We start from the raw sequence: 279808 nt of genomic DNA, 5'->3' as shown, positions 1-279808 counted from the left end.
GGCTCTGATGGGACACAGGGTTGTGCCGCTACCCCTGGCCTCGGGCCTCGGCCTGGCCAGCACAGGAGGGACAGTGGCCCCACTTCAAGGTGAAAGGGGAGGACTGAGCCAGCCACATGAGCACCACGTGGCGGTGGTCAGCACCGTGGCGCAGGCCTCTGCCGGACCTGGCCCCAGGCCAGGGCCTCTGCTACCACCAGGAGGAGGAGGGGAGAGGAGGAGGGAAGAGGAGGAGGGGAGAGGAGGAGGGGAGAGGAGGAGGGGAGAGGAGGAGGGGAGAGGAGGAGGGGAGAGGAGGAGGGGAGAGGAGGAGGGGAGAGGAAGTGAGGGCGGCTGCAGGCGTGATTTTCTGGCGAGTTCGTGGACTGGGGTGTGGCAACTTCTCCTTCGCATTTCCCCGTCCAGGAACCACAGGGAGGCGGGTCTCGGAGGACAGGACCACATCCTGGGTTTGCACACAGGAGTCTGCGCGGGCTGCACCGTTTCGTCTGTGCAGCCAACCTGTCAGGACCTCCGTTTATGCCCGCGGGCACAGGCATGGGGGTGAGCGGCCTGGCCCGGGAGCGCAGGGCCAGGGTGGCAGCAGCAGACCCGTGCCAGGCACTTGGCTCAGCGGGACTCCTGCAGGCGACGCCCTTCCAACACCACTCACGACGGGAGACGGCTTGGCAGCAGTTACCAGCCCCTGCACACACTTCCTGGCTAGTGGGCTTGGGCACGATGGAGGTTCGGGCATTGTCCAATGGGCTCGGTAGCTACGATGCCCAGTTCATATCCTGGCTCACCAGTCACCAAGTGGGAGCACGTGCTTAGCATCTCAGTGCCTCAGTGGTCCCATCTGTGAAATGGGGTGCCCGCACCTACCTCATCGTTTGTTAGCTGACGGCTAACGCGTGGCAATGGCGAGCCTGTCTAGCACAGACACCACCGACACCACCCACATTAGATGCTGGTGGCATTACGTCAGTGCGAGTTCGGGAAAGTGAGGCAACGTCCGGAGGTGTCACCGGCCACCCACCCGTGACACAAGGCCGCGGCGGGCTGCGAGCAGAGGCGCATTTCCTGGTCTGCGCTCGCAACAGTGCCCAGCGTGACGCCATCTGCTCGGCTGCTTTCCAGAGAAACCGGGGCTGGGCCCTTTCCGTTCCTGGACTGCTGTGCGGACACCAGCCGGCCCACGTGCCCAGAGCCGCCGGGTGGCAGCAGCAGTGACCCCGGCTGTTCGGAAAGCACTTGGCTGTGACAGCGGAATGCCTGGGGACGGGTCGGCGGGGCTGTCGGGGAGGGCCGAGTGTGCGGCACTTGTGAGCGGTGATGCTGACGGATCTTAAAGAGCCAGAGCCCAGGGGAGCCCAGGGGAGCCCATGGCAGCGAGGCCACAGGCACCCCCCAAGGCGGGAGGCAAACCACAGCAGAGGAACCTCCTCGGGGGACCCATCGCACAGGGGCCGCCCTGCGTAGTGTCGCCCGCCAGTCCTGCCACAGGTGCCTCTAGGAAGGCAGCGTCCGTGCCCCCTCCCACCCAACCGGGCAGTGGCCATGCGGAGGGGCGATGACTTAGTTCACACCAAGACACACCCGGAATGATGCCCACCGACTGCTCAGTCAGCTCACTCAGAGGGCTGAAGGCACGAGGTGCCGCTTTAAACCACAGACTTGCTGTAACTTACTCAAGGTCAAGGCCAGCGAGCGGCCGGCCGGGGCTCCACTGGCAGTCAGGGGGCGGTGAGGACTCTAAAAGGCAGTGCTGGTTATACGCACCTGGCAGGGGAGTCGCCACGCTCACGAAGGTGGTTTTCCCAGCGAGGCTTATCCACTGCCCTCCGGATGTGCTGACCCTGCGATTTCCCCAGGTGTGGGAACTCGGCTGCGTGATCCGAGGTGGCGGGGACTGCGAGCGTGCTCGCCCCCCACACACACACAAAGGCAGTGCTGGTGAGTGGCCAGCGGGCGGGGGAGAGTGAAGCTCATCCTCAGGCCTCACTTCTTGCACACAATACCTATGCTTCAAGGATGAACCCGCCCGACATAAAGCACCTGGGTTCTAGGAAAACATGGGAGAACAGCTGTTTTTAAAGGTATTTCTATTGATTCCAAAGAGGAAGAGAGAGAGAGAGAGAGAAACGTCAATGATGAGAGAGTCATTGATTGGCTGCCTCCTGCACGCCCCCTACTGGGGACTGAGCCAGTAACCCTGGCATGTGTCCTAACTGGGAATTGAATTGTGACCTCCTGGTTCATAGGTTGACGCTCAACTACTGAGCGACACGAGCTGGGCCATGGGAAAATATTTTATCCTCTTACAGATGGAGAAAACATTGAAAAACATGCCTACACACCCCAGAAACCACAAATCAAAAAACGGACAGAAGCCCAGCCAGTGGCTGAGCATCGACCCAGGAACCAAGAGGTCAGAGCACATGCCCAGTTTTTGGGCTCGGTCCCTAGTAGGCAGCCGGTCGATGTTCCTCTCTCACTGATTCTTCTCTCTCTCTCCCTCTCCCTCTCTAAAAATATCAATTAAAAAAACATTATAAAAGGGACAGAATACAATTTAAATCCTCTGTATGGCGTCCACCTCTCCTCTGCCCAGATGAAAGCAAACACTAACTGGAAAAAAGTACTTGCCTCAAGTCAGCAGAGGCATCAGCTTTTGGACGTCCGGCTTCAAACAAGGCCTCCGGGCCGCCCGCTCTGCAGGACGTGGGCAGCCCGGGCACGTGCAGCAGCGGGCCCTCCCGAGGCTGGCATTTCCCGGGAGCGGTCACACAGGGAGGCCCACCGACATGCCGCTCAGAGCACTGAAGACAGCGCTCAACGGAAAACTTGAGTCTAGATAACGGAGTAACACAACTTGAAAAGTTAAGTAGGTCGAGAATTACCGACACGAAGACACCAGATAAAACCCTATTTCTGACCTTACACAAGAGCCGCTGTGGCTCAACCGTTAACGTGAATTTCCCTATGTACATTCGGTCATGGATACATTCGGCGTCAAGGAGTGTGTTGCACAAATGCCAGAAGCTACCACCTCAGAGTGATGAAGTACAGATGAGTCTTCCTTCATGTCTTTAAAAATACACCGGTGTGGGCCCTGGCCAGGTGGCTCACTAAGAGTGTTTCCTGCTACGCCAAGGTGTTGGGTCCAATCCCCGGTCAGGGCACATACAAGACCAACCAATGAATGCATGAACATGCAGAACAACAACAAATCAATGTCTCTCTCCCCTTCTGTCTCTAAAGCCAATCAATAAAAATATATTGTTTTTATTTTTTACAAGGTTTCTTTTTTACAATGAATGTTGTCATGTTAATATAGAAAGTACACACATTTTTTTCAGAAGAAAAGGACTAAGCTCTGTCTGCCACCGAGGGACACAAATGCCTTGTCCTTTGCAAGACCGAGGTGGCGGCTGGGGGGAGGGCGGGCTGGGGGCTCCTTTCTCAGCAGGCCCCACCCCTCTCTCCTCCAGCAAAGCAGCAGGCCTGTAAGAAGGTATAACCTTCACTTGGAATGATGCGCATAATTATCATAATTACTACGACAAATAAAGATGACCAGCCTGTTTTTTTAAATTTTTTATTTTGGTGTTAACTCCACAAGAAAACAAAAACTCAGTTACTCCGGTGTACGTGAAATCAGAACAATACAACCGCGGGAAACCTCGGCCCGGGACGGACACGGACACTCAGTGCTACGGATGTGCAATGCGCTTCATACCACAGTGCGTCTCAGCGTTTTGCCAACTTTTTAAAAATGCTTTATCGTTGTGATCATCCATTCACAAAACTAAAAACCACACTTGCAACTCTGTAGCTGAAAGCCTCCGGCTTCAGCCACGTAGCTATGAAAACAAATAAATACATAACCTGTTAACCCCTGGCCCACTGGTCGTCCATCCCCACCCGTGGAAGGCACAGCCAGCTTCCCGCGTGGGCGTGGGGAGGCCGCCCGCCACCACCTGGAGCTGTCTCTGGTCAGCAGCAGCTGTCCATCGACTGAGCTAAAGGCGGTGTCTGAGAGAGTTATTTGGTCTCTGCTACATAAGCAATGATTTCTAGGACAGTTATCATTGTAGTGACTTTAGGAATTTATAACATCCAATTCTTTTTTGCCTTTGCTGTTAAATTATATTTCAGTGCAGGTGCTAATGAATTTTTAGGAAGCTCCGGAAGAAAAATACGTAAAACCTTATAAAATCTGTAAATAAATAACAGCAACGTAAAACCTTCCACGTGCACGCACACGCTCACACGCGCACACACGCACACTCACACACACGCACACTCACAAACCCACTTTAAAGTGTCAGAAGCCGCTGCACCAGCCGGGCCCTCAGGGAGCGTGCAGAGCCTGGGAGGACGCCACAGCCTCAGAGGGAGTTTTCTGTGTCATCAACTAAGGAAAAGGCGACAGAACCCCATGCTCAGAGCAAGCCCCACATTGCCAGCAGCCCGCGCCCCGCTGGGGAACGACGACGTTACTGCTCACCGAAGTCCGTGGCGAAGCCGCCTTGTCCATGTTAGGCTTTCCTGCATGAGGCTAGACATGCTAAACTGATTTCACACGTTAGGTGTGTGTTTTTAATGGGTTGTTTAGAAAAGAAAAGCAATTTTGAATGTTTAGGTTTTGAGACATACTCCTCCTAACTTCCGCCCGTGGCAGAGCCGCGTGAAGCGTGAGGAGGCGAGAGGGACGCACTGACCCTGGGCCCCGCGGAGAAAGGGAGGTTCGGGAGGCGGTTACAGGTTCGGGAGAAACCGATCCTCCACCTGCCCGCCCCCCCACCCCCCCACGGCACCGCCCGAGCATTCTCTCACACACAGAGGGAGAGCTAAGCTACACAAAGCACAGCCACAGGAGCGGCGGCGGCCAAGGTTTCCTCGGGGTGATGGGGTGGCCTTTAATGCATTCAGATGTTTACGATTTTGAGTTCTAGGGCTTTCGGTTCAACGTAGATTCTGAGGAAATCATAATTTGCAACTAAAATCCTCACCCGGTACTGTCAGACTTGCCCCACAGAACCCTGAAGGGTGTTCTGGTGTCAGTACATACAGCACAGCACAGCCGGGGCCCACACGCCACGTGCCTCCCGCACTACCCCACCCCGAATCCTTGGCTTCTTCAGTTAGCAAGAAAGTCCCCACCACAGCATCTTCCACGGTACTCCACGGGACATCCTAGGGGGGAAAACAGCATCTTGTAAGTCTCTGAGAGCACGCCCTGTGGCTGCCACTTCCGACGTGCACGCCATCTCACGGGGAAGACCGCTCGGGTCACCGGCGCCGATCCACTGCGGGGACGGCTCTATCCTGGTTCTCAAAGAGAATAAAGCCCAGCGTTCCGAGCTCGAGTCTCCGGAGGGCGGAAGTGGTCGCAGCCACTGTGGTTAGGCTAAGATGGGGACCGCGACGGACCACAGTCCGAGGGGAGTGACCGCGGGAGATGCCAGGAGCAGTGGCATTTCTGAGACAAGCACATGCACACCCATTCTTGATTTGACAACACAATCTAGTCTATTTCAAAGAGCCAAGAATTTAACAGCTTGGAAAAAAAATCTTCAACAGGATAGCTGTCCTCAACTCTAAAATAAGCAAGAAGAGAAAGAGAATTACTGATCTGACTCAGTTATTGAGAAGAAACCGAAGTTGTTTAGATGAACAGGCCTCACAAAGGGTCATTTCCCATCACATTTCCTTTAAACAGTAACGGCGCCACTCTGCGGTCAGAGATGGGTTCGAGAGAAGAGCTCCTCCTCGCCGGGGTCGGCCCACTCGCCCGCGCCGTCCGAGCCCGAGTCCTCCGAGCCCGAGCTGGCGCTGGAGCAGCGCTTCCGGTGGGCGCCCCGAGGTGCTGCTCCGGGCGTCCTCTCCACGGTGCACCTCGCTTCACAGACAGAAGACACCTAAGGAAGGAACGTGTTCCACAGGTCAGGCAGGCTGTCCCCGGGGCCACGCGGCCCGATACAAACACTGGTGACTTCCTGCGGAGAGTGACACACGTGAGGAGCCCGAGTGTCTCCAAGCAAAGCAGCCTCTCCCCGGATGCAGGGGGGTGTGGGGCTGGCATGGGGACGCCACGCACAGCCACGCCCTCCCACGGCTCCCATTCCAAGAGGGAGACCACCATGCCAACCACAAAGCCCCACTGCGGGAGTGGGGGACTGCCCGGCGACGCACGGGGGCACTTCAGACAGGAGTCCTGGGGGAGGCAGGTCTCTGCGGCATCCTCGCCTGAGGACTGAGAAGCAGGCGGAGCCACAGTCACAGCCAAAGCTCCCCGGGGACTGGGGCTCCAGCACCATCTGGTACTTTGAGGAGAACTCTGCTGTGTGGGGCTGTCTCCCACACTAGAGGGTCAGTATCTCTGCCCCAGGACACCACGTGTAAGTGGTGACCCCTCCCTAGTCACAGTAACCAGCATACTACCCCCCATAGTAACTAGTAACGCTTCCCTCATCCCCCAAAGTGAGAGCAACCCCCAGTCACAGTAACTAGCACCCCCACTCATAATAACTAACAAAGTTCCCCCATCACAGTAATTAGCAACACCCCATCACAGTAACTAGCAACACCCGCCCACCTGTCACAGCAGCTAGGGCACCTGGGGACACACACACAGGGCCTCAGGGGCATGACAAGGGTTTGGGTTCCATCTAAGAAGGCAGAGGACACTGGCTGGGAGTGCGGATCCTCACCAGCTCCGGGTGCCCTCAGCGCGCAGCTGCACGAGCTGAGAGACACACGGTTCGGGAGCTCTGAGCGCCTCGGTGTCCTCTCCTGCACACAGTGTAACAGCACCTACCTCTGGGCTTGCTGAGGGCCACAGGAGGCAGGTCAGACCGGGCGGTCATGTGCCTTGCTGTGGGGGAGACTGAAGAGGGGCACAGCGGAAGGGAAGGACAGGGAAGGCCGAAGCTGACCAGGAGGGCGTGGTGTGGAGGGAGCCCTGGCGGCGGGAGGGGCGGAGGGTTTGGAATGGCTGAGGTGGGGGGTCAGGACTGGCATACAGACTGCGTGGAAGGTGAGAAGGGATGAATGCCCAAGGCTGGGCGAGAAGCTGTGGGCGGGGTGCATTCATGGGGAGGGAGGGACTGCGGGGCCATGGCAGCGAGCATGGACGCGGGAGGAGCCGCGAGACGACAGGGCGCTTGGGGAGGACATTCTCACGGCACTGGGCTGACACTGACAGGCACACTGGGAAGAAAAAGCAGCTTCCTGCAACCCATCTGCCTGCCCGCCCTCTGGAGTCCCAGGCCTGCGGGGGAGGCAGACACGCAGGCAGGGCTACGGCTGCTGCGCTGGACCAGGGACGGGAGGCACAGGCGGGCTCCCTGGGCTGTGCTGGGAAAGGTGAGAGGGTACCCACCGTGTGAATGTGGGAGTGACAGGCTCAGCTTTGGATTCAGTGAGGCCAGAGGCGCTGTGGACCAAGCGAAGGGCCACAGAGGAGAAAGGTCGCAGCCCCGAACTCAGTGACAGGAGGGGAGGACGAGGGGCAGCTCAGACTCCCAGGTCTCGGCCTGGAGGCGAGGGGCGGGGCTGCCGCTGGCGAGTCAGCAGTGAGGAGCAGGACAGTCCACTTACCCTATTAAAATCTAACAGGCGCTCTTCGTTACAGGGCCTTTCTTTAGCATCTGGATGCTCTTCTATACCATTCTCTCCCTTGGCATTTGTATAACATTCTTACTCATTTTGAGTGGAGAAGGGAAAAAAGGGAAAGGGGGAAATTCCATTAAGACACAGATATGACACATACATCCTTGCTTCATTTTCTGCTGAAAGTCAGATCAGTTAGGCTACCAACCCGGGGGGGCGTGGGGGAGGGGGGTCCGTGTCACTAAGTAGCCAGCCAGGGCATGTGAGGCAAACACTAGGCAACTGAAACATTCTTTTCACAGACTGGGTTTTTAAACCAGGCCAGCATCACCCTGGATTCCTGCTGTCCTACCAGGACACATCCACTCAACCACGCACACAGCCACACACACAGCCTCATCTCACTGCGCTTCACAGATTTACTTTAAAAAAACAACAAAATAACAAATTGAAGGCAAGACCCTCTGCCAGCAAAACGATTCCCACTCGCTTTACTGTGAGCTCTTCACCGGTGGCGGGAACGGAGAGCAGAACCTCCGAGGTGTGCCTGTATCACGCCATAGAGTCGTGGGCCCTGGGACACAGGATAAAGACGCAAGGTCCAAGCTCGAAAGAGTGCGCATGGCATGGAGGGAGAGACCACGGGCCCCATGTATGCTGGTCTAACAGATGGCCAAAGGGGTCAGACAGGAGGAATTGCGATGAGAAATCAAAGCAGGGATGTCCTTGCTTGCTCTTCAGCAACTCAACACCGATGACCACACATTCCTCTCATCTGTGGAGGGAGGAGAACAGGGCCAGGGCTCTGGCTGGGTAGCGGCCCACAGAGGGGTGCGCGAGGAGCCGGAACTGAAGTCAGAGGAAGTAGGGCGTGTGTCCCAGGGCCCTCGAGCCCACACTCGCGACTGCAGGAGGGCGAGGCCCAGCCTACTGCCATTCTGACTCAGCTGGTTGGGGAAGAGTCTGGGGATTAGCATTTCCCGAAAAGCTCCCAGGGACTCCTTTTCCCCAGTGTTTTATGTTTGTATAGCCTTTTATTGACTTTAATTTTGCAGTCAGAGTTGAGTCTTCCCCAGGGAGGGCTGATGCACAGCCAGGGCGGGACCCCCTCCCACGACTGTGGAACAGCTGGAGGAGATGCAGTGAGGGGCCCGCGGCAGGCCTGCGTTCGGGCCATTTGTGAAGTCACGGTGTGTAGGTCCTTTGACACCCCAAGCATCTGCCCCCAGGTGTTCAACAAGATGGCTGCCTCTCCACAGAAGCAGAGGACAGGCCCGGGGTGGGGGGGCCTGTGCCGAAGGCAGGCCACCTGGGCCCTGCCCGGCCTCTCCCCGAGGCCGCGCTGGCACACCGCCCTCGCCACAGCCTGCCTCAGGCCCTCACAGTTCGGAGTGCAGCTTGTGAAAGCACCCAGGCTCCGGACAGGCGACCCAGCTGGCTCCTGGTCGGCCACGTGTGAGGCACAGGGGAGGCTGGCTGGGCCGCCCCTCGTCGCTAACACAGGGCACACGGACCTCCAGGTTTCCGGGTGGTGCGCCCTGTGCAGCGCTGGCATGCCCAGTGACACCTCTCCCAAGGGCACGACCCCGCCCCGGGCTCGGGGACTGGCTGCCTCGGGACAGCTGGGAGGTCACCTTGCACTCTGATGAGGCAGGGACACCCGTCACCCGCTCTAGGAGGCCACCTTTTCCCGGGTGGCCTGACCAAGTCCCATCTCCCAGGCCCACCCCCGGGTCAGCAAGGTACCAGGTGAGGTGAGTGGTAGGGACTGGGACACACCTAGAGGAGACGAGGGTCCATGCCGCCCAACCCCTCGCTTTCTCCTCGGGCCTCAGGAGCCCTCTATGGACGAAAGGGGGTTGTGACACCACAGGAAGGACGTGTCATCGCTGCCCGCGTTTCCACGGCCCTCACGTTGGCGCTGCGTGTCCAGGCTGTGCCTGTGCTGGGCCTGTTCTAGGCTGTTCTCTGCACAGCTACCCTGTCAGGGAGGCTTAGCTCCCACCCCTTTTTACAAATACGGGCCATGGAGGCACAGAGAGGTCGGGTCATGGCCAAGGTCCAGTAGCTGGTAGTAGGCACTGGCTTCCCACTCAGTTTTGTCTCCTGAGCCCTTAGCTATTATCTCACTGGCTCCTCCAGGGCTCGGCTCCCTTTGGCTAAAATAACGCCCACACTGCCAATGAGTTCAGAGTCGAGTGTGTGAGCTCTGGGATCGCAGCCAGGACAGACCCGCCGCAGGACAGACGCCGTGCACAGTCGGCAAGGCTCTGGGGTCTGCGTCCCGCATGGGCCCCCTGCCAGGCACGCTGGGGCACGGCAATGCACTCCGGCTCCAGCCGGGCCTCTGCCGGGCACCTGTCCCCGCAGCAGCTCCAGCATCCTTATTCCCTCGGGTCCCTGCTCCAATGTCAGCTCCCCAGGAGGTCAGGGACTCGGCCTGTGGCCTCTGGGCCCCCAGTGCCTAGAACAGTGCCCGGCACAGGTAGGCATGCAGGAAGTGTTTGCTGAATGGATATGAGTGCACAGCAAGGCCGGCAGTGGCAGGGCGCACGCCAGCCGGCTCCCACGCTGCTCTGGGCGCCTGGACAAGCTGCCTCACTGTGAGTGGGAGGCCCCTCCTCCCCAGGAGGCCGAGTGCTCCCAGGTCAGCCCCTGAAGGAGCAGCATGAACTTGTTAGTCATCATTAGCAGCCTGAGAGGGTCAGGAGCTGCCACCAGCCGAGTGCAGGAGGGGCTACCTGCTTCCCTGGCCAACCTCCTGAAATGACAGGCCCACTCCCTAGAGCCGTGGTCGGCAAACCGCAGCTCGCGAGCCACATGCGGCTCTTTGGCCCCTTGAGTGTTCTAACACCACTTCTTCAAAACAGACTCACCCAGGCCGAAAACCGACTTCTGCGCATGGGCCACGAAGTTTCAATCACACTGTACGTGCGCGCCCGCACGTGGTATTTTGTGGAAGAGCCACACTTAAGGGGCCAAAGAGCCGCATGTGGCTCGCGAGCCGCGGTTTGCCAACCACTGCCCTAGAGGAAAGAAAGACGCTTCCAAACACCACTGCAGGCAGCTGTGCAGGAGCTAACTCACAGGAGTCAGAGATCACTCAGAAGCCTGGTCACCATTCCGCACCCACTCAGTTTCTCTGTAGCCACTTCACGGTGAAAATGCACGAGCAACCATGTGAGCACCTGCCGAGGGCGTACAGACACAAGGACCCGGCGTGAGAGCCAGGACTAGGTCCCTCGCTAGCTGGTGAGAGGCAACTGGGCAGGGCACGCTAACAAAGCAAGACTCGTGTGTCTGAGAATCCCCCTCAGCCTCACAGGTACTGGGCTTCCTCGACTCCCAGCCTGCCGGCGGCCCATCCCTCGCTCCGGCCTGGCCCCTCCAGGAGGTCCCTGCTGCACTGCTCGGGGGCACTTGGCCCTCCTACTGCATCTCAGTGACGTAACCCGCACCCAGGGAACCAGACCAGACACGAGTCAAGGCAAGTTTGTGCTCCTATCGCCCAAGCGTCTCCCTGACACCGAGCGCAGACCCCGGCTGCGGACAGCAAGGCCCTGGAACGGCGGGGAGACCGCTGGCCTCAAGCCGGAGCTTAGCGCTAGTGCAGGATTCTGGGCAAGTTATGAAATCTGAGAATTAGCTTCCCGCCTGAAAACTGGGGGTGACATTGCACAAGGCTTCTGTGGGAGCTATATAACAGAAAAGACATTGAGAGCACCTTGTAAATATTAAAGGGCAACCCAGACGTTAGCTACTGGTAAAGCAGCAGGCCTTTACTAAAGGCTGTCAAATAAAATAGACGCTAAAAATGAAGCCCCCGCTCTGGGCTCCCCTTTTGACTCAGCAAACCTTTGGGAAGGAGAGAAGGGGGGGGGGGGGGGGTTTGGGAAGGAGGGAGGCGGGGTTTGGGAAGGAGGAAGGCGGGGTTTGGGAAGGAGGGAGGCGGGGTTTGGGAAGGAGGGAGGCGGGGCTTGGGAAGGAGGGAGGCGGGGTTTGGGAAGGAGAGAGGCAGGGTTTGGGAAGGAGGGAGGCGGGGTTTGGGAAGGAGGGAGGCGGGGTTTGGGAAGGAGGGAGGCGGGGCTTGGGAAGGAGGGAGGCGGGGCTTGGGAAGGAGGGAGGCGGGGGGGTTTGGGAAGGAGGGAGGCGGGGTTTGGGAAGGAGGGAGGCGGGGTTTGGGAAGGAGAAAGGCGGGGTTTGGGAAGGAGGGAGGCGGGGTTTGGGAAGGAGGGAGGCGGGGCTTGGGAAGGAGGGAGGCGGGGTTTGGGAAGGAGGGAGGCGGGGTTTGGGAAGGAGGGAGGCGGGGTTTGGGAAGGAGGGAGGCGGGGCTTGGGAAGGAGGGAGGCGGGGTTTGGGAAGGAGAAAGGCGGAGTTTGGGAAGCTGTTTCTGTGCTCACAGACAGAGACAAGCACGCTCTGGCCTGCCCATCAGCCGAGGCCAGACTGAAGGCCAGTGCAGGCCCTGGCACCAAGGGGCGCGGCATCTGGGCAGCAAGGGACAGACGCGCTGTGTCCACACTACAAACAGCTGGGAGACGAGACGTGAACATGTACACGCTAGCAAATGAGCTACGTGGCCGCAGGGCTGACGGGAGAGACTGTGAAACCAGCGCTGACGCCGGGAGACGCAGCAACCCGACAAGCTCAGCCTCTGGCGCTGGTCCATTTAGGGTGCCTCCTTCCCGCCCACCTCTCCCAGAATTCAGACCGAGGTCTGTATGGCTCCTGGGTGGGTCTACCTAGGAGGCTCATAAATGACAACCACCTTCACCAAACCTCCTGGTCCCATCTCTCCTCCCCCAGGTCTCCCCAAGCGCCCCCTTGCTGTTCACTCCTCACAGCAAGTCATTCAACAAACTCTGGCACCCTCTGCAAACCTCCGGAAGCCGTTCTCTCCCGGCTGCGCGCTGGTGCCACACTGGGAGGGCCTAGGAACCGCAGGCCCTCGGCCTCTGTTCCATCTGCACCCGCTGCTGGGACTGCTGTAATCCCAGCCCCACACCCAGTTACTCCTGAGGGTGGCCTGCCTTCCTGCACGGTCAGCTGCGCCTGACCCACAGGGCTCCCACACCTGACACGCCCCTCCGCCTGCCCTTCGGGCCTCAGCTGCAGCCCTGCTCAGAGCCTTCGGTTCTGTGCAGCCGCTCTTTTCAGGCTCTGGCCGCTGGCTTTCCCACCTGGGCCTCCCTGCAGGCCTCGAGGGCGCCTTCCTCCCGCAGCTCCCTGGGGGCTGGCACAGCCTCGGCAAAGGCCGGGGCTGCGGGTGCGTTTCCACGCCTTCCCCACGCCAGGCTGTGGCCGAGTGCAAGAGCAGGGACCGGCTCTCCTCCATCCGTGTCCCCAGCGCCTGCCATGCCAGCCACACGGACACCTCATTTGTTTCGGACTGACATTCAGAGCAAAAGCATGTATTGCTCTTAACGGGTGAGAAACGTGAAGGGAAGACCTAACCGCGTCTCCTTACCTTCGCACTCTGACGCAGGGAAAAGGGGCGAGTACAGGGCTTTCTCCCACCAGGTCTGCTTCTCTTGGCTTCTGTTTACTCCTTGTACATCAGTGCTCAACACGGGAAACTGTTTAGATTCAACCACATACAGAAAAGGTTTACAAGCTTTCGGGATAAAGGAAGCATTCAAGCATTAACTATGGACCACAAACCCAGTATTTTTAAATTGATGACTGTTGTTTTTTCTGTTCTAGACAAGGTGGATTTTAAAAAGCCAAGTGATCACAGCATGTAAAGAGAGTTTTTCTTAAGCACGCATATTGAAAGTGGAATGAAAAATCTTTAAACACACACACACTAAAATTCTTACAAGGCAAAAACATATTAGAGCAAATACCCCCAAGTAAGGCAAGTTTCTAGACGTTGGGAGTGCCGGCAGATGGTCTGGTGTCTCTGCTGGTGTAGGTGCTCTACAGAAAATGGGGGGACCCTCCTCTTCACACGCCAGGCTCGAGGGAGTCAAAGAAGAAATGGGACAGAAGGAAATTTTATAGCCAGTTTTTGGCCTAAATGTGTTTAAAACAGAATTACTTGCTTCAGTGAGAACCAGAAGGAAGTTGAGACTAAAAACCCAATAATAATGCTGAGAGCAATTCCGATTCAAACCAGGACATGGCCTTGGAAATGGGGGTGGGGGTGGCACTCTGAGGCTTAGGAAACCATACACTCTCTGCATCTCCCTGGCCCTGCACAGTGGCACCAGGCCCCGAGGGGACCAATCTGAATCCAGGCTCCATCCCTGACTAGTGCGGCTCTCAGGCCCAGCCAGATCCCGCCCACCTGCCTGGGCAATGTGGCCAGTGGGCAAGGCAGCAGGTGTCCGGGGGTGGCAATCAGACGTCTGTGGCAGCTGCAGTGCCCACATGCATCCTGGCTGCTGGTGGCCAGGGCAACCCTCCGCCATGCTCCTCCTTCCCTGGGCCGGAGGACAGGCTCTCCCCGGGGAAGGCCTGGCCTTGGTGTCTTCACCTCCCACAGCCCCGGCCCTCTCCACAGATGTCTGCTCAGGGCACAGGCCTGTGCACACTGCACACATCCTCACCGTTTTAGGAGACAGTTATTAGTGTTCAAGTTTAAATCTGTTTTAGCAACTAATACTCACCAATCCTCTAACAGGACTGTTACTCTCTTAAAGTACTTTGTGGACCTACAACTTTTTGATTTAGCAACGGGATGTTTTTTATTGTTTACCTAAATGGGAAACACACTTTAAACTTTCACTTTTGCTTAACATAACTTGCCAGAAATGTGCCTAGATCTGAAACGGAAGGAGTTATGCGGTCACCCAGTGTCAGCGGGCCGTCACTATCCCCTCCTGCAGCTTCCTCGGACAATGACCAATAGCACTGCGATTAGAGCAACAGAAGCAAGGCGAGAGGGACTGCCCAGGCGAGGCTTAATGCAAACGAGGCCACAGAACGCCAGGTGTGCAGGCACCACCCAGGAGCGGGGCCGGCAGGAGCGAGGTGGAGGCGGGGTACGAGTGAGCCGGACTGTGCGCTTAAGGGCAGGAGCAGGTCTTATTTACCTCTGCGCCAGGTAGGGGACCTGGCACACGTAGGTATTGGGTCTGTGGACCCGCGGAAGAGCCCTGCCTAAAGCTCCTGATTAGCAAGCACACTCTCTCCCTCTCATGCTGAAACCTGTGACGATCGTGCCAGTTTCTGCCAGTTTGAAGAATTCTTTCTGCATCCTCCATTAGAGTGGCAATCCCAATGGCAGGGACTCTCTGTCCTGTTTACGCTACAGTGAACACATAATCAATGTGCATGCGTTATTTTTTATGCTGCCTTTCTCCTGGTTTGTTTTTTGATTAATATCGTTAATAAGCTCCGGCCAGGTCCTGTGCGCCAAAAGAATGCCAGTTCAATACCCAGTCAGGCCACAAGCCTGGGTTTCAGGCTTGGATTCCCGATAGGGGGTGTGCAGGAGAGGGTGTGACTGATGTCTCTCACACTGATGTTTCTCTCTCTCTCTCTCTCTCTCTCCCTTTCTCTAAAATCAATAAAAACATATTTAAATATATAGTTAATACACAATATTATATTTGTCTCAGGTGCACAACATAGTTATTCAACATGGATAGACCCAAGGATGTGATCGCCACGGTAAGTCTCGTGACCATCTGACACACGTGACCTTGGCCAAACGAGTATGCGCTGTTCTAGGACGTCTTCCCACTTAGCTGTCTGCAGCTTCTAGGTCGCACAGTGGCGATGCCCACGCTCTGTTTAAGTGAAGCCTGCTTCATGCATTACTCGACCTCCGTTTGTTTTCGAGTGAGAGGAAGAGAGGAGGAGGCTGGGAGAGCACCGCCTGGACGAGCCGGCACCTGCCCGACCTCACGCCTCCCGACAGCGCCTCAGCGCGTCCTCCCTCAGGCCTCTCCTGAAACTGCCCTGCACCGGACGCCTGCCAGCCGCCAGATTTCTGCCGGACACTCCTCCTCCTGCCACCGAGCCTTACCCAGCCCTCCCCCTTCCCACAGCATCGGCCGCGGTCGCTGTTCCTTGTGCCAGCACCGAGCAGCACAGGACGAGAGAGAGAGAGAGAGAGAGAGAGAGAGAGAGAGAGAGAGAGAGAGAGAGAGCGCCAGCGCCAGCCATGAGCAGCGCTCAGGAATGCTCAGCAGGTGGAGGGCAGAGGCTCCGTGAAACTCGCTGCGTGTTCCCGGTTCCGGTGAAGAGCAAGCACTGGGCTCCTCCGGACTGCCTTTGCCAGTCTGTGCTCAGTCATGCGGTCACAGGAGAAAAAAGCCTCCCGCAGCCTGCTCTTCAGAAGGAGGAGGAAGTGTAAGTGAGGAGGTGCAGAGAGCGACAGGGACCAACGAGGGACTGGGCCTGAGAGACGGGACAGACCCGACACTGGCTGGCTGAAGTTCCCTTTACCGACAGGAAGTGCACCCAGAGCGGGAACTCAGCTCTGTCCCTCAGACGGGGATCGGGGGCAGGTGCTTACCCCTGGACCTAGTGTCCTTGGCAGCCACAGGGGACTGCTGCAGGTCTCTGCGGGCACGCGGTGCACAGCAGCGGGGATGGTCCCATGGTTGCCGGCACCTGTGGGGCGGCCCCGGGCGCCACCCCATCAGCCTCTGGCCCCGGCACACTGCCTGCCCACGGCCTCCTCTCCAGAACCGCAGGCTCCTGCAGGCTGCACGACACAGGTACTCAACATGGACAGACCCAGGACCATCGCCACGGTGAGTCTAGTGACCATCTGACATACATGACCTTGGCCAAACGAGTATGAGCTGTTCTAGGACGGAGGCCTCCGCCTCGGTTCCGTGCCTCGAAGTACAGGGCTCCAAGGCGGCAATCGGGCAGGTGACAAGTGTCCTGCGACACTCTGCTGGCCCTCAGGAGCCGGGAGCTACTGCAGGCAGGGCTGCACATGTTGAGGAGTTCATCTCAAGCCTCTTGACCTTCGCCCAAGCCGTTCCTCCTGCCTGTGCGCCGGCCTTTCTGCCTGAGCCCGCAGGTTGTTAAGACGCCTCCCTGATTCTCGGGGGTGAGGGTGCGCCTTGGGCTCCCGGGCATCCTGTGCTCCCGGCGCCTTGCCCCCGGCCATGCAGCCTAAAATTACCTGAAGATAAGGGACCCGCCGGGCAAATCCTGGTACATCCACACAACGGAACAGTGTGCAGAAATAAAGGAAGGGGGATTAGAATAAAGTGCCATTCCAGTAAAAAGAACAAATAGGAGGAAATAGATGTGACCACACATTTGCGTATACATGTGGAAAACACACTCAGAGACCCCAGAACCCCTCGTGGCTGTGGCTGGGTAGGGACCCTCACTGTGCGCTCCCTCTAAGGTTGGATCTTGAACCAATGAAGGAATGACCTGCTTCAACCACAATAAGTGATCTGTTTACAACGTGGTCTTGGACTAGACTGGACTCCTCGGGGCAGGGACAGCGCCTTGTCAGGTATGCGATGAATGTTTGCTGATTGGAACTCCAGAAAAGAATAGTAATTCATGCTCCTGGGCACCCATTCTACTGGAAATCCTGCATGTGTAGTCCACGTGCTCGGACATGGCGGGGCGCCCAGGGAAGGGGAGGCCCTGCAGCAGCTCCGAGGCTGACCAGGCGGTGAGGAGGCACGGGCTCGCCCAGCCTGACCCCATGCGGTCCCCCAGGCCCCTCTCCACCCTCACGAGTCTATGAAGTGAGCTCAGACAGCTCTGACCTGTGGTGCCGCTGCCGAGAGACAGGGCTGACGGTACCAACAACACCTACACTGGCAGGCGACCGCAATGTCCTCTGAGGACTGTACTGGTGCTAGAACCTTCCAGACAACCCAGAATGCTGATAACACGTAAATACATCAACATACTAGCAAGCGAGGAATATGGTAGTGTAGTAGCTGATGTGGAATCGCTTCTTCCCTCCTTTTCTTTCTTCCCAATCTGGAGCCAGGTGAGATACAAAGTACATAAAGGAATGTTTAAGGAGGAGAAGTGGGCAGTAAACAAAGGCGAGCAACATTGTTTCTGTCCTCAGCAAGTTAGGAATTCTGTGTTTCAGTTCAGTCTCTCTAAGGACATCCAGCAAGCTATTAGGGCAGCATTCCTGTCACCTGGGGCTTCCTGCCATCATGCACCCAGGCCCACACCCAGGCCCGATGGACAAATGAGGAAGGCACCCGGTCTGTCTGCAAAGGGGCTTCCAGTCTAACGAGAGGAAGTACATCAGTGACTCGTGAAGAATGGAAAATGCAATAAAAGAAGAGGCATGCAATGCAGGGAAAATGAAGAGAGAATGCTTCCGATGGGGCGGGGAGTGCAGTGGGAGAGGCGAGAGGAGCTCGGGAACATGCCAGGGAAGGAGGAGGGTCTGAGGGCTCCGGCACGGGGAGGATTCCGATGTGCCAAAGGTGGTGGAGTGCACAGGACACATGGGAGGAAGGCGACTCGCGGCTGCTCCCGGGCGCCGGTCCCATGGCTGAGCAGCTGCTCCCGCAGGCCAGGTGCTGCTCTACCGAATAATGGCCAGAAGTGGGCAGACCACTGCACTCTTGTGAAGCAGGGGATGCTTTAAGTGGTATTTCCTGGACAATGAATTTAAGCTCAAACACACCTAGGAGCACAGAGGGGACAGTGATTCCCATTAACTGACTCCTGCTCTCACTCGTCAGATTACAGACAACTCATCCGCCTCGGGAACATGCGCAGGGGTGAGCTGAGGTGCCTGCGCAGAGGTTCTGTGGAAGCTGTCGGGTTGCCCGTGAGCTGCGGGCTAGTTTTACATGCACCACATGTATGCAGAGAACGCTATACAGGTTCCACGGACTTCAATGCTGAGAGGCAGTTAGAGGGACTCGCTGCTACTTCTGCAGAGCAGTGTGGAGGGCAGTTAGACATGGGCAGAGCGAGGCCCATGGGCCAGCTACAGAAGGTCACCAGGGCGGAAAGCCCTGGGTGCTTGGCAACGGACAACTGTAGGGTGGGACCTCCTCCCCAGGGTGAGCTTTCCTCGCCTGGCATACGCTGCTCATGCGGTTTGGACCCCCTGACCTACCATGCCTCTGGTCATCCAGTTGAGACCCCTGACCTTTCCTCCTTAGGCTAATATCTAGGCCTCAGTTGTATTTTAGCTTCAGGACCAGAAAAGCAGCAAAACCAGACAATCAACCCCACGGCTGACCTCAGGACCGGCTGCATTAGATAATGGCCCCCTGCCCTGGCGCCGACCAGTCAACCAGTGGAGACCCTGACCCTGAAGGACCCACCTGGAAAGCTGCTGAGTATTCTATCGAGAACTTCCCTGGGGCCTCCCCTACAATCTCCGCCCTTAAACCCTCAGGGTGAGGACCCAGCACCTTCTCCCCAGGGAGCACGGCTGTGCCTTTCCCCTCCCCACCCCCCAAGCATGGCACCTTCACCTTCCTCACTTCTAAGCTCCAAGGGCCTTTCTTTCCCTCTATAACTTGTTTCCTAAGCACATTTCTTCCACAAATTACTTCTACCTGTGGTTTTCTAAATAAACGCTCTCTTAGAGTTTGGCTCGGAATTCTTTTTCAGCCAGAACTCAAGTCCGAGGTGGCCTGACCCCACTGTTGTAGCACCTGGTGCCACCCCCGCAGTGCCAACAAAACCACCTCCTGAAGAGGAAAGAGCCACCTGTCTCTGACTCATCAACTTTGAAGGCTGTGACGCTTACATATTAGGTTTGGCTTTAAGCAAAATACATGCATGGTAAGACAACACATGAGAATCTTAGACCCACTAATTAATTTTTAAATGTCTTTCCTCTGCATAAAATGTCTAGTTTAAGTTTATAAACATCAAGTCCATTTTAAGTCCTTATGTAAAACCATAAGGATGATCAATTTTAAGATAGTTCCGCTCATTCCCCAATAATTTACCGCTAGCCTTCCTTGCCTGTCCTTGGGGTAAAGTCTGTCAAACCCCTGTATCGGACACCCACACATGGACACATACCTCCTCCAGCTGTCCGGAAGGAACCGGGTCATCTTCACAGGCAGGGAGCTGGCAACCTGCTTTGCAGCTGCAGAAATGGTTAACTTCTTCCTCGCACGGGGCCGTTATTTTACAATCTGCCTCCAAGCTCTCCGCACTGGTTTCCGGGGGCTCGTTCCCGCCGCACTCCAGGCACTGGGCCTGCTTCCCCGCCGGCAGCCCCGCCGGCTCCTCCTGCGCGTCCAGGGACGTCTGCGCACTCTTCTCCATCCCTGACTTCCTCAGCCTGGGCAGGAACTTCCCCGACTCCAGTTCCGATTTTCCGTAGTAATGGCCTTCTTTCTGCGCATCTTCTTCCAGGGGTTTGAGATCTGCCTGGGGATCTTCGAACGCATCAACCTGAGGAGGAACGGGAATACTGGCTTCCTCTTTCTCAGACTCAAACTCCGACTCGCTCCCCCCTCCAGGGGACAGTTCAGAAGCGGAAATGGGGCGGAAGTGAGTCCTAGGCGAGATCCGAATGGCCCTGTACTGGGTTCTGTCGACGCCACATATCCTGGGGTGGAACGCGTCACTGTCGGAATCAGAGCAGAGGATGGATTTCGGTTTAAAACTAGGGCTGAAAGATGCAATCCCTTCGGGTTCAAAGGAACATTCCACGTGAAGAACTTGTGAAAACGGATTGTTTAAGTCGAAGGAAGAGAATGAATATTCGAGTCCCGGATCTTCAACTTGGAAGTTGCCACAAGCGCCCAGGAGGTCTTCATGGAAGACCAAGGAAAACCCCTTGTTTAACCCGCCCTCCCCAGTCCTCGGCGGGTCGCTCTGCTCCAGGGACACGAAGGGCTTCCACAGCTGCCTGTGGCCGGGGGCGAAGCTGTTCCCCGGCGTCATGAACACGTCCGTGCCGGCGATGGTCACCACGTCGGAGGCCGCGCACTGCAGCAGGCTCCCCTTCGCGTGGCCGGGCGGCACCACGGCCCACTCCCCGTCGCTGCTGAAGGTCTTCAGTTCTCCGTACACGCCCCCGAGGATGAACGCGTTCTCCTTCTCCTGGGCCGCGTCCCAAGGCTTGGAGGGTGTGGTGTAGTCGCCGCCGTCCACCTGGGACAGCTCGCCCGAAACAAAGGCTCGTTTGTCCAGGTTCTCCTTCTGCCCCTCCCACAGGTGGTACTCCGACCTCCGCACGGCCTTGCTGGGCTCCCGCAGCGGCTCCGGCTCGGCTCCAGCGTCCAGACAGCAGCAATAGTTATTCACGTCCGTGGAGAAGAGCTCATCAGCAGCTCCTTCGACTTCCACCAGCGCCACGGAGTTCCTCTCCGCCAGCTGTGTCCAGATGTCTCTCATGACCCCTGGGCTGTAGCCGTCTCCTCCTGGGCTTCTCCCACAGCGCACGGGCGTGGTCTCAAAGGCTTTGTTCTCTGGTTTTTGTTCTAGCTGAATACCACAGACAGATTCTAGTTTCGATTTTTTTTTTAAAACTAAAGTAGGAATTTCTCCTAAAGTTCTACTGTTTTGTTGGCAAGTTTCATCTTGCAAGAAATCTAGAAGTTCTTCATCTACATAATTTGACGAGACTCTAGGAACTACATAATTAATATCTTCTGCATTAAACTGCGTGGATTCTTCAAACTGGAGACTTAACGTCTCATTGTCTGAACGAGTTTCTTCTGAATGGGACCATGGACTACAGGTTCTTGTGGAAAGATTAGAACAGTGTTCATTTTCTTCAAAGGCACTATTTCTGGTCCATATTAGCAATCTGGACTGTGTTTTCTCAAGCGTGTTCACACTAGAATCTGTATTTTCATTCCCCAAGTTGAGTGTTTCAAAAGAAAATGGTAAAACAGAATTACTGCATTGCACTTCAAACACTGAAAAACAAGAGTTTATACCAGATCCTTCATTAATATCTGAGAAGAGCTCTTGATTGCCAGCAAGCAGATGCGGATTGAGGGCTGCGCCGTCTAAGATGGGAGAGAGTCTGATCGGAGACTCTCCCCCGAAGCTCTCGCCGTCGGCATCCACGGAGCTGGACGAGCAGCACTCCCAGAACTGCGCCAGGTGGCCCAGGCCCTGCAGGAACTGGCCCTCGGCGGCCGCGGAGCTGGTGGAATCTGTCCATATTGCACGTTCCCCTTGCAACTCCATCCCATCTAACACTATGCAACATTCTGCCTCAAAATCGCTTCTCTCTTTGCTTTTCTGTCGAATCATATTCAAAATCCGACTTTCTCCTTGCATTGTTTCTGAGGCACCAGGATCCAACATGGATTGGTCAATACCCACTTCATAGAAGTGTGTTAACTCTGATAGATGAATATCATCCGAGTAGCTGTTGTCCTCCGGGAGAGAACAGAACGAGGTCCCAGGGAGGTCAATCTCCTCATTTATAACCGCAGGCATTTCTACAAAGTGACCATCGATGAAAGTACCCGCTGCGAGGTATGCTTTATGAACGTTACTGCTGCTGATGCAAAGACCGTGCACTGAGTCAGCCAGTTCTCCCACCACCTCTGCTGTCGGATCCCACGCATCCTGTCGGTTCCGGTACGTGGTCTCGAGTTTACTTTTCCTGCTCACAGGAACGAAATACTCTGCAATTGGCTCGGTGTACCACAGTGGCTCTTCTTTGTATTCCTTGTCGTTTCTGCTGTCCAGGTGCAGGTCTGTGTCCTCCGTGCCGTCCGCGTCCCTCCTGCCCAGCTCTTTCGATGGTCTCTTCGCCCGCCTGCACAGCTGTCTGCCAGAGCCGCCGCCGCCGCTGCTGCCGCCGCCGCCCACGTGGGTGCTCCTTTCGGCCCTCTCGCCCTGCTTCAGCGGGAGCCTGCTCTGCCCGCTCCGCCCTCTCCGGTGCCGGAGGTCTCGCGCCTTGTGTCTCACTCTCACGCACCGCACGGACGCTTTGAGCTCCCCCTGATTGCCGCTCGAGCTGGAGCCTGCCTCGCTGGAGCCGGAAGACCAGGAGCGAGGGCGGGCCTTGCCTTCGGGTTTGTGTCGGATTTGTTTTTTGTACAGAGCAGGCTTCTCCTCCATTGTGCCGTTCCCGAATTGGTTCTCCTTCTCGATTTTACTTCTGCTCAGGCCTTTCGCGTGTACGGCGGTGGGCGCCGCCTCGCCTCTGTCCCTGCTGGCCTCGCCCTCGCTGTTGCAGTCCTTGGGGGACGCCGTGTCTGTGCTGGCTGGGGGCGCGGTGGACGATGACGAGGAGCTGGAGGAAGAGCAGACTTTAGCCTTGTTCCACACGGTCATGCTCTCCTGCAGGCAAACGGGCTTCTCCGACAGCGGGGGGAACGCTTCGTAGTACCTGCAAGACAGCCAGAGAGTTGGGCAGGGCACTGAGATGGACTGGCCCTAGGAAACAACACGGCCAAACGCAAGATTGGGACGTCCATCTAACAGTCCATGGTTACATTACCCATGGATCACTAACTTTTAAATAATTACTAACACGGTAAAACAGCCTTTACAGTTAGTCCAATGTACCAAGTACCGAGATAAGCATTGTAAGAATATTAAAATATGTAAAATGACAGTTTTATTTTCAAAGTCTGAATTTTAACTAAGAAGCCATAAGTGAAATATACGATATTGTGGAAAAATGTAATCTTTTGATCAGAGATGCCTGAATGTCATTCTCAGCTCAGGACCCACTACGCCGCGGCTTTAAGCTACTTACTTGTGCCGCGGCCGTATTTTCTCAGCTGTGGAGTGGTGATGACATGACTTACCTCACAGGCTTTGTGAGGCTGGGAGTGGATGAAGTTGAAAACCTGTATAGCCAAGCAGGTGAGAGCATAAACTCTGAAGCCACACTTCCTGAATTCAAATCCTGGCTGTCCGTTTCTAGCTGTGTGACCTCAAGCATGTCACTTTAGTAACAGTATCTACCTCAGAGTTGTGAGAAGTAAGGAATTAGCATGTGAAATGAGTCCTGATAGCATCTTCTTGAGTGACTGTTGTCATTACTGCTTTTTCTCAGGAGACAGCACAATGCCGGCATTAAGGAGACCCTCAGAATTAGCAGGGGTTATGGTACGCAAGTGTGCAAACCAGGTGCTAGCGAGGCCTGGGACAGTCAGAGAAGGTGGACCACAGTGCGCCTTCACGGTCCAGAGAGGTAGCAGTGCAGAGAGGACACCTGTGAGGTGCAGGGCCCTGGGGACACGGATGAGCCCGGACTGGAGCCTGCTTAGACAGCGACCCTGCGGTGCAGATGGGACCTCGGGAGGCGGGCTTTAGAGGCCGGAAAAGTGGGAGAAGAGCTTTCAGTTTGCTAGGAAACTGGAAGCCCAGAAGAGTTCACAGCGGGACAGAATGCAAAGGAAGACTCCGGGGCAGGCTGGCTACCAAGGGGACTGTCGCTCTGGGTGCAACAGTCAAGGTCACACGTGAAGCAACGCAAGGCCACGCTCACAAAGGGCCCATGCGGCGTTTTCCCGCTCAGTCCGCAGCAGAGCTGGGAGAAACATACCGTGTGCCTCAGGTGTATTTAATGTTCTGGGAGTCGCATTAAAAGTATAAGAAACAGGTGAAATTTATTTCAATAATATATTTTACTTAGCCAAATATAACCATGATATAGAACATTATTTCAACATGTAATTGGTATTAAAAGATATTAACAGAATAGTTTACATTCTTTTTTACACAAAGTCCCTGAAACCTGCTGGCATTTAGATTCACAGTACGTCTCGTTTTGAAGTGGCCACATTTCCAGGGCTCAACAGCCGCACGTGGCTTAGGCCACCGTGATGGACATCGCAGGTTTACACAAACCAACCCAATGCCACTCTTTCCTTAAGTCTTAGCGGCTCAGAAGAGTCAAATAAAATGTATGGTAAAGCAGTCTGCTTACAATGCAGCTGGCTTTAATACTAACCATCACAAAGAAAGAACTAAAAGGTCTAGTGAACAGGTCTGGCCAGGCCCAGGGCCGGAGCCAGCAGTGCGCCTAGTTCCCTGTGTGTGCAACAAGGTCAGCACGGCGCCTTTCCGTGCCGCGGAGGATGGTGGGAGCTTCAATGGTCACGGGACACGAATGGACCGCAAACAATCACCTTGTTTCCTTCAGTCACTGCACAAATATTGATTCAACATGTATGTTAAGGACAGAATCTTATTCGCCTTTGAATTCTGTGTCAAATATGCAAGTAAGTGCTCAATGTTCCCTGAATTATAAAATATGAAACTACATACAAGACGATGAACAAAACTGTAAAGCATGCAGCAATTCTTACTCTGGTTTTAACAAATGTGCACTCTGTGGCTAAACGAGTCTTACGTACATTTCCACTTGATCCTTTGCTGTCGGGGACAGTTCTGCCTCTGGAGAGGGAGACCCTTCTAACTTTTTGTGAATTTTCTCTTCTGTTGGGAAACAAAAATTGAGAAAGATTTGTCATGTTTTTAAACATTTCTCGAACTTCAATAGAAATTACTAGGCTTCCGTGGCAGTTTATCTTGGTAATAACAACCTATTTCTGCAGTGTGCCAGCGGGAAGTCTCTGGCTGCACCCCGTGAAGACGGCTGAGGTGAGACTTGTTCGTCTCATCACCGAGCCAGTGCTCTGGAGGCACCTGGTTGAGAAACTGAAATCCCCTGGGTACTTGTTAATTACACCAGAAGAAAGAACATCTGTTTAGATTCCAAAAATATTTTCTCACAAAATTCTGCACTCACGGACTTTCTATACCCACTCACCTTGACTAATGCTAATCTCAACAGAAAATCTTAATCACAATTCGCAACCCCGTCACTTAGCATCTAGATGGCCGAGGGCTGTTCCCACTAGAACAGAACCAAAGGGCTAGTCCCTTAGCTTAGCGCAGGACCTGGCCAGAATTAATCACAAGCCAGCCAACCACGCCCTTAACAGGAAGGTCAAGACTCGGTGGGCAACAAAATGAGCATGAGGAGGACCAGGAAAATAAAGGTGCTTAATCTTAGCATGGGCTTACAGAAAAGTTGGGAAAAGACGTGAGGAGGGCTCAGGAGTCCAAATGGCTTATTGAGGTGGTCAAGCCTGCCTTCCCCGCAAAATTCAAGAGTCAAAGTAGAAGTTCTTCCAGAGCTGCGGTACTCAGTGTTGACACCTAATTAACAAGGCCTTGGTGTCAGCAGGGAGGTGTGAGCAGGGCACAGGACGGAAGAGAAGTGCTGCTGCTCTCTCCCAGGGCACCTGCGGGCCGTGCCCTCAGCAGCAGGGGTCTCCCTTCAGGTGACAGCGGAGGGCTGTCCCACGCGGCCTGGAGACACACTGAACACAGACTCTCCACCGCTGTGGTTCCTGCTGGCTCCATCCTAAGGCCCCCTCCGCTCCCGCCCCGTCCTGGTGGCCACTGCGCCTGCGCAGACAGGCCTGGGGCAGCGCTCACCTTGCTGGCTCTGCAGGTCCTTCAGGCGGGAGCAGAGCTCCTCCACCAACGTCTCGATCCCAGAGCTCTGTGTGGGAACAAAACTCACATTCATTTGCTGCCGGGTATGTAGAAACCGGGTATTTGTCTTCTTTTGCTTTAACATGAAGGTTTTATAAAGAAATTAATTTTCCATGTTTCAAAAGAAATACATTATCGATATTTAAATGAACACAAAAGTTTAAACATTACACATCTGTAGACCAATTTAATATTCATATTTTACTAACTGAGTATATTCAATGGCACTTACTGAAAACAATCACTGTCTTCCCAGGGCAGAGCACCTTGCTGATGGGGCAGCCTAAGGACCCAGTGCCCTCCGTACAGCTGAAAGCCACCATCCTATTCACTGCCCACGTCACAAGGTCTTGTGCTACATTCCTATGAAGAAAAGCCGCAGCCCTGGCCAGCGGGCTCCCCCCACATACCAGAGGGCTTGGTTTCTGGTCAGGGCACATACCCAGGTTGTGGGTTTCATCCCCGACTGGGGCGTGTGAGGGAGCAACCAACTGATGTTTCTCTCCCCCTTCCTCTCTCTAAAATCAATTTCAAAAGAAAAAGAAAACACGTCAGTCATTTAAAAAAGAAAAATCACAAAAAGTTCATCTGAGTCCTTGAGGAGCTCATGGTCTGAAGAAAACAAGGTGATTTTTCTTTCCGAAACGAGCCCTCATGACTGACGAGGAGCAGCAGAGAGCAGGCCGCACGGGCGGCCCGGCCCGTGTTCCTTTCAGGGTCATGGGCAAGACACTAGTCTCTGTGCAGAAACAGGGTAAATGGGAGGAGGGGAGTGGGAGGGTAAGAATAAGAGCCAACTTTAAAGACAAATGAATGTTGCAAACAGGCACAAGCAAATAACCTTTTACTTACGTAAACTTTTAAACTTTAAAAATTCTCTATTTCTCACTAGAGGAAAGAAAAATCTTTCACCATATACAAGAAAAGTGAATGTATTTTGGGAATTGAGTCTCCCTAGGTGGGCAGCACCGAACAGGTGCACAGGACTGCTCCCCCTTCGCCCGCCTGGGCCTGCAGGGGCTAAGAATAGAACTTCGCCCCACTGACTTCACTCAGAATGACTCAGCACAAGTTTTACAGACATCCTAAGCAAGAAACACGGGCGTTACACAGTGTGAGCAGTTTAAGCAGCAAGATTACATGAAAACAGTTAATTGTAACGACGATAATTACATTCTATCCACATCAGTTCACAGCTTTCACTAGGGAGACGAGACGGAGGGAGACTGGGAAATGGGCCAGAAGAGAATTATTCTTTCCCTAAACCACTCTTACAGCCCAGGGCAGCTCTTAGTCCTAAACACGCTCCTCCTACACAATGCCACTGGGAAGACTGCTTACCATAATGTTCACGGTGGGATGAGGATGGCCGTTTTATTCCACTTCCTCCAGATCATGAACCTAACCCCAGCGTCAGCTGACACGCGCGCTGCTGCACGCTGCTCTGTACACAGGCCTATGTCACTGTGTTTCTGAAGCCAGTGCCAGGCCCAGGGCAGAGCACCGAGCCTCGGGCGTCGCCTCCGCCTCTGCCTTCAGCACCAAGGCTGCTGGCTGTTTAACAGTCTGCACGCTACAACCTTCACACAACGAGGGACTAGATATTCTTCCTCATGCTTGTCTCCTCCACACACCTGTCATTTAGTTGTCCTGGACAGTAATACAACATAGAAGTATACATACTTGCTCTCATTGTTTAATGGCAAAGAAACAATGAACTTACTGCTTAACTCTGTGCCTAAAAACAAGCTCTAGCCCTAGCTGGTTTGGCTCACTGGATAGAACATCGGCCTGCAGACTGAAGGGTCCTGGGTTCGATTCCAGTCAAGGGCACAGGCCTGGGTTGCGGGCTCGATCCCAGTGAGGCATATGCAGGAAGCAGCTGATCAATGATTCTCTCTCATCAATGATATTTCTATCTCTCTCTCCCCTCTCCCTAACTCTCTGAAATCAATGAAAATAAATTTTAAAAAAAGAAAAAGCAAGCTTGACCCACCAGGCGTCTGTTTCCTGTCCTTGACCATCACAGCATCCCACGTGTGTGTGCATGTTAATTATTCGACCCCTGGGCTATCGTATTAGCCAGTGAGAAGCAAAAAGGGCATCGTCCCCTCCCATCCTGGCAGGTGCTCCAAACTGTCCATTTGGAGCTGCCAATGAGAAATTTTATTTGCTTTCCCAATTATAATATAAACTATTACATAATCTTAAAAATTACATTTTAATAGTATAACACATCCACAGGGCATTCAAGAATGCGAGAGTGACCTCAGAGGAATGGCGGCGTGAGAGAGCCCTTGGCCTCCCCTACTGAAATGTCAACAAGTTAATCAACTATAATTCAACAGAGAAATCCCTGCTCAACACAGAAGCACGCCTGAGAGACGCGTGCATGGGAACACCTGAAGGTGGGCACCCGGGAAAAAACCAGGAGAGGAAAGCGCAGACGGCCCGCAGACAGCCCGGCAGCCTGGAGCTCGCGGCCGGGAGGAACGGAGCGCTGCACAGGCAGCCCAGCAGGGCGAGCTGCGCGGGAGCGAACAGCGTCTGATCAGCAGACGCCTGACAGGGCACAGGGCTCCGCCGTGCGGCTCTCCACTGCCAGGCCAGGCGGCCGTGTTTCAAACAAAAACAGACCACAGAGCCCTGCCGCCGCTTCAACTCCCAGCCCTCGTCTCCCGCTGTCCTTGCAGCTGGGTCCCGGAGCGTGTTCTCTGTAAACCAGGAGCTGATGCAGGCGAACTGCAGTTTCCCTCTGACTGATGCCCAGGAGGGGTGCTTGGGCACCATGGAGGTCAGGGGTCGCCATTACAGGGAAGGTAAAGCAAACCCCACCAAGCAGAGTGTCTTGGGGAAGCTGTGGAGGTTAAGAGTAGGAGGTCACCGAGTAAAAAATCTTGCGATTCAGCACCATCTACTGGAAAGCAGTAGAAAGACCTCTTCATCAATATAGACAGAAAAGCAAAGAAGAACCTAAGCAAAGCAGAACCAAACACCATGAACAACCACAGTAACAAGGATGATCGGAAAGAAAATGAAAACTCCCCAGAAAGCAAGCTGGAACACATGGAAATGTGTGATATACATGACAGAGATTTCAAGATAGCAGTTCTGAAAATACTCAACAATTCGAGAAAATACAGACAGGCAATTCAATGCACTCAGAAAGCAGATCAATGAACAAAAGGAGTATTTTACTAAAGAGATTAAAACTTAACAAGAACCAATCAGAAATCTCAGAAATGAAGCATGCAATTAAAGAGATTAAGAGTGAACTACTGAGACTAGAAAACAGAGCTAACTAGATGGAGGAAAGAATTAGTGATGTTGAAGACAGTAATCTGCAGAGGGAAGAAGAGAGAGAGACCTGGACATAAAGAAAAATGAAAGAGCTCTACAAGAACTATCTGACTTCATCAGAAAAAGCAACGTTAGAATTACAGGCATTCTGGAGGAGGAAGAGAGGGAGCGTGGACTGGAGAGTCTATTCAAACAATGGTGGGTGAGAACCCCCCAAACCTATGGAAAGAATTAAAGCCGCGAATCCAAGAAGCAAACAGAACACCTAGTTACCTCAGTCCAAAGAGGCCCTCTCCAAGGCACTTGGTATTAAAGCTGCCAAAAATTAATGAAAAAGAAGGAATTCTCAAAGCAGCCAGGGGAAAAGAAGGAAGTGATCTACAAAGAAAAACCTATCAGAATTTCATCCGACTTCTCAGCAGAAACCCTACAAGCCAGAAGAGAGTGGAACCAAATATTCAAACGTCAGAAAGGGAGAAATTACCAGCCACGAATAATATATCCAGCAAAATTATCCTTTAAATGTGGATAAAGACATTCTCAGACATAGACATACAGAAGCTGAGGGATTTTATCACCAGAAAACCTCCATCACAGGAAATATTCAAGGGAGTTATTCTACCTAAAATAAAGAACATAAGATCACAACACTACGAATAACATCACCAAAAAACTTACAGCATAAACAGGAATAATATGTGGCAACAAAAACATAAAAGGGGAGGGGATAAAAATCTGAATTGGTAAAGGAAGATGAAGAGCAGATGCACTCAAAAGAAAAAGAACACCACGGTACTATACACAACTTTATTTCCTATAAACATAATGGTAACCACACAAAAATCCCCACACCAGGTCACACAGCTTAAAAAAAAGAGGAAACAACCCCGCCGGCATGGCTGGTGGTTGAACGTTGACCTATGAACTAGGAGGTCTTGGTTCAATTCCCGGTCAGGGCACATGCCTGGCTTGTGGGGCATGCAGGAGGCAGCTGATCAAAGATTCTCTCTCATCATTGATGTTTCTATCTCTCTGTCCCTCTTCCTTTTTTCTGAAACAATTAAAATGTACATATATATATATATATATATATATATATATATATATATATATATATAGAGAGAGAGAGAGAGAGAGAGAGAGAGAGAGAGAGAGAGAAAACAGAAGAAGGAAGTATGGAATACTACCAAACAAAAACAACAGACATAAACACAAAGTAACCTTAGCTGGTTTGGCTCAGTGGATAGAGCGTCAGCCTGCAGACTGAAGAGTCTCAGGTTCGATTCCAGTCAAGGGCACATGCCTGGGCTTGATCCCCAGTAGGGGGCGTGCAGGAGGCAGCCATTCAATGATTCTCTCATATTGATGTTTCTCTCTCTCTCTCTCTCTCCCCCTCTCCCTTCCTCTCTGAAATCAATAAAAATATATTAAAAAACAAAACAAAAACAAAAAACCACAAAGTAAAATACTAAGGTATTGGTGTGTGAACAGATAAATCATTCAATGAAACAATATAAAGTACAGGGAAAAAAAGAATATTGAAAGCTTAGAGTAACTTAAGAAATAAAATAAATTATACCCATTTTTAGTGAGAACATGCTGGAGGTGGAAAAAATGCTAAGATTCTACCACTTAACTCAATAACTGCTTTTTCGCCCGGCCAGCGTGGCTCAGTGGTTGAGCGGCTCAGCGGTTGAGCGTCGACCTATGAACCAGGAGGTCAGGGTTTGATTCCCCGTCAGGGCACATGCCCGGGTTGCGGGCTCAATCCCCAGTGTGGGGTGTGTGGGAGGCAGCTGATCCATGATTCTCTCTCATCATGGATGTTTCTCTCTCTCTCTCTCTCCCTCTCCTTCTCTGAAATCAATAAAATATATTTTTTTAAAAATTGCTTTTTCTAACTCTCCATTAACTTTTGCATTATAAAGGTATCTTACACTACCTCAAAGGTAAAGCAAAATAATTTTTAAGTAATTATGATAGAGATTGCATCATACAGTGAGTAATAAAACAAGAATTCATAGTACTAATTTTAAATAGATGATTATATTCTAAAATTACTTTGTTATTTCAAAATGTTGAAGGACATGAGAAGTATTTTATATGAAACAAGTGGCCCAGTGCACGAAATTTGTGCACATTAAAAGGGAATTAATTAGAGGAAATATTTTAATATTGCTATTTACCCTTTCTCTATAGTAAAAGTGTCAGAGATTAAAGAAAATTAGTAAAATGTATATGAAAATTTTCCTTCTGTCAGAGTCTGGGACTCTGAGTCGTGGGACTCAGAGTCAAATCCCCGCCCACCCGCACGTGCCTCGAAATCACTTGAGACCCAGACCCTGCCGGTCCCACCCCCATTGGGTGAGATCCAGAATCGGCCGGCCCCACCCCCATCAAGCCCCGCTGGGTGGGGGGTGCAGCCTCAGGTCCCCCAGCGCACACTGGGCGGCGGGGGGGGGGGGGGGGGGCGCGCCTTCAGGTCCCGTCAAGCTCCGCCAGCGGGGGGCGCGGCCTTAGGTCCCCCGCCCCAGCCCAGCACCACGCAGCCTCAGGTCCCTGCTGATGGCTTGTTATGGGAACCCTGCCTCTGCTGTGGGCACAGCCATCTTGTGTTACGGGAACCCGCCTCCACTGTGGGCACAGCCATCTTGTGACGGCATGAGCATTAATTTGCATATTACCTCTTTATTATAAAAGACTAATAAAATAATCATAATATTTTCTAATATACAAACAAAAATTTATAAATCAGAAGCAAATACAGTGTTTTTAAAATGTTAGAGAACTGTTATTCCACTTCTAGAAATACATACAAAAGAAATGATATAGCCCTGGCCGGGTGGCTCAGTTGGTTAGAGCATCATCCCGTGCACTAAAATGTTGCTGGATCAATCCCTAGTCAGGGCGCATATGGGAGACAACTGATCAATGTTTCTCTCTCACATACATGTTTCTTTCTCTTTCTCTTAAAGCAAAAAAGCATATCCTCGCCCTAGCTGGTTTGGCTCAGTGGATGCCTGGGTTGTGGGCTCAATCCCCAATGGGGGCATGCAAGAGGCAGCCGATCAATGATTCTCTCTCATCATTGATGTTTCTATCTCTTTCTCCCTCTCCCTTCCTCTCTGAAATCAACAAAATTATATTAGAAAAAAATATATATATACTAGAGGCCCGGTGCACAAAATTTGTGCACTTGTGGGGGTCCCTCAGCCCGGCCTGTGCCCTCTCGCAGTCTGGGAGCGGGCCTAAGCCAGCAGTCAGACATCCTTAGTGCTGCTGCAAAGGCGGGAAAGGCTCCCGCCACCGCTGCTGTACTCGCCAGCCATGAGCCCAACTCAGGGCTTCTGGCTGAGTGGCACGCCCCCTGTGGGAGTGCACTGACCACCAGGGGCAGTTCCTGCAGTGAGCATCTGTCCCCTGGTGGTCAGTGTGCATCATAGCGACTGGTTGTTCCACCGTTTGGTTGATTTGCATATTAGCCTTTTATTATATAAGAAGATGTCCTTGGATAAAAAAATTTTTGAAAAAGAAATAATATAAACCAAGGAAAAAGTCACACATGAAAATATTCTGGAGAGCATAACAACAACAACAAAATCAAGAGTAAGCTAAATATCCAGCAATAAAAAGTGTATTATATTGCTGTTGGAATATTATTTCATGAAATATAACTTAGACACTAAAAGGAATAAAGATATATATTAACAAGATGTTCTATATGTTAAATGGAGAAAAGAATATAAAATTTTTGTGTATACTCTAATTACAATGATACATATAAAAGAATACATTATATAAATACCATAAAGAAAAAAGTAATAATGTTTATGTTACATGGTAAGATAACAAGTAGATATTTTTTCTAAGGTTTGAGTCAGGATGTTATACTTGTAAACTTTTAAACACCCTTTTCTCTTCTTAAAAATATAAACCTACTTCATCAGATGCAGATCGAAGACACTGGACAGCAGCCTGTTTTTTCATCTCTTCCAGAGTTAGATCTGAGCACTTCTTCTTACTCTTTCCCCATTTCTTGTAAGCTCCTTTTTCCCAGCCCAGGAAGATGTCATTCTCCTAAAGTAAGATTGGACAAGTTTCAATGACCAAGCATAAATAACAAGCTCCATACACGATTTCGCACATACTTACACATACCTCCCCTACTAAGCATATTAGTTCATAAACTGGTACACACTAACCAAGTGACCACAGAACACTATCAATCAGAACACTTCAGGATGACCCACTGGTTTGGTATCTACGCCTGAGATTACTGATTACTTATGATTTATTATTTATGATCTTACTAAATCTGACCCACATATTTATAACAAATGCTAATAAACAACTCAGACATCCTATATCATAAAAGGCTAATATGCAAATTGTCCCCTCAACCAGGAGTTCGACCAGGGGGCAGAGCCAGCCCACCAACCGCCCACGACCCCCACCCCGGCCGACCCCGACCCCCCATCAGGGCAGGCTGGCCAGACCCCACCCATACACAAATTCGTGCACCGAGCCTCTAGTTTGTATATAAATTCAAGTATTACTTAAATTTTAGTATGAGTCCAAAACTATATACACAATTAAGTGTCCTCTCTTCTATAATTCCCACTCTTCAATAGTGAGTGCTCAGGATTTAACAGTTAAATCCCTATCTCTATATCTTGTAGTCTAAAAAAAAAAACAGCCCTGGCGGTTGTACTCAGTGATTAGAGCATCGCCTGAGGACTGAAAGGTCTCAGATTTGATTCCTGGTCAAAGCATGTGCTAGAGTTGTGGGTCTGATCCCTGGTCAGGTTGTGTGCAGGAGGCAACCATGTGAAGTGTCTTTCTCATATTGATGTTCTTTTCTCTCTCCCCCTCCCTCTCTCCCTTTCACTCTCTCTAAAAATCAATGGGAAAAAATATATCTTCCAGTGAGGATTAACAACAAAAAAACAGATACAAAATATTTTGTTAGTATTTGAAGTTTATTTTTCCCTCTATCTTTATGCCCATTACAAGAAGCTGAAGAAAATCTGAAAAGTAGGAAGAAAGCAGGCAAATCACCCATGACCTCCCACCAGTGAACACTACAACCATCTGGTCTGCTTCACCGGGTCTTTTCTTATGCTTTAAAGCACAGAGCTGAATGCACACTGTTAGTATAATTTTAATTTGATTGAACTTATTATAGTGTGAACATTACCCCCACGTTACTACAAATTCTTTGGGGCTACATAATATTCCAAGATGTTAGGTTTACTTAGCTATTTCCTTAGACTGGGACTGTCAAAATTTAATATTTTTAATCGATTTGCTTTGTTTTGTCTTTTGTTGTTGATATTAATCCTCACCTGAGGATATTTTCCCACAGATTTTTAGAGAGTGTGTAAGGGGTAAGGGAGCGAGTGGAGGAGGGAGAAAGGGAGGAGGCGGAGGGAGGGAGGGGGAGAGAGGTGGGAGAACAGAAATCAATGGGAAAGAGACACATAGACTGGCTGCCTCCCCCATGCGCCCAACCAGGGCTGGGGATCGAACCAGCACCCCAGGTACGTGCCCTTGACCAGAATTCAAACTCTCAACCCTCTGGTTCTCAGGCCGATGCTCTAACCACTTATCAACAGCCAGGGCTGTTCTGTCTTTTTAAAAGCCTTTATTTGATAAATTATGAGTAAAACCAGTGGAGAGACAAGGGAAAAAAAGATAAGAGAGACACACAATGTCAAAATTAAGAATATTATCTAGAAGAGTACTTGGCCTCCAGTGGGCCCTGAGGAAATAGATATAAATGAATGAGATGGAATAAAGGAAAAGCATAACAATTCATTCAAAAGATCTTTTAAGATCAAATAATATGCCATCAACTGTCTAACCCAGTTTTTACTTTAAGCAATACAACTACTTTTATGCCACCAGATGAGAGTGCTAGAAGGTCCATCCTTCCTCCCCACTCACCAGAATTAGCACCCTTTTACCTAATTTCTTAGGCATGTTTGCAGGGTTAACGACCTGAAAAACATCTTTTCTGGCTGAGTGGTGTCTATTCCATTTTCCAAGGGAAAATGTGTGTGAGGGCCAAGGAAGAACCATCAGTATATTTCCACCATCTGACGTGTTCGGCGGGGCTGCACCTGAAACCTGCGATTCTTATCAATGATATCTTCTGGAGATAGGGCTTGGCCTTCGACAGGACTGAACCGTAACCATGGAGATTCCACGCTTCTGAAGGCAGGGGAACTGTTAGAGTTTTCTGTTGTTCATAGTGCATAAAACATGGTAGAGAAGTTATTTGTGTAATTATTCAAAGCAGGAATCCTTTCTGTTTGAGCTCTGAGACTGGCTTTCTCTTTACTGAGCCTTATAACCATACGAGAGGCTCAATGCATGAAATTCGTCCAAGAGTAGGCCTTCCTTCCCCCAGCTGCTGGCACCGGCTTCCCTCTGGTACCCGGGACCTGGCCTTCCATCCAGCAACTGGGACCCGGTTTTCCCTCTGGCTGCCAGCAGGCACCTGGGACCCGGGCTTTCCTCGCAGTCCCGGCTTCATCTGGAAGGTCGTCTGGTCTAATTAGCATATTATGCTTTTATTATTATAGATTTCTCTTCTGAAGCTATATTATAGCCCAGCAGAGGTAGCACACATTCAAAGGTCCTAATAGTTTTGGGTTTTTTTACATTTTTATTGATTTCAGGAGGAAGGGAGAGGGAGAGAGAAACATCAATATGAGAATCACTGATCAGCTGCCTCCTGCACACCTCCCCTGCCCCCAAAATTCACATGGACATGCGGTCAGTTCTTCTGGAGGGCAGCCTGACAACATAGACCAAACATCTCAAACATGCATATTTTAAAAAATCTTTATTGCTGAGAGTATTACAGATGTTCCCCTTCCCCCTCCCCATTACTCCTCTACACCCGGTTCTCATCCCATCCCAAGCCTTCCCCACCCTATTGTCTGTGTCCACAGGTAATGCATAAATGCATGTTAAGATCTCTGGTTAATCTTTTCCAACCCCTCGACCCCCCTTCCCTCTGAGATTTGTTAGTCTGTTCCATGTTTCCATGCCGCTGATTCTATTATTCAGTTTATTTTGTTCATTATATTTCGTTAGTTTATTTTGATTTTTAGATTCAACTGTTGATATTGTTTATTGCAACTTGTTCATATTTTTAATCTATTTTTTTTCTTCTCCTTCTCCATCTCCTCTTCCTCTTCCTCTTCTTAAAGAGTACCCATCAACATTTCATGTAATACTGGTTTGGTGGTGATGAACTCCTTTAGCTTTTTCTTGTCTGTGAAGCTCTTTATCTGACCCTCAATTCTAAAGGAGAGCTTTGCTGGGTAGAGTAATCTTGGTTGCAGGTCCTTGCTATTCATCACTGTGAGTATTTCTTGCCACTCCCTCCTGTGGCACCAGGGATTACGAGAATGCACACAAGCTAGTCCCTGCCTGCCAGAGCCCCAGGGTCCAGTGTGGGATAAAGACCTGGGAGCAACAACGATGCACGGTTGCTGCTGTTGGAAAGGCTGTGGGAAGCACTTGGAAAACAAAAGGGGCGCACTGCTCCTTGGCTTGGTTTCAGCAAGGCTCCCTGCAGAAGGAAGGGTCAGGGAAGCGGCGTCTGAAAGAGGAGCTGGGACTGGAAGGGGGGGAGTAACAGGCAGAAGCAATGAGCTGAAGCCAGGGCTGGCACACCTTTTCTCCAAAGGCAAAAGAGTAAATACTTTAAACTTCATGGGTCAAGAGGATAAATCAAGGGGATAATGAGGTACTTTTACCAAAAAGAGAGAGAAATTAAATTTTCACATTTACTGATAGAATTCAAAATATAATTCAGTACATTTTTTGTAACACTAGTCTGCTAATGAGAAAAATGGAATTCTTTTTGGGGTAAATAACAGTTGCTTAATCAGGGCTCCAAGTTAGTTCTCTATCATCAAAATCAATTACAAATGTTCACCTGTTAATGCTCATTTTTTAAATAATAGCTTTATTGACATATACTTTATATACTATCCAATTTACTCTTTTAAGTGTATTTATTCAGTGGTTTTTAGAATAATCCTCAGGGTTATGCAACAATCACCACCATCTAAGTTTAGGACATTTTCACTGTCCCACAAGGAAACCCTGCACCCACTAGCAGCACTCCCCATTACTCTCCTGAGTTACTGGTAGCTATTAATCCGCTGTCTCTATGGACTGTCTATTCTGGACATGTTGTATAAATGGACCATACAATGTGTGTCCTCTTGTGTCTGGCTTCTTTCACTTAGCATGATGTTTTGAAGACACATCCATGTTGTGGCATATGTCAGTACTTCATTTCCTTTTATGACTGAACTAGAGGCCCGGTGCATGAAATTCTTGCACAGGTAGGGTCCCTAGGCCTGGCCGGCGATCAGGGCCGATCTGTGGGGTGACGGGGGGGGGGGGGGGGGGGGGGCCCTGCTGGCACCCACCATGGCCAGCCTGGGGCTGGCCCCATCCTCACCCCCCGCTGCCATCTCAGGTCACCTTTCTCTGCGAGGCGACCGGCAGGGCCCCCACTGGCACCTGCCTTGGCTGGCCTGGGGCCTGCAGGCTGGGGGCAGCTCCTGTGTTGCATGTCTGCCCCCTGGTGGTCAGTGCACATCATAGCGACCAGTCGTTCCACCAGTTGTTCCACCATTCGGTTGATTTGCATATTAGGCTTTTATTATATAGGATAATATTCCATTGCATGGATGTACCACATTTGTTTATCCACTCATCCACTGATGGACATTTGGGTTGTTCCCTCTTGGATGTCATGAATAATACTGCTATAAATGCTCATATACAAGTTTTTGTATGGACATCTACTTCCAATTCTCTAACTGCTGGGTCACATGGTAACTACGCTCAACCTTTTGAAGAACTGCCAGGCTACTTTTCAAAGCAGCTACACTATTTTACAATTTACATACCTGCAAGGTATGAGGGTTCCAATTTCTCTACGTCCTCACCAACATTTGTTAGTGGGTGTGAAATGGTATGCCACCATGGATGTGATTTCCCCAAGAACTAATGATGTTCAGCATCTTCTCATAACTTTGTTGGCCCTTTAGACACATAGCTATTCAAATCTTCTGCCCGTTTCAGAATTGTCTGTTCTGAATGCACATCTCTCATCAACTCTGTGACTGGCAAATAGCCTCCAACTCCGCGGCTGTCTCTCATTTTCATGATGGTTCCCTAGGAAACACACGAGTTTCTCATTTTGATAAAACCTAACGTGTCGCCGTCTTCCTTGGCTGCTTGTGCTTTGGGCCACATCTAAGAGACCACTGCTTACTCTAAGTCATGAAGATTTACTCTGTGTTTTCTCCTCAGGTTTATAGTTTTAGCTCTTACACTTCGGTCTACCGTCCATTTTGGGCTAATATTTGTATGCAGCATGAGGCAGGAATCCCACTTCATTCTTCTGCATGTGGCTACCCTGCTGTCCCAGCACCTTGTGTTGAAAGACTGTTCTTTCCCCATTGAACGGTTTTGCTGGGAACCAGCTAACCATAAATATAAAGATTTCTAGATTCTCCGTACCAAACTGTCTTGATTACTGGAGCTTTGTAGTAAGTTTTGAAATTGGGAAGTGTGAGTCCTCCAACTTTGTTCTTTTTCAAGATTTTTTAGGCCATTCTGAATCCCTTGCATTTCCATATGAATTTTAGGATCCGTTTGCCAATTTCTACAACAAAGGCAGCTGAAATTATGATAGACTGTGTGGAATCTGCAGGTCATTGGGAGAGTGCTGCTATCTGAATACTATTACACCTTCTGATCATGAACGTGGGGTGTTTTTCAACTTGTTAGGTCTTCTTTGATTTCTTTCAATGACACTTTATACTTTTAAAGTGCAAGTCTTACACATTTTTTGTTAAATTTATTCCCAAGTATTTTAATTTTTTTACACTATTGTTTTTTTTTTGTGTGTGTGTTTTTTTAAAATATATTTTATTGATTTTTTACAGAGAGGAAGAGAGAGGGATAGAGAGCTAGAAACATCGATGAGAGAGAAACATCGACCAGCCGCCTCCTGCACACCCCCCACTGGGGATGCGCCCGCAACCAAGGTACATGACCAGAATCGAACCCGGGACCCTTCAGTCCGCAGGCTGATGCTCTATCCACTGAGCCAAACCAGTTCCGGCTACACTATTGTTAATAAAATTTTCTTAGTGTCATTCCTTAGGGTTTTCTATATATAAGACCATGTCATCCTGTATAATAAAAGCCTAATAGGCAAATAGACCAAATGGCGGAACGACTGGTTGCTATGATGAGCACTGACCACCAGGGGGCAGATGCTCAGTGCAGGAGCTGCCCCCAGCCCGCAGGCCCTAGGCCAGCCAAGGCCAGTGCCAGCGAGGGCCCCCAAATTGCCCCACCAGTCGTCCCACAGAGGGAGGCGACTGGTGGCAGCAGCGGAGGGCAGGGCCGGCAAGCGGGCAGTGGCAGGCCAGCCAAGGCTGGTGCCAGCAGGGGCCCCCGGTCGCCCCACCAGTCGCTCCTCAGAACAGCCCTGATTGCCAGCCAGGCCTAGGAACCCTACCTGTGCACGAATTTCGTGCACCAGGCATCTAGTATGTCAATAAGAGGTATTTTTAGTTCTTCCTTACTTAACTGCCTGTTAATGCTGATTTATAATAAGACTTGATGTATTTCATCTTTGAAAATGTCTTCACATAAATATACTGCCAAATTACTGATATTAATCCCCAGGCATGAGTTTGACTGAACACAGTAATTCTTAGAAGGCTTTTATAAAACTCTGTTGGGTTCTTCTCCTGATAGTTGCCTTTTAGCATGCCATTATATTGCAGATGCATCATTCCCAAGCTAACGTTAGGGGGAAGCATCTCAGCTGAAGTTAAACAGGTTCTGAGACACGGACGCTGCCTTTGCACTGTGCCAAGGTGTGAACATGAGACTGGAATTGCAGTTTGAGCTTGAACAACACACCGCCCCAGGTCTGTGTGGGAATGCGGGTTCTGCTTCTTGTTTTAACTTTTCTTTTTAACTTTTGACAGAAAATGTATAATGCCACTTATTTATGATTCAAACAATGTTATCTGTTAGAATTACTTTACTACATTATGAATTTTGGATATAAGTGCTATTTTGCCTTGTAATTTTAGGTTGGCTTCATTAGAAACATCAAGTTTATAGCAAAATCTACACAAAAAATAGATATACTTTCTGCATTATGCTTTTTCCACTTATTTGAGAGCTCCTTCACCCTACTTTTTTCTGGCTTCATGTACTATGTAAATGTATTATCATTTATTTAATCAATAGCATTGAACAAATAAACAGATCTTAAAAAGAACACAGTATTTTTTAAAAAGGTTCTACGTGTTTCTATTTTACCGTTTTCAGTCTGTCTCTTGTGCTGTACTCATTAAAACATAAACATAAAATTAGACATGTGCCAAATGTTTACCCAGTAAAATCAAGTATGACTTCTCAAAGTCATAATCTCAAAGACAGAGCACAATTGCTAAGTACCAAAACTTCGAAGACACGGCTGAAGAACTTCTCAACAGGGGAATCCGCCGGTCTTTTTCAGACACTACTGCAAGGTAACATAAGGCTACAGTCTTGATTGACTTTCCCTGCTGTCTTCTATCAAAAAGGAAACGGAACTGGAGGAAGAAAAAGAACACGACATTCTGGAATACAGCTGGTACAGTGACGTCTGCTGTTCGCCACTTAGCATCCACCCCCGCCTCCCACACCTTCCTGTTACCAGCATCCTGAAAAACTAAAACCATGATGTGTCTGAATGGGACTAAAGCCACTCCATCTTTGGGTCCCAACGGGCTTAAAACAAATCAGCGTGTTTCATCCCTTTAATTCAAGATTGGTACAGAGAGAGGCACGTGACCAATCAGAAATAAGCAAACACATAATTTAAAAGTTTTACTGCTGGGAATGTAGGGAACACATCCTTCAGACAGTGTGTGGGGGGAAAATATGTTGTACTCATTGTCATTTTGTCCTCTATTCCCAGGGAGCTGGTTGCAAAACCCACTGACAGAGGGAGGCAGACAGAGGTAGGGCACAAGCCCCAGATGGCACCATGAAGCTCAGACTAGAACCAGCTGGGGCCAGCCCTACTTCGGAACTTTTAGTTATGAGACTTCTTTCCCCAACGTAAGCCAAGTTACTCTATCCAGCAAAGCTATCATTTAGAACCGGAGGACATATAAAGAGCTTCCCAAACAAGAAAAAGCTAAAGGAGTTCATTAGCACTAAGCCAGGATTACACAAAATGTTGAAGAGTGTTCTTTAAGGAGAGGAAGAAGAAGGGGAAGAAGTAAAAAACATGAAAAATAAAATGGCAATAAATACACATCTATGAACAAATGAATCTAAAAACCACAATAAAAGAAAAAGCAGAGCAGAAACAGACTCACAGATACAGAGGGCAGACTAATGGTTGCCACATGGGAAGAGAGTTGGGGGATGGGTGGAAAAGGTGAAGGGATTAAGAAGTACAAATTGGTAGTGACAGAATAGTCATGGGAATGTAAAATACAGCATACGGAATATAGTCAATAATATTGTAGTAACTATGTATGGTGTCAGATGGGAACTAGATTTATTGGAATGATCAGTTTAGTAAGTTACTAGTATATAATGGCTAATCACTGGGGTGTACACCTGAAAATAACATAATATTGTATGTCAAGTGTAATTGAAAAAGAATTTTAAAAAAGGACACTACAAATAGTGAAAAGGAAATCCACAAAACGGGAGAAAGTATCTGCATATTATATCTGATAATGGGTTAATATCCAGAATACATAGAGAACACCTAAAACTCAACAACAGAAAAACAACAACCAGATTTTAAAAATGGGCAAAGACTTAAAAAAACAGTTTTCCAAAGAAGATATACAAAGGCCAATAAACGCACGAAAAGATGCTCAATATCACTAATCATTAGGAAAAACGAAAATCAAAGCTATAGAGAGACACCACTTCACACCAATCAGAATCACAAGTACTGGCAAGGATATGGAGCAACTGGACCCTATGCACCATCGGTGGAAATATACAATGGAGCAGTGCTGGCAGTCCTCAAAACGTTAAAATGGAATTACCACATAATCTAGCAATTCTACTACCGGGTATACACCCCCCAAAATTGAAAAAAGCGTCTCAAAATTTGTACACCACGCATATCAAACTCAAAGGCTAACACGGGCCAAATAAACAAGGTTTAAGTTTATGTGGGCTGCAAAAAAACCAAAAGCTTCAATTTTCATAGAAACGTAGGTTTATTTAGATAGAGACATGCTGAATACAAAGGGCTGAAATAAATGAGTAATCATTAACATAAAATAATAGAACAGTTTAATAAAAATTAATATTGTTTTCTTGAACATTAACTTACCAGACAGTGAATAACTGCACAAATTAATAAGCATCATGCAAATAAACCTATTTTTCTTGTTCTCTGAAAGTGAAATATTTCTTGTTGAGCACACCAAATAAGTCAGTACAAGACTAATGATGTGGCCATCGGCTGCTAAAATACTCACTGCTAGTATTAGTGGAGAGAAATGGTTCGCCTGCGCGTAAGGGAAATGAATGCAACTTGATGATAGTAATCAGTCATTATTAAACGGTGTAGTTCGTTATTAATAATTATGTATAACAGGATATTGTAAAAATTAGGTTACGAAATTTTTACTAAAACATTTCTTACATTACCATTATATTGGCTGGGCCACAAAAATATTTGTTGTGGGCCGCATGCGGCCCGCGCGCTGCAAGTTTGACATGCTTGTACACTATGTTCACAGCAGCATTATTCACAAAAGAATAGCTAAAACGGAGAAGAAACCCGTGTCCATTGATGGATGGATGGATAAGCAAAATGTGGCATATCCATACAATGGAATGAAATTCAGCCTTGAAAAGAGAAGAAATTCTGACACATGCTACAATATGGATGAACCTTACCATTCAGTGAAATAAGCCAGCCACAAAAAGACAAATACTAGATCATTCCACTGATATGAGGAACGAAGAGTGGTCAGATCATTAAGACAGAAAGTATAATAGTGGTGGCCAAGAGCAGGGGAAGAAGAGAGGAGGAAATTTGTTTAATGGGGACAGTTTTTTATATTTACAAGATGAAGTTATGGGATGGATGGTGGTGATACTTTCACAACATTTATGAATGTATTTAATGCCACTACACTGCACATTTAAAAATGGTTAAGATGGCCCGGCCGGTGTGGCTCAGTGGTTAAGCATTGACCTATGAACCAGGAGGTCACGGTTCGATGCCTGGCCAGGGCACATGCCCGGGTTGTGGGCTCAATCCCCAGTGTGGGGCGTGCAGGAGGCAGTCAATCAATGACACTCTCTCATCATTGATGTTTCTATCTCTCTCTCCCTCTCACTTCCTCTCTGAAATCAATAAAAATGTATTTACAAAAATAACTGGTGGACAATTCATCAAAGAAAAAATGAGTACGCTTTAACTTCATTAAAATACAAACTGCTCTTTGAACAACAATGTCAAGTGGATTAGAAGAAAAGCCACAGGCTGGGAAAAACATTTGCAAGAGACACATCTGATAAGACTGTTATCCAAAATACACAAAAAAACTCTTAAGCACTCAGCATAAGAAAACAACCTGACACTGACCTCAACAGACACTTGAGCGAAGCAGATTCAGAGATGCCCTGAGCTGGGAAGAGCTGCTCATGTCATCAGGGACCTGCACGTGAGAACAGTGCAGCACTGCACACCGCTCCAAACGGCCAAAATCTGGGACACTGACAGCACCAGGCGCCGTGAGGTCGTGGAGCAGCAGGGAGGCTCTCCCGCGTGGGAGTCTGGGCTTGCAGCAGGGCGTGGAGCGGGCAGCTTCGGGAGAAGGCAGCTTCCAATGGGCACTGCTGCGAGGGAAGGCCCCAGATCAAGTGGCCACTGAACCAGCCTTACCCCCTTGAAAGTGCAGGTTTTTACACCAACAAATGCGCCAAATTTACTAACTGTGTGACCCTGGGCAGGTGTCTTAGCCACTATCTATAAGCACCTCCGCCTAGGAACTGGGGATGACGGTGAGGGCTGAGTCCCTGCACACGTGAAGTGAGCGCAGACTCCTGGCTGGCACACAGCACGTGACACGCACACCGCACGTGACACGAACAAGGTCATTTTACTATTCCCCCGTTTCAGCCGGATGGGACCGAGCCACGGGGTCTGTCGTAATCATAGGCTCCTGATGCGTGAAGACTTCCCGATGCTGAGAACACTACCATATAGAGACTAAAAAAATCTTATATAATAAAGAGGTAATATGCAAATTGACCCTCACGCCCTTGCATCACAAGATGGCCGCCCCACGTCATCACAAGATGGCCGACCCCACATTGTTGCAAGATGGCCGGCAGAGGAGGGAAGTTGGGGGCGACCAGGCCTGCAGGGGAGAGCAATTGGGGGGAACCAGGCCTGCAGGGGAGGGCAGTTGGGAGTGATCGAGCTGGTAAGGGAGCAGTTAGGTGGCAATCATGCTGGCAGGGGATCGGTTAGGTGTCAATCAGGCCAGCAGGGGAGCAGTTAGGGGGCTATCAGGCTGGCAGGCAGAGTGGTTAGGGGCAATCAGGCAGTCAGGCAGGCGAGTGGTTAGGAGCCAGCAGTCCCGGATTGTGAGAGGATGTCCAACTGCCCCGAAGGGGACCCAAACTGGAGAGGGTGCAGGCTAAGCTGATGGACACCGCCCCCCCCCACAGTGCACAAATTTTGTGCACCAGGCCTCTAGTATTTTAATAAACTCTCAGATGGTGGTCTCAGTCAGGGAAAAAGGAAAACTAAGACTCTGGGTTACAAGAAGGTGAGAGCACTCTTCCTCTCGGGACAGAGGATGGGACGGGCGGGACCCTCAGCCCAACACAGCCTCCCACAGGGAAGCTGACATCCACCCTCAGGGTTTCACTAGCTTCCCTTTTAGCCATCCTATATAATCCTATATAATAAAGAACTAATATGCTAATTAGACCGGACGGAGGAATGACCTTCGGGAACAACCTTCCTGAACGTCCAGGGGTGGTGGACGGGGCCACGAGGCAGCCAGGGCTGCAAGGGCTGAGCCCCTTACATGAATTGCGTGCATCAGGCCTCTAGTATTTAAGCAAGACTACACAATGTTTGCAAACAAGGGAGCACAAGTCTGTTTTAAGAGTACAGGGCAGGCTCACTGGCCAGCCCCCGGTAAGGCAGCTGCCGCATCATTCACGTGTGCTCTGTGGGGCTCCACTCGTAATTCACCTGAGAGCTGAGAGGACACAGGAGCTTCCCACCTCTAACAACCACACCCTTCCCAAATGTGCCTTCACAAGTGTTTGTAGGTCCTCCATCAACAATTATCCACACTAATAAAAAAAGAGAAAGATGAAAAGTGACTGTACCTTCCCTACGCCCACCAGCCAATCAGGAGTGAGTATGCAAATTAACCCAACAAAGATGGCGGGTTAATTTGTGTACACAGGCACCAAGTGGCCGGGGGTGGGGCAGGATGCAGGCGTCCCGCACCGCCCCAGCCATTCCGGTCCTCTGGGCAGCGTGGGAAGGCGGAAAGGAGGCTCCAGGCCGGAGCGAAAAGGCAGCTCTGGCCAGAGCGAAGGTGGTGCCGGCAGCCAGGGGAAGAAAGACCCATTCTTGCACGAATCTTCGTGCATCGGGCCTCTAGTTTGTTTTATATGAGAACAAACAAGAACAAAAGTCTCTCGTATAAAAGTGGGCACGTGATGTGGGTGTGCCTCCAACAGATGAGCCTCTCATGGGCATTCCCGCGGGAGTGAGTGAGGAAAGCAGCGCCTGCCTTCACGGCGGAGGACACAGCACGTGAGCGCCAGCGAGGAAGGGGGGGGTGGCCGCTGGCGGTCCCTATGTGATGGCACCTGGTTTAAAAAGATGAAGGCCTGGCAGGAGAGCGCCAACCACTGCCTGTGGCAGGAGAGCTGTTAGAAAACCCACCGTTCTGCAACCACAAAGCAACCACCGAGGTAGGTGGGATCCCCAATGGAGGTTGAAACTCAGCCAGCCTCTCCGCACGGCCGCCTGCAGTCCCAGGGCCACTGGGGGGAGGCAGGCCTGCAAGGAGGGAAGCGGCTGCAGAGCACACTCCAGCACTCAGCAATGCTCCTGCGTGAGCTGTAAGCTGACTGCCAACGGGGAACCCAAAGTAAGGGATGCTCCAAAAATGTCAGTCACCAGAGACAAAGGGAAGAGGAGGAGCCACTCCGGGTAAAGGCTGTGTGTCGTCTGAGGCTGTGTGTCGTCTCAAACTGGATCCTAGATGAGAGGAAAATGACAACGAAGGACACTGTTGGTGTGAGAATAAACAATCTTTTCTGTGAAAGAAGGGAGTTTAGGCAGCCGCCATGTTGGCTCACGTGACTTCACAGCCACCATTTTGGCTCCAGTGATTTGGCAGCTCCCCTGGGGGCTGCCATTTTGAAAAGGCAAAGGTCAACCCCTCCCTTTAAATTAGCCAATCACGCAAGACTGGGAGCCTAAGCTCCAATCAAGAGTGAGGGACAGATATGTGGCCAGGAATTGAAGCCCGTGCCTGCGCGCAGTGTGCATGCTGCCGGACTCCGTGCTGGGGCACACCTGCTGCTGGAGCAAAGGTACTGCCTTGCTGTCTGGCTCCCGAGAATGCTTTGTGCTCTACCAGGACCCCTGATTTGGGGGACTCGCCTTATTTCTAACATTGGGACAACCGATAAAAACGGAACATTGACAGTATATTAGATAATAATGTGGTGATGTAATTTTCTTATATTTTATCATTGTACTATGGCTAAGAGAGAGTCCAATTGTAAGAAGAGTATGCTTATTTAGGATAAGTGGGCATCAAGGAAAGGAGAGAAAGACAGCAAAAGCAGAAAACGTTAGCTGACTGAGTGAAGCTACATCAGTCCTTTGTACTGGTCTTGCTATTCTCCCAATGTTTGAAATTGTTTCTCAAGAAGTTTAATTTTTTTTAAGAAAGAACATGTGATTTATGCCCATAAGACTTTTACCTCCGGGGAAAGACAATACATGTAATAACTTTAATGTGAAGAGCTCTGCAGTAGAAATATGACCAAGTTTGAAAGATGACAGTTTTCCTTAGGAATTATCAGAAAAGGGTTCCTAGAGAAAGGTGACGTGGGCCTTACAGAATGTATTAGGAAGTAGTTAATATATCATCTTAAAATGATAGCTAGTGAATTCCTGATTATCTGAGAGTACATTTACTGGAGGATGGCAATCATGACCAAAAGAAAAAAGGAAAAGAAGAAAAAAGAGTGTGTGGAAGTAAAACTACTGTGACACATTAGAAGGCGGCTGTTTTCGAGAATTACAGTCATCAGCCAACGCCACTGGACTTGCAGCCCTGCTCAGAGGTTGGCCTTAGTTACTCAGCCCCCACCAGGACCATGTCCGATCAGCTTCACTTCCTACCTAACCATCCTGGGCAGCTGAGACCAAAGTCATGTTCAAAGTCTGCTTCTCAGAACTCAAGAGCTCTTTGAGGGTCTAAGAATGGGAAAAACAATAGATTAACAGGGCAGGTGAGGCCAGTAGCTGAAGTAATGGCCTTAAAATTGGCCATTTTCAAGTTCAGGTTCAACTAATTCAAGAACTGGGTGTGTGGGTGGGGGAAGATGTGATGAAAGGAGCACCCAAAAGTGGAGTCATCTGCCGGTGTGTCTTAGTGGCTGAGCGTCAACCATGAACCCAATTGAGGCACACGTCCGGTTGCGGCTCAATCCCCAGTAGGAGCATGCAGGAGGCAGCCAACTGATGTTTCTATCTCTCTGTCCCTCCCCCTCTAAAATCAATAAGAACATATTTTAAAACAAAAACAGAAATGGAGTCACCTGACCTCCAGCTGAGGGTCTAGACCCCCGGGAGCCTGACCGAGGGACCAGGAAAGGTGGCAGGCGCCCTTCCTTGTCCACAATAGTTGGCGAACGTGACTGCTAGCTGGGGTCTGAATCACAGGTGAGCTAAGGCCCTCCCCTTCTCGTCCTCCTGTCCGAGATTTCCCTCGCCTCCTGGCTCCTCGCCCTAACTCTTTTTGAAGAAACAATGAGCACATCATCCCCTTCAGTCACGGACAAGTAATGGAGGTGTTGACTGACTCTTAGGTCACCTCTAATTAAAACAAGGATCACTTGCATTTGCATGGGACCTGGCACTCCCGCCCTGGGCTAAGGTGAAGAGGTGTTTAGGGGTCTTCTACCTCCCTGTGGATTCCCCTTGTAACTCCAGGATGTCCTGTTTCCTAAAGACGAACCAGAACTGAACCAGAACCCTGGAGGGAGGAGCAAACATAGCTGGGCACCGAGAGCAGCGCTGACCTCTGATTCCAAGCCCCCACTAATAAGAAAACTGGAGGACTCACAGACACATCTCATCAGAGAGGTGTTCAACTATAATCTTAACAGTAGGCCTATGTTTTATGCCCTTTTTGATGTCCTTAGCACCTAGTACATAAATACTTTGTGCTAACAAATTTATTGGCTATTTATTAAATATTTTAGACTGATATTAATATACTAGAGGCCCGGTGCATGAAATTCATGCACTGGGCGGGGGGATGGAGGGGAGAGGGGTGTCCCTCAGCCTGGCCTGTGCCCTCTCACAATCCGGGACCCCTTGAGGAATGTCCGCCTGCTGGCTTAAGCCCGATTCCCCTAGGGCCGTGGTCAGCAAACTGCAGCTCGCGAGCCACATGCAGCTCTTTGGCCCCTTGAGTGTGGCTCTTCCACAAAATACCACGGCCTGGGCGAGTCTATTTTGAAGAAGTGGCGTTAGAAGAAGTTTAAGTTTAAAAAATTCGGCTCTCAAAAGAAGTTTCAATCGTTGTACTGTTGATATTTGGCTCTGTTGACTAATGAGTTTGCCGACCACTGCCCTAGGGATCAGACCTAAGCCGGCAGTCAGGGACCCTCGCAGTCCAGGACCCCTCGCTCCTTACCACCCGTCTGCACGGAGGCAGGAGAGGCTCCTGCCACCACCGCTGTGCTCGCCAGCTATGAGCCCAGCTTCTGGCTGAGCGGCACTGCCCCTGTGGGAGCACACTGACCATCAGGGGGCAGCTCCTGCATTGAGCATCTGCCCCCTGGTTGTCAGTGCACATCATAGCGACAGGTCGTTCCACCGTTTGGTCGATTTGCATATTAGGGTTTTATTATATAGGACAATTCCAAGAGTACATGATTTCTGAGTTAAGAGAAATAGCCTCCTTATTGCTGAAAATAAAAATTTTCCCATGTTTATAGATTTAACATTTTACTTTGAAGTATATTTTACATTTACTAGAAAAATAATGGAAAATTATAGAACCTTGGTATCCTTATACAAAATTTTGACCAAAATAACACATTTCTAACTATCCGATATAATAAAAGGGTAATATGCAAATTGTCCCCTTGACCAGAAGTTTGACCGGAGTTCAACCCGCCAACCGCACATGGCCCCTCCCCCTGGCCGGCCCCACCCCCATCAGCCATCTGCCATCCCCTGATTGGGGGTGGGGCCGGCCGGACCTCACCCATGCACGAATTTGTGCTCTGGGCCTCTAGTTAGGTTATAAGTCAATCCCCTGGAAACTCTGTTTGACCTAATGCTTTCCAGACAGGCAGCGGGCCCCGGCCAGTGCGGTGAGTCCAGCTGGGAAGGGTGAGGAGCCCAGAGGGACACAGGTCAAGCACACTGAAACCCTGCATCTGAGGGACTGAGGCTCTTGTGTTAAGAACATGGTTTAAAACAACAGAAACTGCCCCCCAAACACTGCGTTTTGAGTGACGTGTATGTAGAAGTCACCCAGAGCCGTGCCTGCTGGCGGTGACTCACTCCCTCTGGGCCGACCTCCGTCTCAGGAGCTCCTCCGGGAAACTGAGACTGATGAGATTTCCTCAAGAACCTGGATGTGGTTGCTTCCTCACTTTACGCTCAGCACTTAAGTCAAACAAAATGTGGTAACGGCCAATTCGCCAGGGGAAACACAATGACTGTGGCAAAGCCATGTGCTTTAGCAAACTGGAAGTCTGCTGACCTGGGACACACTCTGATGGATAAGCAGCCGCACACCATTCTTGCAGGTAAAGCGCGGCACTACACTGTGGAGAGCGAGGCAGATAACTGAGGCAATGACTGACATGTCCGGACGAGCAGCAGCAACACTGGAGCAGGCCCTCAGAGGCCGCGGGTCGTCTGACTGCCACCCGTCTGCGACGAGGCAGCGTCTGCCCGGACGTGACCCGGTGGTTCTGGGACTCGGCTCCAGGCTGAAGTCCGGGGCCACGCCAGTCACACCCCGCTCCAGAGTATGCGAGCGCCCTTTGAAGAGAAACACCAGCGTGCAAACAGTCACGGATTTCCACACGACACTCAGAGGGGCACGTACCTGTTCCTGCAGGTCGTAGTCATAGCTGTCATGCAGCAGGAGACTGAGGACATACCGCGTGTAGATCATGGCATCGATGCCACATTTCTCCAGCTCCTGTCCCAGCCAGGTCTGCACTGGACCCAAAGCATGCAGCAGAGACATTTCAGAGACAGATACGGGGCCTGGGAAAGAGCCGGAGGAGCCTTCAGGTGGTAAACCATCCACACCTGCACAGACGGGGCGCATGAATTCAGGTGGCACACTTCCTTAGAGCGCAAAGCATTTTCCGCAGCTGACGTGCTGTTGTGTCAGAGGGGTTCACTCCGGGAGAGGGGAGAGAGGCGGGACGTGCAGGGTGAGCATTGGTCTGGCTGGCAGTCAGCGTCTAGCCCAGAACTCCCCTCTGCAGGCGGAACCAGGGCGTCAGCATCCCGACAGCATACAAGCAGGTGGGATGCTCTCCTTTAACTTCCCATGGAGGCCGAATGTGAGTCTGCCGCAGAACCTACAAGCACGAGAGAGAGAAAGGTATGCATTACGTAGACATATAAATTAAGTTACTGATCTTTTGAAAATATCCAAATGAACTGTTCCTCTTTATTAAAACACCTTTGTTATCTTAGAACACTGATTTTTTATTGCTATAATCTTTGATATTTTAGCTAAATGGCATTTTAAACTTTGAAAATTTTAGTATCTTTTAAAAGAAAACTCAGAAATTTATATTCTTGTGCTTGTGCTCCATTAGACTCATGTTTATTTTGCTGTTTCGAGAACTAGTCAAAAATTCTGTTCATATGTAATACTGAAAGAATTTATCTGGTAACAATCCACTCGTCATTTTTAAGTATAACAAAAAACAAGCAGCTGAATAGTAAATGTCACTGAAATACTGATAAAGAGAATTAGTTCTTTAAATTTAAACTTTACCACAAATAATCCATTATTTTCTATGGCTAAAGAATTTGGATTTGCTTGTCACTTATTAAACTAAAGTGAGTCTGGCCAGCATAGTTTTTATAAAGCATAATCTCTCTCTGACGTGGCACATACGTATTATTTGTGGGAGGTTTTCTCAATTTACTTGTGGGGCCCAAATATAAAATGTGGGTTAAAATCCACAGGATTAGGCACCTGCCCCGCTGGCTTGGCTCAGTGGTTGAGCATCAACCCATGAACCAGCAGGTCACAGTTCAATTCCTGATCAGGGCACATGCCCGGATTGCAGGCTCGATCCCTAGTGATGTCCTATAGCACCTAGTAGTGATGTTTCTATTTCTTTCTCTCTCTCCTTTCCTCTCTGAAATCATTAAAAATATATATATTTTTTAAAAGGATACATGTAATCTCCCCATCCTAACACAATTCACTGTTAGTATTTTGGTGTGGGTTTATTGTTTTTTCCTTTGCATAGAACTTAAATTTTACTATTTCAACATGTAGAATAATATTTTATATTCTGCTTTTTTCACCTAATATTATGTCTTCCCAACGCTGTTCTCATGGCACTAACGTGGCAGCCACAAGTCATGTGGTGCTGTGTGATTAAGTTAAAAGTCAGCTCCGTGGGCCACTAGCCACAGTTCAAGTGCTCAGCAGCCGGGCTCCATCGTGGCGCAAGGTCCTGCTGCGCTGCCCCGTCAGCCTCTGCTTGGATGCCACCCATTCACACACTCCCAGTGCCGGCTGTGACTCTCCAGCGAATGACTGGTTGGGCTGAGCAGAGTCCTGAGCGCTTTCAGCGGAGTTCCCGTGCCCCTCATGTGCCGGGGGGCTGTGCCCCACACTCCCCTTTACTCCCAGAGCTGGGCTGCTCACACAGCTATGTGAGGTAACAATGTGCCCAAAGGAACCGTGTGGGGAACTGGGAACCATCTACCTTTGTGTTTGATAGGTCTCAAATTTCAACTGGTCAGGTTTCATTACAGAGCGTAATCATGGACCGGTCCATGACGAAGTCAGACCGTGCAGAACAGCAAGCACAGATGAAGCTTACTACAGAGGAAGAAGAAAATTCAGAATAACCAGGATGAGGGCCAGAGGACAAAGTTTGGAAAAGTTCTTTAGTCAAAACAGGGTAGGTTATGCTGCAGAAACAAACCACCCCAGATCGCAGCAGCTTGCTTAACACCAAGGCCTTTATCCTGCTCTTGTACATCGTCCTGGGCTGGCAGGGTGCTCAGTGTGCCCACTCAGTGCAATCGCCCTGGGAGACAAGATGGCAGTATGGCCCAACTGAACCCTGCCAGCCCAGGAGCCAGAGGACAAGATCGGTCCAAAGCGTGCGCTGGAGCTTTGAAAGCTTCCCCGGAAGTGAACCACTCACAGCTCCCAGTCAAGCCAGGCTCCTGCCGCCTTCACTGTGGGGGGGACATGCACCCTCACCTATGCCCACCGCTGCGGAGAGAAGAGGGAAGAGCAGAACAGGGGCCAGAGCTCTCACGGCTACTTCCGTGATCGGAAACAACTCTGGTCAACACTGCTGAAACCAGCACTCCGGCCAACTTAGATGGACTATGCGAGGCACGGGTGAATTAAAACACTGCCAAAGGAAAACGAATCCCTACCAAAGAAGCCAGAGTACTATGTCCAGAGAGGCTTCGGAAGGCATGAAAACCGCTACACATTCAGACCCAAACAGCAGCGGAGTCCCCGCCTGCCCCACCCCCTCTAGGAAGCGTCTCTAATTTCCTAGGCCAGTGGCCGGCAAACCGTGGCTCGCGAGCCACATGCGGCTCTTTGGCTCGTCCACAAAATACCACGTGCGGGCGCGCACGTACAGTGCGATTGAAACTTCGTGGCCCATGCGCTGAAGTCGGTTTTCGGCCTGGGCGAGTCTATTTTGAAGAAGTGGCGTTAGAACACTCAAGGGGCCAAAGAGCCACATATGGCTCGCGAGCCGCGGTTTGCCGACCACTGGCCTAGGCCATGCTGCTCTCCCATCACCCTCTGCTTCCAACGCCCTCCAGGCACACATTCTCCATCTGCCTCCTGCGTGTGGGCTCCTTCACAAATGAGGCTCCAAGTTCTTCAGGGCCACACTGTGACATATTCCATGCACTAGTTAGCAGAAGGCTTAGGCCCTGGCAGGTGATCAAAACTAAGTCAAACTAAATAAATCCTTCCCAATCTAAATTCTGAAAAAGGAAGATTTGGGAAAGAAAACAGTATTTCTAATACTAGCATGGAGAGGGGGGAACTCAGCTCCTTCCCACCCACACAGGTACTGGAGGCTCGGGTGCCCCAGGCACTGGGCATGTGACCTGCAGATGACGACGCTTGGGGTGGTCCTTCAGCGTTGGCCATCCTAGGTGGGTGGGCTTCGGTCTTCATCCTTAGGGAACCAACTTGTACTTCTTTCCAGGGAAACCACGGCCTTTCCGCTGATCTAGTAAGGTACTTCTGCAATTCACGCCTTTCATGCTGAATTTTAAACGGTGCTGTCTCACGACACATTTCCCAATGAACTTGCTGAAGTGCTCAGTATTCAAGGGTGTGCATTACCTTTTCATAACTCTTCAATTAGGGTGTCCTCAGAATTTTTGCACAAAGAAAAGCCTTTGAAGGGTAAAGGTAAAAGACATAAAGTATAAATAGAAGAACATAGAAAAGAGAACATGGAAAGTGGATGCTTAAAATACTAAGATTCTACTACTTCTCACGAAGATCCTAAATAATATTTGCCTGGCAAACTAGACTGCACACACATAACAGGTAGTTATACATAACCCTGGCCTGTATTTTCTGATCTCAGCACATTAATTTGGAACCAAGGTACAGCTTATTCTCTTTGAAAGGTAGCCTGACTCAGAGCCAATCTAGCAGGTGTACCAGTTAATAATGCAGATTTTGTAATCAAAGAAAACACGGTAATTTCAAGAGAAACATCAAAAGTGCTTTATTCAAAGTAGTGTCCATCGCTAGCTACACATTTTCCCCATCTTTAGGTAATTTGTGGATACTGTCCCAATAGAACTTTTCTTGTTTTGAGGCGAACCATTCAGAGACCCAATTTTCCACTTCTTCATACATTTTGAAGTGCTGCTCAGAAAGTGCGTGTGCCATCGATCGGAACAAGTGGTCTTCTGAAGGAGCAAGGTCTGGTGAATACAGCGGGTGGGTTAATACTTCCCAGGCAAGATCTTTTAACGTGTCTTTAACTGGTTTTGAATGTGTGATGGTGCATCATCATGAAGCAAAATTACTTTGCTGTGTCTTCTGGCACATTCTGGTCATTTTACAATCAAAGTGTGGTTCAAATTGATTATTTGTTGTCAGTAGCGATCAGTATTAACGGTTTCACCTGGTTTTAGAAGCTCATAATACACCTCCTGATCCCACCAAATGCAGAGCATTGTCTTCTTTCCGAAGCGATTTGGCCTTGCAGTCGATGTTGATGGTTGACCTGGATCAACCCATGATTATGTGCGTTTGATTCTCAAAATCAATCCACTTTTCATCGCCAGTCACAATTCGATGCAAAAAAGACTTTTTTTCTTGCCATTGAAGCATTTTACTGATGATTTTTCGGTTTTCCATTTGTCTTTCGTTCAGTTGATGTGGCACCCATTTTCCTTCCTTTAAAATCTTTCCCATTGCTTGTAAACGATCAGAAATTGTTTGCTGAGCAACGTTTCATCTTTCTGCAAGTTGTTTTTGAGTTTGACACGCATCTTCATCCAATAATGCTTATAATTGATTAAAACTTCCTGCAAATGCTCTTTTTTTTGCACAAAATTTGACATTTTTAAGCGTAAAAATATCTATGATGTTAACACCTTCAGAAAATTTGACATATGAAGTTTTGAAGCTTGTTGTCAATACAACAAAATAGCATACATATCAAATCGCATATATATCAACATATGAGTAACTCCATCTATTGAAAAAAAGTCCGCATTATTAACCGGGACACCTGGTATAGCCAGAAAAGAAAATCGTCGAGACTCTACAACCTGAACTGAAACTCTATCACAGAAACAGGACCAAGTGCTGAAAGCTGGCCATGGACACCTGTTCAGCCTAGGTATCTGGAATGGACAATCAGACCTACAGCCTCATCCCCATCTAGAAGTGTATCAAGTCCTAGGAAATGAACAAGGCTTCGTTTTAAGATAATGTCATAAATGAAACTAGTGTGGGACATAAGTACTTTCTATGCAAATAGGAAGAACTGCATAAGTATTAAGAAATTCCATTTTTACTAGCTAGGTTATCAGAAATCAACTGATTAGTGAATATTCTCCAGTGGCAATTAAAATGTATAATTGTTCTTATAGATAACACTAGTACTTGATAATAACAGGAATTAGCAAATTACAGGCACAGAATATTAGCAGACCTGGTTAATCTCTATGTTTAAAAGATAAGGAGAAAAAGATAAGGAAGAACCAAGATAGAACGATAAAAATCTAGGTGAAAGCACTCCGTTCTACATAGAAGCACTAAGATGTTACTGTTCCAAAGTCTGTGTGCCCTGTGCTCTGATGCTTAGAAAAGTTTATTGATGGAGAAGGCGCCAACTGAGAAGAGGGAAGACCTATTTCTCAAATCCATTTTAAAAAAGTACAGAGTTCAGGCTTCTTTTACAGCAAGGGAAGGGGAAATGGGAGGGACTAGAGGTGATGGACAACCGAAGACACCAACAGGGTCTGAGGAAGACGGTTCTTAGTCTGCTGACTCTAGTTGATGTGAGTCCAGTCACGAGGTTCCTGCAAATCTTTGATAAACAATACATACTTTCCTTAACCTTCTCGGGAGAGGCACGTTCTACAAGGGGCTGTTGCTATAAAAGCCAAGCCGAAAGCAGAACCCCTCTAATGGTGAGCATGTCTGTATGCAAGACTAAGCAGAGCGTTTAGCATGAAGGCCACGGGACCCACCCACACAGGCTTGAACAAGACGCAGGCAGAGGCCAGGCATTTCACTCTGATGACACTAAGTAAGGGAAGAGCTCGCTATGGAACCTGGACAGTTTCTCCGGACAGTCTGGACCCGCCTCTAGTTTTAACGGGGCTGCCTCTTAAGGAGACAGCCTGCTTATGTAAAGTAACATTGTGTTAGTTCTTTTACTTGACTGGCAGTTATTTGATGATTCATGCTCAGCTGTTAATATCTGTGGTTTAAAATCTGGACTGCTTTTCACAGATTAAACTTTCTTTGCAGGTTACCACATCACGATAACCACTGAGGTGCTCAGTTCCTCTCGATCTACTACTAGATGTCAACAATCTTTAGCAGAGCTACAAAAATGGCAGATTTTTATGCCTGCATAAAAGTCCTTATAGATTTACAAAAATGCCTTTTTCCCTAAAAGGTGAAAACTTTGAATCCGACAACTGTGGATGAAAAGGGGCCACACACTAACCCTGACAAGCTCAGGGGAGGCCCGCAGGGCAGGTCTTACAAACCCAGAGACTAAAGCCGGCGGGGAGGAGTCCCTTCCCAGGCCTGTGGCCAAGGTCAGTCTTTACCTCTGACCTTGTCTACAGTCCTGTGCCCTGAGATAACATGCCTGTGACATGGCCTGTTGTCTGTGCACCTAAGAGAAGGTGCCTTTGAAATAACAGCGCAATCTTGCCCAAACCCCTGGAAGGCACAGCCACTGAACCAGAGCGGGACCACGCTGTCCGCTTGCCGCTCACACACCACCTCCGGTTCTGTACATGCTAACCATGCTGTACCCTCCTCCGGTTCTGTACATGCTAACCGTGTATACCCTCCTCCGGTTCTGTACATGCTAACCGTGCTGTACCCTCCTCCGGTTCTGTACATGCTAACCGTGTGTACCCTCCTCCGGTTCTGTACATGCTAACCGTGTGTACCCTCCTCCGGTTCTGTACATGCTAACCGTGTGGTTCCCTCCTCCGGTTCTGTACATGCTAACCGTGTGGTTCCCTCCTCCGGTTCTGTACATGCTAACCGTGTGTTTCCCTCCTCCGGTTCTGTACATGCTAACCGTGTGGTTCCCTCCTCCGGTTCTGTACATGCTAACCGTGCGTACCCTCCTCCAGTTCTGTACATGCTAACCGTGTGTTTCCCTCCTGCAGTTCTGTACACGCTAACCGTGTGTACCCTCCTCCGGTTCTGTACATGCTAACCGTGATGTACCCTCCTCCGGTTCTGTACATGCTAACCATGGTGTACCTCCTCGGGTTCTGTACATGCTAACGGTGCGGCCCCCTCCGACGGGGAAGTGCCTGTCTCTCTGCTTTGCTTGCTATCCAACCCCAGAGGTTTCTGTGCTGGCTTTCTCCCGCCCCTGTGGACGGAAGGGGCCACATGCTGACCTGACAGCTCAGGGGAGGCCTGCGTGGCGGTCTTGCAAACTCAGAGACCTAAAGTCACCACAAAGGACGGTCTGAAATGAAACTGTAACTAAAAGCAGTGAGGGCCGAAACCGGTTTGGCTCAGTGGATAGAGCATCGGCCTGCAGACTCAAGGGTCCCAGGTTCGATTCCGGTCAAGGGCATGTACCTTGGTTGTGGGCACATCCCCAGTAGGGGGTGTGCAAGAGGCAGCTGATCGATGTTTCTCTCTCATCGATGTCTCTAACTCTCTATCCCTCTCTCTTCCTCTCTGTAAAAAATCAATAAAATATATTTTAAAAATAAATAAATAAATAAAAGCAGTGAGGGTGGGTAGTCACCTCCTAGGCCGGTATCTCCCCTGACAAGGTCAATCTTTATCTTAACTGAGCTTATTGTCTTTTTGCATCTCCGATAACATGTAAAATGCCAGGGTAACTTGTAACTTTCCTTTTTTCCAGACTCCTCAGGGCACAACCAAATGCCCTGGGCGCCAGGACAGGGACCACAAATCCCTTCATTGTGATGGTTACCATGTTAACTATCCTGTACCCACCTAAGGAAACAAAGAACGTGTTTATCATTTTACTCTTTATCCAATCCCAGAGGTCCCCCCTCCTTTGCTTTCTCCCGCCTCTCTACTCTCTATCACCAATGGATTTCCTGTAACCCACCTATGTCTCCGCCTTCGATTGCAAGGTATAAAAATAGAGGAAACCCGCCATTCTCCGGGCATTATCCCAATCCGCTGAAATTCTGCTTCCCAGCAATTGTCGACAGTTTGGCTCAAATAAACTCACAAAAATTCTTCACAGGTTAACAGAACCCTGGACCCTTCAGTCCGCAGACCAATGCTCTATCCACTGAGCCAAACCAGCTAGGGCCCTAGAAAGCTATTTAAATGAACAGTGTCCTCATTTAAAAGATAACCTACTACAACTTCCCCAAAGTGTACTGTGGGTGATACAAATTTTTATTATTTTTGTTATAAACTTCTTCCTTTGCAAAAAGTAGGGAAATGCCAGAGCTGGAACAAAAGCAGGCTTACCGCGGACCATCTTGCAACTGTTAGCATGGCCTGTGCAAAGGAAACGGTAGACAGCACTCTCCATCCTCACGTACTGTGGACCCTTTCTGGGAAGAGCCTTTTCCCTGAGGCCCAAGTGATAAGAAGACAGATCGCCTGGGTCCTATGGCCTGAACTTCCCAGGACTGAAAAGTTAAACTGAAGATATATCTTAGGAATAAGATCATTAAGTATATTCTTCTTTTCTTTCCTTTAAATAATCTGCATAAGTTGTTCTATTCTGGAGAGTAAATCTATCAGTAGTCCCTTTCACATGGGCTCAGAAACTTCCAGATTCTCCTTTTCCCCCAGGCAGGCCTCAGTCCTGGTTTGTCATCTCTGCCAGCATGCCCTCGGGGTACTCTCTGCCACACTGCACGCGCTGGGCGCGGCAGGAACCTGAGCATCCAGGAGGCGCCTGCAGCCACGGAGATGATCCTGGGTTTGTTTCCACGTCACAGAACCACACGCTGCTTTTAGGGGATCAGAAGACAGATGCGTGACAACAGGTGCTAATGGCAGAGCCCTCAAGAGGCCTGTACCCACCGCCAGTGGCCCCAGCACAGGGAGGCAGTGTGGTGCTGGGGAGAGAGGGAGAGACTCTCTCCGGGGGTTGGGAGAGAGCAAACTGATGAGAAGCACCTGCATTTGCTGGGTGTCAGGCAAAAACTTAGGAATGCTATCAATTTAAGTGTACCTTCAGGCACCCCTGAGTTCGGGGAAAGTGCAAGAAGCCCCACAATTCAAGCCAAAGTGGGGTAGCATTAATAGGACTATCTATGGAGTTCTCCCTAGATCACTGAGACAGACAGAGTCCTCAAACCCCAATTGTAAATACTTTAAAGACAGGCTAGCAATGCGAAGTTCTCAAAAATACTCAGCAAAGTATGACACTCAGCAGAGGTGACACATTGGGGGTTGGAATTTTTACACTAATTAAGACCCTTCTCCTCAAAAACTAGATTGAAATGACTACCTGCAGAGCCCCACACAAGTCAAAACTCTAATAAAAGTTCACTGATATGCAAGTCATAAATATTACTACACTATAAAGGTAAATGTAAAGGAAGAAAAAAGGTAGAAATATACACTTCATGGCTCAGAAAAACATAAGCAAAGATGGAAAAAAAAGTAGTTAACTAAACATTAAACATAAAAACCAACTTTCAAATGACTTATGTTAAACAAAATCGATCCGTCCTTTCTTATAGATTCTGGTCAAGTTTTCTATCATGAGAAATATTTGATTTGGGGGTTAGTAATAAGTATTCTGCTCAAGTGAATATGAAAGTAGACAACTCTGGAAATAGAGTCTCATCCCTGAAATACTTAATGAATTAGAGTAATCTTACCCAAATGCATCTTCCAGGTGTTACCCAACCACCAGTAACTATGAATGCTGGCGTGACTTTTGCCTCGAGATGTTACAGACCCTAGAACATTCATGCTTCAATGTAAAAAATCTGTATAATTTATACTAATGTCACTGCCTACAAATCAAATCCCCTAGCCCCGTGGTCGGCAAACTGCGGCTCATGAGCCACATGCGGCTCTTTGGCCCCTTGAGTGTGGCTCTTCCACAAAATACCACGGCCTGGGCGAGTCTATTTTGAAGAAGTGGTGTTAGAAGAAGTTCAAGTTTAAAAAATGTGGCTCTCAGAAGAAATGTCAATCGTTGTGCTGTTGACATTTGGCTCTGCTGGGCTAATGAGTTTGCCGACCACGGCCCCAGCCTGTGCTCTCAGTCTAAGCCCATTGGGCCTTGAGCTGTAGAAGAACCTCGCGCGTGCGCAGACGCACACTTTTAACTGCTATCCATCCTCCAACAGCGGCATTCTTCCCCTCCCAGAGGAAATCTTACATCCATTCACCTACCACTCTTTGCTCCCTGCGTCCAGCACCTTGCTCTGTACCTGATTCCCACTGTGTAATCTGTTATGTTCTAGTAAAATCCCCCCTGTGTCCTTCCGTCCTCGGGGCAGGGAAAGATGAAGCACTCGGGTTGGATTCAACACCCACAGTGGAGCCAACGCCACCAGGCCTCACAGACTAACTTCCCAGCAGGAAGGTGCTGGCAAAGAGACAGGAGTGAAACGCAGGGAAAGGGCTAAGATACAAGGGTGTCTCCCAGGCTCTGAGTGCGTTACTAGAGCAACTGGGGAAAGCTCTGGCTTAGGAGAGGAATAGCCACTGGGATGGCCCGTGCTGTGTGTCGGCTGGCCTGGGCCACGGGTGCCCAGATACTCGGGTAAGCACGATGCCGGGGTCTGTGAGGTGCTTCTCGATGAGATTAACGTCCAAATCAGTGGCCTGAGCACAGCAGGCTGCCCTCCCCAGTGTGGGTGGGCCGCAGCCAGTCCACCGGAGGCCTGAATAAGTTAAAGGCTGAGTAAGAAAGAACCTGCATTTTACCAGGTCTGAGAACACAGTCTTCAAATATCCTTCTCCACACTCATGGTCAGAAAGATATTCGTCTTCCAAAAGCATTCAAGTTTTTCTTGGCACATTTGTGCTTTAAAACAAGAAGAGTTCTCCAGCATTAAAGTCCGTGGTCATCTCTCCTGCCCTGGTGCCCACCCTCTCCAGTTGACTTCCTCCATCAGCGTCTCCTACAGCAAAACCTGAGGCAGACGTGTGGAATTTAAAGTTTTCTAGTAGTCATATTAAAAGGGAAAAGCAAATGAAATTTTTTGGTTTGTTCGTTTACTTTTTGTTACTCCTCATCCAGGGATATTTTTTCCATTGATTTTTAGAGTGGAAGGGAGGGAGGAGAGGGGAGAGAGAGAAACATCAACATGAGAAAGAGACACACATCAATTGGTTGCCTCCTACGCATGCCCCGACTGGTACTGGGGATCGAACCTGCAATCCAAGTATGTGCCCTTGACTGGGAATCGAACCCTCGACCCTTAGGTGCATGTGCTGACGCTCTAACCACTGGGCAATAATGGTCAGGGCCTAAATGAAATTACTTTTAATATATTTCACTTAACTCGATATATCCCAAATATTATCACTCTAAATATAATCCAGGTTAAAGATTACGAATGGTATTTTACATTCTTTTTTCCGATACTGAGTCTCGGAAATCTGGGGAATATTTGACACAAGACAGCTCAAGTAAAAATAGCCACATCTCAAGTGCTCAAAAGCCACATGTGGCTCGTGGCTACCATACTGAACAGCACAGTCCTAAGTGATCTCCAGTCCCGAGACTTCAAATACTATCGATGTAGCAATTACTCCAAGTGTCCTCTCTACTCTGCTTCTCATGAACCCCAGAATTCTAGAGTCATCAAGGTACATGAGGTGTCCAACTGGCTGCTCAACTTATGTCTTTTTGTTGTGCATCCTCACCCGAGGATATCTTTCCATTGATTTTTAGGGAGAGTGGAAGAGAGAGGGAAAGACAGAGAAATATCGATGTGAGAAAAACACATCAACTGGTTGCTTCTGGCACGGGCCTTGACAGGGCCGGGGCCAAGGAGGAGCCTGCAATCGAGGCACGTACCTTGACCAGAATAGAACCTGGGACCCTTAGGTCGGCAGGCCAATGCTCTATCCACTGTGCCAAACTGGCTAGGGCACAACTTACCCTCTATAATAAAGGGCTAATATGCAAATCGACCAAACTTCAGAACAACCGGTTGCTATGACGCGCACTGACCACCAGGGGGCAGGTGCTCAATGCAGGAGCTGCCTCCTGGTGGCCAGTGCGCTCCCACAGGGGGAGCGCTGCTCAGCCAGAAGCCGGGTTCATGGCTAGCGAGCACAGCGGCGGTGGTGGGAACCTTTCCCGCCTCCACAGCAGCACTAAGGATGTCCAACTGACAGCTTGGGAGCGGGTCTAAGCTAGCAGTCGGACATCCCCCGAGGGCTCCTGGACTGCGAGAGGGCACAGGCTGGGCTGAGGGACCGACCCGACCCCCAGTGCACAGATTTCGTGCACCGGGCCTCTAGTGTCTTAAATAAAAAACAAACTCCGCATTCTCACTTCCACCATCCTTGCCATGACCTTCCCAATGTCAGTCAAGGGCAATGCCGTGATTCCATTGCTCAAGCCCAAAGCTTTGGCACCACACACACTGACTCCCCTCCTCTCACATCCCACATCTATCCATCAGCACCTCCTCTTAGTTCTACCTTCACAACGCACCCAGAACGGGGTGCTCCCATGTTCTGCCCTCCCCCTGAAAGCCTGCTGTGCTCTGGAGAGGTCCTCACATCTCTCTCCCTATTTCCTTCAGCCCGCGTCACCTTACCAGAGCCTTCCCTGTCCACCCGGTACAACAACTGCCGCTCCTGCTCTGTTCTTCCTCTTAGCACAAATCTTCACTTGACATGCGGATCCACTGCTTACTCATATCATCAGACTCTCCCCACCCCTCCCAGGACAGAACAGTGCCGTGCGTGCTGGCTGTGTGGGTGGGTGTCCCCTCAGGTGGCCGACAGCCTCCGCCTGCTGCACATTCCGAGTCACCACAGAAAGGACATCGGGCTGCCCACAGCAACACTGATCAGAGAGGGGGACTAGACCCAGCCTCCCTGCCCAAGGCAGACCTCCTATCAGCTTGGCCATGACTTCCTCAGAACTGCCTGGCCCGAGGCTGCTCCACCCAGTCCCTGCCTCCTCTCCCTTCAGTCACATCCCATGTGGCCCTGCCCTTCCTCCTTCCCTTCCCAGGCCACTCCCCGGTAAGTCTCCTGCACGTCTGACCGTCTTGGCATCTGTGCCTAGGACGAAGCAGGCACTGTATTACCATATTTTCCGGCGTATAAGACGACTGGGCGTATAGAAGATTTTCCTGGGTTAAAAAGTCGTCTTATACGCCGGAAAATACGGTATGTGAATGAATGACCCTCTAGGAAGAGTGGGGCAGTGGCAGAACGTGCACTTTAAGTTGCAAGGGTAGACGCCTGGGCTCCTGCTCTGTCATATTATTTGTAACCTTGGGGAAGTTTCTTGAGACCTGAGCCACAGCATCATCATTTGTAAAATGGAGACAATCCCACCCTCTCAAGACTGTCAGGAGGATGAAATGACAGTTCCCTAAGGTCCCACCCCATGCCGCCCATGCAGCCCCGTCCTCGAGTGTGAGCTCATTCTCCTCCTAACCCACTCCTGTAGCTGCTGCTCAGATCCTTTACCTTTCCCCTTCCCCATGACTTCTGACCTTTTTTAATGAAATAAAGCCCCAAATGACCCTATATACCCACTAGTAATCCCTTGTTCAATTAAGCCTAACTAACGAAAAAACTACTTTCATCCCTATGATGGACTTCGAGTTTATTTATTAGATTTTAGAAAGTGAAATCTCATCAGAGATGGGTATCATATACTCTGAAACTTAAGCCGTTTCCCTAAAGCTTCAAGAAAGTACACTTCTGCACTAGCTGGTTTGGCTCAGTGGATAGTGTGTCGGCTTGCAGACCGAAGGGTCCCGGGTTCGATTCCAGTCAAGAGCACATACTTCGGTTGCAGGCTCCTCCTAGCCCGGGCCCTGGTCAGGGCTCAGGCAGGAGGCAACCAGTTGATGTGTTTCTCTCACATCTATATTTCCCTCTGTCGTTCCCTCTCTCTTCCACTCTCTCTAAAAAACCATGACAAAATATCCTCGTGTGAGGATAAAAAAAAAAAAAAAAAAAAAAAGTACACTTGAAAAAAAACACGCAGTCCAAAATCTAAAAATACAGTTCAGTACCAACTTCTTAACGCTAAGGTTTTCAAAGCCCCTTTAAAAAATTTTTTTAAGTTTGTAGCATTCTAAACATATGCTCTGACTTTTCGTGGATTTCAATTCAGCAGTTTTTACAACAACCTCAAGCATGACATATGTGCGCCTCTTACATATGCATTCTGGAAAACCTCCAAGTGGGTAACTAAATGGTCAGCGTGAGTCACAGGGAGCAGGAGTAGGAAGCATGAGGGTGAGGGTTTTTATTTTTATAAGCTTCTTTTAAAAAGTCTTACAGGACTGGCTACATAATCTGTGGAGTCCAGGGTAAAATTATTAAGAATATCGAGACCGTGACAGCAGAGCATTAAACCAAGTGAGGGCCCACGTGACTGTCCAGGTTGCTAGTTCTTGAGGTGGGATGTGAACCTTTGTAATTTTTAGTAATCTAATTTTTAATGTGCAACACAAAGAGTTGTCATCCTTCAGAAGGAAGGCCAAGAGGCATATGAAAGCATGCTCAAAGTCACTAATCATCGAGAGATGCAAATCAAAATGACAATGTGGTACCATCTCACACCTGTCAGAAGGGCTATCATCAACAAATCAACACACAACAAGTGCTGGCGAGGATGCGGAGAAAAAGGGACCCTCTTGCACTGCTGGTGGGAATGCAGACTGGTGCAGCCACCGTGGAGAACAGTATGGAGTTTCCTCAAAAAATTAAAAATGGAACTGCCATTTGACCCAGTGATCCCACTTCTAGGAATATATCCCAAGAAACTAGAAACACCAGTCAGAAAGGATATATGCACCCCTATGTTCATAGCAGCACAATTCACCATAGCTAAGATTTGGAAACAGCCTAAGTGCCCATCAGCAGATGAGTGGATTAAAACACTGTGGTACATCTACACAATGGAATACTACGCTGCTATAAAAAAAGAAGAAATTCTTACCATTTGCAACAGCATGGATGGAACTGGAGAGCATTATGCTAAGTGAAATAAGCCAGTCAAAGAAAGATAAATATTACATGATCTCACTCATTTATGGAATATAATGAACATAAACTGATGAACCAAAACAGATCCAGAGACAGAGAAGCATCAATCAGACTGTCAAGCCTCAGAGGAAGGAAAGGGAGGGTGGGTGGAAGGGGGAGAGATCAACCAAAGGACTTGTATGCATGCATATAAGCCGAACCAATGGACACAGACAACAGGGGGGTGAGGGCATGAGTGGGGGGTTGGGGGGGCAAAAGGGGGATAAGGACACATATGTAATACCTTAATCAATAAAGAAAAATTTTTTAAAAATTTAAAAAAGTTGTCATCCTTAATACTACAAAATTATATTACAGGACTACTTCAGAAAAAAAATATCAAGCCTAATGTCTAAAATTATTAAAATATAGCCACCAAGAAAAATTTTCACATGATCAACAATAATTCAGAGAAGTTAGCCACGTGCTGTCAGCTTTCTGTCGGCTGCACAGGGTAAGGAGGTTCCCATGCAAGCTCCCCAGGACACACGTCTAGAATGTCCACTGCAATGGGGAGGCCTCCCATCAGCCAGGGGACATTCACACAACGGAATACTTGGACCGTAGGAAGCGTGAAGGCGATCTGTACAGGAGGCAGATCTGTGTGCCTGATAAGAAAGGCACCCAAGACACAAAGTCTAGTGTTTGTTTAAACACGAACACTCTCTACCATGACCCCACTTCTTACAAGTATAGGCACAATTTTTTTTATGACATCCAAGAAACTTAGTGGTTTTTCAAGATGAGTACAGGATGGGAAGAGGAGTGAAGATTTACTTTTCTTCTTAAAATTTACTTCTTTCTTAGATTTTTTAAAATAAAAAAAAGGCTCACCCGGCCAGTGTGGCTTGTTGGGCGTTGTCCTGTGCACTGAAAGCTCGCCGGTTCAATCCCAGTCAGAGCACATGCCTGGGTTGCAGGTTCTATCCTCAGCCCCAGTCAGGGTGCATGTGGGAGGCAATGAATGGATGTGGCTCTCTCACGTCAACGTTTTCTCTCTCTCTCTCTCTCTCTCTCTCTCTCTCTCTCTCTCTCTCTCTCTCTCTTTCTCCCTCCCTCCTTCCCTCCCTTGCCCTCTCCATCTCTCCCACTCTTTAAAAAAAAAATCAATGGAAAAAATATCCTCAGGTGAGGATTAACAAAAATAAATTAAAGATACATGATTCTACCATCTTCAGGCTTTTAAATAAATAAACAAATGGGCTTTATAACAATTATATTCAAAACAATGTTTTGGTAAATAATACAAAATATACTTTAACAGTTGTAAGTTAAGCTTTACATTTTATAAAAACAAAAAACTCCTCAGTTGGTAATAGCAATCAATTATTAAAATTACTGTCAGTAGCCAATTATCTATGGTGCTAACCAATGAGAGCAGCAGTGAGTAACCACCACCAAAAAATGGGTAAAAGAACGTGTCCATTCAATTTCAACTTCCTCTCCATTAAAGTCTTCAGGGAAGATGCTAACAAGGAGCAAAATGTTCGACACCTAAGAAAAGGCAAGTAACTGAAGGAAAAAAGTAAAGAACTTGAATAAATCCCCAAATTAGGGAGACAATTCTGAACAGTGATGTACTGGCTATTAAGATTCCAAAGGTACTCTGGGAGTGTAACCGAGCTCCAAGCAAACTCCTGGCTGAAGGGAAAATAAATCCCTCCCGTGTTCTACCTCTCTTCATTACTGAGGTAACAACCATTTTACCCCCAAAAAACAATTTTGAAAATGCAGTGAGGCGTATTTCTTTACACTTACTTATCTCCGTGTATTTTTTCTTCATAGGGATGGATTCACTCATTTCCACATGTACTGAGTGCCACTGCCCTGCGCCAGGCACCATAAATTAAAGACTCCACTCACAGTGACCAGGCTCACTCTGGTCACTAGAGAATCACTCACGCACGCACACACACACAGCCTGCACCCATGGCACTCACCTTCCTTCATCACTCTAGCTAGAAACACACACGCACGGAGCAACACATTCTCAAGCATTTTTGTAACTATTAATTTTCTAACTGTTTTATTGGCTTTATTTCTAGTACAGTTCCTAGTCCGTTCATTCAGTGGGATAGCCCTATCATCCCCAATTCTTTGGGGCGAGTTTTAAGAGCAGTTTATTAGGAATATGTAGATTTCCAATGGTTTTTTTAAAGTTCATAATCACAAATATAGTCAATGTACGTTAAATAGCAATCAACACATATTCTTGTGTTGCTGCAAGTAGGAAATTCCATATTATCTTAGAACTAACAGTACCTTTTCAAGTTTCTGGATACAGCTTGTTAATAACTAGTGCATATAAACTGAAAAATAACTAAATACTGAATTACAAGTTTCCAAATTATAGCTGGTTTTCCCTTCTCCTTCCTCCCTAGCGGGTCAGGGGTAAGGCTGCTGACCAGACAAAGAGAGAGGGCGACAGAGAAAGCCTCATGATGTCTAAACCAGAATCTCCATTTCAACCGTCATTCCCAATACTACATAGGGAGACACCATTGTTTAATGAATTATTTCAAGATATAAGATTGAAATGGAAACATTTGTTTTACTGAAAAAGAATATACAGTGTAAAGTCTGACAATCCCATTTCCCACATAAGCCACAGGCAAAAGAAACCGCCTGGCCTAGTCAGGTTTGCTGTCTTTAGAACAATGCGGCCACCATCGTGAATCGACTTGTGCAAAACCCCTCTCCAACCAATGCTCACTTTTCTGCTTATTCCCAAAACCAACGCAAGAACAGAGGTGCAGGTGGAGAGACCACACAGGCCCAGAAATAACCCTGTGAACACTGTTACAGTAAACCAGCATAAGCTGTAAAACCAATCAACTAACCCACCACTCCTGTTCCTACACCTGCTCCAACTAACAGCTAAAAGCTGCCACTTACTGAGCACTTGCTACGCGCTGGGCCTTGTTCGAGTGTCATGTGGATGGATTCAAGGAGCTCTCATACAAAGCCACTCCAACCCTCCTCCCCCTCTGCTGAAATCAGAGACTGTAGACTAAAGGAGTTAATTCCAACACTTAATGAGTAAGTACCATGTGAAAAGCTACACTGCACATTAGCAGGAGTCAGCATTGGGTAAGATTTCCCCCTTCCCTCCAGGAGTTTACGATCCAGGAAAGACCTCCACATAAAGACTTACCTAAAAGTCAAAGGGAAAAGGTAGCGAAGTGGAGGTACCAGTCAAGCACCGTGTGGGAGAAGAATGAGGAGTTGATTCTGCAAACCAGGGGAAGCTTCTCTCATAGAAGCAGAAGTATTTAAGCCAAACCTTCAGTATCAAGAATTCCGACAGAAAGAAAGAGGCAGAAAGGACATTCCAGAATAAAGGAACTGGACAACCAACCATGAAAGCAGCCAGAGGTCTAGTGTTGAAACACACGGTGACGAGAGAGACACGGTAAAAGATCAAGCTCGAGGCTGGAATGAGGCCAGATGGCATAAGGTCTTAGAATGATTTCCTAAGCCTTGAACGTGAATTCTCACCCAGGGAGGGCCAGGTGGTGGAGCCTCCAAGGGCGGGCTCTGGAGGAGTCAGCCCACCTCCCAGCAGAACCAGGCCATCCCCTCCAGGTGTGGTGGGGCGGGGGATGCGAGAACCTCTGGTGCTCACTGGGGGAAGGCGTGCTATCGTGTGATTTGCATATTAAATCATGCTGTAACAATGCGGGAGGACCAGAGAGACTGAGAAAGCCAGGCCGGTCAGCAGCAGGCCTATTAACAACCCACGTGAGGACTGGCGCGAGCCCACAGGGGCAGGGGCGGAGGAGCCCTGCGGAAAAGGTGGATGGAAAAGACACGTGGAGGCAGACGGGGTAAAAATCTGGTCAAGAAACGGGAGACGCCAAGCTTCCAGCCTGGGTAACGAGGACGAGTGTGCTGGAAGGAAGGCATCTCACTAACTTACAGCGGAACGAGGACACGCGGGACACCAAGTATGGCCACTTTCAGTGACACGACAAACAAAAATAGCACAGACAAGACTGCTCTCATTTCACAGAACAAAGAGACTAAAGTCCGAGAGGGATGTAACCGCCTTGCCCACAGTGACCCAGGGGTGAGCGCTGCGCCAACACACAGCCGAGTCTTCCATGCAGGCCTCGTTGGCTTTAAATAAGCCCTCCCGGTGCAAACTACTCTCTAATGAGCTTAATAAATCTCGTTCTAAAAACCATTTTAATAAAAAGTAATCTGCTGGGAGTACAACTGGATTTCAAAGGTAAGGGACATTTAAAACGTGTGTCCTGGCTCCCTCCACCCAGGAGACAGGTGCGGTGGCTTCGCGGGCGGCAGGCAGGCTCCTGGGTCCTGGCAGTGAGACAGATGGGAGGCGGTTGTTTGTACTTCGTATAAAGATCCCACTTGGTATCACATGAGAGGCCAAAAATAACTGAAAAGAAATATTCTAAGTATTAACTATCTTCAACACAGTATAACTGCATTTTGAATGTTGTGGTTGGTACTCTGATATTTGCTATTAACATATTTCATAACAATAACACACTACATAAGGCGATTACAGACTCTAGCAAACGTTTGAACACTTTCATGTTTAAACTCCTGAGCAAAGTGTTGGGGCTAATGTAACACAGCCAGGGTTTAACATACACAATACAACACGATACAGGCAATAATGCAAGTAAAAATAGAGGATTATGACTGCAGAAATGAATAACTCATTTTTACAGGATTTCCAAAGGGCTCCAGAGGAGGTAAAATCAGATGTGGGCTTTTAAAAACTGGAGGGTAGCACTGGCCAGTTTGACTCAGTGTATAAAGCCTCAGCCTGTGGACCGAAGGGTCTCGGGTTCGATTCCCGGTCAAGGGCAGTACCTGGGTTGCAGGTTTCATCCTGCAGGTTTCATGCAGGTCAGGATGCTGCATGTGGGAGGCAACCAATCAATGCGTCTCTCTCACATCATGTTTCTCTCTTCTCTCCCCCCACTCCTCTTACTCCCTCTCTTCTAAAAATCAATGGAAAAAATATCCTCGGGTGAGGATTAACAAAAAATTTTAAAAACTGGAGGGGATGGGGTGAGACAAGCATTCCAATCAGAGCTGAGGCTACAAGCAAAGAAGGAAGCAGCAGCGTGGCATGTTCCGAGACCGAGTCGTCCTGACTGGCGGCACAGTGTGGAAAGGTGAGGAAAAGGTCAGGTGAAGTTCAGAGACGTCTGGGCCAGGCCACGAGGGGCCGTGGATGTGAAGCTGGTGGGCCTGGATTCCATTCCCCAACCAGCAGGCAGTCTTAGAAGCTTTCTGAGCCAGAGACTGGCAAGATCTGATCTGTGTTTCAGAAAGATGACTCTGGCGGCCAGAGAGGAGGAGATGGCGAGGAGCCTGAAGACAAAGCTTTAAGCCAAGAAAGGAATCAGAAGCTTTGAGACACGGGCACTAATCTAGTATTTTTAACGGGGCTGAATGTTGCTGGAATTATTTCACATGTCCCCTTACTTGATCATCCCAACCACCCTGAGACAGATATCATTATTCCCATTTTACTGATGAGAAAACTGGCTCAGAGGCCACTAATGGTTCCAAGTGAAATGCTGCTAAAACAGAGAAAATCCAGGCTCGGTACTTTTCCACAGTGGGCAAAAAATGTTTAATCCTATTGCTTTTGAAAAGCAATATTGCTACTGTAAAAGCAGACTGATCTATAAGATCACTAGAGAAGTATTAAAAATCCGTGTAATTTTCCCAAATGTTTGCAACTTGTGTAACAAATAAGCTAATTAGCCTTAAAATAGTTACAGATATGCTTTCTGTTAACCCCATGTTAAAGACCTGTCCTTTAAAAAACGAACAAAAAAACCCTAGTACCTCTAATCCCACGTGCTATGGAGTTAAATATTTAAAAGTAGTATCCTGCCCTCCATTCCATGTTCAAGTAGCCAAACTGGCATTTCATTGACGAAACCGGCTTAAGTAGAAACCATTACACCTGTGCCCCAACTGAAGCCCTAAACTACTTTTTGAATTATTAAAAATTCATTATTTAGCAGGTTACAGCAATTGAATCTAGAACACAGGGTGGGACAAAAGGTTTACAGTTGTTCATATGGAAAATATTACAATAACTAATAAGTAACAGTAAAGAACAAACTCGATGTTTCACGAAGGCACACTTTACAGCTCCTTTGGCCCCACCCTGTGTAAGATGTAAGTGCAAGGAGCTTACCTCATTCAGAAACAGTGTTTGTCACAAAAGAATGGCATAAAGATCCTGAGACCCATTTAAGAATGGATGGTTCCAGCCCTAGCTGGTTTGCTCAGTGGACTGAAGGGTCCCGGGTTCTATTCCTGGTCAGGGCACATGCCTGGGTTGTGGGCTCGGTCCCCAGGAGGGGGCATGCAGGAGGCAGCTGATCAATGATTCTCTCTCATCACTGATGTTTCTCTCTCTTCCTCTCCATTCCTCTCTGAAATCAATAAAAATAATTTTTTTTTAAATGGATGAATCCAAAAAAAAATGATGAGAGAACATCTGACCTTCAGAATGCAGAGTGGTAGATTTTTTCCCCCTCCCCTTTAAATTTCAAAGTCTAAGAAACGGTCAAGGTGTTCTGGCGCGGGTCTTATATTACAGAGGAGAATTCTGGATTACTCACACCACCTATTATCAAAACTGCTTGCCCCCAACCCACCTCACCAAACTTCTACCACCGTTTTGTGGTGTGGGTGTGGGTGTGGGTGTGTGTATGTTTTAACATGCAAAGACCCAAAGATGTCAAAGCCCCTTCTCAGGAACTTGGAAGAAGTATCCAACCTGCATATCCAAGTGTCCAACCCAGGTCATTACGGGCAGGAACCGCATTTGGTTAAATCATTCCAACGACCCGCACGCCCGCTCCCCGCTTCTCCGCTACACTTTCTACCAGCTGACGCCTCTGCAGCTTCCCCACGGAGGGCAGGACTGAGAGGTGGCGAGAGAGAAACCAAAACTGGGCTCGGCCATTTGGGCGTCTGCGACCCGGGACGCGCAGGCCGCCGTCAGTGCGCCCCCCCGCCGCGCGCTAAACGCCGGGCCAGCGCGCGGCAGGTCACCCGCCGCAGCCGCACCTCCCGGGCGGGGCGGGGCGGGGCGGAGCGGGGGCTGCGAGAGGCCGCAGAGGCCGCGAGTGCTCGGGAGCCAGGGCTCGGGACCGCTCGCCCCACCGCGGCGGGTGACTTTGCGGGCCTGTCATTCCCGACGGCGGCCGTAACCTTCGCCGAACCTTGTGCCGCGCCCGCCCCGCGCGCGCCCGGCCCCGGCCCCCGCCAGTCCCCGCCCCCCGCACGCCGCGCCACAGGCCCGCGCGCCCGTCCGTCAGGCCGGCCCCGCCCCGCGCGGCCCCTCCCCCGCCGGCGGTTTCCCTCCCCGGGCCCCAGAGGACAATGCTGGCGGGGAGGGGGCCGCGCCGCGAGCGCCCACCCGCAGGCCGGCCGGCCACGCCGGGACCCCGCCGCCGCCGCCCGGGCTCCGCGCCCCGGCCCACGTCCGGCCCGCGCTCGCCTCCCCCCAAAGAGCCGCTCCCAGCGCCGCGACACCGGCCCATTGTGCGGACTCATCGTCCGCCCCTCGCTCTCCCGGAGCGCGGTTCCAAGCCGGGCCGGGGCGGCGGGGTCCCCGAGCCCGCAGCCCACCGCACGCCGGGGCCGGGCCGGGGTGCTCGCGGAGCCCGCGGCTCACGGGGCGGCCCGGCCTCCCGCAAGCCGGCCCCGGAGTCCCTCAGCGGCGGCTGCCCGTCGGGTCCCCGCCCCGCCGGCCGGCCGAGGGGCCGCGCCCGCCCGCCCGCCCGCCCGCCCCGGCCTCCCGGTACCTGCCGAGCGGCGCTGCGGCTGGCGGCGCCTCCTCTCCTCTCCTCTGCGGGCTCCGAGCGGCTGCCGAGCGCCGGCGGCCCTGGCCTGCGCCTTACGTAAAGCGGCGGCGGCTCCGGCGCCACTCGCGGAGGGCGGGAGGCTGCGCGCGGAGCCGCTCCACTCCGTTACCCGGCAACTGGCCTCAGCGCCCCGCCACCCGGGCGCGCTCCATATCCTTCCGCCCAGGCGCCGGGATTACATCAGCGCCGCCCCGCCCCGCCCCGCCCCGCCCCGGCCCCGCCCCCCCGGCCGCAGCGCTGCAGGCGCGGAGGCGGGCGGAGCGCACGGGCGCCGGCCGGAGCCCTGCAACCTGGGGCGGGTGTGGGACCCCGCCGGGAGGGAGCAGGGCTGGAAGCCCACCCAGCGTGCGAGGCGTCGGAGAGGAGACGCCCCCTCCGGAGGGGCGCGTGGGGCTGCTCTTTGCAAAACCCCCTAAACTCCGCCGCCGCCCCGGCCCCCGCGGGGGGAGTGGGGCTCGGCTTGCGCCGCCGCACCCGCGGCTCGGCACAGCCCCCGCCTTCCCGGGCGCTCGCTCCACCTGTCTGCGCCCCCTCCTCGCGGCGTCCTGGGATGGCTGGAGTGGGCGGTTTAAAATAAAGACTTTTAATTAAAAAAAAAAAAAAGACAAGCTAAAGGAATGTAACGTGGCTCTTTTTATTAAGTAGGCAAAAATAAATCTGGAAGATACGGAAGTGGGAACCAAAAATGTGCACTAACCTTTTAATGAGCCTCTTCTCACCCACCCACCTTCCCTAAATGCGATTCCGAGGCCTGTCCCGAAAAAAGGAAATCATTCGGTATCACAGGAGCCCGGGAGGAAGGAGCCAGGAGGAGGGACCTACTTACAAAGAGGAGGGGGATTCCGAGGGGAAGCGGCCTGTCTGGGGTCCTTATTCACTGATTTATTTATTTATTGCGCTCCCACTGGGTGCCAGGCCCTGAGCTTTGCAGTTCAGGACTTAGCAAAGTGCCCGCACCAGTTCGGGAAGCAGTCCTCTGGGCTGGGAGGGGCACTGCGTGCTGGGCGCTGGAGGGACGAGCCCGGAGAGCTGGCATTGACACGCCACCTACAAAGTGATTTTCTGCAAGCATTACTTCCATTCTTCAGAAGAACCCTGGGTCCAGGCATCAGCATCCCCATGTCACAGGTGAGGAAGCTGAGACTCCAAGTGAGTTCACCTAAGCCGTGAGTGTGGTAAGTGGGCAAGGTCTTTTGACGTCCCTAAGCCACACTGCCTCTTGCAGGAGGCAGGCCTTGAACCCAGGCAGGATCCTGGCTCTGAGGTCTGGGGCCTTTTCCTTCACACAGCTCTCCCCAGGCTTGCTCGCAGGTGTACCCTCTGAGTGTTCATTTCATCAGGAATCACAGTGCATTCATTCCATCAGTGTCTTGTCTGCACCTGTGGTGGGCCTGGCTGGATGCCAGGCAGGGGTGGCCCTAGCCTTTTGGAGATCAAACTCTGAAAAGGGAGGAAGGGGATGAAAGAGTGTGGGAAATCCAGAGTGATCTGGGAGCAACGAACGGAGCTTCTGAGGCTAGTTCCCAAGTGCCCCCGGACCTGGAAATCACAGGCTAGTAAAATGCCGCCCTCAAATATTATAGGGGGGTTGCAGAGTGGTGAGCTTTTCATTTTGCCACATTGGTAACACTGTGGTCATCAACGTGCATTATTTTGTGAAAGGACTTACTAAGAGAAAAAAAAAAGTAACACTATGTCTCAGAGCAAAGGAAACAGGAGCAACTTTGTAGCCACACAGATTAGAGAAGGAAACTGGCTTGGTTACTTGGTTTCCCCTTCAGATGGTTTGTTTTAATTAAAGTCCTGGAAGGCTGGCTGACCCCCGCCTCAGGGCCTTTGCACTTACCAATTCCTGTTCATGGAACCCTCTCTCCCCAGATCTTTGCAGAGCTGGCCCCTTCTTGTTCAAGGCTCAATATCCTGAGTCCGCTTTTAAATGAGTGATGTCCAGGTAAGAGCCCCCACCGGAGACGCCCCCATTGCCCTCGGTCAGGATTCTAACTGGTCATCTCAGCTTGGACACCGTCCGTCAAGGTGGTCCACTACCCGCCCCAGGCCTGCACCCCGCCAGCCCTCCTCTCGCCCTCTCCGCGCCCTGCACTCCTCTTAGGAGTGGTGTGGACCGCTCCAGCACGTGAGGAGCTAAGGTCCAGCCTCTGACACGGCCTCACAGGCTCCGTGCCCTTCCCAGGGCTCCCGAGTATCTGAAATGACGGGGAGAGAAAGGTGCTGGCCTGTCCGTTGTCTTCAGAGGTGTGGTGCCCTCCACCGTCTCCTGGATGCATAAATGTCACGTCTCATCATTAGTTTCGAGTTTGTTCCCAGGGCTGATGGCTTTTCCTCACTCCTACCCCTGCACCCCAATCCACAGAACCCGTCAGGCTGGAGGGAGGGTAGTGTGATGGGGAAGCCGGATCCACCTCTTGTTAGATTGCTGAGGCGGGAAGGCCGTTTAGCCGCTCAGTGTCCTCACCTGTACCTGACGTCAGCATAGCAGTATCTGCCCGAGAGGGTTGTGGTGAGGCGGGTAAGGGCATCCACAGAGAAGGTCATGGCAGTGCCCGGCCCACAGTCAGCAAGTGCGGGGCCTCCTTCCGAGGGTCCCGCCCCGCCCCCCCCCCCGTCCCCCTCCCTCCGTCCTTCCTGAGTGATGGACCACTCAGCCCGGCGCTCGCCTTGCTCCAGGGCAGTTCCGCGTACTCTGCCTCGCGCACTGACAGGAAGGTGGAAGGACACGCGCCTCTCCCCTCCCCTGACCTTCCCCCAGGCCCCAGACCTGCCTCTCACACCGCCCACCTAGCCGGTGAGCCCCCGCCCAGCGTGCCCACAGCTGACTCCCGCCATCATTGCTGCACCTGGAATTGCACCCCGAGGAGGTGACACAGGGTTACCCTGTTAGCAGTGGATGCTTTCACTGAGCACCTATGTGCAGGTACTGTGCTAAGAACCTAGACCATGTGTTTTCGACCTCACCGACGACCCCAGGAGCCCCCCTTTCCCAGGTAAGGCTCAGGGAGGTGAAGTGACTTGTTCAAGGTCACCGGGCTCGGCGTGCGACCAGATCATCCTCTCCCCTCTGGTGATCCGTCCAGCCACGGCTGCTGCAGGACGGGGTGGACCCTCTCAGGAGTGGTAGGAACTTGTACGTGGAGGGTTTGCGAACGGACCGACCCCTTGGCTGAGACCCTGTAGGAGAGATGGGAGCGATGGCACCGTCTATGGCACCGTCCGGACAGGATGATCGCCAAGGATGCTTCCCGCCCTGCAAGTTTGGAACTTAGGATGAGAGGGCGCTAAAGAGTGCCCGGCCGGCGTGGCTCAGTGGTTGAACGTCGACCTCGGAACCAGGAGGTCACGGTTCCAGTCCCGATCAGGGCACATACTGGGGTTGCAGGCTCAATCCCCCCTATAGGGGGCGTGCAGAAGGCAGCCAGTTGATGATTCCCTCTCATCATTGATGTTTCTATCTCTCTCTCCCTCTCCCTTCCTCTCTGAGATCAATTAAAAAATATATATTTAAAAAATAGTGCATTTATTATGCCACGTGCTGAGGAGGAGGCGGGGGTGGTGGTGACAGGGAGTCTGGAGCCTGCCTGCTGGTCCCTTTGGGGTGTACCCCAGGGGCCTGGAAGTGCCTGAAGCCGCAGAGGCCAGTGTTGAGTGTCCCGGCTGTGCCAGGAGAAAGGGTGGCCGGGTGCCTCTGCCAGTCCCCCCTGTGCAGGTGCCTGCAGACCTTCCTCGCCTCAGTCCCGTCGGGGTGGCTTTGCACGAATGCGGAGCCGGCGCACTGGCTCCTCCGCTTGTCGGTTGCACAGCCTGGGCTGAAGGCCCTGCCCCCTCCGAGCCTTAGTTTCCTTACCTGTGAAATGGGTGTGGGGTAATGGGCCGGCCTGCTAGTGAGTTTGGAGGGAGACATACCCTGCGTACGGAAAATGCTTGCTCCCTGTCTGGCACGGAAACGGAACCAGCAGGCGGGCCTGGCCCTGGGCGCGCCGGAGGCTCTGGGCGCTGAGCCTGCCTGGAGACAGCCCGCGGCGTCCATGGGAAATGCCTTCGCAAGGCGCTGAGATGTTCAAACAGGAAGGAGGGTGACCGCGCTGGGTGCGGGGCCTCGGAACTTCCCCTTTTCTTTTCCCACCGGAACTGCAGGAAGACGCGTGAGCTTGACAGCACTTTGGGGGTCAGATTTCACTTCTCTGGGGGGCATGGAAAGTGGGCTGTTCCCCCTTGGTCTCCTCTTAGCTGCACAACGGTGTGATTACTGGCCACGTCAGATCCTGTCACCCTGTACCCCAAACCCTCCAGCCGTTTCCCGGGCCGTGCAGAGTGAAGGTCAAAGTCCTTTCCTGGGAAGGCCCTCCCAGCGGCTCCGGGCCTGCTCGCTCTCACATCCCCCCACACCACGTGCAGCGGACACGCTGGCTTTTTGCCGTTTCCCAGATCTGTCCAGCCAGCCTCAGGACCTTGGCACTTGCTGTCCCCTCGGCCTGCAATGCTCTCCTCCACACGCCTGCGCGGTGACTGCCTCGCTGTGTTCCAGCGTGGGTCAGAAGGTGTGCATCCTAGCCGAAACCGGTTTGGCTCAGTGGATAGAGCGTCGGCCTGCGGACTCAAGGGTCCCGGGTTCGATTCCGGTAAAAGGGCATGTACCTTGGTTGCGGGCACATCCCCAGTAGGGGGTGTGCAGGAGGCAGCTGATCGATGTTTCTCTCTCATCGATGTTTCTAACTCTCTATCCCTCTCCCTTCCTCTCTGTAAAAAATCAATAAAATATATTAAAAAAAAAAAAAAAAAAGGTGTGCATCCATTTCCCGGGGCCGCTGTACCATATTGCCACAAGCTGGCGGCTACGACAGAAATGTACTCTCTCATGTCCCAGAGACCAGAAATCGAGGTGTCCCCAGGGCCGTGCTCCCTCCTAAGGTGCTGAGAGAGAGCCGTTGTCTCTTCCAGCTCCGGTGACTCCGCACGCCTTGGCTGCTGGCCCCGTCACTCCCCGCCCCCCCCCCCGCCCCCCCCCCCCCCCCCCCCCCGCTGCCTCTCCGGCCACCAGCCGCCTCTGGGCGTCTGTGTCTGTCTTCTGCCTCCTCTGAGGACTCTGTCACCGGATGGAGGGCCTCCTGGATGAGCCAGGATGACGGCCTCTTGAGCTCCTTCGCTTAATCACATCCGCAAAGACCCTTCTTCTCAAACACGGCCCCGTCACAGCTCCCGGGCGGACCTGTCTTTCGGGGGCCACCATTCAACCCGCTGCATCGTGGTTCTAAAAACCTCCCGTGGTCACAAACAGCACAGCCCCCCGCCCCCCTCGTGCGACCCCATCTCCTCTCCACCGCCGGCCTCCCGGGCCTCCTGTGTGCTTACTTGTGTGGGGCCCTCCCTGCCACCCCAACTGTAAGTTCCAGGGCGGGCAGGCCTCTGTGACCCCATGCCCTGCCGCACCCCACCCCCACCCCCCGGGCGACCTCACACCCCAGGAGCTCACAATAAACACGCATTCAATGAATGGAGACCAGGCCGCAGAGGCACAGCCCCAGCGGGGTCACTCCTGAAGGCCAGAGCGGCCACCGCCCCCGATGGGGGTTGCAGTGAGGGCGGGGTAATGGATGCTGATGAAAGCGGGTGCTGTACTTCTGTTTATGAGCCACAACCTTGGGGGAAGCTGGGCCTTGGGGGCGGGGGGGAGATGTGAGTGAGGAGACGCCTCGGGGAGCAGGGCCCGGGGCCTGGTGGGTCTGCTGCTTACAGCCTCTGCTTCTACAGGAATAGGGGGCCTGGGGGCTGCTCCCCAGGACCCTTCGGCTCAGGGGGGAGGCCTTGGTGGTGGGAGCACCCACCTGCCCCCCCCCTCCCGGCCCCCACCAGGTGTCCTCACCCAGCGGTGTCCCTTGTCCCTCCGGGGGTGAAGGGAGAGGACCCGGAGCCGCTCGGATGGGGCAGGAACTCCCGCAGCCTCGCCAGCCATTGACAGAAGCAGGCAGAAGGGCCCGAGGCGTGCGGCCTGGACGGGGCTTCCGATGGCTGGGTGGACATGGCTGGGCTGGGGGCTCCCCCTGAGGACCCTGGGGTCTCCAAGGGGAGAGCAGCCCTGGTAGCGAAGGGGCTGGGCCAGGGTCCGAGCGGAGCGTGACCAGCCATACAGGGCTGGGAGGGGCAGGAAGGAGTCCTGTGTCCCTGCATCATCCCGCTCCCTGCGCCAGTTCTCACCAAACAGCGCCCTCACAAGGCGCCCGAGAACCCCCTCTTCTCCCCCCCCGCCCCCCCCCCCCCCCATTGAGGAATGGGGCTGGGGTTCAAAGGCAGAATCACCTAACGTGGCCCCAGCCTCCACGGCAGGCCCTGGGCCTTCACACATGCCGCTCCGGAAGCCCAGCTCACGCGTGGGAATATCTCCCTGAGGGGCGGGCACAGCCCCACCCCCAGCTGTATTGGGATCTGTCAGTCTCCCCACAAGACTGAGCTCTTCATCCCTAGCTCCCCCAGCCCAACTGCACAGTCTGCTCAGGAAGGGCTCAGACCTGGCTCAAATGCCGCCTCCTCCAGGAGGCCCTCCTGGGGTCCCTACCAGAGTGCAGCCTTCCCTTTGCCAGTTACTCTGCTGGCCCCGCCCCTGGAAAAAACCCTCCCTTCCCCGTCTTTCTTCCCAGGATCGAGTCCCGTTCACTTACTTGATATTGCCTATCCCCCCTAAGTGGATGCCAGCCCCCCAGCAGGGACCTGGCCCAGCGCCGAGGGGAGAAGACAGTGCCCAGCACCAGCCAGGACCCCAGGGAGCGGGGTGGGGTGCCCTCGCTCACAGCGGAAGCTGCCTGCACCTCCCTTTCCCACTGATCTCCCCTCTCTCTCAGGTCGCTCCCGTGACTTTCCTCAGCAACGTGTCAGCTCTCTTTCTGGAGCACCTGGTCCCCGGATTGCATCCGTCAAACAGGCGCACAGCAGGAGGGCTGTGACGGGAGCGCTGGCTGGGCAGCCTTCAGACCCGGGTCCGAATCCTGCCTCTCGCGCTTCCCAGCAGAGAGGCCTGGAAAGCTGGGTCATTCATTGCTTTTGAAAAGTTTTCCTTGTAGTACAACACACGCAACATACAATTTGCCGTCTTCACCATGCCCACGTGCACGGGTCCGTGGTACTAAATACATCATAATGTTGTCACAGGCACCATCCCCATAATTTCACTTTGCCAGCCTGACCCTGTTCCCATTAAACACTGACTTCCCCGCCCCTCCCAGCCGTGGCCATCACCATCCCACTTCCTGTCTCTCTGATTCTGACCCCCTGGCACCTCCTGTAAGGGAACCAGGCAGTACGGGTCCTGTTGTCTGGCTTCTTTCCCTCAGGATCATGTTCTCAGGGCTGTGGACGAAAGGGGCCACATGCTGACCTGACAAGCTCAGGGGAGGCCTGCATGGCAGTCTTGCAAACTCAGAGACCTAAAGTCACCACAAAGGACAGTCTGAAATTAAACTTTAACCAAAAGCAGTTTCGTTGGGTAGTTACATCCTAGGCCGGTATCTTCACCTACAAGGGTGAAGATCACCTTAACTGAGCTGATCTGTCGTTTTGCATCTATGATAACACACCCTTGAAATGTCTGGGTAACTTGTAACTTCCCTTTTCTGGAGCCCCTGGGGCACAACCTAATGTGCTGGGCGCCAGGACAGATAACACAAATTCCTTCATTATCATGTTAATTGTTCCTGCATCCACCTAAGTATGTGTCCATCATTTCACTTTTTATCCAATCCCAGGGGTTTCCCCAGCTCTGCTTTCTCCCACCTCCTTAATCTATCACCAATGGATTTCATGTAGCCCACCTATGTCCCCCCTGTGATGGCAATGTATAAATACAAATGTAACTCACCGTTCTCGGAGCATCATCTCAATCCGTTGAGGTCCTGCTTCCCGGCATATGTCCACAGTTTGGCTCAAATAAACTCACAAAATTCTTTACAGGTTTCAATGGTTTTTACGTTAACAGGGCTCATCCATGTGGCAGCAGCTGTCAGGCCTTCATTCCTTGTCATGGCCGAGTAACATTCCATCGTACGGATGCACCACATTTTGTTCATCCCCTCAGCCTCCAACGTGTGTGTTGTGTCACCTTTAGGCTACGGGAGTCATGCTACCAGGTTCATTTCTTTCTTTTTAAATATGAGGTAGCCTCAACTTTTTAAAAATATATATATATATTTTTTATTTCAGAGAGGAAGGGAAAGGGAGAGAGAGATAGAAACACCAACGATAAAAGAGAATCATGGATCAGCTGCCTCCTGCACGCCCCACACTGAGGACTGAGCCCACACCCCGGGCCTGTGCCCTGACCAGGAATGGAACCGTGACCTCCTGGTTCACAGGTCGACGCTCACCCACTGAGCCACACGGCCGGGCTGGGTCATTCCTTTGGGAGCCTCCTCACTGGTAAATGGTGCCCGTCCTCATGTGTGAAGTGAGCTGCCTGCTGTGTGCTTGCCAGGCCAGGAGGCCTGTGAGCAGGGGAGAGGCCGGCGTGTGCTAAGGTCTCCCTGTGCGGGGACTGTACCTGTACCTGTATTTATGCCTCACACCCTCACCGCCCTGTGGGGTGGGTGCCAGGGCTGTGCCATGTTATGGAAGCAGAGAGAAGCAGTGACCTTGCCCAAGGTCAAACAGTCAGGAAGTGGCCGAGCTGGGACGGGAGCTCGAGACTGGCTCCAAGCCCGGCTCGCTCAGCCACACACGCTCTCTCGGGCCTGACCTTCTCCCACCCGTGGTCCCGGGTGCGGCGTGTCTGGGAGCTCGCAGGGACCCGTTCTCCTGGCCCCACTGCTGAGCCTGGCTGGGCCCCAGCATCCCCACTGTGGGGAGTGGGTCACCGCGGGGTCAGCGGGGGAGGAAGATGGAGAAAGGCACAGAGGGCCCTGCAGTCCATCTCGTTGGCCAAAAGGTGCCCAGCTGTTACCAAAAAGTAATGTTCCTTCAACCCACCCTTTGAAAACAGAACGGGACGACAATAGAACCCATTCAGAATCATGTGAAAACTCCCATTTCATACATCTTTTTTGGGGAAAAAAAATAATGCTAAGGATATACATTAGTGCCCCAAACATCAAAATCCATCATGCAGCCCAGCCGGTGTGGGCCAGTGGTGGAGCGCCGGTCCATGAACCAGGAGATCATGGTTCGATTCCCGTTCAGACCACATGCCCTGGGTTGTGGGCTTGATCCCCAGGCGGGGCGTGCAGGAGGCGGCTGATGGATGATCCTCGCTCATCATTGATGTTTCTGTCTCTCCCTCCCCGTTCCTCTCTGAAATTAATTTAAAAATATATTTATATATTTTTAAAAATCCATCATGTGATGTATTTCCATGATGGCGTGGAGGGAAGGCTGGCCGGACACACAGAAGCCGCGCCTGGAGGGAGACATCGCGGCACAACCACCACCGGCCGGGGGAAATCGCACGCCCGCGCTCCGTTTGCGGCTGGATGCATAGACTCGGGACGGCTGGAATTTCTGCCTCGAGACCAATTTCTCACCCCGGGGCTGGCACAAGGCCTGCAGCTCGCCTTGGTTTTGAGGCACAGGTGCTGGCAGGTCCTCGAGGAGCCCTCTCCCGGGCCACCCCGTGTCGGCCGCCTCCAGGCAGCGTCAGCGTGGCGGCGACAAGTGTCCCTGCACAGGCTCGCAGAGGCCAGCTGGTTCTCGGTCTCCAGGAAACGAACAAACAAACACAGGCCTTTCGCCCCAGAAGGGCTGGCAGTCCGGGTGGTGGCAGAGCATGTGTTTACTGTGGTTCTTTCCTGCAGAGACGACAGCAAAGGCGACGAGGACCGGGCCACCTGGGCAGCCTGTTTCCCAGGAAAGCGGCAGCGCGCCCCCCGGCTAGCGACCCCTGCGGCCCTCGCTCCCCGTGGCAGGAGAGGAACCCCAGCTTCTGAAAGGCTCAGGGCTTTCCCAAGGCTGCAGAGCAAGGAAGCTGCAGAGGCAGGATTCGAACCCAGATCCCACGGAGGCCAAAGCTGTGCCCTTTTCCCAGCCCTAGTGTGTGGCTCACTTCTCTGCCCGGCTTTTTGCCTTCACTGTCCCCCTAAGAGAGCCTTGGCCGGGGGCGGGGCTTGGAGGGTGAAAGGCACCAGATGAGAAGGGACTTGAGACCGGCCAGCGTGGCTCAGTGGTTGGGCATCAACCTATGAATCAGGAGATCACCGTTCGATTGATTCCCGGTCAGGGCACATGCCTGGGTTGTGGGCTCAATACCCATAAGGGGGCGTGCGGGAGGCAGCCGATCAAAGATTCTCTCTTCATTGATGCTTCTATACCTCTCCCCCTCTCCCTGTCTGAAATCAATAAAAATATATTTAAAAGAAGAATAAGAATAAGAATGAGAATGAGAATGAGAATGAGAATGAGAATGAGAATGAGAATGAGAAGAAGGAGAAGGAGGAGGTGGTGGAGGAGGAGGAGGAGGAGGAGGAGGAGGAGGAGGAGGAGAAGAAGAAGACTTGACCTGCTGGCTGTGACGGGGGAGGAAGGGAGCAGGAGCCGAGGCACTCGGGTGACCTGGAGGAGGGAAGGACCCGGACTCTCCCCAGAGCAGCCCTGCCCACACCCCGATTTAGCCTGGACACGCCCCGTGTCAGACGTCTGACCTCCAGACCCACAGAATGCATGGGCTGTTTAAGCTGTTAAATTGGGGGCCATTTGTTACAGCAGAGACGGGAAACTTACTCAGCGGGGGAGTGGCAGGCAGTACGGGTTAAGGTTAAACCGGCAGGAGGGGGCATGTCGGGGGGAGGGGGGCGCCGGCACCAGAAGTTAGTCCACTTGCCCCAGAGCCACCTCCAAGGGCCCTGGGGACAGGGGGCAGAGGTAGGAGGGGCTTCGATTTTGGGACCAGAGGCCCCGGGAGGACTGGCAGGGCTGGGACTGGAGGCCAGGTAGTGTGCTCAGCAGCCTCTGCGGCAGGGCCCCAGGGACCGATGGTGGGTCCAGGCCTCTGTGCCACTGTCTCGTTGAGTTGGGAAGACCCAGTCTCTCTAAGATGCTGATCTGGTATGTCACCTCTGGCTCCACAACCGCCCTTGGCTCCCCATGGCCCCACAGTCCTGTCCTGCCTCCCCTGCGGGGCCTGCCTGCCTGCCTAGCCAGCACCATCCTGCCCAACAGGCCCCGCCCTCCAGATCCTCCAGCTCCCCGCACTTCCCCACGGCCCACGTTTGTCACTTGGAGCCTTTGCAAATGCTGTTCCCACTGCCTGGATCCCCTTCCCCCTCCCCCTCCCCCTTCTTAGCTCCGGTGTTCTCCCACGTGACCTCTCTCTCCTCCTGACCCGGCTCTGCCTCCTGCCTGCCACCCAGGATGCTCAGGGCAGGTCACTGCTCTGCAGACCCCAGTCCTGGGAAAGGCACGCCCTGCTGCCCACAGCCCCAGCGTCCTCTCCGCGGGGCTATTTTTAGCTCTTCCCCCTGCAGAGCTGAGGCCTGGGGCAGGTTCTCAGACGGAACCAGTGAGCCCTGCCAGAGTGAGGACACTGGTCCGTGTGCCCGGCCAGAGGCCACCAGGAGTGGCCGCGGGGGCTCCTCCTCTGGAGCACAGCCCGTGACTCAGCTGCTGTGTATGTCTGGGGGGGGGGGGGGGGGGCTCAGCCCGGCTCAGCCACCCTCTCGCTGTGTGACCTTGAGCAAGTCAGGTTACCCGTGTGCCAGACAGGTGGGGCCCGCTCGCTCTTGCAGGTCATTGAGGACCAATGATAAATCAAGAAGTCTAAGACAAATGCCGTTGTCTTTACTTTTATTTGTTAAATATTTTTATTGATTTCAGAGAGGAAGGGAGAGGGAGAAAGAGATAGAAATATCAATGATGAGAGAGAATCATTGATCTGCTACCTCCTGCACGCCCCCCACTGGGGATCAGGTCCCCAACCCGGGCTTGTGCCCGGACTGGGAATTGAACCGTGACCTCCTGGTCCATAGGTCAACGCTCAGCCAGTGAGCCACACCGGACAGACGAAATGACATTTTAAATAAGCCAAACAGTCACGTGATTCAACATTCAAATACAGAGAGGGGTATTAGCTCCCTGCCAACCGGCCCTCATCCTCCGCGAAGGATGTTTTCTCTGTCGCTCCCTCCCTCCTCCCCTCCTTCCCGCTCCTCTCTCTCCTTCTCTCTGTAAGCGTGTTTCCTGATTGGTGCACAGGTCAGCACATACAGGGAGAGCGAGAGGTTGTTAGCAGAGTGTAAGCTTGTGTTTCTATTCACACACACGTGTCACCGCAATGCAGAGCCCACTCTGCGCCCCACGCCGGACACCGGGCAGGCGCTCACAGACGTCGCTTCTATGCTGCGCCCTCATCATCATCAGCTTCATCGTTTGTGGCTTCAGATACTATCCACTGAGCGAGCAGCTCCCAGGCACTGTGCCAGGCTCCCCCAACTATCACCCCATTCTGTGGATGAGGGCATGGAGGCTCAGGGAGGCCGGGTGACGGGGATCACACAGCTGGCTGGAGGCAGAGCCGGGATCGCACCCCAGTCCCTGGACCCCAAAGTGTATGGGAGCCTCTAGGCTTCGTTCTGCGGCCCCTGTGGTGCCCCGGCCCCGAGGAGGGGCCGCTTTCCTCCTCGCTTGATCCCGGGCGCCTTCCCCAGGGCCCAGGCACGACAGGTTCCGCCAGGCTGTCCCTGTGCGGCCCCACTCCTTTGGACAAGCCACAGGGAGGAATGTGTCTACCCAGCAGCCACACGTGCCGTGGGGCCCCACCTTCCTCCTGGCATCACTCTGCCAGTGTCACCCCGGAGCGGTGCCCCAGTGTCCGATAGGGCAGGACCTTGCCCTGAGTCACACAGCAGGAGAGAACATGGGCCCCGCCCCGCCCTGCCATGCCCCACTCCGCCCTGCCCCGCCCTACCCTGCTCCGCCCTGCCCTGCACTGCCCAGCCCTGCCATGCCCCACTCCGCCCTGCCCCACCCTGCCCTGCTCCACCCCGCCCGCCCTGCCCTGCCCTGCCCTGCCCCACTCTGCCCTGCCCCGCCCTGCCCTGCCCCACTCCGCCCTGCCCCGCCCTGCCCTGCTCCGCCCCGCCCTGCCCCGCCCTGCCCCACTCCGCCCTGCCCCACCCTGCCCTGCTCCACCCCGCCCGCCCTGCCCTGCCCTGCCCTGCCCTGCCACAGGGGAAGTGTTTAATCAATGCCTGTCAGGAAAGGGTGACCCGCCCATCCCTTGTTGAGGCGCCCCAAACCATCGCCGGGATTCTGGGTCCCAGGCCCGGGCCCCCTCATTAAACCCTGGGCCCCTGGGAGGAGGACCGCCCTCGGCTCACGCATCGCAGTGGTCCCCCCCCCCCCCTCGGCTCCGGGACGGCCTGGAACAGGTCACAGGTCGGAGGAACCATGAGAGAATTCCTCAGCTCCTCTGACCTCAGGCTCTTCCGATTTCAGTCTAGACTCACAAAGCAAGAACTCCGTCTGCGTGTGTCTGGTAACCCAGTTCCGGGGCCTAGAGTCCGGAGGCTTCTTCGAATCCAGGTTGTGCACGTCCCGGCCAGGAGCCTGATCTTTCGAGCCTCGGTTTCCTCATCTGGAGAAGGAGGGGTAAAACCTCCCTTGCGGGTCCTGGGGAGGACAACACCAAATGGTACAGCTATCAGCCCCTGGCAGCGAAGGATGCAATCACATTGCCCACACCCTGCCCCCCCCGCCCTCCCCCCCTGCACTGTGCTGGGCTCCTGACGCCCCTCGGGGGGTGGGGGAGGGGCCATTGCTCACCGCTGCAGTGGGGCGGAGTGTTCCCACGTCCCTGTCACCGATCGCCTGACCTAGAATAAGCTTGCGAATCGGCTCCTCGTCAGTGGTCCCCCGAAGGCCACCGGCAGGACAGCAGGGGCCGCTCTGTTTCCCACCTCATCCCCAGCGCCTGGACCCGCCAGCCTAGCCCCAGGTGGCTGCGTGTCCAAGATTTGTTGAGCCCGGCCGGTGTGGCTCAGTGGTTGAGCATCGCCTATGGACCAGGAGGTCACGATTTGATTTCTGGTCAGGGCACATGCCCGGATTGTGGGCTCGGCCCCAGTGTGGGGTGTGCAGGAGGCAGCCGATCCATGATTCTCTCTCATCACTGATGCTTCTATCTCTCTCTCCCTCTCCTCTCTGAAATCAATTAAAAAAACAAAACAAAAAAGATGTGCTGAATGAACGCTCAGCTCAGGGACTTCTCCACGGTGCCGGGGAGGGGGCCGAGGCGCAGGCCGGGGCAAGGGCTTGCTCTCCAAGGCAGTCCACACTCCCTCCTCCACATGCGCCTTGGAGCTACAGGGCGGGGAGAGTTCTGAGTGCCTGACTCAAGGCCTGGCTCTGCCACAGCCCAGCTGTGTGACCTGAGGCAAGTCACTTGAGCTCTCTGGTCCTCAGTCTCCTGCCTGGGAAACATGATCGTCACCGCCTCGTGGGCTGGTCTGAGGACAGGAGATGGCTCTGTGATTAGCGGGCACAGGCACGTGGGCCGACACCACCCGCTCTGACGCTGAGAAGACAGCCGGGGAGCGGTGACTCAGCCTCCCCCTGCTCCCCCACCCCCGCCAGCTGCACGGGAAGACTGGCCACCCTGAGGCGTGAGCCAGGGCGAGCAATGGGCTCCAGGACACGTGGGGTGCTGGGTGCTCCCTCCGGGGGGCCAGGCCTGGGCACTGCCATGGGCACCACCTTCGGCTCCTGGAAGCGGGCACACCGCAGGGGCCCGGGCTGGGAAGGAAGTGGAGCGGGCTGTGGGCCTGGCAGGGAGCTAAGGGTGGGCCAACAGGACTGGGGAGCGTGCCGAGAGGGAGGGGCACCCCACTGCTGGAAACCTGCATCTCCCTCAGCCACCCGGGCACGGGTCCCTGTTAGAGGCTGGCGCTTCAGGCTCCCCCCACCCCCATCCACCCCTGACGCCCTTCCCAGACTCCCAGGGCCCAAGTGCGGTCCTAGCTGCCAGGGTGTCGCTTACAATGAATGGGCCACGGTCTGTCCGGACAAGAATCTTCGCGTCCAGGGTCACCCGCCCCCGGGACAGAAGCTGATCGATGTTTCTCTCTCATCGATGTTTCTAACTCTCTATCACTCTCCCTTCCTCTCTGTAAAAAATCAATAAAAAAAAAAGAAGAAGAAATGAGAGAGCGCGCAAAGCCCCCCCCCCCCCAAGGCCCCATCCTGGCAGGACCGCAGGCGTCGGTGGGCACCGCTTCCTGCAGCGGGGGCTGCTGCCCCGCGGCCGCCATCACTCAGGCGCTGAGGGTTCACCAGGGAGCCAGTGCACGCAGACGGCACGGCCACAGGCTCTGGCATGCATTTGGCTTTGGTTCTGCGCGCGTGGGGGCTGGGTCCCGCGTGACCCTCCCGCTGCCGCAGGGTCCGGGTTGTGCGGGGCTCACGGCTAAAGGGTCAGGCTGAGGCTCCTCCTCCGCCGTGACCCCCAGCACGGGGGTCGGTCCCACACAGGGGGCCGGAGGGGCAGAGCTGTGGGGGTCCTGACCGCACTTGGGGCCCCGGGCAGGCCACTCACTTCACCCCCGGGCCTGCTGCCGCGTTTGGAGACGGCCTAAGGAAGCCCTTGGAGCAGCGGTCGCTAACGGGTGGTCCGTGGGCCACCGGCGGTCCGTGAGGTCCGAAAGGCTGGGACCGCCCCGCCGGCCGAACTCATGGCCCTGGAGAAGGTCAGTGAGTGTGCCGATGGGCTCAGTCCCAGAGCCACACCCCCATCTCCGAGGAGGTGGGCCTCCCCCACCCCCCCTACCCCCACCGGGCCTGGCTACCTGGGCCCCAGGGTCCCCGAGGACACAGACGATGGGAGGGGACCCTGGATGGGGGCTGAGCGCCCAGGGGGCAGGTGCTGCTTGGTGAGGGGCCTCGGCCCTGCCAGCTGAGAAAAGTGGGCTCGGGGTGCCACTGAGCCCTCTGCCCCGGGGCCTCTCTGAGGGCAGGGGTCGCGAGGACAGGGAGACCCGCAGGCTCAGGGCCTCCGGGCAGGCAGACGCCGGAGCCTCTGCTGGGCTGGGATCCGCTCTGAGGGGGCCCAGGGTGGGGGCGGCGCCATTAGAGCCCGACCTGGGGCTCTGCCCACATCTGCTCCTTGTTGGCTCTGCCTGTTCCCTTTCAAACAGGAGGGGCGGTGTCCTCCGTCCCAGGGAGGAGCGGGCAGGGGCCGGCCGAGGAGGGAAGGCAGGGCCCAGCCAGGGACGGGAGACCTGATGCAGCGGGTCCCTGAGAAGAGCTTCTGGGCTGTGCAGGACCCGGGTTGCCGGTGACATTGAAGAAAGTCCTGTCCAGCCCGGGAGCGGGGCTCTGTGGTTGAGCGCCGACCTATGAACCAGGAGGTCTCGGTTCGATTCCCGGTCAGGACACATGCCTGGGTTGCTGGAGGCAGCTGATCCACGATTCTCTCTCATCATTGATGTTTCTCTCTCTCTCCCTCTCCCCTCCTCTCTGACATCAATAAAAACATATTTATATTAAAATGAAGGTCAGTCCTGTTCACGGTCCTCCAAGCCCCTGTGAAGTCCTCCCCTGCAGGCGGAAGCGGCACGGGGCTCGGCGATCGGGCGGAAGACACGAGGCAGGCGAGACAGACGTGAGCTCGCTGCAGACAGCGCGGAACCTTAACATGCGCCAAAGCTAACAAAAAAACGTTTCAAAGATGGAGATGGCTGCGGCAGGGCCTGCGTGCCCACATCACATCCTGCCCCCTCTCTCTGCAGAGCACACGGACCCCTCCCCCCCAGGAGGCCCCCCGCTGACCCTCCTGCTGCCGGGCGCTCCCTGGCCCTGAGCCTCCCGTCACAGCCTCGGCACAGCTGTGAGGAATCCCTCCCTAGTCACATGATTTTCTCTTCAACACCTGTGTCCGCCAGGTGTGCTGTGGTCACATCCTGCTCCCAGCGCTCCTGGTGCAGGAAAGATGTGTTTAACCACTGGTTGTTGGGTAATGTGTGCGTGTGCGTGTGCATGTGCGTGTGTGTGTGTGTGTGTGTGTGTGCGCGTGGAAGGATCATGCGGTGGGAGAGTGGAAGCAGAGTGTGGGCGGTGTGGGCAAGGTGCACAGACTAGCACAGGGGTGGCCGCGCCTGGGAGGTGGGGGGCTGGCACCCCCAGGTGGGGTTTATTGAGCCTGGCACTGACTGCGTGTGTGTGAAGACCCATGTCCCACGTGGTTCAGGGTTCAGGCTCTGGAAGAGGGGCCGCACACAAATGAAAGGGACGAGACAAGACACAATAATTTGGAAATATTGGGGGACCAGGCGGGAGCCCAGCTCAAGAGGAAGGACTCCGCTTGGGCTCCGGCCTCGCCCTCCTTTTATTCAGTTTGGGAGACACCTAGAGCCCTCAGGCAGGTGATTTCCAGGAACAGGCAGACTGTCTTATCAGTAAGGATTTACACGACCGTCTGGTGGGGAAGTTGCTTCAGCTGCCATTGTCTGGACTAAACAGTGGGTGTACAGCCCTGACCTTTGCCAGAGCTCAAGGGTCACCAGCCTTCCGGGCTCCTTGTCCACCCCTCTCTGCTGGTGAAGACAATGGGCGGCTTCCCGCTCGCGAGCTTCACCTGTGCGCACCCCTGGTCCTCCCGGCACCCCGTGAAGAAGGAACCCCTTCACCCCGTTTGGAGACGAGGAAAGAGGCCTGGAGAGGTCTGCACCCTAACCAGGCCACACCAGGCTGGCGTCCTCGGCACTTTTTGGTTGAAGCGGTCACAGGCCCACCAGGGTCGGGAGGTGCGGACATGGGCCCCTCCTCCCAATGCAAGGAGTACTGGGGGGTCGGGGCCATGTTTTAAAGTCACCCACACATAACTAGGCCAGTGAAAGTTATCTAAAATGTGTGCAGGGCTTATCTGAGCCAGGCGTTGTGTGACGCTCCATGTGCAGCGAATGGGAAGGGAAGTGTACGTTCACATGTAAAGTGAATCCGTGGAGCAGGGGAGGCATGCAGATACAAGTCACAGGGCCCTGCTTCCTCCTCTGGACACGCTGGCCGCGGGGGCATGGCCGGTGGTCAGGGAGCCCCTGGCACCCACACCTGCCCGTGCCAGGGGCAGGCTGCCCAGCCCAGTCCCGTGGGTGGCTGGCTGCTCGCCACGTCCTGCCTTATGCAGGGCTGCGGGCCTCTGTTCCCGGCGGGCTGCCCAGCTCTGCGAATCGGAGCCCCCCGCCCCGTCCTCCCTCCCGCCAGGCCAGGTCCTCCTGCAGGCCCGGGAGCCGGAGGGCTCTGGGTGCATTCCTGCAGCAGGGACACGGGTGGGTGCCCAAACCCGAGCCCCGGGCCACCCTTCACACCGGGAGGGGGCGGGGTGGTCTGCGTGGCAGGCAGTCAGGGCCGCGCAGCCACACTAGTGACTGCTGGGCTTGGGGACAGAGCTGCCTGTGTCCTCGGCCTGCCAGGGGCACCTCCTCTCCGGAGCTGGTGACGTGTTCCTCGGAGGCAGGAAGACAGGGCTGCAGGCTGGAGTGAGCAGCTCTCCGGGTTTAATGGGGGCCTGTGTATGTGAGAGAGTGTGTGTGTGAGTGTGAGAGTGTGTGCGTGAGTGTGTGTGAGTGTGAGTGAGTGTGAGAGTGTGTGCGTGAGTGTGAGAATGTGTGTGTATGTGTGTGTGAGTGAATATGTATGATTGTGTGTGTGAGTGAATATGTGTGTGATTGTGTGAGTGTGAGTGAATGTGTGTGTATTTGTGTGTGTGTGTGAGTGAATGTGTGTGTGATTGTGAGTGTGTGAGTGAATGTGTGTGTGAGTGTGTGTGTGAGTGTGTGTGAGATTGGATACAACCCGGCAGCCGGGAGGCGGGTGTCGAAAGCCCAGGCTTCGCCCGCAGTGTGGGCCAGAGGCCAGCAGCGTCCTCCGCCCTGCCGAGCCGACGGGAGCAACCACACTGACGAGTCTCTCCGGATTCAGGCTGGTGCCCGGGCTCCCACCCACCCAGGTGCCCACGCGGGCGGGGCTCTGTCCCCAAACGTGTCATTCAGCAGCTCTGACCTCACAACCCCACTTCTGGAAATCAGGGTCACGGTGAAGGGCCCAAAGCCTGATGGGTAAAGAGCTCTGTGGTGTGTGGCCTGCGGTCGGCCCAACCGGAGAAGCAGCCACTTTGACGGTCACTGGCCGGTGAGCCGTCAGGCCCGGAGCACTGACAAGGGCCTCCCCGATGACAGCAGGCGCCGGTCCTGGGGGCGGTGCCCGAGGCCCTTCCACTCGGGGAGGCGGCGTAGCCTTCCTGATCACGCTGTCCCCGGGTTCTAGGACAGGCCCAGCACACAGAGGGGCTCTGTGCACGCCGAATGCATGGTGTTGGTACTGGCCCAACTGGAAAGGAGACATCTGAGGCCCAGAGAGGTTGAGCAACTGGCCAGGCCACACAGCCAGGAGGAGGTGGGCCCTGAGCTCGGTCGGAGTCTACACCGGCCTCTGGGCCGGCAGCAGCCCCCGCCCCCCCCCCCGCTCTGGGCTCTGGGCTCTGGGCTCCCGGGGAGCTGGTCCCCGGGATGAGCAAAGGGCTCTCTGGGCAGCGGGACAGCGACTCTGGCACCCGACGGCCAGGTCCGAATCCCAGCTCCGCCACTTCCTGGCGTGTGACTGTGACAAGCTTCCTGGCCGCTCTGTGCCCGATTCCTCGCCTGTAGATGGCACGGTAGTGCCCTCCATGCCCGACTGCCGTGAGGACCACGTGAGCGCTGCCTGGTGCAGAGGGCACAGGCTATCTGCCAGTTAAAGAAGATGGAGCTTCCTAGGGAGTCAGCTGGGCTGCTGGGCAGAGCCGGGCACCCCGAACCACCAGGATGGAGGCTGGCGGGTGCTGGGCAGCCAGGCCTCCTCCTGCCCGCGTGGCCCCTGAGCCGCCAGCCCCGCCCAGACGGCTCCGCAGCAGCCCCTCCCTCTCCCTGATACACACCTGATTCTGGGACCCCGACCCCCCACTCGCCCTGGTTTAAACTGACCCCTCACCTCAGAGAAGGGGAGCCGAGCCTGCCAGACAGGGACGGGGACCCCTGCGGTAGCCAGCATGGCCGAGGCCCTCGTGGCGATGAGGCAGGGGCAGGTCCCTCCGGGGAGTCCAGGGTTTCCTGGGGCGGCGTTGGCCGGGGGGGGACAGCGCGTGGGCTGAGAGCGAAGGCCTCTCCCGGGAGGAGCGGCCGTGCTAAGGCGGCCCGGCAGGGAGCCGCGCTGACCCCTCGGCCACCTTTGCTTTGGCAGGACGCCAGGGAGCCCGCCCCAGACCTGCCAGCGGTGCCAGGAAAGCAGGTCGGAGCAGGACAGGCCTGGGCGGCCCCTCGACCTCCATGCGGCCTTCCCTCCCGGCCTGCCCTGCGTCCAGGCCACCCGGCGAGCTTGCAGGCCAGGCACACCCGGGGGAGGGGGAGGGGGAGCCCAGAGCCTGTCCCTGCCCAGCTGTCCCCACCCGCTCCGCCTCGCGTGGGCCTTGTCTGCCCGCACAGCTTGCCCGGGTCTCGGCAGGGACCACTCGGCCTGCTTGCGGGGTGTGCGTGGGGTAAGCGCCCGCCCGCACAGCCCCGGGAGCATCCAGGCCCGAGGCCGGGCCGTGCATGGAGCGGGGGCTGTTGCTGTGACGCTGTTACCTTACTATTAGCGCGGACCCCGGGGGCCGCTCCACGGGTGCGAGAAGCAGGCGGCCCTGGATTTGAACCCGGCTCTGCTCTGGGGGCCCTGGAGCCGGGCCGGTGCTTCTTTGACCCTCAGTTTCCCCAGCTGTAACCATCTGGGAGGGGCGGCCCCCGGCTCCACAGTGGGGGCGGCTGACCCCGAGAAAGGCTAAGGTCAGCCAGAGGGGCGGGGCCGGCCAGGGCCGCTCCAGAGCCTGAGGCACTTGGACCAAGACCAGGCCTCTGACCTGGCCCCTGACCTGGCCGTCCCCGCCCCGCTGGCCCCTCCCGTCCAGCCCGCCCCAGCTCGCCTGCCGCTCGCCCTCCTACCCCTCACCCCCATGGACCTCCGAGGCACTGCCATCCCTGTGCAGCCGCTGCTGGGGCGGGCCGTCGCCGGGGCCCACAAAAGCCACAGCCAGAGGAGACAGACAGACAGACAGACAACCGCAGCCAGCACCCGCCTCTGAGGCTCAGGCACCAGGGTCAGGGGCCTCGCCTCGGGACGGGTCGGCACAGTTCTCCTGAGGGCGCGGCCCTCGCTGGGCCTGGGAGGGGCCCACGACCTGGTTCCTCGCTGAAGACCGGGTTCGCTGCTGGCTCTCGGGGCCCACCACGCCCTGGGTTTGGTAGGCCCCGTGAGTGTCTGTGAAATGAGACCCAGAATCCTTCTCGGGGAGAACGTGACTCTGGGAACTTAGTGGTTGGGAGCCTCTCAGGTGGTGATGGAAGCGTCAGGGAACCTTTGGTGGCTGAATGGGGACAGTCCCCCCAAACACCCCCCCTTTGTGTCATCACTCCAGAGGGGGAACCAGTCGCCGAGCAGCCCAGCTGACTCCCCCCCTCCCCCGCCAGTCCTCTCACTCGGGGCTCCTCCCAGCCTAGACCTCCCACAGACAGGGAAGTCCTGGCAGCTGGCGCCTTCGCCCTGCGATGCAGCCTCAGGCCATCCCCTGGCCCTCCTTGGCCTCAGTCTCCCCATCTGTGAAATGGGATGGTGACCACAGTGTGCCCAGGGCTGTGTGATGGTGGGAGGGCTTAGCTCCCCGGTCTCTGCAGCCCCCAGGGTCCCCGGGAGACGTCGTGGGGATTTGGAGCAGGCAGGTCCCTTATCGTTCATGCTCCCGGGCACCCCGGTGCCAGCCCGGCTGGCTACTGGCACCTCTTTAATGACCACATCTGTCCCACACCTGGTGCAGCTCCAGCCGCCGAATACACTCATTTAGACCCATGAGACGGTGGCAACGAGCTGTGTCACAGATGAGGAGACAAGGCTTTGTGAAGGCGCTGGGGGGAGGGGGAGGGCAGCTGGGTTGTCTGCCCAAAAGGCCTGGCAGGGCCTGGGCCGGCCTCTCCTTAGAGGGGAGGGGGGAGAGAGAGAGAGAGAGAGAGAGAGAGGTGGCCCAGGAGGGTGGGAAGGAGAGAGGTGAGAGGCAGGGAGGGAGAAGGAGGCAGCCTGGGTACAACAGCTCTGGCCTGGACAGGGAGGGTCTGGGGCCTGGGGGGCGGGCTAGGGCACAAGCCTGGGGGCAGCCCTGGAGAGGGGGTGCGGCCCTCAGCCTGCCCCCCTCCTCCCTGCTCTGAGCAGTGGCCAGCCCACACGCGATCTCCCTCCCAGGCAAACACACGTGCCCACCGCACACTTGACGCACACGCAGCACACACACACACCGCCCGTCACTCACGTCATGCTCACTGATGCACGTATGCCCACGCCCAGCCCCGTGCTCACACGGTCAGCCTGACCCGGGGCCAGCAGCCGGCCGGAAGGCAAGCGCAGGCCCAGGCTTGCAGATGCCGATTCCTGGCATCCGTGGCGAGGAGAGCCCTGCCCTCCTGGGCCCTGGGCTCACAATTGCCCTGCAGGGCCTGCCAGGGTCCGGGCACCTCCTGGACCTGCTGCCGGAGGGCTTTTCCCTGCGAGCGGGGGCTGCCCACCCTCCATTCAGCCCACAGGGCGGACAGCGGAGGCTGGGCCCGGGGGCCCCTGCAAGGGCCTCGCTGCCGGTGCTGCCCCTTGGGTCCTGGTGTGACCGCGAGCACACAGCAGGGCTTAGGGGTCGGTGGGGGGGCAGACACAAGGGGCTTCTCGGGACAGGAGTGCCCACCTCCCCCTGCCCTCCATCCAGGTCTGGAGCGCCCACCCAGCAGCTGGCCAGCGGCAGTTGAGAGGCATTTTCTGCCCTGAGCGGATGAGGGCGCTCTCTGGCTTCGTGTTGGGAAGGTGGATTTGTCAGTTACAAATTCAAACCCAGGTCACCCGCGCAGGCGCACGGGCGCTGGGTGAGTTCCCGCGGACCCGACCTGAGCTGGGGGGGCCACAGGATGACTGACCAGCATAACGGACGTGGCCATTTTTATCCATTCGCAAACATTCCCCCTGCGTGTACGCGTTCCTAGCTGCATTTTTCTTTACCTTCATTGACGTCACATACAGTCTGTCATTTTAAAGTGTGCAGCTCAGTGGTTCTCAGTAGGTCCATGGTGTTGTGCAACCATCGCCACCGTCTCATTCCAGAACGTTCGCATCACCCTCCAAAGGAGCCCAATTCGCAGCCACACCCCCTCCCCTCCCCCAGCCCGGACCCGCCTTCTCCTTCCGGTCTCTGCGGATTTGCCCATTTTGGGCGTTTCCTACACACGGAACCCGGCCACGCGAGGCCTTTCTGTCTGGCTCCCGGCAGCACGTTTTTGAGGCTGGTCCCCAGGGAGCCGGTGTCCCTTCCACGGGTGTTCAGACGGGCCCATTCATCCACTGAGGACCGTCTGGGTTGTTTCGAACAACTGTTTAAGAGACATTGTTTACAGAATAATTCGGGAGCCCAGCCGGCTTGGCTCAGTGGTTGGGCGTCGACCTGTGAACTGGGAGGTCATGGTCCGATTCCCGGTCGGGGCACATGCCCGGGTTGTGGGCTTGATCCCCGGTATAGGGTGTGCGGGAGGCAGCTGATCAATGATTCTCTCTCATCATTGACGTTTCTCTATCTCTCTCCCTCTCCCTTCCTCTCTGAAATCAATAAAAAATAAATTTTTTTTAAAGATTAATTTGGGAGACGCCATGTGCAGGTGACAGCTGTCCTTGCTTGTTATTGTCGCGGGTGTGAGAATAAGTCCCTCTTTTGCTTAGTGGTTTTTCTCTTAAGAATGGTGACGCTAGATGAAAGTTTTTGACAAACTAACGGATCGACTCCCAACCCTTTTCCACTCCCCTGGCCCGGGATCCATGGGCTGATGACCCGACAGAGCCTGTCCGGCCGTGACCTTCTCGGTAGCAGAAGGCAGATGGCGTCACCTTTCCTGAGGGCCTCCCCCCACGGCTTCCAGGAATCCATCTGCGCAGAGGAGACCGCAACTCACAGCCTGCGGGAGCCAGACATTCCTCGTGCTCCTCCTCCTCCCCCCCGCGGGCGGCTCTGTGCGGGGACCGCCCGGGAGGAGGGCCTGTGGTCACGTCCACCAGGTCACCAGGTGTGGGGAGGGCGGCTCTGTGCGGGGAGGGCCCGGGAGGAGGGCCTGTGGTCACGTCCACCCGGTCACCAGGTGTGGGGAGGGTGCTCTGTGCGGGGAGGGCCCGGGAGGAGGGCCTGTGGTCACGTCCACCAGGTCACCAGGTGTGGGGAGGGCCCAGGAGGAGGGCCTGTGGTCACGTCCACCCGGTCACCAGGTGTGGGGAGGGCGGCTCTGTGTGGGGAGGGCCCGGGAGGAGGGCCTGTGGTCACGTCCACTGGGTCACCAGGTGTGGGGAGGGCAGCTCTGTGCGGGGAGGGCCCGGGAGGAGGGCCTGTGGTCACGTCCACTGGGTCACCAGGTGTGGGGAGGGCGGCTCTGTGTGGGGAGGGCCCGGGAGGAGGGCCTGTGGTCACGTCCACTGGGTCACCAGGTGTGGGGAGGGCGGCTCTGTGTGGGGAGGGCCCGGGAGGAGGGCCTGTGGTCACGTCCACCGGGTCACCAGGTGTGGGAGCCCAGCCTGCTGGTGTCATCGCCGCTCCTTGCTCCCTGCCGTCGCCTCGGGATGACGAGAAAGGACTCTTGCCCCCTGCGCACCGGTGTCCCCGGATACACAGGTCTGGGATGGCCGTGGGGATGGGGTGGCGGGAAGGTGATAAGAAAAGTGGCCATTTGTTACAAATTACACGCACTGAGCCCGGCCGGCGTGGCTCCGTGGTTGACGGTCAACCTGTGAACTAGGAGGTCACGGTTCCATTCCCGGTGAGGGCACAGGCCCGGGTTGCAGGCTCAATCCCCAGTAGGGGGCATGCAAGAGGCAGCTGATCCATGATGCTCTCTCATCATGGATGTTTCTATCTCTGTCTCTCCTCCCTTCCTCTCCGAAATCAATAAAAATATATTTTAAAAAATTACATGCACATAGAGTTTATTTTAACAGTAATACAATAAAGCGAATTGAAAATTTAAAACTAGGGAAAGAAAGAAAGAAATGGCCTCTCGTCTCACCCCCCAATACGCAGGCATTTGCAGCAGAAGGAAGTGTGCAGCCCAGGGGACAGGAAGCTGCCGGTGCTGCCTTGCAGGTATAAAGGCAAACACACAGGCCAATAGGACGCACAGCTGGAACAAAACCTGAGTCTTCGGGCCAGTAGCCCGCAGCAAGGCGCCAAGCCCGTTCGGTGGGGAAAAGACAAGCTTTTTAGCAAACGGTGCTGGGAGAGCTGGGTGTCCACGCGCAACAGGAAGAAGCCGGGCCCTCTTTAACACCACATCCAAAAGTCAGCTCTCCACGGATCGAAGCGGAAGAGCTAAAACTACAGAACTCTTAGAAGAAAACCTTGGGGGAAAGCTTCACGACTTGAATGTGGCGATTATTTCTTGGATATGACACCAAAGTACAGGCAACAAAACTAAAAACATACATTGGATTCATCAAAATGAAAACTTCTGTGCATGAGAGGGTGCTAGCAACGGGGGGAAAAGGCCACCCCAGGAATGTGAGGGGAATGTTTGCAACTCATGCATCTCCTAGGAAATTAACATCAGATGATTAAAGAACTCCTACAACGCAACAGCAAAAAGCCACCGAGGGCTCGAGTCAGCACGGGTGGGCTGATCTGTGGTCCCACCTGGTTCTGAGCGCCCTGGCATTTCCGGCGACGGGGGAGGCTTCTCCAGGAGGCGGTGGCTGGCAGAGAAGGATGGCTAGCTTTTTCCAGGCCGAGGGCTCCTGGCTCCCGGGAGCGCCGAGTGGGTTCCTCCCACCCGCCTTCCCATGCCCGGCCCTGCGCCGGGCCCTCCTGGAGGGCTCCCAGCCAGCTGCCCACCCCCGCGGGGCAATGGCCGAGCCACACTGGTGGCGATCAGAGCAGAGCCAGGTGGCCGCTCGGCCTTCCCCACAGGGTGACCGGCTCCCTGGGGAGTCACCGCCTCCAGAGCAGGGAGACCAGGCTTCGGGGACAGCCAGGGCAGGGAGCGCCGTGCCTCCCCAGGGGGCCGTGGGTGATGGTGACATCGCGCCCGCCCGTGGCTGCCCCACGTGGAGGCTGAGTCCCTTTGGCCGTGGAGACACGGAGGGGCCGTTGGGCACCTTGAACAATCCTCCGCAGGGAGAGGGGCGAGCTGGTTCTGGAAGTCAGGTTCAAAGGCAGGTCCGGCTGGCGGGGTCCTGGGCTTCGTTATCGGCCCACACAGAGGCGGCTCTGGGACGCCCCAACCGCCTGGACGCCCTGTTTGCCCAGATAAGTGTCAAGTCTGCAGCCAAAGGAAGCCATAAAAAACGCGGGGGGGTGGGGGGGGAGGGGGACGTTTCAGAGTGGCCACGGCACAACTGGACATGCTTTGCTCCCCACTCGAGGGAGCTGGGTTGCGCTTGCTGCTCCCAGCCAGACGGAAAGGGACGCCACCAGGGACGGTGGGATTGTCTCCCATGTTCAGTTCGGCGGGGAAACGCCCTGCTCGGAGCTCAGCAAACCAAACAGTGCTTTCACCCTGACGTCATGCCCTGTTTTCTCAGGAACCTTTTCACAGTGCAAACATAACGCGTGTTTATGACCCAGAGCCTGGGAAATACAGTACAACACGAAGAAAACAAAACCACCTTCAATTCCACCTCCCAGCAACCATGCATGGCCACTCCCTAACGCGCCCCCCCCCCCCCCGCCCCCATAGCTTTTCCTATAGTTTCCTTTGGGTGAGACTTGACATTTTGACTTGTTTCTTGCATTTTTCTCTCTCTCCCCCCCCCACCCCTTCCCCTCATCAATGGGCTTATGCTTTTATTTTTATTTATTATTTAAAAATATTTTTATTGATTTCAGAGAGGAAGGGAGAGGGAGAGAGAGATAGAAACATCAATGATGGAGACAATCATTGACTGGCTGCCTCCTGTATGCCCCACACTGGGGATCGAGCTCACAACCAGGGAATATGGCCTGACCGGAAATCAAACCGTGATCTCCTGTTTCATAGGTCGATGCTCAACCACTGAACCACACTGACTGATCTGGGCTTATACTTAAAAAAAAAAAAAATGCATTGATCTCTCTTTTTTTTAATTTATTGATTTGAGAGAGAGGAAGGAAGAGAGGGGGGGGGGCATGGATTTGTTGATCCACCCTGACGGGGACCACCGCTCTAACCTGCTGAGCTCCGGGCCGGGGCTTGGGGTGCACCTCCCACCCACCAGATGTGACGATGGAGGAGCGGCTCGTCAGGGAGGCCCGCCCCCTTGGAGCCAATCCGGAGGGAAGCACGTTGTGTTCACAAATGGCCTTCCAGGGCATCCGGTTTCCCTGTCACAAGCAATGCTGTGCTGAGCCAGGTGTCCGAGTCCACGCTGACCCACGGGGGACGCGCAGGAAGTGGCCTCATGAGGTGGGTGTTACCACCAAGAAAACGGCGACGGTCGTGTTTGTGCGCTTTCGGGGAGTGTGTGCTGTTCCCTGGAGACACCGCCTCTGCGGGAGGAGACAGCACTCCGTTCTAGCCCCGAGCGTCGCCGGATGAGCAGGGCTTGCAGCGTCCTGCGGGCTCACCCTCAGCCCTCTCCCCCTCCAGCTGACAGGCCCCCTGCACGGGGAGCTCACTCCTTCCCGGGCCAGGTGCCCTGTCCACGGACTGAATGGCGTCGGTCCTCCGGGCTGGCCCCGCTCACCCTGGCCCTCGAGGCCGCGCAGAGTGAATCCAGGCCCCGCCTCACACAGGCCCCGCGGAGCAGGAGGCCAGCTCCTCGTCCCCTTCGCACAGCTGCTGGCGTGGCCCCACCCCTGCTGAATGGCCTTTCCTATTTGGGACTCCATCCAGGGATGGCCTCACCTCCCCCAGGGAGCCTTCCCTGACCACCTCTTTCCAAGAAGCAAGTGGCCGGCTCCTCCACACCCTACCCCTGGCCTCTCCAAGGAAACACCTGCCTCTGTCACTGTCCCGTCCCTCCCCTCGGCAGCTTCAGCCCCGTCGGGGTGAAACCTGCCGGTACACAGGACGGATCCTGGTGCCTGTCTCTCGGACGGACTGTGACCTCCCACACGGCCCGCGTGGCGCCTGGGCTCCGCGCTGTAAAGTGGACACAAAGTCAGCATCCGGGGTTGCTGCACCCTGGACATGCCCACTCAGCCCCGACTGCGAGCCTTGCACGGTGCCGGGGACCAGGGGCCCCCCGGTGAGCAAGATAGGGCAGGTCCCAGCCCCGGCACTCCCCTTTGGTGGAAACAGGTAGCCGAACCCTGACCTCCCTGAGGTCCAGGGAGGAACTCTGCGGTGCCGGGCAGGGGCCGCTGGGACAGGTCAGAGAGGCCAGGGAGGCCACCTGTTCCAGCGGAGACCGGAGGGAGGCGGGGCCTCGTGTGAGGAGGTGGGGGCGGGCGACGCAGCAGAATTCCAGGCCCAGGGAACAGCCAGTGCAAAGGTCCTGCCACAGGACAAAGCCGGGGTGACCCCAAATTGACCAGGGGGCAGTGGTGTTCCAGGCCGGGGTGGGGTGGGTGCTGGGCCCCTGGGGGGGAAGCCCCCACTGCCCTGGGAGGGCTGAGAGGGGGGGGAGGTCAGGTGACTGAAGATAGATTAGGGAGACCCCTGCCTGTGCCCCTGGCCGCAGTGATTCAGTAACTGACCCCTTGACCCCCGCCTTCACCGGCTCGTAGCCGAGTCCGTCCGAGGGGTGATTTGCTCACTCACCCACCTGAGCAGGCTGGCTGCGGCCTCCGGAGCCCGCGCTGTGCTGGGCCTGGAGGCCGGGCACGCACAGGACAGACGGAGCTCAGCTCCCAATGGAGGGACGAGACAAGTGCTAAATGTGGGGAAATCAAGCAGGGCCGGGACAGTGTCCGCGTTGGCGGGTCCGGGTCCGAGGAGGAGGAGGAGAAGGAAGAGTAGGAGGAGGAGGAGGAGAAGGGGGAGGGGGAGGAAGAGGGGAAGGGGGAGGAGGGGGAGAAGGAGGGGGGGGAGGAGGAGCTGAGCCTCAGGTGGGCAGGGCCCCGAGGAGGCAGGAGCACGTGCAGAGGCCCGTGCGGAGGGGCAGGGGAGCCCGCGCACCAGGGAGGTGTTTGCTCTTACAAATCGCCCCCTAACCTGGAGGGCGGCCGGGAAGGGGTGCCCGTCTCAGGCCACACACAGCGCGTCCTCCTGGAAGCCAGGCGGGCAGCTCCCGGCGGCTGGCACGGCTCCCCCCGGCGGGCGGGCGGCGGGCGGGGGAGAACAGGGCCACATTGTGCGCGTCCCTGGGAGCCGGGCAAACAGGAGGCCCGAGTGTGTCCAGGGCGGGCGCTGGGCTCAGAAGAGCCCATTGAGCGCCGCCAGGAAGAAGCAGGCCTTTATGAGGGGCGGCCGCCCGCCCGAGCCGAGGCCACGCTGGGCCATCCCTCTGCCGCCTTCCGGAGGCTGCGGCCGCGTGGGGCTGCACACAGCCAGAGCGCGGACAGACGCAGTGAGTCACATGTGTAGTCCACAGACCCTGTCTCCCCGGGGAATTCACACAAGCACACGCACACACACATACACGTCCTCCTCCCCTCCTCCCCTCCTCCCCTCTCCCCGAAGGCAGAGAACGAGACTTAGTTCCCCGAAGGAGGGTGGAGGCAGTAAAGGCCGGCCGCTGCCTGAGCTCCTCAGTAACCCTCGGAGCGGCCCCCTCCCAGCCCCGAGCCGCAGGTGAGGACCTGAGGGTCGGAGAGCACCCTACAGGGCACAGCTGGCAGCAACGGAGCAGGGACGGGGCCCAGGTGTGCCCGTGCCCACGGCTGCGTGTTCCACCCCGAGGGGAGTGCGTGCCTGTGTGTGAGCATCACGTGAGTGTGTGTGGCTGTGTGGGCAGGTGGGTGTGTGGGCAGGTGGGTGTGTGGGCAGGTGGGTGTGTGGGCAGGTGGGTGTGTGGGCAGGTGGGTGTGTGGGCAGGTGGGTGTGTGGGCAGGTGGGCGGGGTCTGCTGTTCTAGGCCCAGACGGAAACTCCACTGGCTCCGGGCACACCGGGTGGGCACACCACGTGCAGCCGCGTCCCCAGGCTGTGCCATCGCCGATGTGGAGCAAATCCCCGTGACCTTGCGGCCGAGAGCCACTGGTTACGCTCCCGGGTCCTGTGGCCTGGTCTCCGCCCACGGAGCCGGGGCCTCGCAGGAATCCGAGGTTTCTCCTCGTGGGCACCCTGTGCGCCTGTCCCCTGGAGCCTCGCCCGCCGCTGCCAGCCTGGGCTTCCTCCCAGCAGGCGGCCAGCGACCCCACAGGTGCAGGCGGGTGAGGGGCGCTCCCAGGACAGGGACCCAGACCCTCACTGCCCGGCGGGATGTGTCCGGGTCCCGGTGTGAGGAGGGCGCACGGGGTGGGCCTTGAGGGAGACACAGCCCACCGCGCACTGCACCCCCAGCCCGCTCTGGGCGCCCCCAGGCTTTTGTTGAGCCCAGTGGTCCCATCACAGCCTCCAGAGGGGGAACCTGAGACCCAGAGATTGGCAGTAACTTGCGGGAGGCCCGCCGCGCTGGTCCAGCTGCGCCACACCGCCCCCTCGTGGCCAGAGCCGGGATGGCCCGGAGGCAGGGCCTGAGCCCCTGCGCTGACAGGGGAGCCTGACCCTGCGGCTCCTGGGCCACGTGAGCAAACTCTTGAACCTTGGCAGGGTCTGGCGCAGCGAGTGACCCATGCACTTTGTGTCATCACACCCCGTCAGCCTGGTGACCCCGGCCCTATCAGTGACGCTCTCAGCCACCTCTGCGGTCACTACGGGGCAGTGTGGTGCGGACTGCGCCTGCTCCTTGCTGGACCTGCTCCCACTGCGTGCCTGTGGTGTCCACAGGGTCAGAACACTCTGACGTGCGCGGGAAGGCCACTCTGCGGCTCCCATGTCCCCAGGATGAAGGCCACAGTCAGACGTGGCTCGGGAGGCCCCACCTGCTCCCTGTCCTCCCCCAGCCTCCAACTGCCAAGGCCTCGGGGGCCCCCACTATCTGGATCAGGGATCAGCAGAACAGGGTGCCAGGCTCAGAGGGCTGTGGGGTCAGGCCAGCAGCCGTGGGAGGACTCCGAGCCGAGTTTGGTGAGCAGGGCGGTGCCAATGCCAGCATCCTGGGCCTGGTCAGTGCACGATGGTTATGTGAGAGGCAGGGGCGGGGTGAGGGGGGGAGGAGCTCTCTGAGTATTTCTGCAACCTCTGTACACGTTCAAAACTACTTCAAGCCAGTGTGGCTCAGTGGTTGAGCGTTGACCTGTGAACCAGGAGGTCACGGTTCAATTCCTGGTCAGGGCACGTGCCCGGGTTGTGGGCTTGATTTCCAGTGTGGGGCATGCAGGAGGCAGCCGATCCATGATTGTCTCTCATCACTGATGTTTCTATCTCTCTCTCTTCCTCTCCCTTCCTCTCTGACACCAATAAAAATATATTTACAAAAAAACAAATAAAAAATAAACCTACTTCAAAACACAAAGGTAAAATAAATAAAAACAGAGTGAACCTCATCCAACAGCAGCAGAAGGCAGGGTCTTCTCTGCTCACATGGAACATTCACCAGGACAGACCTCGCCCAGACAGACGTGAACGCACCTTCATCTGAAAGGGTAGGAGTCACTGTGCTCTCAGACCACAATGGAATCAGCAACCGAGAGAGAGAGAGAGAGAGAGAGAGAGAGAGAGAGAGAGAGAGAGAGAGAGAGGGGGGGAGCTGGGTCACCCCAACACACTCCGAGAGTGGACAGCACTCTTCCAAATAATACATGGGTGGCAGGAGAAACCTGAAGCGAAATGTGAAAGTATTTTGAACTAAACGAAACCGAAAGGACAGTGTTTCAGAAGCTGTGGGCAGGGCAGCGGTCCTTTGAGGGACATGGATAGCATGGAGTGCATATTTCAGAAGACAGACCTAAAATCATCGCCTGAGCTTCTACCTTAGGAAACTGGGGAAAGAAGAGCAGATTCAACCCAAAGTGAGCAGAAAGAAGCCCAGGCCAAACCAGAGGACGCTGAGAAGGACCAAGCTCGGTTCTCAGTGGTCTGTGTGCAGCCTGTGAGCAGACTCCCGGGTGGCGGGCCCCAGGGCTCCATGTTCCAGCCTCTCGGGTAGAATCAGTACCTGTCTGCAGCCTGAGGCGCCACAGCGCCTATTTGGGGTTGAGGACAGGAGCTCCGGAAAGAGATGCATAAACACAAGGGAACCAAGCACCTGCTGCAGTTGTCATCTCCATCACCACCACCATCATCATCTCCATCACCACCATCTCCATCTCCATCACCATCATCATCTCTATCACCACCATCTCCATCACCACCATCTCCATCACCACCACCATCATCATCATCTCCATCACCACCATCTCCATCACCACCATCTCCATCTCCATCACCACCATCTCCATCACCATCACCATCACCACCACCATCATCATCTCCATCACCACCATCTCCATCTCCATCACCACCATCTCCATCTCCATCACCTCCATCTCCATCACCACCATCTCCATCACCACCATCATCATCACCACCATCTCCATCACCACCACCACCATCTCCATCACCACCACCACCATCATCATCTCCATCTCCATCACCACCATCTCCATCTCCATCACCACCATCTCCATCACCATCACCATCATCATCATCATCTCCATCACCACCATCTCCATCACCACCACCATCATCATCATCTCCATCACCACCATCTCCATCACCACCACCATCATCATCTCCATCACCACCATCACCATCACCATCACCACCATCTCCATCACCACCATCACTATAACCATCATCATCATCATCATCATCATCATCATCATCATCTACCCTGAAAAACCTTTGCCTTTTTACCATCGCACACCCATTAGTATGGCCATTATAAAAAAATACAAACAAATAATAAATGTTGGGGGGCCGTGGAGGAATTGGAACCCTGTGCACTGTTGGTGGGAATATAACAGGGGGCAGCTGCTGTGCCGAACAGTATGGCGGTTCCTCAAAGAATAGAATTATCATGTAGTCCAGAAATTCCACTTCTGGGTTTATACCCCCACAACTGAAAGCAGGGTCTAAGAGGGATACTTACACCCCATGTTCACAGCAGTGTTATTCACGGTAGCCAAAAGGTAGAAGCAACCCAGTGTGCATCGACAGATGAAGGATAAACCACATGTGGTCCGTCTACACACACAGTGGAATATGATGCAGCCATAAAGAGGAAGGAAGGCCCGGCCGGCGTGGCTCCGTGGGTGAGCATCGACCTATGAACCAGGAGGTCACGGTTCAATTCCCTGTCAGGGCACATGCCTGGGTTTTGGCTCGATCGCCCGTGGGGGGCGTGCAGGAGGCCGCCAATCCATGATTCTCTCATCATTGATGTTTCTATCTCTTTCTCCCTCTCCATTCCTCTCTGAAATCAATAAAAACATATTTTTTAAAAAAGGAAGGAAACTCTGACACCAGCTACAACGTGTATGAACGGGGAACACATTATGCTCAGTGAAACAAGCCCGCCACACAGGACACAGACCATGATGGCACTCATGTGAGGTCCTTAGGGGAGTGAGATTCATAGACAGGAAGTAGCTGGAGGGGCAGGGACGGGGAGGGGACAGTGGGGGTTGTGCAATGGGGACAGGTTTGAGCTGGGGAAGATGAGAGAGTCCCAGAGCTGGATGGCGGTGGCGTTTGCACAACGATGTGAACGAACTTAATGCCACTGAACTGCACACCGAGAGATGGTGAAAGGGGTAAATCTGTGTTATGTGTATTTTACCACAAATTGGAAAAAGGAAAAACGATGACCTTTTTTAAATAATGGAATAATAACACTCACGCCCTGGCTGGTTTGGCTCAGTGGATAGAGCGTCGGCCTGTGGACTGAAGGGTCCCAGATTTGATTCCAGTCAAGGGCACATGCCTAGGTTGTGGGCTCGATCCCCAGTGGGGGGCGTGCAGAAGGCAGCGATCCATGATTCTCTCATCACTGATGTTTCTATCTCCCTCTCCCTCTCCCTGAAATCAATAAAAATATATTTTTAAAAGAACACTTACATTTCCTACTTAAACACCTTCCTGAACAATCTCGTACCCAACCCTTTCCACATCTCATCACTAACACCCCCTCCCCCACCACCACCTCCACCCCCCACCGCCCTGCAAAACCTCCCATCCTGCTGGTTCTTATCTCAAGTAACAGTGACGCGGGAAGGATGGAAGGATGCGCTATTTAAAAGCCTGCCAGGAAGCATCTCCACAGCCTAGACACGGTGACAGATATTCCAGGGGGGACACAGGGGGCGGGGGAAAGTCTGCCCCCCCAACCCCCCGAGAAAACACTGAAGCAGGTGTTCTGGTTCCGCCAGGACAGGCACTAAGCAACATCCAAGCCGCCGTGGGACGCGGCCCTCCCGTGCTCCTGAGGACTGGCTGCCTGTCCTCCCGTCCCCTTCCATTCATCCCGCAGATGCGTCTGCAGGGCCTGCTCTGGGCCAGGCGTGGCCGCAGGTGCCTGGGATCCAGGGCCACTCAGAGCAGAAAAAGGCCACGCTCCCTGCCCCGGCTGGGAGACAGAAAAACAAGCAAACCCGCCGAAACCGGTTTGGCTCAGTGGATAGAGCGTCGGCCTGCGGACTGAAGGGTCACAGGTTCAATTCCGGTCAAGGGCATGTACCTTGGTTGCGGGCACATCCCCAGTAGGGGGTGTGCAAGAGGCAGCTGATCGATGTTGCTCTCTCATTGATGTTTCTAACTCTCTATCCCTCTCCCTTCCTCTCTGTAAAAAATCAATAAAATATAAAAAACAAAACAAAACAAAAAAAACAAGCAAACCCGGGAATGAGCACGCTCCTTCCGCAGAGAGAGGGCAAGAACAGCAGAAAGGGGAGGGACACGGCCTCCTCTGTGTCTGCCAGACTGGGCGTTCCCATCCCACCCTCCTCCCTCCCGTGCCCCAAGCGAGAAGAGCAGCCTTGGGGTGCTCAGAGGTCCCACGCTGTGAGCCCTTCAGGTGGACAGGCCGGGTAGCCCTGAAGCGCCAGCGCCCAGGCCGTGGCTGCTGGAGGCTGGTGTTCAGTTCCTGGAGGCTGGGCGGGACCAGCTGCTTCCAGGCGGCTTTTCTGCTCCGCCAGCGCCCCCTGCTGGGCAGGGGCTGTTCCTGCAGCCACTCGACTCTCCAGCCGGCGGGGCCGGGAGAATTCCCAGGCCCTTCCCACCCAGGGTCTGACCAGCCCTGACCTCTCCGCTTTAAGGATGAAGATGAGGAGGAATCATTCTAACAGAAATGCATGTCTTCCCCTGTGACTGGGACTAAGGATTTAGGTGTTTGAAATGTTTTTTGTTTTTTTTTATCCTCACCCGAGGATGTTTCTCACTGATTGTAGAGAGAGAAGGGAGAGGGAGAGAAACACACTCCGACAGGGGAATCAAACCCACGACTGTTTGGTGCACAGGAAGATGCTCTCCCCACGCCCTAACCGGTGTGGCTCAGTGGAGAGAGCTTCGGCCTGCGGACTGAAGGGTCCCAGGTTCGATTCCAGTCAAGGGCATGTACCTTGGTTGCGGGCACATCCCCAGTAGGGGGTGTGCAGGAGGCAGCTGATGGATGTTTCTCTCTCATCGATGTTTCTAACTATCCCTCTCCCTTCCTCTCTGTAAAAAATCTATTAAAAAAAATACATATATATATATATATATATATATATATATATATATATGATGCTCTACCCCACAAGCAACACCAGCCAGTGAGAAATGTTTCCTAAGCCATGCTTCTAACCTTTTGGCGTGTAAAGGAAGGCAGGCCCGCAGTCCCGGGCAGGAGGGGAACAAGGCCTTCCTGCAGCCCACGGGAAGGCCTGCGGATGCACCACGCTCGGCCTGGACCCCTGCGCTGGACTCCGTTGGCGTCTGACCCTCCTCCCACGGGCAGGCCCCGCTCGGTGCCCTCAGCCCTCCACGGGGCTTGCTTTCCCAGCACCCATCTGACCGAATTGCTGCACTTGCCTTTCTGAATGTCTCCCACTCCTTCCGGGGTGCCCAGGCTTTGTCTAGCCTTTCACTTACTCCGCCAGCTGCGGAGCGTGCCAGGCATGGTTACCTGTTGGGAACACGGGTGAGGGCGAGGCGGACAGAGTCCCGCTGGCCCCGGGTAATTACATGACACGGACACAACTGGGACAAGTGCTGTGAAGGCGCGCAGCGGGCATCTTCCAGGAGCGAGTCCGCGGGAGGGGCCTGAGCGGAGAGAGGCCCGAGACGGGCGGCAGACCGTGTCGATGTAAGAAACGTCCAACCTCTAGGGGATTTTTGAGTTTATTTGAGCCGAACTGAAAACTGCCAGGAAGCAAAATTTCAATGGATTGAGAGCTGGCCCGGGAAACGGCAGTGTTACCACTTATTTAACATGTCGGAATCAAAGGGCAGACGTAGGGGCTGCGTGAAACCCACTGGCAATAGATCAGGGAGGCGGAGGAAGCGAGGCCGGGGCATTTCTGAGCCTGGGTAACAGGAACGCGGAGACACACATTCTCTCACGTCGGAGGGTTTAGGAGAGTAGGTGGTCGGTGCCCACCATGACTCACTTTCAGTTAGAAAGTTCAACTTCAGACCACCCTGGGCGGCTACTTCCGGTGTCTGAGTTCGTGAGGCCACCCCGCCGGCCTCCCCTGAGCCTGTCAGGCTTAGTATGCGGCCCCCTTTCTGCCCACATTAGAACTTGGGTTTTATTCTAACGTCATGAGAAGCTATTGAAGGTTTTCGGCAAAGCCCAACATACAGTATCTGACTTATGGTTTCTTGGGATCCACTGGCTGCTGTGTACCCCGTGGAGAGTGGCTTGGAGACTTCTCAGTGGGCAGGTGAGGTGGGGCGGGGTGGACAGGAGGAGCACTGGGGATGCTCTGGGTGGTGCCTGCCGCCTTACTGAGAGTGGATGTCAGCTCTCGCGATGAACAGGTCATTAGAAGGTACTCTCACCAGAGTCCACGCAGCAGTTTCTGGAAATGAACAGTGGGATGATGGGACCTCGAGCTGGGCTGCGCCTGCCTCACGCCTTGCGTGTCTTGTCCTAGAGGAGCAGCGACCTCCGTCTGCACATCTTTCTCCTCATCACCTCCGGCAGCAGGAAACAGCCCTGGGAACGAAAGCTTCGCCTCTCCCACGCTGCCCGACAGCCATCTAGCCGGGGAGTTTAAAGCCTGAAATCCCTCCATTACGCGTTTTTCCTCTCAGTGTGTCTTGTGTTTTAAGAAATGCGTTTTGTAAGCAGCCCACTCGCACCCGGCCTGCGCCCGTCTACACGCTTCCTGTGCCTGCTGTGCCGGTTCAAGGGCGGAGTGAGCTGTGGCCGCAAGGCCTGCAAGTCTGTGTACTGCCTGCCCTGCCGATCGGTCCTCCCTCACCGTCAGCAGCTTCCCGCCAGGCTCCTGACTCCAGGACCCCCTTCCTCACACAACCCAACATGCATGTTCCTGCAAGTCCCGGCTGAGAAGAAAAAGCCTACGGCACTTTCTAGCTCCCTGGTACCCAACTATGTGTGTGCACAGACTCCTGGGTGCCGGCTGCCCATGGACTGACGGGGAGTGTCCTGCGGACTCCTGAAAACCCTGAGGTTACTGTGCTCTTGGGTGTGGAATGAAGAACAAGTTCATTGGCTCCAGTGTGACTGGTGGGCTGCCCGTTCCAGAAAGTCAAGGAGTCCCGCCTCCAGCAGACTGGGCCATCTGCAGGGGTCACCCAAGAAGACACTGAGCCCCCCTCCCAACTGGCTGACTTATGAGAAGGTGGAAGGACCAGTTTTCCAAGATCTGAGGGGCCCTCTCAACGCCCCAGTGGGTCAGGGTGGGAGGGAGCCAGGAGGTCTGAAGGTGGCAGTGCCAGAGAATGGAGGTGTCTGGCTTCCCCAACCCCCTCGAGACAAATGACCTGTATCTACTCTGCTTGTGCTCCGCACACCGGCTGTACTTCCCACTTAGAAACCACACACACAGCACTGACTGAGAATCTCAGGCCCCAGGTCCCTTAGAGTAAAGCTGTACATATAATCATGTGAATTACCATCGAAACCAGAACTTACCACGTATTGCCAGAAAATTACATATGGTTGCCTTTAAAAACTGTTAAGCTGAATTTCATTTTTACTGGTTATGATACTTTTAATTTTCTTCTGTAGGTATTGAAAGTAAGTTTCTAAGCATTATATGTTCCTAATTAAGAAAGTATCACTTTATAAAACACTTGTTGACTTATGCCTTCTGAAATTTAGGGTGTCCATTATGCAGATATTAATTAAGTTATTCTATTTTTTTCATAATTTGTCCTAAACCTGCTGTTTAATATACCCCCAAGCTTAAAGAACACTTTAGCAGTACAGATGTTTCGCAGGCAGCTATTTTCCCACCCAGTGGATCACTGCAGGGATATACTCATTACTCACGTTCCCAGTAGTGGCCGAATACTAAGTACAGGTTACTTGTTCTTTCCGCCTCTGAATTCAGGAGTCCTTCAGTGTGTGATCAGTGAATTGTTCGAATAAAAAATATAAATGTGTAACGACACAGAAGGCCCAAGAAAGCTAAGGTTGAGACGACATTATCACTTTTCATTGTGCGCAGCTAAGTGAGAATGCCGCCTACTCCATCCGCCTGGAAGACCTCTGAGAAACGCAGGAGAGCAGCGCGCTGGGTGCTGACTGAGGGCTGCTGCCACAGGGCCGTCTTAGAAAGGAGGGTAGGATCGAGATCGAAGCCTGTCGTGCCTGCAAGGCTCTTTAGGGTTCTGCGCTGTCAGGGTGAAAGAACAAAACCCCAATACCAGTCACCCCACCAATGACAACGGCTCCCTCTGCGGGGAAAGAGACATCAGATGCTGTGAAAAGGAGCAGGTCCGCCTTCCACATCCGCCTTCTGAAGGAGGTGCTCCCAGCCCGTCTCTATCCCGCTCAACTCGCACGAGCAGCCTGTCCGCTTTCAAACCAACAGAAAAGGAAGCAGGTAAAGTCCTTTCCAGAAGAAAAGCTTTTTCAATAAAGTTTAAAACTTTTATTAAGATTTAAGCTATAAACCAAACGTTGGCAACCATTATATGGTCATATTTGCTCGGGGCAAGTTAAGGTGGTACGGTCATACTTCCCAATACTTCAGAACTAGCTGCAATGAGTCAGGACATTTTTCTCAGAAGATGCACCATTTCCTTCGGTTTACAACCCACATGGAAAGTTTAACAGAATGTTAAGGAACTTACCACCAATCGATAGAGTAAGCGATAGGAAACGGAACCACTGCTCGGATCAAATTATAACAAAGCTTTAACGGCTCAGGCATTTTCCTAGAGAGGATATAAATATATAAATCTTGAAAAGGTAATACTGTTTGTGGAGCCATAAAATCCACAAAAGCAACAGTGTTGCCACAGTGCACAGGTAAGTTCCTTCATGCTGCTGCCCCGGTCGCGCCCACCAAGCAGCTTTCGGGTTTGAACTGGAAGACTTAAACAGGGCAAACTTCCTACGTGAAACCATTACGAAGACAGCGAGAAACGGGGTGTGCAATAATCAACGTTACACTTCCACACCCCGACACAGGACTCCCCATCGATGCAATCGGCACTCGGGGTGACCTCGGAGGGCAGCGTCCTCCCGCAGCGGCCCGCCCGCCCGCTCAGAGCAGCGGCCTTTCGCTGCAGCAGGGAAAGTGGTCCTCGGTCCGGAACAGCACGGGCGGTTCGTAGGCGGCCGGCGGGGGCCTGCTGGCGGGCGCCTTGGTGAAGAGGGAGGGCACGTGCATTGTGTGCAGGAGTTTCCTGAACGTGCCGGGGAAGGACCCCAGCTCGGCCTCCGCCCTGGCGACCTGCTCCTCCATCCGGGCCACGCTGGCGCCGATCATGCCCACGAAGGCCTCGAGCCGGTCGATCTTGCCGTAGACCCGCCGCATCTCCGTGGCCTTGGCGTGGATGCGCGGCACGCCCTCGCTCACGACGTGGGAGGAGTCGCCGCGCAGCATGTCCAGCATGCCCACGAACTCGTCCACCCTGGTCAGCAGCTCGTCCAGGCTGGCGTCCAGGGCCTGCACCTCGGGCCGCGCCCCGGCCCCGGCCCCGGCCCCGGGCAGCAGGGCGGCGGCGTAGCCCGCGGCGGCGCGGCGCAGCAGCGGCAGGTCGCGTCCCGGCGCGCCCCCCTCCGGGCCCTCATCCTCCCACGGCCCTGAGGCGATGCTGTGGCTCTGCGACACGTGGCCGCTGTCCCCGCTCCAGGAGGCGACCGGCGGCTCGGCTTCTTCCGCCGATCCCTCGCGAGACGGCCCGCGACCCGACGAGCGACCCTCCATAGCCCGCGACTTCCGGGCTGCCGGCCAGCTTCCGGTCTCCGCGCGCGCGCACGCACAGAACGCCCCTGCTTCCGGCCTGCGCGCACGCGCATGCGCACGCACGCTGTGGTATCTGTGTGCATGCGCACGCACGCGCACGCGCGCTGTGGTCTGTGTGCACGCGCTCAGTCCGAAGCCTATGAAGGACGGTTTAGCGGTGCACTGAAGTGCATGCGCCTTACGTGTACCAAATGCATTCGTTTTTGCACATCCGTACGACCACGTAGCCTCCGTCCAGGTCAAGGTAAAGCACATGCCAAGGACCAGGAAGCGTTCCCTCCCGCACCTAGTGTCTTCTTGCTCGGACATGGTTGTGGCTTCATACTCCTTCCAAGAATGAGGGCCAATTAAGTGTGTAAATTTAATTTAAATTTAACGGTGTCTGCTTACCAAGGCAGATAACTCAAACGGAAGTTTCTGGCTTAGAAACTTGGGTTATGTCAGTTCTCTTTAAACCGTTTTAAAATTGTATTTTATCACAGGTGTTTTTATTTATCAGTATTACTTAGCGCCTACTGTATACCAGGCGCTGTTCTAGGCACTGGGTGATACAGCAGTGGACGGACGATCCAGAAGTTCTGTCTCGAACTTCATTCTAGTAGTGGAGACACCCAGAAAGCTGGAGAAACCAATAAATAACATGTTACCTAGAGATGAGTGTGCTCACCAGCCAAGGACCAACTCTGCAAATCGTCAGCAGGGGCCGCTGGTGACAGCCGGAGGGCCCTCCCTGGGACAATTCCCAAGCATTATAGTGGGGAGACACTTGACCTTGGTTAAATAAAGCAAAACAAATTTAAAAAAAAGACACCCACAAAAACTCTGGAAGCAACCCTAGTGTCCATCGATGGATGAACGGAGAAGCAACATGTATTCTATCCATACAAAGGACTACTATTCAACCTTAAAAAGGATGGGAATTCTGACATGTGCTACAACAGGGATAAACCTCGAGAACATTAGGCTCAGTGAGATGAGCCATTAAATAAGACAAAAGCTATATGACCCCCTCCCCTTACATGAGGTCCTAGGGTAGTCAAATCACAGAAAACAGGACAGTGTTTGCCAGGCGCTCGGGGGTGGGTGCTGTTGAATGGGTACGGAGTTCCAGTTTTGCAAGATGAAAGAGTTCCGGAGATGGGTTGCACAGCAAGGTGAATATACTTAACATTACTGACCTGTACATTTAGAAATGGTTAAGACAGTATCTTTTATGTTATATATCTTTACCACAATAAAAAAATTCTCCTCTTACCTAATAATCCTAGGTTAAATGAGATTCATTTTGGGGAAATTATCTGAGCTTAAGGTAAAAGATTTATGAATGAAAATATTAACTGTAGCATACTTTTTAAAAAAAAATCCTAGTGAGTGGAAGGAAGGGAAGGAGGGACTTTTTTTTAGAGAGAGAAACATCAATGTGAGAGAGACACATTGGTTGCCTCCTGCTCCCATTCTGATGTCGGCTGGGGGTCGAACCTGAGGTACGAACCCTTGACTGGTGATTGAACCCAAGACCTTTGGGTCTGCAGGCTAACGCTCTAACCACTGAACAAACTGGCCAAGGCAACTGTAGCATACTTGTAAAAAAAAACAAAAACAAAGTAGGAGCTATTGTTACCAGCCAGATGAGGAGACCTCGGTTCTCGTCTTCTTGAAGGAAAGGTTTCATCAAGAGACAAAATGCAGCAAATCAAGTAAGAAGGCATTGGCCGCAGCAACAGCAGACTCAGGACAGCGAGACAAGGCAGGGCCCAGCTTAGAAGAAGCCACACGAGAGCCCAGGCGGGCTGCTCTGGCTCACTGGGAAGCCAGAGAAAAGGGGCCTTGGGGACAGTTCAGGGGGTGAGCCGGGACGAGCTGGGGATCAAGTCTGCAACCGAGGTCCGAGCCCTTGACCGGAATCAAGCCCTGGACCCTTCAGTCCACAGGCCAATGCTCTACCACTGAGCCGAACAGGCCAGGGCTAGATGTTATCTTTAGGAAGGAGAAGTCATGGGGTCCAAACCATGTGACCGGCGATATGCTGGGGAGGAAAGGTCACCCTGGGGTGAGGTACTTGTTTTCCAGTTTTGCCGGTTGCTAGCCGCCCTGGTGACCTTCTGACCCTGGTCCTTGCTCTGTCATGTCTGTCTGGCTGCCCACCACACTGTGTCTTTAATAATGGTCAAGTGATGGTAGCCTCCTTCCACTGGACTCCATGCAATCATTAAAAAATGCTCGTTATTGCCCTAACCAGTGTTGCTCAGTGGATAGAGCATCGGCCTTCGGACTGAAGAGTCCCAGGTTCGATTCCGGTCAAGGACACATACCTGGTTGTAGGCTTCATCCCCAGTGGGGGGCATGCAGGAGGCAGCTAATCACTGATTCTCTCTCATCATTGATGTTTCTATCTCTCTCTCCCTCTCCCTTCCTCTCTGAAATAAAGAAATATATATTTTTAAAAATGTTGTTTGTTGTATGCATATGTTGTGTAACCCATGGACCTTAGGGTGGTGAAGGCCTGGGGTGGGGGGCTGGGGGTGGGGGGATCAATGGGGGGCAAAGGGGGACATATGTAATATTTTCAACAATAAAGATTTATTTTTTTAAAAAGAGCTTAGGCAATCAAAATAACAAGAAACAAGATAATGCTGGTTGGACATGGCTCCGGCTTCACCAGGACCTGGATGCCAGGTGCCCTCCCCGCCCCCCCCACCCCCCGACCAGGAAGCTGTGAACTGAGAGGTGGCTGTGGACTTGACCACGAGGCGTGGGCGTTCTGCACCCGCTCAGGGCCCGGCACAGAGACAGCTGTCAGAGAGCCGAGGGAGGCTGGTCTCGGGGGGCAGGAATCTGTTCTCCAAACCAGACCGAGTCTCTCAGTTGGGGACATGGAGGAGCCAGGATGATGAGGGAAATTCCAGGGCAGCGGCCTAGGCGTGGGAGCTGCAGGCGCCGGAGAAAGGGTCTCCCAGCAGCCGCTTCGAGGGAGCCGGGCCATGCCGACCGGCCCTCCTGTGGCCTGCGGGGAGGCTGGGGCTTGCCAGGACCAGAGCCAGGTCCCGGAGGGCAGCGCGGGGGCGTTCTCCGGCTCCAGGTCTGGGTTCCGAGCTGGAAGGCACAGAACCCCGCCCCCAGGTGCGGGCTCAGAAGGACTTCTCTCCCTTAAGACGGCGAGGCCTGGAGCGCCAGGGCAGGCCCCGCAGCTGGAACGTCTCTGCCCACCATGCTGCACCCCGGGGAGCTGTCCCGGCCCAACTGAGGAAGAGAGGGCAGAGTGTAGGGTCCCGGGTCAGGAGCCTGCACCCCAGCTGCGAGGCGGGGGGCGAGGGCTCTGGTGTTGCCGCAGCTTCTGGGACTTTGTCATCCACAGGATGGTGACTCACTTGTGCAGGAGCAGGACAGAAGGAAGAGCCATGCCCGCTCTGGCTCACTCTCAGCGCCCGGCCACGGCCACGGGCTTTGCCCCCTTCCTCCCGCGTGTGCGCCTGCTCCTAACTTCATGCAACCCTCCCTCGCCCCAAACCCAGGCCAGCCCTCCCTCCCAGGGACCAGCCGGAGCCTCCGGTCAGCGCGTCCCCCGCTGCTCAGGGCCCCTCGGCGACATCCCTTCCTGCTCTGGTGACAGTGACTCGGGTGGAAGAGGCTCCGCCGCCTGAGCCAGGTCCAGTCGCTGACCTGCTGGCCTCTGAGTCACGAAGCCGTGGGCACGGGTCCTGAGGCCAGGCCTGCCCTGGTGGGGCTTCCCGGCCTGGCTTACCATCCTTCCCTGAGGCTGTCACCGTGCTTTACGGTCTTCGTGGCGAAGAAAGGACACAATGGCACTGCGCCAGTGAAGAGATGCTACCGGAGAAATCACGTTTGGAGAGATGGAAGGTGGAGGCCAGGGTTTGATGAGTGGCTACATGACTGACTGGCGGAAAGAACGGATGCATATCCCACGGTCCTCCCGGGGCCCAGGAGGGTGGCCATCGCTCTGTGCTGACGAATACACAGAAGCAGGGCCCGCGCCTCACCCCTGGGCTGGCACAGGGGGGCACCCAGGAAATGGCCCGACAAGGATTCTCACCTTCTGACCTGTGTCCTTCCTCCTGCTTGTCTCCCCAGGGCAGGGATGCGCATGAAGTACCAATTGGAGTTCTGTGTGTGTGTGGTGAGGCTTTACGGAAATAACCCGTTTCTCTGAGACCAGGATCAGTTCACAAGCGTTTTATTTATCAACGGCCATCAGCTCGCTCAGCCCAGAAACCACTGCTGCCGAGAGCTTCCTGGCGGCCAGGCGCCCCCCCCCGCCCCCTCTCCCCCCCGCCATGCTGTGGCCAGGAGCCGGGCCGCGGGGTCAGCTGGCTCCCTCCTCCTGGAAGTGCTTGTGACAGGCAGCCGTGAGCCCCGCCACCAGCAGGACGAACTCCTGGAAGCTCACTGTGGAGTCTTCGCTGGTGTCCAGGCCCCTGAACAGCTTCTCCATGGCGTCGTCCTTCCCGCTCTGGAGGAGAGAGGGGGCAGTCAGCGAGGGGGTGCCCGCGGGGCCTCGGCCTCAGCCAAGCACCGCGCTGGGCAGAGGGAAGGGGTCCGAGTCTGTGCCAGGCCCGCTGGGCGTGCAGACACCGCACCTGGGAGGGCAGACTCGGCTCTGGCAGGTGGGGGCCTGCCCGACGTATTTGAAGGATTGTCTCTGTTTTTTAAAAATGTGTTTTTATTGATTTCGGAGAGGAAGGGAGAGGGAGATAGAAACATCCATGATGAGAGAGAATCATCGATTGGCTGCCTCTTGCACGCCCCACACTGGGGATCGAGCCTGCACCCTGAGCATGTGCCCTGACCGGGAGTGGAACCGTGACCTCTTGGTTCATAGGTCGACGCTCACCCACGGAGCCACGCGGCCGGGTGAGGAGCTGCCTTTGGATTGTGTAATGCCCTTGACCGTGACGATTCCCAGGAAACCGCACCCACTCGCTCTCTGTCCTCGGCGCCGCGAGCTCTGTGGGTGCTGCCTATGAAAACTCCCAGGTCACGTCTACTGACCACCGTCCCGCGCGGCCACCACGCTGGCCCCTACGTAGACCTCCAGTCCTCAATCCACCGGGCGAGGGAGGTGTCACCCGTTCCAGGTGAGGAAAGCAGCCTGAGCCACCGGGAGAAGGGGACCTGGGGTCAGCCCAGGCCTGGACAGTCCCTGCCACCCCCACCCCGGCTTTCTATCAGAGGGCGGTGAGGGGCAGTGCGAGCACCGCCACGGTGCAGGTCCGAAAAGCAGCAGCAGGGGGCGCAGGCGGCCCGGCCCCGAACCCGCAAATTCTATCGCAGAATGTGCTGCTGCGGCACAGCTGGTTGAGCGGTAGATTCCAGGTCCCAGGACGGATTCCAGTCAAGATCGCCCAGGCCTCGGCCCCTCCCGCTGAGGAGCTGCGAGTGTGCGGCCTGGGTCTGGACAGCTTCTGCCCCTTCTGCCCTCCTTCCTCCTTCCCCACAGCCGCCTCCTGCCCCCCAGCCAGCTGGCTCTGCCCCAGGGGAGCCTCCAGCCCAGGGGAGCCTCCTGCCTGCCCGCCTCACCTCCAGGAAGCCCGGGAGTTCCTTCTCCAGTAGCACCCTCAGCTCCTCCTTGCTCAGGCTCCGCCTGCTGCCGTGTGTCCCTGCATAGCGGGCAAACACGTCCATGATCATGTTGATGGCGACCTCCAGGTCAGCCATGGACTCCTCAGCCTCGGGTGCCTCAGCCATGGGTTCCTCAGCCACGGGTGCCTCAGCCACGGGTGCCTCAGCCACGGGTTCCTCAGCCATGGGCTCCTCAGCCTCGGGTGCCTCAGCCATGGGTGCCTCAGCCACGGGTGCCTCAGCCACGGGTTCCTCAGCCACGGGTTCCTCAGCCATGGGTGCCTCCTGGCGGCTGCGGTGGCCGAGGGAATGGCCCACCGAGGCCCCTGGCGCCTCTTATAGAAGGACCCAGCTCCGTGCTGACGCAGGTGGGACGGCAGGGCTGGGTCGCTCTGCGCACCTGCCCCTCCCCGTTGGGCATCACTCGGATGAAATGCGTTGTTGCAACTTCCTGCGGCCCTGGCTGGACCCCTCCCCCCGCCCCCCTCCCCTGGACTGGGCCAGGCCCCGCGTGCCCACGTCTTACTGCACTTCCCGGCGTCCCCACCCTGGGGCAGGGGTGGAGCTTGCTGAGCGAGGAATGGTGACCGGCCTGTCCTTGGGCGCCGGTCCCTGTGCGTCAGGCGGGCCTGGCGGAGACACCATCTGGGGAGGAATGTTGGGCCCCGCGGGTTAGGGGCTGGTGGTCCAATTGTCTTCAGAACCCCCTGGGCCATCAGCGGGCAGCTCACCGCAGCTCCCCCCCCCCTCCTGCCTGCGTCATCTGTGGCCTTCCTCCCTCTTCTCGGCCTCCAGGCACACTGGGAGCGGGCTGACCACTCCAGCACGCCGCCCCCTCACCCACCCATCTGCCATGACCGACATCCACATGAGGCCCTACCCCAGGCTCTGGGCGGACACCTTGGGGCCACTGTTCAGCCGGCACATCACGAGCTGCCTGATGTGCGCACCCTGACCCGTGGAAAGCTCGCACGGCTTCCCCGATTCCTGCTCCCGTCTACTTGCTCTGGGACAAGTTCTGGAACCGGGGATCATGTTGGAGGAAATGGTGAGAGAACCCTGGAAGGTGCGGAAGATGCTGGGAGGGCGGTGGCGGTTAGACAGACAGGAGCAGAGCAAGGACGAGAGGTGAGGCCACAAGGCGGGCTGGGTGCCTAGCAACGGGCAAAACTGGGAAAACAGGACATGGCCCCAGGGTGACCTTTCTGCCCCGGCAGGCTGCTGGTCATGAGATTAGACCCCTGACCTTTCCTCCCTAGGATAACATCTGGGCCTCAGTTGTTTTCAGCTCCAGGCGCAGGAAAGCAGCAAAACCAGCCAAGTGGCTCCTGGGCTGCCTCAGGACCAGCCGCACTGACGGAGGGCCGGCCGCAGTGACGGAGGGCCGGCCGCAGTGACGGGGGGCCGGCCGCAGTGACGGGGGGCCGGCCGCAGTGATGAACTGGGGCGGAGCATGGAGTGTCAGGCCTGCAGTACTCAGTACTATTTCATATATATATATATATATATATATATATATATATATATATATACACACACACACACACACACATATACACACACATATACACATATGTACACATGTACATACACACATATATGTACATGCATGCATATACACATATATATACACATACATATACACACAGACATACATATATGTATATATATTTTTATTGGTACTATATTTTATTGATTTCAGAGAGGAAAGGAGAGGCAGAGAGAGAGAGAAACATCGATGATGACAGAGAAACTTTGATCAGCTGCCTCCTGAACAGGGCATGTGCCCTCACTGGGAATCGAACTGTGACCTCCTGGTTCATAGGTTGATGCTCAACCATTGAGCCACACCGGCCAGGCTCAGCACTATTTCCATTCCTCTGCTCCTCTTCCTTCTAAGTTTCCCAGCTGCCATCTCTTTCCAGGTCTCTAAGGGTCCGCTGAGTCTGTACGTTGAGAAACAAGCAAACAATGACATGGGAGGGTCATGCCAGAGGCCGGTGGGAGCCCCGAGGAACAGCTAGCCCGCCTGGGGGAGCGGGGAGCAGGAAGGCTTCTGGAGGGGGTGGTGCTGAAGGGCGGCCATGAGACAAAGGGGCTCAGCCCAGGGGTCTCCCGTGTGGCTCCGGCCAGCAGCATCAGCACACTCTGAATTAGAAACCCCGGGCAGGGCCCAGCCGCCAGGGAGGCTGGGAGATGGAGCTGGCCGACCTTCCAGGTGGCTCTGTTGCCTGCTCCAGAGTGAGAACCACGAGTCCAGAAGGGCAGGCCTTCTCACCGCGGAGAATTTAAATGTGAACGACAGGCAGTGAGAAGTTCATGTCTTATTCTAAAGGAGGGCTTGTGTGCCTTTGACGAGAACAGACGCCAGGCCGTGGCGCTCTGCAGCCGGATTCCTGCCATGTTTCTCACTGTTCTGAGGCTGGGTCAACAGGCTAGAAAACTAACTTACCTGTCCTTAATTTTTGTGTCGAGTGACTTTTTAAAAAACACTTGGATTAAATTCAATTTGCATTTTAAATAGAAGACAGTCTGGAATAACTGAAATAGAAGAATAAAGACATAAAACTGCAAGTCAGATCTGGAACATTATTCTGAGTGCCTGGGAGTCAGAATACACACGGGAAGTCTGCAGGTAGGACTCGAGCAGGGGGAGGAACCCATTCAACTCACTGTCTCATTTCTCTACCAAACCTCTACAACTCTGTGTGTTCCTCTTAGTAATACTCACCTCTACACTGTTATTTCTTCTGAAATGGGTCCACTCATTTAGACCGGGGGTTGGTTAACTTGTGCATTCAAAGGAAGAGAAAACCAAACAGAATCAACGGGATGGCATAGGATTGTGTGCGGCTTTAGACATCAGCTCCAAAAGAGTCGTCTGCTCTCAGTTTGAAGGGCTCATTAGCCTCTCGTCAGCTGCTGCTAGACAGAGCCGTAGTCGGTGTTGAATGTAAAGGGCTCGGATGTACCTTTTTATTTTTTTAAAAGTTACTTCATTGATTTTACAGAGAGGAAGGGAGAGGGGTAGAGAATTAGAAATATCGATGAGAAACATCGATCAGCTGCCTCCTGCACGCCACCTACTGAGCCTGCAACCCAGGTACATGCCCTTGACCAAAACTGAACCCGGGACCCTTCAGTCCACAGGCTGATGCTCTATCCACTGAGCCAAACCGGTTAAAAATTAAATGTATTGGGGTAACATTAGATAGTAAAATTATATAGGTTTCAGGGGTGCCATCCTATAATACATCAACTGTATATTGTATCGTGTGTTCACCACCTCAAGCCAATTCTCCTTCCATCCCCATTTATCCCCCCTTTTACCTCTCTTAGCTCCCCTACCCCCCTTCCCTGTTGATATTCACCATTCTGTTGTTTGTGTCTATGAGGTGTTTTTTTGTTTTTGCCTAATCCCTTCACCCTTTTCACCCAGCCCACACTGCTCCCCCCGCCCCCTGTGACAGCTGTCAGTTTGATCTCTATCTATGAGTCTGTTTCTATTTTGTTGTTGTTAAATCTCACCTGAGGATATTTTTCCATTGACTTTAATTTAGAGAGTGGGAGACAGGGGAGAGACAGAGAAACATTGATGTGAGAGAGGCACATGGATTGGTTGCCTCCTGAATCACTGGAGGGATGGAACCTGAAACCCAGGTACATGCCCTTGACTGGGAATCGAACCCGTGACCCTTCGGTGTGTGGGCTACATTCTAACCACTGAGCTACACCGGCCAGGGCTCTATTTGAAAAAAAAAATCCTCACCTGAGGATATGTTCATTGACTTTAGAGAGGAAGCGGGGGGGGGGGGGGGAGGGAGAAACATTGATGTGAGAGAGAAACATTGATCACTCCAACTGGGATCAAACCTGAAACCTTTTGGTGTATGGATGATGCTCCAATGAAGCCACCCAGTCAGTCTGTTACTATTTTGCTCATCAGTTAATTTTGTTCACTAGAGTCCACATATGAGTGAGATCGTGTGACACTTGTTCCTCCGACTGGCTTACTTAGCATAATGCTCTCCAGGTCCATCCATGCTGTCACAGAGATTTCCTCTGTTTTACGGCTGGGTAGAATTCCACTGTGTACATGTCCCACAGCTTTTTATCCACTCGGGTGGGCCCTGGGGCTGCCTCCAAATCTTGGCTATTGTGCATAGCGCTGCAACGAACACAGGGTGTGTGTATGCTTTTGAATTCACGTTTTGGGTTTCTGCAGATTTAGAATTCCCAGAAGTGGGATCGGAGGATCATAAGGCAGGTCCATTTTTAACTTTTTGAGGAACGCCATACTGCTTTCCACAGTGGCTGCACCCTCTGCATTCCCACCAGCAGACACCAGGGTTCCGTTCCCTTTCTCCACGACCTCACCAACACTTGTTGAGCTGTTGATGGTAGCCATTGTGACAGGTGAGAGGCCATACCTCATTGTAGTTTGAATTTGCAGTTCTTTGATTAGTGATGCTGAGCATGTTATCACATGTCTCTTGGCCAGCTGCATGTCCTCTAAGGAGAAAGAAGAGTGACGTAAAAGCAAATTTACTCATGCGTGCCAAGCTCTGCTCCGGGCTGTGGGGGACACACAGTTGAGTAAGACACCCCCTCCCCACTGCCACCCTCCCACCCCACGCAGACACACAGCAGACACCTGGAGCTCTGATTCTCAAAAGGAAGGGGCTATTCGGGTTAAGCCGGGGGTGTCACAGCCTTTAATACACTATTGCGTAGCATTTTCCTCTTTCCGTCTAGACAGAGAGCGTTTACATCTTTAAAATGTAGATTCCGCGCTTGAGAAGCAGTCTAGGAGGAGAGGGTGCACCGGAAGAGCTCACCCCGAAGCCGGGGGAGCAGCTAGGCGGGGCACCCGGTGAGCGGAAAGAGGGACGGGAGCGCGCGTGCGTGCTCGTGCTCGTGTGCGCGCGCGATCGCGGCGGAGCCGGCTGCGTCTTCCGCCGTCGACGCGCGCGCGCCCGCCCCTCGCTCCACCCGCGGCGCGACCGTAAAGCGGCCCGGCCGTGTCGTGAACGGGGCCGCAACGCGCAGGGAGCTGGTTGACGGCCGGGACTCCATTTTGTTTGCGGCTGCTCTGCTCGTCAGTCGCCCCTTTCCGCGGCTTCTCGGAGGCGGAAAGTTGAGCCCGGGTAAAAGTTTGGAAGACGGTTCTGGAACTCCGTGGCTCAGAGTAGCGCGTCTCCGTTTTCTCTCTGCAGCCGACGCCGACCCCGCGGTCCCGGAGGAGCGAGGAGGATGCGGCCCCTGGACATCGTCGAGCTAGCGGAGCCGGAGGAGGTGGAGGTGCTGGAGCCCGAGGAGGACTTCGAGCAGTTCCTGCTGCCCGTCATCCACGAGATGCGCGAGGACATCGCGGCGCTGACGCGCGAGCGCGGGCGCGCCTACCTGCGCAACCGGAGCAAGCTGTGGGAGATGGACCACATGCTCGTCCAGATCCAGACGCAGGTGGAGGCCTCGGAGGAGAGCGCGCTCAACCACCTGCAGGGCCCGGGCGACGGCGCCGAGGGCCGCGGGGCGCGGCGCGGCGAGAAGGCCGAGGAGAAGGCCAAGGAGATCGCGAAGATGGCCGAGATGCTGGTGGCGCTGGTGCGGCGGATAGAGAAGAGCGAGTCGTCCTGAGCGGCCGGCGGTAAGGCCGCGCCGGGGCCGGGAGCCGTGGTGGCCGCCCCGCACTCGGGGACCCTCCGGGGTTGGAGGACCCGTGGTCCCCGCGGGCGGGCGGGGTGGGGGAGGGGAGAGCGGCATGCTCCGTGTTCCCTGTAGGAGGCTTCCTCGCTGCCCTTTAAGTTTTTGGGTTTTTTTTTTTTTTTTTTTACGCTGGTAACTAGGGAAAACATTGCCCGTGGTTGGCTTGGTATCTGGAGGGAACCTGAGGTCGCGCAGCAGTAGAGTAACTGCGGGACAGCGAACCTGACAGTCGCCAAGGGAACAAAATCACGGCACAGGCCGCCGATCCGGGGGCGGGGAGGCGGGGTTTTCAGAGGGAAGGCCTCGCTGTTGGGCAGCTCCGGACTCTGCTAGGAGATGGGGCCGAGGCAGGTGGCTTCCCGGGGAGGGGCGTCCCGCAGGGCTGTCCATGGGGGAGCGGGGGTGTTGGGGGCTGTTTTTCTCACAGAATTAACCTGTTCACGATGGGTCTCTCGCCATTGCACTTCAGGTTTACAGCCAATGGATTCTGGTCGACTGGTGGAGATTGGCTGACACCCTGGAGAAGCTGAAACCAGAGAGCCTTTTGTTTTTCCCCCTTTTTTTCTCCGTCTACGCTCTGTCCTCATTTACACTACGTTTCTGCTGTGGTCTGTGGTTGATGACCTCAATATGAGTTTTGACTGTTGGATGTTTTCGTTTGGGGAAGTAACTTTGATTTGGGAAATGCTCCGACGCAGAAGTGGGCCTAGATTGTAAGCTCTTGCAGCAGTCGCATTGTTCCTGGGCTTTGGTTATTTCTGAGTTTTGAGGTGCTTTGCTCTTTCTTGTGCGACCTGATAGCTCCCTGGAACTCGGGGTCTGTGTGGGACGCCAGGCCCGGAGTTGGAGGTCTCCAGCTCTGCAGGACCGAGGGCTGCTCGCTGCCGGGAGAGGACTCCATGCAGCAGCGGCCCAAGAAGCTGAGGAAGGGACCAGACTTCCACCGGCGCGGACGGGGCTGATCTGGCTGGGACTGGTGAATCCGAAGGCGGAAGATGGCATTGTCTGTATTTTGGGACTTGAATTTCTTTCTGTGTGAGACCAAAGGAGGAGAGATGTATTTTGTTCAAAATTTAAATTTTATGTGGCACACGATCCGATGTAACCTGTCTGGTCAGTTTGTTTGGACAACCTAACTCAGCTTTATTGGACATGGAACCTAGATGGGCGACGAGATCTTAGTATTCTGTACAAGTTGATGTAAGACCCTGATGCATTTCAGGGGATAAAATGGAAGAGATATTTGCAAAAGCCTTTGAGGGGCTGGGAAAGGAAAGCAAGGACTGTCTGCATTGGACCCTAAAACGGACAGGGATCTTAAGGTTCATACGATGTCCAGCTATCAGTTCATTTGAGTAGCAGACCTGACAAGTATTTGAGGTCAAAACCCTACCATGTGTTTTAAAAAAAAGTTACCATGTTAATAAAAGTATTCATTTGCTTGAAAAGACACACGACCTTCCTTTAGAATGAAGTCTTTCTCCTTTAGAATGAAGTCTTTCTCCTTGGCGTCGTTGCCAAACGGAAAATGAATTGCTGTGGGTTTTGATGCTCTCAGTAACCTCTAACGGGAAGATTTATCTCTGCATGCTGCGCTGGGAACTGAGAGGAAAGGCGCCTCATGCTGTGGTCCGGGCTCCTGCCCTCAGAAGCCAGAGTGCTTTCCGTCTTCCCACCTGGAAGACGGAGACAAGTCTACTGAGTCCTTGCGGTAGGAATAAGTGGTGAGACGGTGAGATGGGAGACCACCCCTTCCGAAGGGAAGGACTTCCTGCTGGAAGTACTGCTGCCGGCCGCCCCAGCTGGTCCACTCTGAAAAAATGTCTGCTTAAGAGCTGCCTTAGCCAAGGTCAAGCCCCCTTTCGCAGGTGCCCATCTCCAGGGCTAAGTGGGCTGGGGTCCAAGGCCGTTTCCCTCTCACTGCTACTTGGGGCAACTTTGAAGGGCGCCTTGGCTTCAGAGCTCCCTGTGGGTCCGCTGAGGCTTTTGTTAGGGCCTCATCACAGCCCGCTTCTCCCCCTGCCCAGTCCTCCCTTCACAGGTGTTAGTCCCTAAGAGCCTTCCTGTGCTCTAACCTGCATCAGAGTGCTTCCTGGGGAACCATGGGTAAATGTAAGACAGTACATTTGCCGTGTCTGAGAGCACAGGGGGAGAGCCAAGGAGAGCATTCAGAGCACGTAAACGGTGAACTTGACCTTAAAGAATGAGTACACCAGGAGGGAATGCGGGACATCCGGGCACGGGAGCAGTGAGAAGATGCCGGAGGGTCGGAGTTTTCTGAGCACATTCTAATGGTGGGGAGACGTGGGTAGGACGGAATTATGAACCAGGAAACGACCACCACCCAAGCTGCATTTAGTACCTTGGTTAAAACGTGAATTCATCTTGTACGTAAACTACAGACTATTCTGATCTCACCAGTTTTCCACCAAAGCCCTTTTTCTGTTTTAGGGTACCATATTACATTTGGTAATTGATTTTAAAAATAGGTGCTACAGCCCTAGCCGGTTTGACTCAGTGGATAAGAGCGTCGGCCTTCGGACTGAAGGGTCCCAGGTTTGATTCCGGTCAAGGGCATGTACCTTGGTTGCGGGCACATCCCCGTTAGGGGGCGTGCAGGAGGCAGCTGATCGATGTTTCTCATCGATGTTTCTAACTCTCCATCCCTCTCCCTTCCTCTGTAAAAAATCAATAAAATATATTAAAAAAAAAAAAAAAAAGGTGCTACAGCTCTGGCCGGTTTGGCTCAGTGGATAGAGTGTCGGCCTGTGGACTGAAGGGTTCCCAGGTTTGATTCTGGTCAAGGGCACATGCCTGGGTCACAGGCTCGATCCCCAGTAGGGGGCATGCAGGAGGCAGCCAATCCATGATTCTCATCATTGATATTTCCCTTCCTCTCTGAAATCAATAAAAATACATTAAAAAATAAGTAAATAAAATAGGTATTACAAATGGCACACAGTTCAAAAGATGCAAGTGATCTTCACCCCCCAGTTTCCCAGTTTCTCTCTGAGAAGACAATCATTTCCCAGTGTCTTGTATATCCTTCCAAATATGGGTGAGCATAAAACTCGCCCAATTTTTTTTTTACCTACATGGTAACACACATATAACCTGTGAGCGTCCTTAGCGTGTTGCTTTTTTCTACCTAAACCATGGTTTGAAAGTCTTAACTCTAAACATCTAGGTCTACCTTTTTAAAATGGCTGCACGTGTTCATTGTACTATAAGGTTAAGTATCAGAGGTGATTCTTGCACCAGTTTGAGAACCATTGTCCTAAATTCTTTTCAGTAACTCCTTAGTTCCTCTTCCTTGTGATTTTAGTCACAATTGCAAAGCAGCTGCCAATTCAGATTTCCCCAGCCCCTTAAGTCTGTCCTGGCTTGCCAGTAATTGGAGGATCGATTGAATCTTGCATTTTCTAAGCAAAAAATCTGATGAACCATTCTGAGAGGCTAAATTGAGACCAGCTAGGGTTGCCGGAAGCTTTTCATGGCAGATCCATATGTCCCTCGTGAGCTCCAAGTTCTCCATCCCTTTCCTGGGCGCCCTGCGGAGTTCAGGCCACGGACGGCTGAGCAGAAGGGCTGTTGGGGGTTCTGGGACAGGTTCCTGAGGCTGGGACCTATCTGCTGGGGTAGCTCAGGTGTGACAAGTGTCCTTTTATAGCAGTGCTGTTACAGAAAGGACCCTAAGAGCCGGGGAGCGTGGAGGATTAGGTAACGAGCTCTGATGAGAAGGGGAGGCCGAGTATGCAGGATGTTTATGCTCCCCCGGTCCCGCACTTGGCCAGGATCGGGCTGGGAGGCAGTCCCCAAAGTAGTACCACAGCGGCTTCTGCATCCGGATGTTTCTTCAGCAGAGGTGACCCCTGGGAAGAAAAATTTGAATCTCATGGACATTGGAGGACTGACAGCCAAGGACACAGTCAACACTTGGCCGGGGAGGGGGCATGAACAAAGGCCTGACTGCAGGACAGTCCGCAGCGTTCACCTTCCCAAAGAGAATCCTCGGGATCCAGGCTGCTGGGAACGGCTGGGACACGGGGGGCCTGGCTCCCGGCACCTGCTACCTGCTCTCTGTGACCTTGAGCAGACGCTGGCTTGTGTCAGGTTCTTTCCAGCATGACATTCTGTATGATTTCTCCAACTAAAGCTAATCTGGAGGAAACTGCTCGAGGGGCAATTAGTGCTGTTCAAATTCTCCACCTCCCAGGTGCACTCGCTAGCCCCCAGGTGGTGATGGTGGTGGTGGTGGGTGGCTAATTCTGGCCAATGAGTTAGAAAAGTAAGTCACATCCAAGCCAGAACCACCCACGAGAGACCCTCCAGAGCTCTCTTCCCTCTGGCACAGGGACCAGCAACATTCAAGATGGGTGGTTGGTCATCAGCTTATGTTCCTTGGGTGAGAGTAGCTCGCTGCCAACCTATGATGAACACATGGTACAAACGAGGAAAAACCTTAGCGGTTTTATCCGGGCAGTGGATACGCACGGCGCGGAGTTCCCATCCTCTTCCTGAGATAGGTGGGGATTTGTTACCTGGTAACACTGTGGCCAGATGAATGGACATCTATCCAGGGCTTGCTTCATCCAGTTGCTGTCCAAACTAAGACCCTCTCCCTGGCCAATTCCATTCCCCCTCTTCTGATCCCATAATGTTCTGTAGTTCCCGTCTCCTGATTTATATCCTTCAAACGTCTATTCCGTGACTCACAAAATCCTCCATTCTACTATTCCCAAACTCATTCCTACGATTTTTTAAATCTTCTGTTTGTTTTATTTTCTCCTTTTTATTGAATTTATTGGAGTGACACTGGTTAGCATTACACAGGTTTCAGGTGCACAATTCCACAACGTATAATCTGTACACTGTGTTCACCATCCCTTCAAGTCTCCTTCCATCCCCATTCGCCTCCCCATCCCCTCCCCCTCTCACCTTCCCCTACTCCCACTTCCCTCATCAATCACCACCCTGTTATCCATGTCCATGATTTTTTCTCGCTTTTTGCTCAATCCCTCCACCCTCACCCCCCACCCACTCCCCTAGCCTCACCCGACGGCTGTCAGCCTGCTCTCTGTGAGTCTGTCTCTGTTTTGCTTATTCAGTTTGTTCATTAGATTCCACATATGAGTGAAATCCTATGGTACCTGTCTTTCTCTGACTGGCTCATTTCACTTAGCATAGTGCTCTCCAGGCCCATCCAGGCTGTCACAAAGAGTAAGAGTTCCTTCTGTTTTACAGCTGAGTAGTATTCCATTGTGTAAATGTACCACCGCTTTTTTATCTGCTTCCAAATCTTGGCTATTGTAAATAACGCCGCAATGAACACAGGGCTGCACATATTCTTTCAGTATACGCTGCTTTCGACAGTGGCTGCACCAGTCTGCATTCCCATCAAGAGTGCAGGAGGGTTCCCTTTTCTCCGCATCCTCGCCAACACTTGTTTGTTGATTTACTGATGACAGCCATTGTGAAAGATGTGCGGTGGTATCTCATAGTTCTAATTTGCATCTCTCTGATGATTAGTAATGTTGAGAATCTTTTCATATGTCTATTGGCCTTCTGTATGTCCTCTTTGGAGAAGTATTTGTTCAGGTTCTTTGCCTATCTTTAAAATTTTTTTTAATTTAGAGAAGAAGGGAGAGAGAGAGAGAGAGATAGAAATATCAATGATGGGAGAGAATCATTGATCAGCTGCCTTCTGCACGCCCCCTTCTGGGGATCAAGCCCGCAACCTGGGCATGTGCCCTTGACTGGAATTGAACCCGGAACTCTCCAGTCCACAGGCCGATGCTCAATCCACTGAGCTAAACGAGCTAGGGCTCTTTGCCCATTTTTTAATTAAATTTTTAAAATATAGTTTATTGATTTTTTACAGAGAGGAAGGGAGAGGGACAGAGAGTTAGAAACATCGAAGAGAGGGAAACATCGATCAGCTGCCTCTTGCAACAACCCCCACCGGGGATGTACCCGAAACCAAGGTACATGCCCTTGACCGGAATCGAACCCAGGACCCTTCAGTCCTTCATTCCGCAGGCCAATGCTCTATCCACTGAGCCAAACCAGCCAGGGCGATTGTTTGTTCTTTCGGTGCTGAGTTTTATAAGTGCTTTATAAATTTTGGATAGTAACCCCTTATCAGACGTATTGGTGAATATGTTATCCCATTCATTGGGTTATCGTTTTATTTTCTTGTTGGTTTCCTTTGCTGTGCAAAACTTTTAGTTTGATGTAGTCCCATTTGTTTATTTTTTCTTTTGTTTCTCTTGGCAATGAGATATATCAGAAAAAATATCGCTATAAAAATTTACTGCCTATGTTTTCTCCTAGGGTTTTATGGTTTTGATTCCAACATTTAAGTCTTGAATCCATTTTTTGTTTGTTTGTTAATCCACACCTGAGGATTTTTTTCCCATTGACTTTTAGAGAGAGCGAGAGCGAGAAAGAACCATCAATGTGAGAGAGAAACATCGATTGGCTGCCTCCTGCAAACGCCCTGACCAGGAGTGGGGATCAAACCTTCAACCCAGGGCCGTGCCCTTGACGGGAATTGAGCCCACGACCTGTTGGTGCATGGGCCAATGCCCTAACGACTGAGCAAACAGGCCAGGACACCTTTAGTCAATTGTGAGTTTATTCTTATTTATGGTGTAAGAAGGTGGTCCAGTCTCATTTTTTGCCATGTGTCTGTCCAGTTTTCCCAGCACCATTGATTGAAGAGCCTGTCTTTACTCCACTGGGTGTTCTTGCCTCCTTTGTCGAACATTGATTGACAGCACAGGCCTGGGTTTGTTTCCAGGCTCTCTGTTCTGTCCCATTGATCTGTCTGTTTTTATGCCAGAACCATGCTGTTTTGACCACTATTTACTCATATTATTATTTGCCCCTTCAAAGCATGTTTCTTTACACCTGTAACAGCTGAGGCTGGACTCCTTCAAGCCCTGGGCTTTCCAGCAGTCTCGATGGTGATGGTCCCTCGTAGCCCTACTAGGGACCAGGGGCTGCGTTTCAGACAGAGTAGAGAGAAGGGGGAAAAGGAAACGGGAGCACGAGGTTCGGGTTTTGACGAGGTGTTACTGCCTCAAAGGACCACATACACTGACTGGGTAGCGGGGGAATGAGAAGCAGGGGTGCAACAGGAGAAAGTAGGTGTTAAAGTGAATTGAGGGTCAGAGGTTTCACCAAGTGCTGGTGGCTAGAGTGGCAGTGCCCCCTGGAAGGGTGGGATGTGGGCAGCGAAGAGGAGTGTGGAGCAGGCGCTGAGCAGGTGTGCGGTGAAAGCAAGCCCCAAGTCACCCTTGGGAATGCGTGGCCAGGAGGCGTGGAGGAGCTCATTGGATACGAGGAAGCGGAGGGCCTAGAGCCCAGGTGTGGGATGGTGGCTGTGTGAGCATCCAGGTGATGGCAGGGCGTGGGGTGGAGAGGAAGACCAGGGGGCAGGTGCCAAAGTGGAGAATAAATGAGGGGACCCGATGGAGGATGACAAGGTGGAGGATCATTAGGCTTTGGTTCTGAACTTAGAAGTGGCTCCCTAGGGCAGGGATTGGCAACCTTTTTCTATAATGAGATAGTAAATTAAAAAAAATTTTTTTAGGTCTTGTGAGCCAAATAGTCTCTGTCACATATTCCTGTTTTTCTTTTTCTTTCTTTCCTTTTTTTTTTTTTTACAGCCCTTAAAAATGTGAAAACCATTCTTAGTTCAGGGACTATAGCTTGCCAACCCCTGTCCTTGTCCGTTATTTTATTTTTATTTATTATTTTAAAAAATACATATTTTTAAATTAATTTCAGAGAGGGAGAGGGAGAGAGAAACATCAATGATGAGGAAGAATCATCGACTGGCTGTCTCCTGCATGCTCCCTAGTGGGGATGGAGCCCACAACCCGGGCATGTGCCCTGACCAGGAATCGAACTGTGACCTCCTGGTTCATAGGTTGGTGCTCAACCACTGAGCCACACTCGACGGGCATTATTCTTCACAATACTGTTGGGGCTCTCCAACATGTTTTTCCTTTTCCATCTCACTCCTTGACCATTTCTGAAGAGAGCATTGAAAAATATGCCAGTTTTTAGCTCCAGAGCCTGCTTTCTGCTGGTAGAAAATTGGGAGTCTAGATGTCTTTTTATATTTTGAACAGTCTTAGTCTCTTTTCATCCCAGCTGGCAGCATTTCTGCTAATACTGCAGGCCGGTGCAAGAATTCGTGTATGGGGGGCGGGGAGTCCCTCGGGGTGGCCTGTGGAGATCGGGCCTCAGCTTGTGCCCCCCGCCTGGCACCCTGCCTTGGCCTGGCGCAGCCCCCTCACCTGCTCCACCATCCCTGTGGGGCAATCGATCAGGGCCAGGCCCCCCACCCGGCTCCCTCAGTGTCTGGGAGCAGGGCAGCAACCTCACCTCCGGCTGCTACTGCTGGTCACCGGGGCAACGGGGGTCCCGCTCGCACCCACCTTGACCTGGTGCCACCCACTCACCTGCTCCACCATCCCGCTGTGGTCCTGCTCTCGTCAGGGCCCATCAGGGCTGCCAGCGCTGCGTTGCTGAGACGCCCACCATGTTCTGCACTGCCCCCTGGTGGTCTGCGCATGTCATAGCAAGTAGTTGAACTGGTCAAACGACCACCCAAGGGGGCAATTTGCACATTAGGCTTTTGTTGTATAGGATGGCTGCCTCAACATTTCTGTGGGTTTCCTATGTACTTTATTCCATTCCACTCATGTGCCAGAGCAAGACGAGTCTTTTTGAGGTATGTTTAACTTTTTAGACCTCATTACCAGTACTTTTGCCATATTGGCTGCTGTGAGATCATCCCTTAGCATTCCTAGGAGCCTGTGCCAGGCCAGTTTTTAAGATGGCCCTCTATGATCTATTACTCCTGTGATTATGTTAACCTTATATTGCAAAAGAGAGATCATCCAGGTAACCTAATCCTGAAAGCAGCCTTTCCTTTGGCGAAGAGCCAAGGGCTGTCAGAGAGATGACAAGGATGATATCGATTTGACATGCTGCTGCTTGCTTTGCATACGGAGGGCACTCACTATGTGCAAGGACCAGAGTGGCCCTGGCCCACCAACAAAGAGGGTCTCCCACGTATTATCTGCTAGACCAGGGGTGGGCAAACTGCAGCTCGCGAGCCACATGCGGCTCTTTGGCCCCTTGAGTGCGGCTCTTCCACAAAATACCACGGCCTGGGCGAGTCTATTTTGAAGAAGTGGCGTTAGAAGACGTTTAAGCTTAAAAAATGTGGCTCTCAAAAAAAATTTCAATCGTTGTGCTGTTGATACTTGGCTCTGTGGACTAATGAGTTTGCTGACCACGGTGCTAGACGGACAGAGAGTGAACCCCCTAGAAACGTACTTTATTCAGCCCACAGTGACAACATACAGTAGTAACAGCACATGAAAATACCTACTGGGAAACAATGTTAAAGCAACACTTATTGAGCCCTTGCGGTGTGCCCCCTCCGGTGAGGGCTGTGAGGAACTGGAGGACTAATGCTTGCCCCGGGGGTCTGTTGTCTTGTAGGGGTGCTTGGACAGCACAGTGAAGAATGGGTTCTTTCAGTCTTCTTCTCCAGGGGCGCCCTCGGTGCCAGGTGGGGCTGAGGAAACTGCTGAACCAGGCCAACACGAAGTCCCGGAAAGCGAGATGCAGACCTAACCACAACCCAGGGCAGAGTAAGACCCAGCCTGCGGACAAGAGTACAAGAGTGGTGGCGAGGTCGGGTGGGCGGTGAGGAGCACAGGGCCATTAGCATCAGCACTGGGAAATGGCAGTTCTCAGCTAGCCTCGGGGAACAGCCACTGCCCGACGGCGGCCTTGGCCTAGCTGACACCCACCCTGGGGGAGCCACCGCCTTGCTCCGTGCGTTAAAAGATTCAAACGGGCCCTGGCCGGTGTGGCTCAGTGGCTAGAGAGTGGGCCTGCAGACTCAGGGGTCCCAGGTTCGATTCCGGTCAAGGGCATGTAGCTTGGTTGTGGGCACATCCCTGGTGGGGGGTGTGCAGGAGGCAGCTGATTGATGTTTCTCTCTCATCAATGTTTCTGGCTCTCTATCCCTCTCCCTTCCTCTGTAAAAAATCAATAAAATATACTAAAAAAAGATTCAAACGGTGCCAACTTACTGGGCTTATTTTTGAACTAGAACGTTAAGAACCTAGACCGTTACACCGTAAGCGCCCTACTAAGCTGTCTCATTCCTCCAATGCAGAGAAGCCGACGTTAAAATTCACGTCGGCCCTAACCGGTTTGGCTCAGTGGATAGAGCGTCGGCCTGCGGACTGAAGGGTCCCGGGTTCTATTCCGGTCAAGGGCACGTACCTTGGTTGCGGGCACATCCCCAGTAGGGGGTGTGCAGGAGGCAGCTGATCGATGTTTCTCTCCCATCAATGTTTCTAACTCTCTGTCCCTCTCCCTTCCTCTCTGCAAAAATCAATAAAATATATTTTTTAAAAATAAAATAAAATTCACGACGCGTTAGAATAGGAACCCGCGCTCCAGACCTGGGGAGCCAGACCGGGATGGGAGGGCGGGAGCGTGCACGCGCCAGCGGAGGTCCGCGAGTTCCCACCGGCGGCGTGGCCGTAAAGGAGCGCCGGCGCGTCGTAAAAGCGCCGCACGCCAGCAGCGCCCTGGCAGACGGCGGGGAGGCCATTTTGGACGCCGTCTCCGCTGCGAAAGTTGAAAGAACCTGTTGCTCGTCACGGTGGCGGTTGGGCAGGGCTTGGCCCCGCGCCCGGCGCTCGCTGCCTGCCGGCCGGCCTCGCGGGGGCGGTGACCGGGCGGCGGGGACCGCGGGGCGGCGAAGGGCGGCGGCGGGCGGCGCGATGCGGCCCGTGGACGCGGACGAGGCGCAGGAGCCCGAGCTGGACGGGGAGAGGGTCCGCGGCCCCGCGCTCGCCGCCGCCCGCCGTGACGTCAGCGCCCTCGAGCGCGAGCACGTGCGCGCGCACCTGCGGGCCCGCCGGCGGCTGCGGGAGATCGAGAGCCTGCTGGACGCCATCCACAGCGAGGTGGAGGCCTCGGGGGAGAGCGCCCTGGACCCGGCGCGCAGCCCCGGCGCCGAGGCGGAGGAGCGGGTGGTGAAGCTGTGCGAGCAGGTGGAGAAGAAGGCGGCGGAGGCCGCGCTGATGGGGAAGCGCATCGTGGAGATCCACCAGCAGATCGACAGCCGCGAGTGCTGCTGAAGGGCGCGGAGCCGGTGCGTGGCGGGCCGCGGGCAGCCGGCTTGCGGGAGTGATGGGTGACGCCCCGCACCGACAGGCTTCGGCCCTGGGGGACGGGGCGGGGGGCGGGGGCGGCTGTGGGTACGCGGAAGGCTGAGATTTTACTCTTAACTTTTAACGTTGCTAATTAGAAGGAAACTGGTTGGTCTGTGGCTGTGAAACAGACAGACACTCCAGGAAATATTTGCAGAATGTGGACCAGCCCCGTCACTAGGGTGCAAACCTAGGTCACCGGCAGGGAAGTGGGAAACTGAAGTCGGATGGAAACTTGTAACTAACTGCTCTGATGGAATCGGAGTGTTTCGGTGACTCGCGGCAGGGGTACGTTCTGCAAGGTGGCTGGGTGTTTGGGTCTTGATGATAAATTTTCCCCGCTGTGCTCTAGGTTATCCGCTGATGGGCTCGGCCGGTAAGGAGGACTGACCACTTGGAGAGGCTGAAACCACGAGTCTTTCTTTTTCCTCCCTCCTGGTTTTCTGTCTGCGTTTTCATCATGGTAAAGGCATCTCCAGGCCCTTCTGGGAGATGTCTTCAGTGTTACGTTGCCATACGTGCAATAGGATTACTTGGTGCATTCGGTTTGGAAAAGACAGCGTAGGTATCGTTTTCCTTTTTATTAAATGCTCTTCCATGAAAAATGGGGCCTAGATTGTCCGCTGCTGTGTGGTCATATTCGTTACCGTGACTGTTGTATTTTTAAAGTTTGCCAGTACACGCTTGTGCTCTGCTATTTTTTATGCTTCCTGGAATTTGGGGACCCACGCGAGAGACTTGAGGTCAGCGTTCTGCGCGAGAGAAGACACACCTTGGCTGCAGCTGCTGAAGCAAGAACCGATGGAGGGTGTGCGCGAGGGCCTCCTCCCTGGATAAGATGGAGCCGGCCCAGAGGACGGCTGGCGTGGAGAGTGGTGGTGTGTGAATTTTGGGACTACGCAGTCCAGCAGATCAAGGCAGGAGGGCTGTGTCCTGTTTCTTTTTCTTCTTTTTTTTCAGAAATGTAATTTTTTCTGTGGCACGTTAATTGGTGTACATCATGTAACCTGTCTGGTGAGTAACCTAGGGTAGGGGACGAGTTCTCCTCGCTACATGTATTTGGTGACTTTTTTATATAATACAGTCGTGCATTCATGAGTTCTCGGCCACAAATGCACATGCTCTGGAGGAGTTGGGGAGGAAAGCGAGGAGCCTGGGGCCACGGTGGGCCCCAGGCTGAGAGCACGAGGCCCCTCCCAGGCTCAGACGATGTCCACCCTAGGCCATCGGCGCAGACTTCACCGGGATTGAGGTCAGAGCTCACGCTTGTTATGATGAAGTTCATTTGCCTGGAAAACCAATTTTTAGAATCTTTGTACAAATGACCAAAGCCATTGAGTTGGCCAGAAAAGGTGAGGTAAATAAATTTATTTCAAAATGAAATTTTCTCACTGATTGTCCGTTATTGTGTAATGGAGGTCAGTTGCTCCTGATTAGGAATGTGTTCAAAGGCAGTGTGGCCCGGAGGGAGGTTTGAGCTGCAGGGACGGTAGCAGGAGGGGGAGGAGCAGAGCAGGAAGGGGCCTCAGGAAAGAATCTGGTTCGGCTCCACCTTCAGGAGGTTCATTCAGTCACTTACTCACTGGGACCATGTGCTGGCCCACAGTCCCCTGAACACGAGGAATTTCCGGGAGAGACAAGCTAGTAGTTTGAGACCGTCTGTAACCCACAATTACAGTGTGGTGTCCCCAGCGCTGGTCTTGGCGTCAGCACGTAAACTGAGTGCCCCCGGAGGTGCGGCTCTGTCAGGGAGCAGACCCCGTGCTGGTGCCCTTGGACCTGGGTTTGTGAGCAGAGCACAGCGCCTGGCCATGGGAGGCAGGAAGAAAGATACTGTGTGTGAGCAGTGAGTTCTGTAGGAAAAGCAGAAGGCAGCCTGGGAAGGTGGGCTGTTTTACGTAGGATGGTCAGGCAGCATCTCTGGTACGTGACATTCCAGCAGAGACGGGTGTGGATACACAGGGATGTTACATGTGTAATACATATTTATATAGGAAATACATGTGATAGGATATATAGGAAGTGTGTTACATACTAGTATAAACAACTATAACAATGCCTAACTTTGAAGTAAATTCGCGTGTAAGCCTACACCAGATCAGGAAGTCAAACCATGCCAACACCCTCAGAAATTCTGTCTCCTCTTAATCCAGCCCTGCCTCTCTCCTCTCTCCCCGAGAGGTAATCCCTCTTGTCACCAGGTTACCAATTTCTTCCCCACCCCCCGCCCCCCATAGTATTACTATATTAAACTAGAGGCCCTGTGCCCGAAATTCATGCACTTGCTGGGGGAGGGGTTGGTCCTTCAGCCGGCTTATGCCCTCTCGCCCTCTCGCAGTCCAGGAGCCCTTGGGCATCCTTAGTGCTGCTGCGGAGGCAGGAGAGGCTCCCACCACCACCACTGCGCTCGCCAGCCATGAGCCCGGCTTCTGGCTGAGTGGCGCTCCCCCTGTGGGAGCGCACTGACCACCAGGGGGCAGTTCTTGCATTGAGTGTCTGCCCCCTGGTGGTCAGTGCTCATCATAGTGACCAGTTGTTCCACCGTTCGTGCGATTTGCATATTAGCCTTTTATTATATAGGATCATAAATGTACAACAGCTTCTTAAATCTACACACACACTTACATTTTTTTGAAAGGAAAAATGTTATGTCTTATTATACCATGATCCTGGCTAATAGCTTTTCAAAACAGAAAAATCTTAAAGGTTTCACATGTCACCTGCAACTTAGGAATTTAACATCATTAGGAATGCATCTACACTCTTACAAAACCCATTAGAAATAAACAAGTAAAGCCGAAACTGGTTTGGCTCAGTGGATAGAGCGTCAGTCTGCGGACTGAAAGGTCCCAGGTTCGATTCCGGTCTAAGGGCATGTACATTGGTTGCGGGCACATCCCCAGTGGGGGGTGTGCAGGAGGCAGCTGGTTGATGTTTCTCTCTCATCGATGTTTCTAACTCTCTATCCCTCTCCCTTCCTCTCTGTAAAAAATCAATAAAATATATTTTTAAAAAAAGAGAAATAAACAAGTAAAAAGCTAAGAAACTGTCTCAGAGGCATTTTTTTACAATCCTCCCTCCACAGTGAGATACTGTTAAATAATCCAGCCCATTCACAGAATGGCTCTCTGCATCCGCTCTGGTGGCTCCTGCCACAGCACTGCATGCTTATGCATGACTGAGGGTTTCCTTGACATGGTTATTGCATAACCTACGCTGTTCTGTTACCTCTGGGCTCATCATACAAGGACGCTCATGACAGGAAGAAATCGGCTTCTCCCTCCATAGCCCCCACTTCTTCCAGGACCATAGTTCCCTCCACCATACAGTCCCCCCATGTTCCTGCTACCACCGAAATGTCCACGCTTCGTGGGACCATAGTTAGATGGTTGCAGTTTCCACTTCCGTCATTTCCTCCTCCAGAGTTGTCATCACCACCTCTGTAGTCGGCCCCCCTCCCGCCCAGGTTACCATATCCGGTCCACCACCAGATCCTCCTCTTCCCCCTCCATAGCCAGGTCCTCCTCCAGGCCCTCCATACCCATTGTAGCTGTTCCCCCAATTCACGGCCTCTTCCGTAGCCATCCGATCCTCTACAGTTACTTCCTGGTCCTGCTCCAAAATTTCACCGCCGCCTCGAGAATCTCAAACCAAAGTTGCCTCCTCTCCCACTTCTAGAACTTGGAGCTTCCTGCATTTCTTGTCTAGAGAAGCCTTCCTTCTGCACGACGGCCATGGGTGGTTTGGTCTTATCCACAGGGTCATGCTCATCAAAAGTAACACATCCAGCCTCTTCTTCCAGACTGCCTGTCGGTGATTATCTCCCTGATATCAGTTTTCCCACACTCCTCCAGGTCATCTCCAAGATGCTCTCCCTCAGTATCTCCTTTAATCCCACCAACCGACAGCTTCACAGTTACATGAGCCCCTGGCTTTCCAGATTCTCCTCTTGCAACAGCACCTTTCGGCCCAACCACTCTCCCATCAATTGAATGAGGCCTTGCAGCCATGGCGGCAGCAACTCAGCCACGGATGTGAAGTCACAAAGCCAAATCCCCTTGGCCTTTCGCTTGCAGGGTCTCCTTACCACACGGCTGCGAGTCCCCATTGCTCAGAGTCGTTCCTCAAACTTCTGTGGTTTCAAAGCTCACGCCACCAATAAAGAGTTTACGGAACTGTTCCTTTTCTCCGTCCATCGCGGACTCGGTCGCTTCAGCCCCATTCCCTCCAGCCGAGCGAGAAGAGAGAGCTCTGCGGTGGGAGGCAAACCGGGCTGGCCCTGGCGCTGCAGCGAGAACCGCCGCCGCCGGGGGAAGGACAAGGCTGGAGGCACGGCGGCACGCTCAGCCGGCTGCTGCTCCTCACCAGTTTTGCTTTTAAATAATTCTTTATTGTTGAGTATTTTTAATCCAATTTCTTTCCTTTATTGTTTTATGAGCTATGAATGCAATCATAAGTAAGATGACATATTCCCCCCTCCTCCCGTGTTGGACTTTATATGTGGAATCAATCCTGCGTACATGCATCTCCCCGTGTGACGCAGGCCCGTAGGTCCCCGGTTTCGATGGCTCCATGGTGGTTCCTCTGATTTCCGTGTGCGTCGGGTCACCCGGGAGCTTGTTGAAACGAGTTGCCGGGTCCACCCCGACGGTGGCTGGCTTATTTGGTCTGGGTGGGGCCTGGCCATTTGTACTTGTAACAGCCTCCCGGCTGGTGCTTGTATGGCCTCCCCGCACTGGGAGACGCCCCTTCTCTGTCTCGTCATGCTGCTGTGGACGAACCTTTGGGTCACTAACCACCTGGAGTCACCATGAACGCCACAACTTGCTCAGTGACCATAACCCGTGAGTCCCATCTTCTCCTGAAAACACGAGTCTTGGGCACTTTGGCAGTTTTCTCTGGAATTTCCCCAAACACTTTGATGCCTGGAAATCTCTCTACATGTGTCTGCTCTCAGAGACACAACCTGTACTGTCTGGGGTGCAGTGAGTTGCCGTGTTGAAGTCTTACCCCCATGCCTGTGACTGGACCTTCTCTGGAAGTGGGATCTTCGCAGGATTAATCCCGTTAAGAAGAGGTCGTGCTGGAGTGGGCGGGGCCTTAACCCGCCAGGATTGGCGTCCTTATGAGAAGAGGCAGAGAGGCACGATGGCCGGGAGACGGTAGAGGTGGAAGTAAGTGCGAGCGAGGAGCTAAGTCAGGGAACCCCGGGAACTGCGGGGAGCCACCAAGGCTGGCATTGGTGAGAAGGAACCCTCCCCGTGAGCCTGTGGAGGGAGCACGGCCTTGCTGGCACCTCAGCTGTGGACTCTGGTCTCCCAGAAGTTGTTCCAAGCCCCCCGTTTGCGGCCCTCTGTCATGAGGGCCGCCCAAGAACGTATACAGGGGGTTCTGAAACTCGCTTTTCCCCTCGACGATGTGTCAAGTGTATTTCTTTTAAAAAAAATTAAATTTATCAGGGTGACATTTGTTGACATTTGGGTTTCTATGTGACAAGATCTGTATATTGCACCGTGTGCCCACCACCCAGAGTCAAATCTCCCATCACCATATATTGGGCCCCTTCTTCCCCCACCCCCTTGCCCCCACCCCCTTCCCTCTGGCAGCCACCACACTGCTGTTTGTTCACGAGTTCCAGTTTCATATCCCACATATGAGTGAAATCTAGGGTTCTTAGCTTTTTCTGACTGGCTTATTTCACTCAGCATCATGTTCTCAAGATCTGTCCGTGTTGTTGCAAATGGCAGTATTTCATCTTTTCTTATGGCTGAGTTGTATTCCATTGTGTATATGGACCACATTTAAAAAATATATATTTTTATTGATTTCAGAGAGGAAGGGAGAGGAAAGAGAGATAGAAACATTGATGATGAGAAAGAATCATTATCGGCTGCCTCCTGCATGCCCCCTACCGGGGACCAAACCCGCAACCCAGGCTTGTGTCCTGACCAGGAATCAAACCGTGACCTCCTGGTTCAAGGTTGACGCTCAGCCACGGAGCCACGCCGGCCGGGCTGTACCACGTCTTCTTGATCTAGTCCTCTGTCACAGGACTCTGTGGCTGTGTCCATGTCTTGGCCACTGTGAATAATGCTGCAGTGCACAGAAGGGTGCATATATCTGCGAATACATGATTTCGAGTTTTTGGGGTGTATATCAGGAGAGGGATTGCTGGGTCATATGGTAGCTCTATTCTTAATTTTCTGAGGAATCACCAGACTGCTTTCCATAGTGGCTGCACCAGCCTACATTCCCACAGCAGTGAATGAGGGTTCCCTTTTTTCCGCAACCTCTCCAACATCAAGTGTATTTCCTTCCTTCCTTCCTTCCTTCCTTCCTTCCTTCCTTCCTTCCTCCCTCCCTTCCTTCCCTCCCTCCCTCCCTCCCTCCCTCCCTCCCTCCCTCCCTCCCTCCCTCCCGGCCTTCCTTCCTTCCTTCCTTCCTTCCTTCCTTCCTTCCTTCCTTCCTTCCTTCCTTCCTTCCTTCCTTCCTTCCTTTCTTGATCAGCTGCTTCCTGCACGCCCCACACTGGGGATCGAGCCTGAAACCAGGGAATGTGCTCTGACTGGGAATCAAACTGTGACCTCCTGGTTTTCATAGGTTGACGCTCAACCACTGAGCTATGCAGGCTGGGCTATGGGAGGATTCTTTTTTTTTAAAAAAAATAATTTTTTTTTATTGAAAGTATTACATATGTCCCCCTTTTCCCCCTGTTGAGCCCCTCAAGCCTGCCCCCCCAACCCCAGGCCTTCAGCACCCTATTGTCTGTGTCCAGGGGTTATGCATATATGCATATTAGAGGCCCAGTGCACGAATTCGTGCACTGGTGGCGTCCCTCGGGGTGGCCTGCGGGGATCCAGCCGAAACTGGCAGTCCAACCTGCCTGCTGCTCCTGTCTGCCGATCCCGCTCATCCTGGCCCCACTGTGCCTGCTGCAGGCTCGAGCCCAGTCAGTTCCAACCCATTGGGAGAGGTTCGCGCCGCTGCAGGGCCGCTCGCCAGCCATGAGCCCTGTGCCTGGCGCCCATCCCGAGGGGGGCGCCCGGGACGAAATCAGCCCTCTGGGTGGGCGGTGGATCCGGATCCGTCCAGCTGACGTTTGAGCTGGTTGTCGGGAGCTACCTGGTGGCCACTTTTATATCGTTTCTTCCTTGCAGGGCGTCTGGGGAGGGAAGCGGGGAGGGGAAGCGGCCACAGTGCCCGAGGTGACTTCCAGGAGGCCAGCGGCGCTGTCGGGATCATGCCGGTGGTGCTGGTCCGTCGGTGCCTGGCCCATTCTCCAGATTGGACCTGCAGGACCACTGAGGGCGTGAGTGGCTGCTGCGGGCTGGTGGGCTGCTGGGACAGGTCGGTCAGCTGAGCGGCGCTCCCCTGTGGGAGCGCACTGACCACCAGGGGCAGCTCCTGCGTTGAGTGTTTGCCCCCTGGTGGTCAGTGCGCAGTCATAGTGACCAGTCAACCGGTCGTTCGGTCGCTTAGGCTTTTGTATGTATAGACAAGGTCTTTGGTTGATTACCTCCCTCCCACTCACCTCCCCGCCTTCCCTCTGAGATTCCGCACTCTGTTCCATGCTTCCATGTCTCTGGATGCACTCTCTTCATCAGGTTATTTTGTTCATTAGATTCCACAAATGAGTGAGATCATGTGATACTTGTCTTTCTCTGACTGGCTTATTTCACTTAGCATAATACGCTCCAGGTCCCTCCATGCTGTCTCAAGGGTAAGAGATTCTTGTTTTTTTTACTGCTGCATAGTATTCCATGGTGTAAATGTACCACAGCTTTGTTATCCATGCATCTCCTGATGGGCACGTGGGCTGTTTCCAGACCTTAGCTATTGTAAATTGTGCTGCTATGAACATAGGGGTGCATATATCCTTTCTGATTGGTGTTTCTAGTTTCTTGGGATATATTCCTAGGAGTGGGATGACTGGGTCAAATGGCAGTTCCATTTTTAGTTTTTTGAGGAAACTCCATACTGTTCTCCACAGTGGCTGCACCAGTCTGCATTCCCACCAGCAGTGCACGAGGGTTCCTTTTTCTGCACATCCTCCCAGCACTTGTTGTGTGTTGATTTGTTGATGATAGCCATTCTGACAGGTGTGAGATGGTACCACATTGTGGTTTTGATTTGTATCTCTCGGATGATTAGTGACTGAGCATGGTTTCATGTCTCTTGGCCTTCTGTATGCCCTCTTTGGAGAAGAGTCTAGTTAGGTTTTTTGACCATTTTTAAATTGGATTATCTTCCTTTTGTTAAGTTGTATGAGTTCCTTCTATGTTTTGGAGATTAACCCTTTATCAGGCGTTTCATTGCCAAATACGTTCTCCCCTACGTGGGCTCCCTTTTTGTTTGGTGGATGGTTTCTTTCGCTGATGGCTTAGCAAATACCAGGTAGTACATCCTTCCTGCAGGCCCGCCACGGCCTGACACCCTCCAGCGCCAGCCTCGTCACTGGCCTGTTAATCACAAGGGCCCGTTCCCTCTGGTGTCAGCCCTGCCTCAGGGGTCCTCGGAGAGACTCCTTAACCGACGGCCCTAAAATCCGTACAAACAGAAGGTGAGCGTGGCCTTGGGCGGCCAAGCGCACATCTGACTGAGCAGGTGCTGTGAGCTGGCCACGCGCCTGTTCACATGGCTGGGCCCAGCGGCCGGGCTGCGGCCTGAGGTTCCCCGTTAGCTTTCCGGCCGCCCTGGCAGCGCACCACAGCGCGGCGGCTTAACTAGAACCGGATTTTCCGGAAGCCCCAGGTCCGGGGCTAGAGCCTGACCCCAAGGCCTGGAGCACAGCTGAGGGCGGGGGCCCTGGCAGGGCGGAGGCGGGGCGATGCCGTCCATGCGCGGGTCCCCCAGGCCGTCGGCAGCCCCCGGCCTGTCCCTGCTCTGGAGGACGGGGCGCTGCTGTCACAGGGACTCGGAGAACCGGGGCAGCTGAGCCCATCCTGCGACTCCCACGCACACCCGGAAAGGGCTCGCCGTGCCTTCCTCGAGATCACCCGAGCGGCACGCTCTCCCCTGCAGCCTTCCCTCAGGCGTGTGGTCTCCCCGGGGCAGGGTGACCGTTCTGCCGGAGCCTCGCCGCCCACCCTCCTTCCTCTGGACAATCGGCTGCTCGGACCCGGTCACAGGCCCAGAGCCTGTCCTCCACGGCTGTCCCCACGGTGGGAGGACGTCAGTGTCGTGTCCTGTGACATGCTCGGTGCGGGGCGTTGCATGGCCATCGCTTGTCAGACACACCCTGTGGCTTACCACCTGCAGCCACTCGTAGCTCATGGCCAGTGGCTGCTCTGAGCCGGGAGGTCCTGGAGTGCCCTCTGCTCGGCCATGGGGGAGGGAGGGCGGGGGCGTGGGGGAGGGAGGGCGGGAGTGTGGGGGAGGGCGGGCGGGGTGTGTTTCAGGCCAGCCTGGAAGGGGGCAGCACCACCCACCTCCCTGGGCTGAGCGCGGCCACGTGGCCTGGCAGGATGTGGGCACAGGTGCTGGGCACGTCCTGGCTGCCCCAGAGGGACCCCCACTGGCTTGAGGACGGCGCTGTTCTCGGGTGTATTTGCCGAGTGAATGACAAGACAAGACGCCAGCGTGGGGCAGTGGGCACGTGGCTCTCAGGTGTCCCCCACGACAGACGCTCCGCTCTTGGGCACAGAGAGGGCCCAGGCTGCACGGAGGAGGCCTCGCCAGCCTCCCGGTGGCCGGGGGTGCTGCAGTGTCAGCGCAGTGCAGTGCGTGGCACTGAGTCCACAGCCCCTGCCGCCCCCCAGTGTCCGACGCGCCGGCGGGGAGTCAGAGGGCTTACGTGTCTTGCCAGGGTCGCCCTCCTGCACCCAGACCTGGTCCTGGCTGTCGAGGACAGTCTTGCTCCTCCACCAGCCCTGTGATCTCGGCGAGTCCTCTGAGGGCCAGTTTTCCTCCTAAAGTGGAGTGCCAGTCCCTGTCCCGGGGCCCAGATTGGGGATTCCCTGTGGGGGAGAGGCTATCAGGGCAGGCTTCCCGGTGGCGGCGCTTCCCAAGCTGAGTTTTGAATTGAGTTTTGCAAGACAAACGCGGAGTCCAGGAGTCCATTCCAGCGGGTGGGGATGCCAAGAGAGAGCACTCGAGAGAGGCACCAGCGAGGCGTGTGGGCATTGGGGTGAGGGAGGGGCGTTCCCTAGCCGGAGGGACATCGGGCAGGCTGCTGGGCGAGGTGGCACTTGGGATTCAGCTTAAAGGTGGACACAGTGGCCCTGGCTGAGTGGCTCAGCTGGTTGGGGCATCGTCCTGTACCCCAACAAGTGGTGGGTTTGATTCCCGGTCAGGGCGTGTACCCAGGTTGTGGGTTCCATCTCCATCAGGGCACGTGTGGGAGGCAACGGAACGAGTTTTCTTTCTCTCTCACATTGATGTCTCTCTCCCTCTCCCCCTTCCTCTCTCTAAAAATTAAAAAAAGAAAAGAAAGAGAAGGCGGACAGCAATGGCCTGGAAATGAGGTGGAGCCGATCACCGGACGCTGTCGAGCGAGCACCACCCTCCGGCAGGGCTCCGGCCACACCCAGCCCGGGCTCCAAGCCTCTAATCGCCCACTTGCTCCCTCCCCTGGGGGCGGGGTGGGGGGGGCAGCCGCCCAGTCTGCTGCCCAGCGGCCTGCCTCCGGCTGTGGGGAGAAGTCCCTGCACCTGCCCGCCAGGCCCGGGATGGGGCTGCCGCGCTGGCTGCCTCTGTTCGCGCAGCTGGTGGCGCTGCCGCTGTCAGGGACCTGGGCCCAGGACACCATCCGGGTCTTCGTGGTGCCGCACAGCCACATGGACGTGGGCTGGCTCTACACGGTGCAGGTAGGTGCGGCCGCCTCCTCTCCCTGCGCACCCCAGCGTGGGCTTCTGTGCGGGGTCTGCGCCCGCGTGGAGGGGTCAGCCTGCCTCCAGGGGTGCCTCTGGCGTGGGTAACTGGGCGGCTGACCTTGAGCCGATCCCTTCCTGCCTCTGAAGCCGGCTCCCCCCCCAGGGACAGGGCCGCCCAGGCCAGAGGAAGGTGCATTGGCCTGTCAGGCCGGGTCAGCCCTTGTCTGGGGGATGCTCTGGGCCCGTCCCCTCCCGCAGGGGGTGCAGGTCTCAGACTTGCACGGGTTCTCCCTCTGCCCAAGAGGCTTCCTCCCAGATGTCGGTGGGACCCCGTCCCCAGCTCCTCAGGGCGCCCCTGCGGGTCACTTTCCTGGTGAGGCCTTGCCGGCCGTCACTGAAGTCTGTTCCCTCCAGAGGGGAGCCCACAGCCGGGGTGGCTGCACCCCTTTATCACTCACGTCCTCTGGGTGCTGATGGACATGGAGGATCCCTGAATGAGCGGATCGGCACAAAGAGGAAGGCGTGGAGGTCTCTGACCTCCTTAGGTTTGGGGCCACCTCCCACTCTTCGGAATGAGAGGGCAATGCCTCCATTACTGAGCGAAGACCGCTGTGTGCGGCCCGTCACGGCCAAGGGCGTTCGTAAGGCAGTGGCTCGCGTTCCAGGGACACGGGCAGGAAGAGGCCCCGAGGCCGAGGGTGAAGTCTGGTCCGGGGCACGTTGGGAGCCTCCGGGGGTGACGACTCCTGCAAATGGAGATGGCTTGGGGGGCAAGCATGCATGTCACCCCCTTTTACGGAAGAGGAAACAGGCCAGAGAAGGTCCCAGGTCACTCAGGAATAACCTCCAGCCTGCTGACTCGCTGCCCAGTGCTCTTCGCCAGCCTGGAGCCCAGCAGCCCTGGGCACGCTGCGTGCACCCGGACACCCTGATGGGACGCAGCCCGGTCACCCCTGAGAGCCCCCTCCTGGGGGGAGGAGGCAGTGACCTCAGGGCCCGCTCTCCACACAGCCTTCCCTGCCTGTGAGCCCAGCAGGCCCCGAGGGTCCCTGGGGCCTAGGTCCTCTCCTGGCTCTGGCCGCTGGCCCTCCGGGCACTGCCCGGGGCTGTCAGGGTCCGGCCCTCACCTCTCGGGGACAGCGTGTCCTCCCCGAGCTGGGGAGCGTGTCCTTGGCTGCGGCCCAGGCCCCCTGCGTGCCCGGGGCCGTGGGTCCTTGATGAGACCGAGGGAAGGCGGGGAGAGCGAGAGGCGGGCAGGCACGGCCCGGCCCCGGCTGGTGACGGCGCCCCCCCAGGAGAGCATGCGGGTCTACGCGGCCAGCGTGTACACGACGGTGGTGCGGGAGCTGGCCCTCCGGGATCACCGGCGCTTCATCGCCGTGGAGCAGGAGTACTTCCGGCTGTGGTGGGACCAGATGGCCTCCAGGACCCAGAAGCTCCAGGTGACGCTGCCTGGGAGAGGGGGCCGCGGTGTCCAGGAGGGGAGACGGGACGACGCAGGGGCAGGGCTGCTGAGATGTGGTGCGGTTGGCTCTCCCTCCCGGCAGCCGCCTACGCCCCTGGCCTTCTGGCTGCTCATGAAACCGCAGCCCCGCTCCCCGCGTGCACTGAGCCCTGCTGAGTGGGCCCCCTGCACTGAGCCCTCCGGGGGCGGCCCTGTGCCCACACCTGCGCCCTTCATTTCCGAGGGGGCACGGCCGTGGGCCCGGACCTGGGCGCCCCGACCAGGTGCAACGGTCCCCGTGGTTTATAAGCGGCAGCAGGTTGGAACCACACGGTGCGGGAGTCAGAGCGGCCAGGCCCTGCGGAGAGGCGGCCTGGGTCGGGCTGCCATCCCCGCGGCCCACTCCGGAGGGCTCCCAGGCCGGGCTGGGCTGTCACTGCAGGCCCCCAGCTGTGGGCGGGAGGGCCCCCCCTCCTCAGAGGGCAGCACAGCCCCCACCCCCCACAGTTCAGAGAGGCAGAGTGACTCGCTCAAGGGTGCAAAGCTAAGGCCGATCAGGAAGCCCCGGGTCCCCCTGGAGGGGTGTCTGAGCCTGAAGCTGTGGGGTCATGAGGAGGAGCCTCACATTCGGTGGGGCCGTGGCCAGCGCTGGGCTCCTGCTTTAAAATGAATGTTTTAATGATTTCAGAGGAAGGGGGAGGGAGAGAGAGAGAAACAGCAGTGATGAGATAGAGTCACCAGCTGCCTCCTGCACGCCCCCCACTGGGGACCGAGCCCGCATGCGCCCTGACCGGGAGTCAAACTGTGGTCTTCTGGTTTATAAGTCGATGCTCAGCCACTGAGCCAGCGGCTGGGCTCCTGCTTTGCACACAGTACTTCACTGAGCCGTCCCTACTGGCTGTACGGTGGGGCCTGTTACCCCACTTTACGGAGCTGGGAGGCTTACAGGGCAGGTGAGGTGCTGAGGTCACACAGCTCCTGGGTGACAGGTGGGATTCTGAACCATACCTGTCTGACACAGGATGCTTCTCCAGGTGTCCAGTGGGCGCTCCACACTTCCTTCCGTGGACACCCCAAAGCCATCTGTCCGTGTCCTACCCCCTCTGCCCCGCCGGGGAGAGGAGGGTCCCAACAAAGACCCGGACAGGCAACTCAGTGGCCCAGCGTGCTGGGAGCAGGGGGTTTTGTCTGCTGGCTTCACGGCCGGATCCGCAAAGCCTGAACAGGGCCTGGCGTGTAGTAGGTGGTCACCTAAAACAGCACCGAGTAGGGGCTCATTCCGTATTTGCTGAGTGAATGCAGTATAAATACTGCCCCTTCATAAAGCAAATAGAAAATGCAGTCTACAAACGGCAGGCTGGCGTCCCGGCCCACACTCTTCGGCCCTTGTTTATGTTCCATTCTCCCATTCATTCGCTTAAGGTGACCTAGTGTTTTTCCGATATTAGAAAAACATTCGAAACATGTTGGAGAACGTGGATGAGATGCATGTCTTCTGAAAACATACGTGCTTTCCGCGTGTCATGGGAAAACCCAAACGGAAGGACGTCCCCCAAAGTGCCTCACTGTGGCCTCCAAAACGGCCCCTCCCGAAGGCCGGGCCGGCGGGGCGCGGTTCCAGAGGGCAGGCCGCAGGCCCCGGCAGCTCGAAGCCGGCCCTGGAGGAGGGTGCTCGCAAAGTGGGGGGAGTCTGGGGTGGAGAGGGGTGTGCGAGGGTGAATTTCCTGCTTTTGATCATGGTGCTGTGATGAAAACGATCCTTTTCTCACCGGACGCTAACTGAAAGTCTGCGGTAGAAGGCATGCGCTTGCTAACTTATACTTTCAGATAGTGTGGAAACACATTGCACAGGAAGAGGTGGGGGCGTGTGAAGGGAACTGGGTAACGTTAGCCTTGAAGACTCCAGCCAGGGGCACACGGAGCTCTTTGTATAATTCTTGCACATTTTCTCTAACTTTGAGATTATTTCAAAAGTAAAGATTTAGCCTGGCCAGTGTGGCTCAGTGGTTGAGTGTCGACCTATGAACCAGGAGGTCACGGTTTCATTCCCCGTCAGGGCGCATGCTGGCGTTACAGGCTTGGTCCCCAGTAGGGGGCGTGCAGGAGGCAGCCAATCCATGTTTCTCTCTCATCATTAATGTTTTTTTTTAAATATATTTTATTGATTTTTTACAGAGAGGAAGGGAGAAGGATAGAGAGCTAGAAACATCGATGAGAGAGAAACATCGACCAGCTGCCTCCTGCACCACCCCCCCACCGGGGATGTGCCCGCAACCAATGCACATGCCCTTAACCGGACCGAACCTGGGACCCTTCAGTCCACAGACCGACGCTCTATCCACTGAGCCAAACCGGTCCTGGCAATCATCATTGATGTTTTTATCTCTCTCTCCCTCTGCCTTCCCCTCTGAAATTAATAATATATATATATTTTTTAAAAAGTAAAAACATCTAAAAGCTGTAACCTGCAGCAGCCCCAGGCCAGGTGCTGTCCTGGGGGAGGGGCGCCGTGCTGAGCGGGACACAGTGTCCTGCCTCTGCAGAAGGAATGAAGGGGGGAGTTCCAGGGGAGGCCCCCAAGACGCTGTCACATGTCCCCTGCAGAGCCACCGAGCTCCGGGGCTGTGACCTGGCCTTTCCTCTGTGCCTGCCGTGCCAGGTTCGCGAGCTGCTGGCCCACGGACGCCTGGAGTTTGTCAGCGGAGGCCAGGTCATGCCCGACGAGGCGGTGACGCACGTTGACGACCAGATCCTGCAGCTCACAGGTTCGGCCACTCCCCGTAGCCACGGGCCTTTCGGCCCTCCATTCGGGCTGGGACTTGGTGTCTGAATCCAGCTGCTGGGCTTCGTCTTCCCCTCTGCGCGGGAGACGGTGACAGTGCAAACGGCGACGTCTAGTGCCACAGGCCTGGCTGCTGGGCGCAGGGCTCCGAGCGGGGATGCTAGACCCGCTAGCCTGCTGGGCCTGGGCCCTGAACCTGGGCCAAGGAGGCCAGCTATTGTGTCTCAGTGCCCTCCTCATGAAGATGAGTTTGATGAACTTGCCTTAAAGGTTTGTATGGGAAATAGATGGCAATAATTCAAATAGATCACTTTAGTAAAGTGCAGTGTTCCCTAGTGAATACTCATTAAAGGTTAGATGCCTTTCATCATTACACCACCATCACCACCACTCCACCTACAATCCACCAACATAGCCATCAGCACCACCCCCTAACCACCTTTACCTCCACCACCATCACCACCACTGTCACCACCATCACCGCCACTATCACTACCATCACCATCACCACCACTATCACCATCACCATCACCACCACCATCATCACCACCACCACCACCATCACCACCATCACCACCATCACCATCACCACCACCACCACCACCACCACCACTGTCACCACCATCACCATTGCCACCATCACCACCACCACTATCACCACCATCACCATCACCACCACTATCACCATCACCATCACCATCACCACCACTATCACCACCATCACCATCACCATCACCACCATCACCACCATCATCACCATCACCATCACCACCATCATTATCACCACCACCACCATCATTATCACCACCACCACCATCACCATCATTATCACTACCACCACCACCACCACTACCATTATCACCATCATCGTCATCATCACCATCACAACCAGCTCTACCTACAACTCCACCAACATAACCATCAGCAGCAGCACCACCACCACCATCACCATCATTATCATGATCATCATCACCATCAACACCAGCTCCACCTATAACTCCACCACCATTACCATAACTACCTTTACCTCCACCACCATTACCATCACCACTATCACCATCACCATCACCATCACCATGAGCTCCATCTGCAATTCTACCAACATAGCCATCAGTATCACCATCCTTACCTCTGCCACCATCACCATTACTATCACTACCACCACCACCACCACCACCACCACCACCACCACCACCACTTCTACCCCCAGCACCTTCCTCATCCCCACCTCCACCTTACCATCTCCACCCACCATTGCAATGGTGCTACTTCTTTCACGGTTTACCAGATGCTTCCTAACAAGCATTTAAGGGCAGGCTGCCGGGAGGAAACTAGGGCAGCTGAAACACTGACCAAAAAAAGGAAAATAGCCAGTGGGCGACCCAGAAGGAAACCAGGTCTGAAACCGCCGCCCCAGTCACTCCACGATAGCATGGCCGCAGGTGCCGAGTGTGTAAAACATCAAGGCAGAGTGGGAGGAACTGGATGCTGTCTTACGGTCTTTGAGCACTGCCTTCCCCCCTCCCCCTTTAATCTGGAGCCCTTCCCTTATCAGGGTCTCCCTGCCTTATTCCCAGACTTCACCCCCTTTGCCACTTTCGTCTAGAAGGTAGTGTTGCTGACAAGACCCTTTCTTCTCAGACTCTCACGTCCCTCTTGTGTTCAAGATGCCTCCCGCCCACAGAGCCCCTACTGCATGCCAGGGCTGCTCCTGTGCCCCTCGCACATGCTCACACCCCGGGGGGGGCCCTGGCTCAGGGGGGCCTCCTGCCACAGCCGCCAGCCAGGCCCGAGGCGGGGCGGGAACTGGTTCCAGTGAGAGTGAGTGAGGCTGTTTGGTCTGATGGAGAGCAAGGTGCGTGGGAGCTGGGAACGTGATGGCAGGCGCTTTAGTTCTCGTTTCATCACACGTCCCGTCTCCTCCGTGTGGCCTCGGGCCTGCTCGGGCTCCTCTCCGGCTCCTCTTCTGCCTCCTGCTGCCCCCCTGCCTTTTTTTTTGATTTTTTACTTATATTTTTTTGTTGATCCTCACCTGAGGATATTTTTTATTTTATTTTATTTTTTTAAATATATTTTATTGATTTTTTCACAGAGAGGAAGGAAGAGGGATAGAGAGTTAGAAACATCGATGTGAGAGAAACATCGATCAGCTGCCTCCTGCACACCCCCCACTGGGGATGTGCCCACAACCAAGGTACATGCCCCCGACCGGAATCAAACCTGGGACCTTTCAGTCCGAAGGCTGATGCTCTATCCACTGGGCCAAACTGGCTTCGGCAGTGAGGATATTTTTTCCATTGATTTTTAGAGAGAGTGGAAGGGAGTGGGAGAGAGAGAAACACCAATTCGAGAGAGACACATTGACTGGTTGCCTTTTGCACGCACCCCATCCGGGGCTGGGGATCGAGCCTGCAACGGACATCTGTGCCCTTGACTGGGATCGAACCCAAGACCCTTCAGTTTGCCGGCTGAAGCTCTAACCACTGAGCCACCGGCCAGGGCTCCTGCCGCCCTTTACCCCGCCCTTTACCTGCTCCAGCTGGAGCCCATCCTGTGTTTTCGGTCGTAATGCTTCCTTTTGTCTCCACCCGAGCAGCTCTTCTCAGTCTCTTCTGCCAGGACCCCTCCTCTGGGTCCCCGCAGTTCCTATCACCTCCCTTTCACCCCGAAACTCCAGGGGGTCTGTGTTAGCAGCTGAGTCTGAGCCATCTTTGGGGCCCCCTTGGTTCACGGACTGGCTGGACAAGTGCTGATGGGCATGGCAGGGGAGGGGGTGCTGATGGGCATGGCAGGGGAGGGGATGCTGATGGGCATGGCAGGGGAGGGGATGCTGATGGGCATGGCAGGGGAGAGGGGTGCTGATGGGCATGGCAGGGGAGGGGATGCTGATGGGCATGGCAGGGGAGAGGGGGTGCTGATGGGCATGGCAGGGGAGAGGGGTGCTGATGGGCATGGCAGGGGAGGGAGGGTGCTGATGGGCATGGCAGGGGAGGGAGGGTGCTGATGGGCATGGCAGGGGAGGGGGGGTGCTGATGGGCATGGCAGGGGAGAGGGGGCGCTGATGGGCATGGCAGGGGAGGCAGGGCGCTGATGGGCATGGCAGGGGAGGGGGGTGCTGATGGGCATGGCAGGGGAGGGGATGCTGATGGGCATGGCAGGGGAGAGGGGGTGCTGATGGGCATGGCAGGGGAGGGGATGCTGATGGGCATGGCAGGGGAGGGGGGTGCTGATGGGCATGGCAGGGGAGAGGGGTGCTGATGGGCATGGCAGGGGAGGGGGGCGCTGATGGGCATGGCAGGGGAGGGGATGCTGATGGGCATGGCAGGGGAGGGGATGCTGATGGGCATGGCAGGGGAGAGGGTGCTGATGGGCATGGCAGGGGAGAGGGGGCGCTGATGGGCATGGCAGGGGAGGGGGGCGCTGATGGGCATGGCAGGGGAGGGAGGGTGCTGATGGGCATGGCAGGGGAGAGGGGGCGCTGATGGGCATGGCAGGGGAGGGGATGCTGATGGGCATGGCAGGGGAGAGGGGGTGCTGATGGGCATGGCAGGGGAGAGGGGTGCTGATGGACATGGCAGGGGAGGGAGGGTGCTGATGGACATGGCAGGGGAGGGAGGGTGCTGATGGACATGGCAGGGGAGGCAGGGCGCTGATGGGCATGGCAGGGGAGGGAGGGTGCTGATGGACATGGCAGGGGAGAGGGGGCGCTGATGGGCATGGCAGGGGAGGCAGGGCGCTGATGGGCATGGCAGGGGAGGGAGGGTGCTGATGGGCATGGCAGGGGAGGGAGGGTGCTGATGGGCATGGCAGGGGAGGGGGTGCTGATGGGCATGGCAGGGGAGGGGGGCGCTGCCGGCCTGCCTCAGGGGTGCCCACAGCAGCAACAGCCTTGCCTCAGGACTCAGCCCAGCGTGCCCTTGAACCCTGAGCGCCCAGTGCTAACCCTGCAGGCCTGACCTAGCGCATGGCGCCCGGAACGGGGTTGCATCGCTGCGGGGCAGGAAGGGTTAGGGTTAGGGTGGACCCAGAGGCTCCGTGTCCCAGCCCAGCCCATCTCCTCTCCCGGCATCACTCAGCCTGGCCGCTGGCTCCTGGGCGGCCCTTCAGTCCCGGGGGAATAAGTGAGGGCGGGGTGACTGGGTTGGAGCCCTCTGTATGAGGCATCTGTGCCGCAGACCCTGCCTGCCCAGCGCCCGGTGCCCAGTGCCCGGTGAGCGAGGGGCGGGGCCCCGTCCGCAGTGTGGGCGCCGGTCTCTCCCTGCAGAAGGACACGGCTTCCTCTACGAGACGTTCGGGGTCCGGCCGCAGTTCTCCTGGCAGGCAGACGCGTTTGGCGCCTCTGCCACGACGCCCACCCTGTTTGCCCTGGCGGGGTTCAATGCCCACGTCATCTCCCGGATCGACTATGAGCTCAAGGAGGCCATGGTACACGCTAAGGTGGGTGCTGGCACACCGGCCGCTGCCCCCAGGGCCCCGCCCCTCCTCGCGGTTCCCTGCGCCCTAGGAGCACCCGTCCTTAGGGGGGTACCCCTGCAGGGCGGGCCGCACCCCAGCAGGGAAGCAGCGGGGCTGAGGGTCCACAGAGCAGTGGGAACCGCCCGCAGGAGGCAGGCTAAGCGGTGGAGCTCCAGGGGGCAAGAGCAGTGACGCTTATGAGCGCCCCCCGGACCCGAGCACGGAGCACGGAGCACGGAGCACAGAGCAGCTTCCCGCAGGCAGCTCTCACTGAGGGTGGCTCTGCGGTCTCCCAAGGCCCGAAATCAAGTCGCTGGGGAGCCGGGGAGCCTGTGTGTGCCCCAGAGATGATGCTACCGGGACCAGGATTTCACCCCGCTTGTCACCCTGAGCACGGCCTGGCCCTCTGAGCTGGGCAGCACGGGCTGCCCCGCAGGGAGCGCGCTGAGCCTGTGCCTGGCAGGGGCCCCAGGAGGAGGCGGGTGACCGGCCAGGCCAATCCCCAGCTCATGCGGCTTCGGGGGGTGAGATGGGACCTCGGGAGGAGGCAGCCAGGGAGGTCTGTCCCCGCCCGCCGGGCCCTCAGTCTCGCTCCGGTCCCTCCGGTTCGCAGCAGATGCAGTTCGTGTGGCGAGGGTCCCGGTCGCTGGCAGAGCAGCAGGAGATCTTCACGCACGTCCTGGACTATTACGGCTACTGCACGTGAGCACGCGCCGTGCCGGGCCCCGCTCAGCGCTGTCCCCGTGTGACCTCACGGTGACCCTCACCACACCCCGAGGGAGCCAGCATTCGGAGTGGTGTTCCGTTCAGGCGCCAGGTCCCGGGCCTGGGGTCCTGGGTACAGCCATTCCCTCTGTACCTGCGAGGCCGGGCACAGGGCGGCCTCCCTCTTGGAGACGGAGAGACCAGCAGGCAAGCTGGAGGGGCCGCTGGGAGAGGGACGCCAGCGGGCTCCCTGCCGGTGAGGCGGGGGGGTCAGGCCCGCTCCGTGCCAGGCACTGTTTCTCGCGGTTTCCCACCATTACCGTCATTGGATCCTCATCACGGCCTTCAGCACATGTTCCCCACGAGAGCCCGGCTGGCCCGGGTCCCCCCCGTGCCTCTGGGCTGCCCAGCGAGGCCGGCGCCAGGCTCGTTCTCAGGGTCAGAGCCGTGCCACGCGCGGGAGCCGGGGTGGAGGGGAAGTCGGCGCGGCGTCTGCCTTTGTTGAACACCGTGAGGGTCTGTTCACCAGGATTGTGTCGGCATTCATCGTATTTGCTAAAACATTGCGTTAAATCTCGTTACCGGGGGGGGGGGGGGGGGCACTGAGACTAGAGCTTGAGGTGGCTGCTCCCCTGGCCCCAGCCTAGTCCCAGCGCTGTCCACGGCCCTGCACCCCGTTCTGCAGGCTCCGAGGTGCACAGGGAAGGAGTGATCTAAGGGGTCCCACGTGGCCCCTGTGGTGGAACGGGACGCGGTGGGTGTAGGCTCCACGGGAAGCTGATGACACGGGCCTGGGGAGTGGCATGCCTGTCCCGCAGCTGGGGAGTGTGGGGCCTGGGCTGGAGCCCCCTCTGTCTGCAAAGCTCCTGCCTGCCCACCCCTAGCCTGCCCATGGCGCTGGTGGGAGACGGGGTCACCGAGGAGGGTCTGCAGGTCCTGAGCTGCCCCATGGACTGCCTGAGCCCTGCCAGGCCCCGAGGGCCCCAGACTGCTCTCTTCTTGGGGTGGCCCCCCCAAACCTTTCTCTCTCCCACAGGGTGGGGTATTCCTGGGAAGGCGACGCCCCGTTCCCAGCACGACTCCAGGATATGGCATACACTAACCTGAACGACCCCGTCACTGTGCACAACATCGAAACGTACTTGGAGAGCTTTGTGTTGAGCGTGAAGTTGCGGGCCAGTTGGTATCGGACCCCGCACATCCTCTGGCCCTGGGTAAGCGGCGTCCCGGGCCCGGTGTCCGCATCACAGCCGCTCCAGGCTCGTGTTCCCTCGAACCGGGCCTGTCTCTACCCAGGCGCTGGGCTGGCCTGCCATCCTGCACACCCTGGGCCTCGGCCCCCACCAGCTCCTCCCACACCCTGAACTCACCCCAGCCTCCCCGCTGAAGTACAGCTCCTGGCCCGCGCCCCCTCAGGCTCCCACCAGCTCTCTCCGACTTTTTCACGTGTGACTGCCTCTCTTTTAATGCCGCTTTTATTGTTTTGCTCTTTTTATTTGTGATTCCTTTTTTCTATAGGTGGAGATATTAACAATATTTTTTGAAAACTATAGAACTCCATACATGATGTCAACAGGCCACTTGTACGACACATTTGATCTAATACACACACACACACACACATACACACACACACACACACACACACACACACACACACACACACACGAGGCCCGGTGCACGAAATTTGTGCACTGGAGTGGAGGTGTTCCTCAGCCCGGCCTGTGCCCTCTCACAGTCTGGGAGCCCTTGGGGGATGTCTGACTGACGGCTTAGGCCTGCTCCCCATGGGCCTAAACCGGCAGTCGGACATCCTTAGTGCTGCTGCAGAGGAGGGAGAGGCTCCTGCTACCACTGCTGCGCTTGCCAGCCATGAGCCTGGCTCAGGACTTCTGGCTGAGCAGTGTTCCCCTGTGGGAGCGCACTGACCACCAGGGGGCAGCTCCTGCATTGAGTGTCTGCTCCCTGCTGGTCAGTGCGCATCATAGGGATCAGTCGTTCTACCATTTGGTTGATTTGCATATTAGCCTTTTATTATATAGGATAACTTTAGATGAGGCTTGAGACATAACTTAAAATATACGTAGGCAATAAAGAAACAAGATAATGAAATGTTTGCTTTCTCAGGAGTTCACAATAGAATGTGATGCTTGCAAAGGGGCACAGAAACACCTGCCTAAAATAACTGGTGTCCAGGCCACAAAACCCCAACAGTATCATCCGGTGACCTCCACCTGTTCTTCTTTATTTTTATTGATTTCACAGAGGAAGGGAGAGAGAGAGAGAAATATCAACGATGAGAGAGAATCATTGATCAGCTGCCTCCTGCATGCCCCTCTCTGGGGATCAAGCCTGGAACCTGGGCATGTGTCTCACCGGGAATTGAATGGTGTGTGTGTGTGTGTGTGTGTGTGTGTGTGTGTGTATACATTTGCATTTGTTTATCCATTCATCTATGGATGGACACTTTAGGTTGCTTTCATGTTTTGGCTATCCTATATAATAAAGATGTAATATGCAAATTGACCATCACACCCTCGCACAAGATGGCCACCCCCATGTGGTCAAAGATGGCAGCCACAAGATGGCCGGCAGTGGAGAGCAGTTGGGGGAGACCGGGCCAGTAGGGAAGGGCAGTTAGGGGTGACCAGGCCATCAGGGGAGGGCAGTTAGGGGCGACCAGGCCGGCAGGGGAGGGCAGGTGGGGGTTACCAGGCCAGCAGGGGAGGGCAGTTGGGGGCAATCAGGCTGGCAGGGGAGCAGTTAGGTTTTGATCAGGCCGGCAGGAGAGTGGTTAGGGGTGATTAGGCTGGCAGGCAGGTGAGCGGTTGGGAGCCAGCAGTCCCAGATTGTGAAAGGGATGTCCAACTGCTGGTTTAATTGGCAGTCAGACATCCCCCGAGGGGTCCCAGATTGGAGAGGGTGCAGGCTGGGCTGAGGGACACCACTCCCCACCCCAGTGCACAAATTTCGTGCACTGGGCCTCTAGTTGTAAATGATGCTGCTATGAATATGGGTGCATATAACTTTTAGAATTAATGTTTTGTTTTCTTTGACTAAATACCCAGAAGTAGACTTGCTGGATCAGATGGTAATTCTATTTTAAATTTTTTGAGGAACCTCCATACTGCTTTCCATAGTGGTTGCACCAATTTGCGGTCCCACCAACAGTACACAAGGGTTCCCTTTTCTCCACCTCCTCACCAACACTTCTCTCTTGTCTTTTTGATAGTAACCATTCTAACAGGTGTGAGGTGATGTCTTACTGTGGTTTTTGATTTGTTTATTATTATTATTTTTAATCCTCATCCGAGGATATTTCTCCATTGATTTTTAGAGAGAGTGGAAGAGAGAGGGAAAGACAGAGAGAAACATCAATATGAAAGAAACACATCGATTGGTTGCCTCCTGCACAAGCCCCGGCCAGGGCCCGGGCCGGGGAGGAACCTGCAACCGAGGTACGTGCCCTTGACCCTTCAGGTTGCAGGCCAATGCTCTATCCACTGAGCCACACTGGCCAGGGCAATGTGGTTTTTGATTTGTATTTCACTGAAGATTAGGGGTGCTGGGCCCCTTTGCATTGGGCCTGCTGGCCATCTGTATGTCCTCTTTGGAAAGGTATCTCCTGAAATCCTTCGTCCATTTTAAAATTGGATTGTTTTCCCACTTGACCCCGTGGTGTGGTAGTTCTATTGTATTGTTGAATCTAGTTCGCTCACATTTTGTTGAGAATTTTTGCATCTATGTTCATTGGGGGTGGTCACCTGCACTTTTCTTCACGTGTGGTGTCCCCGGTCTCATTGTAACATCAGGATAATGCTGGCCTCGGAAATGCGTGTGGAAATGTTCTCTCCTCTTCTGTTTTTTGGGGAAGATTTTAGAAGGATTGGTATGGATTCTTCTTTTAATAGCATTAACCAATGAAATCATCTGGTCCTGGACTTTAGTTTAGAGCCTATTGATTACTGATTCATTCTCCTTACTAGTAATATGTCTGTTTACACTTTCTACTTTTTCAGATTCAGTCTTGGTAGGTACTATGTTTCTAACAATTTTGACTTTGCTGTTTTGAAGGTGAAGTTAAGGCCAGTAAATGTGAGTCGTGGCTAGTTCATTGTCATTCACAATTCTCACAGTTCTAGAATGGGTGACTTCGATGAGTAGTAATACTAAATGGCTTTTAGAAATGCCAGGGAGTGAAATAAGTCAGAGGAAGACAAAATACTGTATGATTTCACTTACAGTATATGTAAAATTTAAAAACACAAAATGCGTAGAAAAATAGAGATCCCATTTGTGGTTGTCAGAGGTGGGGGGTGGGGGATTAGTCAAAGGAACAAACTTCTTTTTTAAAAAAATATATTTTTATTGATTTCAGAGAGGAAGGGAGAGGGAGAGAGAGAGAAACATCAATGATGAGAGAGAATCACTGATGGGCTGCCTCCTGCACGCCCCCCACTGGGGACTGAGCCCGCAACCTGGGCACATGCCCTTGACCAGAATCGAACCTGGGACCCTTCAGTCCACAGGCTGACGCTCTATCCACTGAGCCAAACCAGCCAGGGCAGGAACAAACTTCTTATAAGATAAAAGATAAACAAATATAGGGGATGTACAACATGATGTAGAGAAAAGAAAGAAAAAGAGAGAAGGAAACAGCCAGGAATTCAGCTGGGGAGCTGGTGTGGGGACGTGCATGGCCCCGTGGAGGGTGGCAGGGTGTCCTGGGAAGGCCCCCGGGGCCGTTCTGCTGGGCTGAGCTCTGCCCTCAGGACGGGACGTGGCCCGTGTCCTGCCGCAGGGGTGTGACAGGAAGTTCTTCAACGCGGGCATGCAGTTTGCCAACATGGACCTCCTGCTGAGCTTCATCAACACGCACTCATCCCAGCTGGGCATCACGGTGGAGTACGCCACCCTGAGCTCCTACTTCCAGGCTGTGCACGCCCACAACGCCACCTGGGACGTCCGTGGCCACCAGGACTTCCTGCCCTACTCCTCAGGTACCCGCCTCGGGGGCAGGGTGGCCATTTGGTGCCAGGGCAGTGCCCCCTCAGTGTCTGCCCTTCCAGTCTGGGAGCCTGGCCCTGGCCCCGCCCACCTGCCCCCTTGGCCGTCCTGGCCGCCGCACCTACAGCCCGGTTCCCAGGCTGCCCGCACACAGTAGGCTCCTGCGTCCGCACCTTGCATTGCGGCTTCCCGGCGGAAGGGCCCCCTCCCGCCTCTTCCTGCGCAAGTTCCACTCATCTGTGACGATGGCCCCTCCACGGTCCTGCTCAGGGGAGCCCGATGCTTCACGCCCGCGTCCTGGAGGCCGGTGCGCCGCCAAGCTGGGGAGGCTGCCCGGCCTGAGCCCGCTCTGTGGCTGCGTGCCCCTCACGGACGGGCGGTGCCTCAGCGGAACCGGGACAGTGATGGCGCTTAGTCTATGGCGTTGTGACGATGAAGCGAAACAAGGAAAGCTCGGATCCCGGGTCCAGCGCAGAGCAAGGGCCCGCAGATGGAGCGATGAATAACTGACGCCGTGCCCGGTCCCGCTGTGCCAGGCCCCGCCCTGGATGTGGGCAGAGCAGGCCCTGCCCAGGAGGCTGACTCGGGGCCTGCAGCGTGTGCGCCTTCAGGCCGCCCACCCGGTGCTCAGCCCCCTGCTGAGGAGCCCCTTGCAGGCCCCAGCTCCCCCACTGCAACCCGGAGGAATTAGACGCAGCACCGCGGGCAGGCGCGGGGAGCTGGCTGCAGGAAACGCCCTCCTGCGCCTGCGTGGGGGGCAGCTGGGACTGGTGTGGGCCAAACGTGGACCCATCTGACAGAGCCCCGCTTTGGAGACCCTCAACCCCCTCCCCCCACCTTGGTCAGGCCTCATCCTCTGTCTGGGTGAGGACAGCATCTCCTGATCTCTCAGCTCCTTCCCGCCTCCCACCCTCCCTGGGCCGCCAGGGGGACCTGCTGAGTGCAGGCCTGTCCTGGGCCCCCCATTGTCCCAGAATCACATTCAGAGGCTGCGGTGCTCGGTGCTCGGGCCTCTCAGCGGGTCCTGCCCACTCCCCTTGCCTCCCTCCCCTCCCCCAGGCCCTGAAGGCCCCGGGTTCAAGGCTGAGCCAGGCCTTCCTGACCCTCCCTGGGCTTTCCTGTCCCCCAGCCCACCCAGGCACCCTCCTCCCACCTGCCCCAGCGCCTCCAGGGCTCCGGGCAGTCCCTGGCCTGGCTGCGGCAGGAGCCCCAGGCCTTCCTGGGAGAGCCAGGTGACCCCCTGGGCGAGCCAGGTGACCCTGCCCCTCTGGGCCCAGCTCTCTCGGGGCCAGGGCTTGGGAGGCTCCGCGGGCCGGGGGCTCACTCCCCTGCCGGCCCTTGTCTCCCAGAGGAGTCGCAGGTGTGGACCGGCTTCTACGCCTCCCGCAGCCCGCTCAAGGGGCTGGCGAGGCGGGCCAGCGCGCTGCTGCACGCGGGGGAGTCCATGTTCACGCGCTACATGTGGCCCCGGCCCGGGCGCCGCCTGGACCCCGGCTGGGCCCTGAAGCAGCTCCAGAAGCTCCGCTGGGCCGTCTCCGAGGTAACGGCACCGCAGCGGCCGCGCCTCGGAACCCCCGCGCCGCGCCCTCCCTGTCCAGCCCTGGTCACTACTGGCCACGCGCAGAGGTCGGCCCTGGTGACCAGGCTGGACGGGGGACGCTGGATGCAGGCCCTGCTCTGCCATGGCCTCGGGCATGAGACGTTCTGAGCCCTAACCCGTCCCTGTGCCATGACAACACATGCCCACCCGGTGGGCGGGGGCAATTGAGTGCCATAATGTGCAGGACCCGCTTGGCCTGGTGGTGGCCACATGGCGCCGTTTGCTTCTCGCCCTGCTGCAGCGCAGGGGCTGACTGAGCCCAGCGTGTCCCAGGGTGCCCAGCGTGTCCCGGGGTGCCCAGTGTGTCCCAGGGTGTCCAGCATGTCCTGGGGGTGCCCAGTGTGTCTCAGGGGCACCCAGCATGTCCTGGGGGGGACCCAGTGTGTCCCGAGGGTGCCCAATGGGAGCCACGGTCCCTCCCCAAAGTCAGCTGGTTTCCGCCAGGTCAGGAAGGCACGCGCCAGCTGCTGGCCTCTCTGTGCCTCGGTGCCCCTTCTGTGAAGTGCGAGGGACCCCTCGGCCCACCTGCTGAGAGGAAGGGTAGCCAGGGCCGAGCAGGCAGGGGCCCAGCAAGCTCTGGGCGGGCAGGCGGACCCACTGCTCCCTCTGGTGGGACCGCAGGTGCAGCACCACGACGGCATCACGGGGACGCAGGCCGTGCAGGTGCGGGACATGTTCGTGGGGCACCTGCGCGCAGGGGTGCAGGCCGTGCTCCGGCTGATGGCCTCCATCGTCCTGGGCCGGCCCCGGGACTCACCAGGTGCGCGAGGCCGCAGGGTGGGGTGCGGGCTGGGGGTGCGGATGCTCTGGTCTTTTCTGAGAGAGCCTGGGGGCCGGGGCCAGGGCCTGAATACCTGACCGTCAGACTCAGCAGCCACATCCCTCCTGTGCGCTGACCTCGCCTGACCTTGGGCAGGCACGTGACTGCTCCGAGCCTCCGTTTCCTCTCCCTGCACAAGGGCGGGCCGAGCATCGCTGGGCCTCCCCCCAGGCCAGCTCATGTCCTGCCCCACTCTGTGCACGCGAGGGCGGCTCCTGCCCTGCTCTTCTAGCTGAGGACATGGGGGGACGGTGCTGCGGACTCCCCAGGCCACGCCGGCGGGAAGGGCTGCGCAGGCCTAGAGGACCCCGGGAACCTGACTCGCTGGGCTCCCGCCCCGGCCGAGCGTCAGCGTGGGCACAGACACCCCCGCGCAGCCGTGGACCCGGGCCTTTGACTGCGAGGGCGGCACGAGTTTGCAGTGACGATCACACCCGTCTGACGGGTCTGAGGGGCTTCAAACCCACAGGCCCCCCCCCAGCCTGCACGCTGCACCGGGCCTCTCCCCTCCATGTCACTGCTCACCTGGCCTGCTCCCCCTGCCCCCCCTCCCTGCCATGTCTGTGTGGGACCCCATCCCACCTTCGGACTCTGGGGGGCCCTGGGGACGGGAGCAGCACACAGAGCGCTGCCTACAGGCCTGGGCTGGGAGGGAGAGACCGACAGTCAAGGTAAGCGCTAGGACAGGGCAGTCCCTCCCACGGCTGGCAGGGCAGTGGTGCAGTGAGGGGTCAGCGGGGACGACCGGGCGGGCACCGCAGCCCGAGGGAGCAGCCGAGCAGGGGCAGGCGCTGGACAGCGTGCGCTGTGCGCAGGTCGCAGGCAGGGTCAGAGCAGGCTGCACGCGGGGCACAGGATGGAACAGAAAGGGTCTCGCACGCCGGGCTGGGCAGTTGGACGTGACTTCCGGGCTCCAGAGAATTCTCCGGGCACTCCCCACGCCAGGCACTCAGAGCCTCGGAGCGCGGCTCCGGCGCTGGGCCACCTGGGGCCGCGGTCTTTCTCTGGCCTCGGTGTCCTCAGCAGCAGGTGGGCTGACCAGCAGGTGAGCCAGGAGCACACGGAGCGAGCGGTGGGGGCGCCCTGCAGGGATGACACCCCGTCCCTGGCCCTCTCCTGGGGAGCCCTGCGGGGCCGCTCTCGCCTGCCTGTTTCTCCTCCACGGAGGCCCCCCCCCCCCAACGGTGGTGCATGAGAACAGCAAGGAATGCCCGCCCTCCGTTGCAGGCTCCGAGCCCGAGGGACGCTTGGCCGCGGTCTACAACCCCCTGGCCTGGACGGTCACCACTTTGATCAACCTGACCGTGAGCGTTCCCCAGGTCACGGTCACCGACGAGTCAGGCCACCCGGTAGAGGCCCAGGTATGGGCGCCGTTTCTGCGCGGACGCACTTGCTGCTGCTGACACCTGCCCGGGCCAGGCCCTCACAGGGACCTCTGACCGCCCGCCCTCCCGGAGGACATCCATGGGGGGCGTGTCCACTGAGGGCCGGAGTGACCTACCCAGGGGGCTGACTCTGGGCTGGGGCATCTGACGTGGCCACGGTCCCGGGACAGTCCCTCCCTGGAGGGCCTCTGTGGCCTGCGTGCCTGGGGGCTGCTCGCCCCGCCCTGAGTGTGCGTTTTCTAGTGTAAGTGTCCACTTTGCCAGGGAAAGGCCTTCCTGTCCCTTAAAGGGGTGGTTATGGAGGTGCTGATATCAGGGGCTGCCTCTCGGCCCAGCACCCAGACACCGAGGGCCCCCCACTGTGAGTGTGTAGTCCATTCTCCTCTCCTCCCCGGCCTGGAACTGGACCTGGTGCCCCCGGGCACCCCTCCTGCCATCCTGCGGGCCCTTCCCTGGGGGGTGCCACCGCCAGTCATTCAGCAAACACTCCCCCGGGCCTGTTCTGGGCCTGGCTCTGGGCTGGGTGCTGGGTCTCCGGACCCGTCACTGTGGGGAGGGGAGCAGGTGCTGAGTGGCCAGGGAAGGCGTGGCGTGGCGCGGTGCCCGGGAGCCAGGGCCGCAGCCCCTGCTGACACCAGAGGCGGGGAACGCACCTGAGCAGGAGGCGCTGGAGGAGGGCTTGGTCTGTGCAGACCCAGCACGGACCCCTTCCCGTCAAGGGCAGCACCACGCAGGGTAAATCACTGACCGAATATTCTGGAGCCCCTGCCACGTGTCCGCGCTGGTCTAGGCACTGGGGTACTATCCCAGCCAAAGTCCCTGCCCCCCGGGCCACCTTCTAGCGGAGAGACAGGCAGTGAACCAAAGGAGGAAGTGCAGACGGTGACAGTGATGACGGTGATGGTGGAGGAAAGTCACGGGGCAGGCTGCGGGGGACAGACGTCCGCGGCATCTCAGTGAAGGCGGGTGGGAGGCTGTGGGGGGCTTCCGGGGTGTGCTGACGGGCCTCCCCAAAACCTCCCACTTGCCCTAGGAGTGAGGGGCATGGCCGAGCGGGCCCCGTGTCTTCTCCAAGCCTGTCCCCAAACCAGAGGAGGGGGATGAAAAAGGCTCTCCCGCTCCCCGCCCCTTGAAAGCGTCCCTCCATGGGAAATTGGAGGATGGAGAGAGAAGGCTGCCCCCTCCCAGGAGGGGGCCTCTGGCAGAGGGAACAGCATGGGGAATGGCTCGGGGGGGGGGGGGGGCAGGAAGCAGCAGGAGTGTTGGGAAGGAAGGGCAGTTGGTGGTGCTGGTGCCCAGAGGGAGGGAGGCAGGGGAGGGAGATGAGGCCAGGGCTGGAGCCTGCTGAGCAGGGAGGATGCAAGGAGGGGAAGTCAGCTCAGTGTGATGATGGACAGACCCCGCTGCCTCCTGGGTAGCACCCTGCACCGGAGGAGGGCAAGCTGAGGGTTACTGCGGAGACTGGTCCTCCAACCCCGAATCTCTTCTGTCTTGTACCTTTGGCCCTGCAGGTCCAGAGATCGAAGGAGATCCCACATAAATATGACTTGTATGTGCTGACCACAATCCCGGGCCTCAGCTACCGGTACTATAGTATCAGGCCCACCGAGCAGGCCCCGGATGGCAAACAGGCACCAAGTGCCACCATGACAATCACCTCCGAGCTTGACCTCAAGCCGAGAAAACTACGCACCAGGCCCAGGGGCCAGAACCTGGTGTCTGTGAAGAACGACTGCTACACGGTCTTCCTAGACCCGGACACCAACCTGATGCACAGCATCTGGGAGAGGTGAGGTGCAGCCATTGCTGGCTCTGAGGTGGAGGCATTCCCGGAGGCCCGAGCTGTCATTCCCCCACAGGGGACTTTATTTCCTCTCCTGCCTGGGCGAAGAACCTGATGGTGAGGGAGGCCTTTCAGTATTTTGCCATCTTTATTTCTAGGAGTATGAGTTTTGGCCAGTGCAAAAAAGACTTTCTTAAACTTTTTCATTCCAGAGCTGTTGATCCTGAGGAAAAAGGGGTATTGAAGGACCTCCACCTGAGGGAATAAATATAATAATCATTTTACCCCCTTTTTAAAATTTAGTGAAACATAAAATTCCTTAATCTATTCACTCACCCACAAAACTACCCATCTACCCGCCCACTCACCCATCTATTCACCCATTACACCTCCATTCTACCTTATAACCCACCCATTTATCCACACACCTGTCCTATCCATCCATCCATCCATCCATCCATCCATCCACCCACTTATCCATCTATTCGTCCATTCATCCATCCATTCACCAACCCATCTGTTTTTGCACTCAGCCATCCACATGTCCATCAAGCTGTCTGTCAATCATCCGTCCGTCCGTCCATCCATCCATCCATCCATCCATCCATCCATCCAGTCACTCATTCAGGAGACTGGTCCTCAGCAGGTGGTGGAGGGGACACACAGAAATGCCCCAGCATGCTCTGAGCTCCCTGGTCAGGTGGAAAAGGTGGAGTCAGCCGCTGGCTTTGGGTCCTTCTTTGCTCGGTCCTGCACACCATCCGGAATGCCCCTGTCAGGGCCAGCTCCAGCTCACCACCCTTTCTTTCAGCCCTGGATGCCCGCACCTAAGCCAGGACCCACCGCCCACCTCCTGCCCCTGTCTCCCTGTTAGCTTTCTCACTGGGCTCCCCGAAGTCCCAGTGAGCTCACGCAAAGCAGCATCTGAGGCATTCTCAGAGAGGAGCTGCTGGAGCTGGAGTGGGGGTGCTCAGAGGAGCTTGCGGGGAGGAGACCCCAGGACCCCGGCCTGAGGCCTCGAAGGGGAGAATCTGCCGGCACAGATGAGGGGCACTGTGCCGTAGAAGGGAACGCCGTGCCAGGCCTGCGGTGGATAAGGGCTGGATGGCTGTAATTCACACACCATCCCACCCACCCACTTAACTGCATGCACCTATGATTTTAGCATGTTCACAGAGCTGTGCAGGCGTCACCACCACCAATGTCAGAACATATTCCTCACCCAACGAGACGTCTCATGCTCCCTGTCCCCGACTCCCCGGCAGGTCTAGTCTCCTTTCTGTCCCTCTGGATTTGCCCAATTTGGAGATTTCATAAAATGAAAGCAGACCACACGTGGTCCTTTTGTGACTGGCTTCTGTCACGTAGCATCATGTTCCCAAAGCTTCATCCACGGGGCACGTTTGATGTGCACGGCGTGCCTTTTTCATGCCTCAGTAAAATTCCACCGCTTAGCCACAGCAGCTTATTCATCCAGCCCACAGCGGACGGGCATTCGTGTAGTGTCCATGTTCTGGCTCTTCTGAGGCATGTTGCCATGACGATGCATGCACCTGGTTTTAAAAATATATATATTTTATTGATTTTTTACAGAGAGGAAGGGAGAGGAATAGAGAGCTAGAAACATCGATGAGAGAGAAACATCGACCAGCTGCCTCCTGCACACCCCCTACCGGGGATGTGCCCGCAACCAATGTACATGCCCTTGACCGGAATCTAACCTGGGACCTTTCAGTCCGCAGACCGATGCTCTATCCACTGAGCCAAACCGGTTTCGGCCATGCACCTGGTTTTGTGCACATGTGGTTTTCCTTGCCTAGGAGCGGAATCACTAGGTCGCAGGATGAATCCGTTTACCATGTGAGGCGCTGGCAGGCTGTTTGCCACGGTGCCAGCTCCACCTTCCAGTCCCACCCCCGTGTGTGGGGGTCGCTCTCTGCCGCTGCTGGTCGCGCTCCTCGGGGTGAAGTGGCGTCCGTCCGACGTGCTTCTGACTTGCATTTCCTCGCCAACCGTGGTGCCGGGCATCTCTCGCGAGGCCGGCGGCCTCCTGTATATCTTCTCTGATGAAATCTCTGGGCAGATCCTTTGTCCAGCTTGAAATTGGGTTGTCTCTTTTTTAAGTCTTTTAAAGAATATATTTTTATTGATTTCAGAGAGGAAGGGAGAGGGAGATAGAAACATCCATGGTGAGAGAGAATCATGATCGGCTGCCTCCTGCCTGCCCCACACTGGGGATGGAGCCCACAACCCGGGCATGTGCCCTGCCCTGGAATCCAACCATGACCTCCTGGTTCCTAGGTCGATGCTCAACCGCTGAGCCACGCCGGCCGGGCTGAGTTGCCTTTTTATTGTTCAGTTGTAAGAGTTCTTTATCTTTTCCGGATGCGAGGCCCTTGTCAGGCGTGGTTTGCAGACCTCCCGTCCCGGTGACTTTTCACTCCCTTGGGGGCGTGTTTGCGGAAGAAGCCGGGCGGGGAGCCTGGGAGGCCCGATGAACAAAAAGGAGGCTTTTCTCTCCCCCCTCTTCGGAGGGCAGAGGGGCCTCTCGGACGCCTCCTCATCCGTCCTGTCCCCAGCACCGTACCTAAGCCACCCCAGAGTGGGTGCAGACGCCCTAAGCCACCCCAGAGTGGGTGCAGAGGCCCTAAGCTACCCCAGAGTGGGTGCAGACGCCTAAGCCACCCCAGAGTGGGTGCAGACACCCTAAGCCACCCCAGAGTGGGTGCAGACACCCTAAGCCACCCCAGAGTGGGAGCAGACGCCCTAAGCCACCCCAGAGTGGGTGCAGACGCCCTAAGCCACCCCAGAGTGGGTGCAGACGCCTAAGCCACCCCAGAGTGGGAGCAGACGCCCTAAGCCACCCCAGAGTGGGTGCAGACGCCTAAGCCACCCCAGAGTGGGTGCAGACGCCCTAAGCCACCCCAGAGTGGGTGCAGACGCCTAAGCCACCCCAGAGTGGGAGCAGACGCCCTAAGCCACCCCAGAGTGGGTGCAGACGCCCTAAGCCACCCCAGAGTGGGTGCAGACGCCCTAAGCCACCCCAGAGTGGGAGCAGACGCCTAAGCCACCCCAGAGTGGGAGCAGACGCCCTAAGCCACCCCAGAGTGGGTGCAGACGCCTAAGCCACCCCAGAGTGGGAGCAGACGCCCTAAGCCACCCCAGAGTGGGTGCAGAGGCGGCTCATCCTCCCTTCGCGCCTGCTGGGCAGCTGGAGCGGCAGAGAGGGCGGCCACCTGGCTCCAGCTGGTGCGGTGATGCCGGGAGGTGCTGGGCACGGCAGTGACCGGCTTTCTTGGGCTGCTTTTGTAGATGGAACAACCGGACGGTCAGCGTGACCCAGGAGTTCCTGGAGTACACCGTCAATGGCGACTCGAATGACGGCCCCGTCTCTGACAACTACGTGTTTCTGCCTAAAGGGCCCGCGGACCCGGCGTGGGAGGCGGTGAGAGTGGAGATCGAGCGCGGGCGCCTCCTGACGGAGATCCGGCAGTACTTCTACAGGTGCGCTGGCCTCCGGGCTGGGCCCGCACAGCAGGTGCACGTGGGCGGGTGCTGCGGGCCACCTTTGCTTAGGTGCCCAGCTCCTGCTTGGCCGTTGCCGCTGGATGGACGTCTGGTGCAGGAATGAAGGGCTCCGGGCCACGCGTTCCGGCTGCGTCTGCGTGTGCTGTGTCACCTTGGCGGTGTCTGAGCGGGGCGGGACAGGAACCCGCGACGCCAGTGACTTAGCACAGGGGGAGTTCTCGTGTTTTCCCTGCCAGAAGCCATCGGGCCTGGCCGGGCCCTGAACCCTCAGGGAACCTGCGCCTCCTGTCCTGTCCCTGACAAGGCACTCTGCCCGCCTGCCTGCGGGAGGGAGGGGGAAAGAAGCAAGAAAGGGCAGCCCTGGCCGGTGTGGCTCAGTGGGTAGAGCGTCGGCCTGTGGACTGAAGGGTCCCGGGTTTGATTCCGGTCAAGGGCACATGCCCGGGTTGGGGGCTCGATCCCCAGTAGGGAGCGTGCAGGAGGCAGCCGATCAATGATTCTCTCCCATCATTGATATTTCTACCTCTCTCCCTCTCCCTTCCTCTCTGAAATCAAGAAAATATATTAGAAAAAAGAAAGAAAAAAGAAAGAGCGGGCAGGAGAGGAGGGGGAGGGGGAAGGCATCCAGAGGGCCCGGAGGTTGCTTACCGATTTGGCCCTCGTCTTCCAGGACGATGGACGCCAAAGAGCACACCTACGCCATCTACTCCCGCCTGGCGCACGTGCCGCCCGCCCGGGAGCTGCTGTGCGGCCGCCTCGAGCAGGAGCTGCGCGTGGGGCCCCTGGAGGTGAACCGCGAGGCCATCCTGAGGACCAGCACCGACCTGCACAGCCTGCGCGTCCTGCACTCGGACAGCAACGCCTTCCAGATGCAGCGGAGGCTCCCCCGGGACTACCTGGCCCACGCCATCTCCCGGGTAGGCCGGCGAGGCCCGGGCGCGGCGGCCTCTGGAGGGGCCCCCGGGCTGCCGGTGGGGTGGAGCCCCCGCGGGGTCAGCCTGGCGCCTGAACTCGGGCTGCCCGTCTGAGGACAGTCCCCGAGGGGCTGCGCTTCCCGTAAGATGAGGGCTCGCTCCTCAGAGAGCCGTCTGAGGGTTCGCGGGATGACGCGTGTCGAGGGCTGGCGTGTTCGTGCTCTGAGCCGGAACATGCGCAGCGGGGCCTCAAGTGAGACATGGGGTCCAGCGCCCACGCCCTTCAGCTCCAGGCGGGTGGCCTTGGGCAAGTGACTTAGCTTCCCGGTGCCTGTGCCCCCTCCTCGCCCGGGGCTGTGAGGGTGCCTGGGGGAACCTCGTGTGCCCGCAATGCGCCTTGGTTATTCCTCCTCCCACGGGATCCCCGCCCCGCCCCGCCCCGCACTGCCTGCCTTGAGTGTGTTCCCTGACATCTCTGTTCGCTGGTCCTCACCCTCTGCGGCCAGGCCCCCCACAGTCCAGCCTGTCACCCCGAGAGGTTCTGCCCCACGGGAGCCAGAGGCACGGCTGTGTGGCTGCTGCTCAGCTCACGGGCCCTTACGCCAGCACCCATCGGCCCAGGGCCCTGACCGGCCTGTGTCACCTCCTCCCTGCAGCACTTGTCCAGAGTGGGTCTTCGCGCCCCGTCTACAGAAGGGGAAACTGAGGCTCGAGTGGGCTCAGGTCCCCAACTCACAGGTCAGGTGGCAGGGGAGCCGGATGTGAGTCCCTCCCCGATGGCACCTCGAGCTGCCGCTGCGCCTGAGCTGGGGCTCGGCTGGGTGGGCAGAGGGCGATCGCTGACCAGGTGGCCTGCCTTGCCCTTTGCCCGACGGCCCTCGTGGCCGTGTCTGTGTCCACAGAATTACTACCCCATGGTGCAGTCGGCCTACATCGAGGACAGCAGGAGCCGGCTGGTGCTGCTCTCTGAGCAGGCGCATGGCGTCTCCAGCCAGGGGGACGGAGAGGTGGAGGTAGGCGGGGCCCCGAGCTGCCCCCCCACGGCAACCCCGGTACCAGGGGCCTGCCACCCAGCTCTCCCCTGCAGGTCCTGCTTCACCGGCGGCTGTGGAACAACTTGGAGTTGACCCAGTACTTCAACGTCTCCCTGAAAGACCCCTCGATCGTCCGCCCGGTGTTCTGGCTCCTGCTGGGACCCCCGTCCATGACCACTCGCCTGCGCCCGCGGAGTGGGCTGGCCCTGCAGCACAGGCCCGTGGTGGTGCTGGGAAGGCTGACTGGTAAGGGGGTGCCGAGAAGGAGCCCGTCGGGCCGGCGAGAACCTGGGAGAGTGGGTGCCCTCGGGGCCTGGGCTGTGTGCGCCGTGAGGCCGAGTCCTCTTGGGAAGGATTCCTCGTGGGATGTCCTTTGAGATTCAGGGCGGACAGTGGGCGGGGCTGATGAGAGGGCCGGTGATCTGGGGGTTAGGTAAGTGTCACCCGCAAGCCGAGATGAGCCCGTGGGCCAGCTCTGGGGGCTCTCAGGGTTCTCGTGTTTGACAGGAAAAGCGCTGAGGGAGCAGCTGGCTGGGCAGAGGCTGGGCAGCCCAGGGCGGGAGGCGGAGCTGGGCAGCGGCCCGGGCAGGCGGGCGGCCGGGCAGCTGGGCTTCTCGGGAGCCATCTCTCCCAGGACTGCCCGGAGCGGCTGCCTGCCCCTCCCGGCCCCACGCTGGCCGCCCGTGTTCTTCCTGGCAAAGGCGGCCTTTCCCCCGGAGGGGCGAGAGCCGTGTCTGAGAAAGCGCCGAGGCTGCGCTCCGCTCCCTCCACCTGGCCTCACTCCGGTCTCTGTTGGTTGCAAGTGAGAGACATCGAGGGCAGGGCAGGGTGTAACGCGGACCCGAGGCTGGAACCTGCATGAGGCTGTTTCTCCCTCCATCATCTCCCCACAAAGGAACCCAGACGCGGACTTTGGGTCTCTAACACAAAAGTCCCAGGGAAAGATTCTGATTGGCCCTATGGGATCACATGACCCCAGCCTAGACCAGTCACTGTGGCCTGGGGTACAGCAGGGAGATGGCACTCCAGCCGCAGCCCAGAGTTGAAAGGAGCATTTCCCGGAAAGATGAGGGGCTGAGGTGTCTTCAGAGCAGAGACCGGGGTGTCCAGACGAGGGAGGAGCTGGCCTCCCGGGCGTGAATAGAAAACAGGGCTCTGTGTGAGCGCCTCATCTGACCTGGAACAAACAGTGCCCCTCTGGGCCGTGGGCCCCCACCTGTACTTGCCGTGGATGGACCGGAGATTCAGGGTCCGTCCAGCTCTTAGATTCGTCATCTGAGCTGCTGGGCCTGAGGGAGGAGGGGCATTGGGGGGGAAGGACCTGGGGTGGGAGCCTGGGTGGACTCTGGACCAGCCGTGTAGGCTGCCCGTGGGGAGGCCGGGAGGTGGGCTGGGCCGGGAGGGACCGCGGTGTGGAGAGCTCCGAATGCAGGAGGAGCAGTTTGGCCCCAAACCCGTCCCCTCGCTGTGTCCGGGGGCTTTGCAGAGGCTGACTCCAAGAGGCCCGTCGCCCGTCAGCAGGAGGCTGTGACGCTGCCCCCGAGTCTTCACCTGCAGATCCTGAGCATCCCTGGCTGGAACTACAGCTCAGACCACTCCGAGCACCTGCAGAACCTCCAGAAAGGTGAGCGGGCCCTGGGCCGGCCCCTCCTCCCTCCCCTGCCGACCCGGCCCCCACCGCACCGCCAGGCGAGGGGCCTCCTCAGAGGTGTCACGGCTCAGGAGGTCACCTGGTCCCTTCACCTGGGAGACTGAGGCCCACAGAGAAGCATCGAGGGCCCAGGGACGGGGGGCCTGGACCCCAGCCCAGGACCTGCCCAAATGACTCTCCCTGGACCCCTCTAAGCCCTTCATCTCCAGACCATTGTCCACATCCTGCCGGACCTAGGGCTGCGCTCCGGGCCTGCTTCCCCCAGGGACTCCTCCTGGGGCCGCGAGCACCCGACTCCCACCACCCTCGGAGCCCTGGCAGCCCGCCCGCCCGGAGCTTCCACTCATTCGTGAAGCCGATGTCTCCGGGCCGGGGCCGGGGGTGCGTAGTGACTGGTGCGGCAAGGTCTCTGCTCGCTGAGCTCTCGGTCTAGAGGGGGAAGCAGCCAAGCCACCAGGCAGCGGTGACAGTGATCAGACCGAAGCCCGGGGCTGGGCGTCAGGGAGGGCTTCACGGTGGAGGCGAGACCGACCAGGAAGCGACTGGTCCAGCTGCCAAGGCTCCAGCTGCACCTCCTCTGCCCTTTGCACCCGAGCGGCTCAAAGGCAGGCTGGCTGCGCCTCAGCCACCCTCGGGTCCCCACAGTCCCACCCAGGACCTGGCCCCCCCAAAGTACGGGCCTGTGGAATGAGGAAGCGGCGACAGGCCAAATAGCATCCTTGTCCCTGAAAAAGTGCATGTGGGCGACCTTGGCTCAAGCCTGCATCCCAGAGGCTCCCTAACACTGAACCCCCAGCTCCTCAACCCCCCATCACAGGAGACACTGGGCGGGCGGCCTCTCACCCGCCCCCCCCCCGCCCTCGCCCCCGGCAGCACACCCTTCCCACGGGCGGGCGCGTGGCCCAGCCGACTGCGAATGGGACTCCTGTGGGTGGCTGACTCCCCAGGAGGAGGAGGAAGGGGCTGGGCCGGGGAGCCCCTCAGCCCCGATGAGAAACCCCTCCCTGGAGAGGCCGGGGAGCACCGGGAGGGCGGGAGTCCCCCGACCCCCATGAAGTAGGCTGTCATCCTCACCGTACTCCTCACCACCACCACCACCACCCCCCCCCCCCCCCGCCCCTCACCTCATCGGGGGCCCGAAGCCTCACTCGGCTCGAGGCCCGTCCTGAACCACCGGGCCAGGACCACGGGGAAGGAATTTTACAAGGGCCCAGCTGGCCCTGTGCCGACAGCACCCCCCTTCCCCCCACTCCCCCATCCCTTCCCCCAGCTCCGCCCTCCACCGCTGTCTGTCTTGTGGGTCAGCAGCAAACCCCTCTCGCTGTGGGACCAGGGACCTGAGACGGAGGCCAGGTGCACCACGTGCCGCCTTAGTCCCGGTGACAGGAAACGCTCCTGTCTTGAGTGACAGGTCACCTCTGCTGGCTTTGCACGGGCCTCAGGGTTCCGTGGCCACAGGCAGAGAAGGCGAGAATGCTCCAGAGCCAGGAGATCTGAGGACAGGGCCGCGAGGCCACAACCGTGCGGAGGACGGAGGGCGGGCCGCTCCCTGCTCAGCAGCGCTGTGTGGCCTCGGGCGGGGGCTGCCCCTCTCTGAGCCGGTGGAGGCCGCGCCACTGCCTCTCAGGGGCGTGAGGGTGGAAAGGGAGTGAGTGTGTGAAGTGCGGGCACCAGTCGGGCCCTCACGGCCGCCTTCCTCCCGTCCCTCAGGCTTTCCGAGGAAGGCCAGGGCCGACCTCCGCCGCGTCCTGCTGCGGCTCCAGCACCTGTACGAGATCGGGGAGCACCGGGTCCTGTCTCGGCCAGTGACCGTGAACCTGAAGGTGACCCCCCCCCATGTCCCTCTGCCAGACCACCCTGTGGGGCGCTGGGCCAGGGAGTCGCATTCCCAGGTCACAATCCTGACTCGGAAACCACTTGGCTAGAGGCATGTCAGGGTGCGCTCACCACGGACCGTGCGGGCTCTGGTGGGCCCGCCCCGCCCCGCCCCAGCCGGTGTCCGGCCTGACCCTTCTCCCCGGAAGGTAGTTCGAGATGCCTCCCCTCTCCCTGGTGTGCCTCCGGACGCCCCCCTTTCCCAGCCTCACCAGTCTCCTCCCTCACCTGCCCCCGTCCCACGGGCCCCTCGGAGTGCGTGTGGTCAGGGCGCAGGGAAGATGAAGGGGGCACTTGGGCGTCGGTCGCCCTGTGCTGCCCCCGGCCCAGGTGGCGTGCCGAGGCCCTTGGGGGGCAGGTGGCCGGGAGGACGCCGCACTGCTTCTCCGCGTGGATGGTGCTGGTCGGTGGCCCAAGCGGGTCTCAGGGAGGACGGTGCGCGGCTGCCAGGGCGCCTGGAGCAGGCCGGGCGCGTCTCACCAGCGGATGCGGCTGGGCCGTGCTGTCCTCGGTCACTCTGTGCTCCGGGCCGTCCTCAGCACGCCAGCTCCTGTCCTTCCTGCTGTCGCCCGTGGTCACAGCCGGTCGGGCCTCACCAGGAGGCGTAAAGACCGAAGCCGGGTCGCAGCACCCGGGGCCCGGTCGCCCGTGCGCGTCCCGTCCATCAGCACGGGCAGCTGGCCCAGAACCCCCGCCCACGGCCAGCCTCTGTCCCTGTCTCCCGACGGGCAGTCGGGCCCCTGCCTCCCTCCCTGCGTGGGTGGCTGGGTTGAGCTACGTGGCAAAGGGGGTGGGTAACTGACAGGCCTCCTCCCGGGCCGGGCCTGGCGCCGCCTGAGCCCCACTGGGCAGGAGGGGGCTCCGGGTGGGAGGGGCAGCTCTGAGCGCAGCCACCTCCTGGGCACGCCCATCCGCTGGGCAGCGGGAAGCAGGCCTCCTGGCCTCAGTTTCCTCACCTGTGAAGTGGGCTCCCGCCGGTAGCTTTGCTGTGGGAATGGAATGAGGGAGGCGTGTTGGGCCCGGGTGCCCCCCCCTGCAGCTGTGTGTCCTCGGCTCAGCCCTGGAGCCCGGGCGGCTCACCCCTCCCCGCGCTGCTTTCCCTGCAGTCCGTGCTGCGGGGGCTGGGCACGCTGGTGGCCGTGGAGGAGCGCTCGCTCACGGGGACCTGGAGTGTGAACTCGCTGCAGCGCTGGAGGTGGAGGACACGCAACGCAGGTGTGGGAGCCCGGGTGTGGGTGCTGCCCGCGCGGCCCTTCAGGCTGTGTGACCTTGAGCGGCCGCTCGCCCCCTCTGATTCCGCAGCCGCCCTGAATCTACCTGAGCAGTTAGTGAGGAGAGGCTTTGGGTCAGTGCCTGCCTGCCAGGGCTCCACACAGGTGTGTGCGGGTGCGAGTGCGTGTGTGTGCAGGCCACGCCGCTGTCCGTGCCCTGGGGGAGACCCACGCTCGCCGGCGTGCCCCAGGGTCTGAGTGTGCCAGGCTGTGCCTCGCTCCGCACACACCACGGTGGCCCCCGCCAACCACGGGCTGCTTCCTGCCGCCCTGGCCTGGCCGACGCTGTTCCCTCCGCTGTTCCCTCCGCTGTTCCCTCCGCCGGAACGCGCCTGGCCCTGCCTTCCGGCCTGTCCTGCTCCGGGCCAGGCAGGGGCAGAGCCTCTGCTCTCCGTGCCGCGAGTCTTGGTCCCAGGACCTCCTCTCTGTCCACTGCGCAGCACCGTGGCGGGGGCGGGGGGCCGTTCATTCAGTGTGTGTGTGGGGGTGAACGGGTGGATCATGCATGGGTGGGTGCAGGCGGGGAGGGTGGGTGCAGGAGGGGAGGGTGGATGAGCAGTAGGAGCCCAAACCCCAGGGCATGACTTTGGGGAGCCAGTGACCTAAAGGGCAGGGCCCCCAATGGCCTCAGTGAGAAGCCTCTCAGGTCCTGAGGCCACGTGACCAGGACCAGCTCCTCTGCAGGCCCAGGGCCCGGGAAGGGCAGAAATGCCAGGCCGCGGCCGTGGGTCCTGGCAGGAGGGGCAGCCACACACGCTGTGGTGCTGGGGGTCCCGGGAACAGGGGCTCCGAGGGGGAGGGCCGGGCTGACCACCTCTGCCCCTGCCAGGCAGCTCCCGGCCCAGCGCCCCGCAAGGCCCCGTCGTCACCATCGGCCCCAAGGAGATCCGGACCTTCTTCGCCCACTTTCAGAGGCAGTGAGTGCTCGGCCGAGGCCGCGGGCCAGGGCTTCCGGACCCGGGAAACCACAGGGCCCGACGCTCCAGCAGCGAGGACGGACGGACGGGAGGACAGCGCCGTCTGGCCGGCTGACGCAGGAAATGGGCAGGCCGGGTTTCCTACTTTTTGAAATAAAAGCTGCATCATAAGGACCCGTTGCTTCTCCTCGGCCTCCGGCGCCAGCCCCTCCCCTCCTGTCGCCTGGTGATGTCCCCACACACCCACAGCTCCGCGTGCATTCGCAGAAGTCAAAGCCAGGACGTCGTGCCAGGCAGAGGGCGAAGCCACAGTGACCAGTGCCCCCGCGGCGCAGGCCCTGGGTCTCACAGAGGCCGCCAGCGTGAACCGTGGCTCTGCCGTGTGACCGGTGACGTGGGTGTGGGGCTGGGACGGGGGGAGCAGGAGGCCTCAGAGCTGTGGGTGCACGGGGCTCTGAGTCAGGAGGGCCGTGGAGAACGTCTCCCCGGGCAGGGCTGGGAGCTGTGGAAAGACGCAGACCGGAGTCCGGGACACCCCGCCGACACCCTGACACCCTCGCCGCCCACACAAGGTGTGACCCCGCCCACCGACTGGGCACCTCGCCTCTTCAGGCTCCAGGGCCTCCCACCTCTCAGTGTCACCCCGATTGTCCGACTGTTCCCACCAGCTGTGTGTCCCAGAAGAGAAAACGTCTATGTTGTTCAGCCCCGTGTCCCCAAACGGGCACCACACCCAGGCGCTGTCAATACTTATTAAGTGACTACGAGCTGTGGCGGGGCGGGGGGGAGATAGTCCATGATTTGCCTTCAGGAGAAGAATGAAGACAGGAAGATGGGAGTCACCCCATCCTCTTCATGGTCTGTGCCCCTGCCCCCCCCACATGTACCCACACATGCTTGCTTGTGGGCATGCACACACACACACACACATATGCTCACACACATGCACTCTGGAACGTAGGCCTCCCGCCTCTGTCTCTAACAGTTCTGTGCTCTCAACACCTAGAATGGGGCCTGATACTAGGAGACCCTCGGAGAAAACGTTTTTCAAACGAATGAAGGAGACCAAGCATCTGCTTGGATTTCCAGCTCTGACGCTCACTAGGAAGTCCCTGAATTTATCCCAATCTCAGTTTTCTCACCTGTCAAAATGGAGATAATGATCCTCATGCCTGGCTTATGTGTGTGTGTGAGGGTTCCCTGAGGAAAACATGTTCATCGCTTAGACCAGCACCTGGCATGGAGTACGTGCTCCATAAAGGTTAGTTGTTCTGGTGGTGATAGCAATGGTGGTGGTGGTGTGATGGGGATGTGATGGTGACAGTAATGGTGGTGATGGTGGTCTGGTGGTAGTGATGGTGTTGCTATTGGTGGTGACGGTGTGGTGGTGGTAGTGGTGATGGTGTTGCTGTTGGTGTGATGGTGTTGTTGTTGCTATTGGTGTGGTGGTATGGCATGATGGTATGGTGTTGGTGATGGGGTGTTGATGGTGTTATTGGTGGTGGTGGTGATGGTGTTGCTATTGGTGCAATAGTGTGGTGGTGGTTGTGGTGTTGTTGGTGTGATGCTGTGGTGGTGGTGATGGTGTTGCTGTCAGTGGTAGGATGATGATGGTGTTGGTGATGGTGTGGCGTTATTGGTGGTAATGGTGTTGCTGTTGCTGTTGGTGATGGTGTGGTGGTGCTAATGGTGTTGTTGTTGCTGTTGGTGATGGTGATGGTGTGGTGGTGGTGATGGTGTTGCTGTTGGTGATGATGGTGTAGTGGTTGTGATGGTGTTGCTGTTGGTGATGGTGTTTCTGTAGTGGTTGGTGGTATGATGGTGATGGTGTTATTGGTGATGATGATGTGGTGTTGTTATTGGTGGTAATGGTGATGGTGTTGCTGTTGTTGGTATGATGGTGATGATGTTGGTGATGATGGTGTGGTGTTGTTATTGGCGATAATGGTGATAATATTGCTGTTGGTAGTGATCGTGTAGTGGTGATGATGTTATTGGTGGTGATGGTGCTGCTGTTGGTGGTGATGGTGTTGCTGTTGTTGTTGGTATTTCTGTAGTTGGTGGTGATGGTATGATGGTGATGGTGTTGTTGGTGATGATGGTGTGGTGTTGTTATTGGTGGTAATGGTCATGGTGTTGCTGTTGGTGGTGATGGTGTTTCTGTAGTTGGTGGTGATGGTATGATGGTGATGGTGATGATGGCGTGGTGTTGTTATTGGTGGTAATGGTGATGGTGTTGCTATTGGTGGTGATGGTGTAGTGGTGTGATGTTGGTGGTGGTGGTAATGGTGTGGTAATGGTGTTGTTGTTGGTGGTGATGGTGTGGTAATGGTGTTGTTGTCAGTGATGGTGTGGTGGTGGTGGTGGTGGTGATGGTGTGGTAATGGTGTTGTTGTTGGTGGTGATGGTGTGGTTGTGGACACTGACACACCAGCGAAGGGGAGAGTGAGCCTGGTTACTGCTCTCCCTCCAGGGAAGCTGCCACGTCAAAGCCTTCGACACCCTCTCCTCTGGCTGATGTTCACCCGCCTGGGGAGAGCCCCGATGGGACCTTGTGCCCGTCCCTCCCTGGGGAACAAGGGGCAGACGGGGACATTGCTCAGCCACATGGGATCCCGTCACCCAGTACCATGCCCTCAGCCCCCACCTGTGCAGCACCCACTGGTCCTTCAGACTGAGCGCAGGCCCCGCCCCCGAGAAGCCTCTCTGTCCTGGCCTGTCGGTCACGTGGCCCTGCTCTGCCTCCTGTGCTCCCGTGTGCTTGTGTGCACGGAGTGCTGGCAGCACTGCCTGCTTCCCCCCCCCCCCACATGGGCTGCACGTCTGGGGTCCCCCTGGTTGTCCTGCTGCCTCTGGCAGCCCGAGCGTCTGCACTGAGTCTGGCCTCAGTCTGGGCAACAAGTTGCTTTTGTGCTGCTGGGCTCCGCTCAGCTCCTCCCCAGGGGAGTCCCAAGCTTTGAGGGCCCAGGCCTATTCCTCTCTGCCCGCAGGGCCAGCACCGGGCGCGGCGCCGAGGACGTGCTCTGCAGCTGTTTGTTGAATGAATGAGTGAGTGAGTGAGTGAATGAGTGAGTGAGTGAATGAGTGAGTGAGTGAGTGAGTGAGTAAATGAGTGAGTGAGTGAGTGAGTGAGTGAATGAGTGAGTGAGTGAGTGAGTGAGTAAATGAGTGAGTGAGTGAATGAGTGAGTGAGTGAGTGAGTAAATGAGTGAGTGAGTAAATGAGTGAGTGAGTGAGTGAGTAAATGAGTGAGTGAGTGAATGAGTGAGTGCAGGGCAGGCTCCAAGGTGAGGCCCCGGGGAAAGGACTTCCGTCCGCATTGACCGCCTACGTCGAGGGGCTATTTGCAAGGCCCCCGTCTGCAGGGCTGACCCGGTCCCGTGGCTGTCGGGCTGACCTGGAAGCGGTCAGGCAGTGGACAGGCCTTGGTCGGGTTCCTGGGTGCTGGCCAGAGTGCTGGGAAGGCTCAGGCTCGTGTGAAAAGTCTGACAGGCCGCCAGCAGCTTCAGAATGCCCGAGTCCAGGTGCCCCGTGGAGCTGGTGGCAGAGAGGTGGCCGCAGACGACGCGTGGGGGCAGGTGAGCACGTTTGGATTAGAAAAGGCCAAAGCGTCTAACAGCCAGGGAGCTTGGCTGTAACATTCCAGCATGTTCTGTTGATTTATGGCTGTTGCTAGGTAACCGAGTACACTGAGGCGGGTGTGATTGGAAAGCTGCATGCAGCTCTCCACCAAAGAGTCACAGAAAGAGAAAACCATTAAGCTGGGGGGCTGGGGAGGATGTCAGTGCAGCCCAGAGGAGGGGCGCTGTTAGAGGCAATTAGAGGAAGCAGAGGTTCCCCCCTGTCCCCCCGAGTTTGCTGTCCTCACGGTGTAGTCCTGCCAGCCCCGAGAGCCCGCTGCTCGTGCGGCTCCTCCCTCAGAAGGACACCAGCGTGAAGCGATCTTTTATTCTGAGTAAATTGATTAGCACGTGGCAGGTTTCTAACACAGCGCTGCTGCGTGCGTGACGTAGGAGTGTGTGAGCTTGACGGGCAGGATTCATTGTCTTCATGTTCCCTGACAAATGGCTCCCGCCTCCCACCGGCACCATTCACTGCGAACACAGATGGATACCCACTGTGTGCCCCGGGATGCACGTGTGAACAAGACAGACATCCCTCCCCCCCACAGAGCTGGCATTCAGACTGGGGGAGACAGACACTCCACAACAGTCATAATTAAGAAGCAAATTCTGTCTTATGTAAAACAGCAACAAGGAAAAGCAAAGCCGAGGTGAGGGGACCGGGAGGAGGGGGTGTGGGGGCTTGCTGTGATTGTAAGTAGAGGATCCCGATTAGCCTCACCAAGAAGGTGACATTCGAGCCAGGTCTTGAAGTAAGGGGGGACCGGGCCTTGCAGGTGTCCCCGGGAGGAGCCGTCTGGCAGAGGCTGATCTAGGCAGGTGCAAAGGCCCTGGGGTGAGCTGGGGAAACCGCAGGGAGGCCAGTGCGGACAGGGAGAGAGCTGGGGCAGTGGGAGGTAGAAGCAGTGGGAGCACATGATGGCAGAAAGGGGGGCACTTGGTGGAGAGGGGAAGCCCCCAATCACTGGGTTCTGAGCCGGGGGCTGTGCGGGGGTGCTGGGCTCCTGAGAGGTGTCTGCTCACCCATCTAGTCCATGGGCAGCGGGCTGAGCCCTGTGCGGGGGGAGGGCAGGGGCTGGCACAGGTGCAGCGTTGCTGAGTGGCTGAGCCTGACTCAGGCCTTTACCTGCCGGCTCCTTACCTGCGGGCCAGAACCACACAGGGCGGGGCACGCAGGGGCACAGGGTGACAGCGGGGACTGGGCACCGGGGCAGACAGCTCAGGTCCGATGCCGGCCCCTCTCTGAGCTTCCCTGTGTGAGCTGGGGCCAGCGACTCCACCTCCAGGCCGCCACGTTCCTCCCGTCTATGAAACAAAGGCAGCACTAGCTGCCGCATCCCAGACCAGGCGTCCAGCGCGGGGCGCCGGGCACGCACCCAAGACGCTCCTCCCATCCGCACGCGTCTCTGAGCAAGCGTGCGCTGCACTGTGCAGCTCTGACGGTTTGCGGTGATGGTTTGCGGGGTGACGGTTTGGGGTGATGGTTTGCAGGGAGATGGTTTGCGGGGTGATGGTTTGGGGTGATGGTTTGCAGGTGACAGTTTGAGGGTGATGGTTTGTGGGGTGACGGTTTGAGGGTGACAGTTTGTGGGGTGACAGTTTGTGGGGTGGCGGTTTGGGGTGATGGTTTGTGGGGTGGCGGTTTGGGGTGATGGTTTGTGGGGTGATGGTTTGCAGGGTGACGGTTTGCGGGGTGACAGTTTGCGGGGTGACGGTTTGCAGGGTGATGGTTTGCGGGGTGATGGTTTGTGGGGTGATGGTTTGCAGGGTGATGGTTTGCAGGGTGATGGTTTGTGGGGTGATGGTTTGTGGGATGATGATTTGGGGTGACGGTTTTGGGTGATGGTTTGTGGGGTGACGGTTTGCGGGGTGGCGAATCTGGAGGCAGGCCGAGGTCCCACCGCCGCAGCTGGGTTCGCTGTGCCCGTTCTGTGCAGCCGTAGCCCCGAGCTCCTGTGGGATCTTGAGGGCAGGGCTGTGGTTATCCATTGGGTCCTGCCCCATGTCTCCTGCAGGCCGGACACTTCCGGGTGACCAGTGATCTCTAGTTACACTCATGAATGTAGAGTAGACGCTGTGAAGGACTCAGTGTGACCTCAGCCACGGGAGCAATCAAGGAAGGCTCCACGCAAGAGGAGTCATGAGGAGGCTGGGAGCTGCCGGGAAGAAGATTCCGTGTCGCTGGGGGAGGCTGGGAGGTTCCTTTCGCCGTGACCCCCCCTTATAGATGGGGGTCCCCCCTTTATATGCTGAACTTCTGGGCACTTGTCCCGGGGAGGCTTGGGGTCTCCTTCCCGCGCCATCGCCAGGCCCAGGAGGGACACCGGGCCTCCCCCAGGGCTGGGCCGGCCGGGCGGAGAGCTGACGAGTGGAGGCTGGACGCGGGCAGCCGTGCTGTGAGTTACCGATCACCAGGGAGCACGGGGTAGCACGGCCACTCCCTGCCGGGCCAAGCAGCTCGATCCGCTTCATTGCCCGTTTCCCAAGTTTCCCGGGGCTGGGCCGGCGGGGCGCCGCTCTGTGCCGTTGACTCTGCTGGAAGGCGGGCTCGGGTGAGAATGGGATGCCGTGGTTGCTCTTGGGTGTTAAGTTGGCAAACCCTGGATGGATGGAGTCAGCTGCTTGCTGCAGGCACTCCTGTCCCACCGCATGGCAAAGGCTGCTGCTTTGCGCATCCCCAGCCCCCAGACCTGACTGACTCGTGTGAGGGGTGGGCCGGCGGGACCCGAGAATGAGCGGCAAGTCACGCTCCGTGAGCGCCCGCCACGTGCCAGGCTCCAGCGGGCCATCCCCCGCCGTCCTCGCCGAGACGTGCGGTGAAACAGCACAGCACGCAGGAGGGGGGCCAGGGGCGGAACAGGCCCTCCAAGGAATGGTCAACGCTGGTTGCAGGGACTCTCCGAGCCCCACTGACCAGGAGGGCGGAGCGTGTGGGGCGGGGCCTGGAAGGCGAGGGAGGGCTGCTGGGGCGGGGGTGGGGGGCGTGCTGGGCCCCCCTCTCTGGAGGCGGGAGGAGGAGGGGGTACCTGCCCCCTCCGCAGCGAGTGTGGATCAGTGACTCAACTGTCTAAAATGTAGCTGCTGGGCGCCCGGCCAAGACAGAATAACGGGGCGATTTACCTTCCGACCCGAAAGGATAAACGAACAGGACAGACACGAATCACCGTTTCCAAGAGCTTGGCCAGCAGGCGGTGAAGGACAGTGGTCAGAGCTGCGAGCAGACGGGGGCGCAGATGGCTCCCGCTTCTGCCCTGAGAGGTTCCCGGCCAAGCGGCAGGGAGAGGCTGTCCACGCTGAGCTGAGCCGGTGGGATCTGCAGGGAGGGGACTGGGCCGAGAGGTGGGCCGCCCCAGGCGGTAGAACTCCCAGGGCAGAATCGTGGGCGGAGAGGGCTGCGGAGAGGCCCGCTTGGGGCTCAGCCTGGCACTGACCCACACACATGTGGAGGAAATGACCCGAAGCCGGGGAGGGGACCACCCCACGGCCCAGAGGGAAGGGCGCTGGAGCCCACGGGGCGGAGGACAGGGCCTGCTCTCACCAGTCAGCCCGGAAACGCCCCGTTCGCGGCCCTGGTGTCACCTCAGGAGAGCCAGCCCTGCCTCAGGCGTGCGGGTTACCAGTCCTCGATGGAGAGCCGCTCCAGACACGCCCGGCGGGGCACCACGCGGGACTGGCGAGGGTCAGACTGGTTCTGAGCTGAGTGCAACTCACACACAGCTCAGGACATTCATAAAATTACAAACATGCCAGCCCCGCCCCCCAAGGTAAAGGCCACAGTATCCGCTATTTAGAAATAAATGATGAGCCATGCAAAGAAGCAAGAAAGTACAACCCATAATGAGGCGCAAAGTCAGCCCATCGAAACGGACTGGGATTGGCAGATGTTAGATGCAGCAGACAGGATGCCAAACCAGCCATTGTACGGGCACGCTCCGTTTGACAAGGGGCGCATTCTGAGAAATGCATCCTTGGGGGACTGCGTCGTCGTGGGAACATCACAGGGGGCACTTACACACACCTCGATGGTCACACCTGGGCTGCGCGGGATGGCTGTCACTCCGAGGCTACACGCCTGTACGGCGCGGTGCGGCACTCAACAACACGCCATCAAATCAAGGACAAGAGAACAGGATGCCATCGAGAGCAGCATAAATATGAGATGCACGAGGCTGCTGCCGGTGTAACACGGCCACTGATTTATTATTAAAAATATTTTCATTGATGTCAGAGAGGAAGGGAGAAGGAGAGGGAGATAGAAATCAATGAAACATCAATGAGAGAGAATCACTGATCGGCTGCCTCCTGCACACCTCCTACTGGGGATTGAGTCCATAACCCGGGCATGTGCCCTGACCAGGAATTGAACCGTGACCTCCTGGTTCAGAGATTAATGCTCAACCACTGAGCCACACTGGCTGGGCATGGCTACTGTTTTATAGCAAGCTTTTTTTTTTTTTTATAGATGGAAAGAGTATACTCTAAAATAATGAGTAAAAAGTATAGTATAGTAAATGCATAACACAGTAACTGTAGTTTGTTATCATTATCAAGCATCATGCACTGTCCATAATTGTATGTGCTACACTTTTATATGACTGGCAGCGCAGTAGGTTTGTTTACACCGGCATCATCCGATGAGTCCATAATTACAGTTGGAGATTTCAATGACCATCTTTTATTTTTAAAATATATTTTTATTGATTTCAGAGAGGAAGAGAGAGAGAGAGAGATAGAAACATCAATGATGAGAGAGAATCATTGATCAGCTGCCTCCTGCACACCCCACACTGGGGATGGAGCCCACAACCCAGGCATGTGCCCTGACTGGGAATTAAACCTCTTGGTTCATAGGTCAACACTCAACCACTGAGCCACACCAGCAGGGCAGCAATGACCATCTTTTAATAATTGATTAAACAAGTAGAACAAAAATGTGTCAGGAAATAGAAGACACGAACAGCACTATCCATCAACTGGACTCGGTTTACTTTTCCAGAACACTCCGCCCATGAGGGCAGTGTACACGCTCTTTTCAGGTCCGCAGCCAGACACCAAAATAGACCACATCCCGGGCCACAGAACAAGTTTCAATGAATGTGGAGGGATTCACGTTACAAAGAGGATGTTCTCTGCTCCAGGGGAATTAAGTTAGAACCGACAAGAGGAGCAGCTCTGGAAAATCTCCAGATATTGAAGACATCGGTGTCATTATACTTCATGCGTCCAAGAAGAAATCGACAGAGAGATTGGAAAGTATTTTTTACATCAATGAGAGTGAAAACACCATGTTTCACAATCTGTGAGCTGTCATTTCAGTAATCATTAGAGGGAACATTATAGCATGAAATATCTATATTGCGGAAAAATTCTCAAAAATATTACCTTAGCCCTAGCTGGTTCAGTGGATAGAGCGTCGGCCTGTGGACTGAAGGGTCCCAGGTTTGATTCCAGTCAAGGGCACATGCCTGGCTTGCTGACTTGATCCCCATGGGGGGTGTGCAGGAGGCAGCCGATCAATGACTCTTTCTCATCATTGATGTTTCTACCTCTCTCTTCCTCTCCCTTCCTCTCTGAAATCAATAAAAATATATCAAAAAATATTACCTTAGGTTCCATCTTAGGGAACTGGAAAAATAAGAGCAAATTAAACCCAAAGTAAGCAGAAGAAAGGAAGTAATAGGAACCAGAACACAAGTTAACAAAATATAGAACTAAAATAATAGAGAAAATCAATAAAGCCAAAATTTTATTCCTGGAGATTTATATCAATAAAATTAATAGACCGCTTGCCAGACTGACCAGGACAACAAAAGAAAAGATAAGGTTACCAATATCAAGAATGAGAAGGTGACATCACTACAGATCCTACAGATATTAACAGAATAATAAGGGAATACCAGGAACAACTTTTTACTAATAAATTGAGCAGCTTAGATGGAATTTGTAAATTACTTGAAAGACATGAACTACCAAAGTCTACTGAAGAAGAAAAAGATATCCTCAATAGTCCTATGGGACTATTAAAGAAATTGAATTGATAATGTAGAACTTTTCCACAAAGAAAACTACAGGTTCAGATGTCTTCACCGATGACTTTTACCAAACATTTAAGAAACAAATAGTGCCAATTCTACACAAACTCTTCCAGAAAATTTAAGAAAAGGAAATACTTCCCAAGTCATTCTGAGAGGCAACATTACCCTCGTATTAAAACCCAGACCAAGGTGGGATGAGAAAATGACAGACCAATACTAGTGTTCCTTAAGGACATCAATAAAAAATTCTTTTTTTAAAAAAATACATTTTTTTATTGATTTCAGAGAGGAAGGGAGAGGGAGAGATAGAAACATCAATGATGAGAGTCATTGATTGGCTGCCTCCTGCACGCCCCCTACTGGGGATCGAGCCCACAGCCTGGGCATCTGCCCTTGATGGAATCGAACCCGGGGACCCTTCAATCTGCAGGCAACGCTCTCTCCACTGAGCCAAACCTGCCAGGGCCAATCAAAAATTCTTAACAAATCTAATTCAACAACATAGACAGTGGATAGTACATCATGACCAAGTGGGTTTATCCCAGGCATGCAAGGTGCATTTAACATTTGAAAAATTGATCAATGTAATTCAGCATATTAACAATAAAAAAACCCCCTATGCAATCACCTAAAGAGATACACAAAAAACATCTTAAAAAACCCAACCTTTCTTTCTGGTAAAAACCTCTAAGCAAACTATGAATAGAAGGGAACATCCTCGAGTTAATGAAGAACTGCTCTGAAAAACCCACAGACGGAGTGGTGAAGACTGAATGCCTTCCCCCGAAGACCAGGGACAAGACAAGGAAGGCCACTATTCAACATCGTCCTGGGGGTGATAGCCAGGGCAATAAGCAAGAAAGAGCAATAAATGACATTGGGATTAGGAGGGAATTTGTCTTTATTCACACGTGACATGATTGCACAGAAATCTGCTAGGAGCTACCAAAACCTCCCCCCACAAACCTATGAGAATGAATGATGACTTTAGCAGGTGTGCAGGAAATAAGATCAATCAGCATCAAAAATTTAAAAATACCATTTACAATCTGAGACAGAGAAGAATAAATCGGACAACAGATGTGAAAAACCTGCACACTGAAAATGATAAAACATTGAGGAGAGAAGCGAGAGAGTGAGTGGAGAGATGTACTATGTTCATGGGCTGCAAGACTCGATTTTGTTAAGGTGACAATTTTCCTTAACTTGACCTATAGACTCAACACCATCCAATTAAAATCTCAACGGGCTTTTTTGGGGGGTGGACTGACTAATTCTAGAATTCATATGAAAATGCAAAGGACCTAAGATGGCCAAAACAACTTTGAAAGAAGAGAATGGAGTGGGAGGACTATCAAAGCTCAAGAACTCATTATAAAGCTTCAGCAATTGACACAGGCGGTATTTGTGTCGGGATAAACAAGTATATCGATGGAGCAGAACAGAGAGTCCAAAAATCAACTCTCACGTGTCTGGGAACTCAGTACGGAGGAGAACCGGCTACGTTATAGCGCAGCGGGAGAAAGGCTGGCTGTCTGTGTACCAGGCTCTTTATGTGGCAAGTATATAATTAGATTTCTGCTTCACCCCAAACAGAACAGTATGCTCCAGATGGGCTAAATTTAAACGCACGAGAACGACATTCGACAGCCCTTCTTTTGTGACTCAGGAGGTAGAGAGGGATTTATTCAACAGGACGCAAAAGGCAACATATGTAAAGGCAAAATATTTAAAGGAAGATCATCGATAAATTTCACTACATCAAAATTAGTGACTTCTGTAGGAAAAGAAGAACCATAAGCAAAGTTAAGGGAAAAGCAACAAATCGGAAGAGGGTGTTTGCAGCACACATCAGCAGACAGAGAGGCTAGGCAGTAAAATGATGGAAGGAGCTCCAGGAGATCAATACGAAAAAAGCCAAACAGCCCAATGGGCAAAGGGACGAACAGGCAATTCGCAGAAGTGGAACCACCAATGGCCTCACAGAAAGATCGTCGGCCGCACTCTAATCCGAGACGCAAATTGTGGGAGCCCCTTTCACGTCCCGCGAGGGTCAGGGTTCCGGTTCAGGGTTCGGGTTCTGGAGAAGGCCGCACACAAATGAAAGAGACTAGAACAGTATTAATTTGGGAATATTGGGGGCCAGGCGGGAGTCCACCTCTAGGGGGAGGACTACTCTAGGCTCTGGCCTTGCCAACCCTTTTATTGAGGCTATGGGATACACCCATAGCCCTTAGGCAGGTAATCCCAGTAACAGGCAGATTATCTTATCAGTGAGGATTTACATGATTATTTGGTGCGGAAGTTGCCTCAGTTACCATTGTCTCAATTAGACAGGGAGTGGTTGGCTCTGACCTTTCAGAGCTTAAGGGTTGACCAGCCGTCCACATCTTTCTATTAGTGAGACCATGATCGGTTTCCGGCAGCAAATCAAACAAACAATCCTTGTGAGCACTTGCCCGCCCACCAACTTGCCAGGCATCAGAGCCAGTCCCAGGCGTCACTCAGAATGTGACACACGGTCGTAGGTGTGTACATCATTTCTTGAGTTGGCAACACGTAGGAAGTTAACTATCGGCATACACCGTGCCCCCCCCCTTCTGCCCCCCCGGTGTCCATCCTAGGAAACCACCCACGTGGGTACGAGGAAGGAGGAAAAAGGATGTAACTGCAATAGTGTTTGAGACCTCAGGAGGTTGACAACAACCTAAACGCCCATCAAGGTGGGTGGAGCTGGGGGCGGGAGCAATAATCAATTCATTGTAGTCAGGTGTGCTTGCCCATCTAGGGGGAAAGTGTTAATTTACAGAATGTGCCCATTTCTTTCTTTTTTTAAATGTATTTTTTATTGATTTCAGAGAGGAAGGGAGCAGGAGAGAGAGAAGCATCAATGATGAGAGAGAATCATTGATCGGCTGCCTCCTGCATGCCCCACACTGGGGATCGAGCCCGCAACCGGGGCATGTGCCCTGACGGGGAATCGAACTGTGACCTCCTGGTTCACATTCGTACCAGTCAATATGGGTGACTCTACAAGCTTTGGACTCTCACAGACCTGGGAATCCACCTCCTAGCTGGCGTCGTGGGAAAAGTGAATTGGTGCCTTTTTTTCATTTATAAAATGAGTGCTGTAGGGCATCCTATATAATAAAAGGGTAATATGCAAATCGAACGAGTGGTGGAACGACCGGTCACTATGACGCACACTGACCACCAGGGGGCAGATGCTCAATGCAGGAGCTGCCCCCTGGTGGTCAGTGCGCTCCCACAGGGGGAGCGGGTCTAAGCTGTCAGTTGGACATCACCTGAGGGCTCCCAGACTGCTAAAGGGTGCAGTCCTGGCTGAGGCCCCTCCCCCCACCCGCCTGCTGGCCCCCGCTGCCGCTCTGAGTGCATGAATGTCATGCACTGGGCCTCTAGTTATTGCATAAAATATTTGCAGCCTCCCCCGGGGGAGGACTGTACTCGTGTGCTCCATTGAGCTCCATTGAGGCCATGTGACCAGTCACGTCCCTCCCCGCCCTGTTGAACTCATGAGTGGTCATTGTGACTGACTTGGGCCAATGAAGCTGTGAGAGTGAGCTCCCGCCCCGTCTCTCTCTTTTGCCTCTGCCATGAGCCCGGCAATGTCCACATCAGGGGCTGCTCCATCACCCTGGTTTTCAGAGTCAAGAAGACAAGGATCAGAGCTGCAGCCACTTCGACAAGGGCATGTAGCATGAGTGGCGGTAGACGCTGTAAGCCGCTGCCCCCTGCAGGGTCGGCCACGGCTGCTCTGTCACCCAGGCCCTCTGGCTGAGGCACAGTCCTCGTGCTCGCGGACAGATTACGATAACGCATGTGGAGCGCACAGCCACCTCCTGGCAGATGGGGATGTAGCAGTCAGCACAGGGGAGGTTATGCTGCAGGAACAAACAAGCCACGCATCTTAGTGACCAAACATACCACACGTTTGTTTCTTGCTCACCCTACGCATTGTGTACGGGTCCCTGTTCTTGTAGTCGTTCAGGGTCCCTAGCTGATACAGGATCTATCTCGATAGGTACTTTTTCAAGACCCTTAAGTCTAAAGAAAAAAAAAAAAGAATCTGAGAAACCACACTCATGCTCTCAAAGCTCCCACTCAGAAGGACACCAGTCACTTCCCCGCATTCACCAGCCACAGCAAGTCGCACGACTACGCTGAATTCTAAGCGGGACGGGAAGTGCAAATCTGCCCGGTGTGCAGGAGACAGGAGGGAGGATGTGGGAGGTCAGCACGGAGCCCTCCCTGTGGCCGGCCAGCCGATGCGATGCGGGTAGCTGCTGCCGAAGTCACTGCTGGTCACGACAGTGAGGCTGAGCCCACAGGGGAGAAGCGGATGCGGGACGGCACTGCAGGCAGGGGCAGGGGCAGGGGCAGGGGCAGGGGCAGGGGCAGGGGCAGGGGCAGGGGCAGGGGCAGGGGCAGGGGCAGGGGCAGAGACGCGGTCTTAGAGGGGCTGCCTGCCTCGGGAAACCACGAATGTTCAGGGAAGAAGGATGGTGCACCCGGGATGGGCGGCAGGGGCGGGAGGGGCGGGAGGGGCCGTCCTGTGAGACCTTCAGACTTCAGCCTGTGGATGCTGGAGCCTGGAACATTAGAAGCAGGAAAGGCAGCTTTCCGCCCCCTGAGGGAGGGTGAGCCCAGTGCCGCAGGTGGGGAGGAGGGGGGGGTTTGAGAGCTCTGAGATGGGCGGGCTGTGAAGGGTTGAGGGTGAGGGCGGAGCAGGATTCCAGTTCCTCCTGCGTGGGGAGCAGGAGGGGTGCCAGGTGCCGGGGTGGGGGAGGGGAATGGCTAAAATCACTAACAGTGACAACTCCTGGGCTGAGGAGGTTGTGGAGCAACAGGGACTCTCTCCCATCAGCTCTTCGGTTAACTCTGACATCAGCTGCTGAGCTCTCCACACACAGGCCGTCACCGGCGATTCCCTGCTGAGTGTCTACACCCCACGGAAGCCAGTCCCCGTGTTTGCCGAGACGTGCTTTATTCATAACCACCTCCAGGCCCAAAACCAGCTAAGCACCCAGACACAGGAGGACTCGCTGCAGTGTATTTCTGCAATGGAATATCATACAGCAACGAAAACGGGCCAGCTGCAGCTGCATGTAATGCAGACCAGTGAGTGAACTCCAGAAACAAATGTGGAACCTAAGGGACCAGATACAAAACCACTCCCGGTCTGTGGCACTGTTTCCAGAAAGCCCCAAGCAGCAACGTCCCCGTGTTAGCAGTCACAGGGGTCAGCCTGGAGGAGGTGGCAGATCAATGAAAGGAGGGACTGATATTTTGGGGGGCCTGGCACTGTGTACCAAGCAGTTCAGGTTACACTGGTAACAAGGGAAGGCAGGCGGGAGGTCCCTGCTGGGTTTGGTGGGGAGAAGGATGGGGAGGGGCAGGGACTCCCAATTTTACAGCCTGTTTTTGGAGTGACCCAGGGCTGTTCCAACAGTCTCACCAGTAAGTAGAGAGGTGAGCATGAGGAGAAATCACGGAGCTCTGCCTGGAGGAGGCCACCTACTCCCAGCCTCCCAGCCGTCTCATTTAGAGCTTTCTTTACCTTGTAGGGTGCTGACCCTCCCCGGGGCCCCCAACCCCACCCAGCATCTTCCCTCAGATCCGATTCTGCGCTGGGGTAGCCCTCAGAATGGGTCCTACCCACCTCTTCTACCAAAGAAGGGGAGCCTGTACCCGCCCCCCGCCGTCCTTCCGGTGTCGCCTACGCTGACCACCTGCCCCCTCTTCTAATGCCCTTCCATTGGCCATCTCTTCCATGATGGCAGCACCTGGGCACTCAAGGTGCCCCTGAAAGCGCAGCTGACCAGCGCCCCCTCCCTCAGCCGGCCAGCTCCCTCCTCCCTCCCCCGCTGCGTAACCGGCCCCCAAGGTGCCCACCGGTGAGCGCCGCAGCGCCCGGGTGCCCCTGTGCGGGCCGCTCCACCTGCCGGGCGCTGGGGCCGGGCGGCGGGCGGCGGCCGCGGGGGCGGAGGAGCGGACGGCGGAGGGAGGGGCCTGCGGCGGCGGCGGCGGCGGCCCCAGCCCGCGCAGCCCGGCTCGGCCCCGGCTCGGTAGGCGCAGCGCCGTGCGCGTCCCCTCCCTCCGCCGCCGCAGCCAGGCGCCCCGGCACCAGGCCGCCGCCGCCGGGCGCACGGACGCAGCGCGCACCGGCAGGGATGCGCGCCCGGGCCCCGGCCCGCCCCCGCCCGCGGCCGCCGCCCGCCCGCCGCGCGCGCGTCTGACCGCGGCGCCCGCCCAGCCGCCCCCGCCCGTCCCCGGCCGCCCCGGCCGCGATGCCCGCCCCCCGGGGCCCCGGCGGCCCGCGCCCCTGCTAGGCTGCGGCGGCATGGCTCGCGCGCCCGGCCCGACCTCTGCGGATTGTCTCGGTGCGCGGCGGCGGGGCATGCCCGGGGCACCGGGCACGGCCTTCAATGGGCGAGGACACGGACACGCGGAAAATTAACCACAGCTTCCTGCGGGACCACAGCTATGTGACTGAAGGTAACGTAGTGTTGTCTGAGGCCCCCTCCGGCCGGCCGCGGCGTGGGGATGCCGTCGCACCGAGTGCCCTCCGAAGGTTTGGACCGCGCGCTGTGTGTCGTGTCCCCCCGCCCCCCCCCCACCCCACCCCACCCGCCCCGGGCCCGGAGGGAGGGAGCCCCACGGCGCCGGCCGCCGCTGCCCAGCGCCCTCCTCCGCGCCGCCCTCCGGCAGGCAGCTTTCCGCCCGGCCTGCGGCGCCCGCGTTGGCCCCGGCCCTCCTTTCCCACCCGGCCGCCCTGCGGCGAATCGGGTGCAGGAACCCCGGGAAGGGACCGGCTTAGGACCCTGGGTTTGCCGTGTCGGCCCTGCCCAAAGCCCGCAGAATTTTCTAGGCTGTCCGCTCCCCCGAGACGGAGAGGGACTCGGGGGTGGGGTGGGGGTGGGGAATGCATCGCCAGATTCTCGGGCGGCTCCTGCCCCGGCCCCTCCCTGTGCCTCCGAGGCCGGGCCCAGGGGGTGGGAGAGGGCGGCCGGCTTGGGGTTGGAGACAGAGGCAGCTGACCCCAAACTGTCAGATTTTGGGGAAAAAAAAGAAAGAAAAAGTGGGACATGTCACCCCAAAAGGGCCCTCCCTGCATTTGAAATCCCTACATTGGCCCCGGAAGCCCGAGCCCCGCCCCGCCCGGAGGCCGGGGGCATCCGGAGGGTAACTTCCTAGGTCCCCCCGCGCCGCCTCCACCGCCCTGGGCACCGGGGGCGGCGGGCCGGGGCCGCAGGCAGGCCCGGGCGGAGGGCAGCACTCAGGGCGGGAGCTAGCGGAGGGGCAGCTCGCTGCGGCGCTGCAGGAGTGTTTGTGGGTTTTAGTAAGAGGTCCGGTGGGTGCCCCAGTGTGTGTGTGTGTGTGTGTGTGGGGGGGGGGCCTGGGCCGGCGGGCCGAGGGGCTGGGGCGCGTGGGTGCCGTGCCGGGGCACCTGTGCGGGCTCCGCAGCGGGGACGCCGGTGGGGACGGGGACGGTGACTCGCCTCCCGGTGGTGACCTCCGCCTCGCTGCCTGGCTCCGCCGGAAATGAAGCCGAGCGGTAGCCCGAGCTCCGAGCTCCGCGGAGGCCAGGAGAGCGCCGGGCCCAGGCAGGGGCAGAGGCTGGGTGTGGAACCCGGGCTGTGGGTGCTGTGGGTGCTGTGGGTGCTGTGGGTGGCGCTCCCCGCTCCCCGGAAGAGAACCGTTGAGTCATGCTTTGCTGCTGGGTGTATGGGGAGAGGGAGCGGGGGGCCCTCAGGGCTGGGTGGCCCTGTGCCGCTCGCCTTGGGCAGGTCCAGGAAGGACCCTGTGTGTGTCCTGTGTGCTCTCTGCGCCCGGCTGCCCGCGGCAGAGAGGCCTCTGGGCTGCGGGCAGGTGCCCAGGGGTCAGGCTCCGGCCCAGAGAGAGGGCATCTTGGCAGGTCACTCGGGTCTGGCTTCTGGAGGAAGCCTCCATGTCCCAACTCCACATGGAGGAGGGACAGCGCAGGGCTGAGACTGAAAGTAAAAAGGCTCCCCCTTCCCCCACCGCAGGGGACATCGCAGACACCGAGGCCTCCCATCCATTCGGCCTTCTCTGTCAGCTCACCGGCCTCACAGGGAGGGCAGGGGCAAGTGCAGCGAGGGGCCACTTGAGGGTTTGTAGTTCCTCTTCATTCACTCAGCACATTGTTACTGAGCTAGACCTACTGTGTGCCCGTCACTTTTTCAGCCCAGGGGACTGGACAGCGATCCTGCCCTTGGGTGGCCCATGTTCTAGAAGGGAGTCCTGTGATGTTGAAGAGACCCCCCCCTCAGTTTCCCCATCTTTAAAATGGGAGTGGCTAATACCATTCTGCCTGCAGGTCCTTGGGTGTCTGCGAGGGTCAGGAGAGACGGTGGACAAAGGAGCCACCTGGGGGTTATAAATTGATAACTAGCAGTGGGAGTACGTTGAGCTCCCATGGTGCTCTGGGGCCTCACCCAACAGCCACATACTCCTTATCCCCATTTTACAGATGAAGAAACTGAGGCTTGGCCTTTGTCTGCACACCAGACTGAGCGCCAGTTGTTTGTAGGGTGTAGGGCTCAGGTGCCAGGGATGCAGAGAGAAGATCCGAAGCTCCTGCCTCAGGGAGGGCAGGGCCCAGAGGAGGAAACAATAGCGAAACTATTAGCAGTAGAAGGATAGGAGGTCTCCGGCCTCCCTGCGTGAAAGCCGACGGGCACTCACACTTGCATCTCGCTTGCATGTTGTGCTCAGAGCACAGGGTAGTCACCGATCTGGATGTCAGAGGGACTTGTGTTCAAATTCTGCTTCTGCTGCTTCCCGTGCTGTGCAGCCTTGGACCAGTCACTATATCTCTCTGAGCTTCCTTTCTTCCTTTGTAAAGGGAGAAGTGCTAACGACCTCTGACCTCCGAGGTTCCTGGGACAGTCAGCGATTATGCTAATATAGAGAGCGCTCAACCCAGCGTTGGGTCTGTTAGGAGCATTGAATAACCGCGCCGTTAAAACGTAAAAATCTTGTTCCTGTAAGAACGCCACGAGCAAATAGTGCATGCTGGGAGTTTTCAAAAGACCCAGGTGTGCGAATGCCTGTCCCACCTGGTCCTTTAGTCCACGGATGCTCGGATCCCCTTCCTGTTCCGGCAGCAGGCCACTTTCCTCGTTTCTAGGCTTGGCATGGGCTGTGTCCTCTCTCGGAACACCTCCCCCCTGCTCTTCTCATCCTTTGGGGCTCAAGTTAAATGCCATCTTCACAAGTAGGAGTCCTACTTGAGTTTCTGAGTCTCTTGTAAAGTCTCAAATACCTTGGGAAGAGCTTAGGTTTTGTTAGTCATTCACACCTTAGTGTGAATTAGTCTGAGTCTGGCTCTGGGCAGGCAGTGATGGACCAGACACCGGATCTCACAGCCAGGGGAGGTGGCTGGGCCTCTTTGGGAAGCAACGGCCACTCCCAGACGCCTGACAGGGACTGCACTCTGGGGGCATGCTGACTGCTGGGTCCACAGCTTTCCCTCCCTGCAGCATCGCTGCCCTTAAACTCTGTCGTCCGCACACGCCTCTTTCATCCATGGGCAGAAATGTTCCTGTTTCTCTAACCCTGTATCCTTGCCATCCTTGCGTGCGCCACGGGACTTCAGAGTAATCGGTTTATCTCTACAGAGTTGAGGGCAGAAAGGGGGAGCTCAGAGGAGGGAAGGGACTTACTCAGGAGCTGGCAAGGTCAGGAGGGGACACAGGCCTCCCCCATCCAGCATGGGGCATGTTTTACCGCCTGGGATTGCCTCCCTGTTTTTGAATCGTGCCCTGGATAACGTCAGCTTTCTGCCCGGGCCTGAGCCCCGCTGGCGAGGGGGTGCCGCCCGTGGGAAACCCAGCCTCAGCCAGATTTGCACCCGTGGTGGGTATTGTGGCTGATTTCCCGACAGTTAGTCCTCCCCCTCCGGAGACATGGGTGGTTCCCAGCAGGAGACGTGCAGCCAGCGTGTCCAAGGGCAGCCCCACTCTCCTTGCACCGCCTGGCTCCGGGACGGTGATGGAGCACGAAGCCCCAGCAGCCCCGCTGACGGCAGAGTGAGAGAGAACTGGGGATGCAGGGCACCCCTGTGACTCCTTGGATGAACTAGGCCTGATCTGCACCCGCCTCTGATGGACCAGTTCCAGGGGCTTAAGCCAAGTTGCTGTTACGTGTCGCCGATGGCACCCCCACTCGCACAGCCTTCACGGTTGTCCAGACCCCGAGACAGCTGCCTGTCACTCGCCCCCAGGATTCCAGGCGCATGAGCCGGAGGGTTTTGAGTTGCTTGCTTTCTGTTGTGGGAAACGCCTGCCCTCTCTTTTATTGGGTTCCAATCAGAGCCGCCAGCTCTGGTTTCCTGCCTGGGATTCGGGGCTGGCGTTTCCGACCCGATGAGATACCCAGGATCTGGGGTCAGGAGACGCGTCCCGTGGGGTCTGGCCCTGGCCCCTGGTCCCGGGCGGGCTGCTCAGTCTCTCCGAGCCTCATCTCTGCTCCAGGTTGTTGCTTAGATCACGTGAAGGGAGGGAGGTGCAATCGCGTGATGCTGCAACCTCTCCTCCATGGACTCCCCCCGAGGCTTTACATAGCCTGGTGTACGGGACTCGCCCAGCCCAGGGCCTGGGCACAGCCAGCGTTTAATCACCATCGCCCGCTGACAATGGTGTCTGTTCTTTAGGGCCGGAGTCAGACTGGCCACCCAACGCCATCCCCACCCCGGAAACCGCAGCTAAGAGGGGCACTTGCTTGTGGGGTGTCCTGGAGCCAACCCAGGGGTGTGGGAGAGCCAGCCCAGGGGTGTGGGAGAGCCAGCCCGGGGGGGTGTGCGGAGGGAGCCAGCCCTGGGGGTGTGGGGGGAGCCAGTCTGGGGGTGTGGGGGAAGCAAGCCCGGGGGGTGTGGGGGAGCCAGTTGGGGGGCACGGGGGAGCCAGCCCGGGGGGGGGGTGCGGGGGGAGCCAGGCTCTGATTTTGGAAAAGCGGTGTGGGCTGCTCAGATCTTGCTCCGTTGCCTCCATTTAGGAATGCCACTTGCATAGCTTCCCTGGATTACACACTCATGTGGTCTCCATTTCAGGGTGGGCGGGACGGAGGCGGCTACAGGACGCTTTTGGGTGTCCTAGAGCACAGGCCTCCCTGAGCCTCAGTTTCCCTGCACTGCTTCCCGCCCTGGGCTGTCACAGGCCCTGAGGAGCGGAGGCCACGTGGACTCCAAAGGCCTACCCCGTGATGGGGTGTCGTTCTCAGTCTCCCCACACTGTCACGCTGTGAGCCACACACTCACTCACTTTTCCTTAACCCTAACCCGAGTCACGGAGCAGGGTTTTTCTCATTTTCTTTCTGCAAGATGGAAATCGACTTCTAACCCACGTTCCGTTTTGTACTTGCCACAGCTTTTGGTGTTTATCCTGAGAGCCCGCAGAGCCACGGCTGTTTCTGTGCGAGGTGTTTGGGGTTTGGGGGGGCCTCAGGGAGGCATCGCAGAGGAGCAGCGCCGATGCGCAGGAAGCAGGCCTGCAGTCCCGCCCCGACGCACTGCCCAGTGGCTGACGGTTCCTCCGATCTTTTTAAAACGCCCGCGTCCGTTTGTAAGAAGAGCCGTACTCTCCTTGCAGACGGTTTTGAAAGCTGCCTTCTCGTTAACCACGAGCTTGTGAGAACTTCGCAGGCTGTGCTGCAGGCTGGCTTCGCGGTGAGCACCTGTCAGGCCTGGGGCCCGTGCTCAGGGGACCCAGGCTCGTTCAGCCGTCTGCTGTGGCCACCTTGAAGTCTTTAATCATGTCACCCGTGAACCCGGGTTTTGTAAGTGATATTGGAGGGGACAATGGCGCGTGTGTGGGAGCAGAGGCGGCACGTGCGCGTCTCCGTGTGGCTCCCTCGCGTGTCTCCGTGCGGCTCCCTCGCGCGTGGCCCGCGAGCACTCGGGGTGTGGCCGAGCTGCCCTGCGTGGTGGGCCGGCGGGCTCAGCGCGCTGTGACTGTGTGAGCAGAGGCGGCGACCGCCCCAGAGGCCCTGCTTTCCGTGTGAGCGGAACGCCATGTGGACGCAGGAAGGAGGCAGTGACGTTCCAGCAGGAGCCAAGGACCAGGGAACCCTATCGGGTGCTTTCTCGCTCCGGTGACTTCCCGTGTGAGCTGATCACTGATGCCGGAAATGACGGCAGCGAAGGAGGGTCCCGGGATTTCTCCTCCGCTCCCCATCACCGAGCCAAGCAGAGAGGTGCGTGTAGAAGGTGTGAGCATCAACAGGTTGAATGAAGCCCGGCCGGCGTGGCTCCGTGGTTGAGCTTTGACCCAGGAACCAAGAGATCACGGTTCCATCCCTGCACGCTCCCCACGGGGTCAGGGCATGTGTCCGGGTTTGCAGGCTCGATCCCCAGGGGGGGATGTTCAGGAGGCAGCCGATCGATGATGTCCCTCTCTCATCACGGATGTGTCTATCTCTCTATCCCTCCCCTTTCCTCTCTGAAATCAATAAAAATAAAAAAAGAAAGAACCCTGGCTGGTTGCTCAGTGGTTAGAGCGTTGGCCCACGGACTGAAGGGTCGTGGGTTCAGTTCCTGGTCAAGGGCACGAACCTCCGTTGCAGGTTCCCCAGCCCTGGTAGCGGTGTGTGCAGGCGGCAACCGATGGATGTGTCTCTCTCAGATCAATCTCTCTCTTTCCCCTCCTCCCTCCCTTCCACTTGTCTAGAAATCAGTGGAAACAATAGCCTCTGGTGAGGATTGAAGAACAAGTGGAATAACAACGGACGAGTTGGTTTGGGGCCGTTCCCTCCGCTCTGGGGAGAACCAAGCACACGCGTGTTGGAGCCCCAGCTGCAGACTGTGTCTCGGCGATTCTCGTCCCACTTCCACGCGCGTAGATGTGCATTTGAAACTTGAATTGCACCACAGAATGATGAGCGATAAAACTGAGGCCGGTAACTTAAACCTTTCCCTTTGTTTCACTTGGCATTACCTAGCCAATAAGTAACGCCATGACGAGTCGTGGGGAGAGGAAAGGGCTTTGTATCTTAACGCCTTTCACGACGCTTTCCCGCTGCTTCTTGAACAAGGGGCGCTGCGTGTTCGTTTTGGACTGGGCCCCGCGAATTATGTAGTTGGCCCTACCAAGCTGTAGGGGGAAGGCGGGACTTCCTGGGAAGGTGGCCTCCTCGGCCCGCCTCCCACCCCCGTGGCTTTTGTGATTGGTGGAAATGTGAGAGTCTATCACCCATTGGGCAGCTTTTCCCTATTTGGTGGGGTTATAGCATTTAAGAGGCCGCTCAACTCCGCGGGCTGTTCCAATTAGAGGCACTGAGTGCTTTCATTTAAAATTTTTAAAAATCTGTTTTTATTGATCTCAGAGAGGAAGGGAGAGGGAAAGATAGAAACATCAATGATGAGAGAGAATCATTGATCGGTTGCCCCCTGCACGCTCCCCACTGGGGATTGAGCCCACAACCCAGTCATGTGCCCTGACTGGGAATCGAACCATGATCTTTTGGTTCATAGGTCGATGCTCAACCACTGAGCCACGCGGCCGGCCGATTTCTCTCATTTTAGATCCCAACCTTTTACCCATTTCTCCCCACAGGCCCGGGGAGGGGCAGTGGAGTAGGAGCCCCCAGCCATCATCCCCCCAAGTTTACTGTTAATAAAGTCGGTCTTTGTGTTCCCAAGGGTAGCAGGGAGGCGAGGAGGGCTGTAACTGGGTACCCAGCCCTGCCTCCCCACTTCCTCTATCGGCGGCACACCCTGCCGATGACACATGCCATCATTCACTTCATCACCCGATTGTTGGGTAATTAGGTGGCTTTTTTCTTCTTCTATAACCAACACTGAGTGAATGAACACTGTGTATGAAGCCTCCCTACTCATGTCCCTCCCCCAGATTTTGGAGTAATTTTCTTAAGAGAGAGTCCCATGCCTGGAATTTTATGTGAAATCATGAACGTGTTTAATGTTCCTGACACGTATGACCAAATTATTCTCCAGAAAGTTTCTGTTTTACCACATGCCGCTCAGCACTAGGTATTCTAATTTGCTTGACCTTTGCACATATCATGGATGAAAAATATTTGTTTTAATTCCTGTCTGAATACCAATGAGGTTGAACATGCTTTTCCCTTTTGTTCAACAGACGTTTAGTGACCCACTGTCTATGCCACGGGGGACGGGAGGTGCTGAATGTTCAGCGTTGAGGATCAAGGTCGTTGCTGTCACTCATTCATTCATTCATTCACTCATTCAATTGTTCAGTTATTCATTCATTCCATTATTCATTCACTCACTCACTCATTCATTCATTCAACAGCTATTTCTAGAATGACCACTACATGCTAGGCAGGGAGAAGGAGGGCGGGGTGAGAGGAAGGAAGGAAGAGCTGAGGCCAGAGGCCCCAGGTTCACCACCATCGAAGGGACATGACATTCTAGTGCATTCCAGGCAGGAGGAGCAGCGTGTGCTAAGTGACATGTGCAAAGTGACAGGCCAGGCTCCTCTGCCGGAGCCCAGGAGGCACTTGCCAGCTGCCTGGGGAACAGGCCCACCTGGGCCCCGCTGTGCTGCCCAGGACGGGCACTGCCTCCTGGCACAGTGGGGATCATTGTCCGCCCGAGCCCTGGGCTGAATGGCCCATTGAGGCAGAACAAAGGCGGCTCAGAGGCCCCAGTTGCCCAAGCAGGGGTGGGATCTCCAACTGCAGCTCAGGGCCAGCTCTGGGCAGGCCTGGCCACCCGCTCCCCGCCCTGCTGAGGCTGCTCCCCGCCCTGCTGAGGCTGCTCCCCGCCCTGCTGAGGCTGCTCCCCACCCTGCTGAGGCTGCGGCCCCAGGCCACCTCTGGGCAGGCTGGCCGCCCGCTCCTCGCCCTGCTGAGGCTGCTCCCCGCCCGGGCTGTGGCCCCAGGACAGCGGTGGGACTGCAGGTTCCCCTCGGTGAGGCTTTGTCCCGAGTGAAGGATGTGCTCCGTGTGCGTGAATCTCGGTCACGGGAGCTGCTTTCATTGTCCCTGTCAGCCTCTGACACTTACAACTTCAAAGGCATCTGTGGAAACTCTAATTCCTGTGGACATGGAGGGGGTCCCTATTGACTTGTCCCTCCCCATCCCTCGCTTCAGGGTTTTGCCGCACTTTCTTCATTCACTTCCCCTCCTTTAGGCCGAAGGGCTTTAAAGCAAACCCACCTGCATCTTCACGCACCTCGGAAAGGTGCGGGCATCTCCCACAGAACAAGCACCGCCACCACGCCCCGCGGGAAAGGAGGACTGGCGCCTGCTCGTCTGACGCTGGTGCCCGCCCGCCCCCCCCCCCCCGCCCCTGCCTCCTCCCCCCGCCCCCCGCAGTGCCCGGGGTCTCAGCAATGTCTCCTTCTAGCCGGGTGGTTTGACTCGGACCCGGAGTCCTGCCCCTGCGGTTGGGGGGTCTGTCTCTCCAGTCTTTTCTGTCCCATGACGGACCCTGGCTGCCGGAGACGGCCACTGCTGCTTCGTGAGGTTCCCCCGCGCTGTCCCTAACCCATGTCCGCACCCCCCTTGCCTGGTGGGACTGCCTGGATCCCGGGAAGCAGCCCAGGGCACACCCCCTCTCCTACCACGACCCCTCCTCACGCTCACCAGCTCTGAGACCCCGGGCGGCTGTTAGCAGATGCCTGCCCTCCCCACAAGACCCCCCCAGGTCGTAGGTTCCTGAGCAAAAGGAGTGGTTTGTTGTAAGCCACTGAGTTTTTTGTTTTGTTATGTTTTGTTATTTTATTTATTTTTTCTGTTTTTTTTAATATTTATTTTCTTCTTTATTGATTAAGGTATTACATATGTGTCCTTATCCCCCCATGCCCCCCACTCATGCCCTCACCCCCCTGTTGTCTGTGTCCATTGGTTAGGCTTATATGCATGCATACAAGTCCTTTGGTTGATCTCTCCCCCTTCCCCCAACCCTCCCCTGCCTTCCCTCTGAGGTTTGACGGTCTGATCGATGCTTCTCTGTCTCTGGATCTGTTTTGGTTGATCAGTTTATGTTCATTATATTCCATAAATGGGTGATATCATGTGATGTTTATCTTTCTCTGACTGACGTATTTCGCTTAGCATAATGCTCTCCAGCTCCATCCATGCTGTTGCAAATGGTAGGAATTCCTTCTTTTTTACAGCAGCGTAGTATTCCATTGTGTAGATGTACCATAGTTTTTTAATCCACTCATCTGCTGATGGGCTTTTAGGCTGTTTCCAAATCTTAGCTATGGTGAATTGTGCTGCTATGAACATAGGGGGGCATATATCCTTTCTGATTGGTGTTTCTGGTTTCTTGGGATATATTCCTAGAAGTGGGATCACTGGGTCAAATGGCAGTTGCATTTTTAGTTTTTTGAGGAAACTCCATACTGTTCTCCACAGTGGCTGCACCAGTCTGCATTCCCACCAGCAGTGCACGAGGGTTCCTTTTTCTCCGCATCCTCGCCAGCACTTGTTGTTTGTTGATGGTACCATTCTGACAGGTGTGAGGTGGTATCTCATTGTTGCTTTGATTTGCATCTCTCGGATGTGTGTGTGTTTTTTAAAAATATATTTTATTGATTTTTTACAGAGAGGAAGGGAGAGGGAGAGAGATAGAAACATCGATGAGAGAGAAACATCGATCAGCTGCCTCCTGCACACCCCCCACTGGGGACGTGCCCGCAACCAAGGTACATGCCCTTGACTGGAATCGAACCTGGGACCCTTGAGTCCGCAGACCGACGCTCTGTCCACTGAGCCAAACCCGTTAGGGCGTGTTTTGTTTTTTTAAATCCTCACCTGAGGGTATTTTCCCGTTGATTTTTAGGGAGAGTGGAAGGGAGGGAGGAGAGAGATAGAGAGATAGAGTTAGAGATATATATAGAGAGAAACATTGATGTGAGAGAGACACATAGGTTAGTGGCCTCTCGCACTCGGCCTGCAACCCAGCTCCATGCCCTTCACTGGGAATTGAACCCTCGATCCTTTGGTCTGCAGGCCGACGCTCTAACCACTGGGCACCAGCCAGGGCGAGCCACTGGTGTTTGAGGTGACCTATTACACAGCAATAGATAAATGAAATAGCTGTGGGTCCCTGAAATAGAACCCCCAGTCCTGCCCAGCTCCTGCTGTGTCTGAGGCGCCCTGCCCAGCTGCTGTGCCCGCTCCTCAATCTGTGGCTCCCTCAGCGCCTTCCAGTAACTTCCTTCTTGCCTATAGGAGCCTGTGTTAGCCGCTGCCTGGAGCTGGGGCACCCAGTGCCAGCCGGGAGGGGCGAGCCAGCTCAGATCATAAGACAGGACCGGAGCCCAGGCCCTCCCGACACAGAGGACGGGTCCTGTCCCGCCAACTCGGTAGAGACTGACCTCGCGCCTATCTGCTTCTGCTCACGCAGCTCACACCTGGTCCCGCCCGGGGCTGGGTCTCGTGTTTGAACGACCGAGCGGACACATGGCACGCCCTCAAATCGGACCTCAGAGCAGTCCGATTCTTTTTTAAAAATATATTTCTATTGATTTCAGAGAGGAAGGGTGAGGGAGAGAGAGACGGAAACATCAGTGAGGAGAGAGAATCAGTGGCCCTCAGCCGGCCTGTCAGGGGGTGAGCTGGCTGAAGGAGTCAGGGTCGAACCGTGGTGGCTCCTACACCGGCTCCGGTGTGAACGGTGGTCAAACACCCTGGACCGTTCAGAGCCCCAAGGAGAGGGAGGCTGTTGGCTGAGGCTGTGAGGTCTCATCCGTCATCCTGGGCAGCCGTTATGTCAGACTCTGGGAGCTGAGGAGTGCGCGTGTGAGGAGGCTCCTGGTGAGAAGACTTTGCTTTCAGTTCCATGTTTATTTGTTAATAATCAGTGAACGCAGCAGCAGAATAAAGATCGGGTAAACACATCCTGACCGCCCTGCCCCCGAGCCTCTGTTTCGGTGTTGTATTTCCTCCTACCCCCGTCCTCGCAGATGGCCACAGAAATCCAGTTGTGTGCTTTTAAGTATTGAACACGCTGTACACATGTCCCGTGCCATCACCGCGTGAGTCAACAGTCTTAATGGCTGCATCACAGTCCTCCGTGGAGATGTCATTATTGCCTTAGCAACTGTGTGTGCACTCACTCACCGGACTGGGTGGATGGCCTGCGGTGGGTGTGGGGGGTCGGTGCAGGATTGTGAACAGCCTCGAGGTGCTGGGTTCTCCCCATTTTCCAGGTGAGGAAACTGAGGGTCCCAGAAGTCACGCCCTCCCCCAGCCGGGAGGAGCTGGGTGCGCCGTGCTGGGGCTGGGTCCAGGCGCTGGGGCCCCCTCCGATGGCCTTCGCTCCACTCCTTCCTCTTTGGGGACCCCTCCGCCTGGCTGAGTCCCTGGGACTTGCACATCGCAGGGGGGGAGGGCGCCGAGGCCCTCGGGTCCCCCTGGGGCCAGCCTTCCTCTGTGCCGCCGCCCTGCGTGCCTCGTAGCGTCAGCTCTGGACCGGAGCCAGAAGAAAGTCCCCTTGGGATTCTTACCGGCGACTGAGCACGCACGGGTGCACCTGCGCTCGGGAAGGTCCCAGCAGAGGCTGGTCTCTCTGCTGACCGCGGGCCACGGTGCAGGGAGCCACCCGCCCCGTCCACTGTCAGCATCCTAGGGAGAGGCTGCCGGGTGACTGAGGCCGTGGCCTGCCCTCTGACCCACTCAGCCCCAGCCCCGCCCTGGACCTCGGAGGGGCGGCCTGCCGTTGGACACTGGGGCCGGGAGTGAGCAGCCTGCGGGGTGGGGGGTGGCTGGTGGCTGGCCCAGTCCGGAGGCTCCTGGGGGTTTCTGGGAGGGTGCCGGTCTGCGCGGGGCTGAGGGGGCCGAACCTGCAGGCCCCGCGGGGCTGGGGCGTCCAGCTGGACCCCGAGGAGCCAGTGATGACTTTGCTTCTGCGCGACGCCCCGAGTCCCAGGCGAGGGAACATCGGACGTGGAGCGGGGAGCGCCCAGCGCCAGCCCTGTGACCCCGGGCACACCTTGTCGATGGTGACCCAGTTTCCCAAACCCCAAATTGGGACATTTGTTCGGGCACAGGTGCGTGTCCATATGGGGACAGTGGGTGGCAGGTGAGAAATGGGGGCAGTGGGTGGCAGGTGAGAAATGGGGGCAGTGGGTGGCAGGTGAGAAATGGGGGCAGTGGGTGGCAGGTGAGAAATGGGGGCAGTGGCTGCAAACCTGGGGGTGGGGTCGTGCGTCTGCATCTTTGTAAGGAGCCGTGCAGTGTGGTGACAGGGGGTGACGTGGGCTGGGGGCCCCTGCACAGGCCCAGGCGCTGCTGTGACCGGCGGAGTGACCCTGGGGAGCGCACGGCCTCCGTGGCTCGGTTTCCTCACGTGTGAGGGGAGGCCCTGCCTTGGGGGACACGCGTGTGCTCTGAAGCGAGGACGCCTGCAGACAGGAGGAGGCACAGGGTCCGAGGCCCTCCCCCGGGGCAGGACCCCGCGGCGACCAGGGACACCCAGGGACCCGGACGGGGTGAGGGTTACACTCCGAGTGGGGACGGGCAATGTCGCTGTGAGGGGACCGTGTCCCGGGCCAGCAGGGAGCGGCTGGATCGGTTTAGACGCCGGAGGAGGCGCGATCCGGTTTTCCCCAGCCTGGACTGGTCCCTCGTCCCCGTGCACGCTGTGGGGCCTGTCCCCCGCCCTGACCCTCCCACCTGCTCAGGCTGCTCCAGGGCGGGGGTGCTCTGATTTGTGGGTTTGGGACCAGTTGTGACCTCGGGGGACAGGCCTGGGATGGGGTGGGTGAAGTCAGTTCTGGGTTCCGGGATGGCAGGTCCTGGGTGCATCCCCGGGGCCTTTCTCAGGAGCCCAGCCCCACACGTACCCAACTCTCCTCTCCCCTCGGGGGTCCCGCACGTAGGCAGGAGCAGGGGTGCTGCTTCCTGGACCGAAGTCACCCAACCAAGTCCCTCCGAGGACTGAGGCCGGAGGGCGGGGAAGGGAGGGCGCCCGGGTGCCCCCCTCCGCCCTGGCCGCCCACTCGGCTGTGGGGCTGCGGACTGCGGGCGGCTGCGCCCTGGCTGCGCCTCGGCGGTGTGACGGCGGCTCCTGAGCCTCACAGCGGGCGCCCTCTCCGCGTGGCAGGCCGGCACCCATGCCAGGCCGTCTCCAGGGCTGCCCGGCGCGGCCCTCCCCCCTCCCTGTCCCGCGAGGCGGTCGGGCACTGGAGAGAACACGTGAACACGGAGCGGAAGGAAAGGCACGTCGGGTGTCACAGACGGGGTTGGCACAAGAAGAGGCCGATGGAGGTGGGAGCCTGGATGTTTAGGAGGGAGAAGCCGAAGGGTGGGAAGACAGAGGCGAGGTGAGCGGCCTGGCCACGGCGGGGGGTGAGGGAGGGGGGGCACTGTGTGTTTGGGGGGATGGACGCAGCTCACGGGTCATTGAGCGCGTGCTCTGCGTCGGGGCTCTGCGGGGGTGGGAATATGGCTGCGGCTGACTCTACAAGGCCATCCCCCAGGAGTCCCAAAACAGACCAGATAGAGGGACAGGGGGCCGGTGCTGGGGCCATGGTGGGAGGAGTCTAGGGGCGGGGCTTCCCAGGGGAGGGCTGGGGGGTGGGAAGTCCTGGAGGGCTTCCTGGAAGAAGTGGATTCACTCAGCACATATTGATCGGGGCCTGCTGTGTGCAGGCATTGAGATTGGGGTTGGGGATACAGGAGACATTGAGCCCGAGGGAGTTCAAAGATCTGAGGAGAAGCAGGAGTCGGCGGTGGGGGGTGGTGTGGTACAGGCAGGAGCTGGCTTAGCCAACACCTGGGGGGCCCTGGCTCAAGACCCCCCGTGGCCTGTGGAATTGCTATCTTCCATTGACAGACTAGGGAATGGGGTCAGGGGTTCACAGCTCATAGTGGGTGGGTTGGGATTTGAACCCAGGCCTTCAGATGCCAAACCAGCCCCTGCTCAGATGCGGGGCCTCCCCGGGCTGCGGGGGGGAGGGGGAGGGTGGGGTATTGTGCCTGGGACAGCTCACGGGCTGGCTGGCCGGCTCCCCGCCTGCCTTCCTTCGTTGTTGGCGAGGAAGCTTGGAGCATCCCGAGGGCCTGAGGGCCGGAATCCCCCAGCTGACCCGCTGCGCGGCATCTGGCGCTCTCCTTCCCGCGCTCGGCGAGCTTTGAGACTTTTCTCTGACCCAGATGGGGACTGGGCAGCCACCCTCCCAGTGCCCACCCCCTGTGAGTAGGTGAAAGGGGTGCTGGGGGCAGGCGGGGGGAGCCAGTGTCTGTGGGATAGGTGCCGGGAGCAGGGCTGGGTGACGGCCACAGGCAGCACAGTGCTCAGCTCAGCCGCCATCTGCACCCCGCACCCCCACCCCCCGCACCCCCACCCCCCGCACCCCCGCAGTGATGAGAAACGGGCTCAGAGAGGCCAGGCTCCCTGCCCGGTTGCACAGCCAGCAGGCGGTGGGATTGGGGCTCTGCCCAGCTTTGCCTGCCTCCGAAGCGCATGCTGTTCCCCCCCCCGCCCCCCGCACCCCGTGTCTCCCAGAGCTAATTTTGCTGCCGCAGGAAATGCCACCCCGCGCCATCTAGGACGGGAACTCTTCGAATCAAGAGGGAGTCCTAGAAAAGGGGGCCGCACCTCTCCCCGCAGCCCCTGCCTCTCCGTCCTGCCGGCCCCGGGGCCATGCCCCCACCAGGACGGGCCGTTGCTCTGGAGATCGGAGCCCGGCAGCAGTCACCCCTCCCGGGCCGGGGCTCTGAGCCCGGCTCTTCTCCGTGCTGACAGCGCGGGATGCTCACGGTCACGGTCACAGAGGCACAGAGCCCCGCCTGCCCCCAGGAGGGCTCTGCAAACACGTGCTGTGGGAGGCGGAGGCCTTGCCACGTATTTTAGGGTCATCAGGCCGATGCCTCCTCCCGCTGCGGGGCTGGAAGCCCGTGGGTGGGCTGCGGGCTGGGCGGGCACTTCGGGTCCCTCTGCTCTCCCCGAGGCAAGTGAGAAATTGGGCCCCTAAGTCCAGCGGCGCGCCCAGGTCACGCTGCTGCGATGAGGGACCCTGGGGGGACCCCAGGCCTTGTCTCCCGGGCCGGCATGGAGCCTTCTCCAAGGAGGCCGCTAATGCTTAAGGTGCGATCGCCAATTTCCTGCACGTCTTCCAATCCCAGGGCATGGTCTTGCTGCACCCCAGGCCCTGGTCATGGCTGCTGGGGGGGAGGGGATGGTGGTGGATGGCGGGAGGCATGGGCCAGGCGTGGTCATGGCTGCTGGTGGGGGGGGGATGGAGGGAGGCATGGGCCAGGCGTGGTCATGGCTGCTGGTGGGGGGGGGATGGAGGGAGGCATGGGCCAGGCGTGGTCATGGCTGCTGGTGGGGGGGCGATGGAGGAGGCGTGGGCCAGGCGTGGTCATGGCTGCTGGTGGGGGGGCGATGGAGGAGGCGTGGGCCAGGCGTGATCATGGCTGCAGGTGAGGGGGGCGATGGAGGGAGGCGTGGGCCAGGCGTGGTCATGGCTGCTGACAGGACGGGGGGGAATGGAGGGAGGCGTGGGCCAGGCGTGGTCATGGCTGCAGGTGAGGGGGGCCATGGAGGAAGGCGTGGGCCAGGCGTGGTCATGGCTGCAGGTGAGGGGGGCGATGGAGGAGGCGTGGGCCAGGCGTGGGCCCCGCGTTTCCGCAGTCCGGGTGCTGGAGCGCCTGCCTCCCATCACGCCTTCCCGAGCTCCGCCCCCGCGGGAAGAATAGCAGCCTGGCGCTGGGGTTATTTCAAGGGGATCCCCATGGAAACGGGGAGTGGGAGCCGCTCCCGCACTGTGTCTGCGCCAGGGACTGCCGGGTGTGTGGTCCTCTGCTGGGACCTTCTCCGTACCTCGTGGGGCTCAGACCGGGAGCTTCAACCCCGAGGGGCCCGTGCCCGCCCCCTCGGCAGTGACCCCCCTGCTGGCACTGCCCACGGCACGCCTACGAGACCCAGGCTGGCTCCCAGGGACCTCCCGGCTGGTCCTGGCCCGAAGCTCTCTGCTCCCCGCAGGCCTCGGGGGGCGGCCAGCAGCGCCCCAGGTTCTCATGGCCGGGCCTCTGGGCTTTGAGTTGGGGAATCAGGCGTGGCACCCTTTATTTTCCTTTGTGGTCTCTTCCATTTATCCGCCCCTCCTTCATCTAGAAGATTTTAAAAAATGTATTTTTTAATTGATTTCAGAGAGTAAGGGAGAGGGGGGGAGAGAGAGATAGAAACATCTATGATGAGAGAGAACCATTGATTGGCTGCCTCCTGCACATCCCCTACTGGGGATCGAGCCTGCAACCCAAGCCTGTGTCCCCACCAGGAATCTAACCCTGACCCCCTGGTTCATAGATCGATGCTCAACCACTGAGCCACACCGGCCGGGCCACCGGCAGACTTTATTTCTCACAAGCAGAACCCTTGGCTCAATGGAAGATGTGGACTGTGGAAGCTCCGAGCCTCACTTTTCTCATCTGATCCATGGGAACCTGGATGCCGGCCCTCAGGTGGCTGGGGAGGGACGGTGAGGGTGGGCTGGAGGTATCAGCCCATCTCCATGGCCACCGAGCCGACGGGTGGACAGGCTCCTGGGGGAGAACCCCTGGGAACTGCCTGGGGGTCTCAGGCCCCTGCGGACGTGTCCTCAGGACGGTGAGACGCGTTGGCTCCCGCCAGGCCCTGCATGTGCACAGCGCACCCGGCTCGCTGCAGGCTTGCCATGTGTAGTGTTCATTGGTCCTTATCCCAGGCCCATGTGGTGGGCGGTGTTAACGTCCATGTTACAGATGAGGAAACTGAGGCTTAGGGAGGCAGCAGGATCTTTGCCTGGGCCTGGGAAGAGACAGCTGGGACTCCAGCCCAGGGCTGACTCCAGCTCCCGCTCTGGGCAAGGGACTGGGTGCCTCCTGGTGGCCTGGTGGTGGGGGCGGGCTGAGACCACCCTGGGAGAAAGTGATTCTCAATGGGTGGGTGGGGGTCGGTGGGGGTGGGGCTGGAGAAGTGAAGTCCCCCCTCTTCCAAGTCGCCTTGTGCTGGGCAGGGAGGGGGAGGCTGAAGGTGCCGCGCTCTAGTCTCTGGGCACCTTCCTGGGCACTTCCTGGGGGCCAGGCATTGTCCTAAGCATTCACCTTAACCTTCCATGGACGCTATGGGGTAGTTCCTGCTGTCACTCTTCCTACAGGCGAGACGCATAGAGGTTAGGGAACGTGCCGAGGCCCTCGGCCAGGAGGTGGCAAGGTGTGGCCCTTCGAGGGTGTCCAGGGCAGCCCCCCGGGTGGGCTCCAGGCCACATGGCCCCCCGAGTGGCGGATCTGGCTCTGCTTCAGGTTTCAGGGCACCTGGGGGCTGAGGGGGCCCAGCACTTCTCAGAACGTCACGTTGGTGCGAGGATGTTTGGAGCCAGCAGGGACCCTGAGCCGCTTGGATCAGTGAGAGTTACACGTTTAAAGCTCCCTTTTTTGTTTTGTTAATGATTATAAAGTCATTGTGTATAACATCAGTTCATTTCCAAAATTTAGAAGAATCTATAGAAATGAATGATTTTTTTTGTCAATGCCTATTTTCTTTTTCTTAAATTAAATTTTATTGGGGTGACACTGGTCCACATGAACATACAGGTTTCAGGTGTGGGTTTCTGTGTTACAAGATCTGTACATAGGACCATGTGCCCACACCCAGGGTCACATCGACTCCTGTCACCTCACATGAGGACCCCTTCTCCCAACCCCCTCTCTCTGGCAGCCGCCACTCTGCTGTGTGTTCACCAGCTTCAGTTTCACGTCCCACACAGGAGTGAGATCACAGGTTCTTAGCTCTCTGACTGGCTTGCTTCACTCCGCATCATGCTCTCCAGGCCCATCGTGTGGTCAATGGCGCCGTTTCATCCTTTCTCTCGACTGAGAGGACTCCGTTGTGCGCATGGACCCCGTCTTCTTACCCAGGCCTCTGTCCCGGGGCACGTGGGCTGTTTCCGTGTCTCGGCCGCCGTGAATGATGCTGCAAGGAACATGGGGGTGCATATGTCTTTGCGTATGGATGATTTCGAGTTTTTCAAGTATACACCCAGGAGTGGGGTTCCATTTCCCCCTAAAACTTTGCAACCTCTGCAGCCTGCTTACCGAGCTGTGCCTTTGTGGGAGAGGACAGTCGCCGTGGCTTGTTGTCACGGTATTGGGTGGAACAGGCTGAAGTGCCATTTTGGAGAGGACAGTCCCTGTGGCTTGTCACGGTATTGGATGGAACAGGCTGAAGTGCCATGTGGGAGAGGACAGTCGCCGTGGCTTGTTGTCACGGCATTGGGTGGAACAGGCTGAAGTGCCATGTGGGAGAGGACAGTCGCTGTGGCTTGTTGTCACGGTATTGGGTGGAACAGGCTGAAGTGCCATGTGGGAGAGGACAGTCGCTGTGGCTTGTTGTCACGGTATTGGGTGGAACAGGCTGAAGTGCCATGTGGGAGAGGACAGTCCCTGTGGCTTGTTGTCACGGTATTGGGTGGAACAGGCTGAAGTGCCATGTGGGAGAGGACAGTCCCTGTGGCTTGTTGTCACGGTATTGGGTGGAACAGGCTGAAGTGCCATGTGGGAGAGGACAGTCGCTGTGGCTTGTTGTCACGGTATTGGGTGGAACAGGCTGAAGTGCCATGTGGGAGAGGACAGTCCCTGTGGCTTGTTGTCACGGTATTGGGTGGAACAGGCTGAAGTGCCATGTGGGAGAGGACAGTCGCCGTGGCTTGTTGTCACGGTATTGGGTGGAACAGGCTGAAGTGCCATGTGGGAGAGGACAGTCGCTGTGGCTTGTTGTCACGGTATTGGGTGGAACAGGCTGAAGTGCCATGTGGGAGAGGACAGTCGCCGTGGCTTGTTGTCACGGTATTGGGTGGAACAGGCTGAAGTGCCATGTTGGAGAGGACAGTCGCTGTGGCTTGTTGTCACGGTATTGGGTGGAACAGGCTGAAGTGCCATGTTGGAGAGGACAGTCGCTGTGGCTTGTTGTCACGGTATTGGGTGGAACAGGCTGAAGTGCCATGTTGGAGAGGACAGTCGCTGTGGCTTGTTGTCACGGTATTGGGTGGAACAGGCTGAAGTGCCATGTTGGAGAGGACAGTCGCTGTGGCTTGTTGTCACGGTATTGGGTGGAACAGGCTGAAGTGCCATGTGGGAGAGGACAGTCCCTGTGGCTTGTCACGGTATTGGGTGGAACAGGCTGAAGTGCCATGTGGGAGAGGACAGTCGCCGTGGCTTGTTGTCACGGTATTGGGTGGAACAGGCTGAAGTGCCATGTGGGAGAGGACAGTCGCTGTGGCTTGTTGTCACGGTATTGGGTGGAACAGGCTGAAGTGCCATGTTGGAGAGGACAGTCGCTGTGGCTTGTTGTCACGGTATTGGGTGGAACAGGCTGAAGTGCCATGTGGGAGAGGACAGTCCCTGTGGCTTGTCACGGTATTGGGTGGAACAGGCTGAAGTGCCATGTGGGAGAGGACAGTCGCTGTGGCTTGTTGTCACGGCATTGGGTGGAACAGGCTGAAGTGCCATGTGGGAGAGGACAGTCGCCGTGGCTTGTTGTCACGGTATTGGGTGGAACAGGCTGAAGTGCCATGTTGGAGAGGACAGTCGCTATGGCTTGTTGTCACGGTATTGGGTGGAACAGGCTGAAGTGCCATGTGGGAGAGGACAGTCGCCGTGGCTTGTTGTCACGGTATTGGGTGGAACAGGCTGAAGTGCCATGTTGGAGAGGACAGTCGCCGTGGCTTGTTGTCACGGTATTGGGTGGAACAGGCTGAAGTGCCATGTTGGAGAGGACAGTCGCTGTGGATTGTTGTCACGGCATTAGGTGGAACAGGCTGAAGTGCCATGTTGGAGAGGACAGTCGCTGTGGCTTGTTGTCACGGCATTAGGTGGAACAGGCTGAAGTGCCATGTGGGAGAGGACAGTCGCTATGGCTTGTTGTCACGGTATTGGGTGGAACAGGCTGAAGTGCCATGTGGGAGAGGACAGTCGCCGTGGCTTGTTGTCACGGTATTGGGTGGAACAGGCTGAAGTGCCATGTTGGAGAGGACAGTCGCTGTGGCTTGTTGTCACGGCATTAGGTGGAACAGGCTGAAGTGCCATGTGGGAGAGGACAGTCGCTGTGGTTATTGTCACGGTATTGGGTGGAGCAGGCTGAAGTGCCATGTGGGAGAGGACAGTCGCCGTGGCTTGTTGTCACGGCATTGGGTGGAACAGGCTGAAGTGCCATGTGGGAGAGGACAGTCGCTGTGGCTTGTTGTCACGGTATTGGGTGGAACAGGCTGAAGTGCCATGTTGGAGAGGACAGTCGCTGTGGCTTGTTGTCACGGTATTGGGTGGAACAGGCTGAAGTGCCATGTGGGAGAGGACAGTCCCTGTGGCTTGTTGTCACGGTATTGGGTGGAACAGGCTGAAGTGCCATGTGGGAGAGGACAGTCCCTGTGGCTTGTTGTCACGGTATTGGGTGGAACAGGCTGAAGTGCCATGTGGGAGAGGACAGTCGCTGTGGCTTGTTGTCACGGTATTGGGTGGAACAGGCTGAAGTGCCATGTGGGAGAGGACAGTCCCTGTGGCTTGTTGTCACGGTATTGGGTGGAACAGGCTGAAGTGCCATGTGGGAGAGGACAGTCGCCGTGGCTTGTTGTCACGGTATTGGGTGGAACAGGCTGAAGTGCCATGTGGGAGAGGACAGTCGCTGTGGCTTGTTGTCACGGTATTGGGTGGAACAGGCTGAAGTGCCATGTGGGAGAGGACAGTCGCCGTGGCTTGTTGTCACGGTATTGGGTGGAACAGGCTGAAGTGCCATGTGGGAGAGGACAGTCGCTGTGGCTTGTTGTCACGGTATTGGGTGGAACAGGCTGAAGTGCCATGTGGGAGAGGACAGTCGCTGTGGCTTGTTGTCACGGCATTGGGTGGAACAGGCTGAAGTGCCATGTGGGAGAGGACAGTCGCCGTGGCTTGTTGTCACGGTATTGGGTGGAACAGGCTGAAGTGCCATGTTGGAGAGGACAGTCGCTATGGCTTGTTGTCACGGTATTGGGTGGAACAGGCTGAAGTGCCATGTGGGAGAGGACAGTCGCCGTGGCTTGTTGTCACGGTATTGGGTGGAACAGGCTGAAGTGCCATGTTGGAGAGGACAGTCGCCGTGGCTTGTTGTCACGGTATTGGGTGGAACAGGCTGAAGTGCCATGTTGGAGAGGACAGTCGCTGTGGCTTGTTGTCACGGCATTAGGTGGAACAGGCTGAAGTGCCATGTTGGAGAGGACAGTCGCTGTGGCTTGTTGTCACGGCATTAGGTGGAACAGGCTGAAGTGCCATGTGGGAGAGGACAGTCGCTATGGCTTGTTGTCACGGTATTGGGTGGAACAGGCTGAAGTGCCATGTGGGAGAGGACAGTCGCCGTGGCTTGTTGTCACGGTATTGGGTGGAACAGGCTGAAGTGCCATGTTGGAGAGGACAGTCGCTGTGGCTTGTTGTCACGGTATTGGGTGGAACAGGCTGAAGTGCCATGTTGGAGAGGACAGTCGCTGTGGCTTGTTGTCACGGCATTGGGTGGAACAGGCTGAAGTGCCATGTGGGAGAGGACAGTCGCTGTGGCTTGTTGTCACGGTATTGGGTGGAACAGGCTGAAGTGCCATGTGGGAGAGGACAGTCCCTGTGGCTTGTCACGGTATTGGGTGGAACAGGCTGAAGTGCCATGTGGGAGAGGACAGTCGCTGTGGCTTGTTGTCACGGCATTAGGTGGAACAGGCTGAAGTGCCATGTTGGAGAGGACAGTCGCCGTGGCTTGTTGTCACGGCATTGGGTGGAACAGGCTGAAGTGCCATGTGGGAGAGGACAGTCGCTGTGGCTTGTTGTCACGGTATTGGGTGGAACAGGCTGAAGTGCCATGTGGGAGAGGACAGTCCCTGTGGCTTGTCACGGTATTGGGTGGAACAGGCTGAAGTGCCATGTGGGAGAGGACAGTCGCCGTGGCTTGTTGTCACGGTATTGGGTGGAACAGGCTGAAGTGCCATGTTGGAGAGGACAGTCGCTATGGCTTGTTGTCACGGTATTGGGTGGAACAGGCTGAAGTGCCATGTTGGAGAGGACAGTCGCTGTGGCTTGTTGTCACGGCATTGGGTGGAACAGGCTGAAGTGCCATGTGGGAGAGGACAGTCGCTGTGGCTTGTTGTCACGGCATTGGGTGGAACAGGCTGAAGTGCCATGTGGGAGAGGACAGTCGCTGTGGCTTGTTGTCACGGCATTGGGTGGAACAGGCTGAAGTGCCATGTGGGAGAGGACAGTCGCTGTGGCTTGTTGTCACGGCATTGGGTGGAACAGGCTGAAGTGCCATGTGGGAGAGGACAGTTGCTGTGGCTTGTTGTCACGGTATTGGGTGGAACAGACTGAAGTGCCTTGGACAGTCTGCCCTTTTGGAAATGTGGTCAATTAAATCCCCTTGAGCTGGTTCCAGTTGGTGGGATTTAATGCACGGTCGCCGATCCAGATGTGCATGAGACCAGCATGTCACGTCAGACCTGGGCAGCCAATGCCAGGATCTGGAATGTTCTAGCTGCTGCAGAGATGACCAGGGGTCACCTTGCGAGGGCATGGGCGAGGTGTTTGATGCCACCGGGCCGTGGATGTGACCGTGCCGCCCAGAAACGACCCCTGCAGCCTGCTTGTCTGCCCACCGGACTCTGGTCCGGGCGGGATCGTTCTAACGCGTCAGAGAAAGAAGTGCGGCGTGCCCGCCATCCGTCCTGCTCGTTGCCACTCGGAGACATGGAGACGTTTTGTGTGTGTGCCAGGATTCTCCTCCCAAACGCAGTCCTGTGTTCACAGAAAGGAGGAACTGAGTCTACCCCCCGGCCGCCTCTGAAATGCAGAGTCGCTGGGCGGGGGCAGCGGGACGGGGAGGGCGGAGAAGGGCGGGACGCTGAGAGACGGCGGAACTGCTGCGGCGAGGACCCGAGGGTGGCACTGTGCATTGGGAATTTCCAGTCGTCCTGGGCCAATGATGTGACCCTTAAGCCTCCGTCTTCTCATCTGGAAGCTGGGGGAGTGACAGTGAGGCTTGGGTGATGTTGGGCAGACGGATAGGAAGTGGGTGAGAGAAGGGCTGTGGTGTGACAGACGGCCCTGCTCTGGCCCAGGCCCCCCCCCCCCCCGGGCCCGCCCACGCAGACCCCCTGTGGCCGGGGTCAGGGCCTGGGCCTCGCTGAGCAGCCCGGCCGATCCGGGGACTGCCTCTAGGCTGTGTGCCCGCGGTCGGCGCCCGTGCTGCCGTCGTCGTCCACCATTGGTCTGGCTGCAGTTTTCCGGATCTGTCAACTCTTTCCCAGTCAGGTGCTCGCGCCGGCGTGGTTCCAGGCCCAGCCGCAGGCAAGGGCTGCGGGCATGCAGCTCAGCCCGGGCTGGTGCTCGTGCTGCTGCTGTGCGGGGCCAGCCCAGCACCGGCCTCGTCACGCTGCCTGCACGCTGCATGGGCCGAACCCGGGCAGGACGTGCCCGGAGCCATCTGTTCGCGGCCCTGGGACCAGATGGTCTGCGGGGCTCCTGGGGGGGGGGGGGGGGCGGGGCGGGGCGGGGCGGGGATACATTTGCTGAGCACCCAGCATCTCCCAGAGCCGCTCACAGCCCTGCAAGCTGGGCATGCTCTCTGATAATGCAGACCAGGAGCATGGGGCTCAGAGCAGTCCAGTCGCCTGTGAAAGTCACACAGCCAGGAAGTAGCGGGGGTGGGGGTTGGGGGGGAAGGGGAGACTTGAACCCAGGGCTCCCTGACCTCTTAGCTCTCGTTCTGGCCACCAGGCTCTGAGGTTCCGGTCGTCTTCCAGCTGAGCGCCGCGCGGTGGCCTACAGGAAGCAGCCACAGGCGGGGGGACGCATGCAGGAGTAAGCCAACGCGCTCCCAGTGACCGGTGACCGAGGTCCTGGGTGCCCTCTGCCTTTCCCACGCCCGCGGGGACTGCTCCCAGGAGTGCGGGACGGCCAGGGCGCAAGGGTTATTAGAAAGCGTTTTGCCTGCAGAAAGCTCTTTAATAAACCCAGCCAGGCTGTTTGTTGTTAAACCTCCCCCGAGGGTACATTTTCCACTGATTTTTAGAGACAGTGGAGGAGGGGGTGTGAAAGAGAGAGAAAGGAGAGAGGGAGAAAAATCAACCTGAGAGAAAGAGATAGAAAGAGAGAGAGAGAGAGAGAGAGAGAGAGAGCCCTGACCGGTTTGGCTCAGTGGATAGAGGGTCGGCCTGCGGACTGAAGGGTCCCAGGTTCGATTCCGGTCAAGGGCATGTACCTTGGTTGCGGGCACATCCCCAGTAGGGCGTGCAGGAGGCAGCTGATGGATGTTTCTCTCTCATCGATGTTTCTGACTCTCTATCCCTCTCCCTTCCTCTCTGTAAAAATCAATAAAATACATTTTAAAAGAGAGAGAGAGAGAGAGAGGGAGAGAGAGAGAGAGAGAGAGAGAGATGGGTTGCTCCCGCACATGCCCTGATGGAGCGGGGAAGTGAATCCACAGCCCAGGTCTGTGCCCTTGACCAGAATAGAACCTGCTGGAAGTTTACAAACGCGGAGCCTCTTGAGGGCTTTGTTCTCCCGGAGGCCTCGCATGTAACACAGGGTTCCCCATAATCTGTGGAAATGGGGGGTGACCGGCGGTAACCAGGCAGGGAGGCGGTCAAGCTCAGTAATTCAGGACATGGCCTCAGAGCCCAGTAGACTCAAGGTCAAGTCCTCTGTGTGGCCCTGGGCAAGTCATGCAACTTCTCTGAGCCTGGGTCTCCTTGGCTGTGAATCGAGGAACCCAGGGGCCTCCCTGGGCGAATTCTGGGGACCTAGCGCTCACTGGGGAGAGCTGGGCCCAGCCTCGCAGCCAGCAGCTGCTCCATGTCAGACCACCTGCATCCAGATATCTGCTGTGTGGCCTGCGGGGAGCTGCTCAACCTCTCCTGCCTCAGTTTCTTCATCTGGAAAATGGGGATGATGAAACCGTGTTCTCATGCCCTGGGGTTGTTGGAAGCTGGAATGAGTTAATTTGTATGAAATGCTGAGCGGTGCCGGGGACACGGCACGTGCTCCGTTGGTCTTGGCGGCTCCGATGGTTGTCGCGTCCTCGCCGCGTCCGCTCCCAGTCCCCGGGAGCCGTGCCGTTTGCGCTGTGCCTGATGCCCCCGAAATAAATGGAACTGAATGGTCAGCAAAGCTCCACGGTCATGGATTGGCGGCCCCCGGGGCTGAAGCAGGTGGCCAGAGGCGGTTTTTGCTTCCCGCGGGGGTTCGGGAGTGTCTCGGTAGATTGGCCCTGAGCCCTCTGCCCACTCGCCCTTCCTGCCAAGAGCGTGTGGGAGCTGACGGTCCCGCCCCGGCAGGAGAATCACCTGCAGCCCCCGGCTGGGGGGGGGGGGGGCGCAGGCCTGCTGGAGGGGGCAGATGGTCAGAGGGCGGCCAGGTGCTGGGACCAAGCGCGGGAGACGGCGCCTGAGACGGTCTGGCGGCCTCCTCGCCCTGGGCCGCCCGAGCTGCTGGCAGTTTCGTTGCACACACGGTGCCACATGTCACAGCTTCTGAGTTAAATCAGAGCGTGACAGCCGAGCCCAGCAGCCCGGGGAGCAGGACGAATCCGAGGACGAGGGGGTCATCCTCGCCAGCCGGCCTCTGCCGCCCCCGGTCAGTGTTTGGCTCCGATGGGCGGTGTGCTGGCCGAGACCCAGCGTCTGGTGGCTCGGCCCTGGCCTGTGAGATGCGCGGGGAGGCTCTAGGGCGGAGGAAGGAGCTGTGTGGGGCTGAGAGCTGCAGGCGCCAGGCATTTCATTCTGATGGCGGCTCCACAGGAGGGTCTGCGACCCTGAGTTATAGACAGAGGTGCTGAGACCCAGGGGCTGGGTCCTTGCCCGGAGACACCCGGGGGAGCCATCATCTCGAGTGGGTGTGGTGGCCCGTCCCTTCGCTTTCCACTGCGAGGTCCCTTCCCTCCTCTCGGGGTGGCTCCGAGGGGAGCAGAGGCCGGGGCTGAGGAATGGGTCTGGGCTGGGCGAGGGGCAGGGACCCAGGGTGCTGAGTGGGTGACAGGCAGCTGCCGAGCGGAGGGTGACGCCTGAGCCACCAGCCAGGCGGGCAGCCGGGAGGCTCCCAGGGACCGCAGGCCGAACAGTTGGCCAGACGGTGAGATGCAGGCTGGGAGCTGGGGGCTGCAGGGGGCAGGCCTGCGGGGCAGGGGAGGGGACTGGCCTCCCTGCAGCCGGTGCTGCCGGGAAGCGTGTGGAGCCCAGCAGTGTAGAGAGGGGCTGGAGGCGAGGAGGTGGGAGGTGGGGCTGTGGCTGATGGTGAAGGGGTCCACTCAGACCCCCGTCCTGTTTTCATGCGTGGGAACCACAAAGTGCTTTCTTTCCCAAGAGCCCGCACCTGGTCTCCCCGGGCGGCTGGCACGCTCTCTGCCTGTGCCTGGGGCGCTGGAAGTCTGTGGCATCCGTGTCCTCTGAGGGGCGGCCCTCACCCCCACCCCGTGGCTGACAGGTGTGGTGTGTACACCCCTCGCCCCCTCGCTCCTGGTCAGGACACCCTGAGGGTGACCCACACTGACCAGAGCTCCCCACAGGACCGAGCCCCAGTCACCGTCCTTGGGACTCAGCTGCCTCACTCCCCGCTTGGCCTCTCCAAGCTGTCCCACTTCCCACCCCTTCCTGGTTTTTCCGGGAGACACTTCCGCTCAGATCCTGTGTCAGGGCTACTTCTGGGCACAGCCTAACGCAGGGCAGCGTAGATGCCAGGAAACTCGTTCAAAAGAAGTTCAGGGGCCCGGCCGGCGGTTGAGCGTTGACCTGTGAACCAGGAGGTCACGTTTGGATTCCCGGTCAGGGCACATGCCCGGGTTGCGGGCTTGATCCCCAGCGTGGGGCGTGCAGGAGGCAGCCGGTCAATGATTCTCTCTCATCATTGATGTTTCTCTCTTCCTCTCTGAAATCAATAAAAATATGTTTTAAAAAAAGGAAGTTCAGGGGAAATGGGATGAGACGGGACCAGCAGTGACGCCAACTTTGCCAGGAGGCTCCGAGGCCACGCCAGGCGGGAGGGAAGAGCTGAGGCCACAGGAGGACCCGGAGGCTGGGGGTCAGCACCGCAGACAGCGCCGGGAAGCGCCCTGGTTGCACCCTAGGGTCTCCCCAGGGACACGATGGGGGTGAAAGAATCGGGCGTTTGACATCCAGCCTGTTTCTTCGCTGCTGGAAGCCGTTGTTCTCTGGTCAATGCCACGGTGCCCCTGGCGTGGCTCCCTCAGGGAGTCTCCGATCCGTCCTCTCACACCCACCCTGCCAATCCTGGGCCCAGGCGGACAGGATCTGACCAGACTGTGGGTTCCCCGTATCTGCTTTTCCTGCTCATGGGATGGGGATTCTGGCTTGAGCTCGCCAGGACATGGGACTGATTGCTCAGGCACAAAGCTCTGTGGTTATTTATTTATTTTTTTTGGTTAATCCTCACCCGAGGATATTTTTCTATTGATTTTTAGGGAGAGTGGAAGAGAGAGGGAAAACAGAGAGGAACATAGATGTGAGAGAAACACATCGATTGGTTGCCTCCTGCATGATCCCCGACCAGGACCCCGGCTGGGGAGGAACCTGCAGCAGAGGTTCCTGCCCTAGACCGGAATCGAACCCGGGACCCTTTGGTGAGCCAAACTGGCGAGGGCATGGAGCTCTAAAGGTAGATGCCCTCTCCTGGGAATTCCCAGAAAGTGAGTCCGTGGAGCGCAGCCTCCCCGGTCCGTCTGTCCGCCCGTCCGGCACGGTTTGGGCTCCAGTTGTTTTTGACCTCTTGCGAGGCCCTGGGGACTAGAGATGACTGGGGTCCCCTTGATGCTGTGGAGGGAGACGGTTGGCTCAGAGACAACGCTAGTGTCGCTTTGGCAAGTTCTAGGGGAGAAGGGGCGGAGGTGTGGGCTTAGGAAGGACGCCGACAAGTGCACCCGGGCACGGGGCCTCGGCCCGGGAGCCACAGCCGCCAGCAGAGGACATGGAGCCAGGCTGCGATGGAGTCAGGCTTTTGATTCAGGAAGGTCTCTCCCACCTGGAGGGGAGAGTGGGCAAGACGGGGAGCCTGGAGGGGGCGGGCAGTGGGGGAGACTTCCCCACTTTCCCGGGGTGGGGGGCTGCCCTCCGGGCCTGGCTGGGAGAGTTGTTACCAAAAGCATCCAGGAGCCCAGGCCACGTCTCCCTACTTTAGACAAACACGAGAGGAAAGACACGCCCCTCTCTGCTCTCCTGGGGCAGCAGGGAGCTATTTTGAACCAAGCTAAAGTTAGACGCCTAACTTTTCCTCTTAATCCTTGTCTCCCTTCGAGCCATCGAGGCTGAGGAAGTGCCATGAGTCAGCGTCTGAACGTGGTGCCATAAGTCAGCGTGCGTGACAGACCGCGGGACGAGCCATCACCACGCGTGCGCACCCCTGCGCTTGTAATAAACCAGTTCTTTATCTTCGGGGGTTCAGACTGGAGCATTAGTCGTTTCTGCTGAGACCCGCAAACCGACGTGTATGCAGGGTCAGTGAGAAGCAATCTCTCTGTTCACTTGGCTGTCGGCGTGGACGTCAGTGTGGCTCTGCCTCCTGGAGAGGGGACGCCCCGTTTACCCCTCTGTGGCCTTTTCTAGAAATCAGGCGGCGAGAATAATAACCGACACCACGTCCTGAGCTGGTACCATCCCTGCCGCGCTCAGGCGCTCGGTGTGGAGGGAGCGGGTCCCGCCGTCTGCCCACGTGCTCCCAGGCCCTCTGCTCGATCCCGCCACGTGCTGTGTGTGCTCGGGGCCCTCGCTGTGTCCGGTTTCTACCCCTGAACCGTCGTGGGTCCGGGACCGCCTGTCCACCCTCATATTAGCATTCACGTAAATATTAATTTTCTTTTTAGAAAGTATCTTTTGTTGTTGACTTCAGAGAGGAAGGGAAAGAGAGAGAGAGAAACATCAACGAAGAGAGAGAATCATGGACCGGCTGCCTCCTGCACGCCCCCTACTGGGGATGGAGCCCACAACCCAGGCATGTGCCCTGACCAGGCATCGAACCCTGACCTCCTGGTTCATAGGTCATCACTCAGCCATTGAGCCAGGCCGGCCGGGCTTCATATTTCTCTTTAAAAATTGGGTCTCGACCATAAATGGAAAGCCAGCAAATCAGCCCGCCCCCAGCCAGTGTAAAGAGAAGTGCAGGTTTCAGCCCGAAGGGGACCTACGCGTTCCTGGGAAAGGCCCAGCCTGCCGGCTGCGTGTTAGCTGCGTCCGGCGACCGACAGACGGAGGCCGGGCGGGCCAGCGGAGCCTGTGGAGCCTCTAACTGAGACACTAACAGAAATGGTAACAATCATCTGAAAATGTAGCGTGGCCGTAAGAAAGGTTAAATTCCTGACACACAAATGTCCCAGAAATCATGCCGTTCTATCTTAGAAAATAAAAGCGTGGAGGTCGTTCGATGGAAGGGGCTGTAAGGGAGGGAGCAGAGGACGGAGGGAGACCAGACAGAGGGTGCAGGAGCGAGACTCGCCCGGGACCCGTCCAGCGGAACCCGAGGCGCGAGGCGCGCGGGGCTTCCGGGCGCGCTCCCCGGCGGCTCCCTGTGGCCAGTGGTGGGTGCATTTCGTGGGCAGCTGCTTCCATGGCTGGCACGAGACACTCACAAACCAAGGAGAACCGTGTTTGAACCAGCCTGACATCCCCGTCGCACTGATTTCTCCGGTTACAAGTCACGTGCGGCCTGATTTGCTTTGCGGAAGCCGTGGTCACCGCGGAACGGACTGTCCGTGGCCGGCAGAGTGCGGGCCGCGTGCTGCTGTCCGGGGGCTGCGACTGGGGACTGTTAATCCAGTGGCCCTGGACGAAAAGGGACAGGAAGGAGAGGCTCGTGATGGCGCTGGCACAGGCCCAGGAAACGCGCTCTGATGTGCCTTCCAGAAAACCTAGGAAAGCTGCAGCACAGCCAACAGCAGCCCTGTGTGCAGATTGGCCCAGGAGGCTGAACGAAGAAAACCCAGCTCATAAAATATTTCCATCCCCCGCCTTGCGAGCTTCCATAGTTCACGGAGAGGAAACTTACCGGGACAGGAGACAGCAGTCCTCCCACGCAGAGCGGAAGGCAGTGTATCTGCACGCAGGGTTGTCGTGAGGGTCAGATGAGACAAGGTATGAGCAGGCAGACGGTGGAGGTGATGATGGCATTGAGGCGGAAGATGCTCTCACACAGCGTGAGCGGCGCCACCTGTCACTTCTGCAGGAAGTTGAGAGAGAGCCTACCACACAGCACTGGCGGCTCGGGGCACCGCGTTCCTGGGCACACCAATGAGCGTTCGCAGCACATTTCAGTGAGCGGAGGACAGATGGCGAGAGACACGGCTCCTTCTGCTCGTCCTCTTGGCCTAGATTGGGTTCGGTTTTGAAGACGAGGGCCCTGGCGATTCCTAAGTGACAGCGTCCTGGGCCGGGGCCCTGTTGGCGAGAGCTGTGAATGTCCTGATGAACGTATCTACTGGCCGGGGCCACGATTGTGGCATCCCGGCTGGGTGGTCCCCTCCGAGGTTCTGAGGGTCCAGGGGAACTGGCTTTGGGCGCCTCCTCTCACCGAGACCCTGCGGGCCAGTTCTCGCCAGCACCCTGCGGGCTGGGCCGCCGCTCTCTGCACGCACCGCGACCCTTTGGCACGTCACCGATGCTGCAGAGAGAGCGGGGACTTTGTGGCCAGGCCGCGGGGGGGCGGGCTGGGGGACGGGCGGGGCTCAGGCACCTTGCTCCACTCTCTGGGCCTCCGCGGCGTCCTTCTGGGAAACCCAAGGACCCTTGTGGACCTTCGGGTCTGAGGGGTTCAGGGGTTCAGGGGAAGCACCGCGCCTGCGCATCCAGGACGCGGTGTGGCGCCGCTCACGGATCCCGGCGCTGGGACAGTGCAGCTCAGCCCGGAACCGGAGAGGACCCACGGGGCCACGTCTTAAGCAGGAGTTCCCGTCCCAGGTTTGGTCTTGGCCAGCTAAGCCCGGGCAGCACCCTAAGATTATGAAACTGGCACCTTCAGGTGGGGGTGAGGCCCCTGCGGACGTGGTGCGTGACCTTGGCAAGGCCCGTGGCCTCTCTGGGCCTCGGTGTCCGCAGTGCACCTGGGCGGGAGGAGCAGGCCACCCCCAGAGAGGGTCCGCAGGCCTCCTCGGTGCTGTGGGTGCAGCCGGCCCCATCCCACACCCCGCTTCCCCGGGGCCAGCCTGCACTCAGAGCCTTTCTTCTTGGTCATGACTGGGCATCTGCGTACCCCCTGGCTGCACACTCCGCTCGATCAGGAATTGACGTCCAGGGCGTCGTGCACAGCAAAGCTCCAGGAGCTGGTTGAGCAGGGGGGGAAAGGTGATGAATTCGGCTTTTCAACCCTGTCGGAGACCCCGGGAGCGGGGCGGAGCGGCGGGGGCCCCCCAGTGTGTGACTCCGAGTGCGTCGGCCCCCGGGCCGCTTGCCTGTGTGTAACCGCGGACCCCGCTGCAGTTCTCAGCAGCAGAGCTGGCCTGTGTTCGATCATACGTGACTGCGTGTCTGTGGGTTTCCTTTTCAAGTTCCTTGTTGATGTCTTTGACATCTCTTTTTGCATTCTTAAATTCAAGTACATCTGAGTGAGGCTTTTGATCTTCATTGTTGTCTTTCTACCAGGTACAAAGGCCTGAGATGCATTGTTGATTGACTATTGATTATCTAATTTGAGCCATCCAGTCATTGTTCAAAGGGATATGAAAAATAAGCTTGGAAATGAGTTACAAAGAGGCCATGTCATGGTCAGAAATTAAGGCTGCTCCTGCTGTGGCATGTGGTATGGAACAGATGGTGGGCCGACTCTGGCCCTCCGCCTGTTTTTGTAAATAAAGTTTTATTGGAACAGAAAAAGTACGTGGGTCCCCGGGACCGGAAGTCCAGTGGGCTGTGCTGATTCCCAGGTGGGCCTGTGAGAGCCCGCGGCCGCTGGGCTGATGGGGGGCGGCGTGCTCGTGATTCACGCGCAGTGAACCAGCTTTACCACCGGCGGTTCGTGCTCAGGGAAGGAGACATTGGCAGTGGGCTTGGCAAGAAGCCGGCCATTTGTCATGGCCCTGTGCCAGCCTGCACGTTGGTGCACAGCCTGGCCTTGGGGAGTGCTGCCCACCTGGCAGTGGAGTAGAGTGTGTGTGTGAGAAAGAGAGAGAGAGAGAGAGACAGAGAGAGAGAGAGACAGAGACAGAGAGAGAGAGAGAGAGAGAGAGAGAGAGCCGTCCCCACAACCCTGTTGTCACTATGTTCCTGAAGGGGCAGCAATAATGGGCGGGAAACATTGGGGGCTCCAGACAGGAGTGGGTTGAAGAGTGTCCTCCCAAATTCATGTCCACCCACAACCTCAGAAGATGGCCTTATCGGAAGTCGGGCCTTTGCAGATGCAATTGCTTCACCTAAGAGGAGGGCCTCGGGACTGCGTGGGCCCTGAACCCGATCGGAGTCTTTGTAAGAAAAAGCCGGACCCACAGAGACTTTAGGCCGAAGGCCAATGAAGACGAGCCCACAAGCCACAGCACGGCCAGGGGGGCTGGCACCCCGGATGGTAGGAGGGGCACAGCAGGATCTGCCCTCAGAGCCCGCAGAGGGGCCGCCTGTTGACACCTTGACTTTGGACTCTGGCCCCAGAACTTGAGAGAGAACACTCCACGGCTTGAACCTCTCCGTTTGTGGGGGGAAGGGAAAGGCAGGCGCGGCCCGGCCCGGCCGCTAACTTTCCGGGTGCAGGTGGCCCCTTAGCTTCCTCTGTGAGGTGAGGTGCTGGGGGAGCAGTGACACGTATTCTGGGAACAGCAGATAGCCCACGTTTTAGACTTTGCCAGCCGCATACCGTGCCTGCTGCATATGTTTTTGTTGTTGCATATTTTTCTTCGCTTTGTTGTCATTGTTGTTTGTTTTTCAGTCCTTCAGAAAGGCACAAAACGTAAAAGAAAACAAAAAACCATTTTATTGATTTCAGAGAAAAAGGGAGAGAGCGAGAGATAGAAACATCAGTGATGAGAGAGAATCATTGATTGGCTGCCTCCCACACGCCCCCTTTTGGGGATCGAGCCTGCAACCGGGGCATGTGCCCTGACTGGGAAGTGCACTCTGACCTTCTGGTTCATAGGTCAACGCTCAACCACTGAGCCACACTGGCCAAGCAGACAGAAAACATCCTCGATCGTGGGCTGGATCTGGCCCTCGGGCTGCAGCTCTGTCTGTGGGAGCCCCAGCCACACGCGTCAGGCCAGGTGGTCGTGGGTTCTGCCGTGGGCCCAGCTGCCGGGGGGCGGGGGGGGGGGGGGGAAGCGAGTCGGGAGCCCCGGGCGCTGGCTTCCTCGCTCGTCCCGGGGAACGTGCCTGGTTTTCCCGAGGGCGGGGAGGCCACAGGGGCCGTGCTAGACGGACGCGTGCCTCCCCGTCTTCATGCCCAGCCTGTCTGCCCACACTCCACTCCCCGGCGCTGGGCACAGGGCGGGCACAGGGCCTGGCACGTGGCGGGGCACAGGGGAGATTTGGTGAGGAATGAAGGAACCTTCTGGAAGCCCTCTCTGGGCCGACCATCTCTGAGTTTCCTCTGTCATAACAGGGACTCCCCGGTGCCATCGTCCGTCCCTTTGGGAGGCGGGCGCTCTGCTGAGTCATCCCGCCCAGTGAGCCGGCAGCGGGTGGCGAGCCAGCCGGAGCGAGTGCCTGCCTGGAGCCGGCCTTCGCGGAGAGAAGTGCTGGGCCCCGGCTGGGCCGCGAGGGGCAGGTCCGGAGAAGACGGGGATGACCCTGGAGGCCCCTCGAGCTGGTGTTGGGGCCCGGAGCTGGCAGGCGGCCCGGCCGGGGTTTGAATTCTGGCTCTGCTGCTTGGCCGCTGTGTGGCCCCGAGTGAGTGTCTTAACCTTGCTGGGCCTCGAGGGCCGGCACACAGGGTGGGAGGGGCCCACGGCCCCGGCGCTTGCTCTCAGCGGCAGCTCTTGTTCACTGGCTCGAGTTCTTGTCAAGCCCTCTCTCCCCCAGAGCGGGTCCTGTCCCCCGCCCCCTGAGTCCTTGCCGTCCTGGCACGGTCCAAGGGTTCCTATGGTCCCCCCAGTTCACAGAGGAGGACTCAGAGGCTCAGCGAGGCTTGCCTGAGGCGCAAGGCAAGTGGCAAGACAGGCGCCCTGGCTGGTCCTCCTCCTGCCCCTCCCCTCCGCCCCCTCCCGAGTCACCGGCCACTCAAGGCCTTGTCCCCGCTGCGGACGGCCAGGCCGCGTCGGCCAGAGCAAAGGAAAAACTCCGTCGTCTCAGACCGTTGGACTGAGTGACACGAATCTGCGGGACCTCTGCCACGGAGGCCTCCTGACTCCTCTGAGCACCTCTCGGGTGGCTGCTCCCTGTACCTGCCCCGCCCCCCCCGCCCCCGCCCCGCCCCCCCACCGCCGCCCCGGCTTGCATACATGGCCCAGCCCCATCCTTGGTCACGGTCTGGCCTGAATGGGAATCTTCCAGGGGAAGGCCTGTTTGATTGCCCTCGGCTAGGAGGCATCTTTGAATTATTGTGCAAGGCCAAGGCCATGGCCGGGGGTCCCTGGGGCCCCCTGCCCCAGAGCCTCTGCAGCTGAATGTGTTTACCCAGAAGCGGAGCTGAGTCCAGAGGGAGCCCGTCGGGCTGGGCCCTGGGGTCTAGGAGCCTGGAGCGCCGCCTCTGTGGCTTGCAGGGAGGGGGAGGGGTGCCACCCAAGGGCAAACCAAGGTCACAGAGCGGACGGCCAGGAGCCCCAGAAAGAGGGTGCATCTCATCAGAAGACTCAGAGGCTGAGGGCCACACCCATACTCTGTGACTGGCAGGGGGAGCCCGGGGGCGGGGCCCGGCCTCCTCTTGCTCTCTTTCCTGTTTTCTCAGAAGCACTGTCGCCCCATCACCCCACCTTTCACCCTCCCCCCTCCTGGTCCTTTATGAGGTCCTGACAGGTGCCCGAGCGCAGGCCCTGACCCCACATGACATCAGCTGGGGCCAGCCCAGAGAAGCAGAAGATGCCGTGGCCCCGCGTGGGGGATGCTGGGGGACCTGGCTCAGCGTGTCGGCCAAAGGGCTTCCTAACAGCGAGGCCCAGGGTTCATCCGAGTCCCCGCCCATCCCTGGACTGCCTGCTGCAGGGCGGGGCAGAGTGGGCACCCCGGGCACCCCGGGCTCTGGGCTCCCAGGACGGGGGGGAATGGCTTCTCCTGTCCCGCCCTCCTTCCACAGGCACCCGTGAGTCATCCCCTCCCAAGGAGGGGCGAGGCCAGGAGCGACATGGGCGAGCTCCCCATGGGGGGACAGTGGGCGTCTGGAAGAAGTGTCTCCCCAGCCCCCTCATCTGACAGATGGCTCCAGCCATCCTTGGGGGTGGGCACCGTGTGGTCCAGGGGTGGCAGCCCACATGCTGAGCAACAGAAGGGTCTGGACTCAGAGCCTGGCTCTGCCAGTTGGCATCTGTGCAGCCGGCGGGCACGTTGGCAGCCCCGGCCTGGCCAGCAGGTCAGTGTGAGCAGGAGGGGGAGGGAGTGGGGAGGCCGGGAGGGAGGCCTGGGCGGGTGCCGGGTTCAGCCAGGAAACGGTGGCTGGTCTGCTGACTGGAGGGGGTGGGGTGGGCATGGCTCTAGGTGGAGGTGCTGAGCCTGAGCCGGGCAGAGGCAGCGGGACCAGAGGCGGTGACAGGAGACGTCGGGCCGAGGGGATGGACAGGCCCAGCTGCAGCGTTTTCCTGGCAGTGAAGCCAGACCCGGCTTTGGGTCCAGCTCCCACTCTTGGCAGCTGTGTGACTTGGTCAAGTCCCGTGGCCTCTCTGAACCTCGGTGCTTCTTCTGCAGAGTGGGGGGGCTCCCGGCGTGGGTTTGCTGTGCCCTGGCCGGTGTAGCATCACGAGGGAGGTGGGGGGTGTGTGTGTGGAGCTGACTCTGGCTCAGGCTGGGCTGGGGGCGGAGGGGGTGGAGGGAGCGTTTGGGAGATGGCGGGCTTGGTCCGAGGCGTAGGGCGCGTACGCCGCTGGTGAGAAGTCCAGCAGAAACACTGTGACATGCACGACCAGCACAAGAATGGACCTGCATCCTCAGGACTGCTCTGGGACCAGGACCTGGCGCTCCGTGTGGGGCTGGGCCCAAGGGGAGCCACAGGGAAGATGCGGGAAGTAGCTCCCTGCACCTCAGCCGCCTCGGTTTGGAATGCGCTGCCCGAGGAGGTAGTGAGTTCCCCGTCCCGGGAGGAATGAGAGTCTTGGCTGGAGTTCTGCTTGGGGGGCCTCGGAGAGGACACCAGGGGGGTTGGGCTGGGTGCCGGCAGTCCGCCCCCGCTCAGGATTTAGGGCACAGGGGTGCTTCCCCAGGTGTCCGGGCACCTGCGCCTCAGGCTGGACAAGCTTATTGAGTTTTTTTACTTTTCTTGCAGCAGAAAGAGCAACGTCGGCACAAATTTGCCTTTAAAATAAGATGCTGTGAGTCTGCCGCATGCAAATGGGTTTCAGCAGCTGGAAGGCTGACCTTGAGCTGTGTCCTTGGCCTCATGGAAGGGCTCTGAGCCCCGTGCGTGAGGCTGGAATGGCAGCCTGGCTGGGCGTGGGGCCATGGGAAGGCGCCCTGGATGCTTGCCTCTGAGGGAGGGAAACACGTTGTCCTTGAACCTGTGGACAGAGGGAGCGGGATCCACCAGCTCTGTGAGAGGACAGGGCTCTGTCCACTGTCCTGGATCCACGGCCCTGCCCCCCAGACACCTGCATCCGCTGCTGTCACCGCCCCGTCCCGTCATTGTGAGTCAGAGCTCACACTCACACCAGCGCTGAGAGGGAGGCCTCACGGGCCTCCTGGTGAGGGGCCCGGCTGGGCGGGGCTGGAATCCTGGCCACCACTTTCTGGCTGTGTGACTGCGGACTCCTCACTTGCCCTCTCTGATCCTCCGCCTCTTCATCATTAAAGTGGGGGTAATAGTAGTCCCACGCCACAGGGCTGTCGTGAGAATCCGATGAAGTGTATGTGAAGGACTCGGACCTTGCACCCGTGCATCTAAAAAGGGCCACTCGCCACCTCCCTCGGGTGGTAAGTGGCAGAGCTGGGTGTTGCCTGTCTGTCTATACCAGTGGTCGGCAAACTGTGGCTCGCGAGCCACCTGCGGCTCTTTGGCCCCTTGAGTGTGCCTCTTCCACAAAATACCACGTGCGGGCGCGCACGTACAGTGCGATTGAAACTTCGTGGCCCATGCGCAGAAGTCGGTTTTTGGCTCTCAAAAGAAATTTCAGTCGTTGTCCTGTTGATATTTGGCTCTGTTGACTAATGAGTTTGCCGACCACTGGGCTATACGCCGTGCCACCTTATGTTCAACCTGGCCCTGCCCACGAACTGGCCAGAGTGCCCCTCGGTGGCCCGTCCCATGCCAGACACCTCCTGCCACTGCCCCGCAGGATACCAGTCCCCTGGAATGCCCCCTTATCTTTTGGGTATTTTATCTCCCGTCTAAATGGGAACTCGAGTCCAGGCCGCACTGGCTGGTGCACAAGCTCCCTCCCTGGGCACACCCTGGCTGCTGAGTCACTGCCGCGCCCCGCGTCGGGTCGGGGTCTCCTCCTTCGACGTGGGTGACGGGGGCACGCCGGGAGCGGAGGGTTCATTACATCGCACGGCAAGGCTTGTAGGACACGGGACGCGTCATTGGGTCCTGCGTGATGGAGCAGGCCCCGCCGGCCCCGGCACCCTGCCCGGGCCGCTGAGCTGGAGTGATTGCCGCGTCCCGGCAGCTTCCCTTGCCTGGTGAGCCGCCAGGGCCTTCTGCCTTTGCAAACCCTCCCTGCCCGCCCCCCCCCCCCCCGAAAGTGGCCCTGAGCCTCAGAGGCCCAGCTCTAAGCGGGCATGTCCCTCTCTTGCCAGCTTGCTGGGGTGCAGAGCTGGGCCCCCCGTGTAATTAAGGGCATCTGAGGGACACGTGTCAGGTTTACGCGGTGACGCCAGGCGGGCTCCTTCGCCATAAACAGCGTCTGAGAGATTTCCCTGTGAAAATGGGGCGTCCATCAGAGGCCAAATGGGCCATGAAGGGCGTTCCAGGTCCATCGCTCCCAGCTGCTGAGGGGTGCCTGGCACCCACGGGCCAACTTCCCGGCAGCTCCGAGGCCACCCTGGATGGGGGCCTTGTGGTGAGGGTGACCTGTGAGCCCCTGCGGCCCCTGAGACCGTGGTGCCCCGGACGGGCTCCTGCCCCCTAACTCCACCAGGGCAGCCGCCCCTGCTCGCTGCCCAAGCTCCAGCCTCCCCTCTACCCACCAGCCTCTGCGGCTGCCCTGGGGGTCTCTCGCAGTGTGACCCGCAGACCTCCCGTAGCCGACACACTCAGGGGCTGCCCAGGCCCCACCCAGCCTTCCAGGGGCCGGGCCAAGGGATTTGCATTCTTGACAAGCATTTCCTGCTGTGATTATGGGCCTCAGCTTGCCTGCCCTGCAACCTCAAGGAATCCTTCCCTTTCCTTACCTTTCCTTACCGCCCACATTCCCACCCCAGGTCCCTGGGAGAGAAACATGATTGGCTCAGCTCTCTGGGCAGCCTGATGGTTGACTGCCTCTGAAGGGGATTGTCTTCTGCTTGATCCAATCAGCTGAGGGCAGTGTGGGGTGTGGTCATGTGGTGCAGAACTGCTGAGAAGAGGCCGTAAGTTATCCCTGCTATTGGTTTATCAGTTTGTTTAACCCTAGAGGCCCAGTGCACGAAATTGGTGCAAGGGGCTCGGCCCTCGCAGCCCCGCTTCGTCGGGAAGGTCGTCCGGTCTAATTAGCATATTACGCTTTTATTATTATAGATTTGACCCCCTTTGGGTGTTTTTGCATAGTTTTGGGATTCTAGTCTCTTCGGCCGTTTCAATTTTTTAAAAACAACCAAATGGTGCACACAATTTTAAAATCGCCAATAATCATCAAATTTTCAGTCTTACCTATGTTGGAGCTGAGTTATAGCAGTGTAATGCCAACTATATGAGTAGTTTTAAAAAGAAATAGGTGCAATTAATTTTAGTAATTAATTTATATGTCTAAAGTAAGACCAACATATCATCAACACTGAGATTATTAATGAGACATCTCGCGTCATGTTTTTCACACGGCGTCTTTGAAATCTGGTGTGTATTTTATGCTTACAGTTCATCTCAGTCCAGGCTAGCCACGCTGCAGGGCCCGGTGGCACGTGTGGTTGGTGGCTGTCGTACCGGGCAGCGCGGCTCTGAATGGTGGCTTTGCTGTACAGCCTTTCCAATGTGTTTGTACCCACGTTTGAATAGTTTAAAATAGTGTAAGGGCTTTTCAGTGTGCTGTCTGAGAGCACTGGACTTCAAACTGTTGGGTTCCCAGCAGTAAATGCTCATGAAATCTGCTGGAGGATTATGCCCTTTGTTCCTGATTCTCTGCCTCCTGTTCTTGCTGGGTGTTAGGTCCCGAAGGAGGAATGAGGCCAGAATGGTGAGGGATTATGAATCTATTCGCTCATCTGCACACCAGGTGGCTGAGCCTGGCTGGCAGCCCCCAGTGACGGGAATCGGTGGCTTTTAAAGGACTCCAGGCGGGCTTTTCCTGGGCGGAGACTTCTCTGTGCAGGTCCGGATCCTGGGAAGTCCGGAGGGGAGAGAGAATGGTCTTAGCAAGTGGAATGTGGTCTAGGCCAGTGGTCGGCAAACTGCGGCTCGCAAGCCACATGCGGCTCTTTGGCCCCTTGAGTGTTCTAACGCCACTTCTTCAAAATAGACTCGCCCAGGCCAAAAACCGACTTCTGCACATGGGCCACGAAGTTTCAATTGCACTGTACATGCGCGCCCGCACATGGTATTTTGTGGAAGAGCCACATTCAAGGGGCCAAAGAGCCGCATGTGGCTCGTGAGCCGCAGTTTGCCGACCACTGGTCTAGGGAAGTGAAATGCCCATTGTGAAGTGGCCTAAAGGTCAGTTCCCAGGGAGGGGGTGTCGATTCAATAGTTCAGTCAAACCTGGTCACTCGGGGTCCTTGTTGGCCAGGCCAGGTAGGCCATCATCAGGGTTCATGTCTCACTAGTGAGTGTGCTGGTTTTCTGGGATGGCCTCAAACTCAGTGGCTTCAGATAACCGGAGTGTATGTTTTTACAGCTCTGCAGCCAGACGTCTGAAATCAGGTGTGTGTGTGTGTGGGGCTGTGTTCCCTCTGGAGCCCCCACCCCCACCCCGGGGGAGAACCCGCTCTTGCTGCTTCCAGCGTCTCCAGGCTGCCGGCATTCCTTGGCTTATGGCCGCATCACTCCAATTTCTGCCTCCCCGTCACATTGCCTCCTCCTCAGGGTGCCTCTCCTCTGTGTGTCCTTTCTTGAGACACTTGTCCCTGGATTTAGGGTCCACTTGGATAATCAGGGTGATCACATCTCCAGATCCTCACCTTTATTGCATCTGCAAAGAGCCTTTTTCTAAATAAGGCCGCACTGACAGGTTCCGGGGATCGGACCGGGGACACAGCTTCTCCAGGGCCACCCTTCCGCCCACCCCCGTGAAGTGCGAGTGTTGTGACAGGAGGGGTGAAGAAGCGAGGAGGATGCGACGGTTTATGTTCCTCCGGCATGAAGCGCGTACAACCAGAGTGGCTATGAGAGGCACACGCACACCCAGCATCGTCTCTCAGCGTCACGGGAGGTCTGGTCCACGCCGGCCAGGGCTGGGTCACGTTGGCCACTCCAGGAGTGGACGTGGGTTCACGTGGTAAACGAGTGTGTCAGATGCAGCCGGGGAAGCGAAAGGAAAGACAGCGGGACGGCAAGAACGTCTTAGCTGTCCAGGAACGGGCACGGCCGTGCCGGTAACGTGCGCTGGAAAGGGCCGGCTCCACCGCGCGGATCCGTGCCGGCTTTCCCCCGGGGTGGTCACGGCTGTGATGATGTGTTTGTCTAAGGATCACCTGCCTGTTATTAATGAGGGGGAGGATCGACAAACGAAGGGGAGAGACTCTCCTGCCGGGATACAAAACAGAGAACGGAGCTGAATCCGTCAGTCACCCGGGGGGCCGGGGGACAGCAACCCGCCTGTAGGAGTTCTCCGGGCTCCGCGGGGACGCTGTGGCCGCGGCCCTGCTTGTTCGCGGTGGCTTTATGCGCCCCTTCCTCTTCTCTGTGACCATCAGGGCGGCACTCATTTGGGTTTGCAAATGAGGTTTTCTTGATGTTGTCATGTCAGCATCTGGATTCAAGGCGGCTGCCTCCCAGACCGGGCCCTCCCCCGTGTCACGGCGGCCCCCTCCCCCTCCTAACCGCCCCCAGGGCCCTGGGGTTTGCTAATGAGCCCGGAGGCCACAAACAGTAATGAGAGTGTTTGCTGGCTGCTGTGGGCTTGCCCTTGGGATCCCTTTCTGTCATTAAACGGGGAATTCTCCTTCTGCCGCCGCGTTTGAAGCGAAGGCTTGCCCTCGCGGTGGCATTCACGTATTCCTTCACCCCCCCTTCATTCATTCATTTACTCATTCATTCATTCATTCATTCGTTCAGCAAATCGCTGCGGAGTGTCTGCTGAGAGCCAGGTTCCAGCGCCGTGCCGGGCCCACAGAGGGGGAGAGGAAAGCAGGCTCGGGGTCACCGGACCCAGCTCTTCCCGGGAGCTCCGTGACCTTGGGAAATTCCTTTCATCCTTCTTGGTCTCCTCCGCTGTGAAATGAGGAGACAGACAGAACTGTCGCTGAGCCCCAAGAGCTGCAGAGACCACTCGGAAATTGTGGGGTCTGCTTTTCGCGGCTCAGTGGTTCTCAGAGAGAGAGGGGACTGGCCCAGAGAGGTTCTGAGAAGGCCCCTCCCTCCTCTCCCCGCTGCGTGCCGCTCCCCGCCTCCCCCCTGCTGGGGTTACTGCTTATCTGCCCGAACAGTTTGTGTCCCTGAGAGGGTCACCAGGTTTTGCAAACAAAAAGACAGTGTGCCCAAATTAAATTTGATTTCAGAAAACAATTCTTTTTTCATAGGATAAGTATGGGCTGTATAACATTTGGGACACGCTTATAGTAAAGAATGCTCGAGTCCCATCTTTTACACGGCAGCGCCTGTCCCGGGGTGTGCTGGGAAGTGGTGGAGTTGCAGTTTTTGATTCCCTCACCAGCCACCACCGCCCTCTTTACAGACAACCACACCCAGACCCTGAGCGGCCAAGGCGGGCAGCGCGGTGGGGCGGCCTGGGAGGGAGCGGGGCCCTGACTCCCGTCGGATGGGGCGGACGGCAGAGTGTAGCCACTCAGATGAGAGGTGGCTGCGTGTTTAACCCCCAGGACTAAACATTCACCAGAGGAGACGGCTCTGAGCTCAGGACAGTGTGGGCCTCCAGGGAGCTGGCCCTCCCAGCCTCGCTCAGCCCTCCTCGCCTCCTCAGTCCTCCCAGCCTCCTCAGCCCTCCCGGCCTCCTCAGCCCTCCCGGCCTCCTTCCTCCCGGCCTCCTCAGTCCTCCCAGCCTCCTCAGCCCTCCCAGCCTCCTCAGCCCTTCCTGCCTCCTCAGTCCATGTTTCTCAGAGACGTCACAGTGGGGAACAGAGTTGTGATTGGAGTGCGATTTGGTTTCTGTCTTTAAAAACATCCATAAAGCACGGGGGGGGGGGGGGGGGGGGGAGGGGGCGGGAGCCGAGGAAGAGGATGGAGCCGTTCTGTCATTCTCGCCTTCAGACCAGGCCGTTGCTGGCTCCCGGAGTTTCTGCCTCCCGGCTCCGACCCGCAGGGGAACCATCTGCCCCTTAAGCGGCACGGAGCCGCCCGGTCCCCCTCTAAGGCCCTGCATGCAGGGCGCATCCTGGTGGAGGACTCACGCAGCTGCGGGAGCTGCGGCCGCTTCCCGCCGGGCGCCGTAATGGAAGTTCCGACGGCTCTCATTAGCCCAGCGACTCCTTCTGGCCTCGGTTCGCCGGCTCCTCCGCCTCCTGGTGTACCAGCTGGCCTGGGAAGGTGTTGCTGGTCAGCAGAGCAAGGGGACACGCGTGTCCTTGACCGAGTGGGTCCCCCTCCGGGGCTTGCGCAGGGCCTCCCAGAGCCAGGACGGCGGGTGTTTACCTCTGAGCTCACTGCCTGGCACGTTGGAGCTGCCCTGTGGTCCCCACTCCGTGTCGTGGCCCCTGGAGCCACTTGGCTGCCAGGCCCACGGGTCGCACAGAGCAGAGACCTCAAGCCCAGCTCGTGGATCCCGGGCCAGGATGCTCCAGAGCCGAGGGCTTTGCATTGTGCCGAGCCCCGTGCTGCCGTCCCACCCTCGGTCTCTGCACCCGCTTCATCCGTGCACGCCGTCCCGGACTCCCTGGTCCTGGCGTCACGAGGGTCGCCGTCACAGCCCGTGTGCCTGGCACCTCACGGGGACGCACGTGCGGGAATGGAAAGGACACGTGAGGGCAGGGAGGCGGTCCAAGCCTCCTCCGCACACCAGCCAGCCGCCCCTGCCCGAGCCTGGCCCCGGCGTCCACCTGTGGCTGACACCCTCCCGTGGACCCGGCCCAGGAGGTCAGACAGGCGCCGCCCATCAGGCTTTCTGGAAGGGGAGGGAGGAATGCCCCCCGAAGGCCTCCCTCCGGTGTGTGAGGTCGTGGGTGTGAGGTCCCCACACCGCCCACCCAGCCTGACGGGGTCATCTACTCGGCAGGGCAATGAACTTGGGCCGGAGGTTTGTGTCTCCGGGGAGAGCCTGGGAACCCCCAGCGGGCGGCCCGGCCTGAGGGCGCCTTGCTGTGCTCATTTAAAAATATATATATATTTATTGGTTTCAGAGAGGAAGGGAGAGGGAGAGAGAGAGAGAAACATCAATGATGAGAGAGAATCATGGACCGGCTGCCTCCTGCCTGCCCCTCACTGGGGATCGATCCCGCAACCCGGGCCTGTGCCCTGACCGGGAATCGAGCCGTGACCTCCTGGTTCGTGGGTGGACGCTCAACCACGGAGCCACGCCGGCCGGGCGGTTTGCTCATGTTCACATGGGAGCAGGGAGCCTGGGTGGGGAGAGGGCTTGTGTGGCCGGGGCGCAGGGCACCCGGCGGGAGGCGCTGGACTCTCCTTGGGGGTGCGTGGCCATCTCGCAGTGAAGGGACGTGGGCTGCCCCGCCGCGCCCCGCAGTGTCCGGAGCACGGACCTGGGGGTCCAACCAGCGTAGACGCTCCCAGCACGAGGACACGCATCCTTGGGGCCTCGGTTTCCCTACATGGAAATGGCAAACTGCCTCGCACTCCCAGGGCTGCTGGGAGGGTGGGGCATCCTGTGGGCGAGGCCTCTAGCTGGTGCCTGGGTCCCTGGGTGCCTGGGTGCCTGGGTCCCTGGGTGCCTGGGTGTCTGGGTGCCTGGCCGTGGTGGGTTCTCAGAGAGCGACCTTCTGTCTTTAAAAAAAAATCCATAAAGCACAGGGCGGGGCAGGAGCCGAGGAAGAGGACAGAGCCTGGGCGTCCGGTGTGCAGCCAGGACGGGAACATCTCCCGGCACTCCTGTTCACTGCCTGGTATCCTGGGCCCAGGCAGCTGGCAGCGCTGGAGAGGGGGGCAGGACAGCTGGGAGCGCTGGAGAGGGGGGCCCAGGCAGCTGGGAGCGCTGGAGAGGGGGGCAGGACAGCTGTGAGCGCTGGAGAGGGGGGCCCAGGCAGCTGGGAGCAGTGGAGAGGGGGGCAGGACAGCTGTGAGCGCTGGAGAGGGGGGCCCAGGGCAGCTGGCAGCACTGGAGAGGGGGGCCCAGGCAGCTGGGAGCGCTGGAGAGGGGGGCCAGGCAGCTGGGAGCGCTGGAGAGGGGGTCCAGGCAGCTGGGACTGTTGCCCCGGGAGCAGGGCAGACGCCTGGTGGCCTGAATCGGGTCCTGTGGAGACACAGCACCGAGACCAGGGGCAGCTGGGTGGGCCCCGGGCCAGGCCTCTACCGGCAGCACCCCTTTCAGTCCGACCGTGAGGGACCTGACAGGTGAGGGGATGGAGCCTAGAGGGGGAGATGCCGCCGGCCCACAGCCACGCCGAGCGGGAGGGGCCCTGCCCGTCCGCCTCCCGGCCCACACCCTCACCCTCACCCTCAGCCACCTTGGGGTGTCCCGGATGTTGGGGCTGTCGCTGCTGTTCCAGCCCCTCTTGTGCAGGTCCTGGACACTGCCTGCAGCCCCTGTCACCCCGTCCTCCTCTCCCCCTGCCCCCCAGAGGCGGGGTTCCGGGCCACTCCACGAGGCAGGAGCCAGGCTGTGTGTACAGCACACAGAGCTCGCTTAGTCTGGGGGGCTCCCTCTGGGCACCTGAATGCTCAGAGCCTGGTGCAGGGTCTGGCACGTAGTAGGTGCGCAGTAAATACCTGCTGGATAGATAAATGGCCCCATTTAGGAACATGCAAAGCATGGGGGCTGGCTAAAGGGGAGGGTGGTGTTGGCAGCGAGGGGGAGGGGGCGGGGGAGCCACAGGAGGCCTTAGGGAGGATCATGAGCGTGGTGAGGATGTTGCCGTTTCGGGAGAGTCCCTCCGGCCGCGGGGGAGACGGGGCCAGAAGGCAGCCAGTTCCAGGAGCCGTGACAAAGCTGGGCCGGCAGGGGCAGGAGAGGCGGCAGCAGGCTTGGCCGGCTTTGCCAACCATGACCTCAGCACCCTGCTCATGCCTGAGCCGCGTCTCCCCTGCGCCTGGGGCAGACACGGGCTTGGCACGGGCTCTGATGGGCACGCTGATGTGATGCGGCCCGAAGGCGTCTTGTCAGCAGGCCATTTGGCCCCACTCGCCTGCCTGGGCAGAGGCCGCGCCTGCGGGAGGCAGGGCGGGGGGAGGAGCCAGCGAGGCCAGCTGTCATCGTCCGGCCAGCACCAGGCCCCCGTTCCTTCCCACGGCGGCTCCTCACGCTGGCCCGGGACAGCGCTCCACAGTTTGCAGAGCCCTCCGGCCTGGGCAGGTCCTGTCACCATCACACACGCAGGGAAACTGAGGCTCGGGGGTGAAGTAAGAGCCAGGAGAGGGTGGGATTCAGAGCCAGGACCCTGGAGCAAATTCGCCACACCTCGGCCCTCTGTCTGTCTCGTTATGAATTCTTGCCCTCCCCCCACTTCCTCTCCGTATCCCACGGTCCTGGGACTTGGTTTGGGTGCATCATGGGAATAAGCCGGTCCTGACCATGTTCAGGCAGGTGCTCGTTGCCGGGCAGTTGGGTATTTGTCGCCTCATGAAATCCTCACTTCCCTTTGGACAGGCGAGCAGGCCCAGGCACGTCTGTAACTTGCCGAGAATCGGGCAGCTGTTAAAGTGGGGTCTCCCGTCACAGCCTGGTCAGCGCCTCCCAGGTGGCTCTCAGACCTCAGCACCCGGGGACCTTGTCGAATGCAGGTTCCAGGCGCCAGTGATTCTGATCCGGGGTTGGGGCGGGGCGGGGCAGGGCCCGGGGAGCTCCGTCTGCAGGAGAGAAGCCGGTGACGCTGCCTCGGGCTTCCAGGAGCTTGTGCTGCAGGAGCGGCCGGAGCAGGTGGGCTCCTCGGTCCCCTGCCCCTGCCCCTGCCCCTGTAGCTCTGGCCTCGGGCCACCTGACCGCCTGGAGGGCCCACAGGGGTCTGAGTGAGGGGTGGCGCCTGGAGGGCTGTGCTGGAGCCGATGTGGGCGTTACTGCTCCCGTGAGCACCGTCCGACCTGGCCTAGAGTCAGGCCTGCAGCCTGACCGGGGCCTGCTGACCACAGGCACAGCCCCAGCTGCCCAGTCCCTGAACCTCAGGCCCATCTGCCTCTGTGCCGGCCAGGCCAGCAGCCACTCTGCAGGGGCCGTCTGGCCTGGCAGGGAGGAGCTGGCAGCCCCAGCCCTGGCCCTGTGGGCACCCACTTGCTCTGGCCCCGGCTATGGCCCCTCTGCTGGCAGAGGTGGGCCGAGCGTGGTCAAGGGTCCAAGGTCACCCCTAGGCTCCCTCCCCGACCCGCCCTCTTCTGGGGCCTGCATTTCTGCCTGAAGGGGGCGGGGCCTGTCTTTAAAAGCCTGTGACCCCAGTGGAGCATCATCAGCCGTCAAAAGGACGGAGACACTGACCATCGCTCCAGCCTGGCGAACCTCGACAGCCTGAGGCTGAGGGGGAGAGGCCGGCATGGGCCGCAGGTTGTAGGATTCCCGTCACGTGAAGCGTCCAGGACAGGCGTGTCGGCAGTGGCCGGGAGGGGCAGTGACCGCTGGGGTACAGGGTTTCTGGGGTGATGAGAACGTGTAGCATTAGACAGTGGGATGGCTGCGTCACACAGGGAATGTGCTAAAACCCGCTGAGGCCGCGCTGTGCAGTGTCCAGGGAGGACCCGGGGGGCGGGGGGGGGGGGCGCTGTGACTGTGCCCTGTTCTGGTCCAACGCGCCCCACAGTCCCGGTTCTCTGGACTCCTCCCCCTGCTGTCCTGACCCCGCCTGAGGGCGCCTCTGCGGAAGCTGGGGTTCGAGGAGCCCCATTGGAGCATCCGGTCCTGCATGTTAGCCCCGTCCTCACCACGGCCGCGCGCGACCCGACAGGTTGTCCCTACTTCACAGGCGAGGAGACTCGGTCTCGGGCCACACACCCTGCGGGTGGCGGTGCTGGGCCCGGGCCGGAGTCTGCGGGTCAGGCCTGCCCTCTCGCTGTCCCCATGCCCAGGGCTGTCCCAGGCCCCACAGGAGGTGCTGGGATACAAACAGGAGCAGATGTTGGCGTGCAGGCCGTGGCGGCCTCCCCGGGGCAGCGGCACGAGCTGAGACCCGAGTGGTGATCCGAGCTGCCCGGGGGCCCGTGACGGTGGCGCTGTGGTCAGCGCAGCGTCCGCGAGGCACCTCGTGTGTGGGGCGAGGGGAGGGTGCACCCTTCCCGCCTCTAACGCAGGGTGGGTGGCCGTGCTCTGCGTGGCAGGTGCTGTCATGTGCCAGCCCCCCTTTCTCAGCCAGCGCCGCCGCGTAACGCACCACCACCGCGCCCCAAGGTTCTTCCTCCCAAACCCTCGCCTCCATCGCCCACTGGAGCGCCTCAGGCTGGGCACATGCAGCTACACCCCCGCTAAGATGGCACAGCTGAGCCTCGAGAAGGGGTGTGGCCAGCCCATGGCCGCGCAGCCAGGGCCCTGGAGCCCGGGTCCAACCAGGGCGTCTGCCTGGCAGGACTCACAGTCACACCTCCTGCGGGGGCGGGGGGGGCAGAGGGGGGGCGGATATGAAACTGACGTATACGCTGTAAATTGCCTGCAGACGTTTAGTGTCTGTTACTGTGGTAACCGCCCAGCATTTATGGACCACATTGGCCTGGGCACCCTTGGTTACGCTGCCGCTTTAATTTAATAGCGTTGTTATTGCTCCGTCGTAAACGTCATATAAATTATGCATATGTCCACACGCATCACACCACATACATAGAACATGCGTTTCTGCATATCCATTGTCCCTCAGTAGAGCTATTAAAATATGTGTTCGTTACTGAAAATCCAGGGTCAGGAAAGGAGGAGGAGAGAATTAAAGAGAATTAAAAATATCTTAATCCAATCACCTTAAGGCCCCTCTGCTGACAGGGTGGATGGAACATGGCCGCCAGGCTGCCTCTCTGCTGGCGTGTGCCGTCTGGCGTGGCTGTGGCCACCGGTCTGTATAATGAAAACATTGTGTACACAACCTCATGTCCTGCCCTCGCCCCCTTAGGGTGCTGAGAGGAAACAGCAAGAACCAGAGCCACGTCTGGGAGCCGGCGCTGCTGGGCTGTGGCCTGGCGTGTGGCTCTCCGTGCCCTGGGCGAGGCTGGGCTTCCCCACGGGGGCTGGGGGGGCCGTGCCAGCGCTGAGGCCTGGCTGCACCCCACTCCCACCCTCGTGCGCACCCCCCAGGCGGCTCCCTGGGTGGTCTTTGTGAGCGAGCGCAGTGGGCTTCCCTCTTGACCGACGCCTCCGTCCCGCCGCCACCTGCTCCCTAAGCGCCTGCTTCCCCCTGTTTCCTTCCCGCCAAAGCGGGCTCCCCGGCGGCTCCGGGCCTCTGCCGGCCACGGGACAGGAGAAGCGCGTTTACTGACTAAAAGCGGGAAACGCCCTCCAGGCGGAGGAGCAGCTCTGGAGACCAGAGGGAGCCGTGCTTTGAGCAGAGCACGGAGCCCCGTGGGAGGGGAGCTGCCAGGCGTGGGGTGGAGGGAGGCGAGGCTGGGAGAGAGGGCGTCCGTTACTCTTCACCGAGTTAAAAACAGGGAACGCCCTGGCACTCAACACGGATGTTTGTAATCACGCATGTGCTGATCCTGCTGATCGGGGCTTGTTCGGGCCGGGGCCCTGCCTGGGCTGCGTGGCTGGGCTGTCACACACTCGTCCCCTGTCCCCCTCCTCCTGCCCCCACCCCGGATCGATGGGCTCGGCCCGTCCGTCCGGGCAGGTCCTGCTCGGGGCAGTGGCCAAGGCCCAGGTTGGTGGCCTGTCTGCTGGTGTCCCGCAGGCCCAAGCAAACCACAGGGCCCAGCCCAGAGTCTGGGGGGGGGGGGGGGGCGGGGGCGGCGATGCTGGGTTCCCGCGCAGGGGCAGGAGGCGGGGAGATTGGGCTGCCTTGGGGACGCAGGTCACAAACCGCGTCTGACTCCGAGACCTTGGCTTTCCTCTGACATAAGATGGGGGTTGTTGGAGGCGGTGGTGCGGGAGGCCAGCCCAGCCCGGCAGGGCGGGGCCAGGAGAGCCCTGGGAGAGGCAGAGAAGTGGGGGGGGGGGGATTGGGCATGAAGACTGAGCCAGGAGGTGGAGGGGTAGAGGGGAGGGAGGGAGGGAGGGAGGGAGGGCTCGATGAGGAGAGAGGAGAGAGTCAGGCCCAGCCAGCAGAGGACGGAGCTGCCATCACCGAGAGTGGGGGCTGCGCAGAAGAGGGGGTTGGAGGGATCAGGGTTCAGTTTGGGGACCAGTGGAGGGTTTTGAGCAGAGACACACCATGACTTGGGGGACCCATCGCCCGGGAAGCTGTGGGAGAGCAGAGTGGAGGGGGGCCCCAGGAGGCATGGTCTGATGGGCGGTTGTTGAAAGGAGACCCACTGGGCCTATGAGTCCCCACCAGGAATGTGAGGTCACAGGGGTCCCATCCACGGGGAGCTCAGTGGGGGGCGGGAAGGGGTGTCGTTGGTCTCCGTGGCCCCCAGAATTGGCTAGTGAGTGTCAGGTTTGCATCCCAGTCACCTGCGGGCACAGGAGGGCACCCCCAAACTGCTTCTGGAAGGAGCCGCAGGGGAGGAGGCAGGAGGCAGGAAGGAGACAGAGGGGTCAGGGCTCTGCCCTCTGGCCAGCGGGGAGGAGGGGCCGCTGTCTCCCCACCCCTCAGGCTCCTGCTGCCTGGTGGGGGCCCCACTTGGGGGTGCAGGGCCTCTGGGTGGGGTGAGGTGGGCCCGCTTGAGTTGAACGGCACAGGACTGGGTCCTAATGAGCCTCGCCTTCCTGTTTCTCCCCTCCCCCCAGCCGATGTCATCTCCACTGTCGAGTTCAACCACACGGGAGAGCTGCTGGCCACAGGCGACAAGGGTGGCCGGGTCGTCGTCTTCCAGCGGGAACCGGAGGTGCGAGGGGCCTGGAGCAGGGGGGGTGGGTGGGCTGTCTTCGGCAGGTGCCCACGTTCTACCAGCTGGGTCCCCGGGGAGCTCGCCTGCCTCCCGCAGGACCCCGGGCTGGCTGGAGGGGGTGCGCGGTGCAGGGTGGGGCCAGCAGGTCTGGGGCAGGGAGACCCTGGGTCCACTCAGCAGGTGTTTGCTGATGTCACTGCACCCTGGACCCAGAGACGCAGGGCGAGGAGAGCCAGGCTGCCCTGGCAGAGCGGACACTGTCTCACCCTGGGAGGAGGGGGGCTGTGGGCTGGCGGGGGGCGGGGGGCGGTTTTGTTAGGCCTAGGCCCGAGCCCCAGCGACCTTGGTGGTCCAGCAGAATTCGGGTAAGATGGGGCGGCCTGGAACACCCCCCGGGGGCGCTGTTTCTGAACCGCTGACAGAAAGGGGTGAGAAAAGGCTTTGTTTATTGAGCACCTACTACGTGCAGACACCTTGCCACCTTCTCTCCGCACTTCCCACGTACCCGTGCTGCTCACGTCAGCGGGTGGGGGCTGACACCACCTTTCACAGACGGGGACACTTGGAGAAGTCACCCCAGGGAGTGAGCACAAACCAGGATGGAAACCCTTACACAGCACCCTGCCTCTGAGGGCGGCCCCCCATCAGACACCCGCTGGATAAGGACCTGGGGGGAGGCCAGGGGGGAGGGGAAGAGGGAAGGATGTGGGGGGAAGAGGACCCGCATTCAGTCCTTAGCATCATCCAGACCTCACCTGTGTCCCCGTCACCTCCCTCTGCCCAGGGGTGGAGCAGAGCTTCATCCTCCCCCTCCCCCCCACAGCCGGCTGGAGCTCGGGTGGAAGCGGCTGAGCAAGGACACCCCGCGGGGACGTGGGCACCCCAATCCGTTACCCCGCCGGTCCTGTGGCGGGAGCGGCCGAGTCCTTGAGCGGGACTCGTGTGTCCCACGGGGTGGCCGAGCACAGCCTTCTTTCTGCCAAACTGCGGAAGGAGGTTCAACGGGGATGCGAGAGCCTCGGTTTTGAATTTTTCTCCTTTAATGTTTTTAAATCCCGGTCCCGCTGACCTTTGTCCCACACCGTGCTCATGGGACACGGCGTGAGTTGGAGGCAGGAATACGGAAGAACTTGAGAGCTTTCTAGAAGCAAGACGGGGGTAGACGTTTGGCAGTTGGTGCTTTTTGCACATCCCCGGGAACTGGACGTGGTGCCTGGTGAAGTGCCTTGGGTTGGCTGCCCGGCGGTGATGCTCCGTTGTAGTGTCAGGTTGCCATAGAAACGCTGTCTCCTGGGAAGTGGCCCCTGGTGCCCGCTGTGGGCTCACCACCTCATTAGTTTGGGGCTCTGCTGCCCACGCCAGGATGGGGACCCCCAGCGGGGGAAGCCGAGAAGCAGTCCCCTACCTGAGTCTGACATAACAGGGCACTGCCCAGGGGACACTGCTTCAGCACATGCTCAGTCCTCACGTCCTGCCCCGTGGACACGTGGGCGTGAGGAGCAGACCACAGCCTCAGCCTCTGCGACAGACGGACCCTGTGGGGGAAGCTACACTTAGTGGTCACGTGGCCGAGGCAGGTTCAGTCCCCCTGAGCCTCCCCTTGCTGACCTGTAAAATGGGGAGAGTACTCAGCATAGAGGGGCCTCGAGGACAGACGGAGATGAGGCATGATCCACACTGAGCTCCGTGTCTGGCACACGGTAGGTGCTCAGTAAACAGGAGCTAGCTTGTCCCGCAGCCACACCGCAAGGAGATGAGAAAGTCGGGTTTCCGGTGACCCTTGGTGGGTCCAGGGGCACCCTGGCGCCCGGTCACCATTGCTGTCGGGCCCGCCATGGGTTTAACCCCTGGGCCTGGCTCCGGCCTGTTCCCACCCCCGCCGTCCTAGCTCAGGCCCCACCGGGTTTCCTTGCAGAGTAAAAATGCGCCTCACAGCCAGGGCGAGTACGACGTCTACAGCACCTTCCAGAGCCACGAGCCGGAGTTCGACTATCTCAAGAGCCTGGAGATAGAGGAGAAAATCAACAAGATCAAATGGCTCCCTCAGCAGAACGCCGCCCACTCCCTGCTGTCCACCAACGGTGAGGGCGTGCTGCTTGCGCGTGTGCCTGTGTGCGTGTGTGTGTGTGCCCGAGCACGTGTGTGTATGTGTGTGTGTGTGCCCGCGTATGTGTGCGTACAGGCATGAGTGTGTGTGCAGGCATGTGTGTGCCTGAGTGTGTGCATGCAGGTATAGGCGTGTGTGTGTGCAGGCGTGTGTGTGTGCCTGAGTGCGTGTGCAGGCATGTGTTTGTGCCTGAGTGTGTGTGCAGGCGTGTGTGTGTGCAGGCGTGTGTGTGTGCCTGGGTGCGTGCATGCAGGTGTAGGCGTGTGATGTAATGGTTTACAGCAAATGCTGTTTTCACCTCACTGACACGGCGAGCGTTTTCCTGTCTTTGGCTCCTAAAAACAATATCTGAGCAGCTTTAAATTCTGCCCCGTGAATGTGCCCCTGTCCCCGCCGTCCCTGTTGGACACGGGCCCTTCCCATGGTCACGCGCGGCAGCCGTGGACATGTTGTGGATATTCCCCCTGGGTGGAGGGCTGACACTCCCGAGGAAGGAGGGGCCAGGGAGCACGGGGAGCCTGAGGCAGCTCCATCCTCACCCCCCAGACGCAGGCCACCAGGTGCCGCCTAGGAAGGCCGGCTGGCCGGGTCCCCTCTTCCTTGGGGACCCCCGTCTGTCTTCTCGTAGGGCCTTCACCGGATTGGACGAGGCCCACCCGGACCAGGGAGGGTGATGGGCTGGGGCTGTGGGTTAAAGGTTACTCTCGTCTCAGAGCACCTTCACAGCGACATTCACACACGTTTGACCAAATGGCTGGAGCCTGCGGCTTAGCCCAGCCGACACATAAAGTTAACCCTCACAGCCACCCAAGTTACTCTCTCCATGTTGTTGGCGGGTGGCAGAGAAGTGAGGCTCCCGGAGAGGGGGTGCTGGACCGGGGCGGGGGGGGGCGGCGTCAGGGAGGGGCTTGGCGACGCGGGGAGCTGCGTCAGGGCCGTCTCTCTGGGAATCGTCGAGAGACTGACAACTACCCTGCGCGTGCCGTGCCCTTTGACCTGCGACGTCACCATGGGGATCCCTGGTGAGGAGCGAGAGAAGGCAGGCAGGGGTCCCACGCGTGGAGATGTTCGCTGGGGCCGTTCACCTGGGAGGGAACTGGAACGAACCGCCTCTCCCGGCACAGGGTGGCGGCCGAGCGAGCTCTGGGCCCGTGCGTCCGTGTCGGCGGGCTAGGGCGGACGGATAGCCCATTCTCCGTGTTAACCTGTGTTAACCGTGGGTCTTGCTTCCCTTTGTTCTGTTTTTAAAGACAAAACCATCAAATTATGGAAGATTACCGAGCGAGATAAGAGGCCCGAGGGCTACAACCTGAAGGACGAGGAAGGGAAACTCAAGGACCTGAGCACCGTGACGTCCCTGCAGGTGAGCTGCGGCGGGGAGACCGCTCTGTGGTTCCTTTCTTAGCCGGCGGGGACAGGGGGGCTCGAGGGCCCTGGAGAGTTGAGCCACCGTCAGCGCAGACCCTGCCTGCGGTCATCTGCCTGCTCCGTGCCTCAGAGGCCTCCTGAGGACCAGGCGCCCCAAAGTCCATAAGGAGCTTTTCAGCTGCAATTGAGGGTACAGAGCAAGTCTGCAACCCCGTGTCACACAAAGAGGGAAACTGAGGCCCAGAGAGGGGCAGGAACTCACTGACGCCGCCCAGCTGGTGAGGGGCAGAGCCAGCAGAGAACGTGGCTGAGCGGAGCGGACGCCGAGTCCTGTGCCGAGGGGCAGAGGGAGGCCTGGGGCTGCGCCTCGTGCAGCCTCTACGGAGACTCAGCCTCCGAGATTGCCTTTGGTTACAGAGAGCCGGCGGTTAAGCCGCGGAGCCGTGCTGAGGCCAGCCCCGTCCTCACCGTGATTCAGAGGCCAAAGGACTCCTCTCTCTCCCAGCCGCGGGACCAGCAGGAAGAGTCCCGTGGGGTCACGGGCCGGGGATCACATCCTGCCTCTGCTACCTCCTGGCGGTGTGACCCGGGCGGGGCGCCAGGCTGCACAGCCTGGGTTCTTCGTCGGGAACAAGGGCGAACACTGGCAGGGAGTGTCCTCCGAGCACTGTCTGGCTCAGCTCACTGAACCCTCACCCACATCCTCTCCCGTGGGGTCATCACCCCCATTTCACAGACGCGGAAACCGAGAGCGGGGATCCGAACCCAGGGCAGGCTGGCCCAGAACCGGCGCCCGTCTGCTCTCACGTGGCCGGAGGCCCCTGCCTCACGGGAGAGCCGCGGGGCGGTCAGTGGCGTCCGCGGGGAGGACTGTGGCGAAGTCGGCGCCTTCCCCCTGCAGCAGGCCGGGAAGCACACGGCGCGCCTCCTCTGTCCCCCGCTTCCAGACACCGGGCGCGTAGCGGGTGCTGCGGACGTGCCTGCTGAAGGAGGTGCTGGCGCACAGCTGATCCGGATTTACCCATTCAGCAAACACACTTACTGAGCGCCTACTGTGTGCCAGGCCCAGCTCTAGGTACTGGGAGGCTGCAGTGAACACAGAGCCCGAGGGCAGGATGGGACCTAAGTCTTCTTGGGGTCCCAGTGCCTGGGACAGGCCTGCCTCAGAGGAGGTGGCCCCAGTGGGCCGTGAAGGGGCGGGGACCAGTGTTGGGAAGTGACCGCCCTCTTCAGCTCCCGTTTGCACATCCTAGCAGACTTTAAAAAATACATTTTTATTGATGTCAGAGAGGAAGGGAGAGGGAAAGAGAGATGGAAACATCAATGATAAGGGAGAATCATGGATCGGTTGTCTCTTGCATGCCCCCTCCTGGGGATCAAGCCTGCAACCCGGACATGTGCCCTGATGAAATCGAACTGTGACCTCCTGGTTCATAGGTCAGTGCTCAACCACTGAGCAACCCGGCTGGGCCGTTCTAGCAGATTTGGAAAGGCTTGTTCCTGCCACTTGAAGTGCCGTCTCCCTCAGTTCGCTCCTCAGCTGCGGGTGTGGGCTGCTCCGCGCGGTGCTGCCTGGGCTGGGTGTGAGCGCCTCTCCCGGCTCGCAGACAGACCGCTCCCAGCTCCCCGCACTGCCGCTGGGTGGCTGTGGGCACCCCCCAACGCCCCCCTACCCCTGCTCCCTGCCTCAGTTTCCTCACCGGCAAAATGGAGATGATGCCTCGCCTTTTCTGAGACGACAGCTGGCGCACGCACAGAGCCTCCCGCGAATTGTCATAAACATGAAGTGGGGATCAGTGTTGTTCCCCAGGAGGAGAAATGCACGTTTGAACACGGTGGCTCGACATGGCTGGCGAATTGCACCGATAAATTCTGAGAAGGCAGTAACGGAGGGATGGTGTCCCACCCGCACCGCCAGCCCAGGAAGGGCTGGGAGGGTTTCCTCTGGTGGGAAAGAGGCAATTATCACCTCCTGATGGCCTGGCTTCTGCGGCAGAGCCATGGCCCGCGGGAGTCTTGTTTATTTCCCTCCCCGCATCGGAGATGTTCTTGTAAGTCCCACACATCCCGAGCCGGCACTTAACGTAAACTGAGGCTGCGGGAGGAAGGGGGAGGGCGTGGGTCTTTCCTCCCCGCCTCTCAGCCAGGGAGCCCCTAGCACGGACCGAGGGACTCGCTGCGTTAGCTCTGAGCCGGCACCAGCCTCGCCGCCTTTACGGAAAAGGAAGCGGAGGCCTGAGATGTGGCCCGTGACGGTAACACTGTGAGTGGCAGGGCAGGTTTCGGAGCTGCAGGCAGGTCTCAGTCTGCACCTTTGCACCAGGAACCCTCAGGGGCAGGCACCCCAGCTTCCCGTCCTGACCCTCATTTCCTGACCCCGTGACGTAGACAAGTTGGGTTCATCGTGGCATCCAGTCTTCTCACCGGTGATGTGGGGATGGCAATGCCAGCCCCATTTCCTGGGCATCGAGCCCAGGCCAGGCCTTTGTGTCTGTCTGTCTGTCCTCGCACCTTTGAAACCTCACGTTTTACTGGAGTGACACAGCAGTGTATGCTGAGCCCTGATAGAGATGGGGGCCGTGTGCTGGGTGTGTCGGGGGTGTGTGCCAGCCCTACCTACAGGGCAGCTGCACATTTCTGGGGGGGCTGTTGCCTCCAGATCTTGCAGGAGGAGTTGGGGTTCACTAGCTGTCCCAAGGGCGGAGGGGCGGGGAGCATTCCAGGCAGAGAGCATGAAGGGAAGCTGAGGCGTGCATCTGATTCTGTCTCAGGAGTCCTCGCACGTCCAAGGTGGGGGTTTGTGTGAGTTAGGCTAACACTGATGGCTCTAACAAATGACCCCCCATTGCAGGGCAGAGTACACAGAAATGTCATTCTCACCCTGGCCGGTTTGGCTCAGCGGATAGAGCATCAGCCTGCGGACTAAAGGGTCCTGGGTTTGATTCCGGTCAAGGGCACATGCCTGGGTTGCAGGCTCGATCCCCAGTGTGGGGCGTGCAGGAGGCAGCCGATCAATGATCCTCTCTCATCATTGATGTTTCTATCTCTCCCTCCCTCTCTCTTCCTCTCTGAAATCAATAAAAATATATTTAAAAAAAATTTTAAATGTAATTCTCACTCCTAGCAAAGTGCATGTGGGTTGGCACCTGGCTCTCCTGCAGGGACACAGCCTCCTGCCGTCCCGTGTGCCTCCATCCCTAAAGGCTGGTCTTCACCTTCCTTCAGTGGAAGAGAAAGAGGACAGAAAAGGCACACCTGCCTCTTAACCTCCTTGGCCCATAGTGCCAGCATCACTGTACTCACAGCCCATTGGTCAGAACCAGTCATGTGGCCACGCCCGGATGCAAGGGTAGCTGGGAAATGTAGTCCTTCTCTGGGCAGCCACTTGTCACTTCCTGGTAGAAGGGATGCAGATGTTTGGTGGACAGTCAGCTGACTCTGCCATGGTATCTTCTCATTCCATTTGAGAGAGGAGGAAATTGGGGTGCCAATCCAAAGTCACATGGTGGGCTCAGAACCAACCCCGGGAGGCCAAGCGAAGGAGGTAGGCTTTCCGGCCGGGCTGGTGGTGATGGACGTTATTTCTGACGCCTGCGGGATGGGTGCCCGCTGGTGCCCTCCCCGCTGTGGCTGCCTGGCCCAGGTGGCCTGCCCCCGGCAAATGGCCGCTCTGACCTGCCCTCCTCCTTGGCAGGTGCCTGTGCTGAAGCCCATGGACCTGATGGTGGAGGTGAGCCCGCGGAGGGTCTTTGCCAATGGCCATACCTACCACATCAACTCCATCTCCGTCAACAGCGACTGCGAGACGTACATGTCGGCCGACGACCTGCGCATCAACCTCTGGCACCTGGCCATCACCGACAGGAGCTTCAGTATCCTTTCCCGCCGCCTTGGCCGCCGGCGTCTCCCGCGGTGGCTTCTGGGTGGGGCTGGCTGGCTGGCTTGTAAGGAGCTGGCTTGGGGGCTTCTGCTTCGTTCAACTTCGGTGAGACCACAGTGTGTGAATGATGGCAGACGTGAGCTCACGCTGAGACTTTGTGAACACTTGAGAACCACTGCTGTGAGGGTTACATTTGACCCCTCGCCGCCTCCTCGCTGGGGTGGCTGTGATCCCTGTCACCCTGGGACCTCACCAGGGACGAAGGAGGAGATAAGGTCCTGGGGTCACCCCTCCCAGAGGAGGGACAGGATAATTCTCCTGAGACCGTCCACCAAAGACTCCTCTGGACCCTCCCCACCGGGGTCCCACCCAGGGCTTAGAGCAGGCGTCCTCAAACTACGGCCCGCGGGCCACATGCGGGTGTTTTTGCCGTTTTGGTTTTTTACTTGAAAATAAGATATGTGCAGTGTGCATAGGAATTTGTTCATAGTTTTTTTTAAACTGTAGTCCGGCCCTCCAACGGTCTGAGGGACAGTGAACTGGCCCCGTTTAAAACGTTTGAGGACACCTGGCTTAGAGTGACAACGAGGGTGTCAAAAGCCCAGCCGGACGGAGTCGGGGCCCCTGTGTGGTGGCTCCCTGTGTCTGGACAAACTAGGGGCAATGGGATTGAGTCCAGCGCCCACAGCTGGTGAGGAATGGACTGTCCAGACACGAGCATGGGCCTGGGGCAGGGCTGAGGCCGGCCCAGCAGGGCTGAGTGGAGAGAGCAGGCTGGTTGCTACGATGTCGCTGTTCTGAAGACTGATGATAAGACCAATAATGACAGCGAGGCTCTTGTCTAGCATTAGCACATCTTAATATTAACTCATTTCATCCCCACCACGACCCTGTGAGGCAGGTGCAGTGCGACCCTCCTTTACAGATGAGGAAACTGAGTCACAGGGAGCCCAGGGAACGTGCTGAGCCCACTCCTAGCAGGAGTCGCACCTCCAGCCCCCGAGTCTCGTTTCCACCTTCGACACCAGGCTGCTCTGCTGAAGGACGGTGCCCAGATGTAGTGAGGGAGGCCCTGCTCCTGCGGCCCCTCTGGAGCAGGCGGACGTAAACCACCGATGCAATGAGCCAGTGGAACATGCGGCAGGCGGGCAGGCGGGTAGTGCTGTGGGAGCGAGTGGGCCGGAGAGCACGTGGCGCGCATTTTTCTCCGGGGACTCGCTGGGCTGCAGGCGTGGGGTGGGTGGAGGGCCAGGGCAGCGGTTTTGCCAAGTGCACGGCAGACATGGGGCTGATGGTGAATGCAGGGAGAGGAAATAATGACTGACCCTGGGACCTAAGTCAGCTGAGGAGGCGAGGGCGGTGACAGGAAGGGAGCGTTGGGTTTGGGGTCCCCGTGGGAACTGGAGGGCTTCCCTGGCTGCAGATCCTGCCTGTGGGTAGCCTCTGATTTGTGAAACTGAATTGTTAGTTGATCGGCTATAGACGCGTCCTGGCCTTGGGGGTGGAGGAGTATGTGTGGTAAGGTCCTGGGGTCACCCAGGGCTCCGGCAGCCTCGCTGTAGACCTAGGTGCCGCTCAGCCGATGGAGGAGTGATGGAGTCTCCAGCCCGCGGTGGCTGTGCAGACCTCCCCTGGCCGACCGGTTCATCGGGGAGTCACGCTGCGTGTGGCCCCCCTCCCTGTCACACTGGGCTTTCCTCACCTGTTAATAAGCCCTGCCCCCATTTTCCAGGGATTCCCTGGGGGTTAGGAACCCAGTCTGCACCCTCTCTACATCCCCACATGTAATGCAGGGCCCGCACACAGTAGGGACTTGTGAATGGTTGTAGGTGCGGACTCTGCAGTGAGGAGGCTCACAGTTTCTACCTGGTCTTGGGGTGTAGACACCCCCCTGTGAGTCTGGGCTCCACGGTGCTCGGGTCCCAGACACTACAGAGGAGCAGGCTGGGTGCTGGGGTCTGGACCCCCTGGGCTCGGTTCTTTGCTTAACGTCCTGGGCCATCAGTTCACATGAATGTAAACGGGGCCAAATTCCTAAATGGGAGTGCGTTTGTAAGGAATAAAGAATCAGTCACTAATCGGGCCCCAGCCGGTGGCTGGCATTATTCTCCCTCTTCAACAACAGCCCCCTGGGATGGTTAAGGCTCGTTCTCAGAATTCCTGCGGGTTCTCTGATGGTTTTACCTCACTGCCATCTCCACATCTCTTTAAGCCACCGCTCACATCCTTCAATACCAACATTCTGAGACCGTTGGCAGCGCGGGGTGATTTTTCCCGAGTGCGATGCGTCTTAAAGGTAACAGGTTGCTCAGGCGGCCTCAGCCCAGGAACCTCGGCTTTATGTTTAGCACCGGAGGATTGCAAAGATGGCTCCATTGATTTTCCTCCCCCCTGAGCGGTTTCTCCTGGTGGAAGCTGGCAGTGCCCCAGCCCTCAGTCTGGAACAAGGTCTAATTCCTGTTTCCTGAGTAGGTCCCGAAGCGAGGCTGGGTGGTGGGCCAGCAGTCAGGGCAGAGGCTCCAAGCCTCCGGCACAGCGCAGCCTGAGGGCCGGGCTTGTCCCCCACGCGGGGAACAATGGTGGGGACCACCGAGGCCCCTCTGCCCGCCAGGCTCTCTGCTGGCGAAGCACTGAGATCCCAGGGTCCAAGCACTGAGATCCCAGGTCTGTCACTCACGAGCGACCTGCCTGCCAGTCACTCAGCCTCGCTGTTCCCATCCGGTCAGTGGGCTGTGCCTCTGGGGCCGGGGCTGGGTGGGTGGAGCCGGTGGGTACAGGGCCTGATGTGCCGTAGACCCACGACCCACTCCTCCATGACCATGGTCGGCACCTCACAGGTGCCTCGTCATGCTCCCACAGTACCACTGCGCAGAGGAGCAAACGGGGGAGCATCTGCTCAGAAATGCCCAAGTCCGAATCTCCCAGATCAGCTTTCCGCTTGGAAAACCTGTTGTTAACCCCTGACCGCACCTCACTGCTGCTCTGAGGCCTCCCCAAGGCCAGACGGGTCACCTCCACCATGCTGAGTGTGTCTGTGCGCTGTCCACGGTGCTGACCCAACTGCCGACACCCTACCCAGGGCGCCCACTCCCCCGTGCGCTGTCCACGGTGCTGTCCCAACTGCCGACACCCTACCCAGGGCGCCCACTCCCTTGCTCTGTCCACGGTGCTGACCCATCTGCCGACACGCTGCCCAGGGCGCCCACTCCCTGTGCGCTGTCCATGGTGCTGAATCCTCCGGCAGCCAGTCCTGCAGTGTCATCACCCTCACCACCTCCCACACACCCGCACCTCTTCCTGAGCCCTTGCTCTGTGCCACTTACTCTGTGCCAGGCAGTGTTCTAAGCACCTGGAACATATTAACCTACTTAATCCTCTCGGCCACACTGTGGAGCAGGCGTTATGAACATGCCCCCCTTTTTTGTTTTGTTTGTTTTTGTTAATCCTCACCTGAGGATATTTATTTTTCCATTTCAGAGAAAGTGGAAGGAAGGGGGAGAGAGAGAGAGAGAGAGAGAGAGAGAGAGAGAGAGAGAGAGAGAGAGAGAAGAGAAGAGAAGGGAAGAGAGAGAGACACATTGATGAGAGAGAGACACATTGATTGGTTGCCTCCCACATGTGCCCCGACTGGGTCCGGGGGTTGAGCCTGCAGCCGAGGTATGTGCCCTTGACTGGAATCAGTCTGCAGGCCAATGCTCTATCCACTGAGCCAAATGGGCCAAGGCAACATGCCCCCCTTTACAGGAGGAAATAAGCCACAGCAAGGTTAGGTGATTGACCCAGAGTCACCCAGCTGGGCAGTGGCAGGGCCTGGGAGTCAGACTCCGGGTCTCTCATGTAGGTGGTCATTTCAACTCTGAGAAGCGGGTACACTGCCTGTGGCCCCTCCTCGCCCCGGTCACTCACACTGCCCATCAGCCCCAGCCGTGGGATAATGTCTCCGGGCTCTTGTTTTGGATTCTAAGGGAAAGCGGGCACTTTTCACAGCCCTGCAGGCCACCCTGGGACTGTGTGTGACACAGGTGGCCGATGCATGAGCTGTGGCCGCTCTATTCCTAACGTCTCCTCTAATGGCGGGGACGTGCCACTCCGTGGTGCTTCTGCCCGCTTCCTGACAGGCCTCCCTGGCATGTCTATAACACGGTGCCAATTAAAACTGGCCAATCCCAGGCTGCAGCCCTGTCGGCCTCCCTCGCCCTCCCTCCCAGCCTGCCGCTCACAGCTCCTCAGCTTCCGCCTCGCCCTCACATGGATCACCCCCACCCTGGCCCTCCGCCCAGATAACTCCGCTGGCTCTCAGCCTTGGAGTAATGCCATTGCCTCAGAGGACCCGTCCCCGACTCTCCAGACCACCCCAGGGCCTTGTTATAAATCCCCTCACGTGCGCCCTGAGTGTCCCTCCTCGAGCATCGCGTGTGGGGCTGATAGCTGGCTTCGCTACTGGGCTAGGAGCCCCAGGAAGCCAGGGTGGGGCTGGATTGCCCCCCTCAGAGCCAGGAGGAGGCAGCCACTTGGGAGTGTGTCCAGCTCTGTCCACCTTGGGCTTCCCCTCCCGGGTCTCAGAAACCCAGGCACGCAAGACAGCACAACCCCCCCACAATGACCCCCCCACAGCTTTCCAACCTGCTTCATTTCCTGTTGGTTTGTTTTTTCAGAGGAAGAGAAAGGCTGATTCTGATTTAGCTAACGGGTTTATTGCTAACAGTACTAACCATGTGCTAGGGCCTTTGTCATGCGTCATTTCATGAAATCCTTATTGCAGCCCTGCAAAGCAGATATGACCAACCCATTCTACAGATGAGAAAAGCAAGGCACAGAGAGGCCGAGGAAGTTTCCCTACGTCACACAGCTGTTGCATGGTGGGGTTGGGCTGTCATGTCCTGATCTTGATGACTCAGAAGCCAATGCTCTCTCTCCTGCCTGAGCATCTGGGAGTCATCTACCCCGGCTGTGGTGGGGATGCGTAGACTGGCTCACCACCCAGAGAAAACACGCACGGGCATCAGGGCTTGTGCAGTGAGCAGTCGTGCAGAAAGGCCCCTCTCCCATGGTCCCACCTGCCCCAGCAGCCTGGCTTCTGCTCCCTGAGCAGACTGCACGGTCAAGGTCAAGGTTCTGAGCGGAGAAGGGAAGGAGGCTGAACTGTGACTGCCCCCCAAAAGCTGAAGTCCACATCCCCAGGCCATCAGAAGGTGGATGTTTGATCTTTAAAGAGGTGATGAAGGCAAATGAGGTCCTGGGGGGGCCCTGATCCAGTATGACTGGTGCCCTGATAAGAAGAGGAGATTGGGACAAAGGGAGACACCAGGGATGCACACCCAGAGGACAGACCGTGTGAAGACACAGGAAGACGGCGCCGTGGGCAGGCCCAGGAGAGAGGCCCCGCAGAACCCACCTTTGCTTACACCTCGATCGTGGGCTCTGGCAGCGAGAACTGTGAGAAGATCATTCTCTACGGTTCACGCCACCTGCAGTGGCGTTTGGCCGTGGCGCCCTGGAGGAGCTCACTCGGGCCAGGCTGCCAGGCTGCCAGGCTGCCAGGAACCCTCCTGCACGGTCGGCGTGGTTCGGCCTCAGTGCTCACAGCTCGTGCTTGCAGCCTGGTCAGCGTCTGGAGAAACCTGCTGGAAAGAAAGCCGCCTCCATGTGAGGGAGGCCTTCGGGGCGCCGGCACACCCCGCGTCCCCGGGGCCTGCGTGGGAGGCCCCTCGTGGCCCTTGGGAGAGCTGCCTCCATCCACACTCGGCGGCGGCTGTCACCATGGTAACAGCCTCTCCCATCCTGAGCGTGTTCCTGCCGAGACATGTGGATGAAGCAGCTTTGCTCAGTTGAATCGATGGAGCCCAAGGCCACGTCCTGCTGGTCGCTGAGCCCGCCCGCTCTCGGAGTCCCTCTCGCGGGGGACAGGCCAGGCCAGCGAGCCCAGCAGCGGTGCCCTTGGGGGCGCTGATCCCCTGGGGTAGCTGCGTGTCGTGTGGAGATGCAGTCGCTCCCGGACAGAGAGGCAGCGGGAGGAGCCCGGGCTGGAAGTCAGGCAGCCAGGGTTCCGCCTCTGCTCTGCCACCTCCGCGTGCAGCCTGGGCCTGCCCTTCCTGGGGTTGGGGGGGCGGGGGTGGCACGGGGGGGCCTTCCTGCAGGGGTGCTGCCCTCACTAGCTCCCGGGGGCTGGGGCGTGTCTCCTGCTCAGTGAGCTGTTGTGTCTGCAGAGTCGTTTGCTGAGGCCTCACCCTGAAGCCATCAGGGTGCCGGCTATTGCTTGTTGCTTCCTGGCATTTGCGGCTGCTCCCCAGGCCCAGTTCTCACCGGCGCCCTGGCAGAGTGACCCACCACATGTGCCCATGCCCCGTCTCCACTGCTCTACGGTCACTCCTTCCTGTGCATGAGCGATGGCCGTTGTACCCGCGCCCGTGCAGGTGGGGACCGAGGCTCTCAGGCAGCTCAGTGGGACGAAGGCCCTGGAAGCCCGGGACCTCCCGTCCCGCAGGCCCTGCAGGGGGTGCACGCAGCTCTGGCCAGGGCGGTGGCGGGGGGTGGTGCTGGGACTAAGGGGGCAGCAGGGACGGCCCCGCTCAGTCACCAGCTCCTCTCGCACAGGGAGGAGCCGGGCAGCAGGCACGGCAGGTCCTTGGGGGCTGAGCCGAGGTCTTGGAGCGGCGGGGTAGATGGTCGGGTCCTGAAGGATGCCATCTGGCCCCAGGGGTGCCGGGCGTCTTTCCCCGACACCCACTATATCCAGAGCCCTTGTTTTGCTAATTCTCACTTGAGGAGATTTTTTCCATTGATTTTTAGAGAGTGGAAGGGAGGGAGGGGGAGAGGGAGAGAGAATGAGAGAGAGAGAGAGAGAGAGACATTGATGTGGGAGAGACACATTGATTGGTTGCCTCCCTCATGCGTCCCAACCAGGGACAGGGATTGAACCTGCAACCCAGGTACATGCCCTTGACCAGGAATAGAGCCCGTGACCCTTCAGGGCACAGGCCAGCGCTCTAACCACTGAGCACACCAGCCAGGGCAGAGTCCTTTTTTGAAACAGCAGGAGAGGGTCTCCGAGGCTCGGGCTGTCGGCGGGACTGCGAGGCTGATGGGGGTGGGATTCGCGTCACAGATGCCGCAGCTCTTCCTCATTCAGCTTCAGCCTCGTTTCTCGTGATTTGATCTCCGCTTCTTTTCACACAGAAAACCAGTTTCCAGGGCAACCGCTCAGGCAGGGTGACGCAGCCCCTGGTCCTCCCTGCCTGTTTCCGTGTGATTCTCAGTTTCTGGGATGCGCCATGCTTCCCGGGAGGCGGGATGTGAGCACAAGCACAGACCCTCCTCGGCCGCTCACGTGCAGGGTCAAGGTCTTCTGATCGCTATAGACTCTCGTGTTCACAGCAGCTTCCAGAAGACGCCCTTTCTACTGAGAGAAAGCAATGGGGAGGGCGGAGGGGCTGGCCGACGGGAGGTGCGTCTCAGAGTTGCCGCCGGTGTTAATGTCACGCCAGGGGCGGGCCGCGGACGGGCACAGGGCTCTGAGATGCGGCGGCGGTGTGCCGAGGGCCGTGCCTCGTCTAGTCTTACCGCAAGCCCGGGGTAGGAACCGTGAACCCATTTCACAGGTGAGGAAACCAAGGCACCGAGGACCGGGGACTCGTCCTCGGTCACCCCGCAGGAGCGGCCGAGCTGGCCCTGGGCCCCCGCACATGCGGGGGGGGGGCTCTCATTCAGAGGGACCAGGCAGGCGGGAAGACCCGACACCACGGTGGCTGTCGAGGGGAAGTGCCAGGGCCAGTGGACTCGGGGGATCTGACGCCGGAAGGAAGGTCGATGGCGAGGCTGTGTACGCGGAGGCTGGAGCGCCCCCAGGGGCTCGGATGCCCTGTGGCAGAGGGAGGGCAGCAATCCGCCGTGCCGCTCCCGCTGCGTCCCCTGGACAAGGCGCTTACTACCCCCTCTGGGCTCCATGTGTCCGTCAGGGACGCTCCTTTGCAGGCGGGGAATTCTTGGTCCCACGCAGCACGTGTTACAGGCGGCACGGCTCCGGGGCAGCCTGACCCGGACGTGGAGGTACACAGACCTGCCTCCGCCCTCAGTGCTGTCTGCGGCTCGGGCTCCGGCTCCCCTCTGCCCCCCTCCCCTTCCTCACCCAGCAGAGGGGACGAGCGGCCCCAGCATTCCCAGGAACCCAGGGCCAGCGTCCCTCCATGGCCCCCGAGACACCATGTGCTCATCCCGTGGTGGCTGAGTGGGGGGAGGCACGGAGCAGAGCCCAAACCCCAGAGGCAGGGCCTTTCCCCAAGGAGCCCCGCTGTGGGCAGAGGGGAGTGGGCGGGGCGGGAGCGGGCAGTGCCACACCCGCAGCCCGTGGGGCGGGGGCACAGGGAGGGTCACGGGGTGCCCAGCTGCAGCAGGCTCCCCACCACGCTCTGCCTTCTGCCCGCTCCTGTCGGGGGGCAGGCGTAGGGGCCTCAATGGGTGGCACTGGCGGGGAGAGGGCTCAGGTCAGGAGGGAGGTGGCAAGTCCAGGCTTTGGGGGACAATGGACGGGCACCCAGAAGGGACAGCCAGTGGGCGGTTCGACATGCAGGCCTGCAGCTTGGGGAGTCTTTGGGGCGGGTGTTTGTCCAGGGGCTTGGGGAATGGAGAGGCAGCTTAGACGTGGGGTATGTCAGGGAGAGGGGGTGGGGAGACCCAGGGTGTAGTGGGTGGGGAGACCCAGGGTGTAGAGTGGAGACCCAGGGTGTGGAGGTGGAGACCTCGGGTGTAGAGTGGGACCCCAGGTGTAGGGTGGGGCCCGAGGTGTCGCCCTCGGGGAGGCAGAGCAGCCCGCACCTTCCTTGACGGGCCAGACATCGTGGACATCAAGCCGGCCAACATGGAGGACCTCACGGAGGTGATCACGGCGTCCGAGTTCCACCCGCACCACTGCCACCTCTTCGTCTACAGCAGCAGCAAGGGCTCCCTGCGCCTCTGCGACATGCGGGCGGCCGCCCTGTGCGACAAGCACTCCAAGCGTGAGCTCCGGGCTCGGGGGGCAGCGGGGACCGGCGGGTGGCTGGTCGGGAGAGGCAGGTTCGAAGGGAGGCAAGGCTGCTGAGGGGTCGGCGTGGGGGGATGGAGAAGACAGGGTGGGCCCAGGGTGGCCTCAGGGTGGGCCCTGGGGTGGGCCCAGGGTGGGCTCAGGGTGGGCCTCAGGGTGGGCCCCGGGGTGGACCTCAGGGTGGCCTCAGGGTGGGCCTCGGGGTGGCCTCAGGGTGGGCCTCGGGGTGGGCCCAGGGTGGCCTCAGGGTGGGCCTCGGGGTGGACCTCAGGGTGGGCCTCGGGGTGGGCCCAGGGTGGCCCCAGGGTGGGCCTCGGGGTGGGCCCAGGGTGGCCTCAGGGTGGGCCCCGGGGTGGGCCCAGGGTGGGCCCTGGGTGGGCCCTGGGTGGGGCGGCAGAGAGGTGCTGGGTGTCTTTGCAGGTGGAGCTGCAGGCTTTGCCAGGGGGGATGGGGACCAGGTGGCTCCACGGTGTGGCCTGGGTTGTGGGCGAAGGACAGGTGCTGTGTGGAGGGGGGTGGGGGGCCGGGGACCGACAGGCACACCTTGGACACAGGAAGCGTGAGGCCCTGGCACTGGGCTCCAGGGAGGGGTGTCGAGAAGGCAGCCAGGTGCCCGGAGTCGGGGCGAGGTCTGGCTGGAGATGGTGGGAAGCGGGGCCAGAGAGGAGGCCCGGGGCGTGCGTGTGCGCGAGGCCGGGCCATGCTTTTCCGGTTCTGCAGTTTGGAGGCCTGGCCTGGGTCTCCCCAGACAGTGAGCGGGGTCGGCAGGGCGGGCTCCTCTCGGGAAGCTGGGAGAATCCGCCCGCACCCTTTCCCAGCTTCCGGGCCACCTGCAGCTCTTGGCTCAGGGCCCCTTCCCGCCTTCGAGCCAGCCGTGTGGTGGGCCCTCCTCTCCTGCATCACACGGACAGACCTCCTGCTCCCCGCCCCCATCCCCCGCTTCTACTTTTAAAGGCCCTTGGACGCACTGGGCCCACTGCATAACCCAGGAAAGCCCCTATCCCAGGGCAGCTGGTCGTCAGCCTGACCCCCCCTTTGCCACTTTGCTGGGAGACATAACCCACACCCAGGCGGCCTCCCACACGGCCCCTCCTGGCCGCTTGTCTCTGCCCCCCGCTGTGTCAACACCGGGTCCCCCTGACCCTCTGTGAGCCCCGAGGGGGACGGATGAGGCGTGACGGCACCTCGTTTCTAGGGGCGAAAGTCCAGTGTCCCCCGGAGGAGTGACCGTGCCGTGTGCCTAACGGAAGATTGCTCAGATTGCTCGGTTGTCTCAGATGTTGGTTTAGGTTTTTAGTGACATGGGAAACGACTGTTAAAAAATTCCCCGGGGACAGAAAGCACAGCCAAAGCAACGGAGACGGAGAAAACGATGGAAAAAACACTCCAGGGAAGTGCCCTGAGTGCAGGGGGCGGGGGGCGGGGGGCGGGGTACAGGGGGCGGCTGTGGGAGGCGGGTGTCACTCTCCTCTCCACGTGTCTGTGTGCTTGGCCTTCAGCTTGGGGTTCAGCGTTGAGCGGGGAACAGGGAAGGGCCGTGTTTGGGGGGATAGAGAGCGTTTGTGTCCCCCGTGATGTTTGAATGACTTCGTGGGGGGGGGGGGCGGGAGGAGCAAGTCTCAGCCGCCCGGCTTTCATAACTGCGTCCTCCGGTTCCCAGGGGTCCCACCAAGCAGAGCAGCACCCACGGGCAGACCCAGGGGCGGCGTCCCGGGCACACCCCCAGGCAGGCGCCCTGCCAGGCCCCGCACTCGAGTGTCAGAGGCCCGGGGTGGGCACCCTACGTGTGAACAGCCCAGACTCCCGTGCAGGGACCACAGCTTCATTTCTGACAGCTCAGAGCCCCCCCCCCAGGGCAGCCCGGGGGGTCCGAGGCTTTGGCAGGCCCGGGTGCGAGGGGGGGACATCGCGGCTTCCGGCCCATGGGCTCTGCTGTGCCCGTGACGCTGGGCCGCCTCTTGCTGAGAAAGTCTTGCACAGCGCTGAGAGGTGAACGTGGTCTTTGCCTCCTCATGCAGGCTCTCTGCCCCGTTTTACTGAGATCACGCCTCTTGTGAGATGGCTGGCCTGTACGTGTGCCACAGAGAAGCCTCAGTGACCTCGAGTGTAACCTTTCGTTGTTGCTTTATGCAGGTTGACTATTGGAGTTAATTTTGTATTTTAAAGTTTTGTGGATTTTCCTGTTTTTGGTTAATCCTCACCCGAGGATATTTTTTTTCCATTGAAAAAAAATTTTCTTTTTTAGAAAGTGGAAAGGAAGGAGGGACGGGAGAGGGAGAGAAACATCGATGTGAGAGAGACACATCAATCGGTTGCCTCCTGCACGTGCCTGGACCGGGGCCGGGATTGAACCTGCAACCCAGACACGTGCCCTTGACCCGGACTCAAACCCGTGACCCTTCAGCGCACAGGCTGGCGCTGTGACCGCTGAGCCACCGCCCAGGGCTGTGGATTTGTTTTTTCCTCAAACCCAACACCCTGCACAGGAGCTTCCCGTGAAGGCAGCACAGGCCCCGCCCTCCTCCCGCCCTCCAGCTCCCGTGTCCGTGGTGGGTGGGGGCCTGTGTCCTGCGTAGGCCCCACCCAGACCCCGTCACCTCTTCGTTCTCCTGAGAAACTAGGCAGCCGGTGGCCACTTCACAGGGGCGGCTCTGCTTTGAATCAGAACACAAATGATTGTCATTTGAGCTAGATTTTTATTCATTTATTTTTAAACATATATACACTGAGTGGCCAGATTGTTATGATCTCTGAATGCATAATTGGCCACTGAGTGTATATCCTATATAATAAAAGGCCAATATGCAAATTGTCCCCTCGACCAGGAGTTTGACCAGCAGGCAGGCCAGCCAACCGCCCATGTCCCCTCCCCCTGGCCAGGCTGGCTGGACCCCACCCATGCACGAATTCATGCACCGGGTCTTCTCTAATATATATATATATATATATATATATATATATATATATATATATACACACACATACACACACACACACACACACACACACACACACACACTGAGTGGCCAGATTATTATGCATTCAGAGATCATAATAATCAGGCCACTCAGTGTATATGTTTTAATATTTTTATTGGTTTCAGAGAGGAAGGAAGAGATAGAAACATCAATGATGAGAGAATCATTGATCGGCTGCCTCCTGCATGCCCCCTACTGGGGGTTGAACCCACAACCCAGGCATGTGCCCTGACCAGGAATCGAACTTGAGATCCTTCAGTCCACAGGCCAATGCTCTATCCACTGAGCCAAACCAGCTAGGGCCTATTTTTATTGATTTCAGAGAGGAAGAAAGAGGGAGAGAGAGATAGAAACATCAGTGATGAGAGAGAATCATTGATCGGCTGCCCCCTGCACACCCCCTACTGGGAATGGAGCCCGCAACTCAGGCATGTGCCCTGACCGGGAATCGAACCGGGACTTCCTGGTTCATAGGTCGGTGCTCAGCCCCTGAGCCACGCCAGCCGGGCTGAGCCAGATTTTTAAAGCGACTTGGAGATCAGAACTTTTTCTTTCCCACCTCCATCCACCAACCCAGCTGCTGCTCACACTCGGGGACCGGCTGAGCGTGACCCCGGATGCAGCTCGCAGCGTCCCTTTCCCAGTAGGTGAGACAGTGGTTTCTGAGTGAAGGGCGCCCGAGCTGATATTGCACAGACGAGGAGACTGAGGCTCAGGGCAGAGCAGTGCCCCCCCCCCCCCGGCCTTTGTCAGGGGCAGAGCTGGGGTGCCCCGAGGCTGCTGCCCGGCCCAAAGCTCCCCGTCTTTCTCCGAAGCTGTAGAAATCAAGGTCTTTTGTCCGCTGGTCATTATGACAGCGTAACCATGGAAACGACTGTACATGAGTCCTCAAAACAGACCGTTATTTCTGCTTTTAACAGCGCGGAGTCTGCCAAAAGGAGGGCTGCGCCCGAGCTCGGAGCGTTCTTAGACCAGGTGGTGATGGCGGTCGCCACCCCTGTGGCCCCTGCTACGCGCTGCCCCCCCGCCCCGTGCCGGTGAAGAGCCACAGCTGAGGGTGGTGGGTGTTGACCGCACTCCGGGTGCTGGGCTGCGCTCACAGCGCATCCTCCGGCCTGCCCTGCGAGGGAGGCTGGTGCTGTGCACGGCACAGACCGGGGCACGGGCATTTGTTTCCCAGGGCCGCTGTGACCAAGGGCCACGCATTGGCTTAAGACAACACAGATATGCCGGGCCGGTGTGGCTCCGTGGTTGAGCATTGACCTATGATTCAGCCAGGGCACATGGCTGGGTGCAGGCTCGATCCCCAATGGGGGGTGTGCAGGAGGCAGCCGATCAGATTCTCTCTCACCATTGATGTGCCTCTCTCTCTTTCTCCCTCTCTGACATTAAAAATATATTTAAAAACCCACACAAGTATCTTCTTTTACAACTTGAGCTCAGAGGCCCGAGATCCAGGTATTGGTTGGGCCGTGTTCCTTCCGGAAGCTCCAGGGGAGAATCTTCTAGAGGCGCCTGCACTCCGACCTCTGCTCCGCTCACCCCCTCTCTTCTCCTGCAGTTGGCCTCCCTGTTTCCGGCCCAACCAATACCTGGTGGTCAGAGCGGCCCATCGAAGAGACCGGGACAGTCCCTGCCGCTCGGGGCCCTCAGTCCCATCTGCACAGGCTTTGCCAGGAGAGGCAGCGTGTGCAGGCTCCGGGCATTGGGAGGCAGACATCCGGAGGGGCCGTTGTTGTTTACCATAGAGGCACAGAGAGGTTAAGACACTTCCCCAGGGTCACACAGCCAGGCAGAACCAGGATAGAGGCTCCGATAGTCTCCCGCCCGTGGATCTGTGCTCTTTCTCAGTCTTCACTGAAGCCTTGAGAACTAAAAACTCTCGTGGGAATTGTGGGCGAACCAGGTCCATCGACCAGGGATAGGTGGGGTGCTCCAGACCCAGCCACCCCCTCTGTCAGGGAGGCTCCAAGGTCTGGGGGGCAGAGCCAGGACGAAGTCTCCCAACGGGACGGCCAGCACCCAGGCCCTGGGGCCAGACCCTGAGGCCCCGCGTGGCCGGGGCACAGCAGGGAGAGGCGGGTGGGGAGCTCAGAGCAGCGGGTGGCTGCGGGGGAGGGGGTCGCACCCAGAGGGATGCACAGACCCCAGAGCTTGGGGTTCCTCAGACGGGAGAGCAGCCGGGGGTGTGTGGCAGGAGTGGCCTGGCCCGGCTCCCCGCTGGGTGGATGCCAAGATGACAGGTGACAGAGGCCAGACCTGTCCCAGGGGAGCTCACAGCCCCGTGAGGGGACCGTACAGGAGGACACCCTGGGGCTGTGTGGGCGACCGGGCTGCAAATTTGATTTCTTAGGAGCATCTGGACAAGATGCTTAGGGAGCTGGGCGTGTGGGTGGAGGTTCAGAAGGATGTGTAGGAGTTGGCAGGAAAGACGGGCTAAACATGGGCAAGGAGATTTCAGGGAGAGAAACCGCGAACAAAAGGAGCTATAAAAATAGTTACCGTTTTACCAAGCAGCTACTCCAGCCCCTCGCAGGCCGGCTCCCAGGTGTCACCTCCAGGGGCCCCATCACGCTGTTCACCAGGTGAGCGGACTGGCGCTCGGAGAGGTCAGGGGTCACACAGAGCTGTGCTCTGCTCCGCTGCCTGGCACGTGGCAGGGCGAGGGCCAGGCGTCATGGCATCAAGGCGGCCCTGAGAGAGCCGTTCAGGGTGGCACCCTCCCGGCACTGCTGGCTCCCGGCTGCAGGCTCTGGGCCCCGGCGGGAAGTCTTGGATGCGGCTGCAGGAGGCTGGATCTGTGTCTGAGGCTGGAGCAGGAAGCCGGTGGGGCCGATTGGGAAGGAGCTCGTCAGCCTCATGTAGGAACCTGCACCTGGGCCCTGTGGGCGCTGGGAGCCACACCTGGACCCTGTGGGCGCTGGGAGCCTGCACCTGGGCCCTGTGGGTGCTGGGAGCCTGCACCTGGGCCCTGTGGGTGCTGGGAGCCTGCACCTGGGCCCTGTGGGCGCTGGGAGCCTGCACCTGGACCCTGTGGGCGCTGGGAGCCACGAGGGCTTAAGCAAGGAGGGATGCCGCGCGTTGTGGGCTGGAGAGGAGGCCGCCACGGGCCTCGCCTCTGCCTGTGTTCCCGTAGATGCGCAGGTGCCTGGGGCCTCAGTGGGGCGCCCAGGGCCCCGTCACGTCACTGTGGCTTTTGGGGGGATGTGCTTTCCACCCGGCCCTGTGCGTGACAGTAGTGACACCACGAGGCACCCACAGAGCAGGGAACCAGCAGGGCCGAGAGAGCTTAGTTATGCGGAGCCATTAAAATCAAGTAGGGTGGCGGTTTCTGTGGATTCAGAGCCTCCAAGTGTAAAATAATTTGGGGGGGGGGGAGGCAGACAGAGGGGGATCGCGCCCATGACCGTGACAGGGCTCTGGGAGGTGCCTTTAAACTCCCGGCAGCAGTAATTGCCGTGAAATGCCCTTGGCGGGTCCATCAGTGAGAGGGGAGACCCCGGTCCTCTTACAAGCGCCCAGGAGACACCCAGTTGTGAGTGCGATGGGAGTGACACGGAAGAGGGTGCTGCAGACTCTGCTGTCATTTGATAAAAAAATTTCCGTATCAGAAATTTCAAAGAAAATTACGAGTGTTTATGCCTGCGGAAGTAAAGGCATCGGTGCAATGATTACCCCAGGGCACGAAACACGACGCTGAGGTGACCAGTCAGAAGTCAGAGGTTGGAGAGGCAGAGGGGGCCCCCCGGGGACGGGTCCAGCGCCTGGAGGTTGTGCAGACACCCCACTGTGCTGGCGGCAGCATCACCACTAGGTGGCGGCAGAGTGCAGCAAGCCCGTGCTGCTCGGCTCAAAACCCTTCCAGCTCGGAGACCTGGGGCTAGGGTTCAGCCATCTGTGCCTCAGTTTCCTTGGCCATGAAGTGGGAATAAAAACTCTGTTTTGTGGGGGATGAGATGCAGAAACTCAGAGAAAGGGCTCGGCACGGACTGGCTCAGAATCGGTGCTCAATAAACTCGGCTGGTTCTTCCCTCCTGGCGGGACCCGTCCTGGGCGGGTGCCCGGCGGCCTTTAGTCACAGGTTTGGTGGAGGTGGGAGGACCGTTCAGTGGGACTGTCCTGGGCGGGTGCCCGGCGGCCTTTAGTTACAGGTTTGGTGGAAGTGGGAGGACCGTTCAGCGGGACCCATCCTGGGTGGGTGCCTGGCGGCCTTTAGTTACAGGTTTGGTGGAGGACGGAGGACGGTTCAGCGAGCGCACAGTGTGGAGACAGTCGCGTGTGGTTCCGCGGCCGTGGCAGGAGCGGCCGGTGACGGCGTCTCTTTGTCTCTGCAGTCTTTGAGGAACCCGAGGACCCCAGCAACCGCTCCTTCTTCTCGGAGATCATCTCCTCTGTGTCCGATGTGAAGTTCAGCCACAGCGGCCGGTACATGCTCACCCGGGACTATCTCACGGTCAAGGTCTGGGACCTGAACATGGAGGCGAGGCCCATCGAGACCTACCAGGTGGGCTGCGGCGTGGAGACCCCCAGGCACCGCCCTGTGCCGGGAACTCCCCCGAGGGGCTTTCCCACATATGGGGGGGGGCTTTCATACGCCCATTTTGTAGGTGAAGACACTGAGGCTCAGGAAATCCAGCAGACGTAGCTCGGCCAAGGAGGAGGCCGGTCCAGCCCTGCCTGGCAGGGAGCGCTGTGTCCCCTGCCCGCCGGCTGCTGCCCGAGGCAGGGTTGTGTCTGGCCTGCGGTCCCGGGCCCTGGGCAACAAGAGGGGCATCAGGCTGGGCCCAGTTTGAGGGCGCACATGGTTCAGGGGCAGCCGATGGGCACCCTCCCTCCCTCCCTCCCGGGGGGCACATGGTTCAGGGGCAGCCGATGGCATCCCTCCCTCCCGGGGGGGGGGGGGGGCGGCGCCTGCAGTTCTGCGTTAAGGTGGCAAGCGTTGCCCTCTCCAGGGAGCGTCCTCCGGGCGGGCGGGCAGTGGGGGATGCGAGTGTGTTACCTCCCTAAGTCCTGGGCACAGGCCGTTTAGGCCAGGCCTGTAGGATATCCCAGTGGTCAGCAAACTGCGGCTTGCGAGCCAGATGCGGCTCTTTGGCCCCTTGAGTGTGGCTCTTCCACAGAATACCACGGCCTGGGCGAGTCTATTTTGAAGAAGTAGCGTTAGAAGAAGTTTAAGTTTAAAAAATGTGGCTCTCAAAAGAAATTTCAATCGTTGTACTGTTGACTAATGAGTTTGCCGACCACTGGGATATCCCATGGGCACCTTCTCGGGAAGTCTTTATGATCCATCATTTTTCTGTTAGGATTCATCCCGATATACTAAGGAGTAGGAAGAATATTCAGGGGATGTTAAAATAAAACAGGGACCTGGAAGAAATATGGACTGCTGCAAAGTGGCTTCAAAGTGGTTTCCAGTAATGTCTTTAGCTGGGAGATCAGGGAGGCTCCTTGGAGGAGGTGGCATTGTGCTGGGCCCGTGGGACGGCAGGCTTTGATTATGCGGGTGTGACTGGGATAACACCCCCCACACCCCAAGCAGAAAGCCTCATGGTGTTCCAAGGTGCACAGGGGCTCCGTACACTCGACATCGGTCACCTCTGTTCCTTACCGTCCCCGGAAAGGGGGTGCCACCCGCCCCTTTGGCAGAGGGGAAGATGGGGTTCTGAGGGGTCAGGCTATGTGGGCGCTGCTCACACCCGTGCCCTCACCTCCCTGCCCTGTGCCCTTCCTGGCAAGGCCTGCGGGGGGGAGAGGGGCCATGAAGTTGAGAGGGGAGGAGAGGATGCTTCTAGAAGCCACGTGCTCACGAGGACGTCGGCGTGATTCTGGCCCATTGCCCGGTCCCTCGGCTCCTCCTCCTTTCGTGGTGGATTCGGGAAAGGACCACGGCGGTCCTGTGGCAGCGTGGCTCTCTGTCGGCCGCGGGTGCTGTGGGCGCTGAAGCCCGAGGGCAGGAAGGCATGAGCAGTGGGACGGGGTGTCCCAGCGGAGGGAACAGCAGGTGCAAAGGCCCTGGGCAGGGGCACGGGTAGGATGGCTACAGGTTGCCGAGGAGCTGCCTGGAACAGAGTGAGCGAAGGGGAGCGGAGAAGAGCCTGAGGTCAGAGGTGATGGGGCGGAGCCCAGGGCGTTGAGCAGAGGTCTGACGTGGCCCAGCTTCGTTTCACAGGGACCCCCCTGGCTGCCTGGGGAGATGGACTGTGTGGGGTGGGCAGATGCGGGGAGAGCAGGAGGGGCACCTGCAGGGAGCTGGGGGACGGTGCTGGGAGCAGGGCGGGTCACCTTCCCTTTCCTCCGTGAGGGTCACCACCGTGCTCACGTGACTGTCATCCTCAGAGGGCATGACCCTGCGCCAGGCGGGGTCCTCCCGTTGGTCCCAGAACAGCCCGTGAGGAACAGGCTGTTGCCGCTTTAAGGACGAAGGAGGCAGGGCTCAGAGAGGTGCAGCCGCGTGTCCAGGGTCACACGGCGGGGGAGGGGCAGCGCCAGGGTCTGGTCTCCGTTGTCACGGTGCCTGTCCCTCTCTGCCGCCGCTCAGGGTTGGCCACGTGCCAGGCGTGGGCCCTCCCCGGTGAGCGGGGCTGGCTCAGGAGTGTCAGACCGGAGGGCAGCCCCTCGCGGCTCAAGGAGACCCTCCCCTGGAGGGGCCGGGACGGCCAGGGCCCCCAACTCACCTGCCCATCCTCGCGCCAGGTCCACGATTACCTCCGGAGCAAGCTGTGTTCCCTGTACGAGAATGACTGCATCTTCGACAAGTTCGAGTGCGCCTGGAACGGGAGCGACAGGTAACCCGCCTCGCCCAGCGGCCCTCCCCCGGCGGGCGTGTCGCTGTCACGGGATTCGCTGACCAAGGTGTGGGGAGGCGGCCGGCCTTCCCGGCCGCGGGCAGGACTCAGCTCTCCATTCCGGGGCAGGAAGAAGCCGTCACCTGTGCTCCACCGGGGACACCCGCCCCGAGCCCCGGGTCTCCTGGCGGCAGAGGAAGTGCATTTCGTCAGTTTGGGCCCCACCGCCGGTTGTCAGGGTGACAGGTGTTCCCGGCTGGGGCATCCGTGGGGCGGAGAGCTTTAGCCACTAGTCGGCCCGCCCCTCCTCCTGCCACCGCCTCTTCCCAGTGGCACCCCCACTCCAGGCCCCCTGCGGCTCGGGGAGCCCACCCAGCCCCTGCACCTTCTGGGCGGGGGAGGCCCGGGTCCAGCGCCTCTCCTGGCCCCACCCACCGGGGCACGGCCCTGAGCCTGGGGTGGGTTCCTGCCTCCCCATCGCCTGGCTCAGCCAGGGTGGCGTGGACAGGGACGGCCCAGCACAGGGGTCCAGACGGTGCAGGGGTACAGCCCACACCGGCCAGTGTAGGGGAATGTCACCCACCACATGGTCGCAACCGGAGCCAGTTCTGTGTCAGCCCCTCCCCTGCCGTCCAGCCCAGTGTCGGGGCGCGAAGGGGTGCAGTGAGCACCGCCAGCCCTCGCCCACGTGTCGTCCAGGCCCGTGTGTCCATCCCCGGGGCCTGTCGGTCTCGCCTGGGTGGCCAGGAGCAGGCTGGGCTTCCCCAGTTCTGGGGGTTGTTTTGTGTAAGAACTCTGCCGCGACCCGGGGTGGCTTTGGTCACAGGCACGCGGGGACGATCGGGAAGGCGGGTCTGGGAGAGGGGGGAAGGAGGGTCCGAGAGAGGGGCTGGGAACTACAGGGTAGGACTGGGGCGGGGCCACCAGGAGGAGGGGGGCCCGAGTGGGGTAGAGCTGTATGTTCAGGAGCGGGGACTCCTTCAGCCGCTGCCACCCTGGGGCCACCTGGCCCGCCGGGGGGGGGCGGGGGGGGGGGACAGGTCTCCGAGCAGGACAGTGCTCTCGTCAGAGGGACCAGCTGGTGGTCACAGGGGGCCGCGCCAGGATGGGGGCGCCAGCCTGAGGCTGGCTGCGGGGACACCTGGCACTCCCTCCAGGCCCTGCAGGGCTGGCCCCAGACACCCAGTGTGGGCAGGCTCCCGAGGTGCCTCTGAGCACCTTGGGCTTCCCTGATAAACATGTCAGTGGGTTGGGGGTTCAATTCTTAATGCTGGCAAAAGGTAAATCCAATTGTGTGTGCGTGTGTCCATATGTGCATGCATGTGCATATGTGTGTGCATTTGTGTGTTGGGGATTCCACAGGTTGTGAAGGCTGCCTGCCCTTCCTCACATGGCCACCAGGGGGCGCGCGTGGCCAGGCGATGCCTGGCTCCCTGGGACCTGAGCCCCACGCTCCTCCCTGCGCCCTGGGCCCACCACTTCGCGCCCCCACTTCACACTTGGGCAGCCCAGCCCTGGTGGGAGGGGGCTCTATCCTCCCGCCCCTCAGTGGAACCAGGATTAGCAACTGTGGGTTGCAAATGAGGGAGCTGACTCTCCTCCCCCAACTATCGGGAGAACAGGTGCCGGTGAGAGCTCTCCTGGGCCGGTGACCCTTCCCTGAAGGACAGAGGAGGCGCCTCACCTCCTACCGCGGGAGCTGTGCCCGTCCCCTCGGGGCCACGTGGCTGCACGGGGATCGGCGAGGAGGATGGGCCGCAGTCGCCCGAGTGTCCACGTCACGGCGGGGTCACCTGCGCCCGCTCCCCCCACTCCCGCCGTGGCCGCTGGCCTCTCCCGCTCCCCTGGCCGCCTTCCCCTGGCCCCGGCCCTGTCCCCAGGGTGGCCCTACAGAGGCTGGGCCTCAGAGGCCACCAGGACAGTGGCCCGGGTCCTGGCGGGCTCTCAGCCGGCCTAATGCCCGCACCTTTCCTCCGGTCCGGGTGTGGTGGCCACGCCCCCTTCCAGCCTGGTCTCCGTGCAGAGCCTCCCCCCCCCCCCGCCCCCCGTCAGGTCCAGGGCGCTCCCGGGATGACCTGGCCGAGGGTCACCCTGCGTGGCTCCAGGTGGCTCCAGCGGCCAGGCGCCCGGACGCCAGGGCCACCGCGGGCCCTCAGGCCTCTCACAGTGACCGCCGCCCGGCCTCTCTGGACCCGGGGCGTTTCAGGCTCAGCCGGCCGGCTCCCTGCGACCACGCAGGGTGGGGTGGGGGGGTCACATGGCAGGAGGTCTCCCGGGCCGTGGCTGAGGGACATTAGCGCAGCCCGGCCCCCCAGGGTGAGCGGACTCCTTGGGAGAAGGGGGGTCCTCGGCCGGTGGAGGCGGCGCTGCCCACCCCCGCGCCGCCCGTGGGCTTGGTGCCCCCAGAGCCCCGGCCGCCTGGGGCCTCCGCACACGGCGTTTTACTGCCTCTCAGCAGACCATCTGGGCCCGTGAATTAAGGCTTCGGTGGCCGGTTTTAGAACAGGATGGAGCTGAGCCAGAAAGTACACTGGATTCTCCGCCCACCGCCCTGTCTCCGAGATGACGGGTCTCTGAAAAAGGCGGGATCAACTCCCCCCTTCCCCCCCCCCGCCCAGCCTGGGCCACCCCCACGGCTCCCCAGATGCACAGAGAGGCCCCTGCCTGCACGGCTGGCCCGTCCTGGCTCAGAGGGAGGCTGCCCAGGGAGCCCGCGGGTCCACAGGGACCCAGAGCACCCGCCAGAGAGCCTGTTTGTGGGGGGTTTGCCCCCAAACACCACCCAGCGACCTCTGAGCACGAGGCCAGAGGAAGCGGTTTGGGTGTCACGGGGAGGTGACCCCAAACACAATCTGCGGGAGGTGGGCTCTCGGGCTGGGCAGCGGAGCCCAGAGCCTCTCGTGGGCGGGAACCAAAGGGATCCTTGGCCCAGACGGGCCGGCCCCACGCAGCACGGATCTGTGATGGGTCAGAGCTCCGCCGGCTGGCTCACTGGGGAGAGGAGAGGAGAGGAGAGAAGAGGGGAGAGGAGAGGAGAGAGACAGTGAGGACAGTGGACGGACAGACGGACCGTTCTCCTTGGCAGGACGGGCAGGTCTGTGAACGTTTGCACAGCAGCCGTGTGCGAAGAGCGTTCACGTATTCCCTCAGCTGCTCAGAGGACAGAGGGTCCTGGGGTCCTGCGGGCAGGAGGAGGGGCGGGCTGGCTGGGGTCCTGCCCTTGGTCAGCCTCCTTACAGCCCAGCATCTCTGGTGTATTCCTCGCCCCCTCCCCGCCCCCCCGGGGCTCGTCTCCTGAACGCCTGGGGCTCTCGCTCCGGGACCAGAGGGGCACGCACGCTCAGGAGACGTCTGTTGGGATGTTGGGGGCAGAGCACTGACGGGGCCTCAGCTCCGGCCTTGACGTGTGGGGGTGACGGCAGCTGAGACGTCAGGGAGGACGAGGGGTGTCCCCGAGGCAGGCTGGCCCGCCTCCTCCCTGGGCGGCAGCCCGGGGCCGATGACGCGGGAGGGGGCGGCGTCCTCTCCCGCGTGCCCCCGCCTGACGCCTCCCTTCTCCGCAGCGTCATCATGACCGGGGCCTACAACAACTTCTTCCGCATGTTCGACCGCAACACCAAGCGGGACGTGACCCTGGAGGCCTCGCGGGAGAGCAGCAAGCCCCGGGCCGTGCTCAAGCCGCGGCGCGTGTGCGTGGGCGGCAAGCGCCGGCGGGACGACATCAGCGTGGACAGCTTGGACTTCACCAGGAAGATCCTGCACACGGCGTGGCACCCCGCCGAGAACATCATCGCCATCGCGGCCACCAACAACCTGTACATCTTCCAGGACAAGGTGAACTCGGAGATGCACTAGGTGTGCGGCCGCCCGCCTGGCAGCTCCCGCAGGCCCGCAGCCGCTCCGGCACAGGCAGTGCATTGTGGGGGGGGCCCGCGGCCCAGGCTCTCCCCGGCTTCCCCCGGCCCGGCCGCCCTTCAGCGGAGGAGAACAGGACCACAGCCACAGACCGCAGCACGGACGCCGTCGGCCTTGCCGTTCAGGGCTCCGCATCCTCGTACTTGACCCCGCGCTGTCTTTCCCGCGCGATTAGGGTTTTCCCGTCTCCCGTTAATTTTTCCCTCCAGCGGTTCCTTACGCACCCCGGTGGCCCCGGGTCGGGTTCGGGACAGATAATGAAGCTCCGACGAGCCAGCGGGGCCCTCAGATCCGGAAGGGAGTGGTTTCCAGGGCCCGGAGCGGCGGGCTCCCCTGTGCGCGTGGGACTGTGAGTTCACGCTGAGACGCTGGGACGCAGGCTCGTCTTTTAGTTTTTTTCTAGGTCTTTCCGTGTCCCGGTCCGTCAGGGTTCTGAGTGTGGGGGGGTGACCTCTTCCCGTGGGTGTGCCTGCTACTCTCACCCGACCCGCCGACCTCGCTGCGGCGCCGGCCACGTTCCCGCGGGCCCGCGGCCTCAGGACACCCCTGTCATCCCTGTGCCCCCAGCGCTCCACGCAGTCCCCGGGCACCTCGTGGGGACTTCCTGCTCCACCCAGGACCTTCTGGAATCTTCCTCATGACCCTCCACGCCCACCTGCTCACGGCGTGCCAGGCTCTGTGCCAGGGGCCAGGGACGGGAAGGCGCACTGTTTCTCATCCCCGTTGCTCACACGAGTAAACAGACCCCGGGAGGACCCACCGTTTGCCAAGGCGTGCACCCGCCGGGGGGCGGCGGCACGGTCCTGTCCGGTCTCCCGTGGGCACCAGCCTTCCCACGCTGGCGGCCACACAGAAACCACAGCCCGGCTCGGAGCGTCGCCTCGCCTGTGAGCGGGACAGAGCAGGGGGCACAACGGGCCCCGGAGAACGAGGTGCAGGTGGAGAATGGAGACGCCCGGGGGCTCCCCGCTGTCTTCTGGCCTCAGGAGCTCGCCCCCCCACACCTGCTCCCCCCATGCGGCACCCTCTCCCCTCTGCAGACACGCTGACCCGCCTCCCGGAGAAAATTGCATGTTAGGACCATTTTAAGCACCTTTTCTTTAGGGACCCCGCCGTCTCGGGACACTCTCCTGGGGCCACGGCGGTCAAAACCAGCTCCGCCCGCCCCACCTGCCCCCCACCTGCCCCCCACCCTCGTCTTTGCCGGGAAGGGCAGCGGGACGGGCTGTGCACAGGCCCCACCAGCCCCAGCCTTTATTTATTTATTGTTTTAACAAGCTGTAACTGATGCGGACGTAGACCCAGCCGCCGAGACCTTCTCCGCGGGGGCCGTGTACCTGCCTGTGTGTGCAAAGCACAAAACGCATGGCCCTCGCCTCCCGCCAGTCACACGAGGCAGGGTCCTGCACTCCCTTTTCCGATCCACACGGACGGAGAGTGTTTGTGTATCACGGCCGGCCCGGGCCGCCGGACACGCTGACATGTACATAATACTCCAGTTCCGAGGAACCACCACGGGACCGGATTCCTCCACCCGCCTCGGGGAGAGCTTCCAGAACGGGGCCGAGCGCCCAGAAACCTTGTGGGAGCCGAGATCCAGCTCGGAGGGCCTGACCCGCCCCTGGGATGTTCCGCACGACCGGTCCCCTCCGAGGTTGCGCCTGGAGAGGAAGCCGCCCTGGCTGCCGGGGGGCTGTCGGGTCCCAGAGCGCACACGCTCTCTGCCGAGGCCAGCTCTCACGCAGAGCCGAGAGGGAGGCCTGTTTTAAACTGTGGCGGAGACCAAACCAAACGGGAAGGAAGGAAAGCCCGTCTGTGGATCCCTGGGGACTGGTGTCCAGAGAACGCTGAGTGTGGAGAAAGGAGCGGAGGGCGGAGGGCAGAGCCGCGGCCGCGGAAGGACGGAAGGACTGGGAGCAGTCACAGGCGTTGCTCCGGCGGCCGGTGTTTCTGCTCTTGGCGCCTGTGCGGGCTCGGCGGTCCTTGCGAGGCGGTGTCTGTCTTCTCCGTTCTCCGAGGCGGGCTGGGCGGCCCGGGGCCGTGCGGGGCGTGGACAGACTGACCGTGTTGGACCCTGTAACTCATGGGTGCGCGGTTTTCTTTGGTGTCTCACAAACTACCCAGCTGTGGAATAAAATTATAAATATGTGAATACCAGCCTTTTCCAATAAAATAACAAACGTCACATCGAAAATGAGGCTCAGAATGGTGTTTGTTTTTTATTTATTTTAAATATATTTTAATTGATTTCAGAGAGGAAGGGAGCAGGAGAGAGAGGTAGAAACATCAGTGATGAGAGAGAATCATGGACCGGCTGCCTCCTGCACTCCCCCCACTGGGGATCGAGCCCACAACCCCGGGCATGTGCCCCGACGGGGAACTGAACCGTGACCTCCTGGTTCATAGGTCGATGCTCAACCCCTGAGCGGCGCCAGCCGGGCCGGTGTTTGTTTTAACGAGGCCCACCGCAGGGCGTGGGTCCGGTCCCGAGGTGGCACGCCTGGGTGCAGGGAGGCCCGGCCGCTCCGGCTCCCAATGCAGCCTGGGACCTCTCCACGCCGCGTTCATCACCGAGGAAACGGAGCTGGTCCTCCTCTCGGCCACGGCGTTCCGGGAGGGACGGGGTTGCGTGGTGAGGCCTGCAGAGCACGGTGCTCGCACGTGCGCCTCAGCACGGGGGAGCTGGTTTTGAAGCGGCTGAGCATCACCCACCGCGGTTTCCAGTGCTCACACCCCCAGCAGATGTTGGTTTTTCACATCCACCGGGAGAATAGGCTGCAGACGAGGAAGTCGGGGTTCTGAGAGGTTACGGATGAGCGGGAGCTGCCCAGTGGGGAGGGGCCAGAGAGGTGGGGCCCGGCGCAGGGAACGTGGGCTCCCCCGGGGGTTAGAGAAGGCAGGACGTGGACTCCCCCAGGGTGTCCGGCAGGAACCAGCCCTGCCCACACCCCGATGTCCGGGAGACCTGCCGGACGCCCGACCCACGCCTGTGAGAGGAAAGGTGTGCGGTGCTGAGCTGCTCATTGTCCCACGGGCCCTGGAAATGAGTTCTCTTGGGCACCTTGGTGGGAGCCCCTTTCACGTCCGCGTGGTTCAGGGTTCCGGTTCAGGGTTCGGGTTCTGGAGGAGGCCGCACACAAATGAAGAGAGACTGGAAAAGAGTTAATTTGGGAAATGGGGGGCCAGGCGGGAGCCCACCTCTAGGGGGAGCACTACACCCCTCTCTGGCTTTGCTATCCCTTTTATAAAGGTTCTGAGATACACCATATCCTTTAGGCAGGAAATTCTAATAATAGCCAATCAGCAAGAATTTACATATGACGAACAGGTGGAGGCTGCTTTAACTACCAATGTCTCACCTAAACAGTGAGTGATTAGCTCCGACCATCCAGAACAATTAAGGCTGACCAGCCTCCCGGATTCCCTTTCCCCATTTCTCTATTAGTGACAGTGATCGGTTTCCAGCACACCTTCATTCGCTCTCCCTGGCACCCACATTGTGGTGCAGCGGGGTGGGCAGGCGGGGGGGGGGGGGGGGCGGGCTCCTAGAAGGCCAGGGGGGGTGCGTGGGGAGCCGGGCCTCTGGGCTGGGTGGGCTGCGGGCAGGCTCCCCTGGGTCTGCACACGTGGACCGCCCCAGCTCAGAGCTGTGGGTGGGCCAGGATGAGGCCGGAGAGTAAGGAGCGAGGGAAATTCCTTGGCTCGTGGAATGGGGAAACTGACGCAGCTGGACACACAGCCGAGCCACTTACAGCCAGATACAGGCGTCCCCAGGGCGGAAAGCCCGGGGTGGCCTTCCTCCCCTGGCATCTCGCTGGTCCTGTGGTCCAGACCCCTGACCTTTGCTCCCTGGAGGTAACATCGAGGCTCAGCTGGATTTCGGCTCCAGGCCCAGCAAAGCAGCAGAACCAGGTGGGCGATGCCAGGACCAGCTGCGATGACTAATGACCCGCTGGCGCCGACCAATCGGGAGACCACGGCCCTGAGGGGCACCCCTGGAAAGCTGATGGGCTTCTACCGAGACCCTCCCTCAGACCGCCCCCCACCCACGGCCTTTAGGAGCCTCCGAGCACAGGCCCCGGGCCTGCCCGTCCCTGAGCAGGCCACGCCTTCCTCCCCCTCCACTGTGTGCGGCTCCTGAGCGCTAAGGGGCCCACGAGATCGAAACCAGGGGAGCACTG

At 57.2% G+C, this 279808-nt stretch overlaps 7 protein-coding genes and 1 pseudogene across 11 annotated transcripts; 4 read left to right on the top strand and 4 right to left on the bottom strand.

Moving 5' to 3' along the window:
• Nucleotides 1–3279: 3279 nt before the first annotated feature.
• Nucleotides 3280–73790, bottom strand: KIAA0232. Of its 4 annotated transcripts, none has more exons than XM_079769269.1 (9): nt 73604–73790; nt 50715–51201; nt 33208–33345; nt 25909–25975; nt 24819–24900; nt 19552–22837; nt 13067–13175; nt 7588–7685; nt 3280–5906 (listed from the first exon to the last, which is right to left on the bottom strand). In XM_079769269.1, exons 2-9 carry the CDS (start codon nt 50940–50942, stop codon nt 5727–5729), a joined length of 4188 nt encoding a protein of 1395 aa, XP_079625395.1. In that variant the 5' UTR covers nt 50943–51201; nt 73604–73790; the 3' UTR covers nt 3280–5726. The 4 variants fall into 4 exon arrangements, with proteins under 4 accessions (XP_079625395.1, XP_079625396.1, XP_079625398.1 ...); XM_079769270.1 differs by having other exon boundaries at nt 73608–73790; XM_079769272.1 differs by lacking the exon at nt 7588–7685 and having other exon boundaries at nt 5742–5906.
• Nucleotides 73791–110420: 36630 nt separating this feature from the next.
• Nucleotides 110421–113995, bottom strand: BLOC1S4 (biogenesis of lysosomal organelles complex 1 subunit 4). The gene has a single exon (XM_079773718.1). The coding sequence runs from the start codon at nt 113972–113974 to the stop codon at nt 113309–113311; it is 666 nt and encodes a 221-aa protein (XP_079629844.1). The 5' UTR covers nt 113975–113995; the 3' UTR covers nt 110421–113308.
• A 4299-nt stretch (nt 113996–118294) lies between these two features.
• S100P (S100 calcium binding protein P) lies at nt 118295–120038 on the bottom strand. The gene is made up of 2 exons (XM_079773935.1): nt 119549–120038; nt 118295–118481 (listed from the first exon to the last, which is right to left on the bottom strand). Exons 1-2 carry the CDS (start codon nt 119864–119866, stop codon nt 118335–118337), a joined length of 465 nt encoding a protein of 154 aa, XP_079630061.1. The 5' UTR covers nt 119867–120038; the 3' UTR covers nt 118295–118334.
• A 4624-nt stretch (nt 120039–124662) lies between these two features.
• MRFAP1L1 (Morf4 family associated protein 1 like 1) lies at nt 124663–126746 on the top strand. The gene is made up of 2 exons (XM_079768703.1): nt 124663–125237; nt 125766–126746. Exon 1 carries the CDS (start codon nt 124844–124846, stop codon nt 125225–125227), a length of 384 nt encoding a protein of 127 aa, XP_079624829.1. The 5' UTR covers nt 124663–124843; the 3' UTR covers nt 125228–125237; nt 125766–126746.
• Nucleotides 126747–135791: 9045 nt separating this feature from the next.
• MRFAP1L2 (Morf4 family associated protein 1 like 2) lies at nt 135792–139406 on the top strand. The gene is made up of 2 exons (XM_079797710.1): nt 135792–136496; nt 136907–139406. Exon 1 carries the CDS (start codon nt 135817–135819, stop codon nt 136480–136482), a length of 666 nt encoding a protein of 221 aa, XP_079653836.1. The 5' UTR covers nt 135792–135816; the 3' UTR covers nt 136483–136496; nt 136907–139406.
• Nucleotides 139407–139729: 323 nt separating this feature from the next.
• Nucleotides 139730–140750, bottom strand: LOC307103279 (heterogeneous nuclear ribonucleoproteins A2/B1-like; annotated as a pseudogene). Its single transcript has one exon. The product of its transcript is annotated as a heterogeneous nuclear ribonucleoproteins A2/B1-like (transcript).
• A 6449-nt stretch (nt 140751–147199) lies between these two features.
• Nucleotides 147200–178540, top strand: MAN2B2 (mannosidase alpha class 2B member 2; the record flags this gene model as incomplete). The annotated part of the gene is made up of 19 exons (XM_079765645.1): nt 147200–147359; nt 148661–148807; nt 151469–151574; nt 155856–156028; nt 156660–156748; nt 157788–157965; nt 161553–161751; nt 163108–163298; nt 163980–164140; nt 165233–165539; nt 167075–167352; nt 170659–170850; nt 171545–171791; nt 172691–172801; nt 172876–173068; nt 174309–174446; nt 176184–176296; nt 177455–177734; nt 178449–178540. Exons 1-19 carry the CDS (start codon nt 147222–147224, stop codon nt 178538–178540), a joined length of 3333 nt encoding a protein of 1110 aa, XP_079621771.1. The 5' UTR covers nt 147200–147221.
• A 15944-nt stretch (nt 178541–194484) lies between these two features.
• PPP2R2C (protein phosphatase 2 regulatory subunit Bgamma) lies at nt 194485–277779 on the top strand. Its single transcript, XM_079772537.1, has 9 exons — nt 194485–194710; nt 245475–245572; nt 247491–247656; nt 248933–249045; nt 252745–252922; nt 261759–261923; nt 269262–269431; nt 271621–271712; nt 275276–277779. Exons 1-9 carry the CDS (start codon nt 194641–194643, stop codon nt 275565–275567), a joined length of 1344 nt encoding a protein of 447 aa, XP_079628663.1. The 5' UTR covers nt 194485–194640; the 3' UTR covers nt 275568–277779.
• Nucleotides 277780–279808: the final 2029 nt, after the last annotated feature.

This window comes from Cnephaeus nilssonii (genome assembly GCF_951640355.1).
Source record: "Cnephaeus nilssonii genome assembly, chromosome: 1".
Lineage (NCBI taxonomy): Eukaryota > Metazoa > Chordata > Mammalia > Chiroptera > Vespertilionidae > Cnephaeus > Cnephaeus nilssonii.
Note: the sequence above shows the minus strand (reverse complement) of the source record. Positions and strands in the feature narration are given on the sequence as shown.

Bases quoted from the DNA above. Each gene is read 5' to 3' on its own strand.
- KIAA0232 (XM_079769269.1), bottom strand. From the start codon at position 50,942: ATGCGCCCCGTCTGTGCAGGTGTGGATGGTTTACCACCTGAAGGCTCC. The intron at 25,976-33,207 runs GTAGGTTTATAT...GTTCCCACACAG, and splicing joins TTCGATCTGCATCTGATGAA to AGCTCTGGGATCGAGACGTT. The intron at 5,907-7,587 runs GTAAGTGGACTG...TTCCTTCCTTAG, and splicing joins GCCTGTTAGATTTTAATAGG to GTGTCTTCTGTCTGTGAAGC.
- BLOC1S4 (XM_079773718.1), bottom strand. From the start codon at position 113,974: ATGGAGGGTCGCTCGTCGGGTCGCGGGCCGTCTCGCGAGGGATCGGCG.
- S100P (XM_079773935.1), bottom strand. From the start codon at position 119,866: ATGGCTGAGGAACCCGTGGCTGAGGAACCCGTGGCTGAGGCACCCGTG. The intron at 118,482-119,548 runs GTGAGGCGGGCA...TCTCTCCTCCAG, and splicing joins AACTCCCGGGCTTCCTGGAG to AGCGGGAAGGACGACGCCAT.
- MRFAP1L1 (XM_079768703.1), top strand. From the start codon at position 124,844: ATGCGGCCCCTGGACATCGTCGAGCTAGCGGAGCCGGAGGAGGTGGAG.
- MRFAP1L2 (XM_079797710.1), top strand. From the start codon at position 135,817: ATGGGAGGGCGGGAGCGTGCACGCGCCAGCGGAGGTCCGCGAGTTCCC.
- PPP2R2C (XM_079772537.1), top strand. From the start codon at position 194,641: ATGGGCGAGGACACGGACACGCGGAAAATTAACCACAGCTTCCTGCGG. The intron at 247,657-248,932 runs GTGAGGGCGTGC...CTGTTTTTAAAG, and splicing joins CTCCCTGCTGTCCACCAACG to ACAAAACCATCAAATTATGG. The intron at 269,432-271,620 runs GTGGGCTGCGGC...TCCTCGCGCCAG, and splicing joins GGCCCATCGAGACCTACCAG to GTCCACGATTACCTCCGGAG.